The 288,358-nt window shown below is 37.7% G+C and overlaps 16 protein-coding genes across 28 annotated transcripts in view; 3 read left to right on the forward strand and 13 right to left on the reverse strand.

Moving 5' to 3' along the window:
* Nucleotides 1-18,809: 18,809 nt before the first annotated feature.
* Nucleotides 18,810-39,890, reverse strand: vax2 (ventral anterior homeobox 2). The gene is made up of 3 exons (XM_079867680.1): nt 39,084-39,890; nt 35,902-36,089; nt 18,810-20,023 (listed from the first exon to the last, which is right to left on the reverse strand). The coding sequence occupies exons 1-3, from the start codon at nt 39,331-39,333 to the stop codon at nt 19,547-19,549; spliced, it is 915 nt and encodes a 304-aa protein (XP_079723806.1). The 5' UTR covers nt 39,334-39,890; the 3' UTR covers nt 18,810-19,546.
* Nucleotides 39,891-45,292: 5,402 nt separating this feature from the next.
* Nucleotides 45,293-65,669, reverse strand: adisspb (adipose secreted signaling protein b). Of its 2 annotated transcripts, XR_013820697.1 has the most exons (7): nt 65,478-65,660; nt 62,509-62,607; nt 53,504-53,643; nt 51,299-51,437; nt 48,278-48,403; nt 46,411-46,956; nt 45,293-46,261 (listed from the first exon to the last, which is right to left on the reverse strand). XR_013820697.1 is itself a non-coding variant. In XM_079867682.1 (6 exons), exons 2-6 carry the CDS (start codon nt 62,525-62,527, stop codon nt 46,856-46,858), a joined length of 525 nt encoding a protein of 174 aa, XP_079723808.1. In that variant the 5' UTR covers nt 62,528-62,607; nt 65,478-65,669; the 3' UTR covers nt 45,293-46,855. The 2 variants fall into 2 exon arrangements, 1 of the variants encoding a protein (XP_079723808.1); XM_079867682.1 differs by having other exon boundaries at nt 45,293-46,956; nt 65,478-65,669.
* Nucleotides 65,670-67,265: 1,596 nt separating this feature from the next.
* Nucleotides 67,266-83,212, reverse strand: LOC307156375 (uncharacterized protein). 3 transcript variants are annotated; one of them, XR_013820698.1, is made up of 8 exons: nt 83,086-83,212; nt 81,997-82,096; nt 81,005-81,152; nt 80,473-80,586; nt 76,094-79,227; nt 75,528-75,620; nt 75,083-75,298; nt 73,934-74,954 (listed from the first exon to the last, which is right to left on the reverse strand). XR_013820698.1 is itself a non-coding variant. In XM_079867684.1 (6 exons), exons 1-6 carry the CDS (start codon nt 78,735-78,737, stop codon nt 68,998-69,000), a joined length of 495 nt encoding a protein of 164 aa, XP_079723810.1. In that variant the 5' UTR covers nt 78,738-78,824; the 3' UTR covers nt 67,266-68,997. The 3 variants fall into 3 exon arrangements, 2 of the variants coding, with proteins under 2 accessions (XP_079723810.1, XP_079723809.1); XM_079867684.1 differs by lacking the exons at nt 73,934-74,954; nt 80,473-80,586; nt 81,005-81,152; nt 81,997-82,096; nt 83,086-83,212 and adding exons at nt 67,266-69,080; nt 69,197-69,379 and having other exon boundaries at nt 75,275-75,298; nt 76,094-76,172; nt 78,705-78,824; XM_079867683.1 differs by lacking the exons at nt 80,473-80,586; nt 81,005-81,152; nt 81,997-82,096; nt 83,086-83,212 and having other exon boundaries at nt 76,094-76,172; nt 78,705-78,942.
* A 1,784-nt stretch (nt 83,213-84,996) lies between these two features.
* LOC307156363 (3'-5' exoribonuclease HELZ2) lies at nt 84,997-106,901 on the forward strand. 2 transcript variants are annotated; one of them, XM_079867665.1, is made up of 14 exons: nt 84,997-85,119; nt 87,362-88,032; nt 89,265-92,357; nt 92,443-92,534; nt 94,222-94,353; nt 95,340-95,510; nt 95,841-95,985; nt 97,221-97,319; nt 98,136-98,328; nt 103,273-103,407; nt 103,485-103,697; nt 105,433-105,586; nt 105,923-106,093; nt 106,612-106,901. In XM_079867665.1, exons 2-14 carry the CDS (start codon nt 87,374-87,376, stop codon nt 106,752-106,754), a joined length of 5,400 nt encoding a protein of 1,799 aa, XP_079723791.1. In that variant the 5' UTR covers nt 84,997-85,119; nt 87,362-87,373; the 3' UTR covers nt 106,755-106,901. The 2 variants fall into 2 exon arrangements, with proteins under 2 accessions (XP_079723791.1, XP_079723792.1); XM_079867666.1 differs by lacking the exon at nt 87,362-88,032 and having other exon boundaries at nt 85,003-85,119.
* A 1,443-nt stretch (nt 106,902-108,344) lies between these two features.
* Nucleotides 108,345-141,335, reverse strand: ponzr6 (plac8 onzin related protein 6). 2 transcript variants are annotated; one of them, XM_079867685.1, is made up of 5 exons: nt 141,093-141,189; nt 114,663-114,823; nt 110,476-110,604; nt 110,125-110,285; nt 108,345-108,785 (listed from the first exon to the last, which is right to left on the reverse strand). In XM_079867685.1, the coding sequence occupies exons 3-5, from the start codon at nt 110,585-110,587 to the stop codon at nt 108,585-108,587; spliced, it is 474 nt and encodes a 157-aa protein (XP_079723811.1). In that variant the 5' UTR covers nt 110,588-110,604; nt 114,663-114,823; nt 141,093-141,189; the 3' UTR covers nt 108,345-108,584. The 2 variants fall into 2 exon arrangements, with proteins under 2 accessions (XP_079723811.1, XP_079723812.1); XM_079867686.1 differs by lacking the exon at nt 114,663-114,823 and having other exon boundaries at nt 141,093-141,335.
* Nucleotides 141,336-146,746: 5,411 nt separating this feature from the next.
* Nucleotides 146,747-179,521, reverse strand: fxr2 (FMR1 autosomal homolog 2). Of its 2 annotated transcripts, none has more exons than XM_079867669.1 (17): nt 178,917-179,521; nt 174,825-174,877; nt 173,207-173,300; nt 171,629-171,700; nt 169,406-169,554; nt 168,192-168,285; nt 167,988-168,104; nt 167,126-167,296; nt 165,032-165,110; nt 164,789-164,946; nt 164,485-164,571; nt 161,359-161,578; nt 158,053-158,232; nt 156,536-156,739; nt 153,575-153,682; nt 148,949-149,043; nt 146,747-147,927 (listed from the first exon to the last, which is right to left on the reverse strand). In XM_079867669.1, the coding sequence occupies exons 1-17, from the start codon at nt 178,965-178,967 to the stop codon at nt 147,817-147,819; spliced, it is 2,043 nt and encodes a 680-aa protein (XP_079723795.1). In that variant the 5' UTR covers nt 178,968-179,521; the 3' UTR covers nt 146,747-147,816. The 2 variants fall into 2 exon arrangements, with proteins under 2 accessions (XP_079723795.1, XP_079723796.1); XM_079867670.1 differs by having other exon boundaries at nt 164,837-164,946; nt 178,917-179,506.
* A 2,358-nt stretch (nt 179,522-181,879) lies between these two features.
* Nucleotides 181,880-194,157, reverse strand: LOC307156096 (putative G-protein coupled receptor 132). 3 transcript variants are annotated; one of them, XM_079867308.1, is made up of 4 exons: nt 194,077-194,141; nt 193,800-193,931; nt 192,074-192,656; nt 181,880-184,568 (listed from the first exon to the last, which is right to left on the reverse strand). In XM_079867308.1, exons 2-4 carry the CDS (start codon nt 193,807-193,809, stop codon nt 184,172-184,174), a joined length of 990 nt encoding a protein of 329 aa, XP_079723434.1. In that variant the 5' UTR covers nt 193,810-193,931; nt 194,077-194,141; the 3' UTR covers nt 181,880-184,171. The 3 variants fall into 3 exon arrangements, with proteins under 3 accessions (XP_079723434.1, XP_079723435.1, XP_079723433.1); XM_079867309.1 differs by having other exon boundaries at nt 182,112-184,568; nt 193,800-193,912; nt 194,077-194,157; XM_079867307.1 differs by lacking the exon at nt 193,800-193,931 and having other exon boundaries at nt 182,112-184,568; nt 194,077-194,145.
* Nucleotides 194,158-196,746: 2,589 nt separating this feature from the next.
* Nucleotides 196,747-202,888, reverse strand: ugt5g1 (UDP glucuronosyltransferase 5 family, polypeptide G1). Of its 4 annotated transcripts, XM_079867675.1 has the most exons (4): nt 202,774-202,865; nt 202,473-202,533; nt 200,094-200,155; nt 196,747-198,929 (listed from the first exon to the last, which is right to left on the reverse strand). In XM_079867675.1, exon 4 carries the CDS (start codon nt 198,916-198,918, stop codon nt 197,332-197,334), a length of 1,587 nt encoding a protein of 528 aa, XP_079723801.1. In that variant the 5' UTR covers nt 198,919-198,929; nt 200,094-200,155; nt 202,473-202,533; nt 202,774-202,865; the 3' UTR covers nt 196,747-197,331. The 4 variants fall into 4 exon arrangements, with proteins under 4 accessions (XP_079723801.1, XP_079723802.1, XP_079723800.1 ...); XM_079867676.1 differs by lacking the exon at nt 200,094-200,155 and having other exon boundaries at nt 202,774-202,888; XM_079867674.1 differs by lacking the exons at nt 200,094-200,155; nt 202,774-202,865 and adding an exon at nt 202,645-202,770.
* A 3,229-nt stretch (nt 202,889-206,117) lies between these two features.
* Nucleotides 206,118-210,143, reverse strand: ponzr4 (plac8 onzin related protein 4). 2 transcript variants are annotated; one of them, XM_079867687.1, is made up of 4 exons: nt 209,117-210,143; nt 208,788-208,917; nt 208,480-208,634; nt 206,118-206,802 (listed from the first exon to the last, which is right to left on the reverse strand). In XM_079867687.1, the coding sequence occupies exons 2-4, from the start codon at nt 208,888-208,890 to the stop codon at nt 206,680-206,682; spliced, it is 381 nt and encodes a 126-aa protein (XP_079723813.1). In that variant the 5' UTR covers nt 208,891-208,917; nt 209,117-210,143; the 3' UTR covers nt 206,118-206,679. The 2 variants fall into 2 exon arrangements, with proteins under 2 accessions (XP_079723813.1, XP_079723814.1); XM_079867688.1 differs by having other exon boundaries at nt 208,788-208,925.
* A 140-nt stretch (nt 210,144-210,283) lies between these two features.
* On the forward strand, nt 210,284-213,763 carry ponzr3 (plac8 onzin related protein 3). Its single transcript, XM_079867689.1, has 4 exons — nt 210,284-210,306; nt 211,733-211,858; nt 211,954-212,108; nt 213,119-213,763. The coding sequence occupies exons 2-4, from the start codon at nt 211,756-211,758 to the stop codon at nt 213,236-213,238; spliced, it is 378 nt and encodes a 125-aa protein (XP_079723815.1). The 5' UTR covers nt 210,284-210,306; nt 211,733-211,755; the 3' UTR covers nt 213,239-213,763.
* Nucleotides 213,764-219,270: 5,507 nt separating this feature from the next.
* On the reverse strand, nt 219,271-224,620 carry ponzr5 (plac8 onzin related protein 5). The gene is made up of 4 exons (XM_079867690.1): nt 224,418-224,620; nt 222,353-222,464; nt 220,277-220,434; nt 219,271-220,188 (listed from the first exon to the last, which is right to left on the reverse strand). Exons 2-4 carry the CDS (start codon nt 222,444-222,446, stop codon nt 220,066-220,068), a joined length of 375 nt encoding a protein of 124 aa, XP_079723816.1. The 5' UTR covers nt 222,447-222,464; nt 224,418-224,620; the 3' UTR covers nt 219,271-220,065.
* Nucleotides 224,621-230,124: 5,504 nt separating this feature from the next.
* On the reverse strand, nt 230,125-232,254 carry LOC307154979 (uncharacterized protein). Its single transcript, XM_079865229.1, has 4 exons — nt 232,018-232,254; nt 231,358-231,408; nt 231,148-231,252; nt 230,125-231,056 (listed from the first exon to the last, which is right to left on the reverse strand). Exons 1-4 carry the CDS (start codon nt 232,082-232,084, stop codon nt 230,989-230,991), a joined length of 291 nt encoding a protein of 96 aa, XP_079721355.1. The 5' UTR covers nt 232,085-232,254; the 3' UTR covers nt 230,125-230,988.
* Nucleotides 232,255-236,800: 4,546 nt separating this feature from the next.
* On the forward strand, nt 236,801-240,618 carry LOC307156086 (uncharacterized protein). Its single transcript, XM_079867295.1, has 3 exons — nt 236,801-236,928; nt 237,179-237,484; nt 240,049-240,618. Exons 2-3 carry the CDS (start codon nt 237,274-237,276, stop codon nt 240,132-240,134), a joined length of 297 nt encoding a protein of 98 aa, XP_079723421.1. The 5' UTR covers nt 236,801-236,928; nt 237,179-237,273; the 3' UTR covers nt 240,135-240,618.
* Nucleotides 240,619-241,176: 558 nt separating this feature from the next.
* On the reverse strand, nt 241,177-250,100 carry cldn7a (claudin 7a). Its single transcript, XM_079867294.1, has 4 exons — nt 249,620-250,100; nt 245,602-245,766; nt 243,799-243,883; nt 241,177-242,026 (listed from the first exon to the last, which is right to left on the reverse strand). The coding sequence occupies exons 1-4, from the start codon at nt 249,840-249,842 to the stop codon at nt 241,858-241,860; spliced, it is 642 nt and encodes a 213-aa protein (XP_079723420.1). The 5' UTR covers nt 249,843-250,100; the 3' UTR covers nt 241,177-241,857.
* A 3,593-nt stretch (nt 250,101-253,693) lies between these two features.
* chrnb1l (cholinergic receptor, nicotinic, beta 1 (muscle) like) lies at nt 253,694-269,245 on the reverse strand. The gene is made up of 11 exons (XM_079867679.1): nt 269,068-269,245; nt 267,758-267,891; nt 267,266-267,310; nt 266,298-266,407; nt 265,862-265,970; nt 264,131-264,278; nt 263,750-263,935; nt 262,128-262,351; nt 261,856-262,034; nt 254,509-254,650; nt 253,694-254,287 (listed from the first exon to the last, which is right to left on the reverse strand). The coding sequence occupies exons 1-11, from the start codon at nt 269,117-269,119 to the stop codon at nt 254,147-254,149; spliced, it is 1,470 nt and encodes a 489-aa protein (XP_079723805.1). The 5' UTR covers nt 269,120-269,245; the 3' UTR covers nt 253,694-254,146.
* Nucleotides 269,246-271,201: 1,956 nt separating this feature from the next.
* The window catches only part of chrnb1 (cholinergic receptor, nicotinic, beta 1 (muscle)), a 30,604-nt gene continuing 13,447 nt past the window's right edge, over nt 271,202-288,358 (reverse strand). Inside the window, exons 7-11 of the mRNA XM_079867678.1 lie at nt 286,526-286,711; nt 285,134-285,357; nt 281,187-281,362; nt 274,049-274,196; nt 271,202-273,890 (exon numbers count right to left, since the gene is read on the reverse strand). Of these exons, the coding sequence (XP_079723804.1) occupies nt 273,750-273,890; nt 274,049-274,196; nt 281,187-281,362; nt 285,134-285,357; nt 286,526-286,711 (875 nt within the window). The 3' untranslated portion in view covers nt 271,202-273,749. The remainder of the gene's footprint in view (nt 273,891-274,048; nt 274,197-281,186; nt 281,363-285,133; nt 285,358-286,525; nt 286,712-288,358) is intronic.

The following is a 288,358-nucleotide window of genomic DNA, read 5'->3' on the forward strand; positions in this document are numbered from 1 at the left end:
CTCCATTGCATTATTATACATTAACTTTAGAAATAGTAGTTTAATGTAGTTTAACTGTAGTTTAATGTAGACACTAAAACTCTGTAAACTAGATTTTTGTCTCACACAGTAATTTTCATTTTGGGTGAACTATCCACGATACGTATTGTGGCAGTTTTGTATTGAGATATATTGTGACACGATATATTGTTAGACCCCTAATATTAACACATGACATTTGCTTGAAAAAAAGCAGTTGAAAGAGGGAAGAATTTTTTTTTTTTTTTGCTTAGTATATTTCGAATAGCACACACCATAACTAAATGTTCTCTTCTCTCAGCCTTCTACAACTTCTCACGCTGGTTCTGCAGTGCTGAAGCCCACCTTCCCCCTGCGGCCGGGCGGCGGCTCTCAACTGTTAGTGCCTGCCAGGCTTTCTTGCCTCTTTTTGTGGTTTGCACAAAGGGGGCCGCTGCCCTCTCGCAGGCTACGTTACAGTCTGTCACATGAGGCGGACACTCTGGTCCTGCCGCGCTTTATTTGCTGTGGCACTACAGATTACTTCCACAGTCTCTGTCTGCGCTGCACATCCAATTCAATTAGGGCCTATTAGACCTTCCCCCGCCTCACCGTTCACCCCCCCCCCCCCCCCCCTCGCTGCGTCCGTTCATACACCACATCTGAAGATAAAAATGCGTTACTCTAATAAGCATGGAAATAACACTCAGATATTGAGTACCTATTTTATCAATACTTGTTTTCAGTATTTAAAGTTTTTATATGTACATACTTCCACAATATTTTTTTACAGAGGTTATAGCACTGCATTATTTCCACAAAGGTGTGATTTAGCCTTAGAATTTGGCCAGTAACAAAATTATCTTATGAAGTAATACAATGTTGCTGCTTGCCTTTTTTAACAGACTTTACATCGGGGAGAACAACTGTGTTGCCTAAATTAGAGTGCATCTCACTGGGTTGTGAAACAGTGTATCATTATGTTCAGATAATCTGTATTGATATATTGTATAGTATCGTATGTTCAGAAATTGATTGTTGATTCTTGTGCGCATTTTATTTTAGTATCGGTGAATTTTGCACACTTTTCCCTAGTTTCCCTTCTCTGTTCCTCTAACAAAAGCAGTTCAATTTTAGATTTATTTATTTACTTGAAACTGTGAGATTTTATCACATTGCAGAAATAAAAACATATATATATATATATATATATATATATATATATATATATATATATATATATAATGTGAGCTTTTATTAGTCATAATGCATTTTAAAAATAAAATAAAAATATTTTATTTATAGCTGCAAAATAGTTTTTATTAATATTCTAAGTTAGTTTTTATTCTTAATTTCTTTATTTTAATTTTATTCAGTTATAGTAATTTAGTTGTGCGTTTTTGTTTTAGTTTGAGCTATTTCAGTCCATCAAGTAAAACTAAATGAAAATGAGAAATGTTGCCTTGGAAATGAGCTGAAATTAAATATTTTTTATTTTTATTTATTTTTTATTACAAGTAACGTTTTGGGGTTATAGTTTTAGTTAAGAAGATGCAGAGTGTCAGCGTAAGCCTGAAGTGCCGATGTGGAAGCAAAAATGTGATGCAAGCATTTATACATGGGATTCATGAAATGGGATTTTGAGAGTAATTGGTAATAAGTAATGCAATACTTTTTAGAGAGAGTAATTGGTATAGTAAGCTAAATTGCACGGTTGAAGATGTAATTAGTAGTAAGAAATTATTTACTTTTTTACAGTAACTTACCCAACAAGTAAGTACTTTGCACGAATTATGTCAGGCAATTATGTGATGCACCGAAGTAATTTTTTTATTTTTTTATTCACACGCTCAAATACTGATGAAACAATTTTGGCTCTGGCCCATTGTGGGGGGGCACGACATTCCCCAAACTCCGCCTAAGGATGCGCATCACTGCTCTCTGGCATGATTTTCGGACTCCATTGTGTGGCTTTCATTGTCCTCCCTCCCTCAAAGCCCCAAACTCTGGCAATCTTTCCTCTAGTTCACTGCACGCCCCCTCCGCCAGGCCTCTGCACACCTGGTCCTGGCAAATTAGTGCGAAAGAGAGGGGGCTACATCGGGTCTTTAAGCATTCCTACGGAGCAAAAAGTTAATGACGGGCGCTTCAGTGTAGTTGACAGCGAAAAAAAAAAAAAAAAAAGTTTGTGGAACAGAAAATTGCTAGCAAAAGGAACAACATGGCATAAAATGGAGTCTCTCTGAATGTACTATTTACTTAGTTTGACTTTCTTTTCATGCATTGCTATCTGGTATTACATTATGCAGAATTATGTCTAAAACAAGTGGTAGAATTAACGTCAGACAAGCTAAATCAAAAACTCGCTTTGTTTTTAGCCATTCTAAGATGAAATAATTGAAATTTGCACAACACTTTTCTCTACTTGTCCTTCTTTTTTCCCTCTGATAAAAGCCGTTCATATGCCCGCCTTCTCTACAGGGTCTAATCTGGCCTGACAGCTTCCTCTCGTAATTGGTGCTAACACCCAGATGGACGGGGCTCTAATTTGTCGTTCCCAATAAAGAGAGGCGGCTGAGGGGGCGGCGGAGAGGGGGAAGCCTTGATTTGTTGGTTATAGATACAGAAGCCGTAAACACCCCAGGCCTCTGGCCCGACAGTTTGAGCGGGCTTTTGTTCACACGTTTGTTCAAAAGAAGCGCTTCTCTCGGCCTCCCCCTCCTTCTGCCGTTTGCCTTGATGCCTGTCTTTCTCTCTCTCTCTCTCTCTCTCGCTTACACACATATACAGTGTATTCTGTTTCATGCAACCTCTCGCTCTGTAGCTGGTTTAGTGGTGGCGTGTCTGTGCATCGCTGTGTGTGTGTGTGTGTGTGTGTGGTGGGTGGCCGTGACCTGAACATTTTTCAGGGCAACTGCTTGACCTCTCGCTATTAATGAGGCCACAGGGAATGAGCTGTGGGTCAATGGTCAGGTAGAGAGAAGATATGAGGTGTTTCTCTGAACGCAGACACATTATCAAGCTGTCGTCATGAACTATTCATTAAAATATGTTCTGTCGTTCATTCCATTTGTCTGTCGTTCTGTCTATCTGACTGTCATTCTATCTGTCATTCTGTTTCTATCTATATATCTATCTGTCTTTCTATCGTCCTCTGTATGTCGTTCTATCTGTCGTTTTATAGTTCTGTCATTCTGTCTGTCATTCTATAGTTCTATCGTTCTATCTGACATTCTGTCTCTCGTTCTATAGTTCTAGTTCTATTGTTCTATCTGTCATTCTGTTTCTCGTTCTATTGTTCTATCGTTCTATCTGACATTCTGTCTGTTGTTCAATCTATCATTCTGTCTCGGTCTATAGTTCTAGTTCTATTGTTTTATCTGTCATTCTGTTTCTCGTTCTATAGTTCTATCGTTCTATCTGACATTCTGTCTCTCGTTCTATAGTTCTAGTTCTATCGTTTTATCTGTCTTCTATTTCTCGTTCTATAGTTCTATCGTTCCATCTGACATTCTGTCTCTCGTTCTATAGTTCTAGTTCTATCGTTTTATCTGTCTTCTATTTCTCGTTCTATAGTTCTATCATTCTATCTGTCATTCTGTCTCTCGTTCTATAGTTCTAGTTCTATCGTTCTGTCATTCTGTCTCTCGTTCTATAGTTCTATCATTCTATCTGTCATTCTGTCTCTCGTTCTATAGTTCTATCATTCTATCTGTCATTCTATCTGTCATTCTGTCTCTCGTTCTATAGTTCTATCGTTCTATCTGTCATTCTGTCTCTCGTTCTATAGTTCTGTCGTTCTATCTGACATTCTGTTTGTCGATCATAGTTCTAGTTCTATCTGTTATTCTGTCTCGTTCTATAGTTCTATCATTCTATCTGACAGTCTGTCAGTCTATAGTTCTAGTTCTATCATTCTATCTGTCATTCTGTCTCTCGTTCTATAGTTCTATCGTTCTATCTGACATTCTGTCTCTCATTCTATCATTCTAGCTGACATTCTGTCTCTCGTTCTATAGTTCTAGTTCTATCATTCTATCTGTCATTCTGTCTCTCGTTCTATAGTTCTAATTCTATCGTTCTATCTGACATTCTGTCTGTTGTTCTATAGTTCTATCGTTCTATCTGACATGCTGTCTCTTTCTATAGTTCTAGTTCTATCATTCTATCTGTCATTCTGTCTCTCATTCTATAGTTCTAGTTCTATCGTTCTGTCATTCTGTCTCTCGTTCTATAGTTCTATCGCTCTATCTGTCATTCTGTCTCTCATTTTATAGTTCTATTGTTACAGTATATTGTTCTATCTGACATTCTGTCTGTCATTCTATAGTTCTAGTTCTATCGTTCTATCTGTCTTCTATTTCTCGTTCTATAGTTCTATCGTTCTATCTGACATTCTGTCTCTCGTTCTATAGTTCTGTCGTTCTATCTGACATTCTGTTTGTCGATCTATAGTTCTAGTTCTATCTGTCATTCTGTCTCGTTCTATAGTTCTATCATTCTATCTGACATTCTGTCAGTCTATAGTTCTAGTTCTATCATTCTATCTGTCATTCTGTCTCTCGTTCTATAGTTCTGTCGTTCTATCTGACATTCTGTCTCTCATTCTATCATTCTAGCTGACATTCTGTCTCTCGTTCTATAGTTCTAGTTCTATCATTCTATCTGTCATTTTGTCTCTCTTTCTATAGTTCTATCGCTCTATCTGTCATTCTGTCTCTCGTTCTATAGTTCTAATTCTATCGTTCTATCTGACATTCTGTCTGTTCTATAGTTCTATCGTTCTATCTGACATGCTGTCTCTTTCTATAGTTCTAGTTCTATCATTCTATCTGTCATTCTGTCTCTCATTCTATAGTTCTAGTTCTATCGTTCTGTCATTCTGTCTCTCGTTCTATAGTTCTATCGCTCTATCTGTCATTCTGTCTCTCATTTTATAGTTCTATTGTTACAGTATATTGTTCTATCTGACATTCTGTCTGTCATTCTATAGTTCTAGTTCTATCGTTCTATCTGTCTTCTATTTCTCGTTCTATAGTTCTATCGTTCTATCTGACATTCTGTCTCTCGTTCTATAGTTCTAGTTCTATCTGTCATTCTGTCTCTCGTTCTATAGTTCTAGTTCTATCGTTCTATTGGTCATTCTGTCTCTCGTTCTATTGTTCTAGTTCTATTGTTCTATCTGACATGCTGTCTCTCGTTCTATAGTTCTAGTTCTTTCGTTCTATCTGTCATTCTGTCTCTCGTTCTATAGTTCTAGTTCTATCGTTCTATGTCATTCTGTCTCTCGTTCTATAGTTCTAGTTCTATCGTTCTATCGGTCATTCTGTCTCTCGTTCTATAGTTCTAGTTCTTTCGTTCTATCTGTCATTCTGTCTCTCGTTCTATAGTTCTATCGTTCTATCTGACATTCTGTCTGTTGTTCAATCTATCATTCTGTCTCGGTCTATAGTTCTAGTTCTATTGTTTTATCTGTCATTCTGTTTCTCGTTCTATAGTTCTAGTTCTATCGTTCTATCGGTCATTCTGTCTCTCGTTCTATAGTTCTAGTTCTATCGTTCTATGTCATTCTGTCTCTCGTTCTATTGTTCTAGTTCTATTGTTCTATCTGACATGCTGTCTCTCGTTCTATAGTTCTAGTTCTATCGTTCTATCGGTCATTCTGTCTCTCGTTCTATAGTTCTAGTTCTATCGTTCTATCGGTCATTCTGTCTCTCGTTCTATAGTTCTAGTTCTTTCGTTCTATCTGTCATTCTGTCTCTCGTTCTATAGTTCTAGTTCTATCGTTCTATGTCATTCTGTCTCTCGTTCTATAGTTCTAGTTCTATCGTTCTATCGGTCATTCTGTCTCTCGTTCTATAGTTCTAGTTCTTTCGTTCTATCTGTCATTCTGTCTCTCGTTCTATAGTTCTATCGTTCTATCTGACATTCTGTCTGTTGTTCAATCTATCATTCTGTCTCGGTCTATAGTTCTAGTTCTATTGTTTTATCTGTCATTCTGTTTCTCGTTCTATAGTTCTAGTTCTATCGTTCTATCGGTCATTCTGTCTCTCGTTCTATAGTTCTAGTTCTATCGTTCTATGTCATTCTGTCTCTCGTTCTATTGTTCTAGTTCTATTGTTCTATCTGACATGCTGTCTCTCGTTCTATAGTTCTAGTTCTATCGTTCTATCGGTCATTCTGTCTCTCGTTCTATAGTTCTAGTTCTATCGTTCTATCGGTCATTCTGTCTCTCGTTCTATAGTTCTAGTTCTTTCGTTCTATCTGTCATTCTGTCTCTCGTTCTATAGTTCTAGTTCTATCGTTCTATGTCATTCTGTCTCTCGTTCTATAGTTCTAGTTCTATCGTTCTATCGGTCATTCTGTCTCTCGTTCTATAGTTCTAGTTCTTTCGTTCTATCTGTCATTCTGTCTCTCGTTCTATAGTTCTATCGTTCTATCTGACATTCTGTCTGTTGTTCAATCTATCATTCTGTCTCGGTCTATAGTTCTAGTTCTATTGTTTTATCTGTCATTCTGTTTCTCGTTCTATAGTTCTATCGTTCTATCTGACATTCTGTCTCTCGTTCTATAGTTCTAGTTCTATCGTTTTATCTGTCTTCTATTTCTCGTTCTATAGTTCTATCGTTCCATCTGACATTCTGTCTCTCATTCTATAGTTCTATCGTTTTATCTGTCTTCTATTTCTCGTTCTATAGTTCTATCGTTCCATCTGACATTCTGTCTCTCGTTCTATAGTTCTAGTTCTATCGTTTTATCTGTCTTCTATTTCTCGTTCTATAGTTCTATCATTCTATCTGTCATTCTGTCTCTCGTTCTATAGTTCTAGTTCTATCGTTCTGTCATTCTGTCTCTCGTTCTATAGTTCTATCATTCTATCTGTCATTCTGTCTCTCGTTCTATAGTTCTAGTTCTATCGTTCTATCTGTCATTCTGTCTCTCGTTCTATAGTTCTATCATTCTATCTGTCATTCTATCTGTCATTCTGTCTCTCGTTCTATAGTTCTATCGTTCTATCTGTCATTCTGTCTCTCGTTCTATAGTTCTAGTTCTTTCGTTCTATCTGTCATTCTGTCTCTCGTTCTATAGTTCTGTCGTTCTATCTGACATTCTGTTTGTCGATCTATAGTTCTAGTTCTATCTGTCATTCTGTCTCGTTCTATAGTTCTATCATTCTATCTGACAGTCTGTCAGTCTATAGTTCTAGTTCTATCATTCTATCTGTCATTCTGTCTCTCGTTCTATAGTTCTATCGTTCTATCTGACATTCTGTCTCTCATTCTATCATTCTAGCTGACATTCTGTCTCTCGTTCTATAGTTCTAGTTCTATCATTCTATCTGTCATTTTGTCTCTCTTTCTATAGTTCTATCGCTCTATCTGTCATTCTGTCTCTCGTTCTATAGTTCTAATTCTATCATTCTATCTGACCTTCTGTCTGTTGTTCTATAGTTCTATCGTTCTATCTGACATGCTGTCTCTTTATATAGTTCTAGTTCTATCATTCTATCTGTCATTCTGTCTCTCATTCAGTTCTAGTTCTATCGTTCTGTCATTCTGTCTCTCGTTCTATAGTTCTATCGCTCTACCTGTCATTCTGTCTCTCATTTTATAGTTCTATTGTTACAGTATATTGTTCTATCTGACATTCTGTCTGTCATTCTATAGTTCTAGTTCTATCGTTCTATCTGTCTTCTATTTCTCGTTCTATAGTTCTATCGTTCTATCTGACATTCTGTCTCTCGTTCTATAGTTCTAGTTCTATCTGTCATTCTGTCTCTCGTTCTATAGTTCTAGTTCTATCTGTCATTCTGTCTCTCGTTCTATAGTTCTAGTTCTATCGTTCTATTGGTCATTCTGTCTCTCGTTCTATAGTTCTAGTTCTATCGTTCTATCGGTCATTCTGTCTCTCGTTCTATAGTTCTAGTTCTATCGGTCATTCTGTCTCTCGTTCTATAGTTCTAGTTCTATCGTTCTATGTCATTCTGTCTCTCGTTCTATTGTTCTAGTTCTATTGTTCTATCTGACATGCTGTCTCTCGTTCTATAGTTCTAGTTCTATCGTTCTATCGGTCATTCTGTCTCTCGTTCTATAGTTCTAGTTCTATCGTCCTATCGGTCATTCTGTCTCTCGTTCTATAGTTCTAGTTCTATCGTTCTTTGTCATTCTGTCTCTCGTTCTATAGTTCTAGTTGTATCGTTCTATCGGTCATTCTGTCTCTCGTTCTATAGTTCTAGTTCTATCGTTCTATCTGACAGTCTGTCTCTCTTTCTATAGTTCTAGGTCTACCGTTCTATCTGTCATTCTGTCTCTCGTTCTATAGTTCTATCGTTCTATCTGACATGCTGTCTCTCTTTCTATAGTTCTAGTTCTATCGTTCTATCGGTCATTCTGTCTCTCGTTCTATAGTTCTAGTTCTATCGTTCTATCGGTCATTCTGTCTCTCGTTCTATAGTTCTAGTTCTATCGTTCTTTGTCATTCTGTCTCTCGTTCTATAGTTCTAGTTCTTTCGTTCTATCTGTCATTCTGTCTCTTGTTCTATAGTTCTAGTTCTATCGTTCTATCTGACAGTCTGTCTCTCTTTCTATAGTTCTAGGTCTATCGTTCTATCTGTCATTCTGTCTCTCGTTCTATCATTCATCTATCTATCTATCTATCTATCTATCTATCTATCTATCTATCTATCTATCTATCTATCTATCTATCTATCTATCTATCTATCTATCTATCTGTCTGTCTGTCTGTCTATTTTATCGCTCTATCCATTTCAAAACTTTCAAATGTGGAGTTATCAAACCAAAATGTAAAATTTGTCTTGAATTAGTCATTTCTTTCTTATTTTAACTCTTTTTCCTTGCGTTGCAATTCTGAATCATGTTTGCTTACCTCAATGTAAATTCAAGAACAGCCAATCAAAGGCATTCTCAACTCAGTTCTGAACGCAGCCATGTTGCACCAGGTTAAGTGCATGATCAAACAGACATTAACTTTCATGCAAGCATGCTAGAAAGTTTAACTTAAATGGATGTTAGAAAGATAAATGGTTGAGTGTCAGATAGACTTGAATGCGTTCTTTCTGTAGTTAACTCTAACAGAAAACTCTTTGATCCATTAGTGATTAGTTCATAGTACCACTGAAAAGCTTTGGAAGTAATGTTGTGTAAGGGGAAACAGGTTCAGTAGTTTATGACACTGCACTGTACAAAAGAAGTTGGAAAGAGTACAAGGATGCAAGATTTAATTGATTTTGAACAAATGTTAGAGGACACAAAGCAAATTCATGGTCTCTGTGGAGGAGTCTTGATCGCACAGATGGAGAAAAAGCGTCCTTGGCTTTTATAGCAGGACTACAAGTGAAAATTGGGGTCATTGGGTCATAAAAATTGATGGATTTAGGTGAGGAATTGATTTGTTCTCAATGAAAAAGTGACAATCAACATTTTATTCATCCCATTTTTGTTAACATTTGCAGAAAGCCATGCAAGAACTTTTTTATACTAAAAATTAAAGAATTATTGCCGTATTGTGGACTAAATGGGAGAAATAGAATAGGCTTATAGAAAGTGCAGCATAAGAAATATGAAAGGTTCAAGACACTAATAACTGAGAGATCTGGTTTCCAGGCTAAATATGATGTGGATGATGTGCCAGAAATGTAGGATTAATTCCATTTTAATTGGACCTCTCAAGTGCATTTTTACACATTCGTCACCTTTTTGTTTCTTTTTTTTTTTGCAAGTTATGTTTTTGGTCTTTTTGTGCCTTTATTTGATAGGACAGTAGAGATTTTGACAGGAAAGCATGGGGTGGAGAGAGAGGGGAAGGGGATCGGCAAAGGACCTCGAGCTGGGAATCGAACTCGGGTCGCCGGAGTCGCAGTTGCACTATATGTCGGCGCGTTAAACATGGGGCTATTGGCGCCACCTTTTTGTTTCTTTTTCTCCTAGTTTTTTGGAGAAATATCTGAGACAAAGTTCACTGAGCAGTTGCAAATAATAGGATTTCACGTATATATTTCAGTATCGTTTTAGCGGTTGCTTCACACAGCTCAACAAAGCTTTTATTGTACCTAGTTAAAGACTCATTAAAGTGCAGACTGCTTTGTTAAGGGCCACCAAAAACTTTGTCTCCATTCAGCCACCAATATCAGGAAACTGCTTTAGTTTCTATAGTCCTGCTGAACAAACAATGACGCCCCTGGTCTTTTCACCAGGTGCTCTTCGTTTTAATGCCGTCATTCTCTCTTCAGCTCTCAGGAGATTTCGGTTGTTGAAAGAGCAGCTGTCTGTTCTCAAACCCCAACGTTTGTTTCTTGTTCTCGTTCTCTGTGAAAGGGCTTCAAGTTTGGAGAGGTGCTCATCTCACGGTGGACCAAACCTTTAAACTCAATCCGACCAGACATGCATCTGTCTTAATGAGCCATTAAACATGGTTTAAAAGGAAACAAGTACACAATCCTCTGCATGGTCTGTTTGTTGATTGACACCTCAAATATTTGACATCTATGAAATGATTTAGAGGTAGAAATTTGAGTAAAAAGTGTAAAATAATTCAAATAATCACAGAATACTGGGATGAAAAGTTTATATTTCAGACATAAACACTGTTGTGTATGTTGGCGAACAAAATAGAGCAAATCACCTTTTGAAAGAAACATCATTGATTGAATCATTCATTCTAGAGATTCGTTCAAAAACGCTGATTCATCGAGTAATGAAACAAGTGAAGTATTTATTAGCGAGTCGTTGAATCATTCATTCAAAGCAATTAAAAAAAAAGTGTTTTTTCACTGCACTACGCTACTTTTCCAGTGTTTTTCTATGTAAACACGCATTAGGCGGACATGTTTGATCGTTGCGCTCTCGTCTTTTGCAGCATCTTGTGCGGCACTCAAGTTAAAAGAACTTCAACTTTTTAAAACCAAGTCTCAAGAGCTTGTGTTTTTTTTCCACTGAACTCCGTCTCGCATTTTTAACCACAAAAACTATGTAAACCAGCCCATAATCTGCACTTCGTCACACATAAGGATACGTTCACACTGTCAGTCAAAATCCGATTATTTGTGTATCTGATTGGAATCTGATTATTGACTGTAAACATTGGCTACGTTCAGACATTTCAGTCCAAATCAGATTTTGTGCATATCCAATTGAAATCTGATCAGATTTAGCATGTGTGAACGGCAAAATATTACATGAAATGCGATTTTTACAAATCAGTTTCGATCTACATTCACGTGGTTCGATTTCATAAATGCGATTTGAATAGTATTTCAAACCACACAGGAATGTAGCTTGAAACGGATTTGTAAACGCATTTTTTATGTGATTTTTTTTTTTTGCCATTCGATCACACTTGCTAAATCTGATCGAATTTCAATTTCAATATGCACAAAAAATGGATTTGGACTGACAGTATGAACAAGGCTTAAGAAACCCAAACCTCTTCCATGTACAATGACGTTGTGTTTTTTTTCTCCTCAATTATTTCCTCAGCTTTGAAGGGTAATACAAGTTCGGTTTCACCTTTGTTTCCGTGCAGACTGACTGGTTGTTGCTGCGTTTATTTCTGCTGTGTAATACACTGGTAGGGTCATCCATATTGAGTTATCGACATACATTTTATTGCGATCTCGATATGATATAACTTATCACCCAGCCCTTGTTATGGTATGCAGTTTATAAGGTTTCTGAGTGGTTTTTCATAGGCTACATCACTATTACTTCAATGGATATCAAATATTGTGGTCTCTAGAAATGGTTCACATTCCTCTTTGCTCATTTTATTATCCACCATGAGACCTTGCTTAGAAATGCTGCAGCAAATCTTTTCCCATGCGACAAAAACACACGATTAGAGATTTCATTCACGATACTGGAGAAGTCACGTCCTGAAGTTTAACACTTAGGGTTAGGGGTTTATTCGAGGCATCGTCTGATCATTCTCTCCTTCATTTCACGCCTCTCTTTTCTGTGGAATGCAGTATCGCTCTTTCATGGCGGGGTCAGGCGCTTGCGTGAAGTCTGTCAAAACAAGCAGCCTTCATCTTTTCTGAGCTGAAAAAATCGGCTCATGCTAGGGGGCTCTGCTGAGCCGGCCAGGCCAGGGGTCTTCCTGTAATTAACCCTTAGCGCTCCCTCCTCTCTCGCTAATCCTGAACCTTCGCAGCTGACCCCCCCGCTCCACATGACCTTTGACCCCGCGCACCTCTCGATGGGTCACATGACTGGTGCAGGTGTGGAGAGGACCCCGGCCCCGTTGCCCCCCAATTAGCGACCCTAATTAGTGACGAAACCTCCTGCAGGGTCACTGAACAGGGTCTAGGGAGCGCAGACGGGGAGAGAAAGGGGGGCAGAGAGAGAGAGAGAGAGAGAGAGAGAGAAAAGAAAAGGGAGGGTGGCGGTGGTACAGTGATGCGTGGTTAAAGGCGTGAAGGCCAAAACAGCTTTTACACTGAAAAGGAAAATATTGCAGTTGCTGATGGACAGAGTTGCTTTAATGGGACTTTTTTTTTTTCTCGCCAAGGTGCCGTTTGAATTGTTGTCAAGCTGTACTATTGAGTGTGGATGGATAAAAACTTGTATGTTCTCTTTCATTTTTCTTTGAAATGCTAGTCCAGTGGTATTATGGCATTTTCTAAAAGGGGTAGTATAGTTCACCCGAAGAAATTAAGATTTTGTAATTTATTGATTATCCCTTATGTCAGTTCAAACCTGTTTTTTAGTTATCTTGTGAACGAATATGGCATGTTGGTTTGAGAATGAGATTTGAGAGCTGAACAGCAAGTTTTAGAGGAATCATTTCAGTTTGAATAGTTTGTGCTGCTCACACAAAGCAGTAAAAATATATTTCTAATTTTAACTAATGAAATGTATGATGCATGTTTTATCTGGTTAACTGTATGCCAACTTATGTACAGTAAAACAAATTGTAAAATACTGTAAAAATGTTTTTTGGAAGCACAAAGTAAGAATTGCCTTATAATTTACTGTTACAATCTGTATTTTGAAGTTTTTATTCAATAAAACAAAGGTATGCTTATAGGAAAGTACTGTGAAAATTGTTGTATACAAAAATATATTTTGAATATTATTATAATAAATGGAAAATCATTTATGTATTATATAATTTGCATTATTTTAACTTTTACAGCTATTCTATGTGTGACACATCATATGACTGAATGTTATTTATTCATTTATTTTATATTTTATGTTGTTTAGATCATTTAAGTTTGTTGTCATTTGACGTGTTACTTTGTTGCTCTCATGTTTTGTGTTAGAGAAACACTGTACAATGTCTATACACTGAAACTTGTAAAATCATGTTGTTGTTTTTTTACAGTAAATATTTGGCATCCACAATACAATGTTCATTGGGGTTCTTTATAGAATTTTTAAGAACCCGTTAAGATATATATAAGGAGAAATGATTGCATAATACTTTAATGTTTATCAGGTTATTTCATTTTTTCTTTCCTAGTGATAAAATATGTTTACGAGCTGCTTAATTCATAAAATTGAACTACAACTAAAAATGAATTCAAACAAAATGTATTTAATTCAAACTAAATCCATAAAATGATCCCATGATGGGACCCCTAAAATGTTCCCAGCGCCCGACAGAACCCTTTGAGGTTCTATATAGAACCTTTTCTTCTAGGAGTTAATTTAACAGAACTTTGAATGTTTTTAAATATAATTTAATGTCTTTTTTGGAGCAGTAAAGGCACGCTTACTTTGAAATGTTGTCTGGAAAAGAGCAGCTTGAAGAAGCCTGAACAAAATAGTTTGGGGGGTGAGTAAATAATGACCATCTGTATTTCTGGAAGAACAGTTCCTATAATAAGAAAAACAAAATAATATGTATTTTTCTTTAAACTGTTCAAAATGTCAACCCTACATGCCTACAATATATATACAATTCAATTGTGTTAACAAATTGACAAAATGTTCTCTAATTTAGGGACTGCATTGCCCTCACTCCAGATGAAGGGATGTTTCTCAACTGGTGGATTATGACCAAAAATGGACCATAGGTCTGTTTTATTTAGGGGTGTACTTCAAACAGTTTTGGGCTGGTGTTGGGTCGCCACTTGATGTCCAATTTAAAATCTGGGTCCTGGAATGAAACCAGTCTTAAAGAACACTGTTGCTATATATATATATATATATATATATATATATTTTTTATTTTTTATTTTTTACATACACCAAAACCACCAGGCCACCCATCCAGTCCCCATTCCCTCCATCCATCCACTCCCGTGAAGAAAAGCCGCCAATCATTTTAATTGGCACCCTGGAGTTGATTGTCCAGGCGAGACTCTGAAAGGGAGAGGAGATCGAGGGGACTAAACATGTGGTTAAACATATTGTGTCCGCTTGTCCACCATTTCCTGAAAAATAACCGCGCCACCCCCTCATCTCGAGAAAAGAGCTGGTTTGAGAGAGAGAAGGGCTAGAGGAACACGTTTATTCCTGATCAGCCTGAACTCATATGATAAATATCAAGAACAGTAGGAATTTTGGCATAATGCTACGCTGTTATTAAAAAAAAAAAGGAGCAACGTCTCATGTTCTTTGTACGCTGTATACTGTATGTATATACTGTATATATAACTTTTTGGGCATAAATAATTGTGTGTGTGTATAGTATAGTATAGTATAGTATACGCATGAATCTTTAAGATTTATCAACGACTGAGAGAGTCACAAGAAAGACACAAGTGTAGGCAAATTACATAGACATATATTTATATGCATATGAATAAAAACACATGTACATATTGTACAATATCTTGGCTTTTTAGCCAAACCAAACCATGAGAAAGGCTATTTTGCCACAGAACACAAACTTCTTTAAATAAGTGCAAATAGTTAATGAGACAAAGAATTGTAAAGCATTTATATGTTTTTCCATTCCATTTTTTTTTCTGTAAGATCACATACAACATGAAAATACTGTGCAAAGACTCATATATTTACATACTGTTTAAGTGTTTTCTTTATTCGTGAGAAGCTGGTGCCATTATGTAATTTATTATTATTATTATTATTATTATCATCATCATTCTATGCGACACGGTCACACAAATGCTGCACTGCCAAAAAGCTTATGGCTTACTTACACATAATCTTTGTGCCACTGACTCTTTAACAATGGAAGGAAATGTGGAAGTGAGATAAAATCAAAAAAATCTTTCCACTCAATCACAGCAAACTCAAACAACATTTTACAATCATATCTGTGGCATTGCTATTCATATATACGGTCTTTGCTTGTTCACCACACAAGCATATGTTCCATAATTAAAGGGTTGAGTTTTTGTTTTTTAATGTCCTTGTACAGTGATGGTAAAGATCTTCAGGACTCTCTTTAAAGCCGTTTTACAAATAATCTGCTGCTTTTCCAAATGCACAGGTCTGTGAGATGCTTCATTTAGTTGTTTCCCCTCAATAATAGTGTGGGCCAAATGACTAACACGTCTTTAAGGAAACATTTTGAGAAATGTCAGCGGAAACCAGAGTGAGAAAAGAAAATGTGTGATGTGTACGGATGTGTTAAGGTCTTGTAAGCCTGGACTGCATGCGCTAATGTTAGTGAACTAGTGTCTGTCTCAGCGGTACAGGCGGAATGAATTATATATGATGCTTATAGAAAATAACCGTGTTCGACAACACCACCACCACCTCTGCCTTTGAGAATTTTCATGCACAAGTTAAGATTAATTTGCAATCAAGCTGTATAAGAAGCTCAAATCATGTCCATGTCTGACTCGGCCGTCTTCAGAAAGCAAGATAAATCTGTTACAGCTTGATAGCAAAGAAAATTCTGTCATCATTTACTCACCCTCATGTTGTGTCAAAACTGCATGACTTTCTTGCTTTTGGAGCATTTACATTACGCTACCAGTTAAAAGTTTGGAATAATTAAGATTGAATTTTTTTTTTTTTAAAGAGAAGTCTCTTTTGCTCACCAGGGCAGCATTTATTTGACCGAAAGTACTGTAAAAACAGTGATATTGGTACAATTTGAAAGAACTGTTTTCAATTTGAATATATTTTAACATGTAATCTATTGTGATCAAAGCTGAATTTTCAGCATCGTTACTCCAGTCTTCAGTGTCACATGATCCTTCAGAAATCATAATAATATGATGATTTTACTCAATTATTAATAATGTTTTTTTATTATTATCAATGTTTCCACGCAAGTATATTAAATGGGGACTGCACTTTCAAGCTTCAAAAAGCAACTTAAAAGTTTAAACTGCGGTTTTGGAATATAGTGCATCAGTCATTGCTTGTACATTCTTTAATGTTTCTCATTTGTGTTCCATAGAAGACCCAACATTCCATGGAAGTCAATGCGGGTCAAGAATGACACAACGGTGAGTAAAGGACACACTTATTATTTTGGACTTAACTATTCCTTCCACGTCCAACCTATGATATTGTCAGAGGATAGTGATGAAAGTACCGTGTTTTAGCTGATCGCCACTGAGCAATGCCACTAAAGGCATATTCACAATAAAGGGCCATTCACTCTGACAGCGATTTCAAGGGTCAACATGCTGTAAGTGGCAGCAACTGTTGAGCAACAACGTTAAATTGAATTCAGAATTTAACCACAGAGACTCAGCAACTCCCAGCGGTTGAAATCGCTGTCACTGTGAGCGCTCCTTAAGAGCAAAACAAACAAGTGCAGACAAAAGGTCTGTTTACCTTAGTGCAAAGCTAAAAAGCACTTCACAAGCTATAATGCAAAATACAACCCAGCTCGCTTAATCCAAAATAAAACATCTGACAAGACAAATTTCAACTCAACCAGACAGAGACTCAGCAACTTCTCAGCGGTTCCAGCGGGATATGAGTTGAGAGGAAAAATAAGTCAATGTTTTTGCGTTCCCCAGAGAAACTTTGTGTTCACTCGCAAAATGTTTGCATTCCCCCGAGAAACTTTGCATCAAACCTTTTGAGTTCTTTGTGAGGGAACACAAAGGTTTTGTGAAAGAACGCAAAAGCATTAAAATGTTTTTGTTTTTTTCACCCATTTCATATTTTTTCCTTTAGGGGCTTCATAGATTCGAGGTAATATAAGAATGCTGATTAATTGTAGGTTGTAATTCTCCAGTCATATAAAGCATCAAACTGACCCAATAACTCTGAGAAGCATGCATAACTAATGCTGACAGGGTAGGACATAATAATTAACATAATTCCAAAGTCATAATTTGGGATGGAAAAATGTCTAACCTTCACTACTACCATAATCTTTAAAGCAATCAATCAGTACCACATCAAAGTACTTATTGGTGAGTTTCTATTTGTACGTAATAGCTTTGATTCAGTTTCCAAACCTATAGTACTGCAATGGCCAGCAATAGTGCATGTAAACTGCGACTGGTGTCTGAATCATGTGCACATAGTGTGAAACTGATCCTATGCATGCTCAATTCATAATTTAACATTGTTTAAGATCTCCAGGGTAGGGTTGCACCAACCATTCGTGAGTTCTTACTTAAATTGGAACGTAAAATCCACACTAGAGGCTTAGTAACTCGGTAACTATTCGGTTGCACCATTTGTTCTTAAGGCAGAAAGTAACTCGCAGTTCGTAAACTCTCTGTAAAGTAATGCGTAGTCGAATAAGATGACGTTTACCGTCTATGATCCAATAGCAGCCGTCATATACGTCATCAAAAGTTAAAATGCTGTGAGTTTCAGTTTATCCTTCATTCTAACTTCTTCTGCCACACGTAACTAACTGTAAAAATAAGTTTACATTAAATACGATACTAGTTAATCATGAAAAATATAATAGGTAGACTATTTTATATGTACATAACATTGAGAAACTCTATTTGAAATGAATAAGGATCAATAAATAAAAACTGATACAAAAAACATAAGAAATGGCATTTATTTGTTATGGCTGATTTCATTTGACATGCACAACACGGACCGATGCACACAGAGGTTAGCCCAGTTAGCCCCTGTATGTAGATTGTGTTTGTGTTGAAGAGCTGCTAACAAAGTACGTGTATTCACATAATGTAAAACAAGAGCTTATTGAAGCAGTTCAGTCAGTCTGCTATTTTATTATAACTGTTACTCCAGGTTAAAGGCTTCCGTAAATGTAGAGTTACGCTTCAATTAAGTTTAATGGTGCAACTTAAAAAGATTTAGTAGTGCGCAACTTAGTGTCTCTTTACGTCAAAACTAGGCTACGTTGTAACTTAACACGCACAGTTGGTGCAACCGGCCCCAGATGCTGAAAGACTCAAAGTGAGTGGTGGTCTGTTTTGGAAGTCAATAATTAGCCCTTTGCGTCAAATACATTTGGAAACAACAAGAGAAAGCACCTTAACTTGGGGCAATGTAATGTTGAGCCAGTGGATTAGGGCATCGCTAACACTTTCAACTGAGAATTTCACGTGTTACGAAGAGAAGAGGAAATATTTTAAAAGGGTGTGCGTTGCGCATGTGCATTGCATGTGAAGAGTAATTTTAGATGCTATTATTAAGACATGTATAATTTAAATTAAATTTTATGCAATTAGTGTCATTCTGTCCATTGAACTCTCAATATTACCATCACCAAGGTCCAGTTTGAAGTAAATGCCACAAAATTTGTCAGTGCCTTGTTATTGTTATTCACTCAGATAATTCTCTCATTCTTATACTTTCATACAGACACACATTTACATCGACAAGAAGCTCCTCTAGTCTATTAATTTAGAGCAGCATAAAAAACGTACCACTGTTGATCAATGTCTTTTTTTCGTCCATTTTTTTTCTTTTTTTTTAACACCCATTTGGAAACAAACTTGCGAAATAATTTTGCCTTAGTTACAGTTACATTTACAGCGTTTTCCATCATTCACAAATGATAAAGGCCAGTTCACACCAAGAATGATAACTATAACGATAAACATATAGTTTTAAAAATCATTATAAATATAAAAGAATAGCAGAGTCCACACCACAACTATAGCAATGTCGGCAAAGGAAAGCAAATTGTTGGAATCACTTTCAGAATGATTTCAATCCAGCTGATGGATTATAAAAACATTGACAGCCAATCAGATTCCACCCTGCCTTACAGAGCTCGAGCATTTAAAGCGGCAGAGCGCGTTTCTAATAAACAGAACGTTATTATGCGCTCGTGTGGACGCTTAAATAGTTATCGCAATAGTTTTCGTTCTTGTTGTGAATGGGCCTTATAGGTCTGAGGCTTTCTTCACCACACACCACAAAGAAACCTGTGGACGACAAAATTCACCGAACACAGCGATGCTTAATTACAGGCTTCATCCCAAACGCTCCTCCTTACCGATGATGGAGTCCGACTGGCCTAAATTTGGTTGTAGGCACTAGCGCTAGAGAGGCCAGCAAGACGAGTATCCGAACTTGAAGACTATGTCGTTCAATCTCTTTCTGTCAGTTTGCAAACCTCCGCTCCATCCGACCGGCTGTTCACGGCACAGGTGAGACCCCTGAGACAGGTAGAGTGGGGGAAGGTACCAGTAGGTAGGCGAACGCTTTTAGGAAACCGTCTTCTTCCCACCTAACTCACCGTCCTTCCGCTCGATCCTCATGTAGGGCTCGAACGCTGAGGATCCGCACCCGTATCCCGATGGGAGTTCGTGATGGGTGCCGCCCAGGAGAGGCATGGTAAAGCAAAGGGAGGGTGGTGGCACTCCCAGACGAGGCGAAGGTGGAGTCCCACCTAAAGAAGACAGCGACAGTCCGAACGTCCCACCGTTGCCCGACCCGGGAGCCGTGGTGGTGCTACTCACCCCCGAGGAGGTGGACACGGATGGGCTGGCCAGTAGAGAGCCATTTCCGGGGTGCGGGTGAGCCAGCAGAGGGTTTGGGGGAGACAGGAGACGGCCCTGCTCCAGGAGACGTAGGATGTTGCACGTGGCGAGGGATTCGGAGGTGGACGACGAGCGCTTGTCGGTGTCCTTTGTCTGGTCCTTCTTCTGTTTGGTGCGGCGGTTTTGAAACCACACTTTCACCTGTGAAACGAGAGTGAAGTTTTTGAATAAATCCACACTATTTTTCAAAGAGGAAGCAATTTTGCCAGTGCTATACACTAACGGTTTCGAATTCGTTAAGAATCACCAAGACTGCATTTATTTGATCAAAATACAGTAAAAAAAAGAATAAATGGGGACCGTGATACATTTCTTTTGTAACATTATAAATGTCTGCATAACTGTTTCCTCATTGATAACAATAATAAATATTTCTTGAGTTTCAAATCAGCATGTTAGAATGATTTCTTAAATGGTTAGTTAACCCCAAAATGAAAATTCTGTCATTATTTACTCATCCTCATGTCGTTCCAAACCCGTAAGACTTTCATTCATCTTCGGAACACAAATGAAGATATTTTTGATGAAATCGGAGCAATTTCTGTCCCTCCATTGACAGCTAATCAACCGAAACTTTGGCACTTCAAAAAGTTCATAAAGAGATGGTAAAAGTAATTTTCAGTCCAAATTTTCTGAAGAGACTCGATTGTTTTATATGATGAACAGATTGAATTAAGGCTTTTATTCACATATACACAAACCTCAACAAACCTCATTGGTTCTTGCTGAAGCTCAAACGTGATGCGTAACACACGAATAAACCTCATTGGTTCTCGCACGTCAAGCGAACATGCTTGAGCTTACGTTTAACTGATGTGTGAGTTGATGAATGTTTATATGTGAATAAAAGCCTAAATTCAATCTCTTTATTACATAAAGAGATTGTGTCTCCAGAAAATTTGGACTGAACCGCTCAATTCATATGGATTCGTTTTACAATCTTTTAATGGACTTTTTGAAGCATCAAAATGTAGTTGCGTAGCTGTCAATGGAGGGACAGAAATCTCTCAGATTTCATCAAAAATATCTTCATTTGTGTTCTTAAGAGATGAACGAAAGTCTTACAGGTTTGGAACGAGTAATTAATGAAAGAATTTGCATTTCGTGTGGAACTATCCCTTTAAGGATAATTTGTCAAATAATCACTTTGAGAAATAACAACACAACTTCCTACATGGTTTGAGGTGCCATTCATGTCTGTAACATGTATTGTATGAGTTATGTAAAAAAAGTTTAATTTGTGGATCCTGTGTTTGGAAAAACGTGCCTTATAAAGCACCACTAATCAGGGAGTGTCTGTTCAGCAACACTGACCCACGGGATGCCACAGCAAAGCTTCTTCTTATGGCCTTCTTCATAAGCGAAGATCAACGAAGCATGCTGAAAAGTGCACTGAACTCATGTTAAACCGCTGCTGACCTCAGGTTAAAAAGTGCACTGAACTCTGCATGTCCTTGTCCTGCATGTTTAATTGATACACTGCTGCTTTAGTGCAGAGTGTATTCTGGGGTCAACGATGGGTCGAGATCAAGCTCTACTCGTAAGAAAATCAGGCCTATGAAAAATGCATTTCATCCTGACCGGGTTTTTACCTGTCACCTGCTGCTTTGACCCACCCTGGGGACCATAAAGTAGGACTATACATGCGCACAAACGCATCAACACATCGTGAGCTCTCAGAAATACACATTCACACTCATTTTCTCACTCTTAATGTTTAGAGCTCAAGAACATGGGATGATTGAGGTTCAGATCCCACTTCTATGAACCACGTCCATCGAGCAGAGCACTTCACACTTGTCTGCTACGTAAGACACTTTTGACGCTTTTCTCCGTGCTCAAGAAAAAAAAATAGGATTTTAGCTTTGGTACAAGTGCTATAGATTCATGGACATACAGAATAATAGCCAGAGTGATTTTAATGATATGTGTGCAATACTTGCTTGAGATAATATGAAACAATATTTACTTCTGTGATATAATTTGGAGTGAAATAGGATATTCAACGAGGAAAACCTAGGATTGGACTTCATTTTATCCAATGGGATCCATTGATTGAACTTTAAAAAAGGTTTGAAACACCACCAGCAACCCTTGGGTAAAACTTAAGAGGCCTTGATGACATTAGTTGAAAAGGAACATTATTTAATAGGTGAGGAAAATTATGAAAGAATTAGAAAAAAATAAATACATTTTTGTCATTTAGTATAACATGCCCCAATAAATCTACAACCTACTTCATGAATGTTATTTCAAATATATATCCTGAAGTAATTGTATTGTTTTCTCAACAATATTAAGCAGCACTTCTGTTTTCAACATTGATAATAAGAAATGTTTCCTGAGCAGTAAATCAGCATCTTAGAATGATTTCTGCAGGTTCATGTAAATTACATTTTAAAATATTAAATTATTTTATGCATAAATACAGCCTTGGTGAGCAGAAAATACTTCTTTCAAAAACATTTAAAAAATCTTACCGACACCAAACTTTTGAGTGTGTGTGTGTGTGTGTATTTATACTGTATATATATATAATCTAAACGCATCAACACATCGTGAGCTCTCAGAAATACACATTCACACTCATTTTCTCACTCTTAATGTTTAGAGCTCAAGAACATAGGATGATTGAGGTTCAGATCCCACGGCCATCGAGCAAAGCACTTAACTGCTATAAGTGTTAATATAAGCTATATAATTAATATTATATAGTTAATCTGCTATATAAGACACTTTTGACACTTTTCTCCGTGCTCAAGAAAACAGGTTAACATGTCAAGACACATGTTATACTAAATTTCAAGCATTCATGCACGTCACACTGTTTCAGTCCCTCTCGTTTGAGCAAACCGTTTTGCAAGCAGAAATAAAGCTGAGTTTGTAACACTGAGATCATGGACTCGGCGTGGCCATTAGTGTGAGGATAATGAGATTGTGTAGTGATCCCTTAGAGCTTACACCAGCTTGCTGATGCTATGGGCCCTATTTTAATGATCTAAACGCATGGGCTAAAGCGCAGGGCGCAATCTGAATTCACTTTTGCTAGTTTAACGATGGAAAAAATGGTTGGCGTGCTCGGCGCATGGTCTAAAAGGGTTGTCCCTATTCTCTTGCGTAATGGGTGTGTTTTGGGCGTAACGTGCAAAAAAACAATCAGTGTAATTTCCCATTCCCTTTAAAAGCCAGTTGCGCTCGCGCCATGGCGGAATCTGCAAGCGTTCAAAAACTGAACGCGTCTCCAGAGAGGAAACGGATCTGCTCGTGCGCGAGGTTAAAGCGAGCAAGCAAACCATATACGGGACAAGCCGGCTGAAACTAGCAAAAAACACTTGTGTCGCGCTTGGCACCGCATTGTGCCGGGTGTATGATGGGGCCCTTAGTGTTCCAAAGGCTCATTAAAGGATTTTAATTCACACAAAAACGAAAATTATCCCATGATTTACTCGCCCTCAAGACATCCTAGGTGTATATGACTTTCTTCTTTCAGCCAAATACAATCGGAGTTCTATTAAAAAATATCCTTGCTCTTCCAAGCTATGGTAATTGAGATTTTGTTGCCCAAAAAAGTGCATCCAGCCATCATAAAAGTAATCCATACGCCTCCAGGTTAATAAAGGCCTTCTGAAGCAAAGCCATGTGTTTTTGTAGGAAAATATCTACATTTGTGACTTTATAAACTAGAATCATTAGTTTCCGTTAACAGCTGTATGTGAGTCGAGTTTGGGCGGAAGAGTGACCTTTGACCCGACGCATGACTTATTGATGAACGCGGAAGCGCAGAGAATAGAGCATAACAAAACAACACGGAAGTCTAGAAGTCTAAAACAAGGATTTTTAAACAGAAATGTGGGAGGAGCTTGAGTTTGCTTCCCAGCCCTGTAGTGTGGTGCAGGTATGGCATCACTTTGAAGGCCGAAACGCAGGAGCAAGTTGCATTTTAGCACTTCCGGTTCCATCACCCCGAAGTAAATGTTTTTTTTTTTAAATGGGATTTCGGTTAAATGGCTGAAAATAAGGTCTGTGGTGAACACAAGCTCAATAGACACAAGCTGTTTTAAGCTGTTACGTGTCTTGAAAAAGGTGGTTGCAAACAAGAGGCTAAATGTGACTAAACGTCATCACGCCGGACAGGTAAACTCAGTCCGCTTTTACAGCCTCATTCTGATTATAATTGTGCTCTTATAAACTATTCTAGCTCAAACATTCTGGGAAAATATTTTTATATTTATATTTTATATACAGTTTAACATTATATAAAACTGAAAGAGTTGAGGGAAGTTCAGTGATGGTGACGTTGAATTCCTGGGACCGTGGTTTGTTTATAGCCTACCTTTAGCTCTTTACTTCTGCCGACTGCATTTAGGCCTCAAAATTCATAAAAGTTTTATGGTAATTATCTTGTTGGACAAAACGTGCAAGTATCATAAACGTCTGTTGATCACAGAGTTTGTTTTTAGCAATAATTCAAAAGCCGTTGGGAAAATCCTATTGGGTTTTTGTCGAGGGAACCAGCGTGATGTGAACCGGTTGGCCTAGAAAGTGACGTCACACCTGCACCACGGGTTTGATTACAGGTTACAAATTAGAAGTCTAAAACGAGGATTTTTAAAAGAGAAATCTGGAAAGAGCTTAAGTTTGTCGCACAGAACTATGTGTTTGAACCGTGAGAGGCGTCAAAGCTTACGCTACTCCTACATCCTACGTCATGCGTTCGAGGTCACTCTTCCGCCGGAACTAGACTCGCGTAACGCTGTTGCCGGAAGCCAGTGATTATAGTTTATAAAGTTATAAATATAGATATTTTTCTTACAAATACGCATCGCTTCACTTCAGAAGGCCTTTATCAACCCACTGGAGTCATATGGGTTACATTTATGATGGATAGATGTGCTTTTTGGAGCTTCAAAAACTCAATTCGCTCCCATTATTAAGCTTGGAAGAGCCAAGATATTTTTTAAAATACCTCAGATTGTGTTTGGATGAAAGATGAAAGTCTTATATACCTAGGATGGCTTGAGGGTGAGTAAATTATGGGATAATTTTAGGGTAATTAAAATTTTTGGGTGAACTAACACTGTGACACATCAATGTATTTGAGTAAGCAAAATATGTACATATTTAAAGGTTTTATTCTTATTGCTATGTGTTTGTAGTACTATGACAAATGTTGTTTTTTAGCCTATAGTTGGCGAGCTTAACTTGCTTTAGATTACAAAACTCAGCCCTAGAACAGCATTCAGCTTTACTGTGATTTTAAGCAGCGTAAAAGAAAAAAAAATACAGGAGTAGAGGAGAGAAAAGACGAAAGCAAATCTCTTCAATCGTACATCTACACTATTGGAATGAAATCCTCTTTAATGAGATCGAGGGTTCACTGCTGGGGCAGAGATTACCAAACGCAGGATCTGCATGACCTGGATTTGGTGCGTCGTCCCAATCCACTCCGCTCTCGTTCTCCGCTCTCAAACTCAGCACAATGCACTGGTGCACAATGAACTCCAAAGCGTGTTCATCAGATATTTTTGCTATCCTACTGAAACCATATCAGTGCTCCTGTAATTTGAGCTCCTGCGTTCTCCACCATAACCTTCTCTGTGTGTTTGCGTGTGTCGTTCTTCTGTGTATGTAGGCATGAATGATGGTTATTTCATGGACTGTAGTCAGGGTAAATGGTATATTTAATGTGACACAAATGAAAATGAGGTAAGTATGTTGACAAGGGCACTCATTCATGAAGCATACTTAAAATTGTACCTTATTTAATTTTTACATTTATTGATGCACAGCTTGTGTGTCATGAATGAGGTCTCATGAGTTTGCATTTTATATTCCTGACTTTTAATTTAAGCATACAAACTTGAATTCAATGCAATTTAGATTTGAATATTGGAGTCAAATTAAAATGATGGATGGATGGATGGACGGACGGACGGATAGATGGACAGATAGATAGATAGATAGATAGATAGATAGATAGATAGATAGATAGATAGATAGAATTTTGCACAACCCTGACCAACACATTCAAAATTCTATTGTATTATGAACACCTGTTCCTCTGATGATCCTTCAGGCACTTTTTTTTTGTTGACCCCATCCAGAAACTGAACTGCCCGCTCGCTGCCCTCTTGATCCCACACATGTGATAACGCATTCTGCTTATTCCTCTTGACCATTCTCTGACCTCTCTTCTTTGAAAAGCTATTAGGTCATTAATCTCATGCATCTTTACCCAGGGATTTTTCCAATAGCCGAGGCCTGAGTTGATGTCTTTACACTGTGTCCTAACCGGATACGATAAGATTCCAGCGACAAATAATTTGTATGTCCACACTAGACGCGAAGCGACTGCGAGATGCATCAAAATCAATCAAAACCCACAGCCAATCAGAGCGTTCAAGTCCTCCTGGGAAGTTCGTACGTAGGAGGTGGGAAGTCGTGCTTATAACGGCATGTGCGTTCAAGTCACTTTCGTCGGAGCAAAATGGCGAAGTAGCCTACTTTCTCTTAATTAATTACACAAAAATACAGTAAAGTTCTCAAACTCTTGTTCTAGAAAATGAAGAACAAAGAAATGTGCATCAGGTGTAGGCTACTTTGTATTTTTAATTAATTTATGAAGCCACTGCCAACACATCGTTACATGTTATATTGTTATATTATAATACTATCATATTCTGTGTTGGCGATTAGCTAACTGAGCTGTTAATAGAAAAGCCGGACAATATCACAGCTAAATACCTTTACGTATTGTGTATTCCGCCATGTTAATCACTGACACGCCCCCAACTCGTAAAGATCGGAGCTTAGAGAAAATCCCGAGCTGGTATTTACAACATTGTGGTGGCGTTCAAGTGCGTTCAACTCGTAAATACGATACGAGATGACTTGAACGCACCATCATCTTGACGGCACTCGCAAGAAAATGGATAAGTAGCTACATAATCAAATTCACAAATATTACTCCATTTAAACATTATTAAAAATACATAGGCTACTGAGTTACTAAAACAATCTTTACAGTTCACAGTTTGAACATTCTTGTTTCCATTTGTTTAATTTCAAGATCTGAGGAGAATTATCCATTGTTGCTTTTACAGAAAGCTGGAGCACTAAATGATATTCAAAGTCACATTGCATGATTTTAACATTAAATAAAGCACATAAACAGTACCTGAGATTATCATTGCCACACTTTATGTTTGTTGTTCCAGCCGCGAAGTCGCAGAAAAATAGAAATCGTTTCTAAAATAGAATCGTCGCGGCTGGTTAGGACAAACACTCTGATTAACATGGAAAAGATGTCTTATCTATTTTATCGCGCGTCGCGTGTAGGCTATAGTTAGGACACGTGTTAGAAACTCTCTTGCACACACAGTATGGGCTATGGCACAACATATGTTTTGAGGTGAACATAGGCTACTTGTGCTAGAATGTCCATGTTAGATGTTGTAGCCTACACACACTGTAACATGCAGCACGCGTGTGTAATGGTTATGGAAGGGAAAATGAGCATTATTGCATGCATATCTAATTCTTTCTTCCTCACTTGCTGATCATCCCAGTTGCACATGTTTAACCTCTTGCCCTCGTACCCTGATACTTCTTTCTAGTGTTATCGAAGCACATGTTCGCGCAGGTTCAGCCAAGGGTCAACCCGGTCTTACCGATGGCTGGTAGATATGGCTCTATAATCCTCCTAACAGCAAAAGCATTTGGACTATTATTAGTCCCCTTCCCCCAGCACTGGCTGACGGGACCCGCGTGCAAGTGTGATCAGGCAAATTAGGCTTACCCTGTGTGGGCAGATACTGATAGAGAGTGCCCTCTCAGTGGATTAAAAGGCATCCCTGCTGAACCACAGCGCCTCTAGTGGTCCACATTCAACAGTACAGTCTAATCTCCAATGCAGCATTTGCATTCCCAACTTAATTCAATTATTTTAAATTATTTCATGTAGCCTACATTTAAAACACTGTACTTTGTTATATTAATATATTTATATTGTTATATTATTTTAGATTTCAATTATTTTAAATTATTTCATGTACATTGAAAACACTACTTTTTTATATTAATATAATAATATTGTTACATTAATTAAGAAAAAATAAACATTCAAATCTGATGTGATGGGGTTTCATAATCCATCTCTCTATTTTCTTCTCCTACTTTTGGAAAAACATAGAAGTGCAATATATATATAAATATTGCTTTTGGAGCAAATATTTTTCAAAAAAATATATATGTATTTTTTTATACATATATTTTCTAAACCCGATAGTATGCTAGAAGGCTAGAAGGTTGTGCAAAATTGGCTTCCTTTTAATTCATGAGTGTGAATTAAATCCTAAATGAATACCCAACATGAAGTTAATTTGGAATGATAGGTAGTGGCATTCTGAGAAATAAAGTATTCTTCCAAACATTTTGTTTTTAATATAATATAATGAAATATATAAACTAAATGCAAATGATTGATTCGATATATCAAGCGCCACTAATATTCACTAGTCCTGACGGTGTTCAGATCCGAGTCTCTTAAAGCAGAGTTAAATGTGTTGTATTTTTCTGTTCTGTCTGATCCTATCAGATAATTGTATTACAATCTGGCCAGCGAATGACAAACCAAAGACTTACATGCAAACACCGTCAGCCCCTCAATCTCATCAACTTTTCCGCTCCTCTGAGGTGTAATGTAAAGGCCTGGCCAGTGCTGGTGAAACGTTCACATGGAGCGAATGCCAACCACATCCAGCGATGAAACTTACCTAACACTGTCCCCTTTAAACTTTCAGATTGTCTGAACTGGGGTCTTTCTTGTTCTTCTAGACCTCATCTCATCTCTTCATGCCAGACGTTACGTTACTTTACATGCTGTCTGGGTGTAGAAGAGAACAATGCACAACAAAAGCATTCGTACGGTCACCAGCTCAGCAAGGCATGAGTGAGTGAAAAGCAACCAGCTAGCTGTCTTTCTGGTGAGAGTCCTTCTGTCCTCGACTGAGATATTTGATTTAAAAAAAGGAAAATGGCAAGTCTTTGGCTTGATTAAGACAAAACCAGTGAGAAAGACAGAGACTGTGGAGTGTTGAACACCTTCAACCCACTTTATATAACGTATTCCTGAGTGAAACAGGATGATGTTTCTTCTCCCAAAACATTAATGGAAACCCTTCATTTCAAGGTAAAGGGAAACACAACCGGCTCAAAAGAGTGTTCAAAAGAGGATGACAAAAATGGTATTCTTATATATCATTAGCACAAGAATTTATGTGCATGTATGAGAGTGTGTGAGTCCAACACTTTGAGGCAACATGCAAAATCTTTTCATATCAAATTAAATAAGTCCTTCTGTTCTGTCCTTTGATTAACTCTAACTCAAAACCAGTGAGAAAGACACAGACTATGTGTCAACTGTCAACGACACCTTCAAACCACTTTATAATAATAATAATAATAATAATGCATTTTATTTATAATGCACTTTTCTAAAACCCAAAGCGCAACAGTAAAAAAACAAAACAAAAAAAACAAGGACAATACAACAATTAATTAAAAATGTCTTAACTTTTTTGGTGCGTTTATATAGTCAAACATATTTCTGAGAGACAGGATGTTTCTCTACCCAAAAAACCCAAATTTCAAGGTATAAAGAGAAAAACAACAGGTTCAAAAGATTGTTCAACTACAAAAGGAGAAAAAAAATGACAAAAATGGTAATTTTATATGTGACCCTGGACCACAAAACCAGTCACATGGGTACATTTTTTGACATCATCTGAAAGCTGAATAAACAAGCTTTGAATTGGTGTGTGGCTTGTTAGGATAGGACAATATTTGGCTGAGATACAACTATTTGAAAATCTGGAATTTGAGGGAGCAGAAAAATCGAAACACTGAGAAAATTGCCCATATAATGCATTGCTGGCGATTGCCACAAATATACCCGTGCGACATGTGACTGGTTTTGTGATCCAGGGTCACATATATCATTAGCACGAGACTTTTTGTGCGTGAATGATTGCGGAAACACGCTGCTGGCTGTATTGATGAAAAGATTGAGCACAGTCTCAGTCGAGGCTTTCAGAACTGCCAATTTATTTCTGTGAAAGCCACGGTTTAACACCGCGAGGACCTGCGAATTCAGCCGGTCAGACTGAATGTTTGCCAGCCCAAAAAAATGTGCTGCCCATGTTTGTTCTATCAAACATATTTGGCTTTACAACCTGATAAATCATAATCCCAGTATGTGGCCTTTCATGGAAGTGTCCAGGTTGAAGTGGAGCCCTGGTTTCTGCTTATGTTAGTTAAGGCCACACTGATGGAAGAGACTCATTGTGCTCGACTCTGAACGGTCACTCACTCGGCTAATTAAAACATCTAATTTGAATCAATGCGAAGAAACAAAGTTCTGCAGAAACCCTGTTCATTTCCTCGAGCTTTAAATGAGCAGGTCGGGATGTAGTTGTTCTTTATTTCATTTTTCTATGAGCCTCTCATTCAGTGATGCTAACTCACAGACTGGTCACACACACGCTCACGGCAGCATCTCGGATCATGAATATCTAGCAGATCTTCTCCGTGATCAATGCGTCACACACTCATGTGTGGTTCAGGTGTCCTGCTGTGTTACGCTGGAGCGGGGAGCCACCTGCTGGGGACGGGCTCTGCCCAAAAACACACATTTGCATGGGAATTCCTATGATTTTTAATACTTTACGTTTAGCCAAATGCTAAACTGATCCTGTGAGAAGCCACAGATGAAAGCTGCCTTTAAACCTTCATCTTCATCATGACACCGACACACACTCATCGGCTCTATGAATTTGTAATGCAGTTCATCAAAATTAAAAGTTGAATAAACTCTTTAAAAGCTCATAGTGGTTTCCTATATACAATTACAAAAAGAATACTATGATGGTATCATGATGGTGTCATATGGTAATATCTGCCTATCTATCTATCTATCTATCTATCTATCTATCTATCTATCTATCTATCTATCTATCTATCTATCTATCTATCTATTAATCCATCCATTCATCCGTCAATCTGTCTGTCTATCTATCTATATGTCTATCTATCCATTGTCTATCAATCCATTCATCTATCAATCTGTCTGTCCATCCATCGTCTATCAATTAATCCATCCATCCATCATCCATCCATCCATCCATCCATCCATCTATCCATTCATCTATCAATCTGTCTGTCCATCCATCCATTGTCTATCTGTCTATCAATCAATTAATCCATCCATCCGTCTATCTATCTATCTATCTATCTATCCATCCATTGTCTATCTATCTATCTATCTATCTATCTATCTATCTATCTATCTATCTATCTATCTATCCATCCATCTATCTGTCTGTCTGTCTGTCCATACAATGGCATTATCTTGAGGAAAATATTTCTCACTTTGCCTATATTTTTCATTAATGCAAGCCAATATATTTCCTTGAAATTGTAAAGGAAAAAAAGTTCAATCTTAAACCTGATCGTTGAATTCTAATTTGAATTTGAGTTTCTATTATCTTCTAGACTGACCAGTTTCTGTATTCTTATTAAATCATAATGAGAGAGAAAACAATTAAAGACTTGATAATTACATTCCAATTTGATGCAAGAAACCATGACTTTTTACTTTATGAATCGTCACTTTTCTCAAACGAGTCCATTTAGAGCCACATGGATTGAGTTTGAAGCCAACAATAAAAACAGCTTTCGTTTATTGATGGCGTTTACATTCATATTTTAATCAAAGATCGTGTCTGTCATTATGAAGTTTCTTATGCACATTTTCTCTTTCAGGAGAAAGAGACTCAATGAAAAGGTGAACAGTTTATCACGATGTGTTGCAGAGATCTAGTCGTGTTTTAGTGCCATTGCAAATGTCTCCACAACTGAGGCGCAACAAGTCTCGTGCGCGCGCCTGACAGGAGATGGTCCTTCCTTCCTTTCTTCCTTTCTTTCTTTCTTTCTTTCTTTCTTTCTTTCTTTCTTTCTTTCTTTCTTTCTTTCTTGTCTCGTGAAATGCATGTTTCATAACAATCAAATGTGCAGAACTCGGGCGCGCGCGGCTACATATTTCTCCCCATCTTTGTAAATCTTTAGTATATAATTAATGGTGTTGGATGAAATAGATTTAGATTCAGATGTAAACTGAATTATTGAATATTGCGATGTCCTTCAATATCGCTGGAAACATAACACCTAGATGTCACTGTGATGCTGAAGCATATGAAAATGAATGCGCATTAATTATAAAATGATTTAAAGTCTCAGACCCGCAATTAAACGTTAAACGTCTACGTTGCATGTGCATTACTCTTCGGGTAAAGTTTGTTATTTTTCTTTCAGTAAATAGTACTTCTGTAAAGAGAAATATATTAAAAATTTTCAGGGGAATAAACTGAAATGCAGATATATTTTGCACATGCCGAAATGGAAGCTTGAGGCACCAAGGGAATTTGTATGAGTATTAGCACTTACAATCTGTGTTATAGGCCTATGTAAATTTAAAAAGCAATTTCATGCAAATGCTTTTTGTTGTATTGAACACGATTTGTTGAGCGTCTCCAAAGTCTTTGGTTGAGTTTTACTGCAAGCATCCGTTCAAAACGGAAATTATTTCAGAGAAACTATTTAAATGCTGTATTTATCTTTTGAAGTTTAATTAAAACTTAATTAAGCAGAATATGCAGATTATTTTAATATTTTATAGTTAATGAACTCCGTTATGCTGCTATAATTTAAATAGTTCATGCTGCTTTGACAGAATATTTAACACCATTTAATTGTTTGTTTTTTTATATTTCAATTAAGAAAAATCTTAATATTAGTGATTACAAGAGTTCTATAGAAATATGTTATACAATAAATCTATTTGCCAGAGTTATTTCGACTGAGCCAGTAATACACCGTTTAAAGCTGACTATAAGTTATTTTGATTCATCCATCTATTTTCCCATTTGACGCATATATTCATGGACTTTCATGGATCATCAAGAGATTAATGCTAAGAGAAGAACTGGACTGGTCACTTCTTTTGTTTTTCACCATTTTAATTTTGAATGATCCCGTAGTTTGAAAATATATATATTTTTTAAAGAAAAAATATTCCATGTATGAGCTCATTAAAAACTATATGCATAATAATTATAATTTTAGATGGACTATCACAGAAAGTATATCAGTTGCGCGTGTAGCCAGACCAAAACGTAGGCTACAAAACATACTTTTTATTTCTTATAACCATAATGCTGTTGTGTCTATGTTTTCCCCCTCAAACTCCATGTGTTTGTATGAAAATATATCCAAGTGTTTTACAAATTCACGTTAATATTTCCAGCTGTAATAATGATCTCAGTCATGCGCCCCTAGTGTTCAAATTCTGACCACATTTATAGCCTACTAAAAAATATATATATTTTTCCCATTTTTTTCTTCATTTTAGAAAACACAGGCCTATTTAATTGTACAGTATAACTGCGCAGATCCATACGAAATTAGAATAGGTTTTTTATTAATTCATTCATTCACTCTAAAAAATGCTGGGTTGCTTTAACCCAGTTTTGGGTCAAATATGGACTAACCCAACGTTGGGTTAAAAATGCAATTTAAAAATGGACAAACCCAGCCGTTGGGTTACATTTTTAATGCAATTTGTCTATTTTTAAATTACATTTTTGTCCATTTTTGATTTTGTTCAAAATGCAATTTGTCCATTTTTTAAATTGCATTTTTAACCCAACGTTGGGTTAGTCCATATTTGACCCAAAATTGGGTTAAAGCAACCCAGTATTTTTTTATTCGTTTCAATTCATTCATTTCTATTGTATTGTAACAATTTGCCAGTGTTTTGTTTGGCTCAGATTATCATTAAAACATTATAGAATATTTGAAACCATAACTGCAAACATCATAATATTTCTCCATTAATCGTTTAAAAAAATAACCCCTTGCATGTGGCAGCAATGCGGTCAAACTATTGTTTGAATTGAATCATTGCCAGTTTAAATTTACATTGTATTGAATCATCTTTTTCATGGCGATCTAAGACCCGTGGTCTGTGCAGATAATATATTGGAATTGCTTTGAAATTGCTACTTCATTGTGTACTATTCATAAAAAATACCGCATTAAACCGAAATTGCTTGTGTTTGGAAAATTGACTATGTCCACATAAAGCCGTGCGTCTACACACGTGTTTGTGTGATTTATTGAGGTGATTTATAAAGTAAATATACAGGATATTCTCTGTGTAATAGTCTATTTTGACACATGCCTGATTTAGTCATGTCAGGTGGATCCGTGAGTAACACATTAGTCGTTTAATCGTATCAATTTTGTCCGAGGAAAGTGATTATTCGATATTTTTAATCACTTGGATAATACCATATGGCTAAAATCAGACTAAAGTAAATGCAACTTTATGAATTCCGACACGTAAAAAAAAACGAGACAAGTAAATATTCAGTCTGAAGTGACGCAGTTCGTAATGCATGAAAGATGACTGGACAACTGAGGCCCCATTTCTTTTTTTTCACGTCTGGATAAAGAAATGCTCCGCCCACTAACGCCCACTGTGCGAATACTAATTATGAGTATTGTGCACATAACAATGGAAGCTGACATGCAGCATTTGCAGACAGGAGATTGTTAACTCTCGCGCACGATTTGACGTTAGATTTTTGCCAGTTTCCACACCACCTGTAATCAGTAGCCATTGCTTTGACAAAACAATTAACTTACTAAAACGAATTATTTATTTATTCATTTGTTTGTTTGTTTATTCAATCGTTTGGGTGTCCATTTATTCATTCATTTAGCCTACTTATTTTCCGTTTATAGGCTATAATTCTATTATTCAGAATCATTCAACGATCATTTTTTTCATATCCCAACTTATATGTATATATGTGTGTGTGTACATATAGAATATATAATTCCCCTATATATATATTGTATATATATACTTATATATATATATATATATACTTAATTAATCGTCCATTTATTCATTCATTTTTTATTTATATTACTTATTTTCCTCCGTGTATTATTAATTATATTATTTATATTGAACAATAGATATATGGTTGTTTATTCATATCCCAACTTATATAGGCTATTTATTATTTACTTATTTAATCGTTGGTGCGTCCATTTATTCATTCATTTTTTTTTTATATAGGCTAGGCCTATTTACTTATTTTCCGTTTATTATTAATTCTATTATTCAGATTCGACGGTCGTTTCATGGTCGTTTCTTCATAAACAAACTTATTTTATTTACTATTAATTTATTTATTTATTTGGGCTATTTATTTATCTATCCCACACACCGTCCTTTGTGTTAAACTTTTTCAGCTTTTACAATTATTTTCATTTAGCCTTCAATATTGCATTTTCTTTGCGTTCATTGTATTTTGACATTGTCATTGAGGATATTAATGCACTCTCATGTAAAAAAATGTCTGTAGTTTTATAAGACAGTAAATATGTTTTGTGGTACTCGCACTGTAAAAATCAAGAACAATATGCATATTAAGAGTCATTTTTTAAATAATAGACAGTCTCCAAAAGAAATGTTGAAAATGGACACAAAGAGCTGATGTAAATGCTTCTTTTTCAATCTACTGATGCATTTTACATACACCTAAATTAATTTAGGGCTAAATCTAAACCCCTTAACCGCTATACATTGGTACAATAATAAATAATAAATAAAACACTTAAAAATCGATAAAACAACTATGATCTGATGTCATTAAACATATTACATGAAGAAGAATTCTGCTGAATTCACAAAGACAATCAAATTGCAATTTTGAACTGTTGTCATATATATATATATATATATACAGCCTAATAATAATAAATACATCAACCATGCAACAAAATATTTTAGAAAAAAAACATGCATTTATGTATTGCATTAAAAAGCAGTGCGTAATTCAGAAGTGAAGCGCGCTATCATGTCTTTCAAGCACGGTTCCGTGTCGTACCTGTGTTTCCGACAGATTGAGCTGTCTCGCGAGCTCCGTGCGCTCGCGCCCGACCACGTACTGACAGCGCGTGAACTCGAGCTCGAGCCGGTAGAGCTGCTCCGCCGTGAAGGACGTGCGCGTGCGCTTCGGCCGGTCCAGATCCAGGCCTTTCGGCAGCACGATCTCCCGGATAGTGCCCTTGGCGTCTGTTCGGGACACACACATCATTTACTTTGTGTTGAGATAGAGCAATTTCTCGTAGATTATTATGAGTGGGACAATCCCTTATTGAATAGGGCAAATATATTGTGACGCGTTTTATGAAAATAAGTGTTTAGATATATTTTTTTCATGACAGGACATATTAAACAGACTATGAACTTCATTATAAAGGTTTGTATTCCTTACTCGTTTAACTGGTTAGTGCCAGCTTATAGAAGAAGGAATAAAATAGTTTAATCGAGATTCGATTTTGTTTTACCAATATGCAGTTTCTAGCACACAACTCATGAGTTTCCAAAGGAGTTGCCAAAGAGAAGTCCAGTATCTTGATGATTTTGCCCTTCTGCTGAGGTTATAGTTTGAAATGGCATCATGTTACATTTGTGGACATTTTATGCAAGTATTTACCTAAGCAGACCAGAGCAGATTAACGATAATTATATTAGTTGGCAATCACTTTAAGACTGTTTTATCAACATGAAACATAATTATCAACACAGTGATACTACATTTTATTGATATCACGACTGACATGCGACAGCAGAAATCATGGTGTCAGATAATAATGTATTAAAGAAAATGTCTGTGCTAAGTATGCTCAACGCATGATGCAATATATGTTCCATCAAAAGCATTATGCCTTGGATAATATATATTGGGAAGCCATAACCAACGCAACATTTTTATTTATCATCATATGTTTCCATCTATACAATTCATTTCTATGTCACTTTCAAATTTAACATGCAAGTTGTTTTGAGTCTGTGTGCATGAGATGCAACAGCATCATTAAACCCAGGAAGATTATTATTATCCTCAGGTAATGAAATTATACAGAACTTTTCGATGTAACCCCGTTGATTCCATCATTTTTAATGAAACCAAACATATAGTGAATATATTTTTAAATGATCATTGAATTGAAGAAATTGAATGTTCCAACTGAGAGACTTATTTTGAAATCCTTTGACCTGGAAAACATCTATTAGTAGCCTCAAATAAAACAGCACCATGACTTTACCTAAAACTGCAGTATTTTGGGAAAAAAAATAAATAAATAAAAAATCATACATTGCAATGAGTCATATCTGTCAGGGTGGGAGTACAAGATGATACTTGGCTTTTCAGAACTTTAAAAATGGTCATTATTAAACTATATGATATTATTGGAATGGATTCAATCAGCTCTATTTTCGAAAATGAAGTGGTGAAGTATTAATATTCAGCCTGACATTCATAGCTCCGCCTATCTGATGTCTGCCTGGCAACCAAGCTCAGTATATAGGATCACACTTTGATGAACTGTAATGTCACAATAAGATTCATGGTATTTGTTGATATAGAGCAGTGAGATGTTAATGGCGAAAGCGTCTGTGATTGCGTTTTCCTCGCGGTTTAATATGAGCGCGAGCTCATCGAGCATGACGACACAGACGAGCTGACCTTTCAGTGACCCTGATCTCACGAGGACTCGGGCGTATTCAATAGCAGCTTTAAAAACAAATAGTGGCACCGGGGATTGTGTGGGGATTGTGGGCTTCCAGAGCCGCACACACACCACTGCAGGACTGTTGCTCTGACAGTTTCAATTTCACAAAGCATTTAGTGTCCATCTGAATCAAAAGTCTTGGTCTTTAAGAGCATTTAATCATTTCATTTCCCTGATGTATGCTACCTATACATTATTATAAGCCACAGATATGGCTAAACTGAAAACATATAAATGCAATGAATAGTCTAATTTTTAAAGCATAGCTATTTATTAACAATAGCCTACATATTAAAAGTCGTTATAGCTGATGCAAACAATTCAGATGATGGTCAAATATTTAGTGCATTGATATTATTTAAGCATTATTAGTGCCGTTTTTATTTTAAAAATTGGACCATACGCTGCTCATCTTTTCTTGTTTTTAAAACTGAAATGGGAACACGAACAAATGCAAAAGGGTTAATTTTAAAATTATTTCTGATGTTGTGAGTATTATTTAGTGATTTTTTGCATGGACCTATTATTCCCTTTTCTCAATTTAATAATAGAAATATTTTATCTGTGTGAATAATATGTGCTCTTCCAAATAAATATATACTGTGGATTGTGTTAAAAAAAATGGGCCACATATTGAGATATTTTTGGGGAATTTAGAACTGACTAGTGTTTGCATTTTCTATGTTTTTGCTGTCGTTGTTAATGTTGTTTTAGCTTATTTGTTTTATCTCTATACACTCATGTTTGATGATGTTCAATACATAATCTCTTTCATAAACTTCAAGCAATATAAAAGACACACCTCTCGAAAACAATGATTTTAAACAGCCTATTTAATATTTATTTAATATTTATAATAGCCTATTTATAACATATATCTATTATATGTTTCAGATAAACTCACTGCATAAAACTGTATGATGTTTTACATATTTGTTCAATTTCAGATATTGATGTAGGCTATATATTTCATTTAATAGGCATCCTTTTAATATTTTGCTGTGGCCTATTGGCAGTTTATTTTGTGCATCAATTTTTGTATTAATGTGTGACATTAATTGTAAATTGTAAACGAATCTCAGATATTTTTGGCGTACATTTAATACTAATAATCTTAAAAAGAAAGGTTCTTTATTGGCATCTATGGCTCCATGAAGAACCTTTAATAACCATGGAATCTTTCCATTCCACAAAAGATTCTTTATAGTGGAAAACGATTCTTTGGAATTTTAGAATGTTCTTCACACTAAGAAAAAAACGGTTCTTTGATGGAATCTCTTTTTTATGGAACCTTTTATTTTAACAGTGTAAGCTACGAGAATTAAGTAAAATACAAAACCAATAAATAGTTTTGTGTAAATTTAAGCGGATTTTGTTTAAGACATTAGTAAAATATTTATTTATTTATTTTTACTAAATAACGCCTATTCAAAAACAAACAGGAAATGATGTAGTCCCACAGATTTACAGTAAATATTCGCTCCCTCACCTCTGACCAGAATCCTTCGACAGTAGTCCGGATCGACTCCTAAAAGTTTATCGTGTCCATCCTCGCTGGAGGAGGTCGGTGTGGACGCCGAGGTCCCCGGTGTGTCGGTAGAGCTCTGCACAGGTGACCGGTTCCCCACTTCCGTCCGGCTCTTAGAGTCTCTCGCGCGCTCACGGCACAATGCTTTGGATCCACAGTGGTTTCGGTCCTCGGCGATTCCATCGCCCATACTCGTGGCTTGATCAAACATCTAATAATTGAACTATTTTATGTGTCCACTTACTTTTATTGGGCTATTTTCAGCTTAAATGAATAGTCTGCGTAAATTCTTTCCTGACAGAAATGGGGAGATTATCGATTATTCCCAAAACAACATCAAATTAGAATCCAGCGACGGAACCGAATTTCTGCCCGAATGTTTTCGCATGTTCCGGCATCGGGCGTCCATGCAGGAGGAGATGTGTAAAGAAGGGAAGGAAGGTGGAGGTGGAGGGGGCCCTGTGGGCATGTGGAAGGACCCTCCTCAGCTATAGGATCGCGCTCAACCCAAAATACATTGTGCATATATGCGCTGGGCTTCAAGGTCTGTGACCGAGGCACTGGGAGGCGCTTCACTGCTTAACCACGTAGAAGTAATTCCACACACCAAACATGGACCCGAGCAGCGCAAACTTTCCCTTTCCCCCCGTGCATGACTTATATAGTCAATTTACTCCATGACTACACTGAGTGTTTTTTCTTTTTTTTCTCTCCGTATTTGCTCTGGGCTGGGTTACAGAAGCCCTGGAGGAAGAGCCATCGTATTTCAGGATTTCTTCGGGAGGAGGGAGGTGCTCATTTTTACGTGGGACCAAGTCAGGAATATCCTATAATCAGAGACAAAATGCAAGTAAATAAATAATATCGGCCTATTATCGGTCTACTCTCAACACAATCCGTTGGCTTCAGCCGTCACGTTAACATGTAATTCTAGATGTATATGGGATTTTATTTTATTTTGACTGACAGCAGTGACGTCACTTCCGGAGTGTAATCCATCAATTGATTGATAAACAGACGAGTAAGAGCACGAGGTGCTTTCAACGCCCGTTAGCCTTCAGCGCAATGTGAATGAAACTATCCCTGTTGTCTGTAGACTTTATGCTACTCGGTAAGTAGTTTTTTGAATTCGCGTTTAATTCATTTATAGCGCTCGCTAATAACGGACAAGGCAAATGTGTTCGAATGCGTCATGATTATAAGCGCCTAAAAATACGGCACGATTATTTAATTAGGCTAAGTCTCTTTTTTTTTTTTTTTACTAAATCAGCAAGGAGAGGAACACTCCGAGGGACGTAATATTTATCTTGCAGAGATACATTAATAAATCAACTTAAGTAGCCTAAACTTAAACTCTTTCAAACTGAACAAAATATAGCCTAGGAAAAAACTAAAGAGCATAATTATTGACACTATATTGTTTTAGCTACCTTTTTATTTTTTAAATTGACAAATGCACAGCTAAATTCCTCACAACGTTTGTGCAAGGGAGAATGTGCCTCTACAAGAAGGGTCGGTTTGTATGGAAAAGGTTGATTTATCATTTATCAGCGATGCCATAAGAACACTTTTAGTTCCCCAAAGAACCTTTCAGTGAACAGTTCTCAAAAGAACCATTTTCTCTTAGTGTGAAGAACATAAAGAACATTTTGTATAGTGGAAGGGTTCCATTTACTTTAAAGGTAGCCTATACTTCATGGAACCATATGCCAACAAAGAACATTTATTTTAAGAGTGTAAGATGGAATACACATTATGCGCGTTATTGTGCAAGTCTGAACGAGAGGTTTATTTGTGTTTACCTCACGGTGCACGAACCGCAGGTGTTCATCTCATCATTGAACCGTTGCCATAATACACAAAAAACTAAATTAGAATCTTTTATCTGAGTGCGCAATCCCATTACGGAGGCCGCAATGACATAATTGCAGTTTTGCCACTTTCAGCAGTGTTTATCACTCAGTGCCGAAATGGCTCATTATTGAATTCAGCTGTTCAGCACAGATTAAACAGTGAACGTGATGAATGGAGCTGTCACTCACTTCCTCAAACCCACAGTACAGTCAAGAGAGGTTTAATTGCCTCCACTGCTCTCTGGCCCCACAGTCTCACACACTGGCCCTTTCCTCCAACACACTAATGTTGCAAAACAGCCAAATACACAAACAGACTTTGCCATTTTGGGTTTACCTGACTAAACCAAGAACATGCTCAAAAAAACACACTATACACTGTAAATGATTTATTACAGCTTTTTATCTTTTGACATATCAATGTGGTTCAGATAACACAATATTTTAAGTTTCTATTTATGAAACCAATCTCCATTTAATAATAATAATAATAATAATAATAACAATAATAATAATAATAATTAACTTGGCCTACTTTTTTAAGTTAAACCAAAATTTTTTTTTACACTCACACACACGCCACACATAGGCCTACATGCTATAATTGTTTGCAATAGCCTTGCATAAACAAAAGCACAAAACCACATTTTAAGTATTTTCACAGATTTTATCCAAAAGTCGTTCTTAAGAGGATATTGCTGTAGAAATGTTATTTTTAGTCAGATTTATTTATTTATTTATGTAATAGTCAAGGCTTTAAGGTTTGTATACAGATAGCCTACTTTTAAATGTGACCACTAACCCCGGTCTCTCCGTTCTGCAGCTTCTAAAAAGTTATAGGCTATGTTGGATATTTAGGCCTACATGTTTGTTCGGGTTACAATAATATATGATTGAAGTCTTAAATGTGATTTAATCTGACTCAGTCAACCATGACAACATACATGAATAATAACCCAATAATTCCTTAGTTAGACCGCAACTTAGGTCAAAGCAAGACGCATGTTACAGTTCCTTCTTAATTCTGATAGACTGGTAAGGAGAACTGTGGACCAAACCTAGATATTATTAAACTGTCAGCGTGCTGTTCATTTCCTTAATAGTTTATAAGAAAATTATAGAACCTAAAAGAAGACTATAATTCAAGAAAATATGATCTTCCAAGGTGAACAACTAAAAACGTCTAAATTATAACAACAAATGCAATAGAAAACCATTGAAACACGGAAGCTACAGTAAACTCCAAACAATTAAAGGCTTTTTGGGAAACACGAAGAGACTCATGTATTTGATCGAAATAAAACGTAAAAATGGGCCACAGTAATACAGTAATTTACTAAACAATTAGTTGGCCTATTGTAAATAAGATCGATGTGAAATTTTACCCAAAATTATACAAAATAAGGGTTTTGAGTGTGTGAGGGAAACTTCTTATTTTCGCAAACACATTTAAGTTTCACTTGAGTTTATTTTTGGCTTTAATTAACAATAATAGTTTGACGCTTATAGTAATTTGTAAGTCACATTTTTCGCGCGCATGCAGCAAATTACGTGTGCCATTTATTAATGGGAACTCAAAGTTAAAGTGATAGTTCACCCAAAAGATTAAAATTCTGTCATCATTTACTCACCATCAAGTTGTTCCAAACATGAATTTCTTTAGAATTTCTTTTAGAATTTATTAAGACGATAGTTTGAAGAATGTCGGTAACCACGGTATAGCTATTGACTTCCATAGTAGCCTAGCCTTTTTCCCACCCATAATATGCCATGGGGTCCATCAACTGTTTGGTAACAAACATCCTTCAAAATTTCTTCTTTTGTGTTGATCAGAACAAAGAAACTCATGGGTTTGGAACAACTTGAGGGTGAGTAATAATGATAGGGTTTTAATTTTTTTGAGCGAACTATCCCTTTAAGTCAGATTTGCGTTTCAATAATGATAACCAAAACAATAGTGCGAAGGCGCTGGCCTCTCAAACCAGCAGTAGACTGGTGCACTATCATGAGGAAGCTGCCACATCTTCATAAAACTAAGATTATAAGAGTTCATTTGGCTTTAAGCAGATTTTTCTGCTTCAGTCCATCAGTGTTAGATATCACTGAGACGCACAAAGGTATAGTGACACTCAGGCATAGAGACAATACTGTTTCCCTGAGGGGAGAGATCTTGACAACGAATGACTGACAAATCTTGACGTGCTGTTTCGGGCTCGAGATAAAATACGATTTTCTCTTTGTCATTGGACAGGTGAAAATGAGATGTTATGGTGTCAGATTTGGACAATGATTCACTTAATTTTTCTTTTTTGCAAGTTTTTGCACGCAGATTTTTTTTTTTTTTTTTTTTAAGTAGGCCTAGCCTAAATTTCTATGGAGCCCCCAAGGGGACATGGTGTTGGGGGAAAATATGAGAGAGGAGGAAAAATAACAATTCAATGCTTTTGCGTTCTCTCGCAAATGCTTTGTGTTCCCTCGAGAAACGTTGGTTCTTTGCGCGTGAACGCAAGTTTCTCGGGGGAAAGCAAATAGTTTGCAAGCGAACGCAAACTTTCTCGGACGAACGCAAAACATTTGCGAGAGAAAGCAAAAGTAAATAACTTTTCCTCTCCTCTCATATTTCTTTTCTTCACCATATCCCTTTAGGGGCATTTCACATATGGAATTAAGTAGGCTACAAGTTAAGTAAAGTTAAAAAAAGAAAAATAAGTAACTTTAACTTGGCCAGATTACTTTGCAATACTCTGTTTCAAGTAGGCTACATTTTACTCAAACAATATAACTTTAAATTAGACCATGCTTTTAAACTGAATGCTTTACTAGAACATCTAAGTAATTAAAACAGTATTGTGAGTAGACAATCTACCATCCCGAACACAGAGACTTTCAAAAAACGGTAAGATTCGTCGGATCATTTTTAGCGCAATTTTCCACCGGACAAATTGCGATTGTTAACTCATGATTTCTGTTCTGTGCGTCTGTGCGCACCAATCTTGCACTTCTATCTACTCCTCAACCAGACCACCTAGAGACTTCGGGTTTTCGGCATTATGTTAAGGAAGGTCTAATCTCGGGAACGCACAAAAAAAAATCCAGGAAAAGATTTACTATCTCTTAGTGTTGTGATCCCATGAGGTGAGAAAATTGCGCTAAAACACTCACTGAGTTTTTATTACTTGTTTGAGGATGAATGTCATTTTGAGTATAAAATGAACAGATGTCACAAAACAGCAAGTTACTAAACCTAAAACAGTGGTAAAGATAAAACATTGTAAACACAGCTGTGAAACAGTGAAAAATGCAACCTTATTAATTTTTCATGCCTAAGTGCATGATGGGAACACCAGTATCCGAAAGTTGAGTAGGATTTACTTAATTTTACGTTGATATTTACGCATTGATTTCTACAGGTTTAGATTGAGTAGGCTAGAAATTACTTTTTTTTATTTTATTATTTGTATTATTGCATTATCCAGGTAGAAATTTGCTGTAGTATTTACTTCACCTCAGAATCATTGTTATTAGTGCATGATTAAAAATAATACACATACCGCGGCTCTAGAAATGCAATAACCCATAGCCTATTTAAATTAATCTGATTTGCTACTAATTTAGATTTGGCAACGTGAATAATGGATGTTTGCACTCTAAAATAAGCCACCCACATCTTATGAAATTATTACATTTATATTTTTATTTTATTTTAGGTTTCAGATTAAATGAACGCTCACCTGTCAGATTTTCATCACATTGAAAACAAAAGGTCTTTCTCATCTCTGTTCTCACGAGACAATGAGTTTATTTAGTTTTCTGCATGGATGTCTCACTTATTTGGAAAATACATGGACATTGGTGCATTTGTATATTCATTATTTATTTGATTATCAAGCATGATCAAACGCACTAGGATTTCGTGATTTTTTTTGTACATTTATCAATTACCAATACAACACCAGAAGTTCAATCCTAAACTGTGAATAGAACCATTAGTTAGAGTACACTGACCACTAGTGGCTGTTCAACGCAATGATTCACTAACTATTACACCACACTAATTATTATAAAAGCATTTTAAGTCAACAAGTCAATTTTATTTGAGAGTAAAAAAAAGAATAACAGTAAGACACAGGAAAAAAAAGCTCTCAAAAGTGAAGAGTCAACCGTATTATTTGCTCTGGGAGAAATCTTTTCTGTAAAGATTTTTGGGGGGGGTTGACGCCGTTTGAAAAGCAGCATTCACTTTTACAGAGATCCATAAATGCAGTTCAATGGACAATACACAGTAGGCTAGCTACAACGGACATGGTGAAGGGGAAATTAGGATATGGGATAAACAATTATTTGTCAATGCTTTTGCGTTTTCTCACAAATGTTTGCGTTCCTTTGGGAGCTTTGCATTCGCTAGCAAAGAACACTAACGTTTTGCGCGCGAAGACGCGAATGCTTCTCTTTGGAACGCAAAAGTTTTTGAGAGGGAACACAAAACATTTGCTAGAGTGAGAAGCCCCTAAAGGGACATGGTGGAGGGAAAAAAATTGAGATGGAGGAAAAATTATTTGTCATCGCTTTTGCGTCCTCTCTCAAATATTTTGCGTTCGCTCGCAAAGAGCTCAAAAGGTTTTCTGAGCGAGCGAAAAGTTTGTAGCATTTTTTATTTATTTTTTTTTTTGCGAGGAAACGCAAAGTTTTTAGCGAATTTTTTTATTTTATTTTTTTGCGAGGAAACGCAAAAGCATTGACGTTATTTTTCCTTCCATGTTTTCTCCCACCACAATGACCCTTTACGGGCTCCGTACGACTGAACACAAAAGCATTGACTTGATTTAATTCCCATCTCATATTTTCAGGGGCTCCATACAATACTATGCTGCAAACATTCAGCATCAGTCAAATAAACTAAGAATGTTTATGATTTCAGGCACTTCGGCTCTACAAAACAGACCAATGTTACACATAAAAAGATTTATGAACAGCCCTTAAAGTGATGATCTTATTAAAATATATCAGGGCAAACATGGAACTGAAGTGAAATTTGATCCGAGTAAATAATTATCAAATCAATTTCAGTTCATGAATCAAAACATTCACACTTGTAAGCCACAAAGCAATAAAGTTCATGGTGCAACATCTAAGTTTGATGTTGTGGTCAGCAGCGCCCCCTACTGGTACAAACAAGAGGCTGATTCACAGTGAGCACAAGCATCACCCTAGATTATACCTGTCAACATTGGGATTTGAAAATAAGGGGAAAAAAAATTCCCAAATTACTTCAGCGGAAATCCCGCCCTGCAGCCGATTCTAAAGATTTTATTGGTCATGTGAATCACAGTACTGATTGCCTACACCAAACACTGATCCCTAAACCTACTTGTTATTGTAACCTTAACCAATGAAATTAGCTGCTGCAGGGCGGGATTTCCACTTAACTGGTTTACGCCCAGTGGGATTTAAAAAAAAAAAAATTATAGAAAGATTAAAAATACGGGAAAATATTTAAACGTGATGATAGCAAGGTAAAATACGGGAGAATCCCGGGAAAAACGGGAGGGTTGACAGGTATGCCTAGATTGAGTTTAAAATCACAGATTCGAGCAAGAAAGTGCAGTAACACAGACATAAAAACATGTTATATTTGTTTTATCTAAGAAACATTCAGTCATAATACTGGAATTCAGCGCAAAACACACTATTTGATTGTTTTTTTCCTCTCCAAACCTGAAAAACGACAAATCACAGAGAGCAACAGTAAACGACAGATCATTCCTGCATTCCATTGTAACAGTAAAGAAGCCAGTGACCACAGTGTGTTTTCAAACGCTGCGAGCAGAAAGCAGTGTGTGGCACTGAGAGGGAAGTGTGTGTGTGTGTGTGTTCAGGCGTTTAGTCGAAGCCTTGCCAGTCGCTTTGCTCAGAGTCGTACTCGAGTTCTGCTCCTACACACCGCACACCTTCCAGCAGCATCGGGGTCCCGTGGAGACGGTCTGACAGAGGAGAAGAGTCACTTAAGTGAACGTTATCAATTGTGCGCACAAAACAGGCTGTTTTAACTCTTAAAATGCTGCCGTCAGTACAAGTTAAGCTCAATTGCGAGCATTTGTGGCATAATGTTTATTACAACAAAAAATTATTTGGACTTGTTCCTCCATTTCTTTAAAAATTGCAAAAATCTAGAGATTAATCACTTACATTGGAAATTAATGGGGCCTATTTTTGTCAAAAGTAAAATACTCAATATGTGTGCTGTGAGGGAAAATCACTTCCTAACCGTTTCGATCTAAAGTTTCAATTTTACAACCCCATAAACCGTTAAATGATTAAAGAAATGATGAATCCTGAAAAAAATGCATCACAGTTTTCACAAAAATATGAAGCAGCACAACCGTTTTAAACATTGATGATAATCAGAAATGTTTCTCGAGCAATAAATCATCATATCAGAATGATTTCTGAAGGATCATGTGACTCTGAAGACTGGAGTAATCAGCTTTGATCACAGGAATAAATTACAGTTTAAAATATATTCAAATAGAAAACAGTTATTTGAGATTGTGATAATATTTCACACTATTACTGCTTTTACAGTATTTTGGTTCAAATAAATGCTTCGTTGGTGAGAAGAGACTTAAACACTTTAAAAAGCTCACCAACAGTAGTGTAATATGCACATTTTAACTGAAGAATTAAAGAATGATACGCTTCACATTTATGCTTTAAACCCCTCAAAATTAAATTATTAAGCAAATTGCAACAAGTTGAAATTATTTTGTGCTGATGAACATTATGCCACAGATTTTCTTAAAGGGATAGTTCACCGGAAAAACAAAACAAATTCTGTCATTTACTCACCCTCATGTTGTTCCAAACCTGTATGAGTTTCATTGGTCCTGTTGAACACAGAAGAAGATTTTTTGAAGAGTGTCGGTAATTAAACAGTTGATGGCAGACATTGACTTCCATAGTAGGAAGAAAATACTTTGGGTGCCGTCAGCTGACTGGTTACAGACATTCTTCAAAATATCTTCTTTTGTGTTCAACAGAAGAAAGAAACTCATGCAGGTTTGGAACAACTTGAGGCTGAGAGTGATAGAATTTTCTTCTCTTTTTGTTTCCCCCGGTGAACTTTCCCTTTAACTTGTATTGCTCCTGGAATATTCCTTTAATCAATGTTTGCACCAGAACGCCAGTAGAGGGCAGCAAACAACCTCACTTCATTCAGGGTATCATTTAACACAGTGTCGCAAAATATCACAAGAATCATAACTCTGTTATTAGCCAGTCTGGCTGTTAAGATCCGTCACTTACCCATGACACGGGCGTGAACTTTGACCTTCACACACACGTCCTCTTTGCTCTCGCTAAGAATCTGCACCTCCTCACACATCACTCCCTCCTGATGGGCCATATATTCACACGTCACCCTCAGACCTCCTGAACAGACACAGAGGATCATCATTTATACAGGTTATTCTCCAGGCATTGTACATGAATGATGTAAAACGATTATCATCTCACAGGCAGAAAGTTCGTTTAGCTCTGGCGACGACTCGCACTCGTGAGTTCAGCTGGACGAGAGTGTCTCCATTAATGGGCACATCTCCTGTCTGATGTTTATCTATCATTTAATCATGCGCACAAAATCTATCATTGCAATGGAAAATGCCTGAAGCTGATATGAGTTATTCAAGTGGCAAACAGTTAGCCCCGCCCCCAAACTAACACGATTGGCTGAGACAGAAGTTGACATGTTGGGACTCTCACAGTATCAGAACACTTTAATAAGTCTAAGTTAAAGTACTGATGTTTTAGTGGTCGTTCACAAATAACGCTTTTGGTATTATTTTTTTTATCAATTGTTTGTCTATGTAAACATGCGCTAGATTTTTTTTATGTTTATTTATTTTGTGATGCCCAAGAGCACCGCTAGTCTTCCTGGGGTCCACACAACACTTAAATATTATTTATATATATCTTTTTTTTTTAAACACACAAAACATTAAAAATACTGTCAATGACGAATCAGAGTCCAACAACAACAAGCTTAGCATATATTCAAGATTTACAACCATCTGTGAATGTACAAAAAAACAAAAACAAATGTCTAACACTTACAACTCATCCAACTAACTTCTGTGCATAACCTCCTAAAAATATGATAATCCAATGTGTGTCAAAGATGAACATCTTTGGCGTTGTGTTTTTGAAGGCAGAGTCGTGTTAAATGAAATCCAACTATTTCCGCTGTCCTGCGTCTCGAGTTTTTAAACACACATTAAACTGCAATATTAGAACGTATTAACCACTGAATGTGACACACTTAACCTTTAAATTCACCAAATGTTGTGCATATTTGCCTAAAAGCTACTTAGCTGCGCATTGAATAACGCGTAAAAGCTTTGTTATTCTAATACCTGCAAGTACGTTTTTAAAAACATGGTTTTTATTTTGTCAGCAGATCAACAGCACTTAAAGCGTTGTGTGATTATACTTTCCTCATACAGCACTTGCTCATTCATTCACATTAAATAAACTCTTAGAAATGACTGGTTGAAACCGGTTCTGAGAGCCTTTCACTGGAATATCCTGTATGGCTCTCGTGAGATTTTATTCTTGAGGGGACGTAAATCTCGACCATATTTTACTTGTGGGGGCGAGTCTAGACACACTTAAAAATGCTGTCATAAAACACTATTCTTTATGTGTAAATTTAAAAAATTTAAAAAAGTCATCATAACAATAACATACCAATAAGCAACAAAATAATATAAATATACTATTTACTATCCAATCTATTTTCTACCAAAAATAAACAAAATAGAAATATCTATCCATCCATCCATCCATCCATCCAATGCTCTACCATCCATCCATCCATACATACAATCTCCATCCATCCATTGCTTTAACCATCTGTCACTCTAACTATCCATCCAACCTCCATCCATCCATTGCTCTAACCATCCATCCATCCATCCATCCATCGCTCTAACCATCCATCAATCCAACCATCCATCCAACCTCCATCCATCCATTGCTCTAACCATCCATCCATCCATCCATCCATCCATCCATCCATCGCTCTAACCATCCATCTAACCATCCATCCATCGCTCTAACCATCCATCTAACCATCCATCCATCCATCACTCTAACCATCCATCCATCCATCCATCCATCCATCCATCCATCCATCCATCCATCCATCCATCCATCCATCCATCCATCCATCCATCCATCCATCCATCCATCCATCCATCCATCCATCCATCCATCGTTCTAACCATCCATCCATCCATCGTTCTAACCATCCATCCATCCATCGCTCTAACCATCCATCTAACCATCCATCCATCCATCACTCATACCATCCATCCATCCATCCATCGTTCTAACCATCCATCTAACCATCCATCCAACCATCGTTCTAACCATCCATCTAACCATCCATCCATCCATCCATCCATCGTTCTAACCATCCATCTAACCATCCATCCAACCATCTTTCTAACATCCATCTAACCATCCATCCATCCATCCAACCATCGTTCTAGCCATCCATCTAACCATCCATCCATCACTCTAACCATCCATCCATCGCTCTAACCATCCATCCAACCTCCATCCATCCAACCATCCATCCATCGCTCTAACCCATCCATCCATCGCTCTAACCATCCATTCATCCATCCATTGCTCTAACCATCCATTCATCGCTCTAACCCATCCATCCATCGCTCTAACCATCCATTCATCCATCCATTGCTCTACCATCCATCCAATCTCCATCCATCCATTTCTCTAACCATCAATCCATCCATCACTAACCATCCATCCAACCTCCATCCATCCATTGCTCTACCATCCATTCATTCATCCATCCATCCATCCATCAATCGCTCTAACCATCCATCCATCCATCCATCCATCCATCCATCCATCCATCCATCATAACATTCAAAAGGCTCCTAAAGGATTTGGACACACTTAAAAATGCATGTAATTGCATTAAAACCGTGAGGGAACTGCAGGGCTGAAGTGTTGACGAGTTATGAAAAGCTAATAATTAATATAAAAACCAAATGATTAATGAAATCATAAAAATGTCAAATTAAAATATTTAAGAAAAAACAAATCGGAAAAAAAAAGAGTTTACCATCATGTCATGTGACCATTAAATGATTTAAATATTAACTCAAATATTTTAGGTCAAAGGGCTGACAAAAAAGTTTGGGAATCTCTTCACTAAGCCACCAAACACCAGAACTAACTTGACGTTTCTTCATCAGCATGTTCAGCCGTGCTGGGTCAGAGAGCGATGGGACGTACCATCTGGGGACGCGGTGATATTAGTGATCCGCAGGTGTGGATTGGGGACGGGGGCTGGACACACGTCTTTCCCGAGCTCTGGCACCTCAGGCAGTGTGAACACGATCTCATATCGGTGCTGCGCTTTCAGGAAGCCCACCTGAGGAGATCGAGAGAAGCAGAGAGGTTATGAGTGTGTGTCATCAGGTCTAAGATGATACGAGTCAAACTGCGGTGTGCACTTAATCTGCGACTTTTGATGAAGATCATGGTTTACTGTGATAACCAAGTAATAATAAGTTCACCGTTATGAATCATAGTTTACTTATTATTAACGAATTCATGAATCACAGTTGATTGCTTCATTGATGATGACATCATGGTTTGCTGATATTATTAATAAAAGGAATCTGCCTTGACCGATCAATGATGAAAATATAGTCAACATATTTTGATGAATTTAGAGCCAAATGATAATTAATAACATCATAGTTGACTAATTTCTGAATGGAATGAATTGTTGATGGAGTAGACAAACGGAAAAAATATTCTGTCAGATTAAATGTTCATTACTTGTTGAAGATCTTATTAACCAAAGAAGGAAAATGGGATAATAATTTGAGGGTTAAAAGCTAATGAGCACTGGTGGAAAAGAGAGTGACAGAACTCATGCCAGGAAACCTTAAAACTGCATCTGGGTCTCAGCGAAAGATGACAGAATCACATGACTTCTTCATCAAAACATAATAATCGAACAGAGAGACAGTCCAGAGGTGCAGGTGTTCATATACTGCTGTCTCCATGGCAACACAGGGCAGTAATGGGACAGTTAGATGGAGGGAGCGAGAGCATGTGCGATGAAAAGAGTCACAGAATATGACACCCACTGTGGGGTGAACGAACGTTACGCGAGCATGCTTGTCTATCTCGTCTCAGATATTTGCGAGTAGGAGAAATGAAAAGACTCTGTGCGTTCAAATATATTCAAAAACTCACTGTTCTCACAACAACAAGCAACTTGTGTACAGTGAAGAGTCACAACAAAACAGACCCCATTTACTTTAATAAAACACATTCATCTATTTAACATCCAACCAACCAACCAACCATTTATCCAACTAACCATCTAACCATCCAACTAACTATTAGTGGTCGACCCGATATTGTTTTTTTGATGGCACATGCCGATGCCGATATCTTAGAAAGCAGGGTGGCCGATATAAAGCCGATATTTTTATATATAGGCTATACTTTAGATTTATTTTAATCAATATTTAATAAATTAGAAAACAAATCTTTAAAATAAACATGCTTATAGTTTTTAAAATGCCAAATATCGGCCAATATATCGGTCGACCACTACTAACTATCCAACCATATATCTATCCATTTATCCATCCATCCAACCAACAATCCATCTATCCATCCATCCAACTAACTAACTAACCATATATCTATCCATCCAACCAACCGTATATCTATCCATTCATCCATCCATCCATCTAACCATCCATCTTACTGACTAACTAACTAACTATCCAACCAACCAACCATCCATCCATCCATTTATCCAACCAACCATCTAACCATCCATCCAACTAACTGTACTTCCATATATCTAACCATCCATCCAACTAATAACTATCCAACCATATATCTATCCATTCAACCAACCAACCAACCATATATCTATCAATTTATCCATCCAACAATCCATCCATTCATCCAACCATCCATCCATCTAACCATCCATCCATCCATCTATCTAACCATCCATCCATCCAACTAATCATCCAACATCCATCTAACTAAAACGAGAACCACTACAAAAAAATAATAATTCAATTCGCTTGATGGCAATCCATTGCACCAAAAAGTTATGGAACAACTAATCAGAGGTAGAAATAGTCACATCACAGCCGTGGCCGAGCGGTTAGTGCACATGCTGACATACTGACCTGTGGAGCTCATATGCAACCAATCTGGCTTGTGTCATTTCCTGACCCCGTTCGCTCTCTTCAAATTCCAGATGCAGCTCTTGGCATGACTTCTGTCAATGCCTTCGCATAATAAGCCATAATAACAAAGAAGCTGAAGATTTGACGTGAGCTGAGAAATAAACTCAGTGTTCTGGAAGTGTTCTTCCTGTAATATGAACTCATAAACTTGACTAAAGACCATCAAATAAGGCTAATGAATAACCTCAGCTATATAACTCGCTCTCACCTTAACCAGGAAGTTCCCATTGGATTCGGGTATCACCATGACGACGGAGTCGTGCAGTTTCTCATCAAAATGCACATGCGAGTGAGCAGCGGCGGCGGCCGGTTCCTCAGCGAAGCGAACACCCCCCGTCTTAGACGACGCTGCAGAAGAACAAAAGCAAAGCACTTACAGCTGCGCTAAACACACACTGCCCACAGATTTACACACATCCAGATTGTGAGGCGCTGAATGAAAAATGCTCAACAAGAAGCTTTCAAAAGTGCAATTATTCAAATCGACCTTGCCATTTGACACCTGAAAGCTCTTCAGTCTAATATCAGAGATCTTTTCATTTCTTTAATCAAACAAAGTTACAGCAGAGTGGGCTTACATTCAATTTAAAATTTCATTTCCATTTAGAAGTTTTTCTGCCAGAATTCATAAACTTTATTTAAATAGACTAATGTATATTAAATAACTACATTTAATTTCTTAAATTAAAGAAAAGTTACAGCAGAGTGGGCTTACATTCAATTCAAAGTGTTTTAAATCAGTTTAAAACACTTGGATGTTTTTAATTTAAGCTTTGGATCAAACAAGCACCTAAAAAGGATGCAGACAACAGGAAATGACATTGACAAGTATTGGGCCTAACAAAACGGTTTGTTTTCCTCTTTTCCACAGGATTTATTAGGGATTGAAAACTGGTTTTAGGTTCACTCTGTGTTTTTAGGGGATGTGTATGTCTAAGAATGCATTCAGACATGGCTAGATGGAGCACAACAAAATGAAACAAGAAAGCAGGAGTTAATCAAATTAAAAAGATGCATCTTTTCTGAGAGGGTTTTACTGTGCAAGCTGTCTAACACCTTCAGCACATTCAATGTGCCAGTTACAGCACCAGCACTAAAAATATCAAAACTAAAAAAAAAAAAAAAAGAAAATCCCTAGCAATGTTCTTCCTGGCTCTCCTCTTTTACAGTCTGATTTAATAAAGCAGGTAGTCAGGCCTTCAGGGGTGTGTTTCTCACACACAGATCAAACTAGGTCTTGAACTAAAGTGCAAGATCAATGCTAATTCTTCTTTTAAAATCCATTTGTGTTGCAGGATTAGGGCAAAACTGCTTTTGAGAAACCACATGTTCAAGTACAGTATAGTTACATTGTAGTAAAGTTGGTGTGTTTTTAAAAGAAGTCTCTATTCTCACCAAAGCTGCATTTATTTGATAAAAACAGTGTTTTATATTTGAATATATTTAAACATGCAATTTATTTTTGTGATTCAGAGATGAATTTTCAGGGTCACATGATCCTTCAGAAATCATCCTAATATGCTGATTCGCGTCGATTTCTAATTATTAACAATATTGAAAAAGTTGTTTTCAAAAATGTTGTGCTGCATTTTGTGGAAACCTTTTTCTCTAAGATTTTTTTATGAATGGAAAGTTAAAAAGAACAGCCTTTAATTTAAATAGAAATATTTTGTAGCATTATAAATGGGTTTACTGTCATTTTTGGTCAGTTTAATGCGTCTTTTTGAATCTTATACTAACCCTAAACTTTTGAACGGCCTCCAAACGCTCACATCTGGACCAACAGAGCACAAAGCCCACTGTAATGAACATCAGCTTTGGGGATTTGTCCTTCATTTTCACTCTAAAATCCTCCATATCTGTTCAAAGCCTCTGCCAAAAAAAAAAAAAAAACCTGCTTTTATTGTAATTTGGCGATAAGACATTGCAATTAATTTCCTTTTTTGTGTGAAGAAGTTTTTTTATTTTGAGTCTAAATTAAATGATTAAGTTACTAGATTAAAGAGATAACTAGATTTTTACATCTTCTGAAAAACGCGTGCATGCTGATTTCTCATGCTAACCGTCTCAATTCTAGGGTGTCTGTAAGAGCATTTCTATGTGGTTGCTAAAGTAATCTAAACATTTACATGCATTCATGCATTTAGTAGACACTTTTATCAAATTGCATTCAAGTTACAAATTTGATCAGTTCATGCATTCCCTGGGAATCAACCCATGGCTTTAATGCCGTGCTGCACTGTTTGAGCTACGGGCTTCTTACTTGTCAAAGTCAAAAGAGCCCACTTCCAAGATATTCTGGTTTCTAGATAGGATTCAATAAATAATGTAGCAACTCACCTCTCACAAAAAGCCACATGATTTAAAGTGCCCCTATTAGGCTTTCTTGGATATTACCTTCAATGTAATGTGTAATATAGTCGTTTGTCAATGTAAAATGTCTGTTTCAAAGATCAAAGAGCACGATAAATGGAGTTATTGTCTTCCAGTCTCAATTCCTGAATGAACCTATGTAGGTTTGTAACAAATTTCCATAATGCCAGTCTATGGTCTTCATTGGCTGCCGGTGAACAACGTCTACTTTGGCCCTCAAACACTGTAGTTGTAGCTGAGACTGGAAGAGTTTGGTTCGTGTTGTTCATGTTGAGAAGATGCTGTTTTCAGCGCTGAGAATCCACTGTGATGCACTTCAGAAGAACGAGGACTCGCACTGGAATTGATCTGGAAAAACCAACGCCATCATTCGTATTACTGTGTATCAAGTGCTGAGAAAGATCCAGGGCTGAAATTCAGATATGGTAATGGCCGTTTGGTTTCAGACACGCACTGTAAGTGGTAGACCAATCACAACAGACTGGGCCATTTCACCAACAACAATAGTGGCAATATTACAGACATTAGTTATAAAGTATTCAAATAAGTGTCTTATCACACATGGCAATCGCACAATAAATACTTTGCTGTTAAAATAGAGTGGGCTATAATGTAGCGTTGGGCACTGGGGACTCATCTCATGAAACGAGCGGACGTTGACAGACGTACTGCTGATTACATCAGGGACTCTTTGGATCCCTGCCTTACGAATAAAAATAAATGACATTTTAGATTCAGAGGAAGTCTAGTGAGATGAACAAGAGTAATAAAACAACAAGATGGTGTCGCCAAGACACATTCACACTCAAACTAGCTTCAAGTAACATGTAAATTTACATTTTATCCAAAGTAACTTGCGAATGAAGAGCATCACAAACACTTTGTCATAATTGCACAATGCCAAGTTTAGAGTATGAGAACGATTATCACACAAACTGGAGCAGAAGTGAAATGCAGAAAAGAGAAGAGCCATTTTAAGAGAACTATATTTGAGTATATTTTAGTACGACTATATTTTACAAGTATAGAAATGATATGAATCTGGAGGGTCAGTGTTGACCCGGTTTGCCTGCAGCTGTATGTCATGTGGCATAGAGGTAAAATTACACATAATGTAATGTAATCTGCATGGGACAGGATGACATTTGTAGTATGTGTGATCACATAATTGGCCTCATTACAGAGGCTATGGGACTCCAACTGTTCGCCCAAGACTATAAACACTCTCACACATGACTAACAGACCTGCCAACCAGTGTCTCATGGTCTAGATGACCAACACAGAGAATCTGCACAGCATTAAAATATTGTCCTGGAGATCTAGATATATATGCACTGCAGCCTACATTTTATAACCTATGAGCACAGCAGACTAGAATCTTATTACTTCTTATTTATCCCAACAGAGGTTCACTTGGATCCAAAAACCCAAGGGTCAAACCCGAGAACCTCGGACACGGGTAATTTAAAATAATATGCTTTTTCCGAATGGACCTGAGAAGACCCAAATTCTTTTCAACTATGTCGGGCATTTAACAAAATTTTATTATTTAAAACAATTCTATGACAACTTTATCATCTCACTTTTGCTAAGTTCTCTCTGAATCTGGACTCTACGCTTGAATTGCTTCTACATTTAGACTCAGTTGCTCCACATTTTGCCTCCTGTTTCAACGAGCACCGTCAGCATGGATTAAAATAAGCTTTAATCATCTTATGATCACGTAAATAACACTGTGGCAAACGTTATAGGATGTAATGAGGTTACAGTGATGATGAGTGATTGACATCGACAGCACTTCAGCGCATACTTGCACGTTCGTGTCAAGCGCATTTTCGAGAAATGCACGTAGAAAAGGAACAATCATTTGTAATAGGGCTGCACAATTAAAATGAAATTATGCTTAAAACGATTTGGCTTATGGTGATTATGAAATTGCAAAGGCTGTGATTGTTTTTTATGTGCAGCTTGTCAGTGACGTACGGCTCTGTGATCAGTAGTGAACGCTGCTCCATCTGAAAGCACTGCGAGTCGCTTATAAGGTGAATTTGAAAAAGCAACACGCGTCTTTCCAAGCATGAGAAGCATTTATGAACCTCTTGTCCAACAAAAGACAACATTTAATCAATAAATCAAAGCGTTTAAATCTTGTGTGTTTTTGTACTTCTTCTGCAGGGTTAAATTTGGCGTGTGTGTGTGAGACACCCTCTGGAGTTCAGATGGAGCAACATTTACTACCGATCATCCGCTGCACTGACAAACTGCACATGGGTCATTAGCCGCGTTTCCATTACCCTTCAAATTGCGCAAAGTGAAAATACGCCCAATGGAAACAGGTCAATTTCGCAAAAACTCCCATTTATCGCAAAAAAAGTTTTTACGCTCACATGAGGTGGTTTTTCAGGCAATTCGAAAAATATTTTTTTCGAAGCATTTACAGTCACCTGACGTGTGTGTTTGGACAGAATACGAGACAGAGTTCTTTATTAAATTGATAAAAGACACATAAATTACAGGAATAATGGATTCTAAACCTCAAAGAAATGCCACAATCAAGACCTCGAAGCAGAAATGAGGGAGAAACACCCAGAAACACCTCATATGTGCCGCTCACAAGTATAAGGGTATTTCCTTGCCATTAATGATTGGATAACACACATACGTCTCCTTTGATTAATAATAATGGATAGTGCGGTGGATGAGATATACATAAACCTACCAATGTCCGTTGCTATGATTTTTGGAATGACTTTACTTCGTGAGAGGAAAAAATGAAGTTTTAGTCGCATCACATTGGTTAATGGAAACGACATCATTTCGCAATAGTTTTTTGTCGACATCTATAAAAAATAAATTACATTTAAAAAAATTTTTTTTAAAAATCGCAAAAGTTGAGCAAATCTGTAATGGAAATGCGCCTATTGACGAATAAGGTTTTTAAAAGTGTTAAAAAAATGTATGGAGATATAATTAATTTATTAAGATTTAATTGTTAAGCGTTAACAATGAGATTATGTGGTTTTTACAATCAATTAACACTGCTTATATTTTTTTTACAAAATTCGTCACCAAAAAAGTCATTCGGTTTAACCATGAATAAATCTAAAATTATTAATTTGCAGATAATTATTCATGAAAAAACCTGATTTGACATTGATGCTGAGATAGTATATAGTGTCACGGAAGAAATATAAAATAACATTATCACTGATCTCATAAATGTAATCATTATATTGGACTACTCTAAACCCTCCTACATATTCAAGTAAAACATTGCACAGGGAAATGAGAAAAGGGGAAATGTAGGGGAAAAAAGCCTAATCTGCTTTATATTTGTATTATTGTAGTTCCTTTAGTTATTAAAAACAATATTATTCTATTTAAAGCTACACTGTGTAACTTTCTTAGTTGATTCTTAGCAAAAAACACTTAGTTCTTTCAAAAATATATGTGCTCATTAATGTATATTTACTTCTTTCAAGTAATAAAGTATTCTCTCAAGTTTATAATCTGCCATTGAAAGTACATACGGGTGAGGGGTTCGAATGCCGGTCGCCATGTTGCCCCTCCATCTTGAAACTACATTAGCCAAAGAGGGACATGCCTGTAAATTCAAGCTTCGCCTTTCGCGCTTTACACTCAGTGACACCTGACGAATGCGAGGGGGAGATTACTCGCGAGCTCGCGAGTGCCGGCAGATTTGAAAGATAGTGTGTGTGTGTGTGTGTGTGTGTGTGTGTGTGTGTGTGTGTGTGTGTGTGTGTGTGTGTGTGTGTGTGTGTGTGTCTGTGTGTGTGTGTGTGTGCGTGCGTGCGTACTCACATTTGAAAGAGAGAATTAAAACGTCAACGCGACAGACAAATCAGCAAGACCATAGTCAATATTGGAGTAACTTTTCCCAGATGGAAAGAGCTCATGAGGAGAAAAGATTTTAAAACGGACGCCGAGGTTGCCTGCTTTCTTCTCGACAGGTAATTCAGCCTGTTGTAATTCATTTGTGTAAATTCGAAGTTTTATAGTTGCTTGTCTAACCATAGCATGGTTGTGCATAACGCCAGAACGACCTCTAGTATAACTTCATCCTCGCGTCAATGGTGAAAAAGTATTGTTTACCTTGTAACATAAATCTGTGCTGCGACGGATCACAGGTGATGAATAGTTTTAAAGGCGCAATTTTTTAAGCTATATAAAAAAAGGACACTGTAAATTTTAGTTATTTTTAATTGCTTTTACTTTGTACACATTGTAACGTTAGCCTAATCTGATTATGCTGGGATAGCCGATTCCAAGGGTGACGTTTACCTCCTGACATCTGTCCTGTAGTTTTATTCATTTTAGACATATTGTTTATTATTGTCATGGACGAAGTGATAACTGGAAGCCATGTTAATCTTGGAATAATACGGCCACCGTAGGAGTTAAAACACTCGGAATTGAGAGGAACAGAAACTAATATTCACTGGGTAGTCATATACAATTTCACCGCTAGATGGGGGTAAAAATCACACAGTGTAGCTTTAAATATTTACTATATATCAGTTTTACCGAATGACCCAGGCTGGTTATACCGAATGACTATGTCTGCTGCCCTTGATATAAGGAATATTTAAGACAATACACAGACAAAAAGAGTTACAAAAGCACATTTTATTTTGATTATATCACTAATGTAAAAAAATACATCAAACATGAAAACATTTCTGTCAGGACCACTATCATCAAATACGATGAAACCACACGCGATTTGGCAAAGGCTGTGATTATTTTATGCATACAATTTTTATTCATCGTGGAGCCCTAGTTTGTAACCTCGCACACAGAAATGCATCTTATAGCTAAGAGATCCATCAGGAAAAGCCACTCGCTTCATTACGCTGCGTGTTCATGCAGGGCTTTTCTTTTTTGTGTGCAGAACCCCAGACAACACTAGCGAATCTATGATTTATTAGGCTGTCGATTTAAGCTATCACGTTTAATTTTCCAAAATCCCCTGGTCACAATTGAAAGGCGAACTCAGAAATAACGTGTATCCATCGGAAGGCAATAATATAACGTAATAAGTAAATAAATAAATGAAAGTAATGGAGCAGCGGGTAAATCAGTCAGAAGGACAGCGGGATTTTTCCTGACTGACTCTTACGTTAACCGTTTACGTTCGGGTCCAGTCGGGTTAGAAAATAAATACCGTCGGGTCGGACTCTGGTCTAATTGTATCGACTCTGTCTCGGGTCGGGTTTTTCTGTTAAAAAACTTATGTCGAGTTCAGGTAAGAAGTGATTTGAGTCGATTCGGGAACAGATTTCAGAACCTAAGAAGACCTCTAGTAGGGCCAAAGGAATTTATGTATTTATGTCCATGACTTTCAAGGCCCAAATGCCTGATAAATGTCTGAAAAGGTGGATTGGACTAAATCATATTTGTTCTTTATAAATGATCTAAAAGCAATTTCGTTCTTCTGATTGAAAGCAGAAATGCTGCCGTCTGGCAGGGACCAGAGATCGACAGACTCTCTATTAAGCGAATGCTCAGTGGTGCTGTATAGAGGTTTAGATTATGAACCTCATCTAAAACTTCACACCGTAGCCATGGCAACGACCAGAAATCTGGCCCTTGAGGAACAGGACATTTCCAAAAAGCTGTTCTGGGGTCAGTTTTGTGCTTTAACACACAACAACACAGCCTCGGGCAGGCTGGGATTGGAAGATGCTTTGTGAATGTCGCACAGCTGCCTGAGCTGAAGAAACCGTAGATGTTCTGCTGCAACAATACACAGCATGACAACAGACCCTCTGCCTTCATCCAAAATGAAACTTTATCGCATTCATACACAAAAACAAAATGGAGGCCATCTTTGTGCCTCCAGGATGGATTGATTACCACAATAAGTTGTGGAAAGACAGCAGCCAGACAGACATTATCTTTTGGGAGTTTTTCCGATGACTCTGAAAAGGCTTCTCAGACAGACGAGAAAACAGACACGAGCTCTTGCACATTTCCTGATAATAAGAAACAGCCCACATGTTTAGCAACTGCTGAGTCACCACCAACCGAGCAAGAATTCATTATTGTTCTCGCTTTATTAAAATCTCTGAAGCCTCATTCCTGAGAATGAAAAGCCAGCAGGTTGTCAAAACTCACGATAAGCAGATTGACATTTCTGAAAGGCAGTTTAAAGTCAGTGTGGAGGGAATCCGGATTATTATAAAAAAAACGCATTCAACTTCCTAAATTTCCTTCCTAAAAAGCATTTTTAAAAGCTGTCATACACTACAGTTCAAAAGTTCAAGTTTATAATGTCTCTTCTGCTCACCAAGGCTGCATTATTTGATCAAAAATTTAATATTGTGAAAAATGATTACAATTTAAAATACTGTTTTCTATTTGAATATATTGTAAAATGTAATTTATTCCTGTGATGCAGAGCTGAATTTGTGCTCAAGAAAATGATAAAGAATAAATAACATTCTGGGTTCTTTGATGAATAGAAAGTTTGACAGAAGAGATTTTAATTGAAATGGAAATATTTTGTAACATTAAAAAAGTATTTTCTGTCACTTGTGATCAATTTAATGCATCCTTGCTGAATAAAACAAACAAACAAAACCAGAAAATGCATATATCTGAAGCACCACTAATAATTAATGATAACGTTCATTTATATGTTCAGCAGTAGTATGGTATTTATAGCATTTGATAATCACAGAGGAAAAGAGTTTCTTTACCCCCCAAAAAAGAAAAAGTTTATATTTGATTTCTGGCCAATTTGAAAAATTAAACGCAAAGCTGCTGCAAAAATGACAAACTTCAGTTGCGAGTGTGGAAAAGAGAGAGAGATGTACCTTTCTTAGCAGTGGCCATCCTGGTATCAATCTGGAGCAAACACTGAATTAGCTTCTGTTACGACCTCATCGTAGATCTCATCTGACCTCAGAACAACCCTGAGAGAGACAGAAGCAGAACGAGAACGACAAATCAAAAAACGGAAGCTGATAGATGATATAGAAAAAACAAAACTATTGTGTTCAGAGTATATCAGGCTTGCATTTCTTTTGTTAAATCTGCCGCATATTTCCATGACACAAAGTGCCAGCTGTACGGACCATAATGCAACAGGACAGACACACCATAGAGTAGTACACGTTATACGATTTTGGGTCGTCCCAAATTAAATATGACCAATCGTGGCGATTGATCTCTGTGGTCGTGGATCCTAAACGCTGGATCTACGTCGTACAGTGAGAGAGGCTCAAAGACGGCTGTTGTCAGACCAAAGATAGCCTGAGATCATTTCCTGTCAATTTATCACGATCATCTCTCAGTGTGTTTGCTGCTACGACCCTCGTCTACTGACTAGCCAATAAACATGCAACATGAAATGGCGTGGCGTTTTCCCAATCCATGACCACGTCCATATTCTCCTCTTTCGCTTCCTCCTCTTTTTGTCAGCGCATATAAACACAATTACCATAGTGTGATTGATCTTGCTCTGTTTGTTCACCACTAGCTCATGCTGATGACGTTTTATTCTTCTATATTAACTTGTGTCATAGCCTACCATTCATCATCATACAGTCTACATACATGTCGTATCCGAGATTATTAGATCCATGATGTACAGTGTGATCTGTATTGATCTTTGGATTGCCAAAATCACTCAGTCTGTAGCAGGCATTATGCTGGTTCAGACTACAGATGCTGTTTGAACAGTCAGCGTGTTTTAAGTTTCAGTCTTTGTCTTTCAATTACTCCACCCTTATTCATCTCTGGGTGATGAATGTGCCTTTATCGGATCTCATCTTTCTGCAACTCGCAAGAAAACCGCTGTGACTGGAATGAAAGAATATGGAGAGACTTTCTAAGTCACCGGGGAGCTGGAAAACTCGCTAACCTAATCAGAGAGAGAGAGAGAGAGAGAGAGAGAGAGAGAGAGAGAGAGAGAGAGAGCGAGAGAGCACCTGGGGTGAAGAAGAATCAGGGTGTCAAGATGTTAAATGCACATCAGAGAGAAGAAAGCTTGATGACGTAATTAAGTGGCAGAAAGCTCAGATCATCATAACCACAGCAGACGTTCAGCACTGGAACATAATGAGAATAGCAATGATTTTTTTCTTTTTCTTTTATAACAAAACACTCAAGACTAGCCATTTAAGAACGGCTGTTCCTGTTTATCCGAATAATGAGAGATATAGAGAAACTGCAGAAGGTAGACAGTAGAAAACAATCATTTTTAAGGGAAGCCTCACTATTTCTTTTGCTTCTGCTTAGGGTTAGTGATCTGAACAAACCCCTGCTGTAAGAAGTGAATAATGTGTTACTTTTCTAAGCAATCATACTTACATTTTTCCCCAGGCAGACGATACAGCTGACAAAAATATCATGGAGACTTTTCATTTTACTTTATAAATGTTTTAGCAACCACTAAGAATACCTTAGCAACCACATAGCAACACAGTGGCATTGTAGCAGTGACTTTTGCATGGACTAAACCATCACACTTTCTTATGAACATAAAAAAATTATTTCTCTACTGCATTTGGTGCACACCCAGGTGGAGTAATTGCACCAAATGCAATAACTATATTTTTGTGCACCAAATACAATAACCATTTTTATGCACAAGATGCAATCTTATTTCTTTGTGCAGCAAATGCAATAACTATAAAAATAACCATTTATACACCAAATACTATGATTATTTTAGTGCAGTAAATGTTATAACCATTTTTGTGCACCAAATGCAATAAACATTGATATGCACTAAATGCATTAATTTCTTTTGTGCACAAATTGCACTAAATCATGTTGTGCATCAAATGGCACAAAAGATGTGTTAAAAAAAAATGACAAAAAAGTGTTATTAACTAATGCTTCATATGCAATAACTAAATCATACTTTTCAAAGGGTGTGGTTGCTAATTCCACAAATACACAAATTCCACAAATACAAACACCTGCTATCCTTGACTCACTCAGTCTTTTTACTTTAATATTATGTGTTATAATAGACCCAACTAAAGTTAGAGATGCAATGAAAAATATCCTGTTGAAACTACAGTAAAAAACACATGCAGCTTCGGTTGGGTGTGTCCCTTAATAAATGATTCTTTCTTTCTCCCCGGTTCTATATTCACAAAGGACTTAATAAATGTAGAAAAAGAAGTGCAGAAATAATACGCAATTGCACATGTAATCCGATACCAACGCACAGATTTCCTCCATCATCTCTACATCACACACTTCGGCTGAAGTGTCAACACAAGCGCCGCAACAGATATGAACCAGTTACAGAGAGAACTGGGTCAATGTCTCATATGGATTGCTTTAGCGAGGACATTTATATGCTCATGTTCACCCTTTACAAGCAAAACATACTCAGCATGCATCTTAATCCTGAAAGCCATCTGGAAAAACACGAAATCCCAGGAGAATCTGCTGTGGCTTGCTGTCTGTCATGCATTCTTCGCTAATTACACACTGTGACTATCCTGAGGACACGATACTCTGAGAAGAATGAGCCCTAACCTGAATTTATAGGTTGCAAATATCCATTTAAATATGCATCAAGCTCCTGCAGTCAATGGCATTCGGTCTGTTGCATTACAAAGAGCTTTGATGAAGCTTTCAGATCCTGCTGATGTTGAGACAGAAATGCTGCTCTGTGGGGTTTTGGACTTGAAAGACTTCACGGACAATCAAACAATGAAATACTGACTTCTAGCGCGTGGATCTTCTCGAGTCCTCTTCTGATAGTCGATCACAAACTTATGCAACCTCGATCATTTTTAAAAGCACGGCTTGAAATACTCACCTATTCTCATATAGTGGGCTTCTGCTGTGGTTGATCACGGTCTATAACTTCTCGAGATGTTACAGAAATGAAACAGAACCCGCTAAAAACCCAAACCTCCAGTCAGAAGCGACCGACCGCTGTTCTGCGAGCGACAGATCGACTTCACACATACACACACACACACACTTAATAGAGGCACAACTTCCGCGTTAATCACGTGGTTTCTGCTGTTGCAACTGTGTTATCAACGCCTGAGTTGTGACTTTTGTGACTGAGTGGGGATTTTTATTCATTACATGGTAATAACTCGGACTTTATAGCGTTTGTATCTCACAACTCTGAGGAAAAAGGGTCATTCCTGGTATTCGGTGCCTTTTGGCCATCATAAAATGTAGAAAATCAAACTCAGTTTTTAAAATAAGTTTTTGTGTAGTCATGATAGGGTGATGAAAAACATTTGAAAAAAATATTCTGGTCAAGCTCAGGTAAATAAATGTAACTATTTATGAAACAAAATAAATGAAATGGAAGATCAAAAATGTCCACCCTGTTAGGGACAGATGGTTTTACTTTTTAAAGTAGCCTACTACATTATTGATAGGCTACTACAGTAAATGTTCTCGTCACTGAATTATTAATTTTATGTATAATAATAATATGATTATGATTTTTTAATGATATTATTTTTTAAAAACTGCATAACAGGGTGGACAAACTGATAACAGGGTGGACAAGTGGTATAAAGAATGGATGGATGGTTGATACAACCTGTTATAATTTTACCTTCGTTTGAACTGGATTTGGATTGGAAACAATATGTAAAACATTGCCAACAAACTTTAAATGCAGTACTGCTTCAACTTTAGACATAAATTACTTTCACAATCACTATGTAAACTCTCACTGATATAACAGAGTGGACAGTCAGTCCTAAAATTAGCCACTGCATCGTGTCTGAGCAAAAAAACGCTAACATAGAAGGTTTATCGAATAATGAATTGCATTGTCTGTAAAACTGTCATTTTGAAAATTTCTACTATTTCTACTAACCTTTTTTCATATTTTCCTTAAAAGGGTGGACGTACCGTCAGATTTAAAAGATAAAACTGGTAAAAATAAAATTAAAATAAATACCCAGTTTAAATAATCGAGGTTGTTTTCCCTCCAAAGACGTGATGGCTGCTTTATGATATGATGATGTCATTTATTTTTTCCAACATTCATTTAAAGGGAAAGTAATCAAAAATAACAGGGTGGACAATAAATTGAGGGACAAGCTAAAATCCTTGATTATAATTGTTCAAATAAATTGAATCATTGTAAATAAATACATACATTAGAGAGAATCATGATATACCCAACAATGTAAAAAGATCATGGGGGGAATCATGTATAGTAAGTATCATGAAAATAGGCAACACAGGGCTGGGGACATGGGGAAATTGTGATATATGGCAGTTCAAAATGCTGTAAAATGTTTCAGATAATTGTTTTTAATCAACTTTAATATTATTAGAGTTCAAATTGTGATATTTATGACTAAGACAGGTTGAAAATTGATATTGTACAAGATTTTAAGGCATTAAGATAATGATCTTTACTGGGAACACAAAAGGAATCTGAAAAAACGAGTCCCAGGAATGACCCAATTTTTTTTAAACTTTTTTTTTACTTGTTTAATAAACTCGTAATTTTTACTTTTTTAAAAACTCGCAATTTTTACTTTTTCAGAATTGCAACATATAAAGAAAAAAAGTCAGAATTGTGAGATAAGTCACATTTACCTTTTTATTTTTTATTCTGTGACGAAACAAGCTTCCATATTACACCAGTAACATGAAGTGAATCATTATTTTGTCCTTTATTCATTTTGCATGAATGCCATTCTTCTATCCTTGTATCGCAGGACGACCCGCACACTATTGGCCTGCGCTTGTCAGTCCTTGCTAGAATCAACACTAAATGGCACTAAATTCAACACATTTTCAAATAATTCACTTAATTCAACCCATTTATTCATTCACTCGAACAGTGCATTTTCAACAGCACTTTTGTGGTGTAAACTGGTTAAAAAGTTACTCTGATCTCCTGAGATATGGACACCACAAACACACACTGCCATTTGTCTCCACACCCCAGAGTGAAGTTCTGGGAAAGCTTCTTTCTCTCCTGTCCTTCCTTCACATTTGTTCCTTCTCTCCCCACTTCCTTTCCTTCCTTCACATTTGTTCCTTCTCTCCCCACTTCCTTTCCTTTACACATCCTTCTCTTCACTCAGTTCACTTAGAAAGATTATATAAAAATGATTATGATCTATGTCAATACAAGTGAACTAACAGTCATGTTTGGTCTCTTTTAAAATGTGTCAGTGCGACTGGAACAATGGTCTCACCTCCACAGAAGTAAACCAAATGTCAATAAGGGTTAAGAGATACTTTGCTTACTGGGTGTGCACTTTATCCCAGAGTCCTTCGTCCAAATGACCTCCTGTTTCTCGACAAGGTGTGAACTCCCTTTGTCTATAACTCTAGTCAATGCAGATTCCTATTGTAAGTTCGTTCCCCACATTGGGGGATGTTTTATCTTGGTCTGAGGATCTAAAGAAATGTCTCAAGAGCCAGATCAACCCGTAATCCTGAATGTCCTCAAGATACTCAGCATTATGTATCTTTTCAGGTCAGGTATCTTTTACTCTTTATCTCTGAGCATTTGATGTTATTATATTGATTATCTTTCAAATGATAACGTAATTGTCATGATGCATTTACCTGACCATTAATAAATTGTTACATTTGGATCTATTCTGACTTACTTATTACACCTCCATTAGATTACATTAAGTCCATAACATCACAATTCTACGACCAGGTTAGGAAACGGACTGAAATCCAGCTTAGGTGGAGCAGAGGAGCACACCGACTGAAATATCAGAGATCGACTAACACATCGACACAATGTATACTTGTATAATGTATACTTAGAAATGTAGAAGCTAATAATGGGTTTTCCATTTAGAATAGATTTATGCATTTGGCAGATGGGTTATAGGAATCCAGATGGGTGTAATTTTAATAAAGAGCTCAATTAATTAATCAAACATTCACCTAAATTTAAGGATTAACAAACATCTATTGACCTTTTTTTATTTTTGGAGTCAGATGAAACAAAGAGGTAATTAAATTAATTTGCCACACTGAAAAGACAGTAACACGCAGTAATCTTTCACCCGCTTATCGGAAACTGTTGTTGGACCGACTGGGCGGGGCCTTACAATACTGTTTTTCACAATATGTCTCATGGCAAAATCAAATAAAAATGTGTCATTTAAATAAAATTGCTGAGGTAAGGCTGCACACATTTATTTTACAATATAGAAAATATACAATATACAATTGCTGTGACTCTGTTTTAAAGCAACAATGACACTGTTTTAAAGCACATAACACTTAATAATAATAACAAAATAATGAAATGATTGAGCTTAAATAACATTTCATGTAGTGTACTTGTGGATCCGGATGGATATTCCAGGCATGATTTAGACATGAATCAAGTTCACTATGGTTCCTCCTCGTAGTCGACTATAATGGCACACTCTCTCGTTCACATCCAGATGTTCTCCTGAAAATAAATAATGCTAGCAATTACTGATTTGCAGGCTCACTCATCAAACTAAAGGTTTTAAGTTTGGTGCATCAGATCAACCTCAAGAAACAATTGACAAATGCTGTGTTTACCTTCATAAACCAGAGTCATTCTCTCTGGTTTCTTCCCTGCCATGTCACAGATCTCCTTTAGTAAAACTGAGATTTTTTCCTGTGGGAATATGCCCACTTCCGTGATCTTCCCATCACATCTTACATTGAGGTAGATCTTCTCCACTTTGGCAATCTCATTAGGGTCAGTGAGGGAGTTTGGGAAGTGTGATGGGATCTGATGAACTGAAACGACAGAGTAAAACAATGATTTGATATAATGACCTTGAGAACACATACATCAAGATCCCAGAAGGATATTGTGCATCATAAAACAGAGTTCAGTTCAAACAGGTTTGAAGGCCTGAAGTCAAAGAAACATGGCATTGGTAATGTGTAATATGTCTAATCAATCTAATAATCTAATCAATTTCATTAAATCTAAGTCTTTAAACTATAAAATAACACCGTGGAAGAATGAGAATTATGGGTAAAATTATCTTTTTTATTATTAAAATATATGCACAACTCATAAGAATTCTATTAAAAACTAAGCAAAAGCATTTACATCAAAATGGTTTTAAGAAACAAATTCAGTCCAGCGTGTCCAAACCTTTGACTGGTATTATGCACAAACACAACTAACTGAACATAATGAGCTATAAGTGTATGGACTAGATGTGCAGCGTACGTTTGTCTGAACTCTCCGATGGCTTCGTCTGATCAGGTGTTGAACTGCTTCCCCACCAGAAGCTGATCTGCTCCCACTTCAAAGCATAAAACAAATCAAAAGTTATTTTAAAGTAAAGTAATGTTTGAATGAAAAGTCTATAGTCTTCTGATTTTTCAGTAATCAATAGGCTTGCACAGAAATGTGAGAACAGATTTCAGATTTCCACAGAATTGTAGCTTTCTCTAAATTCCCACAACTTGTGCTTCTTTGTTTTAAATACTGTTTACACTGTAAAAAAAAAAAAAAAGTGAAAATGACTTTGTCATATTAAAGTGGCGGGCTATTAAATAACAGTCCCAAACTAGTTGTTGGTAATAGTTGGTCATTTGGTATGAGCAATCACAAAATATAACTGAAAAAGTGAAAATAAAGCGACATTTTGGGGTTATGGGAAAAAAAGTTACCATGGTGAATACACAACATGAACTTTTAATGAAAAATAAGTGCTCTGATGATGAATATAATAAACATACCTGCATACAAATCCTTGGTACTTTTTGGTTATTTCATGATTGACTAATTGACAACATAACTACGACGTTATGCTTTTGCGCTTTGTTTACAATGAAGGGACATACAGCGCGCGCCGCCGCACATGCGCAATTAAAGAGCAACCTAATAACCCACGGACACTTGTTCATTGATTCATGTAGCCTATAATATGAATTGTACTGGGGTTAAAGGAGCGAAACATCCATGACTGGTGGTCCCCAGCTGATGATCCGTTTTATGACCAGATGGTGCTCAGAGGAGCACACCTGCACAAAAGGCAGCGGTGGAGGTGGAGGTGCGTCAGGCAGCAATGCCCGGCAGGTCGACCATGATCAGCCTGTATTTCTATAAGACCTCATCAAACGACTAAATAAACCCAATGTAGCCTACTATATAAATCGATTGCTGGACATCGTAATGTTGTAGGCACATACATCTGATTTAAGATTTAGCATTGTGTTAGCAACGCTTTTTTATTGAACATTTTTATTCATCGTCTTTCAAAACATGACCTGCGCGAAAGAGAAAATAAAATGAAAGCGTCATTGGTCCAGCACTTCTGAAAATGCACTTCCGAATGCGTCTCTGTCCCCAGCACATTTAGGCTATAGGCTTTATAAAAACAATGTTAGTAAATGGACTTAAACTTCCAAAAACCTGTAGAATATTAGTTTGGGTTCAAACATTCCGACACGCAAAGTGAAGCATTCACGTGACTGGAAAGAAAGTGAGGCTTCGTTAATCACGTGTTTCTCTGAAAACAATACGCGCTCCGACACGGATCTTCAGGAGAAATTGCGCTGTAGCCTATACTCGATACGCGCATTAAAGCTTCAGTGTCATATGTAACATCACTATGAGAAACACTGTCCTATACTTTATATTATATTAGGCCTATATTATTTTTTATGACTTTTTTCATATTAGGCCTACACACTTAAAAAAAAAAAAAAAAGTAATTAAAACTAGTATTTCTAAATGTTACCACCATGACTGTATAAAACAAGGTTACCACTTCCTTTTGTAAGTAAAATGTTAATATGTGTAGCTATTCTGATAATGCTCTCAGCTACCACTAAATACTCTCAGCTCTGTTCTACACATTTTACCATAGTTAAATACAATGCAAAGAATCTTGTTTGAGATTAAAATGTAGTTTTACCACTTACCAGACTCATTAAATAGCTGTAGATGCCCATGTCTTCTTCCACACAATCTCACTGCTGCTGAAACTCACCTGTATATCTTTCAACGCAACTTACTTTCACTTTCTTTCAGCCCATGGGATTTTCCTATAGGATTCCCTAGGAAATACCCTAGGATTCTGCATAACTTCTTTGCAATTTGTATTATGAATGCAGATTATATCTTTAAATTAAATGTCTTAAAGGAATAGTTTACCCAATTTGATTTCTCAGAAAACACAAAAAACTGAACCAATAATTGAGGTTGAGTAGATTTTCATTCTTTTTGATGCAGCTGCCATCTTGAAAAGCTTGTAAAATTGCCTAAGTATCATTGTCTTTTGACATAGGCCATTATACTACAGGGGTAGAATTGCATGAACTGTTCAATTTAGGATGTGGGTGATTTTACCAGAGGTGGCGAGCATCATGAGGAGATGACTTATGCAAAAAAATATATATAATAATTTGTCAAAAAATGACGTAGGCAATTATTTTAGGAAGATGACGATATCTTTTCCATAAAATGAGTTTATAGTGACCACCACATCATCCAAACTCTAAAAAGAGTTTGCACATGTTTTTACAGTTTCATAAAGTGAAATCATTATGTAGAGGTGTATTTATTTAAGTATTCCAGTTACTTTTAAACGGAAAGAGTGACCTGATCACATGCAAGCATGATTGTGTTTAAGTTTGTGTTAACGCAGGTAAGGACCATCTTTGTTATGTCCATAAAATGCCCTGAAAAATACAAATAAAAGGCATTCAGTCGGTTAGTGAAATAGGTAGCATTATATATGTATAAACTGAACAATTATAAAAGCAACACTTGTGTTTTTGCCCCCATTTTTCATGAGCTGAACTCAAAAGATCTAAGACACAAAAGGCCTATTTCTCTCAAATATTGTTCACAAACCTGTCTAAATCTGTGTTAGTGAGCACTTCTCCTTTGCCGAGATAATCCATCCACCTCACAGGTGTGGCATATCAAGATGCTGATTAGACAGCATGATTATTGCACAGGTGTGCCTTAGGCTGGCCACAATAAAAGGCCACTCTAAAATGTTCACTCTAAAAAAAATGTTAAAAAAACGGTTGTTGATTGTGGCCTGTGGGATGTTGGTCCACTCCTCTTCAATGGCTGTGCAAAGTTGCTGGATATTGGCAGGACCTGGAACACGCTGTCATATACGCCAATCTGAACATCTCATTTTGAATTTGTTTGTCAAGTTCATTACACTGTGGGATTACAAATTTAAGAATCTGTTTAAGATCTGCTGATCGTATGTCCTTACTTAACATAACATGAAAAACTAAGGTAGAGTACATTGAATTTAGCATTTAAAGTTATGATGATGACATCAGATGAATAATTCTCTTCAGCAAAGTTTCCAGCAAGAGATTCCTGCCAGTCCTGTTCTCTCTATTAAGTTAAAGGAGTCAGATTACTGAGACTCTCACCCTTTGTCTTTAATGGCTCTTGGAGACCCTGTCCCAGTCTTTGAATAGTTATGCTGATTGGATTAGGATTGGTAACACTCTACAGCAGGTCCGTATACCTGGATACTTCATTTGCAGCACACCGACTGAAATATCAGAGATCCGACTAACACATCGACAAGTGTTGTTGCATTTACATACATTTATGCATTTTGCAGACGCTTTTATCCAAAGCATTTCAAGGTACACATTTTTACCTTCTTATCAGTTCTTGCTTTCCCTGGGAATCGAACCCATGACCTTGGCGTTGCAAGCGCCATCGATCTACTGTTTGAGCTACAGGAAAGTTTGACCAATCTAAATTTTTTATGTGGGAAACCACGGCATGATTATACAAAGTTACCATTAGAAGTAGTTAAGTTGGTCAGCTTTGCTTCTATGGTAATGGTTGAGACCTCTGGTTAGATATAATCTTACCTCAATTCAGTGTGTTCAGATCTATGGGGACTAAATAATATATTCTAGAATGAGCAAAGTGGAGTATACGGCCGTCTAGGATATTAGTCAATCGCCTCTGTCTAATGACCGGAGACTGACGAGTTTGTGATTATGAGATCGTATAACCGGCCGGTGCGAGACTCGAAGTGTTATAGGAATCCGGATGGGTGTCATTTCAATAGAGTTCAATTGATTAACAATTGACCTAAATTTAAGGATTAACAAACATCTATTGACCTTTTTTTATTTTTGGAGTCAGATGAAACAAAATTAATTTGCCACACTGAAAAGACAGTAACACGCAGTAATCTTTCACCCGCTTATCGGAAACTGTTGTTGGACCGACTGGGGCCTTACAATACTGTTTTTCACAATATGTCTCATAGCAAAATCAAATAAAAATTTGTCATTTAAATAAAATTGCTGAGGTAAGGCTGCACACATTTATTTTACAATATAGAAAATATACAATATACACAACAAAACAATACTTTTTAAAATAAACCATTACAATGACACTGCTTTAAAGCGCATAACACTTGATAATAATAACAAAATGTACATTTCCTGAAGAAAATGTGAGTGGTGCTTGCAGTGGCAAAACTCGACACTCGGTTGCTAGGGTGTTGCTAGGCGGTTACTATGGTGTTCTGGGCTGTTTCTAGGGTGTTCAGGGCGGTTGCTAAGGTATTTCTGGTGGTTGCTATGGTGTTACTAGGTGGTTGGTAGTTGTCACAGATGGTTACTTTTTATAGAGTTCTTAAAATCTTTAGTAACGAGTGCCTTTAGTATGGCCAAATCATAGCCATGCTGATATACAGCGATATCGCACGGCTACGAGTGTGATATTGCTTATTTAACATTTAGTTAGTCATTTGGGGTGGTTGCTAGGGTGCTGTAACTGGTTTCTAGGGTGTGGCTATAAAGATTTTAGGCCATTACTTATTGGCTGCTTGATAATATAAATCATCTGTGAGGGAGAGACGCAGGGTTGTCAGGCCCTTTGGTGTCTGTGTGTGTGAAAATGTCGCTTTGGGTTTGAATTTCTGAACATTCCGCAATGTTAAGTCAATGGGACTTTTCTGGCCGCTTTTTTGTCCGTTGTGCGAACATCCTGAGTCCGATCACTTAGAAAAGAAAGAGTACACCTCTCCTCAATGAGCCGGTCGATTTGACACCTCACTCAGGGGTCTGTGACAAACGTTGCAGGAGGAGTATCGCGCCTAACTTTTGTCCAGAATAATAATAATAAGTATGAGCAATAACAATAGTGATGCCTTGCCTTTGGCAAGCACCACTAAAAATGATTGAGCTTAAATAACATTTTGTGTAGTGTACTTGTGTATCCGGATGGATATTCCAGGCATGATTTAGACATGAATCAAGTTCACTATGGTTCCTCCTCGTAGACCATAATGGCACACTCTCTCGTTCACATCCAGATGTTCTCCTGAAAATAAATAATGCTAGCAATTACTGATTTGCAGGCTCACTCATCAAACTAAAGGTTTTAAGACATAAAAGTTGTTTGGTGCATCAAATCAACCTCAAGAAACAATTGACAAATGCTGTGTTTACCTTCATAAACCAGAGTCATTCTCTCTGGTTTCTTCACGGACTCTGCCATGTCACAGGCCTCCTTTAGTAAAACGGAGATTTTTTCCTGTGGGAATATGCCCACTTCCATGATCTTCCCAGCACATCTTACTTTGAAATAGATCTTCTCCACTTCGGCAATCTCGTTAGGGTCAGTGAGGGAGTAGTTTGGGTAGTACTGTGATGGGATCTGATGAACTGAAACCACAGAGTAAAACAATGATTTGATATAATGACCTTGAGAACACATACATCAAGATCCCAGAAGGATATTGTGCATCATAAAACAGAGTTCAGTTCAAACAGGTTTGAAGGCCTGAAGACAAAGAAACATGGCATTGGTAATGTGTAATATGGGACATATTTCTAAGTGAAACTCAGTCTGTATTTGATCTATTGGGAACTTCATCCCAGAGTGCAGACAGACCTGAGAGTGAGTTTTCGGTGGATTGTGCGGGACTGTTCCCCTCCTGGACCACCGACACCAATGCTTGAGCAGGTTCTGTGACTGGGATGTCATCTGAAAAGAGAAACATTTTGATTCAGGATTCTGAGCACAACCCTATTTTATTTGGAATAACATAAGACTGATTAATTGTGCACAATAAGACCATTAATTATGAATTCATGTCAACTGTAATACTGCAGTTAAACTGCTGAGATGGCTGCATTCAATTTTATGAATCCGTGGTTACATACACATACTGCTAAAAACACAACTAATCTAATCAATTTAATTAAATCTAAGTCTTTAAACTATAAAATAACACCGTGGAAGAATGTGAATTATGGGTAAAATGATATTTTTTATTATTAAAATATTTGCACAACTCATAAGAATTCTATTAAAAACTAAGCAAATGCATTTAGATCAAAATGGTTTTGAGAAACAAATTCAGTCCAGCGTGTCCAAACCTTTGACTGGTATTATGCACAAACACAACTAACTGAACATAATGAGCTATAAGTGTATGGACTAGATGTGCAGCGTACGTTTGTCTGAACTCTCCGATGGCTTCGTCTGATCAGGTGTTGAATTGCTTCCCCAGAAGACTGTGCTGATCTTCTCCCACTTCAAAGCATAAAACAAATCAAAGGTTATTTTAAAGTAATGTTTGAATGAAAAGTCTATAGTCTTTTGATTTTTCAGTAATCAATAGGCTTGCACAGAAATGTGAGAACAGATTTCAGATTTCCACAGAATTGTAGTATTATTCACTAAATTCTCACAAATTCTACACATGCCCATAACTTCTTTGCTTCTTAGTTTTAATAATACGGTTTATACTGTAAAAAAGTGAAAATGACATTTGTTGTCATATTACATTGGCTATTAAATAACAGTACAATAAAGTTGGTCATTTGGTATTAGCCACCACAATATATAACACAAAGTGAAAATAAAACGACATTTTAGTTATATGGAAACAAAAGTTACCATGGTGAAAACACAACATGAACTGTTAATGAAACAACTGCTCTGCTGATCAATATCATGAACATGCCTGCATACAAATCATTGGTACTTTTTTGATAATTTCATGACTTACTAATTGACAACTACGACGTTACATGCTTTTGCGCTTTGTTGACAATGAAGGGACATACAGCGCGCGCCGCCGCACATGCGCAATTAAAGAGCACAGTACAACCTAATAACCACAACGGCTGACAGGACTTTAATTTCGTAAGTAGTTACGAAAATAACTTAAGAATAATGACACAGACGTTCCTAACCCTGCCCGTAGGTACTGAATCAAGATAGCACGTTTTTCTCAGGCACTCTTTACTAGTGGTGGGCAGATCGAGGCTTCGTGGGACACAGAAACAGTGAAGCAAATGTGCCGTATTGTGTCGAGGCTTCGAAACACTCAGGGTTCAAACAAATTTCAGGGTTTGTTTTGTTTGTTCTATGAATGGCTCAGCTAAACAGGCCAATAAGAGACTATTAACTACCATTATTCATTTTAATTATACTAATGTCTAATTAAAACGTCTACAACTGTATAAAACTGATCAGAGATCAGGTAAAACCATGGGTAAAACCCACAGACACTTGTTCATTGATTCATGGGTTGCCCCCAGCGACGAACTATTGAAATTTCGAAGTGTTTCGAAACAGTTATGACGCAATGAAGCCTTGTTCACTGAAATCACGTGACTCTGGCAGTTTGATACGCGCTCGGAACCAGAAGCTTCGTAAATGTCTCGAAGCTTCATGAAGGCAGTGTTTTGAAATCGCCATCACTACTCTTTACTTAAAGGGTTAGTTCACCCAAAAATTCTGTCATCATTTACTCACCCTCAAGTTGTTTTAATCCTGTATTGTATAAATGTCTTTGTTCTGCTGAACACGAAGATATTTTGAAGAATTGCAAGTAACGTTAACCAAACAGTTGATGAGTGTTAATGACTTTGTTATATTGTCTGTTTTGAAATATGTACATAATATAGTCCTTAAACGATTTATTTTTTGTTTATTTTTGTATGGTATTTGATTTTCTGATTGGTTTTTATTTGTATTTTGGTAACGGAGGTCTTTTATTTTGACGTTCACTCGCGTGAGCGGATATAATAAGCATATGGTCCAAACATTTCAGTGTGGAATGAGACTTCATATTAGACATTCTCTGACGAGACCCAGACATACATGGTCATGGTATCGAAGGTTTACGGTTTGAAAGGAGTTTAAAAGGATTTAGCTCCTGGTTTAAATGGAGAACAAGGTACGGTTGTAGACTTCCTGTTATCTTTATCTTTTGTTTTGATTTATTTTCTTTGTATCAAGATTAATTGTTGGTTGTTGCTTTGTATAATGTTTAGGTATATTCAAGTAATTAATCTTTACTTATTTGGTTTTGATGTATGTTTATTTCAAGGTTTATTCATTTTGGTATTTTGTTTTCTTTTGTACAAGCTTTTACGTTGATTCTCAACGAGTCATGGTGTCCAACGGTGATCGTATCTGTGATGACGGACATTCAAATAAAGTGTGCGGGAATCATCAGTAAAAGAGTCCAACCTTTCTCAAACCAGGCAGCTACAATGAGTCCATAGTATGAAAAAAAAAACTATGGATGTCAATGGTGTCCCACAACTGTTAGGTTACAAACATTCTTCAAAATATCTTCCTCTGTCCAGACTCCAAATTTGGAACAACTTGAGGGTGAGTAAATGATGACAGAATTTTAGTTTTTGGGTGAACTATACCTTTAAACTGGGTCTGACAAAAGCTTTCACGCAACTCCTTCACAATAAAAGTCTCTCATCAGAAAAACAGAATTACGTTTGTTGTCATTTCTTTAACTGAAAAACCGCTACCCACTTGAGAAACACTGTCATATACTTTATATTATATTACTTTTTTTTATGACTTTTGTCATATTACACACTTTTTAAAAGTTTTAATTTAAACGGGTCTTTTTAAATGTTACCACCAAATAAACCAAGGTTACCACTTCATTTTGTAAGTAAAAATGTTAATGTGTAGCTATTCTGATAATGCTCTCAGCTACCACCAAATACTCTCAGCTCTGTTCTACATTTTTTACCATAGTTAAATCCAATGCAAAGAATCTTGTTTGAGATGAAAATGTAGTCTTACCAGTCTCTTGATATAATTGTAGAGCATCTCCATGTCTTAAACAGTCTCCACACCTGTAGCACTGTCACTGCTGGCTGAAACTATATATATAGGCTAGCTTTCACTGCAACTTACTTTCAGCCCACCCCTTAGAAATACCCTAAGATTCTGCAAAACTTCTTTGCATTTGTATTAGAAACATTTACATCTTCAAAACAATCTTGCTTGCCCTGTATGGAATTCACCTAACTTTTATGACATCATCTCAGGTTTTACTTTCACTTTGAATGTGTTTGTCAAGTTCATTACATCACACTAGTGTATTGTCGAGGGAGAACCTGGTTCCTTTTCTTCTGCCTATAAGAGCTTCTGAATTATTTTGCAATTTGTGGTTAAAAATGCTGTCTAGTTGAGGAGCTCAGGAGGAGGTCTTTAAAAGCGTAACGGTTAGCCCGGCTAGCTCAGACGGTAGAGCACGAGACTCTTCCTTGTATTGTTGATCATCCATCATCATAGATCCATTTTAGATATGGAGGAAACATATCTAAAAAAGAAATGAGATAAATGTAAATATCATTAACATGTATTTTGGCATTTTGAGTTAACACAGTCAGGAAGCAAGCCCGGCTAGCTCAGTCGGTAGAGCATGAGACTCTTAATCTCAGGGTCGTGGGTTCGAGCCCCACGTTGGGCGCATAGTTTTAACTTCTTAGTGCATTAAACATTTGTTATGTAAACATTTAGAAAAAACACACCAATCGACCCCTATAGAGGCACATTGGTCTCAATAATAATTCCCGTGAAAGATATGATGTGCAATGCGTTGCGCAGGCAAACTCACATGCTTGAAACTTAATTTCATGTGCACAAAAAAAAAAGCACAAAAAGCAATTCACGTGTGCAAAATAAAATTATATATTCATAAAATATGTTTCACAAATGCAAAACAGTCCACAGATGTACAACTGTCCACAAAACGTTTTGAATCCTTCCCTCGCGAGTCGAAATGACCCGAAGCCCTAAAATTATATATATTTTTTCTGTCCAGAAAGCTTATTATATTTCACTTTGATAATATTTTTTGGGAGTTTTTAATTTTATTTACCTTTAAAATACTATATTTAATCAATGCATAATAAATAAATAGTAATTTAGTAATGTAAGCACATTCCTCACATTCTTTCAACTTAAAAACAAAATATCTTACATTGAGTGTCTTTGCCGACCTCTTGTGGAAAAAAATAATATAACATGATATTTCATGACTCTTGCCACTAGATGACCACTATATCACTATTTTCAGCAAATGAGCTGTTTCCCCCTGGGTCCTAAAGCCAGTTTCTCTTCTAAAGCCAGTAGATATTATAAAATAATTTTTGGGTATAAAGGTTTGGCATTTTTAGTTTGAATTTTGAGCATTTTTCGATTTTTCTATGTGTACTGAGGCATTCCTCGCATTACATTCATTCCTATGGGGGTCAATTTGAACCGTAAGAGAAGGATTTGTTACTTTTTTAAATTTGAACCACAAAATTTTCAAAATGACCCGAGGGAAGGATGAGGGTTAAAATATATTATTTTAAAGTTTATTATTGAACCACAAAACACCTGAATTGTTTTTTGTGCATGTAAATTAGGTTTTAAATTTGGCTACGACAATCGTCTTTTGCGTGAATTATTATTTAGATGAATCTCGCTCCATATACCAGTTGTTTGTTGTTGCTTGAGCGTCTGTACAAAACGAAAGCAAATAAAAAGAGTTAAACAATGACATCACAGTAGAGGTTACCTGCGTCTCTGTGGCGTTGGCGGTACCTGGATCAGGATTGGCTGTTTCCGCCACTATCTCCTCATCCAATCGCTGAGGTCGCTCTCCATTGTGAGATTGGAAGGGAGCCAATCGCTGAGTAATGTGGAAATCAGTCGTGATTTTTAATGATAAAACATAATTCACAGCATAAAATAACAACATTAATTTCAGGCAACAGTGGGATTAGGACCGGGAACCTTGTGATCAACTTTACAACCATATAAATGTATAGGAATGTATAGGAAAAATGTTTTTACGATAATTTATGATAAACGTAGACTTGGACGACAAAGTCATAAAAACAATTCCTTCTCCTTTCCTCTCCTTTTCCCTTTTTTCCTGTTCCCCCCCATCTCCTGTCTCATATCCTCCTCCCTCCTCCTCCTCCTCCCTCCTCCCTCCTCCCTCCTCCCCCATCCCCCACACCCCTCGAACAGACTTTCTCAGGAAAAAAAAAAGGAGGGCATCAATAATTTATTTAACAAAAGCAAAGATTGAATCACAGCTATACCTGGTTCGGTTATGCTATTGATTTCCTCTCAGTCCTTATAAATCAAAAGTCGTTTCGTCCCTGGGTGGGCTCGAACCACCAACCTTTCGGTTAACAGCCGAACGCGCTAACCGATTGCGCCACAGAGACGGTGTTGTCTCTGCACTCTCTGTGTTGGAAAGTGTTTGTACAACAGAAGTGACTGTAGCCCAATTATGATTATTATTAAGACATTAAATGGTAATGTAATAACTTACAATAAGGTTTCATTTGTTAACATTAGTTAATGTATTAACTAACATGAAGTAACTATGATCAATACATTTGTTACAGTATTTTTATTATCTAGTATTAGCATTAGTTAATAAAAAATACAGATGTTCATTGTTTGTTCATGTTAGTTCACAGTGCATTAACTAATGTTAACAAATACAACATTTGATTTTAATAATGTATTAGTAAATGTTAAAATTAACATTAACTAAGATAAAGTGCAGTTCAGTAGAAGTGTTAGTTCATGTTAACTAATGAAACCTTATTGTAAAGTGTTAATCATTTAATTTATTTAACATATTTTCATGTTCTACCATTTATGATGGCTGTATATAATGATGGCCACTAGATGGCAGTGCAGATTATTACATAGACGATGGGCGAGTTCCTAGTTTGGGGTAACACACATGACATTTTGGATTAAGCATTTTGTTAATACTATTCTTTAATCAAAATGAAATAATTAAAAGTTCCTCTATAATTTTAGTTAATACAATGAAGAAGATTGGTTTAAATAACAGAAACTCAAAATATTATTTTATCTAAACCACACTCATTATCTAAGTTGATTTGACAAAAGACAAAATGTTGTGATAACATCATGAAAATATTTTGTACAGTACACTGTAAACCTTTTCCATTGCTTTAACTCTTCAAAATAAGTTTAATGTAATTTAAGCTGAAATTAAACAAGTTGATTGTACTTAGAATTTAAGGCAGCAATTTTTTTTAATGCATACCTCTCCATTTCTCCTGACTTCAGCCGGTCGATTCTCTGAGGATGCAAACCACTGCAGTCGGGACACTCGTTGCCTTTCGTGACTTTGATTGGGACATTTTCTGAAAGCAAACACACATTTTTCCTCTTCTACTTTCAGCATCCAACACCTGTTTTTAGTATGTTTGTTTTATCAGTACATGCAAAATTATGCAAACTTATCTCTATTTGCATTACATTTGATTTTGTTCAAAACACAATGAAATGGACCTGAGGTTTCTTGGAAACGGGTTAAAACACATTAGGCTTAAAATAAATACACTGCAAAAGATTTGTTGCTCTAATTTTGGATCTCAACCTTTTTGACTTCAAGGCCCTCCCACTATCCACTTCACAACAATATTTGTTGTGGACAATTTCTAGTCAATAAAATATTTTAGAGCTTGGCATAACTAGAAGGATCTATATTTGCTATATAAAAAAATGACCAAATACTATGAGATATCTTGATTTTAAGTTGCTTTAGCTTAATATAATGCTTGTTTTGTCTTATTTTAAACAATTTGAAGTTATCTTGAGGACCCATTGAAAGTTTGTTGAGAACCATTATTCTAAGTTTCATACTTTACTCTCCACACTATTTCAGAGAAGGGTGGGTGGGTCAAAACCATCTATAGACTGTAAAGAAATGGAGAAAAGAAAAAAAGAAAAAGCAGTGAAACTCCCGTGTGTCCAGGTTTGAGACTTAAAAAATCATATGCAAGCTGGATAACTTGCTGTAAAACTAAATCTGCGTATAATCACGTTAATTCTTCATTCCATCGACCCATCGCTACTTTAGCCATACAGTAAAGTTAGTAGGCTACTATATGACTAAATTCAAAATGCTTTGCTTTTAACTTAGATAAGAAAAGTAACTTGTTAAATAGTTGTGGAATCGTAAATGGCCTCACATGAACTGAAACAACAAACAACTCGAGATTTAAAGATGACAAGAAATTAGACGAATCCAGATTCTGAAGATTTGCCAAGAAGCAGACGTCGTGCGATTGAGTTACAAATGTAATATTAATACTTTGCAGCACGGATTTGTGTAACTTTGGGAACTCACCCGATCAATTTTCTCTGAATGTTTAATGTTTGAACGCGATAAACTACAGTGACGCAGTTCTGAGCCCTCTTCTTCGGCGTTGACAGAAGCCGTGGATCTGGAGTAAACAATAAAAACAGATCTGCTCGCGCCACGGATAACTAGCCCGGCTAGCTCAGTCGGTAGAGCATGAGACTCTTAATCTCAGGGTCGTGGGTTCGAGCCCCACGTTGGGCGATACATTTTAATTTTGTATATTAAATATTTATTGTAAATTAAATGTATAATAGATGTAACCTATGGCCCTCTAGCGGTTAAAAACGGTATGCATTTTGCGGAAGAACATTGTTTAGGATGCGCTTCGGCTCTGCGTGCGGATGAATAGTTCTTTCTCATAATTATAACTTAAAAAAAGAGCGAGATTATTCTACTGCTCATAAAACATTCACTATAGGTTTAAGAGATATAACCAGTTTAGATGGAAAGGATCTCAAGCTAACACGATACTTTTGAAAATAAATTCCAGAACATCGCTACAACAATCATAGTGAACCTTCACAATAGATAATGCTTTACAGTGAACTCTGTTCAATAAAATACTTTACTCACCTGGGTTTATGTTTGCACGAATCATTTTACACCAGACTGCTTTGTGAACGAGGGTCCGTACAAAGCAGGCGTTTATTAATTAAGAACCCTCTGAATATATTTGTTTACTGTTAGTTGTATCGAGTGTTTCTTGTGTAATTCGCTGTGTAATGATAATTCAAGGGAGAGAGAGAGAGAGAGAGAGAGAGAGAGAGAGAGAGAGAGAGAGAGAGAGAGAGAGAGAGAGAGTTTATGGATAAGACTTTAATGCGCACTTCTTATACTATGATTATTCAGCTCTTATGGTGATTTTCTGGAGTAATAAAACGCTTAATCTTTTGTGTGAAGTAAGTAGGCTACAATAAACATCCTCGTCAGTAGGCTACATTTTTGGCCATCATTCGGACGGGTCCGCTACTACAACACTGTAGGCTATACCAATAGTGGGTAAAAGCAAAGTTATAACCGTAATTAAACAAAACTATACCTGTTCTATCTCCATGCAGCATATTTCTGGTCTGATATTATCATTCCCTGAGATGAGATCATCCTGACACTGAAGCACGAGCTCTTGAAGCTCCGCCCTCTTCTTGAAACGGGACCAGCGTTTCAAGGAAACTGGAACTGAACTGAATATTACACAACACCTGAGGCACCAGATCATTTGCATTTAAAGGGTCACACACAAAAACGGCGTGTTTTGTTCACCCCCAAAAAGTGGCAATTTTAACATGCTGTAAAAAAATGATTTGTTGGGTATTTTGAGCTAAAACTTCACACTACGGGGACATCAGAGACTTATTTTACATCTTGTAAACATCTTCAAAACTGAGCAAAATGGAGCGAGCTTTAGTGAATATTTAATGACTAATTTCTCGCTAGAAATGACATCAAAGGTGGAAAACAAAAATGTACATTTACACAAACTAGCGATCAGCCGCAACTTTCAGTCGCCATCTTTATTTTTGTAGCTCAACTGTCACAGAATGGAAAGCACAGGATTGTGGGATATCAAAGACAGCGAAGGATACATCTATGCGGCCTTCAATAATCAATCAGACGATCAAGTATCTGCAGGAAAAAGGAAGTGAAACTAACACTGCATTCCTTCCGACCTAGGAGTGCAGCATTTTCCAGTTTTCTGACTCAGCCTTTATGTAGCCTTTATGGTTATCTATCTAGTAGGAATCCTTTCATCTCGGATGATGACGCTTCAACTGGCACACGACTGACATGTTTGGCACACCTTTAAACAGTTAAACATGCACCCACATTCAAAACGCTAGTGGCTGTTGATATGACAACGCCATTATGAGAGGAACAACAACCTCCCCTTTGTTGAGCAGGTACAAGTAGAGTAAGGCAGTGCGCAATGCTCGATCACACAAACACAGCATCATTCTCTGGCACTCCCTTAGGATTTATACACTCACAGGAGGCCTCTGGCTTCCTCTCGGTTCCGAAAAGGTAAGTTTATTAAGATTTAGTCATTTAATAGCACAGATTTGTCATTTTACTTAACATTTGAGCACTTATTGCCCAATCAAACACTCATATAAAGCTTTCCTTTTTAGGTCATTCTTATAATTGATACTTGTTCAGAGTGACCCTAACTATTACTGTATTAAGTAATTTTACTGTTTACTTTTTGAGAAAATTAAGCCTATAAAGGAAAATGTTTTATGGGTGTTTGAAAATGGTATATGGTGTAAGTGCTAATGCACTTTGATGTTTGTCTTTACAAATGTCATACCTTTACAACCGGGGGAGTACCCCATCCCCGCTGATAAAAAGTAACTCAGTGACTTTTACTCTTGAGTACATTTTAAATGAGCTACTTTTTACTTTTACTTGAGTAGATTTTTTGACCGGTAATCTTACTTGTACTTAAGTACAATTTCATTGTAGTAGTACTTGTACTTGAGTAGAATGTTTGGTAATGGTTTAGATTACAGCCCGGAAAATACTGCGTAAGTAAAGCGATTTTACAGTAACTTTCAGTAATTATAGCATGTAAGTATAAGGGAACAGTATGTAAAGTTTGGGGGAATAAAGGGGTAACAACTAGGAGAATTAACCAATTATTTATACTGTAAGTATTATAGAACTAAGACTTATTCTACTATTATGATACAACAATCTTACATTTGGGAGCCATTATCAAGAACACTGCATTCCTTATACCAATATATAGACTTTTTAAAAATTACAACATAGCTATGCATTTATACAGCAATCTTTTAGACAAAAGTGCACTGAAAACTAAAACTATTGCAATTAAATACTCTGTTTCATGTAGTTACAGGGTAAGTAGGCTACAATAAAAATACACCATCTAATATCACTGACTCGCAAACCTTTATTTGAAAAACAACTTAATTCAAAACAAACACTTTTTAAACTGCTTTTTTTAATCAACAATTCATTTCAAATGCTTAAGTCTTGACAGAAAGTAGCACGTTTTGTCCCCCTTTTTTTTCCTCTTGCTCGGCTTCTTCCTCGTTCCTCTTCTTTTTTTTAAATTTCTTTCCACTGATGAATCTTAAGAGGAAATCATGTCTGTATTATTAAAAGAAAATGCAGTACACCCAGAAATATGTCCTCACCATTTCCTCATCTTTTTTCTTTATGACTTTAGACTTTAGACTATCTCTTCAGACCAACTGTGCCTGTGTCGTGCACGAGAGGGTTGAGTTCACACTCTTGTCCTGAACGTGAAGCGTGAAGCGAGAACGAGAAACTCACGCAGTTGTAAATATTGCTTACAACAAAATACAAACGAATGGATAACAGATAATAACAATGAGAAACAAACAAGACAGGAGGAGAGAGACACCACTTCTCGCGCGAGTTTCACAGCGTGTTTGCGTCAAGCTTCACATTGTGCTTCAAGACATGCTTACATTCCCGCGCTGGTGACAGTTTGACTTTGTTGGAAGCGAAAAGTTGAGTAAATTATGAGAATATTTCTGGGTGTACTGTGTTTTCTTTTAATACATAATATAGAATAGCAAAAGACATAGAATTACAAAGAAGTATTACTTCTTTAAGATTCATCAATGGGAAGATTGAAAAGTAGAAGAGGAAGAAGCCAAGCAAGGAAAAATAAACAAAGGGCTAAACATGCTTCTCTCTGTATTTGAAATAAAAAGTTCATTTAAAAAAAAAAAAGTTTTTTAAGTCTGTTTTGAAATAAGTTGTTTTTCAAATAAAGGTTTCCGAGTCATGACATTAGATTGTGTGTAGGCTATGTACTTTTAATGTACTTACCCTGTAACCACATGGAACAAGTGGGTAACAAGCACCACTTTAAGTTACAGCCCGCAATGTTACCCTGTAACAGTGTCCCAGTGTCTGGTTTGTGTTCCCTGAGTGACCACTAGACGTCCTCTTCCCCCACGGTGTCTTTCACTCATAACTACATTTCCCATCATCCTGTTCTGTCACTCATTGATCATTGCACTCAGCTGTTTCCCGTCACCTTGTTAATATCTGTGTGTATACCCTGTCTGTTTAGTCATTATCATGGAGTCCTTATTTAACGTCACACCACTTCTGGTAGTCTGTTTTTCCTGTTTCTTGTTTGTTCTTGTTTTTCGGATTGATTTACTGGATTTTGACCCATTGCCTGGATTGGATTGTGAGTACGGATTACCCTAAATAAATACTGCTTTTGGATCTTACCGGTTCCCGTGTGTGTTCATGACAGAAGGACTCCATCATGCATAGATCCAGCGGTATGGGTTTTCGTGGCTCTTCCTCAACTACTGAGAGGGAGAGGATGCAGCAGAGGGGGAGTTCACAAGCTGGAGAGGTTCCGCCTCGTATGAACATCTTTCAGTGTTTTGATTTGTGTGCTCGTATCACTGAGGAGAGTGCTGTGCTTCCGGTGGATTCCGGGGAGAGAGCAGCATCCACTCGCTCTCGAACACGGCGGAGGAGGAGGAAGACTTCCTGCCTTCCTAATGATCCGGAGACCGTCCCGGAGCAGATCGCTGTCGTCCCGGAGGCCGTGCCCGTGCAGCCCACTATCGTCCAACAGGCCATCCCCGAACAGCCCGCTGTTGTCCCGGAGGTCGTCCCCGAGCAGCCCACCATCAGTCCTGCCACGGCCAAGAGGGCTGTCTTCCTTTTTTATGCATTGGCTGTACTGCATGCATGGAGGAAGCACATGAGTTCTGCCGATCCCGAGAGTGTTCACGTCACGTCTGCCGATCCAGAGACTGTTCCTGTGCCGGAGGCTGTACCCGTCAGCCCTGCCACGGCCAAGAGGGCTGTCTTCACCTTTTATATGGTTGCTGTCCTGCGTGCCTGGGCTGCACACACCACCAAGATGGCAGCCTCCAGTCCACATCCTCCAGTCCACATGTCCACAAAAAGGTATGCAGTTTATGTTCTCATTAAATTGGATGTTTCTGAATGGTTAATGGATACATTAATGTAATTGTTGTGATTCAACTCATCGATTAGCATGTCCTGTCATGTTAATCTAAAAATCTTTCAGAAACAACTTTTGTGCAAATCCAGCGTTGAACTGAGCCTCGTTTGTGAAGCAGTCATGGCGGAAAATGATTTGTGCAAAATAATACTTTAAAGGGCCCTATTTTAATGATCTGAAACGCAAGTATCAAACGCGAAACGCAAGTAACTTTGTGGGCGGATCTCGGGCGCTGTTGCTCTTATATCTAAAATGGGTTGGTCTGAAGTCGCTTCATTACTCATAGGTGTGGTTTGGGCGTAATGTGAAATAAACCATAAAACCAATTAGAGCATCATCTCACATTCCCTTTAAAAGAGATACACAGAGAAGCAAAGTGAACATACATACACAGAGAAGCAAAGTGTATGCGCGTTGTGCACACGCTACATTATGGCCAAGCATGCGGCCTTAAAATAGCATCTGAAAGCGCCACTGACTTTAGACTAGGTTTTTCCTGGTCTGTGGTGGAATTGTTTTCTGGAACTGCAAAACAGCACCAGGGAACATTTGCGCCGGAATGCGCCTCTTTTCGCTGAACCGCCCCCGGGAGCGCAAGTTCATTCCCTAATTGACCGACTTGCGTCTGTGGAGGGAAAAGTCCGCTTTGCGTCGGGTGCAAAATAGGAATGAAACATGCGTCGGTGTACAATGTCAATTGCGCTGGGTGCAAGATAGGGTCCAATGACTTTATTCTGCACATTTTCTTCATAAATGCAATTCATCCACTGTGTGGCTCAGATGCCGGGAGTCTGTGGAGACGCTTATGCTTGTTGGTAGATCCATTGACAGAACATTTGTAATGTTTATGTGGCGCAGCAGACATGCTAATCTAGCATCTATGCTAATTTTGCAGATCATCAACAGTCATGGGCGGGGCTTGCTCCTACTCTATAGCTTGTTTGGAGAGACTGTTTATGATTTATGTGGATTATAAAAAAATAGTGTGTGGATTTGTACCATTATAGTCTGGTTGTTTACACACATTGTGGATATTTGTGTTCAAACACCTTATAAAAGTGAATTTTGTATAATAGTCCCCTTTAACATATTTTTTTTTCCTTCCTATTTGCTGTGTACATGTATGTCTCCTTGTCCTTAAGTGCCTAATGACTTGATTTGTGTTTCCAAACAGGACGGACATGGAGACCTCAGAGAGCGACTCTGCTAGCAGCAGCAACACAGAGGTTAATCACGCCGAGAGCGTTTGCAAAACCCTCTTTGAAATTCTGGAGTCTGAGTCTAAATACGATCTGCAACTCTGCAAGGAAGATATTGAAAAACTTTTGACTACCAATCCAAATGTCTTTAAACACTGTAAACTTGAAATAGAAAGGCATGACCAGGCATTTGCCAGGCCTCTTGATGAACCAATGCTCTCTATCAAAATCTATGGAAAAGAAAATGTTGGCAGATCTTTTCCTGGAGATGAAGTCTGCGTAGAGATCTTGAGCAGAGAAATGTGTCTGCGGGAAGGTGAAGAGATACAAGGCAGGGTCGTTGGATTAATACATAGAGATGAAAACTCATTAATCTTTATCTGTAAGATGGTGGAAGACAATCCTGAATATGTTAGACCCGTTAACAAACGCATGACCATAATACGTACAGTTCAGTTCAAGCAGAGGGACATGGGCAAAATTGAAGTAAGACAATACAAATGCGGACGCTGGGTTAGAAAGGAATTTGTAAACAAAGCTGAGAATCAATTGTTAGTTGTCAAGGTTTTAAAATGGGACAATCTGAAAACATTCCCTCTTGGTGTGGTTACAAAAGTAATTGCAGAGAGTGATGCTTCGCATGAAATGCTAGGCATTGAACTTGGCTCTGAAGACACACCACCACCATTCAAACTACAAGAACCTGAAGATGATAAGGAAAGGGAGGATTTGCGTGACATTCTCACTTTCACCATTGACCCAACTACAGCTGAAGACCTGGATGACGCCATTAGCGTGACTGAGCTTCAACAGGGTGAGTCCTACCAGATTGGTGTTCACATCACAGATGTCGCAAGTTACATTACTAAAGATAGCGAGCACGACAAATTCGCTAGACAGCTTGGCAGAACAATTTACACTTCAGAGAACAAAGACCCTCATGCCTTCATGTTCTCAAGAGATCTGAGCAATGACCACTTGAGTTTGATGCCTGAAAAAGAGCGGAAAGCCATATCCTTGCTGATAGACATTGACAAGAAAACAAGCATAATACTAAAAAGCCGATTTGCTCTAACCCACATTAAGTCTGACAGACGGATGTCGTATGAAGAGGCAGACCAAATTATTCAGAAGTACTGCTACTCGGATGACACAAAGCCTCTGCGGGTCTCACGTGTGGATGATTGTGTGGCCGTTGCTTACCGTTTCTCCGAGGTCCACCGAAAATGCAGACTGGAAAGCGAATGGCCGTATGGGAGGCAGGCAGGGCAAAGTTACTCTCACGCCATGGTGGAGGAACTAATGAATCTCTACAATAGTGTCGCCGCTGAAGAACTCATATCTACAGACATCACAAAAGATCTCACACCACTGAGGTGCCACCGCGAGCCGGACCCAGAACAACTGAAACAGTTTAGAGAGAAATACATTAACCTAATTCCCATGTCACTTCACTTTTCCAATATCTGCGAAGTCAATACTGAAAATAGTGAAGAGGATGTTTGGTCCAATGCAGAATATGACAACATGGAGCATGCAGGCAAATCACTGAACATTTTCACCTCAGTATTTCACAAGATCGAAGCGTTTGCACAGAGAAAAGACTCCTATAATCTGATGCAGTTAATTTTTTCAGATGAAATCCATCCGACATTTATCCCCATGGTGCGGGAGTTTCGTGACATTCAGAAAAAAGCCTTCATATTACGCTCGTGCTCCTCGATAGATTCCAGGTTGGGTCACTATGATTTACAGCTTAACGCATACACCTGGGCGTCATCTCCTATGAGGCGTTATCTGGACCTTATCTTGCAGAGACTTCTGCACACTGTGCTCTCTAAGAAAACCCTTGGGCAAGCTGACTACACGCAAGTTGAAATCAACAGGTTTTGCCAGTCTGCATTGGATGTAGAGGAGAAGGATGCCCAGCTTTTGAGACTAAGAAAGGTTCAGTTTGAACCCAACGATGTGGTGAAGCTCGCAGTAGTGGACCAGATCACTCCGCAGGGGCATGAATTCACAATATCGTTCCCTCTGCATCCTATGTTAGAGGCGATTACTATCATGTACAAGCATCTCAAAGTTGTGGATCAGCCAAGATACAATGAGGACGAGAACTCCATGACTCTTCACTGGAAGAGGAGAGTGTATTCGTTCAGCAAATCATTCAAGATTTCAGACCCTTCAAAGCCCATGAAGAATGTGACTCCAGTGTCAAGTATACTGTGGAAAAGACTGGTATCTGCCGTAAAACAGCAGGATTGGGTTAAGACTGAGCAATGCCTCCGAGACATGAAAAGAGGGGAGAATGAGAATGAAGAAAATCAAAGGCTGAATAGTAAGGCTTGTTCAATGGCTGAAGAATGCTTCACTACTATACAACACCACTATAAGGAACCAACTATGGAGCTGGAGTTAGGCAAGGTTGTTCAGGTGCAACTTGGGCCCGAACTTAAAGATGGCCTACCAGTTCTTGTAGTTCAACTGCTCAGCATTAATGAATGCTTTGAGATCTGTTTGGAGCACACGAGAAACCCCACTGTGTGCTTCTCAAAAGCAGAATGCAATGCATCTAAGACTTTCTATAAGAGCTACGAGGAGTACCAGAACATCTGGAGTCGACTATGTCAGATAGACACTGCTTACAATGCTTTGGAAGAAAATAATAATGTCATCTTAGAGGATGTGTCGATAAAATGGAGCGGGGATGAAACAAATCTCCAAGGGTTTTTTTATATAACCAAGACTCAAAAGAAGGATTGGTCTCTGGAGTTTGACCTTAGGAACTGCTTCTTGTGCATCAGACTAAGACATCAGAAACCAGAGAACAATGAGAATGATGCAAAACATTTGCATGGTTCTGCAGTTTCAGATCTGCAGGGTTCACTACCTTTCACATGGGTTGCACACGCAGTAACCAGCAAACCAAAGAAAAAGAAGGAGACAGACAATGAAGACCGGATTCAGTTTCAGATCACACAAAGATCTATGAGTTACATCCCACCTGAGGTTAATGCAGAGGGAACCAAATTCACCATTGAGGTCATTCCCAAAAAAATTCCATATGTGTGAGGGATCATTCATCCAGCTGTTATATTACAGATTTATTCACAAATATATACATAGTTTGTAACTAATGCAATATTTTTGCAGGCTCAGGGAACAAGCGATTGCAAACCTTAAACGGGCTAATAACCTGGTGAAAAATGTCGCCACTAGACAACAACTTGAAGCACTGAATGATGGTGAGTGAAGCAAAATGGCAACTTTATTCAAAGCAGATGGGCAAATGGTTTAATGCAAATTATATCCATTTGTGTAGTACAATGGTCTCAAGTGATTAGCCTTGAATTGAAATTCAAAAATAAATAGTCAGACAATTAACTCACATTAACACATGACTCCTTGCAGCCAAACAAATGCATGCCTGAGGAAAACAGTTTATATAGAATTCTTTTGCAGGATTAATAAAAGGTTCTAGCTAGTAAAAAGTTGCTGGGTCTTAAGTCACTGTTATAGTCGTGTGTTCTAATGCTGAATGAAATTAGGTAAGAGCACATTTTACTGTAGGCCTACACTATGAAGTACCAGTGTCCAAAGTCTGGCGTCTGGTGATGAATTTCAAACATGTCTATTAAAATATATTATACGCATAATTTATAAATCATTCACTTTTTTACGATCAATGCAAGGCCACAGCACTAGATTTTAGGCCTGTGGCTCCAGTGTCCACAAGTTGTGTGCATCCATCCATCCAGCATTTAAATAAATCATGCAACGTGAAAGTGATTTACTGAGGTTTACCGCTCAAAAATGTTTGCTGCGATAGTTGTAATTAGAAGTCATTATCCGAACGTATCATTTGTCAAGACATGTTATTTTGAATTTGCACTGTTCTTGGTAGATTGTGCTGGTCATTATGGAAATGATCTGCGTTCTTTAATTTGCGTAGATCATCCGCAGAATATTCCACTCCCATCAGGGCTTTTATGGGATTGCACTCTCACTCTCAATTTGCCCTGTTTAGTACATTTGGCTCTGTCTTTTTCATTTTGGTTAATTTATGATTATGCTTTTGTTTTTGTTTTAATGTTAGATTGTGCTAGTTCTCAATGATGCTACATCACTAATTTTAATACTACAAATGAATTAGTATATGTAAAAATACATATACTTTAAAAGTATTGTTCATGTGTTGTTGGGCTGAGTTCATGTCCACTGTTGTGTAATGGTAATGTATACACAACCTTCTTTCAGTGTTTTACCGATACATTAAATAAGCAGCACTCCTATGATGCTTCCATAGATTAGACTACCCTAGAATCTCAAGCACTTTTCCAACTAATCCTAAACTAACTCTCTTTACTAAATAGTAAGACATTGCCCTGTTTGTTCTTTCTCTGGCTCATGTCTTGAATGCATTGTTAGTGGTGTCCGAAACCGTAGTGCATGTTATTAAGTACACTCATTCATTCCCATAATGCACCGCAATAACGAGTGTACAACCGATACGCTCAACAGCTAGAGAATACCCTTGACTAATATTTGAACCCAATCTCATATTTTTTTCCTTCACCATGTTCCTTTAGGGAAACGAATTCTTGAGATTTGTTTTGTAGACAAATATAAATGCCATTGCAATATTCTGCCTACATGTCAATTTCTTATACAAAAACTACAATTAAAACAAATAAATACATAAAAAATGGATGAGTTTGACAAGAAGAAAAAGCATACAATACATGCACTTGGTGCTTTTGAGACTTTCTATCTGTCCTGAGCCAGGATGTTGTAAATTCATTCTGATGCCAGATGTTGAAGACTTTCTGTACATTTGTAATGGGGACACCTTGAATAAAATATTTCCATGCCTTGTCTATGAATATCTCATGTATGTGTTAACGTGGTCAAAACCTTCTTGTGTTGAATTAGATGCTGATGTAGAAAATTTCAACTTGAACAATGTGGACGAGAGCCTGAACCTGCCACTTCTGAATGAGAGCCAGCAGAAAGCTGTTGAGGAAGCTATGAAGAAACCTTTTACTGTGATTCAAGGCCCACCAGGTATTAAAATACTGTACAATGTGCGTCCTCCAGTATTTCTGTCGTATGTTTAAAACTAGTGATGCCTATGAATCATTAACAATTTAATCTAAACGATTCATTCTTTTGAGTCGATTATTTTCGCCAAAGGGGTTTGCAGTTCACTGAATCATTTGGAAGTTGTTAGGGTTTCTCAGTCAGTATCAGTAATCAATACAGTGCTGAATAAAGTGGATATGTATCTACAATCACTTGAAGTAAAAATATGCTTTTATTTGAGAAACGTCAACTGCTGTGTCATGTGAATAAGGTGCATTCACACTTAAAGTGTTTTTGTGTGTGCTTCCTAAAAAAAGTGCAGTCTAAATGGATGTTTTTGACAACTGAGCCCCGTTCACTATTTTTACCCTTCAAACAGGAGCGCTGCATTTTATAATGCCGAGTGAAGTTGAAAAGAACTTCAATTGTTAAAAACGTGTATCGAAGCACATTGGAATTGGCCAACATGAATGCTGCATGTACTCAAGAAAATTAAAGATGCTTATCTCAGGTGTAAATTCAACAATTTGGTGCTTATTTATTAAAACAATATTACAGGGCACATTTCTTTAGTTTGTTGGGGGAAAAAAATTCAGCATTAAGGAATCCTGGATTCTATCTTGTCACAAGTTTTCTGAATCGATATTTGATTTCACCATTGCAGACTCATTTTGTTCCTGAGTGATGTGAATTGTGTGCTAACATTATTGCTCATATTTGAGGGTTAGTAATTGTATTTGTCTTAGTGTTTTTATATGGACATGAATGAATGAATGAATGAATGAATGAATGAATGAATGAATGAATGAATGAATGAGTAAATCCAATGTCATGGCAGCATAGTCAAATACAACTCTAAACATTTTATTTCTAATGGAGTTTTTTTCTAATTTGCAGTGTTGACAGAGATGGTGTGTTTTGTTTTGTGTCCTCATGTGCCATACACCATAGCATTTTTTCATCCACAGGTACAGGGAAAACAGTGGTTGGTATTCACATTGTTTACCAGTTTTTCATGAAGAACAAAGACTTTCTGGCCACTTCTGAATCTTCCGAATCAAACCCTGATCATAAACCCCCAAAAAAGCCTGCCATCCTGTACTGTGGACCTTCGAACAAGTCTGTGGACATTGTTGCAGGTGAATTGTGTATAGTGTTTTTTTTATTATTTTTTATAGATAGCAGACCCTAGCAGTCTGATTATTCATACAAATATAGCTAGGGAGCCAGAAACATACAGTGTGCAAACATATGTAAACATGTGGACAATTGTTGAATGTGTGCTGTATTTACTAAAAACGAAAACTGAGCATGAAAAGAGACAGTTTACTTTTATGAATGGGATTCTGACTCTTTTTAGAATGCAATGCCGAATAAAATCAAACTTGTGAGAAGCATTTGCATTTGCTCTTGCTCTGTTTTACTTGTTAAACAGTTTACTCATATTACCCGTTGATCTTGTGTCCCAGAGCAGTTGCTAAAACTCGGGGGAGTCCTAAAGCCTCTGAGAATCTACTGTGATCAGATGGAAATGCGTGAATTTCCATATCTGGACAGTGACCTGAAGCTTTGCCGCAGATCCCGCCGTGATGAAAAACCAAAGGAGGAGCTCAGGTAAGAGCTTCCTGTAAATGAAGCATAAAAGTTGGACAAAAATGGGAGTGAAAAAGCAAGACAATGGGCCCTATCTTGCACCCAGTGCAATTGACTTTGTATACCGACACATGTATCATTCCTATTTTGCACCCGACGCACAGCGGAGTTTTCCCTCCACAGACGCGCGGCGGTAAATTAGGAAATTAACTTGCGCTCCCGGGGGCGGTTCAGCGCAAAGAGGAGGCATGTTCCGGCGCAAACGTTCCCTGATGCTATTTTGCAGGTTTAGAAAACAATTCCGCCACTGACCAGGAAAAACCTAGTCTAAAGTCAGTGGCGAGTTGCGCATGTTATTCATATGCTATTTTAAGGGCGCATGCTTGGCCATAATCAATGTAGCGTGTGCACAACGCTCATGCACTTTGCTTATCTCATCTACACAGACGCAGCAGTTTTCATGTTTAGAAAACCATACATTATTACAAGGAAAAATATTAACACACGAGGGAAATCATTGTTGTGTCCATGAAGATGTGAAAAAATAGGCATAAATCTAGCTTACACATTTACCCAAATTATTATACGCCTCTTTAACCGAAGCTAATTTGGGTGGGTTTCTCTCATCCCCAATGTCACTTCTCTGTGTTTTACGGCCCCGACGAGAACGTCGGTCTCCTCGGCTGTGAACCGCTGGCAAATCCGCCATGGAACAAGCGCGCCTGCTCTTAAAGGGAATGTGAGATGTCGCTCTGATTGGTTTATTTCATGTTACGCCCAAACCACACCTATGAATAATGAAGCTACTTCAGACCAACCCATTTTAGATTTGCGTCGGGCGCAAGAGTCATTTATCCCGCCGGTATAATAGCAACAGTGCCCACAAAGACCCGCCCACAAAGTTACTTGCGTTTCGTGCTTGAAACTTGCGTTTCAGATCGTTAAAATAGGGCCCAATGCCAGCATGTACAGGGTGAAAAGCAACGGTCAAATATCAAATGCTGCACTAAGATCAAGTAACACTAATATGGAGATACAATCACGATCAGATGATGAATGCAAATCATTTGTAACTCTGATGAGAGGAGTCTCAGTTCTATGGAATGGTCTAAATCCTGACTGGAAGTCTGCAGGCAATGATAATAGTAGTATAATATAGTGTTGTCACATGACCTCATTACATCACATGTGTAGGTGGTGCACTTTACAACAGATGGTGTGTGAATAAACCCATTAAACTTCTAATTCTGTTGCAGGGATATTAATCTGATGTGCCTTGTCCGTAAACCTGAAAATCCTTTTTCAGAAAAAATAACAACCATGGAAAGGAACTTAAAAGAGGATGAAATAGATGAGTGAGTAAGACTAAAGTTTACATAAATGCCTGTGTGATGTTGGTAGAGAGTATGCTTTCAGAGGGTGGAAGTGTAGTAGACTGTTCTTGTATTTACTGCCACCATGAGGCCATTTAAAAAAAAAATACTCCAATGAAATAAAAATCTAGTAATATTAATTAATTAAATAATCTGGCAAGTCATGATTACTCAGATGTGAAACAGAGGTAACTAGTAAGATATTTTGTGATGAAAAGCTGTGTCAGGCACAATGTTCAGGGGGAAAAGATACAGTCACAGACATTTCGGTGTTGCTACTGTTTGCAATAAAATATGGTTAGAACACTGTTTTGACAATTTAACATTCAGAACAGAAACTGTTATAATGTGATATGTGGTATTGTGTTTAGTGTTGAGTTATCTTTTCAGAAGCTTCCATTTCTAGAAATGTTTTCTGGCATCTCAACGACGATAAACTTTCATGTTAAGTAAAGGTTTTCTTAACTTTTTGGTGCAGGTTTGTATGGCAAGTGTATGTCAACAATATCTTTATAGTCCAGTGTTTCTCAATCCTTCAGTGCAGAGTTGAGTTGCTGAGTTCAGGCATGAAGCATGCAGATATAATAATAAGCCCAATAAGATAGAATCAGATGTGTCTAATAAGGGAAAATGTGTAGAGAAATTAAGAAACTTTGCTTTGGTAATTTAATGATATTTTTGTGTGTGTGTGTGTGTGTGTGTGTGTGTGTGTGTGTGTGTGTGTGTGTGTGAATTTGGACCAAACAAATCCGTTTGTTGTATACAAATATGTATGACTTACAAAATGCGTCTTTGCAGCTACAAGAAAGTTTTGAAGGAAGCTCATCAGCATGAGATGAGAAAGTGTGATGTAGTTCTGTGCACCTGCGCTTCAGCATTGAAACCCGAGATCCGGGAGGTCATGGATTTCCGGCAGATACTCATTGATGAATGTGCCATGGCAACAGAGCCAGAGGCCTTCATCCCTTTAGTTTCCTACAATCCACAGAAGGTGAGCTCGGGGATGACATCATCATCATCATCATCATCGGTTTCTGTTTTAAACAAAACAAAAGACACAACAGATGCTGGCAGGTGGAGAAGACTTGCGAGCTGCAACATGTTGTCTCCAAGTCTGTCCAAAATTGCCCCGTTCCCTAAAAAAAGTGTTAAAGAATTTTTTTTGCTAAAGATTTCATACCCTAATCCCTATATATTTTTCAAATTATTAAAATTATGCACAATGCATTTTGATTTATAGTTTCCTGTCTGAAATATCATTCACAAATTTTAACATGTCTTTCTTGACTCGGACAAAATTGGATTGTAAATGAAAAATAACTTTTTATTTCTGAGATTCAAAAGTTAAAAATGCATATAATGAGGTTATCTGACAACAATGCAGAATAAATTGTAATATTTATCCGTGCATAATGCTTTTTTACACAATATTTTTAAAATTAGTTGGCAGTAAACATTATATACTAGGGGTGTAACAATATCGTGTCACAAAATATCGCAATACAAAAATGCAACAATATGTTTCGTGGATAGTTCACCCAAAATAAAGATTAATGTGTGAGAAAAAATTCAAGTTTACAGAGTTTTAGTGTCAGTACTACATTGAACTACTGTATATAATTTTGAATATAATGTATAATAATGCAAAATACCTTTTATGAGACAAATTAAATCAAGGACCGTGACGTCGCCCGGTATGGCGCAGCCGGGGCCCCACCCTGGAGCCAGGCCTGGGGTTGGGGCTCGTATGCGAGCGCCTGGTGGCCGGGCCTCGCGCCACGGGGTCCGGCCGGGCTCAGCCCGAAGGAGCGACGTGGGGCCGCCTTCCTGTGGGCTCACCACCTGCAGGAGGGACCGTAAGGGGCCGGTGCTGAGAGGATCGGGCGGCAGTCGAAGGCGGGGGCCTCGACAACCCGATCCCTGGACACAGAAACTAGCTCTAGGGACGTGGAATGTCACCTCGCTGGCGGGGAAGGAGCCTGAGATTGTGCGTGAGGTAGAGAGGTTCCGACTAGAGATAGTCGGGATCACCTCTACGCACGGCTTGGGCTCTGGAACCACACTCCTTGAGAGAGGATGGACTCTTCACCACTCTGGAGTTGCCCACGGTGAGAGGCGGCGGGCTGGTGTGGGTTTGCTTATAGCCCCCAGCTCAGCCGCCATGTGTTGGAGTTTACCCCGGTGAACGAGAGGGTCGTTTCTAGAGTTCTCAACGGGCCTGAAAATTACAACCCGACCCGACCCGGCCCGTGGCTTTTAAAGCCCGGACCCGATGTAACCCGACACATAAACATGAATTATCTGCCCGAACCCGACCCGCGGCCGCGTCAGTTTTTTTTTCTCTCATACACGTATTATCATGACCAGCAGACGGGAATTCAAATCAACCTTTAATGTTCACGCCTTTTAACAATACAAACAATACAAACAACTGAAACAATACACTTTAAATATACAAATAGGCTGTAGTAGCGACGGTGAATTCACCTGCGGCAAGTTTACTTCTCACCAACTCCATCTTCTTCTCCAGGCTAAAGGCGTGCACGCAGCGGCGTCAGGTCTGCCCCCGCCCCTCTCCATGATGCACGTTACACGCAGCAGCCAGACTTTCTTTACGGTGACCAGCAGCGATGATTAATAAATGTTTTTTTTGTTTTTTTTACTGAGCGGAAAAGATTAAGCCCGAGGTCCGACCCGACCCGAGTCATTTGATTATATTTTCGACTCGAACCCGGCCCGAACCCGCGGGTCCCGTCGGGTTTGTCGGGCCGACCCGACCCGACCCGTTGAGAACTCTAGTCGTTTCCCTGCGCCTATGGGTCGGGGATAGGTCTCTCACTGTCGTGTGTGCCTACGGGCCAAACGGCAGTGCAGAGTACCCGGCCTTCTTGGAGTCTCTGGGAGGGGTGCTGGAAAGTGCTCCGACTGGGGACTCCATCGTTCTACTGGGAGACTTCAACGCCCACGTGGGCAACGACAGTGACACCTGGAGGGGCGTGATTGGGAGGAACGGCCCCCCTGATCTGAACCCGAGCGGTGTTCAGTTATTGGACTTCTGTGCTAGTTACAGTTTGTCCATAATGAACACCATGTTCAAGCATAAGGGTGTCCATCAGTGCACGTGGCACCAGGACACCCTAGGCCGTAGGTTGATGATCGACTTTGTGGTCGTTTCATCTGACCTGCGGCCGTATGTCTTGGACACTCGGGTGAAGAGAGGGGCGGAGCTGTCAACTGATCACCACCTGGTGGTGAGTTGGATCCGATGGCGGGGGAGGAGGCTGGACAGACTCGGCAGACCCAAGCGTACTGTGAGGGTCTGCTGGGAACGTTTGGCCAAGTCTCCGGTCAGAGAGATCTTCAACTCCCACCTCCGGCGGAGCTTCGTCCAGATCCCGAGGGAGGCTGGAGATATTGAGTCCGAGTGGACCATGTTCTCCACCTCCATTGTCGAAGCGGCCGCTCGGAGCTGTGGCCGTAAGGTCTCCGGTGCCTGTCGAGGCGGCAATCCCCGAACCCGGTGGTGGACACCGCAAGTAAGGGATGCCGTCAAGCTGAAGAAAGAGTCCTATCGGGCCTGGTTGGCTTGTGGGACTCCTGAGGCAGCTGACGGGTACCAGCAGGCCAAGCGAACTGCAGCCCGGGTGGTTTTGGAGGCAAAAACTCGGGCCTGGGAGGAGTTCGGTGAGGCCATGGAGAAGGACTATCGGCTGGCCTCGAAGAGATTCTGGCAAACCGTCCGGCGCCTCAGAAGGGGGAAGCAGTGCCCTACCAATGCTGTCTACAGTAGAGGTGGGGAGCTGTTGACCTCAACTAGGGATGTCGTTGGACGGTGGAAGGAATACTTCGAGGATCTCCTCAATCCCGCCGTCACGTCTTCCATTGAGGAAGCAGAGGCTGAGGGCTCAGAGGTGGACTCATCCATCACCCAAGCTGAAGTCACCGAGGTAGTCAAGAAACTCCTTGGTGGCAAGGCACCGGGAGTGGATGAGATCCGCCCTGAGTACCTCAAGTCTCTGGATGTTGTGGGGCTGTCATGGCTAACACGCCTCTGCAGCATCGCGTGGCGGTCGGGGACAGTGCCTCTGGGATGGCAGACCGGGGTGGTGGTCCCTCTTTTTAAGAAGGGGGACCGGAGGGTGTGTTCCAACTACAGGGGGATCACACTTCTCAGCCTCCCTGGGAAAGTCTATGCCAGGGTACTGGAGAGGAGAATACGGCCGATAGTAGAACCTCGGATTCAGGAGGAACAGTGTGGTTTTCGTCCAGGCCGTGGAACACTGGACCAGCTCTATACCCTCTACAGGGTGCTGGAGGGTTCATGGGAGTTTGCCCAACCAGTCCACATGTGCTTTGTGGATTTGGAGAAGGCATTCGACTGTGTCCCTCGCGGCAGCCTGTGGAGGGTGCTCCGGGAGTATGGGGTCCGGTGTCCTTTGCTAAGGGCTGTCCGGTCCCTGTACGACCGAAGCAGGAGCTTGGTTAGCATTGCCGGCAGTAAGTCAGACTTGTTCCCGGTGCATGTTGGACTCTGGCAGGGCTGCCCTTTGTCGCCGGTTCTGTTCATAATTTTTATGGACAGAATTTCTAGGCGCAGCCAGGGGCCGGAGGGTGTTGGGTTTGGTGACAACACGATTTCGTCTCTGCTCTTTGCGGATGATGTTGTCGTGTTGGCTTCATCAAGCCAGGACCTTCAGCATGCACGGGGACGGTTTACAGCCGAGTGTGAAGCGGCTGGGATGAGAATCAGCACCTCCAAATCCGAGGCCATGGTCCTCAGTCGGAAAAGGGTGGCTTGCCCACTTCAGGTTGGTGGAGAGTTCCTGCCTCAAGTGGAGGAGTTTAAGTATCTTGGGGTTTTGTTCACGAGTGAGGGAAGGATGGAACGGGAGATTGACAGACGGATCGGTGCAGCTTCTGCAGTAATGCGGTCCCTGTACCGGTCTGTCGTGGTGAAGAAAGAGCTGAGCCGCAAGGCGAAGCTCTCGATTTACCGGTCAATCTACGTTCCTACTCTCACCTATGGTCATGAGCTTTGGGTCATGACCGAAAGGACAAGATCCCGGATACAGGCGGCTGAAAAGAGCTTTCTCCGCAGGGTGGCTGGGCGATCCCTTAGAGATAGGGTGAGAAGCTCGGTCACTCGGGAGGAGCTCAGAGTAGAGCCGCTGCTCCTCCACATCGAGAGGGGTCAGCTGAGGTGGCTCGGGCATCTGTTCCGGATGCCTCCTGGACGCCTTCCCGGGAAGGTGTTCCGGGCGCGTCCCACTGGGAGGAGACCCCGGGGAAGACCGAGGACACGCTGGAGAGACTATGTCTCCCGGCTGGCCTGGGAACGCCTCGGTGTTCCCCCGGAAGAGCTGGAGGAAGTGTCTAGGGAGAGGGGAGTCTGGGCATCTCTGCTTAGACTGCTGCCCCCGCGACCCGGCCCCGGATAAGCGGACGAAGATGACATGACATGTATAATAATGCAATGGGGGAATATTTGTGGGTCCTGATAATGCCAAATGGCTTATGCTATCAGTAAAAAGTGGCCTACATTATTTTAAATGTATCTAGTCAGTGAAAGAGTGCAAGCATATTCGTCTAAAATAATTCTGTAGGCTATTTTCAGCTTCAGAATCATGCATATTTTTATTCTGGCGTCACCATTGTCCTGTGCATTGGGTTAACAGCACCAATCCTATTCATTTACACCCACAATAATATCAAATTTAGCAATTCAATCAACAGTACATTTTTAGTATCGTAATAATATTGTGTTGTGAGTTCAGTATCATGACATGTATGGAATCGTGACATGAGGGTATCGTTACACCTCTATTATATACTATGCACTTTTTAGTTAGGAGTTAGACTTTTTAGTACGTTAGGAGTGGAAGACAATCATATGCATCTTCACATCAAATGAAAATGTCTCTGGTTTCCTTTACAGATTGTTTTGCTGGGTGACCACAAACAGATCCGGCCGATAGTGCAGTGTGCCCTAGTGAAAAAGATGGGCATGCAGCGGTCTCTGTTTGAGCGCTACATGGACCTGGCCATAATGTTGGACACTCAGTACAGAATGGTAAGAAACACTCAACAGAATCTGAACAAAACTTTCTCATTTTGCTTTGATGTTTAACAAATGCACATGCATGTTAGCATGAAGAAATTTGCAGGTTTCCTTCAGAGGAGTTTTATAATGGCAAACTGAAAACAGGAGCTGAACGAGGACCACCCTTCCTTCTTAACAAGAACGGACTGCCAACGCCGATCTTGTTTGGCCACGTCCAAGGAGAAGAAGTCAGTTTAGTGGTATCTACAGAAAAGGGCAACGAGAACTCAATGGCCAACACTGAGGAGGCAGAGCAGGCTGTAAGTCCAATACTTGCCTTCAGTTCACAAGTGCATAAGAAAACCACAGCAATGTCAGAATATTCCAATAGGAATTTCATTAAGCTCCTAGTCGTGTGTTGATTAATGAATCATGAAGAAAGCAAGTTGATATTGATCCTAAGTTAGTCAAAGGCAGGGTAGGCGATTTGTTCCAGAAACATTTTTTGTTATGCTGGTTGAAAGTCATTAAGTGTTTAAGTAAGCAATAGTCGTGCCTAACAACGCCCTTCAGGCGTGAATTATTCATGATACAGCACTAGCCTTGAGTACCTTATTGCTTTTATAAAACGGTTACCGCACAATACAAATATTAAAGCCCCCCAAAAATATGCATCAATGCAACTTTCATGAAGTAAAATCACTAAAAGCCTTCCTTCCGCTTGAACAAATAGTCCCTGAGCGTGAACAGCAACAGAAGTTACATTATTTCGCCTTTAGATGGCGGCAAAAGACTTTATGAGTGAGTCAGTCAGTAAAGAAGACTTTTAAAGGGTAACTAAACCCTAAACCAACTTTTTTTAGTTAATGGTCTGTAAGAATGGGGCTTTATTAATGCTGTTCATTGATTCAAGTAACTTTTTTGACATTTGGGTATGAAGTGTTTTAATTCTACAATATATGGTGTAAAAACGTCTGAGTGCTGCCCTCTTCAGGTTGAACGGGGGCTACTGCAGTTGAATTTTCCTATTAGATGTTTGCGGTGGTACGTAAGCAGGTTCCAGCTCACCACGCCCTCCCTTGGTACGAGCTTCCACGCATAGTATTGCATCAGTTAGGATAGCTTCAAGTTAGCGTAGATTTATCTGTATTTAGTACAGTGGTCAGGATGGTGTGTAGGTTTGCTGGTTGCAACAGCACTGCTGGAGTGGAGCTCAAGTGTGCAACCTGAATTTTACGCGGGATTGCTTCTCCAACGCAATAGAGGTGGAAATAGGCTTCTCCACACAGCTCGCGCTGGAAAGCGACGCAGTGCCAAGCGCTGCTCCTCCTGCATGGACTCCACCACCGCAGCGGCGTCTTGATGTGAGTGATCATATAATCACAATTTATGGTTAGGCTAAAGTTAATCCTCTGGGGTCGACAAACGCACCGGCGCATTCTGCTGGATTTTTTCCACATAGCGGCAAAATATGAATATACCTACAGAGAGCGCGCGCTATTGACATCAACTCGATAAAACTCATCAGATGCATGTACTTTACGTCGTCTTGCGCCGCTGTGAGTCACTCTCCATTTTAGAGTCTGACAGCAGGTCTCAGGTGCACGAAATGAAATGAATCTGCAACAGTCATGTGACTGAAGTAAGAGCTCTGTAAGTTGTTTATGTTCAGCATTACTGTAATGTTATGTGTATTCCCTTTGCCGACTCTGCTCTGGCTGTGTGTGTTCATGTGTTTTGAAGGAGGCGTGGCTTTGGAGACGGGGGTGGGATCTCGTGCTTTTAAAGCTAACTCGCTATTGCTAGCCTCTACAAATATTGCCTACCCTACCTTTAAGTATTGTGAGCATTCCTTGAAAGTGCAAACTCAGTGAGTGAAAATATGAAATAAGAAAAACATTATTATATTATTATTCTGAGCAGAATCACTTCAACACACCTCATACCATAAGCAGGAACTTCTTAGGAGAACTTGAAGGCAGCATCATTTCTGTAACGATAAATCACATCATTCTCATAATATTCTCTTGCATGTGATTTATTTGTTTTTTCCAGGTTAATGTGGCACATCTGTTGATTAAATCAGGCGTACAACCTCAGAATATTGCAATTCTGACCCCTTACAACGCACAGATGTCAGAGATCAAGAAGACAATGCAGGAGAGAGATATTAAAAATGTCACCGTTTGCACAATTATGAAAAGCCAAGGTGTGTTATTCTGATTGCATCAATCTAGAGTTTTAAATTCAATTCTGCATGAATTTATGCTCAGTCTCTTCACTGATTTGAATCTTATCGTAAAACATTTTTCATCGATAGCTTTGATTTTATTATCTTATCATGCATGTTTATTTTGGTTTTAATTGTTTTCCGTTTCTCTGTGTAAGCGCCTTTTGTAAAGCTCGCTTTAAAGGCACTATATAAAATAAAGTTATTATTATTATTATTCAGGGGGATAATGTGGAACATGTGGGTTCAAGACTCGTTGTTTTTCCCCTTTGGCATTAAAAGTGTAACCCTTTAAGTGTAAATCGCTGTGTGCAGGAAGCGAGTGGCCGTATGTGATCATCTCCACTGTTCGTTCCTGCTCCGCGTCTGACATAGAAAGCTACACACCAAGTAATGCCTGGCTTGGAAAAAGACTCGGATTCATCACTGATCCAAATCAGGTCAATGTTGCCATAACTCGTGCACAGGATGGACTGTGCATTCTGGGTAAGCAGTGAAGAATGCTCATGAAGTGATGACAAGTTTTGTTTTAAAAAAATGTTGGTTACTCTTGATTTTAAGGTGTTACATCAGTGTAATTATACACTACCGGTCAAAAGTTTAAGATTTTTAATGTTTTTAAAAAATGTTTTTTTTTCATATTATTATTTTTTGATAATAATAATGAATGTTTTTTGAGCACCAAATCATCATATTATAATGGTTTCTGAAGGATCATGTGACTGAAGACTGGAGAAATGATGCTGGAAATTCAGCTTTGATCACAGGAATAAATTACATTTTAAAATATAATAAAATAGAAAATAGTTAGGCTATTTTAAATTGTCATACTATTTAACATTAGTTTTTTTTTTTTTTTTAATCAAATAAATGCAGTCTTGGTGAGCAGAAGAGACTTGTTTTAAAAATATTAAAAATCTTACAGATCCAAAACTTTTGATTAGTTGTGTATATTGTAAGTACTACTAATAATAGTAATATTCCCATTTTTTGTTATCTCTTAGGTAATAGTGAGCTGTTGAGATGCTGTACACTTTGGGACAGGCTCCTGGATCACTATTACAGGAAAAGCTGTGTGGTGAATCCAGCTAGTGACATTCAGGTCAAAGCGCCGCCGAAAAGAAGACGGAAACAGAAAAAGCTCTGAGTGTCACGGGAGTGGTGAAGGTCCTTAGAGGACAAAAATGGCAAAAAACTGTCATAAAAATTTGGTCTCATTTTAAAGAAGACCCTTGGCCGAAGTAAAAAACAAAAGTGAAAATATATATATATTTTTTTACATCATTTTACATTTAAAAAAAAAAAAAAAAAATATATATATATATATATATATATATATATATATATTAAAATATGTTAACTTAAAACTGCTAGAAAATCAAAGTAATATATCTAAACAAGCTGTGTTCCAAGTTTGAGCTTGATGTCTCAAAATAATTTTCCCCATCATCTCATTTTACACCATCTGGTAAAAAATAGTAAAAATGTAAATTTTTGAAGCCTTGCCAACAGAATGAAAGCCTATTAACACAGATTGCATAATTTTATAGTTAAATGGCGGTATTAAAACGGTATTAAAAATTGGGGCACATTTTTGTCCTTAAGGTCTTGAGTGGAACTATTTTGTGTACCCAGTGCAACATAGATTTATTAAAGGAAAAGGGGTGAAATAAAAATACACGTTTGTCTCAAAATGTATGCAGTTGGCATAAACACAGGCAAAAAAACTATAACCTAAACTGAAAAAGATGAACATTTCCATACAGACGCACAAGGGTTAAAGAATGATTCCTGAGTATTGGGGAATTAAAATATAGAACGAAGAGAAATAAGCCTTGTGTTGACCTCGTACATATTACCCACTGACTTTTACATTCTTACAACTTAAATTCAAATGTAGGAAATTGCATCAGCTGACCATAAATACGTAAAATAATAAAATATTAATTACGGATTTGGAGGGATCTGTGGAATATAATTGCTGTGAAATCCATAAGGTTAAATTTGAATAGAATTAGATCAACCTCAAAATCCTCGTCAGGTTAATAATTTAGCATAACTACAGAAAAACTACAGTGCATTTTATATTATTATTTTTTACATTTTATAAAAAATAAAATAAAAAAAAATGTTAAGTAGAACAGCTATTTTTGATTTCATATTTTAATTTTAAATTATGTGGGCCATCAGTTTCCCCTTGTGGACAATATGAAATAGTTCCTTAAAGGGACAGTTCACCCAAAAATGAAATTTCTTTTATGATTCACTCGCCTTCATGTTGTTCCAAAACTTCTATGTATGACTTAATAAACTTTCATGTAAAATGTAATTTTTTCTTGAATTTTTCCTTTCTTTCTTTGCCAACAGGCTTACCGTACGAGTACACAGTGATAATAGCTAGATAAAAGCCATTGAAAAGGATCATATTTCTGTTTGTAGAGTTTCCCTAGAAATCAGTGGGAGTGTCACTATTCTTTATCACAGGGGTTTGCTGTTTGTCCCTTCCAGATTCCCTGGTGACTAACTTCAGCGTCTCATTAAACACGAGTTCTGTTGTGATGACTCTCTTTGGACAAGCTACAACCGTCCAATCACAGACTGGAAGAAAAAAAACACAGCGATTGTTGTGTGATTGAGTTTGTCAAGTTAACACTGTTAATGGATCTGATACACACGTCTGTTTAGCATGTTATATTAAGAAAGATATTTATGAAAAGAAATTCACATACAAGAATCAAACAGTTTTGGTCAGTTTAATATATATATAAATCTACATTTGGCAATTTGTCTAGAGAGAAAATAAAAAAATAAAAACATCATCATAAAATATTTTGTTCAGAAAAACAGGCATTGTTAAACGAGTAGGCTATAGGTATGAATATAGAAATAACATCTCAACAGATTTCCTGACAACTACGTAACTTCAACAGAACAGCAGGTGTTGCTCTCCGGGGAGCTTGAGGTCAGAGGTTAAAGGTTACTGGTATCCAGGAGGCTGATAGCCCATGTTGCTGGCTTGCGGCTGCTGGTTGAAGGCTTGCGGCTGCTGGTGAACTGTGTGTACGGTGGGGTTGATGACCACTAGATTGTGTCGACGAGCCTTCAGCTCTCTGGCCATCTGACACCACACACACACCGTGCAGCAGGTCACCGCGCAGCAGTCGTCCTGAATCGAACCCTTCATGAGAGAAAACACAATAAATGTAATGTGATGTGAAACTGAGGCCCTGTTTACACCTGGTATTAAGATGCGTTTTGGTCGATCGGATCACAAGTAGACGAGAGAGACACATTCCCGTTTACTGGTGTTTTAATCAGACTCTTCTGTCCACTTTCAACCACTTCTGATTTCTTCGAGGGGAGGGTCTATGGGCGGGAAATGTTTGTGTTTTTTCAGATCTTTCTAATCTAATGGCAATTGCGCAAACCGGAGACGACGGAAAAACACACAGAGAGCATCAGCTTTAGTTTCTGCTCTGACAGTCACAAGATCAGCCGAACGCTGTGAGTGTGTGTTAGAAATCAGGAATGGTGAGAGAACATTGTGCTTGGTATGTTTTTGGTCTTCAAACCAAACTTGGGTCTCCAGTCGACAGAGTTTAAATCCCGTCTGGCCGCTTCCCATAATGTTACGCATGAGGTCAGTAGACGGAGAGAAGACGGTCTTTTGTGGCTATTTGAACACATACTATCACATGAGCGTTTGCACTACGAAAGCAATCCGGTCGAATGTGTTTTCAACTATTCAGTCAAACCTCAAATGTACATTTTAAAGCTACAGTGTTTTTTTTAAAAATCAAGTTTCTAACAAGTTGTTATATAAGCACTACAATGTTTTTCTGATTCGTAAACATAAACTCACTTCATTTTGGTAGTTTTATTCATCATAGAATCCTGAAAAATGTATCACGGTTTCCATTAAGCAGCACAACTGTTTTTGTTGAAGAATTTCCCTTGTCTCATATAAAAGTCTGAATGCTGTAATGCCCAGCAGAAAATAGGTCACAAGGATAAGAGAATGGAAAAGTACCCAAAAGTCTGTAAATACAGGTGTTGGGACGTGCTGGCGGAAAAACATGTTTTTTGAGATGTTCCACCAATAGAAGAAGGTTTAGGGAGAGATGTATCTAATGGTGGCAAGGCCATGAGGAGTGACAAGAAGAGATAGATATGAGGGTGCCCACTGGGAACCTAGCGATAAGAAAAAGTAAAAGACATGAACACTGGCCATTGTAACCTCAGACGGCCAGCTGGCTTCTCACTTTGTTGCTTGCCAATAAAGTTAATTCTTCTGACCTGGAACCTTGACTCTGAGAAACTTCTTTGAGACCTGAACCAAAAAGAACTTTGAATTTGCCACAACATTTTCAACACTGATAATAATCAGACATGTTTCTTGAGCAGCAAATCATCATGTTAGAATGATTTCTGAAGGATCATGTGATCGGCTGGGAGTAATGATGCTGAAAATGTATTTATATTAAACAGTAAAAATTGTATTACAACATAGTAATTACCCTAATGTGGTATCTCTCTCTCATACTGCTCCTCATGGCGAATGTAATAGGATGCAAAATGCCTCCGAAGCAAATCTCCAGCATGGGGAGACAGAGACACTCTCCAAAGTCCTCGCTGGTCTTACACATGAGGCAGTAGCTGCACCATAAACCACAGCAACCTGCCACAGGAACACAGATGTCAACACACATTGAATTAGTTACGCTTTCAGTTCATCCGAAATCTCACATCCTCAAATCCCAGAGAGCAAGGTGACGCAAATTGATGTTTATTTTACACATTCCTCACGTGAGCTTAACTCTACAGTAGCCTGTACTATTCCTCTTTCTCTCTCTCCACCAAACACTTACAGATGCCCATGTCGTCGCAGCAGTCACACACTCCTGTGCTCCACATGTTCTGCTTGAAGTTATCAGGGGCCAGAATCATGGGTGACTGGACAGTTACAGTTGATTGCGCCATGATTATCACTCAGTGATCTGGGAAAACACATGGAAAAATCCACAGACAAGTGAGAATGCTTGTCAATAGATTTATTTATTTATAGAGGCATGTTTTTAAGCATATGTAGATTTATATTTTTCATTTGAATACTACTAGTAAGGGTTAATGCCCGACGAGGTGTCCATTGTCAGGTATTAATGGACGACGGCGAGGCGTGAACCGTCCGACACGCAGCGGAGGTATTGTTAATACCTGACAATGGACACCTTGAAGGGCATTAACCCGCTTATACCATGGTCACTTGCCAAATAACACATTTTTAAAACATTAGTTTATATTTTAATTAGTTTAACAATCGAAATGTTATTGTTTTTACAAACAATCACTTGGTTTCCCTGGTTACGCCAATAGGTGTCCTCTATCACTTTTTAATGGACACCTTGCAGCCAATCAGAATCGAGTATTCACCCAGACCATGGTATAACTAATAATAATGATTAGTAGTAATTTGTAGGTGTAGGAGCAGTAAGAAATAATTAAGGTACGAACAGCGGTGCTGTAACATTAAGTGAATAAAAGGCTGAAGGGCGAGACTTGCTAGTTAAATTGACTTGTAAATACACAATTCAGCACGGTCTCTCGTACCCTTAATGCTTTTATAAAACAGTTACTCAGGGCCGTGCACAGGGGGGTGGCCCGGTGGCTAGAGCCACTGCCCCTCTGCCCTCATCGACTGAGGTGCCCCTTTTCCCCACCCCAACTCCCACCCACCCACCCACCCACCCACCCCCACCGCTCCGCTCAAAGCATTCCGCTGATTCCGCTAATCCGCTCCAGGTTTTCCCGCTCGCTCCGCAGCATCACTCACAGTATACGACAGTTCACGAAAGCTGCCGCATTAACAGGTAGGCTATGCAAGACAGTGGTTGAATGGGTTGAATTTGCGAAATTAGTCATGAAACACGTAGATCAGCGGCCCATTGGTTCCTTTCTTGATTGACACTGGGCTGGGCCAATCACAACTTTAAACGAGTGAGCGAGCGTGCAGCAGTGTCAGTGTGTATCTGTCAAAATAGTCAGCAAGATGGAGAAGAAACGCAAGGAATGTGCAGAGAAATAGCGTGAAACAATAGAAACAGGCCCTTAAAGCAGACACTGTAAAATGTGTCAAAATATACACTACCATTCAAAAGTGTGGGGTCAGTAAGATTTTTTAATGTTTTTAAAAGAAGTATCTTCTGCTCACAAAGGCTGCATTTATTTGATAAAAAACAAACAGTAATAGTGTGAAATATATACAATTTAAAATGTTTTCTATTTTAATATATTTTAAATTGTAATTTATTCCTGTGATCAAAGCTGAATGTTCAGCATCATTACTCCAGTCTTCAGTGTCACATGATCCTTCAGAAATCACTCTAATATGATGATTTGCTGCTCAAGAAACATTTATCATTATTATCAGTGTTGAAAACAGTTGTGTACAATTTTTTTTCAAAATTCTTTGATGAATAGAAAGTTCAAAAGAACAGCATTTATTTAAAATAGAATCTTTTCTAACATTAAACATGTCTTTACTGTAACTAATCAGTTTAACTCATCCTTGATGAATAAAAGTATTGATTTTTTTTTTTTTAAATTTCCCCAAAAAATTAAATTCAAATTCTTACTGACCCCAAACTTTTGAACGGTAGTGTTTAATGTTACAAAAGCTTTAGATTTCAGATAAATGCTGTTCTTTTGAACTTTTTATTCATCAAAGAATCCTGAAATAAAAATGTAAATAACTGTTTTCAACATTGATAATAATCATCATAAATGTTTCTTGAGCATCAAATCATCATATTAGAGTGATTTCTGAAGGATCATGTGACACTGAAGACTGGAGTAATGATGCTGAAAATTCAGCTTTGATCACAGGAATAAATTACACTTTACTGTATATTCACATAGAAAACAGCTGTTTTAAATTGGAATAATATTTCAGAATATTACTGTTTTTGTTTGCATTTTTAATCAAATAAATGCAGCCTTGGTGAGCAGAAGAGACTTCTTTTAAAAACATTAAAAATCTTACTGACCCCAAACTTTTGAACGTATGTTTTCTGCCCTTCGTCAGCTCCAGCGGCAGATGAGGATAGTGAGGAGGATCAGGAGAGAGATGAGAAAGTGTAGAGCCTGTGGTAAGCAGAACTACTTTCAAAACACTTAGGCCATGTCATGAGTGTAGGAACCCATAACCCAGTTACAGATTATTTCCACATCTGCATAGTTGACGATTACCGCAATTCACTAGAAATTTAATGAGACGCGTTTGTAAACCATGTTTTCCGCCAAAATAAAAGCTTGATGCAGTTTGCGTCAAAATAAAAGATCATGTGCTTATCTCTTTCAAGTATAGAAATTGGTACAAAACCAATTATGAAAGTTTTCTTTATTGTTTTAGTGCATTTGTTTCACAAAATATGTCTATTACTGTCATTGGATTAATATTATAACTATTATTATGTAGTAGTGTAATGTAAATAGACACTGTTACTAAAAGAGGTTTGAATATTTCTTTGTTTAATTTGCACACTGAATATGGGTTGGAGCTTTTAATGTTTATCTCTCAAAGTGCACCAGATTGATGAATTTAACATTAAAATGCACAAAATTTTCTTAAGGGGAGGCATGCCCCCAAATCCCCCTAGAAGGGCCGAGGTCCACCCACCACAGTTTTACCAAAAATCCTGTGAGAAACACTGGTATTGCTATGCCAATGCAGCTTATAGCTTGTTTTAGGCTTCATCACTGTATTAATAAATGTCAAATTTTTACTTATTTCATCTGTTAACTCTCACTCGTTCCTATACTCACTTATATAGTGGACCAGTCTGGGCCAAAATGCCAGGGCCGATATTTATTTTTTTTGCCCCAGTCCAGTCCTGTGTACAACATATCCACATTCTTAGAATTAGCTGCTTGTCTAATCAAATTATTGTACTCTCGATCAGATCTAATACAAATAACTAAATTTTCTGTTGTTGGCACACTTTGTAGTGTGCCAACCCCCCCCAAAAAACAAAATAGTGCCCCTTTTTTTGATTTAGGCCACTGCCCCTTAAAATATCTGTGCACGGCCCTGCAGTTACTACATAACACAAATATTCAAACCGAATATATATATATATATATATATATATATATATATATATATATATATAATGCTCTCTTTTTAAAGTAAAATAAGTAAATCCCATCCTTCCGCCATAAAAAATAGTCCCTCCCTAACAGTCACAGTAAAGTGATTAAACGGCAAGAGTGTTCCTTGTATTACCTCAAAGGATTGAGCTCAAATAAAAACACTTAGCTGCTACTAGGAACTGTTCTTGTGCGCTTTGCCATATGTAAGGGATCATGTAAAGCGTGGCGGTTGTTATAGCGAATAACAACCCCGACAGGCTGAACGGGAAGCGTTGGGGTCTTGAATCAGCCTGAAGGGGTTGTTATTCGCTATAACAACCGCCTCGCTATACATTATCCCGCTTATTACATGGCTACCTACAAAATAAATAAATAATTTGACACAAATTATTGATTTAAAAAGGAGTTTATTGATTTAAAAACGATTGTATTGCTTCCGCTAAAGAAAATAGTCCGTTCCGCGTCCACAGCAACGCTCTCTGTTTTTCATGGCAACGGTGTGTTATACTTCGCAGCGGTCTGTTATCAAGAAATAACATTAGAATTCAACCAAGACTATTTTTCTTTAGCGGAAGCAATGCAATCGTTTTTAAATCAATAAACTCCTTTTTTAAATCAATATTTTGTGTAAAATTATTGATTTATTTGGTAGGTAGCCATGTAATGGCCGAGGCGGTTGATATCGCTCTAACTTACATTATCCATTAACAGACCGCATTCTACATTAGAATTCAACCAATGTTATACATAACGTTACATACATACATGCTTATCTCTCTGCATGTTAAAACGTTCGTTTCCGTCTGGTAAATTAGATTAAATCAGACCTGTTTACTGTACAGACTTCGAGAGGTCGTCTAAGAAGCGGCATTAACCAGTATTATTCGATGAACATACAGTACCATACCTGGCTGAAACAGGAAACTTTGAAATTATATTCCCTCTGCACTTCAGAAACGGTGGGCTTCCTTTCACACACTCGCGCGCATATGCATCAACCGCATGAGAAGAGGTTTGACTGAAGTAAAGGAGCGGGAAGTTGAAACCCCCCGTTGTAAATGCAACGCACTTTAAAAAAAAAATAATTCATTTACATTTATTCATTTTGTATTTTAGTAATGTATGCATAATACAATTATATATATATAAAAAAAAATGTGTCCAGAAAGCTTGTTTAATTTCAGTTTGATAATATTTTTTTCCTATTTTTTTAATGCAATTCTTTTTCGAGATTTATTTGTTTATTTTTGTGGGGGTTTTGTAACGTTTAAATGACTAGATTTGATAGTTAGACTAGATAAATAAATAGTAATGTAAGCACATTTCTCACATTCTTTCAACTTAAATTCAAAATAACTCACAATGTCATGCATAACCCTTTTAATTCAGCTCAAAATATCTTACATTGGGTGTCTTTACTGACCGCTTGAGGGGGGGGAAATTGCCTGATATCACTATTTGGAGCAAATGAGCTGTTTCGCCGGGTCCTATTAAAGCAGTTTCTCTTCAGTATGCATTCAGATACACATGTAGACATTATAAACTATTTTTTGCATTAAGTTTTTGCATTTTTAAGTTATTTTATGTGTACTGAAGCATTCCATTAATTCCTGGGGGTCAGATTGACCCTCCTCGAGGGAAGGATTTGTTACTTTTTTTTTAAATTTCAACCACCTAACCCTAAACCATAAAAAAAAAAAAAGTGTGTATTCGTGGTTCAAGTGCGACAAAAGTCCTGCGGTCTTGCACCCCTCTGATGAAAACTTATAGGCTATAGACTACTATGTACAAAAAATCAGATGAGCCCAGAATATGAACGCAACGTGTTTAATTATAGCCTACACGTTAAGTATTTTCCTCCCACAGAAAACCATTATAAGAACGCTTAATGTGGCTTAATTAAGTCCCTCCCCTCCGCTTCCGGTTCATGGGACCTTATTTCGGAAAAAATATGTATGGTATGGTGCCTTCACGTGCTATGGTAATTGATGCACATGAACACCCCCTCATGTGGTATTTTCCACTGGGCAGCTCGTAGAATATTTTGATGCACGACTCACGAGTTGCCGAGATGAGATAACCTTTGACCTTTTCAAAATGGTGGGGGGCAACTTAAGAGCATAGAGCTTAAGAGTCGTGAATACTGTTAGCAGATAGTTTTTGTAGCCTATACAATGTTGTGTCATTAACAATTGTAATATAATGCGTTAACACTCAATTTTCAACTTCGCCGCAATTTCCTTGGTTCATATTTAATCATTTTATGTCGTTTTTTTTTATTTTTTATTATTAATTATGTTTTAATCATCAGAAAGCTCCACATTTACGTATTTTTGTTTTGTTTTGTTTTTTTGTAAAGATAAAAAAGATACTCTACTGACACAGACATTGCGGGTACTAGGCTACATTACGACAACAAAAGCACTTGAACACAACACACTGGTAAATACCAGTTCACAAGTGGAAAATATCATCTTTTCCATAGCACATGAAGGCAGCATGGTAGTCAATGGCGAGAGACAACTTATCTTTTTATTCCGTCTGAACTGTGCCCTGAATTACACATATGATGTTTGTCAATTTAAAAGATAATTATGAAAGTCAAGAAAATCGCAGTTTGTCATAAAACAGAAGAGTAACATTTAGTTTGATGTGAAAATTGCTCAATGAACTACATCTCTCGCCTCGCACTATGTACGTCACCAACATATGTGTGCAGTCTGGTACAAAACCAAAAAAAAATTAAAGCTGCAAGCAGCATTTATCGGGGTTCAAGCTATTAAGGCCTTTAAGGGTTTTTAAGCACAAAAGCATCAAAAGTTATCAGGTTTTATTTAGCAAGCATGTAACCACTGACATAATAGATGGAAAAGACCATTTACAGCCAATACAGGCAATGTACCATAGGAAATATATGGTTTTAAAGCTTTTTAACAGTTATAGCGCCACCTATGGTCCGATCTCCATAAAATTTGGCATGCTTGTTAATGATGTTATGTCACATATGCTCACCAATTTTTGTGAGGTTCTGAGTTTTCATTTAGGATTTATAGGCTTTTTAGTGTATTTTGCTACGCCCATTTTATAAATGACCCTATTACAGCCATCCAAATGCAAAAGTTTAACTTTTTTTTGATAGTTTTTGATCTAGAGAGTCCAGAGAATTGTCCTAGACTGGTCTGGTTCCAATCGTGCGAAAAACCTAGGACTAGTTCGCAAAAGTAGGTTTTTAACATGTTTGCAAATATTTAATGAACGGTTTGATTGACAGCAATGGTCCTTGAGGCAAAGTTGTTCAGGATGAGGAGATCTATCAAATGATATGCATATTGTGTGGATATTTGTAACACCACGTGATTACAGAGCTGTAAAACTCGTTAGCGCCAACTAGTGGCCGATTTCTTTCAAAATTGTTACAGACCTCTATGGCCTTGAGTCGAACATGCCCATCGAGTTTCGTTCCGATCGGCCTCCGTTAACCTTGTCTAATAGGTGCTCAAACTTCATTGGCCGATGGTGGCCATGTTTTTCGAGATACGCCAATGTCCTCATACACATACATGGCACCTTGGACCAAGACACTGCATGCCAATTTTCAAGTCAATCGGACTAATGGTCAGGTGGTTATAGCCTGTTTTATGTTTTTTTCATGTTATAGCGCCACCATGTGGCCAATTGCCGCGGTTTTTTTACTGTGACCTCAGATTGACCTCTTACACATGTGTACCAAGTTTGGTGAAGATACCTCATTTACTTCTGGAGTTATAGCCATTTTAGTAAAATAGGCCCCTCCCACAACGAACGTTTTGGCGGCCTTACCGTCCGTGAGTCGAAATTTCAACTTTTTTTCGATAGTTTTTGATAATCAGACTCTAGAGAACATTTCTGCACTGGTTTGGTTCCGATCGGGCGAAAAACCTAGGACTAGTTCGCAAAAGTATGTTTTTGACAAAATTCAAAATGGCGGAAAATCTATCATGGCGGAAATGAAATCGGAGATATACGTTTTGTTCGTCAGGCGTCCAGCTTTCCAATGATATAAGACACTTGAGTCTACGTCATACGGTCTAGTAGTTATGAGCAGTTTCGCACTTTTGGTTGCTATAGCGCCACCTATGGGCCAATCGGGGTCATACTTTGATAGGTTCTCCCCAAATTGAGGACTACCATTTGGCCAAGTTTCAAGGTTCCAGCTCTTACGGTTTGGTCTGCACGATGCGTTTTAGGGGAAAATAATAATAATAATAATAATAATAATTAAAGCTGCAAGCAGCATTTATCGGGGTTCAAGCAGTTAAGGCCTTTAAGGCATTTAAGCACAAAAGCATCAAAAGTTATTAAGATTTATTTAATAAGCATGTAACCACTGACATAATAGATGGAAAAGACCATTTACAGCCAATACAGGCAATTTACCATGGGATATATATGGTTTTAAAGCTTTTTAACAGTTATAGCGCCAGCTATGGTCCGATCTCCATAAAATTGTTTACTGTGACCTCAAATTGAACCCATACACATGTGTACTGAGTTTGGTGAAGATATCTCATTTACTTCTTGAGTTATAGCCATTTTAGTAAAATAGGCTCCTCCCACAACAATTTAGCACATTCTAGTATTATTTACTATGATTCTAGCATGATTTGCCATATTCTAGCATAATTTACCATGATATACTACATTCTAGTATGATTTACCATTGTTTACTGTGATTCTAGCATGGATTACCATAGTTTATCATGATTTATCATAGTTTACAATGATTTATCATAGTTTACCATGATTTACCCTGTTCTAGCATAGTTTACCATGATTTACCATGTTATAGCATGATTTACCATGATATACCACATTCTAACATGATTTACCATAGTTTATTATGATTTATCATGGCTTACCATGATTTACCCTGTTCTAGCATAGTTTACCATGATTTACCATGTTCTAGCATGATGTACCATGATATACCATGTTCTAGAATGATGTACCAGGATTGTAGTATGATTTACCTTGATACACCACATTCTAGTATTATTTATTATGATTTCCATGTTTTTAGTGTGATTTAACCATGATTTACCACATTGCTAGCAATTATGTGAAGTATCAGTAAAAATGAAGTGATAAACTCTGACAAAATATGATTGTGCTACAATAGTAATTGTTATATAAGTGATTTTTTAGTGTTTTATTGTTATATAAGTGATTTTTAGTGTCTAATGAATGCAAAAGCATATGTGAGTAGACTTCATTAATAAGTAGAATGGCCAGCAGAGGGCAGTAGAAGACCACATATTGGCTCACTTTCACTTTAAACTTCTTGATTTTCACCATTTTTCTGCACTAAAGCAAACCAGTTTTTCCATTTTAACTCCATAATGCATGTTTACACACACACACACACACACACACACACACACACACACACACACACACAAAGACAAATGTTGTTGTTGTTTTTTCAATGCTATTGGGATATGTCATTATGAAAATATATTTGAATGGTCTATAAACATTTCACAAAGTCTTTGCAAGCTATTAATCAGATGATTCAGAATTTATTCAGAAACCTAAGACTACACACACACATTATGTTGTAGATGCAGACATTTGAAATGTATGATGTGATCAAACTGTCAATACTAATACTTTAACAGATGGATTTTGACTAAATGTAATTGTAAATGTTAAAATAGTGATTTTATAAAGTCTAAATATAAATTATAGAACAATATGACAAAATGACTATTTTAAACAGCAGGGGGCAGTAAAATACCACTTATTGGCTTAACATGCCATTATAATCATATCATTTTCACCTTTTTAACTGTTATAGAGGCAAATTTTGTCTGATCTGTCTGAAAATTTTCATGCATGTTCAGAGTGATATTTCACATGTTCTGACTTGTTTTTAAGAAGGTCTGAGTCATTCATTAAAGAGATATAGGCTTTCGGGGACACTTGGTAAAGGCTACATTTTGAAGTGACCCTATTATAGCTATCCAAATGAAGTAGTTCAACTTTTTCTGACAATTTTTGATCTAGTGAGTCCAGAGAATTGTATTGCACTAGTTTTGAACATTATGATATGAAAATTATATGATCAGAGATGGAAAAGACCATTTACAGCCAATACAGGCAACATACCATAGGAAATATATGGTTTTAAAGCTTTTTAACAGTTATAGCGCCACCTATCGTCCGATCTCCATAAAATTTTGCATGCTTGTTAATGATGTTATGACACATAGGCTGACCAATTTTTGTGAAGTTCTGAGTTTTCATTTAGGATTTATAGGCTTTTGAGTGTATTTTGCCACACCCATTTTATAAATGACCCTATTACAGCCATACAAATGCAAAAGTTCAACTTTTTTTTGATAATTATTGATCTAGAGAGTCCAGAGAATTGTCCTAGACTGGTCTGGTTCCGATCGGGCGAAAAACCTAGGACTAGTTCGCAAAAGTAGGTTTTAGACATATTCGTGAATATTTAATGAACGGTTTGATTGACAGCAATGGTTCTTGAGGCAAAGTTGTTCAGCATGAGCAGATCTATCAAATGATATGCATATTGTGTGGATGAGTGTAACACCACGTGATTACAGAGCCATAAAACTCGTTAGCGCCAACTAGTGGCCGATTTCTTTCAAAATTCTTACAGACCTCTAGGGCCATGAGACGAACATGCCCATCGAGTTTCGTTCCGATCGGCCTCCGTTAACCTTGTCTAATCGGTGCTCAAACTTCATTGGCCGATGGCGGCCATGTTTTTTGAGATACGCCAATGTCCTCATAGACATACATGGCACCTTGGACCAAGACACTGCATACCAATTTTCAAGTCAATCGGACTAACGGTCAGGTGGTTATAGCCTGTTTTATGTTTTTTTCATGTTATAGCGCCACCATGTGGCCAATCGCCGCGATTTTTTTACCGTGACCTCAGATTTACCTCTTACACATGTGTACCAAGTTTGGTTAAAATACCTCTTTTACTTCTGGAGTTATAGCCATTTTAGTAAAATAGGCTCCTCCCACAACGTTAATTTTGCACCCCCTAGCGACCGTGAATCGAAATTTCAACTTTTTTTCGATAATTATTGATCTTCAGACTCCAGAGAACAATTCTGCACTGGTTTCGTTCCGATCGGGCGAAAAACCAGGGACTAGTTCGCAAAAGTAGATTTTCGACAAAATTCAAAATGGCGGAAAATCTATCATGGCGGAAATAAAATCGGAGATATACGTTTTGTTCGTCAGGCGTCCAGCTTTCCAATGATATAAGACACTTGAGTCTAGGACTTACGGTCTAGGAGTTATGAGCAGTTTCGCGCTTTTGGTTGCTATAGCGCCACCTATGGGCCAATCGGGGTCATAATTTAATAACCTCTCCTCGATTTTTGTACTACCATATGGCAAAGTTTCAAAGCTCTAGCCCTTACGGTTTGGGCTGCACGATGCGTTTTACGGCGGAATAATAATAATAATAATAATTAAAGCTGCAAGCAGCATTTATCGGGGTTCAAGCAGTTAAGGCCTTTAAGGCATTTAAGCACAAAAGCATCAAAAGTTATTAAGATTTATTTAGCAAGCATGTAACCACTGACATAATAGATGGAAAAGACCATTTACAGCCAATACAGGCAATTTGCCATGGGATATATATGGTTTTAAAGCTTTTTAACAGTTATAGCGCCACCTATGGTCCGATCTCCATAAAATTGTTTACTGTGACCTCAAATTGAACCCATACACATGTGTACTGAGTTTGGTGAAGATATCTCATTTACTTCTTGAGTTATAGCCATTTGAGTAAAATAGGCTCCTCCCACGACGATTTGCCACATTCTAGAATTATTTAATATGATTCTAGCATGATTTACTATCATATACCATGTTCCAGAATGATTTATTAGGATTCTAGCATGATTTACCTTGATACACCTCATTTCAGTATTATTTACTATGATTTACAATGTTTCTAGCATGATTAACCACATTACTAGCAATTATGTGAAGTGTCAGTGCAAATGAGGTGATGAACACTGACAAAATATTATTGTGTTATAATAGTTAGTTATATACGTGATTTTTAGTGTGTGTCCAAGTATGAATGCAAAAGCACATGTAAAATATTTCATTATTAAGTAGAATGGCCAGCAGAGGGCACTAGAAGACCACTTATTGGCTCACTTTCACTTTAAACCAGTTTTCTGCACTAAAGCAAACCAGTTTTTCCATGTTAACTCAATGCATGCTTACACACACACACACACACACACACACACACACACACACACACACACACACACACACACACACACACACACACACACATACACACACAGCATAGTTAACCATGATTTACCATGATATACCACGTTCTAGTATTATTTACCAGGAGATAAACGACAATCTAGTATTATTTACTTTGATTTACCATGTTTCTAGCCTGATTAATCACATTACTAGCAATTATTTGAAGTGTCAGTGCAAATAAAGTGATTAACACTGACAAAATATGATTGTGTTATAATAGTTATTGCTATATAAGTGATTTTTTTAGTGTGTATTCAAGTATGAATGCAAGCACATGTTGAAATATTTCATTAATAAGTAGAATGGCCAGCAGAGGGCAGTAGAAGACCACTTATTGGCTCACTTTCACTTTAAACCAGTTTTCTGCACTAAAGCAAACCAGTTTATCCATGTTAACTCAATGCATGCTTACACACACACACACACACAGACACACACACACACACACACTCACACACACACACACACACACACACACACACACACACACACACACACACACACACACACACACACACAGCATAGTTAACCATGATTTACCATGATTTACCACATTACTAGCAATTATTTGAAGTGTCAGTGCAAATAAAGTGATTAACACTGACAAAATATGATTGTGTTATAATAGTTATTGCTATATAAGTGATTTTTAGTGTGTATTCAAGTATAAATGCAAGCACATGTGGAAAAATTTAATTAATAAGTAGAATGGCCAGCAGAGGGCAGTAGAAGACCACTTATTGGCTCACTTTCACTTTAAACCTCATGATTTTGACCAGTTTTCTGCACTAAAGCAAACCAGTGTTTCCATGTTAACTCAATAATGCATACTTGCTACATATGCTACACACAATAATGCTACACACACACACACACACACACACACACACACACACACACACACACACAAATGTTTCAGTGATATTGGTGTCACATTCACCTTCATCACATTCACCTTCTGTCTTCATCACATTCACCATCTGTCGTCATCACCTGCACCTGCTCCTCATCACCCTCCTCATCATCACCTGCTCCTCATCATCATAACCGTCACCTGTTGTCCTTGTCTTGATCTGTGTATTTAAGTTCCCCTCTCATCCATTATCATTGTCAGTTATTGTTTGTGCACTAGCACTCTGTTATGTTTGTTTTCATGTTGGAAAATAAAACCTTTGTTATATTTGTACCACACACACACACACACACACACACACACACACACACACACACCATCATTTATCATGATTTACCATGGCTGATACCAATACCAATATGAGAAAATGACTATTTTAAACAGCAGGGGGCAGTAAAATACCACTTATTGGCTTAACATGCCATTAATTCATATCATTTTCACCTTTTTAACTGTTATAGAGGCAAATTTTGTCCGATCTGTCTGAAAATTTTCATGCTTGTTCAGGGTGATATTTCACACGTTCTGACTTGTTTTTAAGAAGGTCTGAGCATTGATTAAAGAGATATAGGCTTTCGGGGACACTTGGTAAAGGCCAGATTTTGAAGTGAACCTATTATAGCTATCCAAATGAAGTAGTTCAACTTTTTCTGACAATTATTGATCTAGTGAGTCCAGAGAATTGTATTGCACTAGTTTTGAACATTATGATATGAAAATTATATGATCAGAGATGGAAAAGACCATTTACAGCCAATACAGGCAGTTTACCATAGGAAATATATGATTTTAAAGCTTTTTAACAGTTATAGCGCCACCTATCGTCCGATCTCCATAGAATTTTTCATGCTTGTTAATGATGTTATGTCACATATGCTGACCAATTTTTGTGAAGTTCTGAGTTTTTATTTAGGATTTATAGGCTTTTTAATGTATTTTGACACGCCCATTTTATAAATTACCCTATTACAGCCATCCAAATGCAAAAGTTCAACTTTTTTTTGATAATTATTGATCTAGAGAGTCCAGAGAATTGTCCTAGACTGGTCTGGTTCCGATCGGGCAAAAAACCTAGGACTAGTTCGCAAAAGTAGGTTTTTAACATATTAATGAATAATTAATGAACAGTTTGATTGACAGCAATGGTTCTTGAGGCAAAGTTGTTCAGGATGAGGAGATCTATCAAATGATATGCATATTGTGTGGATATTTGTAACACCACGTGATTACAGAGCCGTAAAACTCGTTAGCGCCAACTAGTGGCCGATTTCTTTCAAAATTCTTACAGACCTTTAGGGCCATGAGCCGAACATGCCCATTGAGTTTCGTTCCGATCGGCCTCCGTTAACCTTGTCTAATAGGTGCTCAAACTTCGTTGGCCGATGGCGGCCATGTTTTTTGAGATACGCCAATGTCCTCATACACATACATGGCACCTTGGACCAAGACACTGCATACCAATTTTCAAGTCAATCGGACTAACGGTCAGGTGGTTATAGCCTGTTTTATGTTTTTTTCATTTTATAGCGCCACCATGAGGCCAATCGTCGCGATTTTTTTACTGTGACCCCAGAGTAAGCTCATACACATGTGTACCAAGTTTGGTGAAGATACCTCATTTACATCGGGAGTTATAGCCATTTTAGTAAAATAGGCCCCTCCCACAACGTACGTTTTGGCGCCCCTTAGCGACCGTGAATCGAAATTTCCACTTTTTTTCGATAATTATTGATATTCAGTCTCCAGAGAACATTTCTGCACTAGTTTGGTTCCAATCGGGCAAAAAACCAGGGACTAGTTCGCAAAAGTAGATTTTTGACAAAATTCAAAATGGCGGAAAATCTATCATGGCGGAAATGAAATCGGAGATATACGTTTTGTTCGTCAGGCGTCCAGCTTTCCAATGATATAACACACTTGAGTCTACGACATACGGTCTAGGAGTTATGAGCAGTTTCGCGCTTTTGGTTGTTATAGCGCCACCTATGGGCCAATCGGGGTCATAATCTCTGAACCTTTCCTCGATTTTTGTACTACCATCTGTCAAAGTTTCAAAGTTCCAGCTCTTACGGTTTGGGCTGCACGATGCGTTTTAGCGGAGAAGAATAATAATAATAATAATAATTAAAGCTGCAAGCAGCATTTATCGGGGTTCAAGCAGTTAAGGCCTTTAAGGCATTTAAGCACAAAAGCATCAAAAGTTATTAAGATTTATTTAGCAAGCATGTAACCACTGACATAATAGATGGAAAAGACCATTTACAGCCAATACAGGCAGTTTACCATGGGATATATATGGTTTTAAAGCTTTTTAACAGTTATAGCGCCACCTATGGTCCGATCTCCATAAAATTGTTTACTGTGACCTCAAATTGAACCCATACACATGTGTACTGAGTTTGGTGAAGATATCTCATTTACTTCTTGAGTTATAGCCATTTGAGTAAAATAGGCTCCTCCCACAACGATTTGCCACATTCTAGAATTATTTAATATGATTCTAGCATGATTTACTATCATATACCATGTTCCAGAATGATTTATTAGGATTCTAGCATGATTTACCTTGATACACCTCATTTCAGTATTATTTACTATGATTTACAATGTTTCTAGCATGATTAACCACATTACTAGCAATTATGTCAAGTGTCAGTGCAAATGAGGTGATGAACACTGACAAAATATTATTGTGTTATAATAGTTAGTTATATACGTGATTTTTAGTGTGTGTCCAAGTATGAATGCAAAAGCACATGTAAAATATTTCATTATTAAGTAGAATGGCCAGCAGAGGGCACTAGAAGACCACTTATTGGCTCACTTTCACTTTAAACCAGTTTTCTGCACTAAAGCAAACCAGTTTTTCCATGTTAACTCAATGCATGCTTACACACACACACACACACACACACACACACACACACACACACACACACACACACATACACACACAGCATAGTTAACCATGGTTTACCATGATATACCACGTTCTAGTATTATTTACCAGGAGATAAACGACAATCTAGTATTATTTACTTTGATTTACCATGTTTCTAGCCTGATTTATCACATTACTAGCAATTATTTGAAGTGTCAGTGCAAATAAAGTGATTAACACTGACAAAATATGATTGTGTTATAATAGTTATTGCTATATAAGTGATTTTTTTAGTGTGTATTCAAGTATGAATGCAAGCACATGTTGAAATATTTCATTAATAAGTAGAATGGCCAGCAGAGGGCAGTAGAAGACCACTTATTGGCTCACTTTCACTTTAAACCAGTTTTCTGCACTAAAGCAAACCAGTTTATCCATGTTAACTCAATGCATGCTTACACACACACACACACACACACACACACACACACACACACACACACACACACACACACACACACACACACACACACACAGCATAGTTAACCATGATTTACCATGATTTACCACATTACTAGCAATTATTTGAAGTGTCAGTGCAAATAAAGTGATTAACACTGACAAAATATGATTGTGTTATAATAGTTATTGCTATATAAGTGATTTTTAGTGTGTATTCAAGTATAAATGCAAGCACATGTGGAAAAATTTAATTAATAAGTAGAATGGCCAGCAGAGGGCAGTAGAAGACCACTTATTGGCTCACTTTCACTTTAAACCTCATGATTTTGACCAGTTTTCTGCACTAAAGCAAACCAGTGTTTCCATGTTAACTCAATAATGCATACTTGCTACATATGCTACACACAATAATGCTACACACACACACACACACACACACACACACACACACACACACACACACACAAATGTTTCAGTGATATTGGTGTCACATTCACCTTCATCACATTCACCTTCTGTCTTCATCACATTCACCATCTGTCGTCATCACCTGCACCTGCTCCTCATCACCCTCCTCATCATCACCTGCTCCTCATCATCATAACCGTCACCTGTTGTCCTTGTCTTGATCTGTGTATTTAAGTTCCCCTCTCATCCATTATCATTGTCGGTTATTGTTTGTGCACTAGCACTCTGTTATGTTTGTTTTCATGTTGGAAAATAAAACCTTTGTTATATTTGTACCACACACACACACACACACACACACACACCATCATTTATCATGATTTACCATGGCTGATACCAATACCAATATGAGAAAATGACTATTTTAAACAGCAGGGGGCAGTAAAATACCACTTATTGGCTTAACATGCCATTAATTCATATCATTTTCACCTTTTTAACTGTTATAGAGGCAAATTTTGTCCGATCTGTCTGAAAATTTTCATGCTTGTTCAGGGTGATATTTCACACGTTCTGACTTGTTTTTAAGAAGGTCTGAGCATTGATTAAAGAGATATAGGCTTTCGGGGACACTTGGTAAAGGCCAGATTTTGAAGTGAACCTATTATAGCTATCCAAATGAAGTAGTTCAACTTTTTCTGACAATTATTGATCTAGTGAGTCCAGAGAATTGTATTGCACTAGTTTTGAACATTATGATATGAAAATTATATGATCAGAGATGGAAAAGACCATTTACAGCCAATACAGGCAGTTTACCATAGGAAATATATGATTTTAAAGCTTTTTAACAGTTATAGCGCCAACTATCGTCCGATCTCCATAGAATTTTGCATGCTTGTTAATGATGTTATGACACATAGGCTGACCAATTTTTGTGAAGTTCTGAGTTTTTATTTAGGATTTATAGGCTTTTTAATGTATTTTGACACGCCCATTTTATAAATTACCCTATTACAGCCATCCAAATGCAAAAGTTCAACTTTTTTTGGATAATTATTGATCTAGAGAGTCCAGAGAATTGTCCTAGACTGGTCTGGTTCCGATCGGGCAAAAAACCTAGGACTAGTTCGCAAAAGTAGGTTTTTAACATATTAATGAATAATTAATGAACAGTTTGATTGACAGCAATGGTTCTTGAGGCAAAGTTGTTCAGGATGAGGAGATCTATCAAATGATATGCATATTGTGTGGATATTTGTAACACCACGTGATTACAGAGCCGTAAAACTCGTTAGCGCCAACTAGTGGCCGATTTCTTTCAAAATTCTTACAGACCTTTAGGGCCATGAGCCGAACATGCCCATTGAGTTTCGTTCCGATCGGCCTCCGTTAACCTTGTCTAATAGGTGCTCAAACTTCGTTGGCCGATGGCGGCCATGTTTTTTGAGATACGCCAATGTCCTCATACACATACATGGCACCTTGGACCAAGACACTGCATACCAATTTTCAAGTCAAACGGACTAACGGTCAGGTGGTTATAGCCTGTTTTATGTTTTTTTCATTTTATAGCGCCACCATGAGGCCAATCGTCGCGATTTTTTTACTGTGACCCCAGAGTAAGCTCATACACATGTGTACCAAGTTTGGTGAAGATACCTCATTTACATCGGGAGTTATAGCCATTTTAGTAAAATAGGCCCCTCCCACAACGTACGTTTTGGCGCCCCTTAGCGACCGTGAATCGAAATTTCCACTTTTTTTCGATAATTATTGATATTCAGTCTCCAGAGAACATTTCTGCACTAGATTGGTTCCAATCGGGCAAAAAACCAGGGACTAGTTCGCAAAAGTAGATTTTTGACAAAATTCAAAATGGCGGAAAATCTATCATGGCGGAAATGAAATCGGAGATATACGTTTTGTTCGTCAGGCGTCCAGCTTTCCAATGATATAAGACACTTGAGTCTACGACATACGGTCTAGGAGTTATGAGCAGTTTCGCGCTTTTGGTTGTTATAGCGCCACCTATGGGCCAATCGGGGTCATAATCTCTGAACCTTTCCTCGATTTTTGTACTACCATATGTCAAAGTTTCAAAGTTCCAGCTCTTACGGTTTGGGCTGCACGATGCGTTTTACGGCGGAATAATAATAATAATAATAATAATTAAAGCTGCAAGCAGCATTTATCGGGGTTCAAGCAGTTAAGGCCTTTAAGGCATTTAAGCACAAAAGCATCAAAAGTTATTAAGATTTATTTAGCAAGCATGTAACCACTGACATAATAGATGGAAAAGACCATTTACAGCCAATACAGGCAATTTGCCATGGGATATATATGGTTTTAAAGCTTTTTAACAGTTATAGCGCCACCTATGGTCCGATCTCCATAAAATTGTTTACTGTGACCTCAAATTGAACCCATACACATGTGTACTGAGTTTGGTGAAGATATCTCATTTACTTCTTGAGTTATAGCCATTTGAGTAAAATAGGCTCCTCCCACAACGATTTGCCACATTCTAGAATTATTTAATATGATTCTAGCATGATTTACTATCATATACCATGTTCCAGAATGATTTATTAGGATTCTAGCATGATTTACCTTGATACACCTCATTTCAGTATTATTTACTATGATTTACAATGTTTCTAGCATGATTAACCACATTACTAGCAATTATGTGAAGTGTCAGTGCAAATGAGGTGATGAACACTGACAAAATATTATTGTGTTATAATAGTTAGTTATATACGTGATTTTTAGTGTGTGTCCAAGTATGAATGCAAAAGCACTTGTAAAATATTTCATTATTAAGTAGAATGGCCAGCAGAGGGCACTAGAAGACCACTTATTGGCTCACTTTCACTTTAAACCAGTTTTCTGCACTAAAGCAAACCAGTTTTTCCATGTTAACTCAATGCATGCTTACACACACACACACACACACACACACACACACACACACACACACACACACACACACACACACACACACACACACACACACACACACACACATACACACACAGCATAGTTAACCATGATTTACCATGATATACCACGTTCTAGTATTATTTACCAGGAGATAAACGACAATCTAGTATTATTTACTTTGATTTACCATGTTTCTAGCCTGATTTATCACATTACTAGCAATTATTTGAAGTGTCAGTGCAAATAAAGTGATTAACACTGACAAAATATGATTGTGTTATAATAGTTATTGCTATATAAGTGATTTTTTTAGTGTGTATTCAAGTATGAATGCAAGCACATGTTGAAATATTTCATTAATAAGTAGAATGGCCAGCAGAGGGCAGTAGAAGACCACTTATTGGCTCACTTTCACTTTAAACCAGTTTTCTGCACTAAAGCAAACCAGTTTATCCATGTTAACTCAATGCATGCTTACACACACACACACACACACACACACACACACACACACACACACACACACACACACACACACAGCATAGTTAACCATGATTTACCATGATTTACCACATTACTAGCAATTATTTGAAGTGTCAGTGCAAATAAAGTGATTAACACTGACAAAATATGATTGTGTTATAATAGTTATTGCTATATAAGTGATTTTTAGTGTGTATTCAAGTATAAATGCAAGCACATGTGGAAAAATTTAATTAATAAGTAGAATGGCCAGCAGAGGGCAGTAGAAGACCACTTATTGGCTCACTTTCACTTTAAACCTCATGATTTTGACCAGTTTTCTGCACTAAAGCAAACCAGTGTTTCCATGTTAACTCAATAATGCATACTTGCTACATATGCTACACACACGAATGCTACACACACACACACACACACACACACACACACACACACACACACACACACACACACACACACAAATGTTTCAGTGATATTAGTGTCACATTCACCTTCATCACATTCACCTTCTGTCTTCATCACATTCACCATCTGTCGTCATCACCTGCACCTGCTCCTCATCACCCTCCTCATCATCACCTGCTCCTCATCATCATAACCGTCACCTGTTGTCCTTGTCTTGATCTGTGTATTTAAGTTCCCCTCTCATCCATTATCATTGTCGGTTATTGTTTGTGCACTAGCACTCTGTTATGTTTGTTTTCATGTTGGAAAATAAAACCTTTGTTATATTTGTACCACACACACACACACACACACACACACACACACACACACACACACACACACACACACACACACACACACACCATCATTTATCATGATTTACCATGGCTGATACCAATACCAATATGAGAAAATGACTATTTTAAACAGCAGGGGGCAGTAAAATACCACTTATTGGCTTAACATGCCATTAATTCATATCATTTTCACCTTTTTAACTGTTATAGAGGCAAATTTTGTCCGATCTGTCTGAAAATTTTCATGCTAGTTCAGGGTAATATTTCACACGTTCTGACTTGTTTTTAAGAAGGTCTGAGCATTGATTAAAGAGATATAGGCTTTCGGGGACACTTGGTAAAGGCCAGATTTTGAAGTGAACCTATTATAGCTATCCAAATGAAGTAGTTCAACTTTTTCTGACAATTATTGATCTAGTGAGTCCAGAGAATTGTATTGCACTAGTTTTGAACATTATGATATGAAAATTATATGATCAGAGATGGAAAAGACCATTTACAGCCAATACAGGCAGTTTACCATAGGAAATATATGATTTTAAAGCTTTTTAACAGTTATAGCGCCACCTATCGTCCGATCTCCATAGAATTTTTCATGCTTGTTAATGATGTTATGTCACATATGCTGACCAATTTTTGTGAAGTTCTGAGTTTTTATTTAGGATTTATAGGGTTTTTAGTGTATTTTGCCACGCCCATTTTATAAATGACCCTATTACAGCCATCCAAATGCAAAAGTTCAACTTTTTTTTGATAATTATTGATCTAGAGAGTCCAGAGAATTGTCCTAGACTGGTCTGGTTCCGATCGGGCAAAAAACCTAGGACTAGTTCGCAAAAGTAGTTTTTTAACATATTAATGAATAATTAATGAACAGTTTGATTGACAGCAATGGTTCTTGAGGCAAAGTTGTTCAGGATGAGGAGATCTATCAAATGATATGCATATTGTGTGGATATTTGTAACACCACGTGATTACAGAGCCGTAAAACTCGTTAGCGCCAACTAGTGGCCAATTTCTTTCAAAATTCTTACAGACCTTTAGGGCCATGAGCCGAACATGCCCATTGAGTTTCGTTCCGATCGGCCTCCGTTAACCTTGTCTAATAGGTGTTAAAATTTCATTGGCCAATGGCGGCCATGTTTTTTGAGATACGCAAATGTCCTCATACACATACATGGCACCTTGGACCAAGACACTGCATACCAATTTTCAAGTCAATCGGACTAACGGTCAGGTGGTTATAGCCTGTTTTATGTTTTTTTCATTTTATAGCGCCACCATGAGGCCAATCGTCGCGATTTTTTTACTGTGACCCCAGAGTAAGCTCATACACATGTGTACCAAGTTTGGTGAAGATACCTCATTTACATCGGGAGTTACAGCCATTTTAGTAAAATAGGCCCCTCCCACAACGTACGTTTTGGCGCCCCTTAGTGACCGTGAATCGAAATTTCCACTTTTTTTCGATAATTATTGATATTCAGTCTCCAGAGAACATTTCTGCATTAGTTTGGTTCCAATCGGGCAAAAAACCAGGGACTAGTTCGCAAAAATAGATTTTTGACAAAATTCAAAATGGCGGAAAATCTATCATGGCGGAAATGAAATCGGAGATATACGTTTTGTTCGTCAGGCGTCCAGCTTTCCAATGATATAAGACACTTGAGTCTACGACATACGGTCTAGGAGTTATGAGCAGTTTCGCGCTTTTGGTTGTTATAGCGCCACCTATGGGCCAATCGGGGTCATAATCTCTGAACCTTTCCTCGATTTTTGTACTACCATCTGTCAAAGTTTCAAAGTTCCAGCTCTTACGGTTTGGGCTGCACGATGCGTTTTAGCGGAGAAGAATAATAATAATAATTAAAGCTGCAAGCAGCATTTATCGGGGTTCAAGCAGTTAAGGCCTTTAAGGCATTTAAGCACAAAAGCATCAAAAGTTATTAAGATTTATTTAGCAAGCATGTAACCACTGACATAATAGATGGAAAAGACCATTTACAGCCAATACAGGCAATTTGCCATGGGATATATATGGTTTTAAAGCTTTTTAACAGTTATAGCGCCACCTATGGTCCGATCTCCATAAAATTGTTTACTGTGACCTCAAATTGAACCCATACACATGTGTACTGAGTTTGGTGAAGATATCTCATTTACTTCTTGAGTTATAGCCATTTGAGTAAAATAGGCTCCTCCCACAACGATTTGCCACATTCTAGAATTATTTAATATGATTCTAGCATGATTTACTATCATATACCATGTTCCAGAATGATTTATTAGGATTCTAGCATGATTTACCTTGATACACCTCATTTCAGTATTATTTACTATGATTTACAATGTTTCTAGCATGATTAACCACATTACTAGCAATTATGTGAAGTGTCAGTGCAAATGAGGTGATGAACACTGACAAAATATTATTGTGTTATAATAGTTAGTTATATACGTGATTTTTAGTGTGTGTCCAAGTATGAATGCAAAAGCACTTGTAAAATATTTCATTATTAAGTAGAATGGCCAGCAGAGGGCACTAGAAGACCACTTATTGGCTCACTTTCACTTTAAACCAGTTTTCTGCACTAAAGCAAACCAGTTTTTCCATGTTAACTCAATGCATGCTTACACACACACACACACACACACACACACACACACACACACACACACACACACACACACACACACACACACACACACACACACACACACACACACATACACACACAGCATAGTTAACCATGATTTACCATGATATACCACGTTCTAGTATTATTTACCAGGAGATAAACGACAATCTAGTATTATTTACTTTGATTTACCATGTTTCTAGCCTGATTTATCACATTACTAGCAATTATTTGAAGTGTCAGTGCAAATAAAGTGATTAACACTGACAAAATATGATTGTGTTATAATAGTTATTGCTATATAAGTGATTTTTTTAGTGTGTATTCAAGTATGAATGCAAGCACATGTTGAAATATTTCATTAATAAGTAGAATGGCCAGCAGAGGGCAGTAGAAGACCACTTATTGGCTCACTTTCACTTTAAACCAGTTTTCTGCACTAAAGCAAACCAGTTTATCCATGTTAACTCAATGCATGCTTACACACACACACACACACACACACACACACACACACACACACACACACACACACACACACACACACACACACAGCATAGTTAACCATGATTTACCATGATTTACCACATTACTAGCAATTATTTGAAGTGTCAGTGCAAATAAAGTGATTAACACTGACAAAATATGATTGTGTTATAATAGTTATTGCTATATAAGTGATTTTTAGTGTGTATTCAAGTATAAATGCAAGCACATGTGGAAAAATTTAATTAATAAGTAGAATGGCCAGCAGAGGGCAGTAGAAGACCACTTATTGGCTCACTTTCACTTTAAACCTCATGATTTTGACCAGTTTTCTGCACTAAAGCAAACCAGTGTTTCCATGTTAACTCAATAATGCATACTTGCTACATATGCTACACACAATAATGCTACACACACACACACACACACACACACACACACACACACACACACACACACACACACAAATGTTTCAGTGATATTGGTGTCACATTCACCTTCATCACATTCACCTTCTGTCTTCATCACATTCACCATCTGTCGTCATCACCTGCACCTGCTCCTCATCACCCTCCTCATCATCACCTGCTCCTCATCATCATAACCGTCACCTGTTGTCCTTGTCTTGATCTGTGTATTTAAGTTCCCCTCTCATCCATTATCATTGTCAGTTATTGTTTGTGCACTAGCACTCTGTTATGTTTGTTTTCATGTTGGAAAATAAAACCTTTGTTATATTTGTACCACACACACACACACACACACACACACACACACACACACACACACACACCATAATTTATCATGATTTACCATGGCTGATACCAATACCAATATGAGAAAATGACTATTTTAAACAGCAGGGGGCAGTAAAATACCACTTATTGGCTTAACATGCCATTAATTCATATCATTTTCACCTTTTTAACTGTTATAGAGGCAAATTTTGTCCGATCTGTCTGAAAATTTTCATGCTAGTTCAGGGTAATATTTCACACGTTCTGACTTGTTTTTAAGAAGGTCTGAGCATTGATTAAAGAGATATAGGCTTTCGGGGACACTTGGTAAAGGCCAGATTTTGAAGTGAACCTATTATAGCTATCCAAATGAAGTAGTTCAACTTTTTCTGACAATTATTGATCTAGTGAGTCCAGAGAATTGTATTGCACTAGTTTTGAACATTATGATATGAAAATTATATGATCAGAGATGGAAAAGACCATTTACAGCCAATACAGGCAGTTTACCATAGGAAATATATGATTTTAAAGCTTTTTAACAGTTATAGCGCCACCTATCGTCCGATCTCCATAGAATTTTTCATGCTTGTTAATGATGTTATGTCACATATGCTGACCAATTTTTGTGAAGTTCTGAGTTTTTATTTAGGATTTATAGGGTTTTTAGTGTATTTTGCCACGCCCATTTTATAAATGACCCTATTACAGCCATCCAAATGCAAAAGTTCAACTTTTTTTTGATAATTATTGATCTAGAGAGTCCAGAGAATTGTCCTAGACTGGTCTGGTTCCGATCGGGCAAAAAACCTAGGACTAGTTCGCAAAAGTAGTTTTTTAACATATTAATGAATAATTAATGAACAGTTTGATTGACAGCAATGGTTCTTGAGGCAAAGTTGTTCAGGATGAGGAGATCTATCAAATGATATGCATATTGTGTGGATATTTGTAACACCACGTGATTACAGAGCCGTAAAACTCGTTAGCGCCAACTAGTGGCCAATTTCTTTCAAAATTCTTACAGACCTTTAGGGCCATGAGCCGAACATGCCCATTGAGTTTCGTTCCGATCGGCCTCCGTTAACCTTGTCTAATAGGTGTTAAAATTTCATTGGCCAATGGCGGCCATGTTTTTTGAGATACGCAAATGTCCTCATACACATACATGGCACCTTGGACCAAGACACTGCATACCAATTTTCAAGTCAATCGGACTAACGGTCAGGTGGTTATAGCCTGTTTTATGTTTTTTTCATTTTATAGCGCCACCATGAGGCCAATCGTCGCGATTTTTTTACTGTGACCCCAGAGTAAGCTCATACACATGTGTACCAAGTTTGGTGAAGATACCTCATTTACATCGGGAGTTACAGCCATTTTAGTAAAATAGGCCCCTCCCACAACGTACGTTTTGGCGCCCCTTAGTGACCGTGAATCGAAATTTCCACTTTTTTTCGATAATTATTGATATTCAGTCTCCAGAGAACATTTCTGCATTAGTTTGGTTCCAATCGGGCAAAAAACCAGGGACTAGTTCGCAAAAATAGATTTTTGACAAAATTCAAAATGGCGGAAAATCTATCATGGCGGAAATGAAATCGGAGATATACGTTTTGTTCGTCAGGCGTCCAGCTTTCCAATGATATAAGACACTTGAGTCTACGACATACGGTCTAGGAGTTATGAGCAGTTTCGCGCTTTTGGTTGTTATAGCGCCACCTATGGGCCAATCGGGGTCATAATCTCTGAACCTTTCCTCGATTTTTGTACTACCATCTGTCAAAGTTTCAAAGTTCCAGCTCTTACGGTTTGGGCTGCACGATGCGTTTTAGCGGAGAAGAATAATAATAATAATAATAAAAATCCTTACAATTACAATAGGGTTTCAGCACTTCGTGCTTGAACCCCTAATAATAAAAATCCTTACAATTACAATAGGGTTTCAGCACTTCGTGCTTGAACCCCTAAAAATCCTTACAATTACAATAGGGTTTCAGCACTTCGTGCTTGAACCCCTAATAATAATAAAAATCAGCACAATTACAATAGGGTTTCAGCACTTCGTGCTTGAACCCCTAATAATAAAAATCAGTACAATTACAATAGGGTTTCAGCACTTCGTGCTTGAACCCCTAATAAAAATCAGCACAATTACAATAGGGTTTCAGCACTTCGTGCTTGAACCCCTAATAATAATAAAAATCAGTACAATTACAATAGGGTTTCAGCACTTCGTGCTTGAACCCCTAAAAAAGTCTGGTACAAAACCCCACTCTCAGGCATGACGGCGTAACGTTACGATTATAACGTAAGACTACAGAAAACATGACAGACGTTAGCTTCAGTAAAGTTAGCTTCATTCATTGAGAGAAAAGGTATGACGTCACATGTGCGCCTTTTGGGTTTGTAGTCTTTGTAATTACGTATTTTCACAGTCTTATACCTCACCAGTTTTACATCAAACTGCGACTTTCTTGACTTAAGAATGTATCTTTTAAATTGACAAACATCATATGTGTAATTCAGGGCATAATTCAAACGAGATCAAAATATTTGTTGTCTCTCGCCATTGACCAATGTCCCCTTATTATGTCGAAATAATTAGATATTATGTCGAAATAACAGATATTATGTTGAAATAACAACTTATTATGTCGAAATAATGATATATTATGTTGAAATAACGAGATATGTTGAAATAACGACTTAATATCTTGGAATAACAAGATACGTTTTCTTTTTTTCTCTTCACCATGCGGTTCAGGGCTTCCATAGAATACAGCCTGAATATAATTGCTTCCAGAAATTATTTTTGCGGGTGCTATCGGGGTGCTTTGGTCTTTCTCGGGGTGCTGAAGCACCTGCTAGCCCCTCCCCAGCACCGCCCATGATTATGATTGCAAGCATTATCAATATATCTCAAACGTCCCAATGCGTAGGCCTATGCTGTTTATACGAGTGTTCTCGTATAAACAAATATCTCGTAGCACCCTAAATCTACAACATCTTCCCGAGCCCCGTTTTGCTGAATTAGGAACAAATACTACTCTATTTTTACTTTCTACGGCAGAAATTGTAAGAGTATGTGCTTCTGAATTCAGCATTTATTTGATGGGGAGAAGGGTGTGGCCTCAAAATGAAAGTTAAATGACTTAAATTAATAAACCGTTACGTTTGCTAAAATGCATAATACATGGAACAGTTTGCAGAGGGCCTAAACTCGTCAATTGTCAATTGCCAGTTGGTCTGTAACATTTTTATGAATGCTAACAATGCAATGGTATAAAATTCTGTCAAAAAATGCCCGTCTCAGAGTAGTAAACAGTCGGTTATGGCTCAAGTGAACTAAACAGTAGAGAAAGACAACATGTGCATCAGTATCAGTGTATTGGATCTGTGCATCAGGTCTTAAAGAGACAGCAGCTATAATTATAATTACTATTATTATTTTGTGTTGTCCTGTTTCATCCGGTAAAATAAACCATGTAGTCTTCCTCTAAATGAAGTCAAGCTATTTAAACAGTAAACATGATTTGAGAGCGCTCCCACATGTGCTTGTCTTGATCAATGCAAGAGCAAGAGCTGTATTATATCTGTGTATTAGCTCTTAAAGAGACAGCAGCCTAATATTTCACCTGCTGTCTGTGATTTTAATACCCTGGTTGACACCAGACTCTTCTCAGTTGTAACTGAGAGTGGGTCTGGGTTGTAATGGAAATTTTACATTTAGATGTGTTTTTTACTTTTAGGTGTGTGCAACTTGTGTTAACGTTGAACATTTATTTTTACTCATAAGCATTTAAAGAAATAATCATATAAGCTAAAGTACATTATTAAAGATATGTAACCAAGTTTTAGAAATGTATAAGTTAAGATAAGTTTGCAGGGACAAGATGTTCTGGGTTAGAAGACTAAGTAACAAAGAGACAATGTGTACTTCAAGTGACCTATTGTATACTTCAAGTGTGAAAAGTATGTGCGCAGCTTTGATGAAAATAGAGATAAGCAAAATGTGTAAAAAAGCTGCAGCTAATAACAGGAAACTTTTGCAGACGTGATATTGTTCTGTCTAGATAGAATTTATGTTAGACAAGAGATCTTGAACAAAAATCCTTTTAAGGTAAACCAAGGCGATCTTTTGAGACAGACCAGGATGTGTTAAGGGTATATAAGCTGGGCAAAAAGGAGAAGTCAGCGCCTTCTCATATCAGACTCTGACTGATGTGTGAACAGCCTTTCTTGCAAGAAATAAAGATCTTTATAACTTTTGAAATTTCCAGCTGTCTTCCAATTATTATTTAAAGTCGTGAAAGTAATTTCCACGACAGGGTAAGGTTCATTCACAGCCCATTTCCAAAGGGCCGTCACCAGCGGACGCCGCTCAAATGCCTCTGGGCGCATTGGATAGACCTAAAACCAATCAGAGAGATGAAGGAGATGACATATGCAGAGCTGCTGGCGACCGCTTCGAATTAATTCTTCGTTGTCAGTGCCAATTTGTAGAGCTGAGAGTCCAAGCTTGGTCGCTTCCTTGACCTGATCCTCCATGAGGGCTACGGCTACCAATGGAGAAATAACCATTACCAGGGGGCTCTCGCTAAGACCCATTCGTTTAGCCACCAACGGGGCAAGCTGGTATATCAGACTTTTGCCGAATCCAGTCGGCAAGACTGCAACAACATCTTTTTTTAGATATGAAGGCTTCGAGTGTTGTTCTTTGCTCGGTTTTTAACAAAAAGGAAACGTTCAAATCGCTTAAAACAGACGCGATAGCTGATTCGAACAAGTGATATTGCAGATGTTCCACGGCGGCAGCCATCTTTGTTATGTACAAAATCTGCTTCAACGTCGCTGCGCTATCGGCATCGTGTAAAGCCCGCCTCAACGTTTGTGATTGGTGCCTCGATTTGGAAAAATTGGAAACGTGCTTGAATGGGCTCCTGGCCAGACGGACTTGCAGAGCAAATCTCAAATTTGCCGGAAGTTCGTCAGGGTTTTCCCAGGCTATGATTTTAATGTTAGTCAAACAAAAAAGGACAAAGAAAAACTGAATAACTTTTGTAGCTTTAACTTTAATAAGGATAAATCCATTTAATTTGTACAGTGAAGACTATCCAGTTATTTTACATTTGGTTATTCAATGTCTATATCTGAAATCTATCCTTTTTATAATTATTATTATTATACTTTAGTGAGATTACATTTAATTATTATTCGCGAGGGTTTTCCAGTTTCAATTTAACCTGAACATGTCACATAAATTACACATGAATTACTCTTTTGTGTTATCATGGCCTAAACCCATACAACAGGTAATGATATTTCCACTATAAATAGACTTGTTGCTAGCAGACATTAGGTTACATGAATAGCAGAGCTAAACTGTGTTGAAAGAGCATAATAACATTAAAACCACACTGGATATTGTTTTAAAGGTTATAGCATCACAAAAAAACTCAAAAGCCGAGAGTAAAAACAGTTATCCGTGCATCTACCGAAACCTGTCCCATTTTTGCATAGCTCACATAATCTAAAATGAAGTACTTTTTGAGCACAATTTTAGGCAGTTGTATAGCAAGTCTAGACAGGTTTGTGAACAGAGAGGATTTAAATTGCATCACATTAAATGGATACGGCCACGATGTATTATATCCACTACAATCAGAGATCACGTTGAAACTCGAGCCGGATCGAAAGAGAAAAATCCCTTCTCCACCCGTAAGGACGGTCACTTCCTCGCCCCGGCACAGGGGAACACAATGCAAATTCCCACACCCTTTGTTCTCCCTGTAAAGAGCATCAGAACATAATACGAGGAAGGAAAAGTGATGGAAAATCATGGAGCAGAAACGCTGCCAATGTCCACAGAACAACATGAAATGAAAGGACGTAAGTGAGGTCCGGGAAACTGGATTTTCATATATTTCCCTCCTTATTTTACATGTAAATACCCTCCAGGTTCTCCAGGATGCAAAACGTTTAGCATGAAGCATTAGACACGGCTGTAAAAACAAGTGCTCTAGAAACCCTCGAGGATGTGATTTTTTTTTTGAAAGTATTAAGAAGTGCTACTGTCATTTACAATTAAAGCCGCAGTGCCTGAACACGCATAAACTAACACTAAATGAGAAACATTACACTTCTAGACAACTTTGTTGATGTGTAAAAGCTCATTTAAAAGCAAAAAAGTCCTAAAACATAAAAAAAAAACTCTTACAAAAAGTCATGAGACACAGGAACAGTTCAGAAATGCGATACCACATAAAACAAGTGATGCAAATATTTGCAGAAGTGTAGAAAACAGTGTACTTGCCCAAAGCCTGGTCTTCAGAGGGTGTGTGTGTGTGTATGTGAGAGAGAGTCGTTTGTGTCGACACTCTGCTGTTCACGGGGGGGAGGAAACCAAAAAGCCATCGTGACCACAGGTGAGCACGTCACACACACCCTTCCTTCATCATCAGTGCAGCACAATAGTAGAAAAACAGGTGCATTTCTGTTGTGATCAAGCAATTAAAGACACTGACAATCATTAGACATTGTTATTCATCCTGAATGCAAACCAGTTAACAATGACATTTAGAAAAGTTGATATTATGATCATGTAATGCTATATATGTATGCATCTTCACAGTGTTTACATGCTTTAGACACTGTTTATCATGGTGCACTGAGGTTCATAATAAATCTTAAAACCCTCACTCATCATTGTGTGTTGTATGCTCGGGTTGGATAGTCTGCTTTGTCCATCCGAAGACAAAAAACACTGGCATGTTTTTATTTATAAATCTATCCTGGGTTTACTTCCATCATATCTTCATACCTACACTGTAAACAGTATGTTTGTAGCTATAGCATACGGTACCAGGAATTATTCTTACTGTCTGTTGGTGGACAGTAACAAAGGACATTTACTTGAGTACTGTACTTAACTACACTTTTTGAGGATCTGTACTTTACTTGAGTATTATTTTTTTTCTGGAAACTTTTTACTTTAACTTCACTACATTTGAAAGACAAATATTGTACTTTTTACTCCACTACAATTCTGTCAAGGTCCTTGGGTAGAATAAAGCAATAAGCCCCACAAAGCCGTGTTTTATAAATAAAATATTAAAATAAAATAAATATTTAAATTAATATTTTTTATTTTATTTTGTGTATTTTTTTATATTTATTATTTTTTGTTTATTTGACACAAAATGTTGATTTAAAAAGGAGTTTATGATCATGTAATTACATGTCTTGGTTGAATTCTAATGTAGAATGCGGTGTGTTATTTCTTGATAGCAGCCGCTGCTAAGTATAACACACCGTTGCCATGAAAAACAGAGCGTTGCTATGGACGCAGGATTCTAACCGTAGAGACGAAACAGACTATTTTCTTTAGCGGAAGCAATGCAATCGTTTTTAAATCAATAAACTCCTTTTTAAATCAATATTTTGTGTCAAATTATTGATTTATTTTGTAGGTAGCCATGTAATAAGCGGGATAATGTAGAGCGAGGCGGTTGTTATAGCGAATACAACCCCTTCAGGCTGATTCAAGACCCCGACGCGAAACAACCATAGACAGTAAAAGAAATGGACACAGCGACCCCATTGGATTCAACGGAGAAAAGTGAAGTCAATTAGAAGCACTCACTTCCTGATGGCTGAGCGACTGCGCAGACTCAAACTGAGCTTGATGACGTAGATGTGACGTGAGCAACCCGTCTGTCTTCTAGTAGCTGTGCCCAGAGAAATCTGAATCATTCCCTTCCGAAACTTGCAGAGACGGAGAGTGTGAGTAAGAGTTGTCCATGAGCGAGGAGCAGGAGCAACTTTTGCTAAGTATTCTGATTAATTACTTTGTCATTTTGCCTCCATGTCCCCCCGATTGCCCGCGAGCTTCTCCTCCTGTCCATACGGTAATCTCTCTACTGTGCGACAGAGAGTCGCGTGGTTATGACGCAATCGTTAGCCTATTTTTATAAAAACGGCTTCTACGGGGCCATAATGTATGATACAAGGTAATGGAGCATTTTATACATTTTCGTGTTTCTTTAGAATTAAATAATGGACAAATGGAGTCTTTAAACGCCTCAGATGTAAAGTTATTCGCTGTCAAATGACGCCAAAAATGAATGGGAGTCAATGGAATGCTAACAGCAGGTGATGGTCCGCTAATCAATGGCGGCGCTCGGGGAAGCTTCAGTTTTTTCCGAAACATTGGCCCCCTGGAAACAACCGCCTCGCTCTACATTACCACTTACATAACACATTTATTCCTCTGCCAAGCAATGTAGTTCCAAAGAGGTTGCTAAGCAACACATGCAGCAACAAAGAGTCACAAAGGGCAGTTGCGCAGTAACACCAGAGAATGTCTAATATGGCGAGAAGTTTCACTCTCAGTACACTTCCGGCTTCTGAACTGGTTGCAGTTCCACTCTGGTTCCATATGAGGGCGCTCACAGGACGAGTGCAGAATGAATGGAGGTCTATGGCGCTATACCAATAAAAATCCACTTTTCTCAGGATATAATTTTTTGTCTAGTAATTTGAATGTAGTATTCGAAAGGAGATGCAAATAAATTACACATTGCTGGGTGTTAGATTTTTTTGAGTCACTTATTTGCTTTAAAAAGTCTTTTAAAGTGTCAATGACGTCATATACATGTACGACCAGAGATACAGCTTTACGCCAATCATTCAGTCACTTTGGTGCGTTTGCGCTCTGCACTTTCTTTTCACTCGAGGCATCGACAACACAGCTGACACAGGTAAACACACTTGCTAGAAGAGTTTTTGTTTTGTTTGTTTCTGGTCCCGCTGCGGATGACACGATGCCATCAAGCGGTATCTCTGGTCGTAATCAGTCCTTCACTGACCAATCAGCGTTCATTAGCAGAATGCTAGCGTGTTATGGGCAACAACAACTCAACCTGTAAGAAATCGAAAGGACATAAGTACTCGTTCATTCAACTTTCGACCTAAAACCCATGTTGAACTTGCAAAATCTACAATCAGATTTGAGATTTATCAACGGCAATCGGGTGAAAGAAATACATTTAGCCGTCTAGCGCCATAGACTCCCATTCATTTTGCACTCATGGCGATCGCCCCCAGTGGAACTCTGCTGGTACTACAACCAAAATTCGGTACAATAGAGCTTAATAGGGAGTGGGCAGGCTCTCCGTAGACGGGCTCTGGTAACACTAATGTAATGCGGTCACAGGTGTGTGTTTGTCGAGTAACGGCTTCGAACACGGCTCAACCAATCAGAATCAAGGACCGGAACTATCCGTTTTATAAAGTAGTAACGTCAGTCAGGGGATGATTTCAGTTGGAAATGAAAGTCAGTTTCACGTCAGAACCCGACTTCAGTTTAACGTAATAAACATTTTCAGCGTTGGGTATATGGTCAAACGCGAATTTTGTCATTGTTTTGGAGCACACTAGCTTATAGATGACAGTAAGGATAACATATTCATACTAAAAGCCCAAAACACTTTAAATAGGGCACTATTTGATGAAACAGCCGGGTTTCCGGGTGTCCGAAACCATTGTGGACGTTATTGAGAGCACTTATTCAATCGCACTACTGGAACTGTGTTCTAGAAATTGATATGAGGGCAGGCATAGATTCAGAGGCATAAGGTAGGCTACTGTAAGTATTACATACAACAATGCAACAATACAACAATGCATTGACATCTACTTTTGATACTGAAGTAGCCTACTTTTTAAAACGAGTACTTATGTACTTTTACTTCAGTAAAAATCACTCCTTATAACTTTTACTTGTAACGGAGTAATATTTGACCAGTATCTGTACTTTCACCCGAGTAAGGAAGTTGTGTACTTTGTCCACCTCTGCGTACTGAATTGTGGGGGGGGGGGGGGGGGGGGGGGGGGGCAGTTTTAAACGATTTGGAGAATGAAACATGGGGCTGTAGATGTTTTAACTAGTATTGATATTGAAATTTGAATGGATTTGCTTGTGTGTGTGTATTGAGGCTATCTGTTAAACTCAAACGAGCTTTGTCTGTCAGTCTTGGCCAGAACGCTCCTGTAAAAGAGTCTTAATCTCAATGTGCTTCTTTTCCTGGTAAAATAAAGGTTATGATAATAACAATAATATGAAAAGTTTTTGTAAAAGGTATTATTTGCATAGTAACCCCCCCACACATCCTGGAACAGAACCGGTTTGCAGGCACTGAGCAGAAGAAAGGGTTGCTAAACAAATGCGTAACGCAAAGTGTACACACTGCGACACGATGATGAATCAGTAAACACACAGACCGAGTCGGCTCCGGTAACAAAACACATTGTCAATCGCCTGTGACGTCTGAAGCCGGCATCAGGTTCTGATCCTCTATTATGAGTTTTAGCATTTATACACGCAAACACAATCCCTATTATAATTCCTCTTAATGAAGTCAAGCTATTTAAAAAGTAGCCTAAACATGATTTGAGAGCTTAGTTTGTGTTTGAATGTACGAGGCGCTCCCACATGGACTTCATGGTTTGTCTTGGTCAATGCATCACCTAACATTTAATTAATCTAGCATAAAAACTAGTTTTAAACATGACCAAAAGGATTATTTATCTATGCCCATCATTTTGGTCATAACCTTGTAAATTAATGATTTCCCTCCTAATAAATGTTGTTTTTTTTTTTTTAAAGGAGAAAACTGCCCCCCCCAAAAAATGACATAATTTGGTGAAAAGACAATTAATCAACTGTCATTCAAAGCTAAACCACTCAACCACATTGATATATAGGCCTGTGTAGGCCTATATATACAGTGTTGGGGGTAATGTATTACAAGTAACTTGAGTTATGTAATCACTTACTTTTTCCATGTAACTAGTAAAGTAATGCATTACTTTTTAAATTACAACTATATGAGAACAGGGGAAAAACGGGAAAACGGTGTTCCTCAAAATGAATAAAAAATTGAAACTCAGAATATTACGTAATACGTATTAAATAATACAAATATATGTATTCAGCAATGTCTTTGCTGATGACATACGATGACCCAATTCAAAATACCAGTAAGCTAAAATGACTTCAGATGACCCAGCACAGCTGAAAGGTTTGAGATGTGTCGTCTACTGTACAGACGTGAAGTTATTTATTTCACTCCTGGTGTGAAAAGGCCTTTATATTCGCCAAAAATAGAACTTTTATGGGATTTTTTGGTTATTAGCCCTCCGGTACTGTTCGCGTGTCGGTCAAAAATGATTGAATTTGTTTTATTTCAATGAAATGACTGTACTATTTTATATTCTGACCGTGTTTTGATTTTATTTAGTATTTTTATGGGTTTTTATGGTTCTTAGTTCATGTAAACTAATGTAGTTAACTAATGAACCTTATATTGTAAAGTGTTAGCAACACATCTATGCATATCAACATTTGGTATCAGTTGTTGCTTCTATAAGCGTTTCACAGGTGTTTTGTACCTACTTTTTTGTAAAGAGCCCATAACACACCAGATTGCAGAGAAAAGACAAGAAAAACTGCACACAGGTGTCATTCCAGAAATAATTTATTTCACTTCCATTTTAATCTTTTTTGTTTTTCAACGATGTGGAAAGTACAACCAAAAAATAAAAGAAAAGAAAAGAAAAGAAAAGAAAAAAAACCTTTGAGAACAGGAACTGAGATGACCAAATAAAGTGAAGCAACGGTCCCTTCCCCATGACTAACGTTTGATCGGCTTCTCTGCCACCCCAGCAGAGACAGAAGAGGCCCAAACTTCATACCACCAAACTGGAGTGCATAACATTACAATGCTCTCGGATACGTGTGTGTGTGTGTGTGTGTGTGTGTGTGTGTGTGTGTGTGTGTGTGTGTGTGTGTGTGTGAACTAAAGCATCAGTCTCGGTGTTACAGGCTTCATATTCTCAGAGAGCCTTCTAGACCATCCACACCAGACCGGAAGCTGTCAAGAGTGTGTGTGTGTGTGTGTGTGTGTGCACGCTCACACACACATCCTGCCTTCCTTCCACCAGAAGCTTTGCTGAGGAAACACATGTTGAAAACCTAGAGATGAATCAACACTGTGAACCTGCCAGCTAGTTCATTCACGTGTCTCTCTCTAGTTCAGTGTTTGGACACTTGTGCCACTTTCCCTCCACTTCAACTGAAGAGACCGAATCCATTCGGGATTCTCATGGGTTGTCTCTTGGATCATGTAACGCTCCTCTCAATTTATATGCTCATAACGTACAATCGGGGACACACTCGTACACACAAACACACATTAAACGGCTTTCAAATAACGCCTTGACCTTGGACAAAAATCCTAATTTCATGTTTGGCATTAATCTTTCTTATTCTGCATAATCCTATCATTTCCTCACACAAAATAAAACACCAAACAAACAGGAACCATCTACCTCATCTCATGGACAACGCAAATATTACGGAAAAACAGAAAATACTCAAGTTTTTTTTCTTTTTTTTTTTTCTAATTCAAGGCACAATGTCTCTCCGTCTTGCCCTTACACTCAGAGTACCACAGACTCAGCTGTCAATCACTCACGAGAGGCTCCGCCTTCAACCCGTCGCCTCTCCGCTAGCTCCGCCCTCGTTTAGCTAACACTGTTTCAGAGATGCGTCTGTTCGGGAGTGTTTTCACAGTCCCACACCAGTGAGTACAAACAAAACAAAAACAAATAATGACAGCAACGACAACAGAAAAAAAAAAAGAAAAAAAAAGAAAAAAATCTAAAATAAAACTCAAATAGTCACGTCCTGTTTTCTGTGTTATGTCAGAAATTTAAGTCATATCCATCAGCTCATTTTTGGCAAGCTTGTCTTAAATATGCACTAAGTACTGATAGATAGGATAAACATACACCGTTATGTGTGGTTTTAAGTAGATGCGTTCGTCATTTTTTTTTTGTATCATTTTCTTCTCATAGACTTGTATGAATTCAAGGATTTTAGTCGATTTTCATTCGTCAGTTTAAAGGTTTACGTGAATGCAAGCAGGAACAGAGTTTGCCGTGGTGTCTTGCTTTAGACGTGGGCGAGATGAGTTTTACGAGACGCCGTTCACCAGGGCCACGGCCCCCCCGGCCGATGCCACGCCGTTACTCGGGGAGCGCTTGGAGGGAGTCAGCTCTTCCTTACTCACGCTAGTCCCGTTTTCCTGATGGAGAGACAATGAGATGCAGTTGAAGACTCTGTTCTGTGCATAATCCTCATGAAATTGTCCTTTTACGGACGTTTACATAACGTTTCATGATGGGGGTACAGCTGCTCTACACACACACACATTCCTGTACATCTATCTTTATAAGGACATTCATTGACACAATGAAATCTGAAGTGGCACTTTAAAATAAAGCTGTTATTATATTTTTTCTTAAATACTCCAACAGTAATATTTTAAATTTTTAAAAACATAGTTTTTTTTGTTATTTAGTTTTATTATAGTTCTATTAATATTTAGAATAAGCTTATTAAATATTTAGAATATAATACCGTATATTTAGAATAAGCTTTTTAAATTTAGGTTAAATTTATTTTTATTTCTTTATTTTTACTTCAGTTTTTATTAGTGCCGTCAAATCAATTAATTGTGATTAATCGCATCTAACAAAAACGTGTGTATATACAAATACATAAACGTGTATATATGTGTACATATATATGTGTGTGTGTGTGTGCGTGCGCATACGTACGTATGTACGTAAATATATATATATATATATATATATATATATATATATATATATATATATATATATATATATATATATATATATATATATATATATATATATATATACACACACACAAACAAACAAACATTTGTTAGATGCAATTAATAATTAATCGATTTGATTTTCAGTAAAAAAAAAAAAGTGCTTCAACTTAAACTTATTTCAGTTTATTGCCATCACAACATTTCTAATTTTCATATAGTTCATGTTTTTCAACTTATGTTTACATTTTACTTTATTTCAGCTTCATTAACAGTAATGTTTTTAATAGTTTTAGTAAATAACCCCGATAATAACCATAATAATTATCATCATTGCTAAATTGTGCAGCCCTACAAGACATACCTGGAACTTTTTTCTTTAAATAATAATAATAATAATAATAATAATATTAATAGCAACAATATGCTGAGGGGTGTGTTTAGTGTTGTAGTTTTGGCAGACCTTGGGATGGGACACGAGCTGCGTCGCCGCCTCCTTCCCTGGGAGATTCTGTCTGCTCTGGGAATCGGCACGAGAGATGAAGTCAGCAACAGAAACTATATCAGCACAGAGAGAAACAGATGGGGGAAAAAACAGCAAGAGATCAAACAAGTGGAGCAAACCCAAAACCTACAGCATGAAAACAGATCTTACATGTTGAACATGACTGTGCAATTAACATCAGCAAAATCCACAATCTACAATCTAAAGATGAACATAGTGATGTGGCGAGAGCCAGGCAGACGGGCAGCGATTATGGCAGAGATCAGTTTTAATAAGGAATAAATTTGATTAAAATGTAAAATTATAGAGACAAACAAATTAATTGAATAAATATTAAAGTTGTAATGGCAAATAAGTTTCAAGATAACATAAAAAATAAATCTAAGTTTAAAATCTAAAGTAGCACATGTAACAAATGAAGTTTGTGAAGATCAGAGTACAGAGAAAGAAAGGCCCAAAAGAAGATGCTTGCAGAGAAAAGCAGCAACGGGGAGGAGGGACTGGGGAAAGTAAATTTCTCTTGAAACCATTTAATGACGCACTCACGACAACATATCCTCTAGCAGGTCTGATTAGTTCAGGCTCATTTGGTGCTCTCGGAACAACTTAATTGTGGTTTCAACACCTTTAAGAGAATAATCACAGATCTTGCAACATCTCAAGGAAACATATTTTGATACCAGGGTACATCACGTAATCAACTCTGATGGAAAACACACCCACAGAAATCAATGACATGTTCAGGAAACATCATGTAAGATAAGAGGCGTAAAAAGGATCTAGAATTCATAAAGAAAAGATTCTAGTGCTGTTGTTAAATCGATTAATCACATCCAACATAAAAGTTTGAAAATATAAAATAAAAAGTTTGTGTGTGTGTATATGAAGAGTTCAGATGCAAAAGCCTCTAAAGTGCCATCTGAAATTTTCTTCTAGAATGATCATTTTTATCAAGCTTGCATGTTTATGTTCAGTTATTTCACTTTAATGACAATGAAAATTACCTATTAATTGTCATTAAAGTGAAATTACTGAACTTAAATATACGAGCTTGATAAAAATTCTCATTTTAGATGGCACTTAGAGGCTTTTGCATCTGAACTCTTCATATATTTATGTATTTGTGTATGTATGTATGCATGTATATCTATCCATCCATCTATCTATCTGTGTGTGTGTGTGTGTGTGTGTGTGTGTGTGTGTGTGTGTGTGTGTGTGTGTGTGTGTAGCGATTAAACTTTTCAATCTAAATAATTGCACGATGTAATTTAACACATATTCATAGGTGAATGAATCAATCTGGTGAACCAATGATTCAATGGCTTATTCATAAATAGAGCCATTTACTTCATTCCTGAATGACTCAATGGCTTATTCATTTAGACATTGACCACCACCTACTCGCAGTTTTCGTTTCTTATTTAGAGTATCGTTTCATAAAAACAAGAAGCTGATGCTCATCAAAAAATTTTAATTGTCATCCACTCGCCCTCATGTCTGTTGAAGACTAAACCTTTATATTAAATTCTATGTTGAATCAAATTAAAAAAAAAAATTTTTTTGCTGTAAAGCTACTTTAATATCTATTTGATGCTTTTCTCATTTAACACAATAAATTACTTTCTTTTGAGGGTAATTCATTTCTCAGCCAAATTTGTTGTGCGATTAATTACATCATGCAATTATTTAGATTGAAAAGTTTATTTAAAGTTTGCACGAGTACAAATGTGATATTGATTTTAACCTCTTATTCATTGAACTGTTGCATAAAATCAATATCACATTTGCACTCGTGCTATTCAGGACAAAATCAGCACTCATGATTCGTTCATTATTCATGTGATATTGCTTCACTATATGACATAAATATGGGACAAAACCTCACAAACAGGCATTTCTGCCCTGCTATCCTGAATTTTAGAGTCATTCTAACTGCTTTATGCTTCATCACACAGCGAGTTGTTGCTCTGCTACATGTTCGACACCAGTCAACTTTATGAAATATAAGATGATCTACGTCGGTCTGGGTTTACGATCTACGATTAATCGCAATTTATATGTAAGCGCACTTAAGTCGAGTTGGCTTTTTATCGCGATTTTGAAAACATGCATCAAACATCTTTCCAAACATGAGGGGCATTTAATATAAGCGTGTTTAAACATTTTAAAAGCATGTGTTATCTACTTCTGGGGCGGGTCATATTTGGGGTGTGTGTGTGTGTGTGTGTGTGTGTGTGTGTGTGTGTGTGTGTGTGAGAGACGCCCTCTGGTGTTCAGATGAAGCATTTACTACCGATCAGCCGCTGCACTGAAAAACTGCACATATAATCATCACAGCCTTTGCCAAATAGCGTGTGGTTTCACTGCGATTAATCGTGCAGCCCTAGGGTGCGTTAAATGTGTTAATAATTTTAACATGTTATTTTTTCCCATTACGAATGAATTAAATTAACACGTTAAATCAACAGCCCATATATATATATGGGATGTGACGAGTTCTCGACTAAAATGTGATGAGATTTCCCGTCGAGTGAAAAGCTGTCTCGCGATATCGCCATGAGGGAGCGTGAGGGTGAAATAAGCATAGAATATGCCACCGCTTCACTCACATTCGCCTCAACTGTTTTGCTGTTTTTATAAAAAAAAATAAAAACCATTATAAACGAATGTAAAAGTCTGCTCTGCTCATCCAGCACGAGTTGCAGTCGCAATCAGTGCAGCAGAAATCACAGTTCACTGATCGTGTGACAATGGCGAATGATTTGTTGCGCAACAGAGCCTAAACATCAGATAAATGTCCTATCTTGTAGAATGCGCAGTCGGCACCGCTGCTCCCTGTACACAGAGTACGTGCGATCGCGCATTTGAAAGTGAAAGTAAAACACAAGCTCCCTGATGCGCGCAAAATAGGCTGCTGCGCACAAACAAACAAACAAATAAACATACATACATACATATATATATATATATATATATATATATATATACGAACAAACATGTTAGATGCAATTAATCGATTTGACAGCACTATAAGATTCATAAAGAGGAAACATTAATAAAACAAATTAATACAACTCCAATAACAAGAACATACACCACATATCATACCAGCAAATACTATAACAGGCCTGTTAAAAAAAGAAGCTTGAATACTATAAAATACTACAAAGCAACCAAAATATGAGTCCTGGTGCAAGATTGAATCTGGTCAGCAACACAATCCCACCCAGTCCTCCTCTCTACCATCCTGTCACTAAACCTGCATAATAGTGGAAAATAACCCTAAAATAGGGGTGTGCCATATCATACCGTCCATGATAATACCGGTATAAATTTTTACATGATAAAAAAGTGTCATATCGCGATATCACTGATATAGCGACGCAATGACGTATGGCGCATTACGTTCCCTAGCACGCACACAACAACAACTGTCTGAGCGCGAGAGCAGCAAGTCAGCCTCCAATGACGATTTAGTACCTAAAAAGGAGCTACTTAAAAAGTATTTGAATAATTCCCGCATGTCTACCACTTATAATGCCGGAATTTCCCCCGCAAACATTGATTTTTTACCAACCGCGTGAGTGTTCAGCGGTGCCGCGTCTTCTCTCTCTCGCTCTCAAAATGGGTTGCACGCGTCAATACCACCCTCTTGTGTTTAGTAGTCAGGACATGACGGAGTTGTCTTTTGTCACTTGCATCTTAACTAAAGTTGATCATTTTCACTTATTTTTAAGTCTTATCAGTTCAAACATTTGCGATTTTAAACTATTCAGTACTCTTGCGCGCTCTCTGAGAGATGTTTACTCTGCGTGCATCAGTAAAGCCGTCTCAAACAGCTCGCGAGTAACAAAAGTTCTTTTTCGCGGATTATATCGCTTTAACGGAAAAAAACATGCAAAATTGTGTAAAAATTCCGGTCATGGTTAGTATATTCGTAAACAGTCGGTTATGTCTGAAATAACCATAAAACGCGCGTGAAAGTGTGACAGACAATATAACAGTAATGGATCCGGGCACTAGCTCTAAAAGTGACAGCAGCCATATGTGTGTATCATTAATGTTGTCGTCAAAACAACAAAAGATAGCTTTCATTGTAAGGAATCAGAATTGATAGTCTATGTATTTAATTTAGTCAGGACTCAGGACTAGTGTTATTTTACATTTGATTACCTTGTTCAGTTTCTGTAGTATTTCTGAATAGTGTTAGACGGACCTACCCAAAAACTTTTATCTTTATTTGTATCTTTTTTGTATATATTTTTTTTGCTACTTTTTTCAATTTAATTCAAAGATTGAAATCAAGCTTCTTTGTGTTGTGTAAACTCTTAAAAACAAAATGACCCAATTGTAAAAACACAATGAGTGAGCAAACATTTAGGTGAGATAAATGTAATAAAAAAAAAAATTCTACACTTATATCGTCATAAATATCATTATCGCAAATATTCTTGAAAAATCGTGATATAATTTTGAGGCTATATCGCTCACCCCTACCCTAAAAGTTTGATGAAATGTGCAGTCTGACGATTCTCTTTCTTTAGTCCTTTCCTCCTGCATCTTGACCCCTTCCCACTCTCTCACCTGTGTCACCCGGCTGTCTGTCCCGGCTGGTGGATCCTCCCTCGGGACGGTTGCCACGGTTACGGCGCCGGCGGCTCCTGTTGCGGCGCTGGGGCCGGCCTTCCTCTTCTGGGAGAAATGAGGAGAGAGAGCATGAGACGCAAGGGGGCCAATCTTCTGAGGCAGTTCTACGAAATTAAATCAAGCAAATTTCCCAAAGGCTTTCCTAATGTGGAGTTTTTTTATATATATATAACAGTTTTTGCGAAAGTGCAGAATTCAGTGAGTTTGCGCTTTAGAGTTTGACAGCCTTAGTGATTATAAAAGGAGGCTCTTCTCTTGCCACTTGTTTATTACTAATTCACAATCTGAACACAAGTTTAGTTTTTCATGCTAAGTACAACACAAAGTTTCTGGACTGACAACAGGGTTTAAATGCGCGACTAAATGAGTAGGGAACTCCTGCAATACCACGACGAGAAAAAAAAAAAAAAAAAAAAAATAAAAAAAATAAAAAAAATAAAAATAATAATAATAATAATATATATATATATATATATATATATATATATATATATATATATATATATATATATATATGACGTTTCGTCGGGCCATCCGTCCCTTTGCAGAAGCATGTCGGGGTTTCTCTTGTCATTAAACCGTGGAGACGTTGCCTAATGCCTCAGAAAATCAGATCTGCCTGTTTACATGACCGTCGCATTGGCACATATCCAATTTATATCTGATTTATTTCCACATATGAATGAGGCCTGAAACCAATCTCGAAATATCCGAATGCATGCGTTTTCCTGTTTACACGTTCATAGAACACATCCAATATGTCACATATGAGCAAAAAAATCGGAATTGGGTCACATTTCACTGAGAGTGTAAACGAGGCCCAACTGCACTTTTCAGCACTTCATGTTAACACAAACAATGATAAAAGTGAGGAGTTAAGACTAAGAGTCTGACATTGCTATGTGCGTGCGTGCGTGTGTGTGTGTGTGTGTGTGTGTGTGTGTGTGTGTGTGTGTGTGTTTTCGCCATTGGGTAAGTTGTGTCAAAAGGGAGGCCCACTGTCTTAGACTTTGAAAACCCCTGCTTCAATTGATAGATAAAAGGGCCAGAGTCAGTTCATTGGGTTTTGGAACAATGGATCCAGAAAGACATTAAGAAAGAGGATGAGGACACTGGAGTGGAGGAGGAGGAGGAAGAGGTGAAGGAAGAGGAAGAGCAGCAGGGAGTGGAGGAAGAGGATGAGGACACTGGAGTGGAGGAGGAGGAGGAAGAGGTGAAGGAAGAGGAAGAGGATGAGGACACTGGAGTGGAGGAGGAGGAAGAGCAGATGGGAGAGGAGGAGGAGGAAGAGTAGATGGGAGAGGAGGAGGAGGAAGAGTAGATGGGAGTGGAGGAAGAGGTGAAGGAAGAGGAAGAGCAGTAGGGAGTGGAGGAAGAGGTGAAGGAAGAGGTTGAGGACACTAGAGTGGAGGAGGAGGAAGAGTACATGGGAGTGGAGGAAGAGGTGAAGGAAGAGGTTGAGGACACTGGAGTGGAGGAGGAGGAAGAGTAGATGGGAGTGGAGGAAGAGGTGAAGGAAGAGGTTGAGGACACTGGAGTGGAGGAGGAGGAAGAGTAGATGGGAGTGGAGGAAGAGGTGAAGGAAGAGGTTGAGGACACTGGAGTGGAGGAGGAGGAAGAGTAGATGGGAGTGGAGGAAGAGGTGAAGGAAGAGGATGAGGAAGGTGAAGGGGAAGGGCAAGGCCAAAGAGACAAGCAGTGCCACTCTAGTTGCCCATGTCTTTGTCCATGCTATGACTATGAGGGAGTCTGGGCACCGAGTACAGCCACACTTGAGTCGCTTCACCGTCGCCTCGATCATCAGAACCTTCATGGAGAAAAACAGGTACAGTAGATGTTCATCACGTGAAAAGGTCTGTGAGCGGGGGAACCACAAGCAACATAACTTACCAGTTTTGGAAATGTTGTTTTGAATTTATTGCACCAGTGTGTACGACTATGTTGCAGTGTGTGTGTGTTTGTGATGTCTGAGGGCAAAGTTTGTTTTTTCAGCAAGAGTGAATGTTATGAGTGTAGAGCTTCATTTTGACCTGAAAATAGGATGTTTGGGGAATTGGGTGAGACGTTATGGATTTGCGTTTACTGTTTTGACGAGGCATTGTTTCGAGAAATGCGTTTAAGCAATCGAGAAAAACTGCAATGTTCGCTTCAACATTTACATTATTATAATCAGAAAAGAGATCTACCAGAGAAGTTGAATCAGTTAGATTTTGATTGCTTGGTTGTAACGCATTTAAAGCCTGATAACTACATCTATAACTGCATAGTAAAAGAGGAAGTAGGTCAGCTGACCACGAGCTACACATCACTTCACCACACACTTCAAAAAAACAACCCTAAAACAAAAACAACACCGATGAGAAGAAAACTAGCGAGGTGATGGTGAATAACCGCAAGAGAATCACAGAAAACACTGTTTTGCTGCTGCATATCACTGACATTAGGAGTGTGACGACGTGCCACGAGATAAAGATATTTAAACGTGCACGATATCAGCATGACTGAGTCGAGTTTGGCAAAACCTTTTACAACGCTGGCATTATATTGTTCTGTCTTTTACTGCATATGATAAATCATACTCAGAAAGTAGAACCGAAGTGGCATTCATTACAAGATGATTAGTGTATCACTGTGACAATTCCTCAAATTAAATTAAAAACCGGAAGTGGCACGTTCAACGGACGAGAATCCATGAAACCACATTATTAGAACCGTATCGTCTCGTGAGCTAAGTGTATCGTCACACCATAACTGACATCATTAGACTAAAAATGGGAAAGGGGAAACCAATAAGAAAGGTTAATACTGCTATGCAAACACAGGGTCAGATTATGTGAGCTCAAATGTTCTTCTTAGCTCAACCTGTGCGCATCTAGATAACCTGGAATTGTGTCATACCCAGTCCGTTCTCACTGGTGGCTGCCTGATTGTCTGATTCGTTAGCGGCTGCATCCATAAGGCTGGGTTCCTGGTCATTACGGCGACGGCGTGAGCGTCTCCTGCGGTCGATGCCACTCATGTTCTCACTGGTGTCTGTATCGCCGCCCAGTTCACCGTCTCCCTCCAGCAGAGAGAACGGGTTGCTGTCTGGATCTCGGAGCACTGGAAACACACAGAAGATCAGCAGGGTACAAAATAACAAATGATAGGCAGGAGTTTGCATGAGGGGCTTTCACACCGGAGGAACGTTTTCATAGTTCCTATAATTATTTGCAGTAGTCGTCGCTTTTTGGCGTGTTTGCACCGCAGGAACTGGGAATGGTTTTAGTTATAGGAACACCTTTTTGAGGGGGAACTAAATTAGCTCCTACTTCAGAGAAGTGTCTAATCCAGCACAAGAGGAACTATCAGTGATGCAAGTGTACGGAGGAAAAACACCGGTTTTCACTGTTATACGGTAGGGGGCGCTATTACGCCTCTTCTGAAATAGCACAGAATCTCCACATCAAAACAGAGGAGGAGGAGAAACGTGATAGAAGCATTGCTTATGCACATGTAAAATAACACAATCCACAACATTAAACAGAACATAAATCAAAACTGCCTAATGTTACTGAATGAAATGTCGTGTCAGGACGAGCTCTAGGACTGTGAAGCTTTAGGGGTGTTGATGGACTCGATCTACTCCATCTGTGTTTTGATCATCGTTCTGAATCCCATCTGGACGTAGACTGACAAAAAAAGCGATTTTCTAAGCTTTTTTTGTTCAAAATTCTAGTTTTATGCATTAATTTTTATCAACACTTGAATGTGGGTAAGTTTCATAAAAAAGCAACATTTTGAACAAAAAAAGCTTAGAAAATCGCTTTGTTCAAAATGTTGCTTTATGAAACTTACCCGCATTCAAGTGTTGATAAAAATGAAAGCATAGAACTAGAATAAAATGCCTTTTTGTAGTTGTTTAAAAGCAGAGGGTCTGTTCTTCCTTTTGATATATTGCATGTTCAGATATTTATACAACAGAAAATTCAGGGCCAAAAAAGTTGTCAAATGCTGGCAGGGAAAGAGTTAAATATTGTGAATACTTATTTTTTTTTATATATTCTCTAGGGCTGCCACTAACGACTATTTTTGTATCGATTAATCTATCGACTAATTTATCGATTAATCTAAACGGTTAAGTTTCTGCCAAAAATCAACAATTTTACTTAAGAACAATATCAATTGTATTGATTTCTCTAGAAACTATAGTTCCCACAACTTTTGCTAATTTAATTTTCATGATACTTTCAGTTGTTTTACTAGATGACAATTTATTATTATTACTAACAGAAAGGGAGATTTCACTCACGAGTCACAACTGGGCAACTTCTACCAGACTAAATATTCTACAGCAGAACTACAAAAAAAGAATATGAGCTATAAAAGGTTCCAAGACTTTATTTAATTCTGTATTAATTACAAGCGTGATGTACCAGAGCTGATGGTGTTCGTGTTTCGGGGCCCCGGTCCTCCTCGGCCCCTGCCAGCGCTGGAGCCACGGCCTCGACCTCCACGCTTGGAGCCCCGATCATCGGATCCGACCCCCTTGGGCCTGAGCTCCCGCTCCCCCATCTCTTCGGTCTCTGACGCATTCGACTGCTCAGAGTTTGTTCCTGCGAGGATGAATAAAGAAATAAAAGTGTTGAGCAGCCGGCTGCCACAGAGAGATTCTGAACAGATTAAAATTAAACGTTACACGCATTTAGCTGATAAACACCCCGTTATTACATTTGCTTCTGACAATTGTGTGAAAAGCAGGTTGTTGTATTTGAAGCCATTCAGGGTCATAGGGTCACGGTTATCGATGGATATATTTTTTTGTAGTGCTTTTCACAAAAATATTGTAGGATAGTGATAATGAGCTGATGAGTTGAATCAGGTGTGTTTGATTAGGGAGACAACGAAAACGTGCAGTGTTGGGGTGCCTCCAGGACAGGTTTGGGAACCACTGGGATAGATGCTAAGTTGGCATTTGATTTTGAGTATTCATAAATGACAATATACATTATATTAATAGTAGGGATGGGAATCTTTAGGCGCCTCACGATCCGATTCCATAACGATTCTTGATCTAAATTTTTTTTTTTTTTAGTTTACTGACCTGAAAATTTTTTAATCTTTTTTTATTATGTAATTATAAGTACTACAAATGAAAAAATTAAATCAAACAATTGTATGTTAAGGAATCGCATGCACAAGCGATCTTCACAAAGCAGACGTCAGCTTTTGAAATGAAATTCTCTGTGTACGACTGCAGAAAATAACGTTTTTTATAGGACATTAACGAAGCAATACATTTTGTTGTGAAAAATTATTATAAGTGGTTTGATTTGTTTAAAAAAAACCATAAATAGTGCAAGTCAAAAGTCCTCATTTAAAGCCCATTGGCATGAAGTAAAAGGCCACCTGAAGTAATATCCAAGAGAACGCTTGTTCAAAATAACCTCTTCAAAACATAAAAAAATTTAATAAAATTAACATTAGATCAACTTGCCGCAGAATCTACACTGTGTTGTTGCTAGCGATCGTGTCAAGAATCAGACAAACATCCAGGTGAAGGGTGAAAGGCAGGCGTGGAGAAAAGAGCGGTGGAGGGTTTTTGTGCCATCTAGTGGTTTAGAGGAAATTAAAAGCAAATATGCCTTTTACACAGGAGTGCCTTAACCCCGTTGTACATCTTATTATACATGATATGATTGACATGTTTCCGCTTGTAGTCGTGTTGTGAGGGATAGTGTTTCCGGGTACAAGCCTCCACATTTTTCAAGTGAGAACGACAGTGGTTTTTGAGCACCATTTAATCATGTTACACATTTAGGGTAAACTTTTATAAACTGCTGATGTATATCCTGCAGTCTCTGGACTCAAGACGTCCCGGACACCAATATTATTAATGATTCATTAAAGATGAATCACTGTCTGGACATCTGGGATTTCAGTATGGAGATTAAGCAGGGCTCTACAGTGCGAGTAATTCACTCGCATTTGCGCCTAAAAATAGTTATGTGCGAACTTGAAAAATTATTTACGAGCACAGTGCGCGAGTGACGGGCTGTTCTCAATACACTGAACAACAGCGCGATGAAGCGAAACATACCACTGATTTCATATGGAAAGCAAGCAAGACGAGGACGGGGCGCGACTGCGCGATGTGAACATGAACTTTATTCAAATGAGAGCGACGATTCGCAACCAATGAGCCAATCACTGAAATAGTGTGGGAATGTGCGGGATCTGCTGGATTTTAAGTGAGAGTCAAGTGACTCCTCCCAACAGTGCTAAAAATAAACGTGTGAGAGCGTGTTATTGGCTATATGTAATGTTATAGCCAGATATGATGACGCTACTGCAACACGCATCACGACAGATGAGCGATCTATTGATCAAGCCAACGCGCAAACTGCCGCAAATGAAAGTGAAAGTAAGTCGTAGACGCTCAGCGCTCAACACACAATCATAGATTCATTAATAGTAAAGAAACGAAATGATATTAGGCTACCAGTGCTGCTGTCGCGCTCTCCTATCGCTGATTTTGAAATGAGCTTATGATCAATAAAATGCAGCTCATATCTGTTGCCTTTGGTGACGTGAACTATGCATAGGCCTACATTAAATCTGCATATTGCGCGGGAATATAAGATCCGATTTATTTATTTATCAGTTTTGCGAAAACACACAATGGAATCGTTTTGCTTTTGATCAGTTAAAACGCATGAAGTGACCAGGTGTAAACAGGCCCCTACACCATAAAAGCAGTAAACACTAAGTGAGCTAGATACGCAACACAGTATGACGCCTATAGTCATTATCTCAAAAGACCAAGTGCAAAAAAAAAAAAGGAACTCCCGCACACTATCAATACTTGCAAATGAGTATCAAAATTGTATTAGCAACGTTTAGGTCTCAAAAAAAGACCAAGTGCAGAAACTTAAGTTACAACCAAAACAGTCGACACTGAGGACAGGAAGACGACAAAAACTCATTTTTGAGGACAACTTAATGTAGCCTACTGCAAGTACTGCAAAGGAAAAAAGGCATTTGTTTTGTTTTTAGCACTTTATACTTTATTGAGGTGTTCATTCTTTTATATATTTTGAAGTAGGCTAAAACTAATAATTGCATAGCTAATTATTAAACAGGTAGTTCACCCAAAAGAGAAAATTCTGTCATTTATTACTCTCCATCATGTCGTTCCAAACCCGTAAGACTTTCACTCATCTTCGGAACACAAATGAAGAACTTTTTGATGAAATTGAGAGATTTATTTCCCTCCATTGACAGCCTACACAACAACCACTTTAATGCTTCGAAAAAAAGTTCATGGTTCATCCATATGTTTCACCTGATCCAAATTTAGAGGTTGTCTATTAATACATTTTTGATTTTATGTATAATTTTAGTCTATTGACATTCAAAGTGCGAATAAAAAGATCATAAAACTAATCCATATGAACTGAGCAGTTTAATCAACTTTTTTCACTGTGCTCCTATATTTATTTGTGTGCTCCTAAATTTTTTCATTTAGGAGCACATGTGCACCTTGGGAAAAAAGTTAGCGTAGAGCCCTGTTAAGGTTAAGATCATGATTCTTCTGTAGTTTTAAAGCGAGTGTGTATTAGTATCGTTAGTTTGCTTATGGAATCTGCGTTTAGACCTGGAAACAGTGACGCTTGACGTCAGACTTAAGGATCGGATAGACTGTTCAAGACAGAGGAGCATCATGGGAGTTGTAGTCTCACCATAGCCAGAGTACGCATTGTTAGGTTTGCGTCCACGTCCTCTTCCTCCGTAGGTGCGTGTGGTTTGCACAGAGTTAGTGCTCTCGTCCGTGAGGTATCCCCGCTCACGCTCACCGGCGACCCCTGACCCCGAGCGGCTGGGGGCTGCGCGATATCCCACCCCAATCTGACGGAGCTGCTCATCGATCTGTAGACGCTCCAGACGCAACTGCTCCACCTCCTGTCAATCACAGAGAAACAGAGGCGTCAGGCACTGTGATTCATCTACATATGCAGAGAACACACACACAAATCTGACTGGGTGTCATTGTTTAATAGCAAAAGGGGAAAAATTATACAAGCTATTAATATACGGACAATATATGATAATATAATAAAATATGCAATACAAGACAATATAATATATTGGCATTTATAATATAACAAAAATAATGGTTAGATTAATTAATCGCCACATCATGTAATTAGATCAATTAATCACTTGACAGCCCTAATTATAATATTTATAATATATATTATACTGGTTTTCATTTTTTTAAAGAAAAATGGGGGAAAATATTAAATATGCTATTTATATTGCTGACATTATAATATATGATAATATAATACAGAGGCTGATGAAATGATTGCCAGTTCTTCATGTGATCCGGCTAGCAGGATTTTCTGCACAGACAGCATTTACCGCGGTGGGTTTTCACTAGATGCAACATGTCAGTAAACGTGTGCGGGTGTCAAATCAGAATGTGACAGCTGGCGGTTTGAAACAGCAGCTGAGCGCTGGTGGAGCTGGGACGGGACGGAGAGGGGAAATGTCTATTTTGAGAGGAGTAGATGGCATGTAATCCACACTTTGCCCCGTCCCCAACCATATCTACCCCCAGCGGGGGTATTTTTAGCGTCAGTTCGTGGTTAAGGGTGACCAACAGCTTTCCATGGAAGCGGAGATCAGCTGACCAGTCAAGATACCAAAGTTTATTTAAAACATCTTTAGTGGTACAATGAATCTGTGCAATTTTATGTTGCAAATAATGAACCGTACATAACAATAACAGAACAAACGCATGGGAGTTCCAGACACCCTTAACCCTCTGGGGACCAAAAACGCGCCCGCGCGTTTTGCTCGTTTTTTTTTTTTAGCAATGAAAATAAACACTAAATGCTCTGTTAATTTTGATCTTTCATTTTCGTGTAATACATCAAACGATCCTGTTCAGTTTCTATTTTTTTTCTGTATACTCACAATAAAAATAAAGTGTTTTGCTTTTTGACAAATAAAGAAAAATTAACATGATGCGATTTCTGCCTTCTCACTGTCAGTAAACTCCCATTTGAAACGCGTTCGAAAATGATCTATAACTCCGCGAAAATTCAGTCAAACAGGCAGACAGACCCACGGGCATAAAGCTTGAGATCGCATCTGTTAAATGAAGTAACTTATATAAAAAACAAATATTCTCATCTTCTGTAATCTGTATAAAAAGAGAGCGACTCCAGTCGAGCTCATTACGAGCTAATTCACAGTAATGTGACACGCCCACGGAGAGCGCGTGCTATTCAAACGCAAATTCTGAGAACTATTGAAGATCTGTGAAACGCCCACATCAGCTGTAAACAAAGCGCGTCGCGATCGAGTGAGGCATAATATAGCCTACCTTATGGAGAAAAGATTCCTCAGAACAGTGCTGATATGAGGAACAATATATCCTGATATGAGGAGCAGATCCCGCTGAGGAGTGAGGTAGGCTGTTTTCTTTTCTCAAGTGTGGAATAACGTTATGGAATAACGTTAGTGTAGGCCTATGCAAACCGCAAAAAGATGAATCGCATTTCTATAATATGACTCGCCTTTCTGTGAGATGAATGAAGGGTACATATTTGTAAAGACTGTTTAGCCTAAATATAAATCGCGCGTCTGTGTGTGAAAGAATAAACTGCTTTGCTATAGCCTACTGAGATGAGTAAAAATCGACTGGAATATGTTGAAATAAAATGTATTTGTATAAGCAACGTATTAAACTGCAAATTAGCATTTATATGCCCTAATATTTCATAAAAACAACGTTACAGTCAGTCACTTGTTGACTAGATTTGGGTACAGTTTTTAGGCTACTGTAAAATATACTGCCACATAAAATAAGCTTTTGTTTAGCAATTTCTGCTCATATCTAACGTTTTATATATATATATATATATATATATATATATATATATATATATATATATATATATATATATATATATATATATATATATATATTTGTCAAAAATAAAGTCATAGACTAAGATGTTAGATGTTCCAATGTTGGCTATATTCAAACTAATGAATACATATGATAAAATGTAGGCCTATAATCTTTTTTCTTTTTCTTTTTTACAAAGAAAGAGTACACTTGAAATATTGTTGAAATTGTAATTATTGTTGTAATTGTAACATTTTTAATAAAATGGCAAAACATATTTACAAGAGAGATGTAAGCAAAATCTTAAATGGTCAATATAAGTCTTCTTCTAAATACATCCTTTGTCCTTGCATTGTGGCTCAGTCAGTGTCACACCTGAAAGGATGGCTCATTAGGCAGAGTCATTATGCAGAGTGGGTGTAAACTGCTCCTCCCCCTCGCATATTGGCTTTCCAAGCAAAACCTGTTTTACACCATTTAAATCAATGTATTTTTTTTTTTGTGAACGATAAAGCAAGACTATTTTCATATAATTTTGAAGCTAGAACTCAAAGGGACCACATCCATTGGTCAAAAGTCTTGTGGACACATATTTAATATGTGTTTTGTGGTCTTAATTCAGCAACTTTCATTTTATTTTTTTCCAATAACCACGCATAAACATTATTCTCTTAAAAATACAAACATCTACATACAAGTTGCTCGCATATTATGGTAGCCCTGTTTGTGCTATATATAGTGAATTTACACCTTTGTCATTAACATGTTTATAAATAACTGAAAAAAGCACAAATGTCAAGGCATGTCAGAACATCTCAAGGGCCCCAAAAACACCTTGGTCCCCAGAGGGTTAAGCAACTGCAATCAGTTCAGAAGCTGAACACCCTGAAGGTGAAATGCATGTGCTAAAAAGGACAAACCTCAGTTTTTATGACTGGTGACTAACCTGAAGGTAGGCCACGTGGTATTCGAGCAAAGCCTGGGCGTTACTGATGTTCTCTTTGGTTCCAACAAAGATAAAGGGAACCATTCCCTGAAAAACAAAAGAAGTGTTTATGGAATCTGATCAGAATCTAGCAGTTGTGGTGTTAGTAAAATCAGAAGCAATTTCAGATGTTTAAGGTTAAAAACATGTCACAATGTGTGTCCCCTTTCATGAAAATAAACAGCTTGTTACTAATAATGTGTTGTTTTCCTCACTGAGGTTTTATTTAGCTGTATTTGTTGTATCAGGTGGGCGGCTCATTCACCTCTTGGCTGCTGACAGTGTTGTCTCTGCCAGCCCCCTGCCTGCCTACCTCCTCCCTGGGCAGCTTTTTATCATTGTCCCCTTCGATCCGGACCCGAACCACACCTGATTTGTCTACTATTTCCTGGATAATTTTGCCGTTTTTGCCAATAACCTTGCCTGTTGTAAAAGAGAATCATTGGGTTAGAACAGTTTCAGAATTTGTGTCGGTCCACAAATGAAATGTGTCTGAAAACCAACTCACCTACGAGGTTCCTGGGAACCGGGAAGGAATCCTCTTTAAACTCCAGAAAAGTTCTGGCCTGCTTTACCGCCTCTGGGGTCTTGAGTCAGAAAGAGAAAACCACTGGTGTTACTCACCTTACATGCATCTTTATAAATCCGCACAAGATGAACTAGGAGTTTAACGGTACACAAAAGTGAAGGTTTTAGATGCAAAATATGCTAGCAAACTACTTTAGAATAAGGTTAGAATTATTGCGCTCCCATTCTAATCCGCTCCGTCTATTTGACGCTCATCCGTAGACGCTGCCACTTGTGCATTGCAAGTCTGCAAAGTTAAACGTAGACTTTTTTGCTGTCAGGATAATCCTTTATGCGAAATGTACAACGTGAGGTGTAAGTTGTGCTCTGAGGACAACACATCGCATTTAACAACATGCATCTGACTCTAGTTCAAGCCATGAAGGCTTAATGTTTCAAGCGCTTAATATAAAACACGTCACGTTTAAGAAAAAAATTAACAGAATCAAAATAAAGATTATTTTTAAAAAGAAGTCAACTTCAGGATTCCGCAATTAAAGAGAAAGACGAGAGGAGTGAGATTTAATTGTGGGGAACAGGTGAGGTGAATCTTACAAAAAATTAAGTTGCATGGTCATTGCCAAACAGCAGATTAGAAAAATTTACAATAGTGCCCTGGCCAGAGACAAATTCAAATCCGGTGACTGTCATCTCGACTTTGTTGCTTTGCTCAATTAAGTCTTATTTTTACTTCCTCTTGAGCTTCATTTGCAAGAAAGGGAAGACTTTTATTCCAAGACAACATCGACTAGTCGCTGATCATGGCCTAAAGAGGGCGCAACAGGATAATAAATCTTTGAAGTCCACTTTTAGGGGCCGTTCACATATCGCGTCTAAAAACGCGTGGAAAGCAAAAACGTTCTCCTCCTTTCCACAAGCGCTTGCTCTCCCGTGGCGTCTGTCGTTGCTATGCAACCATGAACTGCGCTCTCCATAATGACGAGGAAGTATCAGTAAAGGATTAATTGATTTGTAGCCCTTGCATTAGCTTTACTACTACATATTTATGGAGATGAGAAATAAAAACCCACTGTGTACAGCTACAATCAGCTGTTCGGCCGAGCTTTCGATGTTGTTACGGAAAGGCCAAAGCTGATCGGTTGGTTTGTCACATAACCTGCAGTGCGCTTGCGGCAGAGGCGTGCCTGGAAAAAGAGGGTGCTGCACCGCATCGCTTGCATTATGAAATAACGATCTTGAGCGTGTAAAAGACACGATGCGTGAACGGCCCCTTACGCTCCGTTTCCAACAGTCAAAATGAGAAATGCATTCTCCGAGAGCGCTTCACAAGATGTGTTTGATTATACCATCTGGATACTAAAAACTTGATCAGGTGAATGAGTGTTTTAAAAAGTTAATTGCCGTTCTAAACTAATGCACTGCTGCATTGTAACACACACACATTCGGGGAATAGCTTGCACATCACGTACAGATCATGCGCACACAGAAACATTCAGTAGCGTAGAAATGTATTGTCAACTCTGTTCTGTGATTTATCAATAAAATAGCTTAGAAACTGAAAAGTTCTAGCATATATTTCTTAGTAACTAAAACCTACAGGTTCACTATTAGTAGAGAGACGCTGCCAGGTAGAATTAATTCACACGCAATCGCTCTCACTAATGCATTCATATAAATGAAATCTTTACTGTGCTACTGTATCTGATTTAGAACGAGCGGAAATCTGTGAGAAATATAACGACCCAAACACACACAAACTAAAAAAGCTGTTATGTAGGAGCGCTGTGTCAATATGCCATAGCTGTGCACAAGAAAACACGCGTTCGAGTCTCGGCTCGAGGTTCAGGCTTATTTGTTCATTAATGATGTCATCAGACTCGACTTTAAATCACAAATGTCAACTTAAAAAAAACCTGAAGTCGTTCAACTAACGTGCAGGGGTCAAAACAACACTGTATTAGTTTAGTACACATGCATACCGAACCGAAAGACTCGTACTGCACTTTTTTGGTATGAATGCATGCATCGTTACACCCCTTAAAAAAGCTCTTAAAAAAAAAAAAAGATGAAGACCTCTCCGTAGATCCTGAATGTGCAGCTCTCTTCTTCCAGCTCAATGGCTGTGACGCCGGGAACTTTGCGGGCCTGCTGGATGTTGGCGCCGTGAGAACCGATGGCCAAACCCATCAGATCCTCACGCACCCGCACTTCCTCCTGATACGCAGACGCCAGCTGTTTACTCGTCTGCGGCACACACAAGAACACACACACGTTGAGCTGGATGTCTGTTTAATTAAACCACATGGGGATTCTAGCATGACCAGGATCACTTTTACAGGAACATGCATATAATGACCAAAAGAAAAACTGCACTAACAATCAACAGGGGAATAAAGTCTGAACTGCAGAGGAATTCTTTCCACAAATTGTGGCGGTTCAGGGGGGAAAAAATCTGCTCTACCCGAATAAAAAAAGCACAGGCAGCTCTTCAGTGTTTGTTTACTTAATGAATTGGTATTTGTGGTAAAACATTGTTGTACAGGAACTAAATCAAGTTAACTATTGCTCAACTTACATAGGTTTATGCCTATACTGATATCCAAAGACCAAGCTGCCAAAAATAATAGCAATATATACATGATACAATTTAACGACCACAAAAGAGATGTATAAAAATATTTTTCAACAATATTTACTCAATTGAATGAAAACCATTTTACAAATTCCATTATCAAGCCTGCAACTGACACAAGGGGGAGCTACTATTTCTGTTAATCGCTCAAGCTGATATTATTAACAATCAATGCAATAATCTCAACCAGCTATTATATCTTCTTCATGTTTATTGTGTTGTTTAGGACAGGCTAACCTATTTAAATGCAAAACGAGTAACAAATGGTAGGTAAAAAAAAAAAAAAAGCACATATTTGCTAACCTCTAAGTGTTTGGTGGCCTCCTCATTACGGGACATCAGCATGAGTTTGGTGCGAATACTCCGGAAGTGCATGTCACTCAGTAGAGATGCTCGTTTCACCGTGGACTCATTTGTGGACTGTGGAGAAACAGACAAACACCTTCAGACACAACAGAGCATATTTCAGTCTCATGAAACGAGAATAAATAAGCATTAAACACCGACCAGGACAATAAGTTGGTGTGTAGAGGTGTTGTAGAAGATGCAGTTGGCTCCGATTGCTTTCCTGAAGTCTTTGTGGATGTTCTCAGTTAAACAGCTGCAACATTCAAAATAAAGAAATAAACAATTCTTCCAAAATTCAACAAAATCAATAAAGCAATGGTTCTGCTAGTGTGTCTTCATATAGTTAATATAAACTGGGTCGTATTTTATTTCTCTCAAAGATTTAATTTTTTTCATGGCTTTTAAGCATTGTCGCACCATCTGTTCACATTGGCTTAATTTGGTTAGCCTGAGATAAAATGACAGACAAATTTAAACCATAATACTGCTTAGAGGAAGCAAGATAGATGTGGAGAGAACAGAAAATGTGCAGATATACACTACTATTCAAAAGGTTTGAGGTCGTAAGTCTCTTCTGTTCACTAAGGCAGCATTTGATGCTAAATACAGAAAAACTGTTCAATAGTACAATCTAAAATATTCCTGTGATGCAAAGCTGTATTTTCAGCATCATTACTCCAGTCTTCAGTGTCACATGATCCTTCAGAGTCACATGATCCTTCAGAAATCATTCTCATATGCTGATTTGCTGCTCAAGAAACATTTCTGATTATAATCAATGTTGAAATGATTCATATTCTTCATATTAATATTTTTATGAGAATAGCCAGATATTTTTCAGGGTTCTTTGATGAATGGAAAGTTCAAAAGAATATAATTTATTTGAAACAGAAATCTTTTATAAATGTTAATAATAAATGGTCACACACACAATTATGTAAATGATCATTTGAATGCATCCTTGCTGAATAAAAGCATTACTTTCTTTTTTAATACTGACCCCAAACTTTTGGACTGTAGTGTAATATAAATATTTCAAAAGTTATAAAAAAGATCATTTATTTTTCCACCCTAACTATGCATGATTGTATAATTAGTCGCATTTAGCATATTCCCCCTGCTGTAGGAAGAGTTGGGAATCGAATATCACAGAACGTTTTGCAAAAAAACACACAGGATGTTTGACTTTTTTTTTTTGACCATATTGGAATCGAAACTGGGAATCGATAAGCAGAATCCAAATTGCTAAAATATGAACGTTACCCAACCTTAGCTGTGTGCCACCCCATCAGAACAGACCTGCGACCCCACAGAACCACTGCAATAATGAGTTGTAAACATTAAAAAGTGGACCATCAGAACATGTGACTTACATTTCTCTGAGATCCTCGGGTACAGCAATAGGGATTTTGTAGAAGGAGTTTTCAGAGGAGGGGCTGTTGGGATTGACTGGCCGGATTCTTTCCGATGTGACGATTTCGTTGTATGTGGCGTCACAGGCTGCATACTCGATCACATAGAACTGAATCGGGATGAAATAATAAAAACAGATCTCACAATGCCCACCACACACACACATGATAATGTCTGCATGCTAACCTTTGCTTGTTACTCATTTAGGGTAGTTAAATTGTATTATTCTACCAATTGTTGCTCTGTGGACTCATTTTGATTGGTTTAAACACGGCATTCTAGAACCAAATATTTTTGTATAAATACTGTTTAGATGCATATTTGTCCATTTAATAACATAAAATAACTCAAAAACAATTTTAAATGCCCTCTTATTTGGCAATTATCCATGCAATAAGCGAGATAAAGGTAGTCATCTTTGATTCTGGCTCCTGTTGGGTTTATTTTTCAGTAATGACCAGCTGACTGTTTATCACACAAGTCACAATGGCCTCTTTCACAGCAAACAGACTGAAGCTGCTCAAAGACGGGTTTGTTGTGGTAGATCACTAGCTCAAACTGACAGTAATAAGTCACTCTGATGAGACACGTTAGCAAGTCGTCACCTTCATTTATATAGTGCTTTTAACAAAACAGATTTGTTTCAAAGCAGCTTGACAGTGATAATAGGAAATTACAGTAACAGAGTGTTTTGGCTTTACAGCAGCTCTAGAATAAAGTTACTGTCCAGCTAAATTTTATTGCGCAACCTAATATTGTGCATTTGAATATATATGTGCACGGGCGTGTAGTCCTTTACAAACCAACCTCAACAAACTACTTATCTACGTTTAAGTATCTACTGTCTGTAATAAAAGCAGTGAGGAAGAAAACAGATTTAAAGATAATCGGGGAACCCAAAAACAAACCCTATAATAAGCAGCCACATCTCATATCAGCGCAACACGCGACTACACTCGATGACCTAGAATGCAGTCAAAAGTCAAGTCTAAATTCGTCCTATTATTCGACTGCCCCAGTATCAAGAGTAAAGTGTGCAGGAGGGAGAAGACAGGGTCCCAGTGCTTCACTATGAGAAGTCTGCCTGTCACCCATGTGCTGCCTTAACCTAATTAGCCAAAATGTGTGTCCAGAGGCAGGTTTGAACAGGAACATGTGACAATAAACAGTGGCAGAGACAAGCTCTGAGGAGTTTAAGCAGTGTTAGTAGAGTGTATTAGTAAAGAGGACTCATTATGATTTTAACTTTTTTTAGGATGTAATGTTGCTTTTTGAGCATGAAAAAGGTCTGCAAAGTCCCTCCAGCGGGAGTTCATCTCTATATCAGTGTCACTGTTTCTGAACTCCCTGAAACGCCTCCATTGTAGTCTTGAGTTTTCTTTCAGTAACGAACATTTCTCAATAATCCTCATTTAAATAATTCCTGCCCAAGGCGTACGCAGAATAAAGGGATGAGGCCTGGTTGAGTTGGTTAGCAGTGTGTTGAAACTCGCGATTATGGTAAGAGGCGGGACATTTCCCCAAACACGCCCGAAGAGCTTGACCAATCACAACAACACACTGGTACAGCCGACCAATCAGAGCACACTGTGCTTTTCAGAAGGAGGGGCTTCAGAGAGACAGGACCTAAACAGAGCGTCACTGACAGACTGGGAAGAGACGAGACGGAGAATATGTGAAAAATAATGTGCATTCAAGAATGAAAACCTATTGCAGTAGATCACAAAATCAAGACTTAGTAAAAGGGCATAATAGGTAAATAATCTTTAATCGATGAACCCAGAACATTCCTTTAATCTGATGCCTTAAGTGGGATCCATATAGAAGATTCCAGATGTCTTTAAATGGACCTACATTTTGCGGTTGTTTATCTTGCTCATGCAAACTGAACACATATTCTAGAGCTTGAGGCGATCTGCTATTAGATCACCAGGGGCTTCAGTCTGACTCAATAAATGAGATCACTCTAGTGGTTGTGGGTAACTGGGTCAGTGCTGCAGTTGTGCGTGTTAAAGGCCTACTGGAGCAGCAAGTCCCAAAAAGACCCGAAACACCCTTCATCAATATTCATACATTCACTTTGGACTCAACTTCGGAGGCGTGAATAATGAGACAGAACCCTTGAAATGCAGACCCAGTAACCCACATCTGATCAAACACATGCTCACCTAGGCCCGACTTACCTCTCCCTTCATCATCCTCACCCTCGCCATCCACCAGCCGCAGGGCTCCTGCTCGTTGGCTCTGGAGTAAACCTGCAGGAGAAAGACCAGCTCAGTGTGTGTGTGTGTGTGTAAGGAAAGCACTGAAAAAATGGACATTGTGAGTGTGTGTGAATAGACTGATAGAGAGGGGTAGAAAAGCCGATTTCTTAATGGAAGACACCAATACCTAGATTAGGATGCCCAATCTACATTATAATATAATTTAATGATAGCAATTAAGATGTACATACATTTGCAGAAACATTTATTTTACACAATATTTACCAAAAAAAAAAAAAAAAAAAAAAGCATTATTCATTGAGAATGTTGTTGGTAGATGCTGGATCTGTTAATCAGTCAAATTCAAAGTAATAATTTTCATTTTCTTATGACCAATAACAGAAATAGTAGATATTGAAATTCTATATTATTTTATAATAATATAGATTTAATAAAAATTAAAATGCTACAAGGCATCACAAACATTAATTTCAGCTAATATTGGAGATATTGGAACAAATATGAAATGGGCAATATCAAATGGTCGATCATGTTTTGCAATTTAAAGGGGTCATGACATGGATTTTTATTATTAATTTTACTTTTATTATTTTAACATTTTTCTTGAGGTTCACTTATAATGTTAATAAAGGTTTTTGCACACACACACACACACACAAAAACAATATATATAAAACGATTACTTTCAACACTCATTCTGATCCTGTCTGCATGATCCGTTTTTAAGGGGCGGCTCCTTTAAGGCTTGTTAGTGAACGGCCACGGTTATGATTGGCTAACGTCATTCCATAGGAAACAGTATCAAAGTGGTTTGAAAACATTATGTTAATAACATTACAAATGTATTTGCCCGTGTGACGTCACAGATCCCGCAATATCAAAACTAACCGTTTTTGGAGCTTGACTGAATAAATGCTTTGTTTATAATGAGGACGACGTTATAAGCCTAATGAAACTTGCATGACGTTTTAATTTGATTATGTCATGACCCCTTTAAGTTATACAGGTGTTGCAGTGAAAATATTTTGTATATAGTGATGAAAAGGTATAAATCAGAATGAACAACGTTAACACTCTTAAAGACAACATGAAATCAAAACTGATAAAAGTATTATTTAGCACACACCATCCTAAAGAAAAAAATTATTGATTATTATAGTCAAAATATAACAACTTTTGTCACCTCTGAAATTACTTTTTTGCTCACATAAAGGCTGCATGGGCATCCAATCAAATCCCATGGATAAAATCTCATTATAAATAAAGCCCCTTTATACATAATTTCCTGTGTTTCACTCCGAAGTACGTCATATTACTAAAGTTAAATGTGTTGTAAAGGCATTTCATGTTGTCTTTAAAGAATGACCTGTGTTTAGGGCAAAGGAAAGTAATGTAAGATGAGAGTCTGATACATGTTTTGTAAGCATAGCATTTCAAAGGGCTATTTCTCCAGTGATGATTCATATGTGGGGGCTTTTTTTCAGGGTGATGATTTGAGGAGTGCTCCCGGGGTTTCAGGAGTGAACGTATCCCTACCTCCACCTCATCTCCCTCACAAATGTCCTTGTGGTAATCGGTTGGGGGTGGCAACCTCACGTCACTGAACGGCAGCTGTCTCTCCGGTTGCCAACTTGTGGAAAGAAGCCACACACACACACACACACACACACACACACACACACACAGACAGACAGAGGGAGCTGTCAGTCAGCTTTCTAACGACAGGTACAACTCTAGTTTCACTTCTTTGACACCCCACCTCCAAAAACCCTGCGCTCACGAACCCAACGCAGAGAGAAACAGCACAGTTTAATGTAATATGTTTCCTCTGACAGATGTCAGTGTCAATCTACTGAAATGAGCAAAACATGTGCTCTCAGATGCACATGTAAAGTTTACAACTTTGAATAAGTCACTCTTAAATTAAAACAAGTGTCATGAAAACTAGCAGTTTACTCGGTTAGCAAAAAACCTCACTGTCTTAATCTGTTTGACCATAACAGCTAAACTCAGGTTAGTTAGACACCATTATACACAAATCTAATAAAATCCACAGCATGGGTCAGCAGAACCATCCCAAGAATGGCAGGGCTACCGTCCCACACTCCCCTGCCTGCATACCTCACCAGGCTATTTACGGATCTCAGTCCGCCCGAAACGGGGGAGTGAGAGAAGAAGAAAAAAGACAGATAAAGATGGGAGGAGTAGGGTGACATGGGGGGTGAAAGAGGGGGAGAGGAGAACTATAAAGAGCTGTCTGACAGAGAGGTAGCACAGGTGCTGAGAGCACATGGCTGAAGGAAAAGTGGAAGTGATCTATCAGTTAAACGTTTAAGAAAACAAGCTGATAGTGAGATGTGCCAAATCAGATAAGACCCTATCTTACATGCATTTAAATAGATTGATATCCTTGTACGTTCATACTAGAATGAATTTAATCAATAAAATAATGGATACAACCATGTTCATTTTGTTAAGATGTCTACACATTACAAGTTTGGGGTTCTTTTTTTTAATGCTTTTGAAAGAAGCCTCTTATGCTCACCAAGGCTGCATTTATTGGATCACAAATACAGCAAAACAGTATTGTGAAATATGATTACAATTTGAAATGTTTCTATTTAAATTTATTTTAAAATGTAAATCAAAGCTGATTTTCAGCATCATTACTCAAGTCTCACGTGGCCCTTCAGAAATCATATGATGATTTGCTGCTCAATTAACATTTCTTATTATTTCAATGTTGAAAACAGTTGTTCTGCTTAATAAAGTTCAAATGAACAGCACTTATTTAAAATCGAGATCTTTTATAACATTATGTTTTTACTGTCACTTTTTGATCATTTTAACACATCCTTGCTGAATTTTTTTTTTTTTTTTTTTTAAATCGTAACGACCCCAAACTTTTGAACGGTAGTTTATATATTTTATATAAATATTTCAAGATAACTGGTAACAGGCCAGCCTGCAGTACCATTGCTAAGCCACTTTTAAAGATGCCAGAGATACACACACTGCATTTAAACAGGGTCAAGCTCTTCTCGGCTAACTTTATATTTGTGTTGGTTGTGTAGGTGGCAGAGAGTGAACACTCAGCAAGCAAATCCTCGTCAAAGGCTTTGGGAAAGAGCATGGAAAAGCTCGGCCAACTTACTTGTTTTCAAAGACTATTGTGAGGGAGTCTTCGTGTACATCTTTGATGAAACCCTAAAAAAACAAGAGAAAATATGATCAGCACAACTGTTCTCCATGGTACCAAGTTAGTACCTGTTGTTTAGGGAGTTACATTTGCTAACAAAACCTGCGTGTGAGACAAACGTGATGCAAAACCGTGTGCTATTACACATTAATGGATTAGATCACTTCAGAATGAAAATTGTCTCATCATTTACTCACTCTCAAGTTGTTTCAAACCTGTATGAACTTCTTCAGGTTGTTTTGAAGAATGTCGGTAACCAAACCATTGACTTCCATAGTATTTTTTTTCCTACTATGGAAGTCAATGGGGTCCATCAACTGCCTGGTTACCGACATTCTTCAAAATATCTTCTTTTGTGTTCAACAGAAGAAATAAATACAGGTTTGAAACAACTTGAGGGCAAGTAAATGATGACAGAATTTTCATTTTGAAGTGATCTAATTCTTGAAGTTGATAAAGCAACGTGTGCCACAAACACGTCACAGGTGTAGCATGTGAGAGCTTGTGAATGCGAGACGTAATAGGGGAGTTGGAGGGAGGCACCCAGAGTCCCCTCCTCAAAATCTGTTCCTCATCCATCACTCCTCCTACCTCCACAAATCTACCCGAGCTGCCATAAAACGATTTACTCCAGCCGCCGCCACCCCCATCATAGCTTAGCTAACACACAGACAATGCCTAATATGGGACGGGGAGACAGTGTGTAACCTGCTTGGAAGAGACTGGCTAGTTTCAGAAAAACTAGCTCAAGTGCATATGCAGGCCTATTTAGAGTCACGAGACACATGAATTCACACACAAGCGACTAATGGATGAATCTGCACTCTCACGGCTGCCAAATCCACATCATCCAACTGAGAGAGACATACAGTATTTCTTTCTGTATGTCAGTCTATAGGGCAAGACGGCACCGAACCAGTAAAAAACTGTGAATCTTGAAACTGTGAAACTGTGAAGTCATGTACAATAACCAGCTCTATTTATGAGCTATTAAATCCCTGCTTACAAGTCAGCAAAATCTGAAAAGCAACAGGGCAGGCTTTTAATATAGACTGTCCCGTGTTGAAGCCATTCCAACATACTAGATTGTGAAGTTACATATCCCCATGACCGCTTGAGAGGCACTGAGGCTTACGTTAGGGTGGTCGTTCTGGGAATGTGACACTACAGACTGCAAGGACCCAACAGGACGAGTGGCGGATGACTGATCTATGACGGAGACCTCCATTCATTCACACATGGGGGAACTTCGTAGAAACCTTGAAGTTAAACTGCAAGTCTAAAAGAAATGACTTTCATATTTCACACTTATGAACAGGTATTATACAAAGACTATATGTTACTTTGGGGAAAACAAAACCCTGCTTGACAACAAAACTGAAAGTACATATTTCAAGTCGGCATGCAAAAGTTATAATCTGCACATATCAGATGCATTGATCACTACTCTGAATATTAGAGCAGACTTTCCCCAAAAGGCATTTTTTAAGGGCATCTTAAATCCCAGAACAGAAGGGAAAGTGGCGACTCTTGTTTTTTGGGATTATATGTTAAACAGTGCTAACAGCAAAAATGCAGAATATGTTTATAAACAAAACAGAGGCGGGACTAAATTGGCAAGAATTCATCTTTTACATAACAACATGACGGGTCACGGAAGGGAAAAGTAATGCCTGCTAAAGACTGAGTGATTTCGGCAATCCTATAAGATCATTTACAGATCACACTGGACGACATGGATCTAATAATCTCGGATACGACATGTATGTAGACTGTACGATGATGACACTTGTTGAATGGTAGGCTACGACGCAAGTTAATAGAGAAGAATAAAACGTCATCAGCATGAGCTAGTGGTGAACAAACAGAGCAAGATCAATCACACTATGGTAATTGTGTTTATGTGCGCTGAAAAAAAGAGGAGGAAGCGAAAGAGGAGAATATGGACGTGGTCATGGATTGGGAAAACGCCACGCCAATCTTACAAATGGAGCTTGAGGAAAACAGTTTTAGCGAATCGCGTTGATCAATACGCCATTTCATGTTGCATGTTTATTGGCTAGTCAGTAGACGAGGGTCGTAGCAGCAAACACACTGAGAGATGATCGTGATAACTTGTCAGGAAATTATCGCAGGCTATCTTTGGTCGCAAGGATGGGTGGCTCACTTTGTTTTGAGAGACATGAGCCTGGTTTCACAGACAGAAAAAAAACATCCACATGGCCTTAGTCTTAATGGCATAGTTCATCCGTAAATGAAAACTCAGTCTTCAACTCAGTGACAACAGCCGTCTTTGAGCCTCTCTCACTGTATGACGTAGATCCAGCGTTTAGGATTCACGACCACAGATATCAATCGCCACGATTGGTCATATTTAATTTGGGACGACCCAATATCATACAATATGTACCGGGCATGAAGAGAGCAAAGGATAGGAGTGTGTTAGTAATAGTGGTGGGGGGGGTTGTAGAGTGTTGGGTGTCAGCAGAGAGAGAGAGAGAGAGAGAGAGAGAGAGATCACCTGTTCCTCTCACACCTGCTTCGGCCCCTCAGAGTTTTACAGCTTGAAACAGCCGTCACTGTCACCTTACCACTAAACAGTATATCCTTATATATTACCTATGGAATAATACGCCCATCAATACAGGCTCTGTTGAATTCTCGGTTCACACTTCCACAGAGATGGATGAAATCACTGAAACATTTGTGTGACTTCGCAGCTGTAGTTTGATCAAACTGGAGGGTCACAATACCTAAATGAATACCTCGTGATTGGTCAGAGGAGCCGTTCATCATCTGGGACTCAACCTGAATGAATTCATAGGCAAAAGCAGTTCTGGAACGAGTCTTTGGTCCAAACGGCCCATTCGGTTGACGCAACACTTTTTTCCGTCACAAAAGCTGAACTGAGTGGTTTCCCACAGCCTAACCTGAACTCAAGCGGATCAAACAAAGAGGACAGGCTTGTGAAAAACACAACCAATGGCACCAATATGCATATAAAACACACAATATAAGGCCGGCACTTGATCCCCCGGTTTCACAGACAAGGTTTAAGACGAGTCCCAGACTAGCCGTTTTAACTGGAAGCAAATTGCACTGATATCTTAAAAAATGTCAGTGCCATTGATTTGTCTCAAGATTCACACCAGTAATGCTTTTTTCTATGGCATGTTTATAAAAGCTACTTAGATGTCCAAACTGAACTAAGCCCTGTCTGTGAAACCAGGCCTATATGTAATAAAAAACAACAACCACATGTCTTAATGGCACAGCTCATCCGAAAATGAAATCTTCATCTTCATTTTGGAAGAATGATGACATCAGAATTATTCGCTTTAATTGCCTGGAAAAAAAAGATGCAGTGACTCTGAATAATGCTGTCATACTCGAACATCTCTGCGTGTGGCCCATAGAAGAAAGAACGGGTTTTGGTACAACATGAGGATGATAAATGATGACAAATTTCATTTTTGGGCCACCTATCCCTTCGAGCACCGATGGAGTGTCCCATCATCCCCCGGTTTCACAGACTAAAATGCATGTTTGAGCTGTTTCAACTGAAAGCAACATGCACTGACATATCTTAAAATATGCCATTGTTGTTTCTCAATATTCACACCAGTAATGTTTATCAAAGCTACTTAAATGTCCTAATTGAACTTAATCAAAGCCCTGTCTGTGAAACCAGGCCCATGTGTCTCAAAACAAAGTGAGCCACCCATCCTCTTATGAAAGCCCAGAAGTGCTGTCTAGGTAGGGCAGCTCACTAGATGTTGAGACACTACCCTCATCAACAGACTCATTAGCTAACCTGCTAACAGGACTCCATGGATCCCCTGTTTACAAGCTAAGAAATACAACAAACAAATCAATCCAAATCAGGCCGATGACTAGCGAGCGAGCAGGTCCAAACCATCACAGCACATCTCGGGCCTCTTTGAAAGTGATACACACCACTGCATCCCACCTGAGCTGTCCCGACTCGTTCGTGAATGCGTACACTTGACCGTTATGGTTTCATATTGTTGTTTAAAATGAGGTTACCTTGTAGAAGGCCCCGTTGGAGCCGCGCACCTCCACGGCCAACCCGTCCATGTTGGTCGGCGAGTCCCCACGACTGAGCCTTTCTTTAGGCGCTCCTAAAGCGAGCGAGTCCGGTACCACCCCCAGCTTCACGGGCCTCTCGCCGTTCTCCGGCCGCTTGTGTGTGTCCAGTGTTTCGGGTGAAAGAGGGGGGCAAAGGTGACGGGGGAGCACAGGAGCCACAGGAAGGGGTTCAGCTCCAACACCCTTTCCAGCGGGGCAAATCAACTCAATGACTGCTGGCTAAAGCGCGAGAGAAGCTCGCGGTATTACAGTTAGAAACGGATTGGACTGATGTTGTCTGATGACGAGTGTTAGCACAACAGCTAGCGCAGCCGTTGATCAACGGTCACCGACGCCTTCTGGCACTTGAACTCACGGTTGCTTGCATATGATTTTCGTGAGAATCCTTTCTACTACGTCTGAAAACGCTGCTGATTGGGACGTTTGTTGTTTAATAAGACTGTAGTGCTGCTGTGCTGCTTCACCCTTCCCCTCCAACACACGCCGTCAGAGCGGAGCAGCAAGACTGTCTGTGAATGACCCCGAAATCCCCACCCCTCTCCACTCTAGCCACGCCCATTGTAGAGTTTGTGGTCGTGATTGGTCTACTGAGCTGCCACTCACGCACAGTCGTGCGCCGTGATTGGTGGAATTGTCGGGGGCCGGTCGACGCGGACCCAGTGCTCGCGGATCCTCGTTCGCCGGGTTTGTCTTATTAGCGCCAGTAATGTGTAGTTAGTTGCTATATTTGGGTGGCTCAGGTTTTTGACTGATTCACAAAAACTGATATGTAGATACAGGTCATGTAAAGACCCAGTTTTAAGCCTACCTCAGGGAAAATATGATAATGTTTGTTAAACATGATGAGGCACTGCCAGATGCTTGGGGGCCTTTTATAACATCCTATGCAACCACATGCACATGATAAATAACCATGAAATGTAGGCCTACTAATTTTAAAACACACTTTGAAGGCTTTGGTGTGTCAAACATTTAAAATATCCAGTGTATATCTTTTTGAATCAGGACTGAGGACTCATTTAAAATGTTATACTTGAAAATATGATAATTTTTGTTGAACATGATCGATGCCAGATGCTTTGGGGCCTGTTATAACACCCTATGCAACCGCATGATAAATAATGAAATGTACTAAATTTAAAACACACTTTGAAGCCTTTGGTGCATTAGGCACAACCAATTGATTTTGTATGTCAAACATTTAAAATGTCCAGTGTATTTCTTTTTGAATAAGGACTCATTTAAAATGTTATACTTGAAACTGCTGCTTTTTAAACTCAGTGCAATTCCCTGTTTGAAATACTGTACTTTATGGCAACATTAAAATACCATGGAATATAATCAAATGCCATGCATAACCACTGAACTATATTCTTACAATACTTTTCTTAACTGATGTTGGATTGTGAAATCTTACAGCTTCATGACTGTTGTGGACTGATATCTGATACAAAAGGAAACAAAAGTGCCATTAAGGTTAACTAAAAAGTACATCAAATTGTCTGGGATATAGGCTACTTAACACACATGGAAGGTGTGAACTGTTCCAGGATGTTGGCTGACTAATTGACGTGTGAGGAATGACACGTCAAACAGTTTGACCAAATGAGAGGGTGAGGAACTCAGGAGGGGGTTGACGGTGTAACAGCTGAAGACAGCAGATGTTGGAGGACATGTGTCGCGCATCAGAGGATATCTGAACAGATCTAAGACACTGTAAAGGGATATAAAGTGGATTTGAAAGTTACTGACCTTTCTTCAGTGTCACATGATCCTTCAGAAATCATTCTAATATGCTGATTTGCAGATTCTTCTCACTGAGGTGCAGATTTGTCATTTTGCATGACGCCACACTCAGCTTGTTGAACAGGTGCAAGGAAAACTAATCAAGGAAAATAAGCTGTGATGGCTAGCCAGAGAAAACAACACAAAGCCCCCCTTTTTATGAAAGGACTCTAAACACATGCATATGTGACATTAGACAGAGGATAATATAGAGCCACAGTGTCCATATCTGTTCTCATGGAGATTGTTGAGCCTATAGAGAAAATATCTTAATCTAAAGAAATAATTCTATTTTCACAAACATCAGTGTGATTTCTGACTTCATAGTCGTAACATTTTAACATGTTATTATCATACATCAGTCATGCAGCGTAACACACACAATCAGGAACTACTGAAATGAGAATTGATGTTTATACACTGTATTCAAAACTTGTGGTTCCAAAAAATGTTTAGGTTGCGACAAAATTAAATTTGCATTAAAAATGTTATTAAATTATATATATATTTTTTTCAATTATAAAATATGTTTTTAATGTACTCGTTTTTAGTATTTATTTATCTATTTTTAGCTTTTATCTTAAAAATGTTTTAGTGCTTATTAAAGGCAGACATTGGTTTGAAAATTGGCATTGTCTCTTTATGTTCCATATCAGGTTTTTGTTCTGAGCCACTATTTGGGCTTTAAATGGCTTAGGACTAGTGTTGGGGAAGTTATTTCAAAAGTAATGCACAACAATACTAATTGTGTTGCTTAGTTACTTTTGTGGGAAGTAGTCCATTACGTTATTAAATTACGTTACTTTTTACACCTATAGGCTGGGCTTCTTCTTTTTTTTATAACAAAAACAAAACAATAAAAAAAGGTTTACTTTTAACAAATGTGAAGTCCCTTTCACACCAAAAGTAAAATGATCCTCTCAACATACATGGGGACAAGAGAGCTGTCAGTCAATACAAGGGGGGAAAAAAGTGCAATGTAATGCATTACTAATAACTTGAAAAAGTAATCTGATTACATTACTCGCGTTACTTGTAATGCATTCCTCCTAACCCTGCATGGGAATAATCACTCTGGATGCAGGAAAATAAATAACATCATGCCAACACTGATTATCTGATTGTCTCAAGCCTTTTAATAAGTCAATTTCACATTTTTGGCAGCCCTCTAAAACAATTAGGAACTGCTTTTGTGCAGTTATGAAATTAACGTTTATTTACAGTGTGACAATTGAACCAGAAGTAGTATCAACCACTATTTGCTTTACTAATTATTTAACCAGACTTCAAAAAGATAACAAACAAACGAACTGTAGGCTTGGTAAGGCCATGAAAACAACGCAGATTACTGTTTATAAGTGTTTATTGATGCATACTCATACATACTGTTTCACATTCTATTTAAAAACAGTAGGCGGCATAAACTGTACAGTAAAGCTGTACATCATTATTTCTGAATATCCACCTTTTTTTACGCCCCGTGATGCTTTGCGCGGATTGTGGGAGTAACTTTCGTTAAACTGTAAACAATCAGGGAAAGGTTCGCTATATGAATGGATTTATCTTTTTTTAAACTGGATACAGTGAGATGACATTATTCTACTCTCCCTTCAACCATCAAACATTACAAAGAAATTTAAAAGTGTAAAAACAAATTACAACAGACCATGAATAACCCCAAAACAAGCCTGATTATTTTCGCAGCGATAGGCTGTTGCTTTAATCACAAATGTTCATTAGCTGGAACAGTAATGTCATTTCAAAGTGATTTATTATTAATATTTTATCTAGGCTACATGCTTTAGAAACAGTAAACACTGCTAATATGGATTAGAAGTGAAAAGAGACAGTTAAAGCATCCGTGTAAACAAACATGGAAAGAGATGAGGATTTGAGGAGAAAAATAGAGATTCAAAAGTAGACTATTCCAGTGAATGACTTATGGGATATATATCGTAAATTAAATCGGGAGAGCAGACCGTAAATGTGCAGTAGCCTAGGCCTATATGTTGTCCCTTTTCAGCTACTATTAGGCTACAGCGGAACACAAATGGGGGAAAGAGAAAATAATCAGGAATAAATGAATGCAGCGACTGAAAAGACCCCTCGCCAGAGACTGTTATTGGTAGGCTAATACCATCACTTTAAAATACCAAGCGTTGGGTTATTATCCTGACATCTAAAAATAAAACATGAAGGAAATTTGACAGCTCAATCAATCAACATGATGGATAATTAATATTTGTAGTGCAACCTTATTATTTGAGTGGAACCTTTCCAAACCGGAAGTGCCTCCCATAATCTAAAACGCAGTAGGAAAAAGGTGGATATTAGCCAGTTTCTCGCGGAAGTGAACATATTGATAGTTGCAGTATGTTGGGAAATAGTAGCCTATACATTTCAGCTCATAGTGTAAATGCATCCAAAGCAAGCACATGCAGTCTCACTCTATGTTATATTCTCAGTGCACTGCTCAACACAGCACATGTGTGCCTGCCTTTGCATATATCTTCCAGGAGGTGTCAGACATGACTTGGAAATCCTTAAAACCATTTTAAAAGAGCTCGACCTTTGGTCTGGTTTCTGAGTCGCTCTGGTCCAGGACCTTTGGTTTTTATGCACTTTTATGCACTCGAGCCACTTCTATATGCTTATTTCTCACTTTTATCACTGTCAACACGATTGTGTTTCTGTTAAGAAAACTAACAGAGCATAGCACAGATTTTACAGATGTTGGACAAAATACACTACCATTCAAAAGTTTGGGGTCAGGTTTTTTAAAAATGTAATTATTTTCTTCAGCAAGGGCGCACAACATATCACGGCTTCCTCCAAAATATGAAGAAGCACAACTGTTTTCAACATTGATAATAATTAATAAATGTTTCTTGAGCTGCAAAGCAGCATATTAGACTGATTTCTGAAGGATCATATGACACTGAAGACTGGAGTAATGATGCTGAAAATTCAGCTTTGCATCACAGGAATAAATTACATTTGAAAACATATTTTTTGTTACATTTTTGATCAAATATATGCAGTCTTGGTGAGGATAAGAGCCATCCTTAAAAACAATAAAAACCCCAAACCTTTGAACGGTTACACCTGAACTCAGACGTACAGTAATAAAGTATTTTCAGTAATACAGAGACAGTTGTGTATTCGAGTCTCCTCAGGCTGTCTAGGAGTCTAAACACTTGACTGAAAATGCTGAAGGTGTGTAGTTCCCAGATCCAGAGGACGTGCAAATGTCTCATACCAGTCATATCTTAATAACATCACTACAGGTAATTAGTCAAATCTCAGCCTGATAAGACATTTTCACGTCATGTGTGAAAGAAAAACTTGGTTTCAGCACATGCCTTACAAAGACACCAACCCCGATTAGCATCTGCACAAGACGACAGCTAAACATCTGCGCGGCCCTTGGGAAAAGTCTGTACTCGCGATCCCTGGTGCGCCCTTTGACCCCGGCAGGGGCAGAAGAGAGATCTGCGAAGCTCTTGGCGAGCGTCGTTGCAAAGAAAGAAGTAGAAAAGAGGGTCTAGGAGGGTGTTGAGGCTTGTGAGCCCGTAGCAGATTCGATAGTACAGGTAGAGGGAAACTTCCACTGAACATTGGTCTTTTTCACTCTCCGTAAGAAGCAGGGTGACAAATCTGTAGCCGACCACCAGATGATAAGGAGCAAAAATGACAATGAAGATGACAGTGATGACAACCAGGGTGGCGACGATCCTGCGGCGTTCGTGATCCGGCACAGACGGGGAGTTTCGTAGAGTCAACCCGATTCGGGCCGAGGTGTACCTGAATGTCAATAAGAGGAAAGAAAGGCCAAAAGGTTAAGATGATAGAGTTATGATTGTGTTTACATTCCTTTAAAGAGACAGACATATCTGTGTTTGTCATCTTTGCAATGGCATTTTGCCGGTATGCTGATTCATTCCTGGGGCTGTGTGTGCTGAGACAACATGTTTCTAATGAGCGGTGACAAATAAGAGCGTCTGCGATATGGTGAGAACCAGTCAGTGACATTTCACCAACTTTACAGGAGGGCCAAAACAAAATATTTCCATTGTTTGATCTGACTTTGTTTACTGATTTCAATCTTTTATTTTATGAAAAATGTGAACACACATGGATGACAGTATACTTATTGAACACTATTTTAACATTTATTCTGAATTTTTTTTTTATAAAAAAAGTATGATTATATGAAAAAATTATAAAAAAAAATGTATATGACCAATAAGTTATGTGTTTTTACATTGCTTTAACTCATAAAAATTAGTTAAGCAATTTTCAACTTTTTTTATACGTTTTACAAGATTCAACACTTTTTTTAAAGTCAGTTTAATATAATTTAAGTTGAAATTACTTAAACATCTAAGTTGACTGTAAATCTGTTAGATGCGAGCTTCAGCTTCTTTTTCTTTTTTCTTTTTTTTTACAGTGCATTAACCGAATGATACTGAAGTAATGAACTGCATTACAACTAATTATTATGAACAACTAATTAATAACATTTAGCCATTTAACCAACTTAAAGTAGGCTCCAGAACTGTAGGTTACTAAATATTGAGGTCATGAAAACATAACAAAAACAATGTGCGTCATAAAGAACGTTTCATATGTTTTTGTTCATGAGATAGATCACTATCTCTGATGGCTGACTTGTCAAGTCTGGTAGAAGTCCACATAAGACTGCAGGACACTGCGATCCGTGTGCTCAGTGGAAGTACGCAAGTCTTTCTTTTCCACAGCAGTGATCCCAGGAGGACATCTGTATAATGTTTTAGGTTCCAGTCCATGATAACCTCTGGTCTCCTGTTTTCCAACTTCAAGCATTTAACATTTTTGATGAAAAGGATCCAGAAAGTCACTGTGACTAAGTTCAAGCACCATGGTCTTCCTCGCCATCCGTAATACCCATCTGAACTGTACACAGGCCCATTCTCTCTGGCTGTCTCAATAGCTGCATGTCCAGATTTCCATGAGTTTGTGGTCAGTAATGGATTTTTTTTACTGCATGGAGGCACTAGAGAGGACCGATACGATCTTCTTCACCTTCATGGCACATGTAGCAGTTTGCTCCTTTGCTGCTTTATTCACAGACTGTCAGGTTGTAGGTGCTCAACTTCCTTGAGTAATATAGACTCGCTCACGTTACTCCATGGAGTCAGCACTTGTTCGAGATCAAAAGTGACTGCTCTGAACGAGGACTGTTCTTGTGCACGTCTCATCATGTTTTTTTTAATGTTCTCGGGCATGTGTCTTTCCGTTTTGGTGGGTCATGGTTTTGGATGTTTTCATTTTCTCCATCATCATTCCAAGAAATTAGCTTAATAATACATCTTCAGGCTGTCTGGCTTACGTGTGGTGTCAACCATTTTGACTCATGTGGTATCCAGAGGCTTTATCCACAATACATTTCTCAAAGCCAAAAGAGCATAACTGCAGGTACGCCCTTTTAGCACCAATAAAAGCCTTATTATTATTAGTAACTCTTATTAGTATGTTTAGAGTTAAGTCTTTTGGCTTATAATGAATAACTCCAAAAGGATTAAGCACTGAATTGTGTGCTTTGAAAGAGCTCATAAAGAGCTTTCAGTTGATGTAGCCTATCTCCATTTCACCTAAAATGTCACTTACGCCCCTCTGGTTCTCACCCCTCGAAATCTAGTTTAAAACACGTGCCAAGTTCTTAGAAATGTACTCATGTTGTACTTCATGTTGGTTTCATTTTGTATGTAAAACCATTTTTGACAAACATTTTAAATGAATTATGCTTAAAAAGTTATGAAGTGAAACTTCATAGTAAAAATCTAAAATATAGATGGGCTGTCAAACTGATTAATCGCATCTAACATAAAAGTTTGTGTTTATATAATATGTGTGTTTATGTATGTATACACTGTAAAACATTTCTAACCCTCCCAAATCAAAAATTTCAAGTGACCGATAACATCTAAATTTTTCAATTGGCCCAAGTGAAATTCTGTAAATGATAAAATTAAATTGACAGATTTTCACTTGGGCCAATTGAAAAATTTAGATGTTATCGGTCACTTGAAATTTTTGATTTGGGAGGGTTGGAAATTTTTTACAGTGTACTGGTTGCACCATGCATTCCTAAGAAATAATAACAACAAAAATCAAAAAATTTAATTCTTTTAATTGTGATCTTTTTTTCTTTATGATGTATTTTCTTTTATTTTTCTTCATGATGTAAATATTAAATATATTTTACAAAATTAAATTAAAAGCATGCTCATATTAGAAGAGGCAGTATTAGTTAGTTTTATGATACTTTTATTAATATTTTGGAGTTTCTTTAATTTTTTTTATTTCTAGTTTTCATGTTAATTTTAGTTTCATTTTTAGTAATTTTGTTGTGTGCTTTTGTCATTTATTTTTAAAATATTAGTTTTAGCACTTCAACTATAATAATAATAATAAAAAAAAATACATTTCAACTAAAACTTATTTCAGTTTATTGCCAAGACAACATTTCTAATGTTCATTTACTTTATGGTTTTCAACTAATATTTATGTTTTATTTTATTAAACAGAAATGTTTTTAATAGTTTTAGTTAACAATAAAAAATCTGAAAAGAGGTGTACAGTCATGGCCAAAAGTTTTGGCAGTGTCATACATTTTGTGTTTTGCAAAGATTGCTGCTTCACTATTTTTACATGTTTCTATGATATAGCCTACTGGAAAACATTAATAAGCATTTCATAAGTTTTAAAGGCTTTTATTGGCAAAAACTTTATGCAAAGAGTCAGTATTTACAGTGTTGACCCTTCTTCTTCACAACCTCTTGATTCACTCTGGCAGCTTCTAGGCCAAATCCTGTCTGATGGTGATCCATTCGTGCCTTATTGGGAGTAGATCACAATTTGAGGACTTCTGCTTGTCCACAAGTTCTCTTTGGGATTAAATCTAGGGAGTTGCCTGACCACAGATCCAAAATTTCAATGTAATGATCTCAGAGCCACTTAATTTTCATCCTTGCTTTGTGACATCATGCTAGAAAATGCACGGATCTTCACCAAATTGCTCCTGGATCGCTGGGAGTAGTTGCTTTTGTGGAATTTTTGATACCATTCTTTATTCCTGGCAGTGATGTTGGGCAGAACTGTGAGAGAACCCACTCTCTTGGATGAAAAGCAATCCCACACAAGGACGGTCTCTCAGGACTCGTGGCAGCGTTCACCTTTTCTTCTCCGGAGTCAATCGATTTCCCAGATGTTCCAAACAGTCAGAAGGGGGCTTCATCAGGGAAAATAACTTCACAGTCTTCTGCTGTCAAATTCTTGTACTTTTTGGAGAATTCCAGTCTGTCCTTGGTGTTTTTCTTGGAGAGAAGTGACTTATTTGCTGGCCTTGACACCAGGCCGTTATCCAAGCAGTTGAAGGTTTTGATGATCCGGTAAATGGTTATTTGTGAGGCCATTTTGAGTCAAAGCAATGCATGTTTTTCTTTGGAGGTAACCATTGCTAACACAACAACACAATGACAACAGCACTTCTTCTCTCCCTTTATAGCAGTCAGTCTGCTCTTATAATCCAATCAGAATGATTTCACCTGACTAGTACTCGTTCACACTTTCCCATGTGCTGATGATTTTATTAGTGAAATTATGTTGGCTGGTCATTTTGGGCCAGGCCCAAAAACAGTGAAATTTGGGGTTTTGTGATAAAATAAATATTTGTTGGCCAATTGAAGCTTTTTCAAAATTATTTTAAAACGCATCTGATCACTCTATCTAGAACTCACAATAATTTAGAAATCAACACCACAGCAACTGAAGTAGCAAACTTTTCGAAAGACAAAATGTATGTCACTGCCCAAACTTTTGGGCTTGACTGTACTGCATGTGCAAGTTGCATTTTTAGGGCCAGATTAACTAAACAGGGCAAATTAGAGGCATGAGAGCGCAATCCCATAAAAACGCCAAAGGGAATAGAAAGTTCTGTGGATGATCAACTAATGACGCACAAATTAAAGAACAGAGACGCAGCCTGACCAAAGCAATCTACCAAGAACAGCGCAAATTAGCATCTGGTAAATAATGGCACACATGCCAGTAAATTATAGCACACCTTATATAACGGTTAGTTATACAGTTCTTGATTCGGATTGGTCAATTATAGCTGTGTTTTATTCACGGTAAAACACGTCTACGACCGCTTCACCCAACGGTTCTATGTATCACTACACAACACCCCTAGCAACCACTCTTAGCAACGTAAACATGTTCTCATGGATGTTGTTCTTTGAAGGTTTTAGAGTAGTATAGAGCTGGTAAGTCCCGCCCCTTCCGCTAACCCCACAGGACCTCTAGGTTGAAAAATCGTCAATGCAAGTGAATGGGAGAAAATAATTATTTTCTGGTGGACACACGGCCTAAATGCAGGTACACTCGCTTACTCGATCTCTCACAATAGAGCTGGTAAGTCCCGCCCATCCGTAAAACCCCGCTGGACCTCTAGGTTGAAAAATCGTCAATGCAAGAATGGGAGAAAATAATTATTTTCTGATCCCGTTTGAATTTTGCCATGAATGTGAACATATGTTGTCTGTGAATTTTTAATATAATTTTTCGTGTAAAGAATGCTACAATTTAGCTGGTAGAAGTTTGATATGGTTAGACTTTGTGTGAGAGCACTTTGTGGACTACAACTTTTTGCTGCTTTCGACGCGAATCTAAAGAAAGAACAGCCGATTTGGTTTGAATGTTGACATTTGGGTACAAAACACACAGGCATCTCGATCTGTCTCCATAGATTACCGCAGCATTAGCACCGTGATTTGACAAGTGGAGGGAAAATGTGTTATGGGGTGACGTCACATAGGCGACATGTAGTCTTTCTCGTTATGTCTTTTCCACAACTGCTAGCCGAAGAATCATACCATATACTGTCAAACTCGTAACATGAAAAATTATATAAAAAATTCACAGACAACATATGTTCACATTCATGGCACAATTCAAACGGGATCAGAAAATAATTATTTTCTCCCATTCACTTGCATTGACGATTTTTCAACCTAGAGGTCCAGCGGGGTTTTACGGATGGGCGGGACTTACCAGCTCTATTGTGAGAGATCGAGTAAGCGAGTGTACCTGCATTTAGGCCGTGTGTCCACCAAACTGTTTTTAGCCAGCTGAAATAGCCTAGCTATGGGCACTTGAGAGCGTTTTGGCAGCGCAGCATTTTTTTCAGTTGAGACGCTTTGCTTGTTATGATACGCGAAAGTGTTAAAAGTATCTCATTTCACACATATTTTGTTTCTGTGTTGATTCTATATTAAAATGTCGATACAATGTAACATATTTTCTCTGGCTCTTGTTTTAAATTATTTTGTTCCGTTATAGGCCTGTCACGAAAAAATTGAAGACCGTAAGTACGTCTTTTAGTAGGGATACGGCTCTTCCGGTTAGCTTTTTACAATGGCGGAGTCCAATAGATACCGCTGGACCAAATCTCTCCGCAACCTGCCTGAAGTCACATATGACGATGTGGTTCGGATGGTAAATGAAAACTCTCAAGTGGAAAAGCATGAAAGCTGAGGTATGGCTGTCTATCCTGATGCAGAGCAACCCGGTACACTACAACAACAGCTGCGCGTGTTCGCCAGTAAGGTAAACGTTTCTATGGTAACAGCGAGTTGGACCAATCAGCAGACGTTGCTGCTACGCTTAGGATTGTGGGTAGTGTAGTTTTTTTTTCATAAGATCGCGGATAAAACATGTTTTTCTTAAAACAAGGTTGATTTCATACAAACTTATAGCTTCTACAGGAGCAAAAACCTTTCGCGAATCTCTTTGCTAGTTTGTTTTGGTTCCGTGCAGAGTAGAAGGAGTAAGAAGAGGGTATGTAGTGAACTTTTATAATTATTGCCCCAAATTTCTATACAATAAGTTAAATAGGGCAAAACCAGTGAACAATACAATAGATATAGTGCATTATATTCCAAGACATTTAACTTTAACTAAAATACTTTTAGATACTTTACCTTGTATGTATCTGATGTGTGGTTTCCAGCATAATTTACTATCAATAGTTATTCCCAAGAATTTAATTTCTGACACTATTTCTAATGCAACACCATCAATAATATTTCTGCGTTTTCTTTATAATTACCAAACATGTATAATCTGACCAATCACAGCCCTTGTGGTCTGCGTCGCCTCGACGCATAGTCACAATTTTTTGGAGGTGCACGTCGAGCTACGACGGAGGGGTCGGAGAGGGGTTTGCGGCGACACAGAGGGTTCTGCGGGGGTACGCCGTCTATTCGACGCAGAAGCATAAAACAGGCTTAAGGCCTATTTATACTTCTGCGTCGAACTGCCGCCGTAGCTACGTCCACGGCGTACCCTGACGTGCACCTCTCCAAAAATGTAACAACGCGGCAATTCTACGCGGACGCAAGCGCTGTGATTGGTCTGCCAGAACCCCTCCCTCGGGGTTTCACATGCTCCCTAGGTGCACGTCAACGCGGACAACGACGCAGAAGTATAAATTAAAACCAACACGTCGCCTACGGCGTATAGGCTCCGGCGTAGGTCCGACGCAGAAGTATAATGAGGCCTTTACACTTGCAGAGGGAGCATATGAAACCCGAGGGAGCGGTCCTAGCAGACCAATCACAGCGCTTGCGTCCGTGTAGAGTTGAGGCGTTGTTACATTTTTGGAGAGGTGCACTCAGGGTACGCCGAAGGGTACGCGCGCTAAACACTTTGGTGGACACACGGCCTTACAGTCGATATAGCATTTTCCTTCAGCTCAGTCCTATATTCGTAATAAAAAATCTGTTTGAATGTTCGCTGCGATATCTTGTCCTTTTAACAGTTAAGGGGGTTTCCCGTGCCCTGACACGCATCATTGTCTTGCTTCTCCGTCTCCGTGTTTAAGTTTCAGTCCTTTCAATATAAATGTCTTCTTTACTGACTGACTCACTCATAAAGTATTTTGCCGCCATCTAAAGGCAAAATATTGTAAATTCTGTTGCTGGTCAGGAACTGTTTTTTTTTTTTCAGCAGAAGGAAGGCATTTAGTGATTTTACTACATGAAAGTTGCCATGATAGGCCTATATATTTTTTTGGCTTTAATATTTGTATTGTGTGGTAACTGGTAACCGTTTTAAAAAGAAAAAAGAGGGTTTGCGCTGACGCAAGCTGTTAGTAAATCTGGCCCTTAATGTGTTTTTAAATAAATGATTAGATCTGGATCCAATAAGAGCATTATTTCATTGACCCAGCTGCACTGAAACTCCAAAACATGTCTTTCACTTACCCTAGTATAGAGCAGGGCATCAGGAACCCTAACGCAACTGTGGCAATTTTGAAGTAAGCGTATCTGGTGCTTACAGGGTACTGCTCCAGGCACAGCTCTCTCTGGGGCTCGAACACAGATGGGTACAGGCCAGTCAGGCAGAACAGAAATATCAACGTCCACACTATTACACCGGAAAAGGCTGCCACACGCACTTTCCGTACGCCACGGCTGCTAAGAGGATACACGATCGCTAGACAGCGGTCCAGGGCGATGAGGCAAAGGAAAACGACGCTGGCATAGAGGTTAACGTAGAAAACGTAGCCCACTAGCTGGCAAGTCACAGACCCGTAAGGCCAGCGGTGGTCTCCCTGCAGGTAAAGGATCCACAGAGGCAAGGTGAGGAGCTGGAGAAGATCTGAAAGCAGTAAGTTGAGGATATAAACCAGTTGGCATCCGCCTCCACCAGACCGGCCGAGCTGGTACAGGCCCCACAGGGACAGCAGGTTGACTGGGAGTCCGATAGAGAAGGCAAGGCTGTAGATGTAGGTCAGACCCAATCGGTCATTTGCCAGAGGGATTTGGCAGCTCCCATTGGTCAGGTCTGTGGAAAATTAGGGGAAAGAATTGCTCAATTCTGAAGTGTATATAGCTCAAATAGGTTAACAATACACTCTAAAAAAAAATGCAGGGTTGTTTTAACCCAAATTTGGGTTAAATATGGACAAACCAACCGTTGAGTTAAACATGTCATTTAAAAATGTAACCCAACAGCTGGATTTGTCCATATTTGACCCAAATTTGGGTTAAAACAACCCTGTATTTTTTTTTTTGAGTGTATGAATGCACAATATATCGGCACCATATTGGTAATCCAAAGATATTAGACTTTTGACATTCATATGAATCAGTATTATTTGATATTGGATATTTAATTGTGCATGCTATTTTTACATTTAAATGAACTTTGTCATGATCTTACATTCAACATTTGAAGAAAAAAAAACGAACAACTGCTTAGTAAATTACTATACCATTAAAAAGCTTGTTTTTGTTTTTTAAATGAATTAATTAATACTTTTATCCAGCAAGGGCACGTTTAATTGATCAGATTTGAGAGTAAAGACTTTTAATTTGTTACAAAAGGTTTCTATTCCAAATAAATGAACTTTCTAGAGTCCTGAAAAAAATGCATCACCGTTTCCACAAAACTATGAAGCAGAGCAGCGCAACTGTTTTCAACATTGATAATAATGATAATAATAAATGTTTCTTGAGCAGCAAATCATCATATTAGAGTGATTTCTGAAGGATCATGTGACACTGAAGACTGGAGTAATGATGATAAATTCAGCTTTGATCACAGGAATAAATCACATGTTAAAATATAATAAAATAGAAAACAGTTATTTTAAATTGTTAAAATATTTAACAATTTTAATTATGTTACTGTATTTGTATCAGATAAATACAGCAAATAAATGCTATAAATGAGATTTAATAAAAAAAAAAAACATCTTACCAACCCCAAACTTTTGATCGGTATGTTGCGATGCTTAATTCAACTTAAAAACTTTATTTTTAATTTATTCAAACCAAATTTTAATGTCAATCATTCATAACATGAAAAATATATCAGTCTGTATCGGCCAGAATTTTAATAATGTGCATTTCTAGTTGTTTTGTGTGTGTGTGTGTGTGTGTGTGTGTGTGTGTGTTTATGTTATGCAGACGAATGATAACTTACTCAGAATCATGGTTTCTATGGTTGTGACTTATCCATGACATTTGAATCTTCAAACTCTTCATTAAACATGTTGAACCAAATCTCTCCACTCCTCTAAGTTTTTCCAGTCACCTCTGACAATGATTAAGCAACCTTAGCACAGAAACGTCACATGACATGGTGCCACTATATAAATAATGTTTGCCATCAGATAAAACATTTCAAATATACAACAATCAACAAACTACAGTTCCAGAACCAATGCATCTATTTATTAAAAAAGGAGAAATATCCTCACCTCGATTAGGTCTGGAGAGCGTCTCCTGCATGTCCAGCTCCATGTGCATGAACCTGTATGTGTGTGTGTATGAATTCGAGTGGAAAAGTGTCCAACCAGGGGCTTGTCTGGCTTTTTGATCATTTCCCCCCGCAGGAAGCCACTTCTACTGCTTTTGAGCAGCAACATCCTGAAGCCTTTCTCCTTCAGAACAAAAACACCCTCCTGCCTACAGGCCATTATGTGAGGCAGAGATATGAGAGAGTCCAGGCTGTTCTTTCAGACGGAAGGGCCACTGAGAGACAAGCTGTAACACCCTTACATTCGTTTCCATGTCCCCTGTGACACCCCTCTACCCCACGTTTACTGGACACTGTTTTGATTGGTGTATCGACACAATGTAAAAAGCAAACAATAGATGTTTTACCAGCCAATGCACATTTGAGAACAAAGTAATGGGGGTGGCAATTTTGGACATGTTTGATTATTTCAGAAACTGAGGATTAACTGGGATTTTTATGCACAATCATCTCTAGGGTTTTACAGAGAATGGGCCGAAAAAAAGGAGATATCCATTGAGCGACAGTTCTGTGGGTGAAAAAGCCTTGTTGATGCCAGAGGTCAGAGGAGAATAATTGGTTCAAGCTGGTAGAAAGGCAACAGTACCTCAAATAAGCACTCGTTACAACCGAGACCTGAAGAAGAGCATCTCTGAACACAGAAGAGCATCTCTGAACACAGAAGAGCATCTCTGAACACAGAAGAGCATCTCTGAACACAGAAGAGCGTCTCTCTGAACACAGAAGAGCATCTCTGAACACAGAAGAGCATCTCTGAACACAGAAGAGCGTCTCTGAACACAGAAGAGCGTCTCTGAACACAGAAGAGCGTCTCTGAACACAGAAGAGCGTCTCTGAACACAGAAGAGCATCTCTGAACACAGAAGAGCGTCTCTGAACACAGAAGAGCGTCTCTGAACACAGAAGAGCATCTCTGAACACAGAAGAGCGTCTCTGAACACAGAAGAGCATCTCTGAACACAGAAGAGCGTCTCTGATCACAGAAGAGCGTCTCTGATCACAGAAAACTTTATATAGTTTTTACCTCTACACAACCACGTCCAAGTGATCTGAGGGCGCGCACGCGTTCTGGCTTAGTCTGCGCAAGCGCCGGAAAGTGTACAAGAGGTAAAAACGATATAAATACTGTCCGTTTTCTCACACAAACCGCTCGTTTCGTGTCTTAGGCCATCAATGTGTACTTATGATGGGGAATTGTTTAATTTGGACTTCTCTGTGCATGCTCTTTGAGGTGTTGACCATAGACCTGCATTATATGACTGACAGACAAGAACGGTTTGACCTAAAAATATCAAAATTGAAACTACTGCGGAAACAAAGACACCTACATCTTGGATGCCCTTGAGGTAAGCTAAAACATACCAAAATTTAATTTCAAAGTGACCTATCCCTTTAAATTGTATTAATTTAAATATGACCAATTTTTAAACATGGATGTTTGTGTAGTGTGCTATGAATGCTTTTATTCTGCAGATGTGAACATGTGGTAAATGAATGAGAGCAGGAAAGAATTCAATGACCTGAGATAAGAAATACCAGGAAGTGGATTAGAACTGAAACAAGCAAAGATGTTGCCTATTGAACCTTTAATGATGATTAAAAACACATTCACAGTGGGAGAGGGAACAATATCAAGGCTGAACTGGGGATACATCTTGTTGGCTTCTTAATAGGCACTAGATTATGTGTTGAGGATCTGGTGAAGACACAGACTAGCATACACTCTTAGAAAGAAATTGCAACAATTTTACCTTTAGGGGTACAAAAGTCACTGGGGCAGTACTTGGGACATCTTTGTACCTTATTTTTATTTATTTATAGTAGTACTTTAAGGTGCATTTTGCTACTAATATGCACCTTTTAAGGGAGGAAATATTTTACAAAGATGTCCTTTTAAAGGAGAACTCCGGTCAATTTTAACATTGAGCTCATTTTTTTGTACATTTGGAGTGCTGTCAATACAGAGAACAACGACAAAAATCGGTGTTGCCTACACCGTGTTATCCTCTTTTTAAAATTTGCACCCTGTTGACTTCAATGGGGCAAGTTTTAAACCTGCTTTTAGCCTCTTAACATCCTTGATGTGTCATTACAAGTGCACAGGTCATGTGAGTGATTCCTTCGGAGTGAACGCGGGTCAATCTGACTGCAGTAGATGTGAAAGATATGAATAAAAATGATATTTATTTAGCCAGCGCTCATACCTGTATTTACATCCTGTTTTCGGTCAAAGTCCATAGTAATCGATTGTCGAGTTCACGCGCATTGGTTTAGTACCTATGATCATGCGCGTGAACTCGACAATCGACTACTGTGGACTTTGACCGAAAACAGGATGTAAATACAGGTATGAGCGCTGGCTAAATAAATATCATTTTTATTCATATCTTTCACATCTTCTGCAGTCAGATTCACCGTGTTCACTCTGAAGGAATCACTCACATGACCTGTGCACTTGTAATGACACATCAAGGATGTTAAGAGGCTAAAAGCAGGTTTAAAACTTGCCCCATTGAAGTCAACAGGGTGCAAATTTTAAAAATAGAATAACTCGGTGTAGGCAACACCGATTTTTGTCGTTGTTCTCTGTACTGACAGCACTCCAAATGTACAAAAAAATGAGCTCAATGTTAAAATTGACCGGAGTTCTCCTTTAAGGGTACTGCCCCAGTGACAAGCTGTTGTACCCCTAAAGGTACAATTTTTGCACTTTTTTTTCTGAGAGTGTAGTTTAAAGTACAAATATATATGCTTTATTATTCCATTTGCATTAGTTTTTTTTTTTTTTTTTTAGCAGTCACAACCATTAAGTCAGAACTATACTTGTTAATACCTCATCTAATACTGTAAAAACATACACACTAAAATATTGCTAAACATTATTCAGGCATTGCATGTACAACTTACATGTGGCCTACAGTTGTTTGCCACAGTAATGAAACAAGCGTATGTTCACCATGCATGAGACTATCAGAGCATGCATTCTCTGGGAATCAAACCCATGACCTTGGCCAGAATGCATTTATCAGCAGATGTTTCGCCAATTCATAACTTGGGAAATCCTATTTCATGTGAAAACCCTAAATGGACCATTGTTGGATAGGAAAAGATTTTTGCAAACTGCATGACATTAAATTTAGTTTCACCCAGTTTTGCAATAAGTACATCAAGAACAAGAGCATATCAAAAGCTCAGTTCAGTCCACCTTCCTCTTTTTGATTGACTTCCTGCAACACAAAAGCTTGCAGACATATACTGAGGTCAAAAGAGCGATCGCAGTGAACGCCAGTAGAAATGCCAACACATCTAGGTTGTGGTACGAGTACCAAGGCAAATTATTAGCCTCAGAGCGAAGATGAGCTGCTCCTTTGTGTCTCATGACAAACTCAATCCAAAAAGTGGCACTATCAAGAGGAGACAAGGGCCGATCGCGATGCAACTCTGACAGTTTGCGGATGTTGCTTTGGTACATCGGGTTCTCCAGGACGTCTTTGAGGGCTTCGAGGAATTCTTGTGACGTGAGCGTTGCGACTTGAAGCACTCGAGCCGCACTTCGCACCTGCAGCCGCAGAACGTTGTCAAACTGGTCAAAGAGGATCGGCAAAGCTAAGACGGGGACACCATGGTAAATAGCTTCATAGATGCCATTGGTGCCGCCATGAGATACAAACATGCGAGTCTTCGGATGGCCCAGGAGATCATTCTGAGGAAACCACTCTAGGAGTAAAGTGTTGTTTCCCAAGGTTGAGGGTCGTTCCCCATGGTACCTCCACACGACTTTCTGAGGGATCTCAGCAAAGGCTGTAGCAATGGCTTCTGTGATCGTTTTAGGGAGAGCACCGACCACAGCTCCCAAAGACATGATAACTACTCCATGCTCTCCAGAGCTCTGCATAAACTCTTCCAGGTCCTCGGGAAGGGCTTGAGCCGGCTGACATTGAAAGCCACCGATGTAGGCCACGTTAGGCATGGTGGGTCGTGGAAACTCAAAAACAAAGTCCACTCTCATCAACCAAATGTCAGCAGATTGTTGCATTGAGAGAAGATCAGTGCCAGGCGGGAAGTGGCGCTCAAGCACTTTGTTGTAAATTGGCACGATTATGTATCGCTCCTGAAGGAGGCTGAACAGATGCCGTAGGAAGTTTTCCGTCCGTTGCATGAAGCTCATTTGGTCGTGGAGCAATGAATTATACGTTGGGATGTAGGATGGAGGTGATGGAGCGATTTGCATGTGAGCATCTCCAGCATTTAGCCAACGTACATTGTAAACCAAGGGAAGGTGGAGGAAATTGGCTAAAAGGACTCCGGTTGGGAACGCCGGGTCTGTTAGAAGCAAGTCAAACTTGGCCTCTCGCAAGCGTTCGACAAGCGCTGCATCATCCAAAATGGTGGAAATAATTTGAAGCGCTGCGTTGTGAAACACCTTTAGTATGTTGGTGACATATTTCTGTTGTTCAAAGAAACGAACGAAGGGCGACATCCTTTGTAGTGCTAGCGACCTCTCTATCAACATCTTAAAGTAGTCAGAGCCGACGTCTTCGGTCTCCATTGGGCTGACGGTGACGATGTTGTAGAGGGAGGACTTCTCTTGGATGTACCAACTTTTAGACGAACGCACCACTGTGAGGCTATGGCCGCGGGTGTGGAGATTTCTCATAATGACTTGCATGTTCACCCAGTGACTGCCATCCTCAGGCAACACCAGGATATTTCCACCATGACAGCAGGACGACACAAAGAGCAGACAAGTCAGTGCAGAGAGTTGTGTCGACCTCAAATCCATCTTTTAGAAAGCTGTAAATAGACACAGAGAGAGAGAGAGAGAGAGAGAGAGAGAGAGAGAGAGAGAGCAAGATGTTTACAATTTTACAGCCAGAGTATTTTCTCCTAAAATAAATAGTTAGACATTTTGCATATACAATAGATAAGGTTGTGATTGAAAAATGGAAATATAAACACTTGTGGAAGGCACAGAATTGTATAAAAATGTTCAAAATGTGCCCCAAAATGTATATAACCTTAATTTATTTTATGCATAGCTTATATTATATTGTATTACACACTTCCCGGCCCAAAAATTGTTGCAAAAACAACATTGTTATCCTATGGCCACGATCTTCCTAAATGGCTCCTTCCTTCCTTCCTTCCTTCCTTTGAGTCTAGGGTTAGAAGAACTGTTGCCAAACTGCCGGTCAGTGAATAAAACATTATCATATAGTATATATACAGGCTATATACATTTTGGGGCACAATTTGAGCACTTTTATACAATCCAGACCAACTTTAACTTCATATAAGAAATGTTTCATGTCTGAAACCACTTTAAAGTGCAACAAGTTTGACCCTGACCATACAACTTTTCAGAAGTTCATAATATTTACCAACAAGCATCAGGAATGATAAATGAGAGCGCATTAAAAGAAAACAGTCAGAACGAGAGCATTTCTGTGTTTATGTTTGATCTGTCCTGCATCTACATCACTATACTGGAATTACCTGTTCCTGTTTTCAGATAATACTCCATTTGTTAGCTGGAACGAATTGTATCGTAATAATCTCCAGATCTTGAGCAAAAGCAAAAACCAAAACTCTGCAGCTGTTCAGTACAAGATACTTGTCTCATCCTTGATGGCCGAGTCCTTACTGTTAGGAACTTCTCTCTTTCTCTTCCTTTCCTAAATCCCACATCCCCCCCAACTCCTCCCACTGGCTTTCTCTTCCAACCTATCTGCACAGTGGAACTCAAATATGTGCATTCAGCTCATACCAAAAAAAACAACATACCATCAAGAGGCCTTTTAACAGGACATATCGAGCCATGTGCCCACAGATCAAGGATTTTAATATCACCTAACACATTATGAAAATATCGTCTTTTTAGCTCATTAGTACTGATCTTTGTTTGAGGCATTACCCGTATCCGTGCTGAACAAGAACATTCAGGGAGGTTTACTTTACCTTGACTCAGCCACTCCCTTCGACGCTCTGGTTGTCTTGTGCAAACACTGCCAAAACAAGCTCTGGATTTCCAAAATGTATACACACACATTAAAGATATGATCACTTCCAAGCACACTGTATAAGACAGGCCAAAACAGGCAAAAGGCTGTGTGTTTCTGTATTAAACGTCCTTCTCGTGCTCTGTAACATGAGATCTAAAGTGGCCTCTGGTCAGAGTTTTGGATTAACTTCCAGTCAGAGACAGCAAAATGTCCTCACTGATTCCCTGTTAGCCTTTGTGTGAACCAATGTTAAACTTTAGGTTCTGGACTGAATAACAAGGCAAAACTGGGGCGCTGCAAAAGGGCTATTAGCACTCAGCTCACACATAGTTTTGTTTGCCAAAAAACAGCTTGGATCAGTCATTCTTGTAGTGAAGTTCTAAAGATCACTAATCTGTTCTGTGCAAAGCAAAATCCAGCACACTGAGATTTCATAATAATGTAATACATTTACAAAGGTGTTTTTTTTTTTACATTGAATTGCATTGTAATTAGAGCTGGGCAATGATTAATCGATTAAATGTTTGTGTTTACATAATATATGTGTGTGTACTGTGTATAATTATATTGTATATATAAATACACACACATGCATGTATATATTTAAGAAAAATGTGTTATTTATATATAAAATATTTATATTTATATAATATAAATGATATATAAATATATACAGTAAATAAATGCAAATATTTCTTAAATTCATACATGCATGTAAAATAATTATACACAGTACACACACATATATTATGTAAACACAACATTTTATTTTGGATGCGATTATTTGCGATTAATCGTTGCCCAGCACTAATCATAATGTATTTTACATTAAACACTTTTTATTTAAAATGGTCAGTTTGTTTTACACCATTACAATTATAACGTGATTATTGCAACCAACTGCTAATCCTTTTTATCATACTATTTCAAAATAATAAATTGTAATGCAAAATAGCAAAATGAAAATTTTCTTGAATATTTGAGAGCAATACAGTCATAATCAGTCTTGCAGGAACATAGTATCGGCCCAAATCCGGCCCACATCTGGTATATGTGGATTCCACACGAGTCTGACACCATGTTGCTGTCTGGGAAGGTTTTAATAATCAAGATCTGCTTGTACATTACAATATTAGAACAACTAATAATATGTAGTTTCAACTTAAAAAAGTGTTCATGATCCCTTAAAATGTTAAGCTTAATCAACTTGTATCTTTGAGTCATCACAACAACAAAAATGCTAAATTTAAGTTGTGATAAATAATTGTAAAAATAATTTTATTCAGTGTAAAGAAACTTGCAAAGAGAAAATACAGCTTAAATTGAACTTGCTGAGACAGTCAACAGAAGTCTTGCATCATCCAGAATACTAGCCACCAAATTCCTGCTGCTGTTTTGGGAAATTCCAGGAAGTGCCCCGAACTATAAGGTCAACCTGAATTGCTAAAATGCATACAGGCTGCTGCATACTGCAAAAACATCAAATGACAAAAAAAAAAACAAAAAAAAAAACATTTTCTAAAAATAGTGCATTTGTCGTTTTCCAACAAAAATACCTAAACATCCTAAAAACTATAAATTTACCTGATAAACAAATTTGTGCACATTCTGAGAATATATCTTGAATTATTTTCTTTACCCCATTGTCTAATAGTTTTATCTTGTTTTAAAGCAGGGTTGCCACAGAACCAAAGTTTTAGTAGTTGGTACCAGTCAAATTTTGCAGTTCTCGGTACCAAAAAACGTTTGAGTTAAGTACTTTAAAAAATGCAAGCCTTTAAATATGTTTGTCAATTCAGAAACTTTGCAGAAACCAGAAAAACTGGAAGAGATTAAACATACCAGATTAAATATCCTCTCGCTGAAACAAGTCTTATCTTGCACATGGATTTTTAGATATTTTGAAGGGAAAACAAAAGCATTGATTAAGAATTATTTTCTGCAGTTACTATCCATTTTATATTGTAACAGCTTCTTTTTCTGTTTTTTTTTTTTTTTACCTACAGTGTCATTTGACCATAAATGTCATTAAATAGAAACAAAAACACATAATACATCAAGCTAAAAATAATGAAAATACGTTTTCCATAGAATTTTGAGCTGTGCTTTGTAGGCAGGCTTTTCCCATAACGAACACAACAAACAGACATTAGGCTTGTATTCACCAAGCAGCAAGAGGTTTAACATTGTTACTTGTTTGTTAGCTATTATATGCATTTGTTTGGCAGATTCACATAATGGCACAGCAAAAAGCACAATTAACTAACAAAATCTGTGCGAATGTGCATAAGCTTTAAAACACAGAATGGTTCGAATATTTGTGTGAAACTCTTACTTGTTTCTGCCAACAGGCGAGGCTTGCAGAGTTAAGCTGGTTGAGCGGAAAACTGGTCCATCTGTGCAAAGTTCAAATGTTCAGTGTTAATGTGACCCTCAAAGTGGTGAATAGAACTAAGCTTTTATTTAATGTTTAAAAGACCTGGGTGCAACAGTTAATAATGGCTAACCTTAACATCTCATCTTTAAACTTATTTTTAGAACTGAGTGAGACATCAACAACTATTTTCGACACATGAAGAAGTCTTAAACAGTCCAACAAGCTATAAAATCATCAACGCAAACAACTTGTAGATGACTTATCTTGAAAAAGATCTCAAACATTCAGTTTGAAAGAGGAGGCGAGCTGCCAAAAGCAACAAAGGCAGGTGTAATTGCTGACTATGACTCCAGGCTATGACTCACTTCATGGACTTTATCACAAATCCACAGCTTCCTCTTTCCTCTGTTACTTTCTACAGTTTAAATTACATGGTACAAAACATTCTGCCTCTGGGAATACTAATGTTATATTTGGAGCTGACTGAGAATATTGTACCTTAATGATTTCTCATATTTTGCAAGCTCCAAAGAGTGCTGCCTTGTCCTGACCAAATAGAAAATTTGCTTAAACATGAATATAGTGAGTATGTGTGTGCGATTGTGCATAGATCTGACTATGTATTTAAGCAATTGATGGTATATGGGAAACAGTATGAAAAAGGTCACATACAAACAGTCGATGCCAAACCCCCCTGTAGAGAAGTAACCCAGACAGTAACATATGTCGGCCCAAAAACATGATTGTGCTATTTGAACTTATTTCTTCGCTTCAACTCAGTGAACAGTATTGGATTTTGAATTCAAGTTTATAAGGTTTGAAAAATTTAAGTAATTCATTGTCTTGACCAGTGTTGGGGAAAGTTACTTTTAAAAGTAATGCGTTACAATATTGCATTAAAAGTAACTAATTGCATTACTTTTTATTGAAAGTAATGCGTCATGTTATTTTTGCGTTACTTTTTCTTGTTTGTCTTTTAATGACAACAAAAAAAGTTATATTTTTGGCAAATGTAAAGGCCCTTTCACACCAAAGGTGAAATTAATAAGCCTTAGGCTGAAGAAAATGCAAATTCATGCCTGTACAGTAGAGGGCGCAAATAAAACAAACACAAAAGTAATGTTAATTTAAAGTCATTGGGTCTCATTCATGAAACATTCGTAAATATACGAGTAAATATGAGTGATTTGCGCGTAAAGAGACCCTCCCGAAAACTCTTGTCCTGATTCACAAATACTTCGTAAACGTCAGATGTGGTAGTGAAATGTGTGTGTGTGTTAATGAATTCCAATCCGTCGTAAATGGGACGCGCGTGCACGCTCATTCTCAATTACCATAAATCCCGCCTATTAAATCCGACTGACAACTATATATCGGCATCATATTATGACACCAAACGAAGGATTTCAACATGTCTTCTCAAAAGCGAATGAAAAAGAGAAATTTCTCAGATGCAGAAATTGAAGTTTTATTATCAGAAGTTCATTCAAAACGCCACATTTTATTTTCAAGCGTACATAGTGGCGCTATATCAGCCATCGTAAATGTAAATGTTTCTTGTTATGCCTGATTTTGGCCATTTTATAGGAAACAATTTCCGTAACAATTAAGGGCCCTTAAAGGAGAACTCCGGTCAATTTTAACATTTAACATTTTTTTGTAAATTTGGAGTGCTGTCAGTACAGAGAACAACGACAAAAATCGGTGTTGCCTACACCGTGTTATCCTCTTTTTAAAATTTGCACCCTGTTGACTTCAATGGGGCAAGTTTTAAACCTGCTTTTAGCCTCTTAACATCCTTGATGTGTCATTACAAGTGCACAGCCATGTGAGTGATTCCTTCAGAGTGAACACGAGTGAATCTGACTGCAGTAGATGTGAAAGATATGGATAAAAATGATGTTATTTAAGCCAGCGCAAATATCTGTGTTTACATCCTGTTTTCGGTTGAAGTCCAAAGTAGTCGATTGTCGAGTTCACGCGCATAGGTTTAGTTACCTATGATCACGCGCGTGAACTCGACAATCGACTACTTTTTATTAAATTACTTTTTATTTAAATTACTTTTTAGTAATTTAAAAAATTACTATTTTATCTATTAAAAATTTACCACAGTAGCCACTGCAGAGTGAACTGAGAAGATAAGAACAGAATAACATAAGCTAAGAACTGATTAATTATTGATTCAGCTTTCAGATGAACTCTCAGATGAGCTTGACAGCCACAGGCCTAATTCGATTTAATAAAAAAAAAAAACTATGGACATTGCAATGTAAAGATGATCCTAGATGACTAATGCTGTTATTTCATGTTTACATATTATGAAAACATTTAAATTTTATGGCAAAAAAATGGACGATTTAGCATTTAGTGTTTGTCCAGACCTGTAAATGATTGAATTTTGTGTGTTTGCAAAATTTTTTTACTTCTACACACCCTTTAGCAGCTGTTTTCCACTTTTACAAAAAAGTTAATAGTAACTGGGGCTGACAAGCTAAAAAAAAAAAAAAAAACTAATATACAACTAATGGTACTGATGCTAGGCCGAAATGTAGATTAATATTAATATTAATTAAGTCTGTTCCATATGCAGTTGATATCTGATACCCATCATCAGATAGCAGTTATGATGGTTCTTGGAATCCAATCCAATATTTTAGTTTAGGCAATGGTTTTTATAAACAATATTTGTTATACCGGTTAAAACTCTCTTCACATCCTGATAGCAATCAATAATAGTAGTGGTCTAAATATTTGAAAAATGTACATACTGTATATCTTCTGTGGAAGTCTCAGGTCCAAAAAATGTTCATCCAATCATTGCATTCGGTCTGAATGCAATGATAGGATGTTCTACCTGCCAGTCAACCGATAAATTTGCATACCTCCACGCACCTGTTCACGCAGACATCACACGTCGTCAGTGTGTTTTATGCTTGTAGACTATTTATAGTTGTAGACAGACGTCAGTCACTGAGTGCCGCAAACAAACATCAGAAACCTTTTACAGTTCCCTGTGAACCAAAACAATGAGCTTATACCCGTGACTTTCAACCCAGAGCTGTTTTTGGATTTGGATTTATGCGTTTCAATGCCAACACTACGAAATTGATCCTGCAACAGTCAGATGGTACAAGTCAGAGCCCTCTAAGTTGTTCATGTTCATTATTATTGTAATGTTATGTGCTTTGAGACATGAAGTCATTCAACGGCGTCTCTCGTGACGCTTTGCAGACTCTGCTCTGGCTGTGTGTGTTCATGTGTTTTGAAGGAGGCTTGGCTTTGGAGACGCTCTGAAGAGAGCGCGGGATCTTACGCTTTCAAAGCTTTAGCCTACCCTACCTTAAATTGTGTTAATGAAATACCTATAAAACATTCATATGAAAAAAATAAACCATGATTTTTTTTCCTGGGACCTCTGGATATTAATGGACATTTCGGTTTAGCACCAGTTAGTTGAATGGCGCTTTGAGCTTGTCAGCCACAGTTCTTATTGAATTTTATGTAAAAGTGGAAAACGGCAGCCAAAGGGTGTGTAGATGTTCCTAAGGATCATTTCTCAAAATTATTTTTTGTTGATAGAGCATGAAACACAAACCCTTATATTTTCAGCTTTATTGACATTTTTTATATTCTATTAATTTCATCATTTACAGATCTGCACAAACACAGACATGCACTACAACATCTTTTCCTAATATCAAACCTCCAGTGTCACATATCAATGGCTCAATATAACAACTTTCCAACTACAGTGAAAATCTCATTAAACAGATATTTTCATAAAGAAAAGAAAAGAATATGCTATGTGTTTAATAATTACAACAATCTATAATAAAAAATAATGAATGTGTTGTGACACTAAACATGCTGTAACACTAAGAATCCCAAATGGGCATTTTCCTTGAGGGAATCCATTGTTCAGAATTCTCCACTTCCTGGATTAAAGCTGTACACCAACAACATCTTAAACTCATTCCCATACAATGCAAGGGCTGATCTCAGGTCAGTGTGTGTGGGAGGAAGATCAAAAACTCTGATTACACCCACAGAACAGCAAGTCTTTGTGTTTTGGACTGACATGACTGTGATCCGATAAGGACAGAACGCTTTAGAGAATGTATTTTGTAAATGATAATAGAGGTGAGGAAGATGATGGTGCTCTTTAGGTTGGCCTGTTGTTGAACAGAGTGATAGGTGATAGTCTTGCCTTCATCTCCCGTCTGATCTGGCACCATGAGCATGGTCCGCAGAAGTAAGAGTACACACAGTCATTACAGATAGAGTCCTGTGTGAAGAAAACAGGGGTTAAACATAATGAACCACAATATAAGATCCTTGACTGTGGAAGAAACTTAATATGTTCTATATGTGTGCATTTTCTTATATTCATAATAATTAGATTAAGGTAGTAAAATGCAGGAGGATTGCATGTGGAGTCCCATGATTCTCTGCTACATTGATGGAACATTGAAGAACTGTTATTAACCCTTATGAATATATGTATGTGTATGACCTTGTATATGTGACTTGACAAAAAGTAATGTGTGACTGAATTTATGACCGAGACAGAGGGGCTCCACTCAAAGTAGCATGATAAGATGGCTAAGAAGTATCTTCATTTGTCCTAGAGAAATAAACTTGGTAGGGACTATAAGTAGGGACTATAAAGAAGGAAGGATGGCCGTCTCTTATGGTCACACTTTGCAGGCACTTTGTATGACTGTATGCCTGCTGACCCTTCCTTGCAAGGGAATAAATAATCTTTAAAGACAATTGTTACATGTTTGTCTCTTATTCAGTAATAGAAAATTGTTTGCCACCACATTGACCAATAATCAACTCTTCATTCAGTGTTCTGTTTTCTTCTGTTGCATTACAATATAGCTAATGTGATGGTGTTCAATAGACCTTATTCAGAGCAGCGCCATGACAGGTATGAAAGCGAGGCTGTGAGGGAAAGACTTACTGTGTTTTCAATGGCATCTGCTGTAAACTATTTAACGCTCCTAGATCACTTATATTTTCAACCAGAGCTCATGCTGTCTAGAGTTTGTCTACTGAAATTTCTTGGAATTATGTTTTTGCAGTGTTTGTTTCATAAGCAGATCAATCCAAAAAACACATTAAATAACACTAGTACAACCCACTGAAGGGATGCATGTCTATCCCTTACAGCCTCGCTTTCATTCCCATTAAAAATGGCACATAAGCTCTACAGACTCAATAGACCTTATTCAGAGCATCGCCACAGCGAGGCTTGTGAGGGACTTACCATGTTTCCAATTGCATCCATCCACTGTGGAAAGCTGTATAAAGCTTCTAGATCACTTAGCAATAATTTCCACAGCTCATATTGTCTGGGGTGTCTACTGAAATTTCTCGTAAAGATATTCCCTTTCGAAAATTAACCATGTTTTACTACAAAAAACAAAAACAAAACAAAAAACATGGTTATTGTAGTTAAACCATGGTAACCAAAAATGAACCATGGTTTTGCTACACTAGTTTAACCATGGTATTAGTAGTAAAACTGTGGCTATACAACTGGTAATCAATCCCCCCCCCCCAGACCAATCCAAAAACACATTAAAAAAACAGTAGGCTACAACCCACTGAAGAGATGATATCCCTCACAGACTCAATTTCATTCCTGTAAAAATCAAAGATGGCGCTTCTGTGAAGGCCTATTATGCACACACTGTAAAACTCACACCTTTTTAAAACTGTGTTTTTGTCTACTGAAAGTTTCGTCAGCTCAACAACGTATGTTGTTAAACAACAACAAGAACGATCCATTGATCGCACTCGTTCGTTCCCTCACGGCCTCATTTTCATTCCTGTCAAAAATTAAACATGGCGCTACCCTGATTAAGGTCTATTGATTCAGCTTGTAATAACACAAAATGATGCACTTTCTTTCTAATCAATGCTTTGGTAATCATAAAGTTTCTCTCGTCTTTACCGTGATGCCGTATCGTCGTCTTGTGGACACCCTCATGGAGAGAGTAACAGGAGGAATACACCCGCAGCTGTCCAGGAGAGGGAGACAGAGACATTCTCCATGATCTCTGGCTGTGATGCAGGCGAAGCAAGGGAAACACCACACAGAGAAGCAACCTGCAGAAGACCGACCAATTCAAGTCATTATTCTGCCTAAACAATCCGACTGTGCACCTGCTAAACACATCAGAGTGTTTCTACAGCACTCAGAGATTGCACCTTTCTTAAAAGCCTTAATTCACTATTTGTTTTATACACACACAAACTCACATTCATTGACGTTGTCGCATTCGCAGATGCTGGTGGACCACTGGTCTGATGCTGCAGACACCACTAGTGGCCTGGGTTGTTGAATCACCATCTTGCTTGCCATGATGAATGAGTATCAGATTCAACAACTCTGAAATCCTAGAAAGAAAGAAAGAAAGAACTATAAAGAATCTAAAGCAGAATTTTAGCAACTAGGTGACTTCAAACGTCAGACACTAAAATGTGTTACTTTGTTGCTTCCATAAAGGAAATTCTAAATTCCAAATTCCAAATTCTAAAAACAATAACACTTGGCTCAACAGTTGCTCCAGCAGCAGATTTTGTCTTACCTGGGACAGAGGAAAGTTCAGCAGAAGACTGACACCTTGTGAGGGCGATGCTGTCATTTATTTAGGGGGAGGGAGGATGTCGGGAATGTCTACACGTAGATTCTCACTCGTATACGCACATAAAGGATGCTTATCAAAGAACAACTTTCTAGTTGTGCTTTCATCAGATCAGAGCATGGTAATAATGAGAAAAATGAGAAAAATGACAAGCATGCAAGAAAAATGGACAAGAAATACGACATGGTTATCCCTATTGTATTACACTTTGTCCTTTGAAAGTACCTAAACTGGTGCAATGAGGTGAGATAAATGTCACAATCTGTATTTGGATGTAGGGCTTTAATATAGTGAAACTCAGAGTACTCCAATCAATTATTAATTAATCATCAGGAACGTTTTATGAAATCATCTTCGTTCTTACAGTAGCCTACTGATTACGTAAAGATAGGCCAGACATCGACTGCCAGAGTACATCATGTCTCTGTGATTTCCCAGTCTTTCGGTGAGTACTTTAAGGTTACAGTAAATAGTAGTGTGCATTTGGATAAAAAGCATCTGCTAAATTGCAAATCACTAATAACAGGCGATTCATGTGCGCTGCTTTCTGCTCAGATAAAATCAAATCCAGAGCGCCTTGATGAAATTTCCCAATCTACTTTGGACTGCATTTTTTGGGGGCCTGAACACACAAACTTTTAAAACCAGGATTCAAAGTGCAACTTTTTGAAAACGATCCCAACCCCGTTATCGTCTCACCGTAAACTACAAAAAATGTAAATTTGTGAAAACGGTTTTGTCATACGCATATGTGTTCAGTCTATAGATGTATAGTGTTTCTTAACAAAGTGACTTCGCCAACTACTGGCTTGGCATGAGCGCTTTTAGTCGTCTTCCAGATCAATTTGAACGAGGATCATTTTGACAACGTATACGCAAAAACATTTCTGTTTTTAGCACTTCTTTGTCAAGTAAACATACCCTCAACATAGTGTGCGCTAACAAGACCCATATATAAACACAAGCAAGGAATGCAAGAAACCAGCAAAGACAAGGGAAAAGGAGCACAATATAAAGGGATCAGAGCACATGAGGATCAGATGAACTCAATCAAGCAAACAAGGAATAGACAAAGACTAAATAAGGGGGCATGGAAACGAGAAACTGGAGCACATGGCCAACACAAACAAAAGGTGTGTTCGACATCGACTACAGCTGGAAATTTTCTCTTTCTTTCTTTCTTTCTTTCTTTCTTTTGACATGTTTGAAACCACAATGAGGAAATCATTTATTTACAGTCCCCCTGTAGTCAATAATTCTATGTCTTAAAACTCATCTTTGATCACCAAAATGACAAATTAAATGTTTTTCCTTGAAAAAAAAATTATTCATGCCATAAAATAGCTTGATGAAATGTAACTCCACAGCCTTTCCTCATTTAGTATACGCGGATCGATGAATATGCAAATGAGCCCCGCCTCCACTCACTCACTCAGTTCAGAGATCCACTGGTTGATGATCACACGTTGATCTGATTGGTTACAAGGTAGTTTGTGACGTCAGAAACACCAGAGATTTCAAACTGTGTTTTTGAGGCTGTCTTTGGTTCACTGCAGTTTTAAGCAGAAAATACTCAGCAATGGTGTCGACTTATGAATTTACACATGATTTGTCTTAAAGCATATTAAAAACACCACATAGACATAAACAACATTAAAAGCTGGATTTTCACCAAATCGTTTGTTAAAAAAAAAAAAAAAAAAAAAAATGTATTGGAAGAAGAAGATGAAATGTAAGGAAGTGACTTGTAAAGGTGGTTAGCGAGGAAAAACTCCCAAGGATGTTATATAGATGTAGAGAAAGAAACCTGGGAACAATAATAGATAATAAAATGAATGTAAAAAAAATCACTTCAACATCCCATAATGCATCCTTCACGCACCAAGCTATGTATTAAACAGCAGAAGGACCTTAATTAAAAGGCTGGTATGTCAAAAGTTTGACGTCAAGACCCTTTGTTTGCCTCTTACTGCTTTAAACATTTAAATGATGAAATATTGGCCTTCAGTGCTTTTTTTGCATTCTTCCTTTCTCACAGATAGTTCTCAGTATCAGGATCAGAGTTATTTTGTCATCACTAACCCTGGGTTAACATATTTTGTTAAGCCTGGAACAAAATTCCTCCCCGAAAATTTTATCTCAACCATATCCGTACCAATGAGTTATCCATAAAATCAGAGGGAAATGATAGATGAATAACGCTGATGTAGAAGCACCTAACCCTGGTTATAAGCCTAAACTTGACATAAACTGTGAACCTGTCCCTCAAATCAGATTGGTTGATTGGAATGCTGTTCCAGGATCATTTCGGACTGTGGAGAATCAGGTTTTGCTTCAGTCTCATTAAGACGAGCCATTCTCATGTCAGCAGAACGGGTAATCACCTGAAATCTATCAATAAAAAAAGAAAAGCATGTACCGGACTAACCCGCTCTGTGGAGACGTGATGTGAAGTGATGCTAATCTCGTGTCTCTACGCATGTGTTTGCTCACTGCTGGCTCTATAAAGCCTGAAAACTCAGACTCTCATCGACACTCATTGCTGATCTTCGCCATCAGTCATAACCAGAGCTCAAGTCATCATGGCAACTAAGATGGTGATCCAGCAGCCGAAGCCCCTGGTTTTGGCTCCGGGTTCTGACCAGTGGTCCACCAGCCTCTGCGAATGCGACATACTCCCAGACTGTGAGTGCATTTTCATTGAAGTCCCTGCAGATAGTCGGACATTTGATTGTCTTTTTCTTTGTGTGGTGACTGATCTTCCCCATCTCGTTGGGCAGGTTGCTTTGCGTTCTGGTGCGCCCCATGTTTCGCCTGCATCACGGCCCGAGATCACGGAGAGTGTCTCTGCTTGCCTCTGCTGGACAGTTTCGGCCTCATCCCACCCATCACTATGGCAATGAGAGTGTCTGTCCGACGCACGTATGGCATTGAGGTAATGACTTTACTGGAGTTCACGGCAAAAAAATGCATATCTTAATCAGTTCTGAACTAGTTGCATTCATTTAAGACAGTTGAAGGAGGCGAGACACCCCAGTGAAGAGGGTAAAAAAAAAAACAACTAATAAATATCACCATACTTCACCAGTTGACTGATTACTTTAATAATAGCAAAAAAAAAATCTGAAATTGTATGTTTAAATATGCAAATGAGACAGTCTAACTAAATATGCACTAATTTGCATACATTTCTAGAACAAAAATCTGAACATTGGATGAAGTCAGGTTCAAAATACTTATTTAATTTAATTTAATTTTTTTTTTTTTTGGTTTAAAATTATTGTTTCATTTATTTGATATATTAGAGCCAAAGGTTTTTATCACTCCACAAATCAGAAAATACTGTCAACAGCCAAAAATAATTACATTTTCACCATTTTTTTTAGAAATAAAATATTGTATAAAATCAGGAAAATTATATATGAACAAACCCCTTTGTAAAAACCTCCATAATATAGATCAGAATAAAACAGTAAAGTTTGGTGTGTTACTGAAGTGGAGATTTATGGCTCAATGTAGGAGGAAAAACTCATTTTGAGAAAATGGCCTTTAAAGATACTGTAATTGAAATCTACAGATGCAAATGGATAAAGTGCTCTAAAAATACAGTTAAAGGTGTATTTTGGATGTTTTCTGTCCACTAGTCTGAAAAAACACTTTATGAAAAGCCAAAATCTCAAAATTGACAGATGCATGAAATGAACAGTGTTTTTGCCTGTATAGTGTCTCCCCTTAACTTAAAAAGTGAATTAAAATAATTAAGTAATTAAAATAATTAAATTAAATGAGCTCATTGAAGTAATGAATGCATAAATGATTATGACACATGAAGTTTATTTACTTAATAATCTTAAGGCAATGGGTTTCCTTGCTGTTTTAAGTTAAGTCAACTGATCCCTCATTCTTTGATGTTAGACGTGAAATGTCTCTCTCTCTCTCTCTCAGGACTCTATTTGCAACGACTGCGTGTTGTCCTTCTGCTGCGGGCCGTGCTCTTACTGTCAGATAAGACGTGAGCTGAAGTCTCGCAACCACCCCGTCTCCCTCTTAAGCTTCCGAAAATAAAACACTCCATCATCATCAGTCACTGATTTGTAACTTCAACTCTAAAATGAACTCAGTTCTGACCCCGAGGTGTGGATTTCAGCTGTAGTCTGCTGAGGAATGAAGCCTGAAAACTCTTTCACTTAATATTCAACAATATTATTGATCTGACTGTAGTGGCACTGTTGGATGAGAACTGAACTGGTCTGGATGATGACATTGATGATCTTTACAACAGAACTGAATCAACACTGAACTGACTTCAGATGAACAACAGCCGAAATGCATTATTTTCCTGTTATCACTGTAAAGCTGCTTTGAAACGATCTATAAGGACACTTGACTTGACTTGACTTTAGGGTAACAACTATTGATGCTTCGTTAGACCTAACAGAACATGTTTGTATCAATTGAGATTATCATGTGGAATCATAAGGTCCTTGTTAATTTTGTTTTAAACTGTTGCTTTTAGTTTAATTTTATAAATATTTTTAATATATTATGTCATTATTCATGTTGAAATAAAAATAATTGTGATTAAAAACTGCACTCTTGTTGTATGTTCTTTTGTTTTAATACACACAGGTTAGGTTTTAATTCATGTGTCCCCTAATATATATATATATATATATAATTAAAATAACCATTTAAATGTTTGGGATCAGTAAGATAAAAAAAAGCAATTAATACTATACTTTATAGAGCAGGGATTAAATTGATCAAAAGGGACAGAAAAGACATTTATAATGATTTCTATTTCAAATAAATGTTCTTTTGCAGTTATCTGTCAAAGAACCCTAAAAAATGCATCAAGGTTTCCACCAAAATATTAAGCATCACAAGTGTTTTAATAAGAAATAGGCATAGAAATTAGATCATAATAAGAAATCAGCAAATCATCATAGTATAATGATTTCTTAAGGATCATGACACTGAAGACTGAAGTAATGATGCTGAAAATTTCTTACAATATATTCAAATTGTAATAATATTACTGTTTTACAGTTGGCTATTTTAAATGCATCCTTGAGCAGAAGAGCTTTTATTTTATAATATTCAAAAATATTAAATAATAATAATAATAAAAAAATCACCTATTTACTGACAATATAGTTAAATGCATTTTAATTCACAATGATCTAACAATGAAAAATTCTAAAGCAAATAAAAATCTTAAATGTTAATTTCAACATTTACCAATCAAAAGTTGTATCTATATTATTAAAGGATCTGAGCAAACATAAACTAACAATGAACAGTTGTATTTTATATTATGTATATATATATATATATATATATATATATATAAGGTGCACAGTGTCATGCACACAAATAAAAAACACCATCATGCTCACAAAAAGAATGCAATAAAACACTTATTTAACCACATAAACTGTAATATGAAACCCTAATGCACAAAACTGTAAACAAAAAACAAAGAAGATAATTATTTAAATTAAAAGTCATCAAACATGAAGTATCATTCTGGGAATGTCCTTTTATGGCTTTTCATTGTTGATTTGCTCTTCTTTTTTTTCTTCCAAAAACGGTTTAACAGTATTTTACTGTAAATTAAACTAAATATAAAGCTATTTCCCAGTATAGTAAGGGAACATACTATTAACCATTACTATTAACAGGTGTACTGTTAAATTAAAATTATAATATTTTTAGTGTATGTTTGGTTATTGGGCTCCCTCTGGTGGCTAACTGCAAGATGTAATGCACATGCGTGTGTGTGTGTTCGCTTATATTTAATTGCCACTTAACACGTATAAATGGCTTAATTCCACTTTTGTCAAACTAAACCCAGATGACAAATAGTAGGCTTAATGCTGTAATTGGGCCCACCGGAAATGAACGAAACTGGAGTTCTTGACTGGCCATCTTGCTATCATGTTTGACCCATCTCTCGTTTTAAGACTGCCTTTCTTCATCTCTATCAGTGCATGTATGCTCATCTACGTGTCTGCATTGTCCTGTTTATTACCTTAATCTTTAGGACAATGTTAAAAACTCAGCAGTCAGATTCCATCACTGCACGATCTTCATATCACATAGATCTTGATTAGGCTAATCTTCTATATCTCCTTCATGTGGGCTACGGCTACCTCAAAAATAAATGTAGGCCTACGTTTGTATGCCTATGCATTTATAGAAACTTTCTCTGGTCTCATAAATTCAGCGCACTGCCAAGTGGCAGGACACACATTTAGAGTATCGGCGTAAGGTAGCAGGAGGTCATTTGGCATATCTACTTTTATTCAAAGTATCCTAACTAATACAATTATTACATAGGCGACTCCTGCACAGACTGTCGCCATGTGCTTTTGGTAGTCTTCTATGTATGGATTACTTGTAAACTTGTGGTTTGCTGCCATCTACTGGCGGAACTAAATAAGTATACAACTGATTTTTTTTCTTCCTTTTTTTTCTAACCTTTGCAACTGCTTTTGGCTTTTGATCATATTTTCAAATTGTTCAAATGTTCATTTTTGAAGAGTGTTTAAAGCATCAAATGAACTGCCATTTCATCTGAATGGGAACCGAGCTGCAGTATTATATCAAGAGTGATTTTAATGATTGCCAAAAGAATATGTAAGGGGGGAAAAACACACAGGATGGACATAGATCTTTAAGATGAAAATGGTGAAGTTTATTGCAGAATAGCGGTGAAAAAGTGCAGTTAGCACCTTGGAGTGAGACTGAAACTCTAACATAATAAACTCCACTCTTAATGTAAATGAAGTTGCTCCTGTTGTAACAGTTGTGGTTTGTATAATATAATATTGTCTGAGATGGCTCTCAGTGTCCCACACCTGCTCCTATTCCACAGCAGATCACCATATGTCAGGATGCGATCACTGTGTGCATATTTGTTCTTCTGTGCTCTTTGGAGTGAAGTGATTCTAAAACCAATCCGGTAAAGTGAAACTCACATTTTAGGGGCAGGAGTCTTGGAGCGTTTGACGCATTTTATAGAAATTTTCACAAAGCAGCTGTACAAAGTTTAAATGGAAAGTTCACCCAAAAATGAAAATTCTGTCATCAATTACTCACTCTTATGTCTTTTCAAACCCACAAGTCATTCGTTCATCTTTGAAACACAAATGAAGATATTTGGAATGAAATCTGATAGATTTCTGTCCCTCCATTGAAAGTCTGATCGTTCAAAATGTTCATAAAGAGATCGTTAAATAAATCAATCGAGCGGTTTAATCAAAGTCTTCTGAAGAGACACAGTTGAAGCACAAACTGATTGCTAACACGAGAATGAACCTCATTGGTTCTTGCTGAAGCTCAAAATGATGCGTAACACGAGAATGAACCTCATTGGTTCTTGCTGAAGCTCAAACGTGATGCGTAACACAAGAATGAACCTCACTTCTTGCTGAAGCTCAAAATGATGCGTAACACGAGAATGAACCTCATTGGTTCTTGCTGAAGCTCAAAATGATGCGTAACACGAGAATGAACCTCATTAGTATGGAACGCCGTTGGGGACAATACCTATTATATGCAACGCGTGAAATTTGGACGCATTAACACGCACAGTTTGTACGCGTAAATACGAAGTATATGTTCGGGTGTCGCGTCAGACCGCACAACAGCCAATAGCGTTGCTCTATTTAGGATTTCATTTGCATTTGTGATGCGATGGCACGTTGCTGTATACATATATAAACATCAGACGACATTTCTTTCCGTGAGGGATGATGTGCTGTTAGGTAAGCAAATACCTATGCAAACGTCACACGTAACATTTGTTCGTGAATGAGATCGTAATTTTACGTTGGCATGTACATAGGCAAGCGTAAAACTTTAGAGTCAATGATGCATTTATACGTTGGTTGTGATGTCAGTGCTGTGTCATGCTGTGGCATCTCATCTGAATGCAGGTTTTTTGTCTCCGGTAACGTGGAAAAGTGGATTGCTCTCTACGATGGCTCTTAGAATTTTTTTATTAAACTGTCAAAGAACTTTTACAGACTGCGTTCATTTGGCATCCTCTTATAACAGGCTATATACACATGTATAACATATGTTAACATGTATACAACATACAACACTGGATACGGCCATAGCCAGGGTGTCAATAATTATACATAATAGTGCCAATAAATGCCATAAATCATTCAACTTTAATAAATACAATGAATAATAAAGTTAGCAAAGGCTAAATAAATACTAAATACTGTGGCTATTGTTTTTTTCAAAATGACTAATGACTAAATGAGTAATCTCCGAGTGGGCCAGCATCAATCTGGTATGAGAGACTCTGGGATGCTCCTTGAAGTCGGGATGTCAGTTTGACTGGAAATAATTAATACACATATACTGTATGTGTACTGTATATGTCAGATAAAAATAATCTAATAACAACAATATATTGTAACAATCACAAATTTAACAATTATATTATAACAATAAGGCAAATACAAAAGCAGAAAACAAAGCACCAGTAGCCTATGACAATTTACAAATCTTTTTTCAACATTTAAACACAGACACAATCATACAACACATAAACATTACAGAATCACTACAACAGGCGGACCACGTAAACTGTGGGGCAGCCAGTCCAGGTCCAAGTGTAAATAGCAACAGTTGTGGATTCAGTAGACATTTAGATGCTATTTACTTATAAATAGTGACAGATAAAGTTACTATTTGCTCATCAGTATTGTTGTGCATTAAACATCCTGCAATATAACTGACATTAGATCATTAGATTTATAAAACAATATTTAAATCATGGCAACTTATTGAGATATTAAAGACCTAGAGCTACCCCTAACCTTACCCTAAATGTAACTTTTATGAATTAAAATGAATTTTAAGTCAAATAATTTTTATTGAAATGCGTTTAATAACTGTAAAGTTATTTAAAAAAAGCGCTGTCAGTGGGAATAGAACCCCGGTCTCCCTTTACACGTTACGCCACAGAAACCGCTGACTAAAGAGGTGACTTTTTCCACATATAGGGTAGACTGGCCTAGTGTAATTAGTTCTGCCAACAAGTAGGCTATTTGCAGTGGTCCAAATAGACACCTCGAATGTATTAACCAGAGGGGAAATATGGTCGTTGGATCACAGAGACCACTCACTTTACCTACATGACAAATTCCTATGTTACAAAATAATATAATGTTAATTCATGCAGTTATTGAATGTATTTAATCATTGACTCTAAATTATCACCAGTTTAACTAAAACAGAAAAATTTGTATGTCGCACATCAAATAAGACTCAGAAATATTACACGTTCAAAAATGTCATGTTTACACGACGAAAACGTTCGTCTAGAAACACGTAACAAAAAATAAACGGCCAAAAATGTTGCGTTAAGGCGATACAAACGATCGTGTCTTTAAATAACATGACAATTCGCGTTTAGACGTACAAAACGTTCGCGTTTACACGGACCAAAAAGACGCGTACAAACTGTGCGTGTTAATGCGTCCAAATTTCACGCGTTGCATATAATAGGTATTGTCCCCAACGGCGTTCCATACATTGGTTCTTGCTGAAGCTCAAACGTGATGCGTAACGCGAGAATGAACCTCATTAGTTCTTGCTGGAGGTCAAACGTGATGCGTAACACGAGAATGAACCTCATTGGTTCTTGCTGGAGCTCAAACGTGCTAATTAACACGTACCGGTAATTACGAACTTTATGAAGACGTGAACACACCTTTACATTTACCATATTTACTCTATGTACATGCGATGATCAAAATCTATATGCCTAAATAAAAAAATGCCTAAATTATATCGGTTCACTATATAAAGCGATTGGGTCTCTTCAGAAGACTTTGATTAAACTGCTCAATTCATTTTACAATCTCTTTATGAACATTTTGAACCGAGTTTTAGATGAATACACATGAAGGGACAAAATATCTTCATTTGTGTTCTGAAGATGAATGAAAGACTTATGGGTTTGGAATGACATGAGGGTGATAAATTAATGACAGAATATTCATTTTTGGGAGAACTAACCCTTTAAGTAAAGATTTTTTAACGGATACTAAAATATAGACATACCAGATGACCATCAGACCGTTTTTATTAAGGCAATAGATTAAGACAATAAACGAATAGACATCACCATACTTCCACCATGATTAATCACAGTACAATAAAACAATAGTTTTGTATTACAAGTTTTCAGATTTTTTTCTTTAAATATGCAAATGAGGCATTATATAAATAAATAAGCATTTGCATACAATTCCAGAACAGAAATCTGAACGTTGGATAAAGCCAGGTTCAAAATTCTTGTTTCATTTTTTTCTTAACACATTAGAGTTAAAGGTTTTTGCAGAGAAGATTTTGGATTTCTCTTTTCATAACTCCATAAATCAGAAAATGTCAACAAGCTAAAAAAATACAATAAACAAAATCCACCATCCATTTTTAAAATGTTATATTACTCAGTTGAATATTATATGAATAAACCTTTCAGTAAAAACCTTTAGAATATAAAAAGGAGCAAAACTGTAAAGTTTGGTCTAAGAAAGTAAAAAAAATAATAATTAAATATTAATTTTGATAAAACAGCCTTTAAAGATACGAATTGCAATTGAATTTTACAGATGCAAATCGATAAAATGAAATAAAATAAAAACTTAAATGTGTATTTTGCATGTTTTATTTTCACTAGTCTGAAAGAAGACTTGTTATGGAAACAATATCTCAAAATTGTGAATGAAAAAACTGGATTTGCCTGTAAATGGAGCAAATACAACGGTGCAGATCTAATGTCACAGAGAAGAATGAGAGTCATTTCATTTGTAACAGTGCAGAATACTGAGAAAAAAGTTGTAGGTTGCAAGTTAGGGCCTTCATTTTGCTCGACCGTTGATGAATGTGACATTTTGCTCACGAACATTCATTTCTCGGGATATCTGACACCAGGAGCAGACACCACAGAAGGTGGAGTAAAGACAGTCATTACAGATCGAATCCTAGAGAGAGAGAGAGAAACACGATAAGTTCTCCAGATTAATAAACAGTATTAGATGTAAGATAGCTAGAACTGGCTATGAAACAAACCTTTATCCCATAGCGATTGCGCACGGAGACCCGCATGGCCAGTGTTATTGGAGGAACGCATGATCCGAATCCGTCGAGCAGAGGCAGACACAGACACTCGCCGTGCTTGCGAGCCGTCGAACAGGCAAAACAGGGGAAGCACCAAAATGAAAAACAACCTGCAAAAGAACACGACCGTTAGTGATGAGAGGAATCAAGATATGAAAGGGTTGAAAGCAGCATTGACATCCCACATTTGTTAAACCCTCTGGTGCTCTTCGCTTCTTCTTTTTTTTTTTTTTGTCAATGAAATGAATGTAGGCCTACTATAGGCTATTTTAGTTTGATTACGTTTCTTATTTAATATTTTGTATTTTTAGGGGATTTATTTTATACTAAATTGTATTTACGCTGTATTTATAATCCATTTATTCACTTTTTGAGCATAGACCTGAACATTTATTTGCCAACTTAAACTGTCGTGAATCCCAACACGATCTCATGAAAGTGCGTAGGCCTATCTATAGCACGAATGATATTTATCGTATCATTTATACGCCAAAACGAGTTCTTTCGTTCAAATGATACGCACTGTAAACCCCTTGGGTAGGATTAGGGGTGAGGAGGGCGTGCATATTAGGCTACACACCATAAAGTGCGTATCATATGCACGCGAAAACTGCGTATCAGTACGCAAAAACTCGTTTTGGCGTATAAATGATACGAGAAATATCATTCGTGCTATAGATACGCACTTTCATGAGATCGAGCACAGACTTAAGTTTGATCTCTTTTCAAAGACGAGGATACTCGCAGAGACGGGCATGTGTGTGTCCATTCAAGCATAAATAGACGTGAAAAAGAACTGAATACGGTTTCGAATTGAATTCTCTTTCACATTGCACTCAGATGGTTTAAAATCACTTAAATGTTTAAAGGTGAACTAAGTAACTTTTTTTACCTTAACTGAACAGCTTCGGAGTCATTGGAATGGTTATATTACTCATTTCGGGTTGAATGGTGGTCGTTTCGCACCCCCCTGGTGACCGTGAGCGGAAAATACGCACTTGGAAAATATGCACTTGCAACTTTGAGCCAGCGGGCCGCCGGCCGCCGCGTCAGGAAGTCTCGCGTGATATCAGGTCTCGCGATGTAAACAATTGCTTTACGGCCAAAAGAAATCTGCTAAAATGCAGTCATTATTGCGCTCCCTCACGCTGTCCGAACCCGAATGAAGAAGATGTTTTAAAGAATGTCCCATCTGCTTTGATGTCGTTGATCTATAGCCTCTGGTGTCTGAGAATCACCAACGAGTTTTTACAACAGTGTTGTCAAATATCTATTCCGAAGCTGTGGGGGGAGCTCTAGAGAGAAACCTGTGAGCAAAAAGCGAGAATACAGCGAAGAAATCCCGAAGCTACTGAGTGCTGCTTTAAACTGACAGGACCTAAAACACATACAAATGATAAACCTTCGCTCTATGATGGTTAAACTTTTCAATTAATCAGAGAATCGTGTGCTTTTCGAAGCTTGTTGCCTGGTCTGTATGGATCAACAACCATCCTTGCACATCACAATATCAATGCTAAAACCATGTAGTGCAGCCCTCACCAGGAAATCAAAATTTACAATCCTTATTTTTTTTTATGGAATAATTGGAATATTTATTATAAATGATTCATCCGTGCGTGAGTGCGGGACAATCTGTCACAGAATAGCAAACGATAATGATCCAACAATCCAATCAGGTCCTGCCCATACATCGTTTTTCTAGTTTGAGAAGCAGTTTCACTCGGATATGCATCTTAAAGGGAAGAAGACTTTTCAGTTTCCTGCTCAGTTTATAAAGTACGACATGCAACAGCAATTATAGTAAAAACTGATTACACATTATCCCTTATTCTGGCACACCTCCGGAGAACCTTTTATACACATATTTCAGTGATGATGTGCAATGATGATGTGTCAGCTAGATTTAGCAATACTATTGTATAGTTACAAAGTGACATTCTAGACACACCAAAATCAACGAGAGAGAGAGAGAGAGAGAGAGAGAGAGAGAGAGAGAGAGAGAGAGAGAGAGAGAGAGACACTCACACTCTGGTACATCCTGACAGCAGTCACAGATCCCAGAGCTCCACTGGTTGGAAGTGTGTGACATGACAAAGGCCTTTGGCTGTTGAGAAGTCATCCTGCTTATTACCAAATCCTTCAACAGACACAAGAACACAAAGACATATGAGTGCATACTCTGATAATAATAATAATAATAATAATAATAATTTTCCTACTTTTTCTGGTTTTCCATATCAAAACATTCTTACATACAGATATAAGTCTTGTTTTCTTAAAAACAGATCAACATTAAGAGACTTTTTGCTTAAAACTAGAAAAATATCTGCCAGTATAGGGTAAGACATACTTTATACTTTAATTTTAAACTATTCATTTTTTTCACTTTACGTTTTAAAGTAGAGTAAAGCCACTTAATTGCAATACGTTTTTCACAAAATAAGACTTGTTATCTTATGTCATTTGCTTCTCAAGTAACTGCGTCTTGATTTAAGAATGTGCTCTGAATTTAAATCTAATTAATTAGTCATGGCTGATTCATTTTTTTTTTTGGTGTAAACAAACTTGAAACCTTTATTTTTAAACAATGCCATAAAAAACATTTTTTTTTGGTTCCCCAAAAGAACCTTTCAGTGAACAGTTCTTAAAATAACCCTTTTTTTCTCTCAGTATGAAGAACATTTGAAATAATCTTTTCCACTTTAAAAAACACTTTGTGGAATGAAAAGATTTCATGGATGTTTAAGTTTCTTCATGGAACCAGAACCTTTTTTTATTTTTTTATTAAGAACCATCTATTTTTCATTAGCATCGGCACAAAAGTGCTCATTGAAAAACATGTCATATGATGATTTATCATTTTTAAACAACTGTAGAGTCCCAGTGTTGTTTTAAAGACAAGTTATTCTTGAAAAACTAAGCTATTTAAATAAGTGCATAGTGACACACAGTGTGTAATGGATTACGAAATCAGATTCCAAAAAATGACATACTTGTTATTATATTACGTTTTAAAATACTCATAATCAGATTGTAGTTACATTTTTAGTGATTACACAACTACGTAATGTTCACAAAATGGCAGTAAATTATTCATAATTGACTGACTCTCAGTATTGTCTTCCAGTTTTGTGGAATTACACAAGTCAGAGGCCACACTGGATAACAAATAAAATATTGAATCTTTTTTGTGTTTTTATTTTGACTGTTATTATTTGAAAATTGTACATTTTGATGGTTTAAATAAGTATAATTTTTTCATAAACAAAAATTTGTTTAATTTTTAAACAAAAAATGTTTGTCCCCCCCCCCCCCCCCCCTGTTTTTGCTTGTTTTTTCTTTTTGTATTTTTAGTACAAGATTATCCTATTCAAATCTACACTGAAAAAAGCAATAAGTTAAATTTACCTAATTTTTCTTCGGCAAGTTTTTGCACGAGTATTTTTAAAGTAAACTTAACATATGGAATTAAGTAAGCTCTACTTAACTAAGTTAATGAAAGTAACAAAGGAAACAAGTCATTTTAACTTGGCTAGTAAAAGGTTGAGTAATATCTATTTAGTTGAAGTTTCCTTGCAATACATTTGATTTCACTCAAAATATATAACAATAAATTAAACCACACTTTTAAAGTATATGCTTTACTTAGAAACATCTAAGTAATTAATACAATAGATATTCTACGTAATGGGAGTCACACGTCACATGAACGCAGAGACCTCAATACTTGACAATACACAATGACGGTAACAGTTGATGGATCGTTTTTGTGTTTGAATGTGTCATTTTGAGTGGAAAATGAACTAATATAGAAGTTACTTCATTTTTTTTATTCTTCCTTGAAATATCTTTTTCATGTAAATTACATTGTTTTTTTCTGTAGTATTTACAACACCACAAAATCATTTTTATCAGTGTATGTGATAAACTAGTGAAGGCTAAAAGTAACGTTAAAAGAAATCAAAAAGTAGTCTAGTGGATTATATTACCAAAAATGTGCCATGTAATGGATTATATTACTACTAAAATTTTCAACATGCAATTTGTACCAAGTAATCTAAAATTGAACAATCTCCAAACCGGTTCTTACCTGAGTGCGAGACTAGAGAAGAAGGACAGACTTGTGTTCATTCACACTCCAGGAGGCAAAATGATGGAGATCCACTTTTTTACGAGCAGGAGTGCATCTCAATTTAAGTGCTTCCTCGAAGTCACTGGTCAGGTTAGTTATGCGTCACACCCGTGACCTTCCAACTGATAATCCATCATCATGTGGCTTTACCGTGGGCATAGTTTCACCTGAGAATGAAGACTATTGTTCATCTGTTCGCATGTGCTAACATGTGTTCGCATGTGCTGGTTGCATCAATGTGAAGAAAAGGCATAAATTAGCTGTATAATAACAGCCAAAACTATTTTTTTTCTATTCTATTCATTATAGAACAACTAGATGGACCAGTTATCAACACCTAAACATCACGTTTCCATTGATTGAGGAAATATAGCTTTATCTGAGAAACAAGTTAATGATATTTAACTGTGTTACAGTGTGTTTAAGTCTTTAAGATAAAGGATATGAATCCTTGTTACTGTTTTTTGTTTGTTCTGAGATAATACCTTGACTGTTTTTGGGTATGAATGAACATCAAAACATGTCAGGCATGATACAGTGCTTTGTAATTGTAATTTCACTCAAGAAATTGAACTTTTAGGCTTGGTTTCACAGACAGGGCTTAGATTAAGTCAGGATTAGGCCTTAGCTTTTATAAACGTGCCTTAGAACAAAACATTACTGATGTTCATCTCGGGACAAAACAATGGCACTGATCACTAATCAGTGCAAATTGCTTTCAGTTGAAATAGCTCAAACATGCATTTCTATAGGCTTAAGTTTCCGTGAAACAGCCCGTGCAAGTCTGACAAGGCATCCGGAGTGGTCTTATCTACATTTTAGGGGGCAGTGCCATCTTAGAGGTCAGGTCCCAAACTTAAAGTATGCAAATTATGGTTGATAATAAATCATTTGACTTGATAGAACATGAATTGCCAGAAACCTCTTGACTATCAAATAAAATGTCTTTCTTTCTTCAGTCGAAAAAGAAATGAAGGTTTCAGAGGAAAACATTCCAGGATTTTTCTCCATATTCAATGGGGTCCAACGGTTTGAAGGTCCAAATGTGAGTTTCAGTGCAGCTTCAAAGGCTCGACACCATCCCAGCTGAGGAATAAGGGTCTTATCTCAAACCATCGCTCATTTTCAAAAAAAAAAAAAAAAAAAAAAATTCTTTTTAACCAAAAATACTCGTCTTGCACAGCTATGTGATGCGCCACGCATTACGTAATCACATTAAAAGGTCACGCATGCGGCGTGGCATAGACGTGAATATCTTGGATGACGTCGGGGTGAGTAAATTATCAGGAAATTTTCCTTCTGAAATGAACTACTCCTTTAACTGTCATGTTTCTGTCACTCTGGTATTGTCTTGTCTTTGTTTGTTCATCTTAGTTTACACCGAGATGATAACAGCGTCTTCAAAAACTTGCACTTTGAAACCCGTTTTAAAACGTGTCTTTTTAGGCCCCCGAAAAGCTGTTTTAAGTTGAAAGCAGTGTCGTGCAAACGGCCCCTCAAATCTTATAAGAACACTCTATTCACAGACACATCAAGAAAAATAAATAAAATAAAATAAAATAAATAATAACACAAAAAAATACCACCAACATCAAGGTGAACTCTAACGGAATTCACAGAATATAGAAGAAATAGTAACAACAGTATATCATACTGTACAAAAATATTAAAATGGTTTATTACTATTATTACTCTTTGTTTAGATTATTATTGTTTTATGTAAAATTCATAATAATTGTTTTGATCTTAATATATTAATTAAGCAATCATGAGACTATAAAATCTGTGGAAAGTACCTTTAGCTTCATACATTTTTTAGATCAGTTTAGCTTGATTATTCATTTAATCTTTCCTGGTGATACAATCATAAAAGTATTGACAATGTGAAACATTTAAAAAAGGGCAATTATGAGCATGTGTTTAACGTAATTTCTTTTAATTGAACAGAGCAGGTCAGACTTGTTATAGTATTACAAGCTAAGCTCTTCTTTCAACAACTAGTGCTCTCTCAGTTTTCCACCCAATCCCACATCAACCTCGTCACCTTCAATTGTCAATTGTGCTTGTTCCTGTTGCATGTGCTCAATCTGGCAACCCTTGGTGAGTCTGAGGAGGAGGAGGCGGGAGAAACAACTCTCTCCTATGTTTTGAATTTGGACTGCAGTGCCCATTTCAGCCACTAGCTGTCAATATTACATACTGCACCTCTGAATTTTCTTCTAAAGCAAAAAAGATGCGAGTCTTCAATATCAAGGTGAAAAAATGAAGGGCTTTGTCATTGTACTTAGACTCTCACTTTTGTCTGATCATCTGAGACGAGCTTCTCATTCCATCCAGATTATTTCAATAATAAACCCAATTTAAGTTTAAGAAATCATTCAATACTTGCAGTTTGTCATAAAAATAATAATAATAAAAATCAGATCATGACTTTATGACTCCAGTCTGATATGATCGGGCTCTTTCTTTCTGCAAAATTTCTCATGTAGTCTAATGTACAGTTCGCAGAGTCACGGCGCACTGGTTCGTGTCGTGGGAGTTAGTTTCCAGAAGAACTTTCAGTTAGTTTGGTGTTGAGAAAAGATGCTTATCGCACTTGGTTTTGGAAGAGGGTCATATGGGTGGAATGTGTGTGTGTGTGTGTGGGCATCAGGTCATGTGCGTGGATGTTTGTGTGTGTGTGCATGTGTGGGTGCCTGTTTGTGTAAGTGTTTTGATGCTTGCATAACCATTGTAAATCCCACGTTGAATTCGAATAATGCTGAGAGAGTAATAGAGACCTCCAAACAGAAATTTGGTGCAATATAATCGTGCCACTACCATACTAATAAAGGGGAGAGTGGGGCACAACCTAACACTTTTTGAATTCACTTGGGGTTCAGAGAATACATTTTTTTTTACCACATTAATTTCACACATGCCTAGTACAATTATGTGGTTTTGTTTCATTGATACAGTGTATACTTTTTATCTTGATTTTCCCCTGGAAGTGAATGTGACAACATGCCCCAAAGGTGGGACACATTGTAACAAGACAAAACAAACTATAATATTTTGTAAATAAAATACAACTATTAACTTTTTCATATAAAATAATGGCATTTTTTTTTAGTTTGAACACACCGGAAAACAGTTCAAAACATAATAATAATAATTAATCATTTCTGAACATTGACTCTCAGTCAAAGAATCTCAAATGTTAAATGACAGATATAAGATAAAGTAATATAAGATGTGTGTGTCTCATTTTAAATAAACACAAAAAATAGAGATGAAAAGTTAACTTGAGTACCATTGCCAATGGTCAAATAAACGTTAAGTGATATCTTCCAAAAATTTCTGAATTTTGGCGCATTTTTTTCTCTATTTGTTGATATGGCAACTAGTAAATTCACAAAGTTTCGTCATGCTGGCATGAGTGTAAAGTTGTAAACTGTGTGTGTTACAACCAGCCCCGCGCTAGTTTGTGCCCCGCTCACCCCTATAGCCTACGAGAACATATCTGAATGCTGTTTTTGTTTCATGTCACAGTATATGAACTCCTGGAGAAGTAGTTTAATATCAATTAACGTCATTGCACGAGTGATTTCATTTCACCTCAATGCCGTGATGTTCTCGTTCTGCTGTTCCACATTCGACACACACAGTTCAATAGGCTAAGGGTAGACACGGGGATCCTCCGGTTGCGCTTAAAAACAAATAAAGGCAAGCACCATAAAGCACCTGCAAACACATAACGACAACTCAACTTTAAGCAGGTTGGCCATTAGTACAGTGAATACACACTCACTATCATCCATATATTCACTGTAAACCCGAAGAAGTTAGCAGAACTCAAAAAATTTAAGGCAATCGATTGCCTCCATTTTTTTTAAGTTTTGAAATTCAAAGTTTAAGTAAGCAGAACTGGCAGATTTTAAGTTTGTACTTAAACATTTCAAGTTAAGAACAATTAAAATCAGAGAACACTATTTCATACATTTAACTTAAAACCTGTAATCTCAATGTGAACACTTTCATTAGTATTAACTTATAGTTTTAACAAGCTAGTTTGCTAACATACTATTATATTATCATGCTTACAATAGTATGTTATACAGCACTTGCTGCATGAGTGCAACAATATGAAGATTTTATTTGCTCTCAAATCAAGCCGCATGCACCACTTGTCACCATGATGGTAACTCCTAAAACCAACATTATCAGAAATTCTGCTAAATTAGCACAACAAAACATTAATCAATACTCAATCTCCCACTTAACATTAATCTTGCACAAAAAAAACATTATATTACACTTAATTTTAGCATTTACTCTCCCATTCAAGTGCCATCGGCAAAGCATGCTGGGAAATAGACATCCCAGCCGTTTCAGTTAAACTTAAGTTTGTTTAAATTAAAATAAATCATTTCATAAAACTCAAAACAATGAAACAGTTGAGTTTACTTCAAATATATCAGTTCTGTGAACTTGAAAGAAAAAGAAAGTGCTAAATACTCATAAAAGTTAATTTGACTGAACTAATTAGTTTAATTTAAGTTTGTCTACTCAAACCAATTAATTATTTCGAGCGTTAGGGTTTACAGTGTTCCCCCTGCATTCACAAAATCCAGAGCTCCACTTGCCATCCCGTCTTCCTGGGTCAGGTTAGGACTGTACCACTCTCAGGAGATGGGGGATTCTGATCTCTACATAGTGAAAGCAATACCTGCAGCTATTTCAATGTTGATACGCAATACCGTTACAAAAATGTATTGTATTAGATTGTTTAAACTGAAACTTAACAATATCCTTTTTACTAATCTGAAATCTTAAATTCCAGAGAAATATAGGTATTTCAAGACGCTGAATGATATTAAACGCCTTATTAATCCAGCAGCTGGGACACTGAAAAGAGTATATTCAACATGAATTCTTACCAGCAGCCTGGATGAAAAATGATCACCTGTTGATATTTTACACAGTCCATTGAATTCGTCAGATAAATCAATTATTAAAGGTACACTATAAAAACCAAAACTGCATGTATTTTGCGGAAGAACATTGTTTTGGTTGTGCTTCGGCTCTGCATGACTGCGGATGAATATGATTATACTGCTTATTAAACATTCACTATTTAAGGCTTCAGAGATATAACCAGTTTAGATGGAAAGGATCTCAAGCTGACTAGCTGAAGATATTACTGTATCTTTACCCATTAATACACACGGTACTTCCTTGAAAATAAATTCCAGCACAGCGATACAACAATCATAATGAAATGAGCCTTCACAATAGATAATGCTTTATAATGAACTCTGTTGGAGAGATACGGTAATTTATCTATTCAGTTATTAGTTAACTCCCCTGATGAGTAATAAAAACACCATTATCTCCGCCTATTAGCCTATAAACACTTATAATAGGCTTACTATAATGTATCAGGGTAAGATAAAAACACATCTCAGAAGAAGGATTGATGACGTATTGACTAATTATTTAAATCTCATGGTTTGCTTTCTTTTTCTTCTACTTTGTGCAGTAAACTATTAACTTCAGCTGTTGACTGAGAAAAGCTACTCCCTTTGTATGCCTAAATATGCTCTGGTCCTTATGAATCTGACTAAAAGTTTAAACAAAACTGTACATGCTCATAAACATAATTTACTGAATGCTATAATGTTTTCATTCATCAGTTTTAATATATCAATATATTTTAGGTGCTCAAAATACAAAAGCACAGACAATAATATGAGTATTAAATGCAATTTGTTAATCAAATGATTATTGTTCTAACCCAGCAGCAGGTTAAAAAATGATAATGATAATGTATAAATAATAACAGTATTTCCTTGCAAAATACACTTTTGAAAACAGTAATGTAATAGGCCTATTAATATAAATGATAAATAAAAAGACTGTTGGACCGAAGTATTAAATAAACTATAAAAATGCACACTCATACAGAGGAGAATTGTGTAACATGCGGCCATTTTTGGTTCCACGGAATCAAGTATAGGCTATTTCCAAGAAATCTTCGTAGTCATGAAAACAGATATCAGATTATCAGATTCTGTGATGCTGAGGGGTGAAAATGCAGCAAATTTAAGCCTCACAAGTGTGATCTTTAGAAAGATCTTAGACCTCAAGAGATTTGCTTTACAGATACAGAAGTAAAAATGTACTTTTTGGTCCAAGTTGAACCTGAGAGGGGCGAGTGCCTTGTTAAAACATGCATGATTCTTCAAATAACGTCTAAATCTGGCCAAAGGAACCTGTATTGGTATAAAGGCTGCTGTAAACAAAGATGACCAGTGGAGATACAGAACGCAATATCATTGTGATCATAACAAACACACAGTGATAACAGAAAAACATGTTTCAACAGTTTACATACTTTTATTGTGCTGTTTTAAGATTCACTCAAAATGATCACACTTTTAGCATTGTTCGTGATTATACTGCAGTAATTTCATCATAGAGACTTTAAATGTAAATGTTGGGTATAGATATGAAGCAAATCATCCCGAGAAACTTTACAAAGCTGAGATCACAAAGGAGTTTGAGAATTTGAGTTGCACATGTTCAGAAACCATATCTTTGAGGCATCATTTAAATCTGTGTAAAAGAGAAAACAGATTTTTGTATGAAGATTAATGGTAATATTTTCCATAATTGCAATTGTTATACTATATTATGTTTAACTTACATTTCTGGCGGTTCTTGCAAATACACCCGACCATTTCGTGGTACTCCTCAATGGTTTTAGGACTGTGTTTCTTTGTACACTGCAGACTATTATTATGATGACGAACTAAGAAGAGAGATTTGAATATTACATTTAAAAAATGAAATACTTTCGTGGTCCATATTAATACTTTTAGCACACAATGCTTTGGCAAAAAGACTTATTTCTTACTTCTGCAGCCACAAACAGCAGATTGTTTCCAGGATCCCCTCTGTGAACAGACTGTGTGGAGACATGAGGTGACATTAGTCTCACATCGAATGGATAAACAACCATGATTTCAAAAACCACAACATCATATGCTTTACACTGTAAAAAAATATTGTGATTTTAACGGCAAAGGACTGTAAAAAATGCTACAGTGAAAAACTGTTAATAGGCTGACAGAAAGTTTCTGTTCTACAGGTGAATAACTGTGATAGATCTAACCGTACATTTAATGTAATTTTACTGTAGAATACTGTTAAATTTACAGTTTTTGGAAGTGAAAAAGAACAAGTCATTGTATAATTTACACCACTGTGATTGGCGGTTGTCATTGTATTACAATGGTACAGAACAGATATTAGTACTTTAATAGTTTGGTAAATCAACATTATATCAGATAATAAAATGCAATTTTTTACTGTAAATTTATGTGGCTACCGCATTTTTTACGGTAAATTTTCTGGCAAACTCAGCTGCCAGTTTTTTTACCGTAAATGTAACTTTTTTTTCTTCTTCTTTTTTTACAGTGTACATTACAGAATATGGTAAAAAAAAAATTCCCTTGCCATTAATATTCATGTGAAAGCTAGTGGTGTAAGCAATGTATACTGTTTCAGAAATTACCTGAGTTGTTGCACAAAATTGTGGTCAGAATCAGCAAGGCAAACACCAGACAGATTGGTTTGGACATCTTCACGCTTGCGCTGCTCCAGCTTGGTGAAGGACTCCTCTCGTGTAATGATTATCTCCCCTTCCCACTTCACCCCCTTTATACTCTCAACTATTCATGGGGTTTTAGTTTAACAGCATAAATAAGTCTCGACATGTCCATCATGCATACCACAATTTTACCTGAATGAGAAAGGAGATACTGTTTGTTTGCTTGTAATCTGACATTACTCAAGAGAAAACATGTTAAATCTGATAAAGTTGATCCTGTCGTGTGGGATTGAATATCTAATATATCAACACTAGAGTTGCTTCAGAGGTCAGAGCATCTCTAGTGTGAATCAGAAGTATAATGCAGATGTACAGTTTATTTGGTCTATATGGCATAGACTATGACATTAACACCATCTAAGGATTCAAAATATTTTTTTTGGCCACACATAAGGGACGAATTGCAAACATTTTCGATGCATACATACTTCTTATCAGCCATGAAACATTGCACTAACCAATATGTTGTTCATATTTAACAGTTTCTCCCTTGTATGCAGCAAACAGAGCAGACAGTGTCTTGATGTAACTCCACAAACCCACTCAAAATCATTGAGATTTTGTTACTCAAATGTATGCGTAGCCAAGTAAAACTTGGATGAAGATGTACTGTTGTTCTTACATGTATAGCACCTATTTTATTTTTGTAAAGTAGCCAAACTTGCCCTCAACTGTGTTTCTTACTAAACAAACCACAAGATATATTAGTTATTTCGTAAAACAGTGATGAGTAAATATTTACTTTAACCTGCTGAACTCGTCTACACCAGGGACTGTACTTCTTACGCAGATTACGTCTTTATGGGGTTAACAACAAGCTCATGCTGTTGTTTTACAAAGCTGTTTTGGAAAGTATTGTTAGGTATAGTATTACAGTATGGTTTGTGAACATAACTGTACAGCTGAAATCTAAATTGGTGCACCTAGTGTTGACAGCATTGAAAACTGTAGGGCAAGTGGACCTTGCTTAACCTTGCATTGCAATGCATTCTTAATCAGGTACAGAAGATTTTGGGTGATCAATCTCACTTTTTATATCCACAGTATGAACTGTACCCTCGGGTAGAAGATACAGATTTCCAACTACTATATTACTACAGGGTTCCCACTCTAAACCAAATGTCAAATTCCCTGACTTTTCCCTGACTTTCACTGACTAAAAAGATGAATTTCCATGACCTATAATGAACGGCAAAATGTGAACGGCTGCGAAGTGCACCCTCACCCATATTTGATAGCGCAATAGTTTTACAAACTTTACATTTAGCTTTTCTGTCGTCTACTTTTAACACCCAGTCTTTAAATTGTTCATTTTGTAGTCAAAGCTCTTGAAATTTACATTTTCCTGGCATGTTTGCCTTAGTCGAATGCAGTCACCTGTACCTGTTAACTAAGTGATTTCCAATTGGGCGGGAAGGGAATAAATATGGCGCTCAAAATAGCCTAAGCACTACAATACAGAAAGATGTGTGAAACAGTGCGATTAAAAAAATCGGTATAGAAAAATTACATTTTGATAAATGGAAACTAAAATTTAAAGCAACAAACTAAATTCCCTGATATTCCATGACTTGGACAAAAAATATATAAAATTCCCTGACTTTCAATGTCTGGAATAGACCTTTTAAAATTCCATGACATTCCAGAAATTCCATGACCCGTGGGAACCCTGTTACTACTATTGGCTACTAAAACAATACAATGTTGCAAAAAAAAAGCAAAAAAGCACACACAAAAAAACAAGCGAACAAAGCTACAGTGGAACCATTGCACAACGCGTCTATGAACAACACACTGGTTTTGGTTTCCGAATGATCCAGTGTTTTTTTCAGTTGAGTAAACGATTCAGTGACTCATAACGGATCCTGAATATTCTTTCTTTTAACGAATTGATTGCATCAGCACCTATTGATTGTAAGATTGAAAGTAGCCCCTTTCACACATACAGTTTTTACTGGTAAATTACCGGTAACAGATCATGGTTGAACAAGACTTTTTCAAAAAATACGGGTAAACTGGTTCTGGCAATTTACCAGTGAGGGAAGTTGTAACATTACTAGTAAATTACGCGGAATGAAGATTACCGGTGTGATCACGTACAACATCAGAGCATGCTGACGTAATAAAGTTCTTATGGAGGTGACTTGATTACGCCGCCCTGTTTACAGTTAGCTTTTTAATTGTTTTTCTATTTAAACATGTGCAAGATAATCATCTTTGCAGGGTTCGTACAAGGTAAAGTACATGCATTTATGGAAAACCCTTGAAAATAGCCATATTTATGAAAAGGTATTGAAAAGTGCTTGAATTATTGAAAGACAATATATGGGAAACTGTTTAATTTTATTGATAAAACAATCTTTTCACACAAAACCAACTTGTCTGATATAGATATAGAGCCATTTTACATGGCTATGAGCTTGATATTGCTCTTATAAATATCCAAGTACATGATACATCTTTCATTCTTCAAAAAATCTGTTCGAATAAGAAAAGCGATATCTGTGTCATAGTATCCTTTCAATGGTTAAAGTTACCACAGTCATTGCTTGTGCTACACTTTACTTGTACCATTTTGTTTCATTAGTTTATCTGTTTACCTTTTTTAGAATTTGAAAAATAATAAAGATATTGTCTGATAAGTGAAATCTCTGATTGTAGTCCCTGAAAACCAAAAAAGTAGTGCTTGAAAAGTCCTGGAATTTCATTTTACAGCTCTGCAGTTGGTTATTATGTGTGTCTCGTGTTTTTAAGAGCAAAAACACGTTTTGTTTGATCATCCCCTTATGCCTTTCACTCAGGCGTCAAATTTTTTTTTACTAAATAGAACAGAGCGATTCTCCCCAATGCGGGTGAATGAAGACAATGGATTGCTGTGTGAAAGGGGCTAATGATTCAACTCGCTCCTACTTATACTATGCTTTATGTATTCCTTTTGTGATGAAAAAGTATATACTTTTGATTGTGTAGCAGAATAGGCAAGCTTTGGGACATTGACTTTTATAGCCTCTATATTGACTGCTCTGTTGCTAGTTATGTGCATTATGTCATTGTTTAAACTGCATGTTAATGATCTGTCACAGTTAACATCGTCCACATTTAGTTTCATTGTTGCAGATTAAACATAGTTTTTTAACACTTTTTATTTGTGTATGTAGTCCAACATGCAATGGGTTATGGGCAATATTAGCCATTAGTGTGCATGGATCTGCACTTCGAATTTTCACTGAAAATAGTAAACCAACCATTGGATACTCATTTAAACATGCTACGATTTGGGACACACTAATTCGAATTTGAATACCTTTTAGGACGGATAGTAGCCTATGCTAATTGGGAAGCAGCGTCAGTTTCGTTCATGTTTCATTGTTAAATTAATCAATCTTGTGAAAGAATCTGTTAAAATAACTATTTAACAACACAGTCATAAAGAACGATCCCTTGTTGTCAACTACTGGCTTAAGATGCAACCAGCTGAAAGACTCACTGAACAATAATTATTACTTATGCATAGAGTGACACTGACAGTTAGTCTCAGTTGCATAGAAAAGAGTGATAAAAACAGTGAAAAGTTCTACTGATGTTAGACTGTTATATCAACACTCTTGGAATCAAATTCAAGGATTATTGTATAAATAATAGCGGTGTAACAATATATTGCAAATGCAATACAAAAATGCAACTATATGTTGTGGGTGACAACTGTGTATAGTTCACACAAAATAAAAATTACAGTGTGGGAAAAAAAATTCACGTTTTCAGAGATTTAGTGTCAGTACTACATTAAACTACTATATATAATGTTGAATTTAATGTATAATAATGCAATGGGGGAATATTTGTAGGTCCGGATAAAGCCAAATGTCTTATGTTACCATTCGGCCTACATTATTTTAAAATCAGTGAAAGAGTGCAAGCATTTACGTCTAAAATAATTCTCTATTTTCAGCTTCAGAATCATTTATATTTTTATTCTGGTGTGTCTATTGTCCTGTGCATTGGGTTACCAGCACCAAGTCCAAGCCTATACATTTATACCTACAATAACAAATTCGCCATTTTAATCAACAGTACATTTTTTGTTAACCTTTTACCATATGTCTTGGAGTATCGCAATAATATCGTATCGTGAGTTCAGTATCGTGATATGTAACGAATCGTGATGTGGGTATCGTATCGTTACACCCCCTAATTAAATAACAATGAGACAACAAGACATCCCAACCAGCAGTCATATGAAGATACACAAAGCAACTTTTTTTCTGTTTGGACTTTTTAAAATAAACAGGTGTTATCAAAATTACTGCATGTTTTTAATAGGCTATTTCTCAAAGATAGCTATAGCCACATTTTTACCATCTTACCCAGCGCTTAGGAAATGGTTAAAATTGACGAATTTCTCATGATCTGTCTTTTTGTTTCTTTTTCTCCCCTACAAGTAGCCTACAAGTGCGTCATGCAAATAAAGTAATCTGAATCATTTTAAGACAAACCGTGAAACATTCTCTAACGTCCAGTGTGGGTTCTCGCGTATGTAGGTTAGAGTTGGCGAGCCCACACACGGTGGGCGAACCGTCATTAAGCACCTACACACGTCTCACACAGTGTGTGTGTGTGTGTGTGTGTGTGTGTGTGTGTGTGTTGAAGCTTTCAGGCCCTCCCTCGCAGTGACGCATACAGAAACGATCAAGGAAATCCCCAAGTGAGAGTTACGACAGACTATCGGCAACTACCGACTCGCGTTGAACACGGCGTACAAATCGACACAGAAACCAAATACGTGCCAACTGCATCCACACTCCGGACACATCCAAGGTAAGGATACGTTTCGTTGTTTTAAATGTGTATATATTACATGTTTCGGCTACAACATAATGTAATGTAAGCGAAAGCTTTGTTGTTGACAAGCGTGAACATACTCAAGCTCATCCGGTGCACGAGAACACTTTCTTCGTCACTTGTGTGTTTACAAGGTGTATTTTGTAATCCGATTGCTTGATACTAATGTTATAGATTTCATTATTTAGGGCAATCGCTTTATTTTCTCGTTTTCCCCCCTCCCCAGGTGTTGTCAACACTGGATCAGTTTAGGTGGATTGAGAAACATTTGTCGCCTTCGCGGAAGTGCACAGCCAAACCAGCGACTTGTGGTCGTTTTTTATGAATACACCCACCGAAGTACAACAGCAGGAGGTCATGTACGGCATGGCAGAGATGCCCGATCTCATACCACCGACAGGTGCTTTACAACCCAGTCCGGTGATCCCGTACGAGCTCGGACAGGCAGGGCGAACCCGACCAGACCTCCTGTCCGCCCCGCGAAGAGGGCAGCGAGCCCCCAAACTCGGGCAGATCGGCCGCTCTACGAGAGGTGTGTGTGATATTAGCCTGTGTTTTTATGTTGGCCTGACATGTAGGTAATTATTGGGTGAGATTTTTTTTTTTTTTTGTCTTTCAAAATCCTTGACCCGAGACCAAAATATCGAAATTAAGTTTTGTTTTTAAAGGGATAGTTCACCCAAAAATGAAAATTCTGCTGTCATTGATACTCACCCCAATGTCTTTCCAAACCTGTAAGAACACAAATTAAGATCTTTTTTTATGAAATCTGAGAGATTTCTGTCCCTCTGTGCTTCAAAAAGTGAGATTGTAAAACTAATCCATATGAATTGAGTGGTTTAGTCCAAATTTTCCGAAGAGACTCGAACGCTTCATGATGAAAAGATTGAATTTAGGCTTTTATTCACATATCAACTCAATTCATCAACTCAAACATCATTTGTGGTAAATGGAAGCTCAAACATTCCATGAGGTGCGTGAACCAATGAGGTTCATTCTAGAGACGTTTGAGCTTCTGCAAGAACCAATGAGGTTTGTTCTTGCGCATCAAGCAGGTTCGGTTGAGCTTCTGTTTATGTTCACTAATAATCAATGTTTAGATGTGAATTAAAGCCTAAATTCAATCTGTTCATCATATAAAGCGATCGAGTCTCTTCAGAAAGTTTTGACTAAACCGCTCAATTCATATGGATTAGTTTTACAATCTCTTTATGAACTTATTGAAGCTTCAAAGTGTCAGTTGCGTAGCTGTCAATGGAGGGACAGAAATCTCTCAGATTTCATCAAAAATATCTTCATTTGTGTTCTGAAGATGAACGAAACTCTTACGGGTTTGGATTGGAACTAATTGATGACAGAATTGACATTTTTGGGCGAACTAGCCCTTTATAATGACCCACAGAGCCTCCTCAGCACTGCACATCTTGGATGTTTCCCATATGTAATTCAGCTGAATGAACTCCTCAACTGGGTCTTTCAAAATAAGGGAACAATCCTAAATCTGCAGTTCTGGGGGGAAAAAACCTGTAAACAGCAAGTCTTGTCTGGTTCCCAAAACTGTAACAGCCAAGAAGATGAGTGAGAAGGCCAGGGAAGAAGAGCTCACAATGTTAGTGTAATGTAATGTAAAAAGAGTAGAAACAGGTGATAATAATGATTAAAAAAAATGATTGAATATTGAAGTTTATTGAATAATCTTAGTTGCACATGTTTCAATGCTCATCTGACCACTACAAATCCAACAGATGTAATTATACCAGAGTAAAAGCAATGGAAAATGTGACGTTAGACATTCTGTCATCTCTTAGTCATGAAACCACAATCATATGACATGATGAATAATAATAATAGTCACAAAAAAGGAAACACAAGTAAATGTTGTGTATACATTTTACTTTCAAGTAACAGGTTGTTATTGAGAATCATTCGCAAGCAACATGTTCCCTTTTCTAGTTCTTAAAAATAACTTTGTGGGGAACTTTGTTGAACGCACATGATAGTCACCAGAAAGTGGAGAACAAAACGGAGATGTTTCTGAGATGAAGGTGTCAGTGAGAAAACATGTTGGACGCAATGGTCTGTAAATTTATTAAAGTTTGCCGTTTTTTTAAAGAAGTCTCTTCTGCTCACCAAGGCTGATTACAAATACAAAAACAACAGTAATATTGTTAAATAATATGACAGTTTAAAAGAACTGTTTTCTATTTTAATATATAGTAAAATGTAATTTATTCCTGTGATCAAAGCTGTATTTTCAGCATCATTCCTCCAGTCTTCAGTGTCACATGATCCTTCAGAAATCATTCTCATATGATGATTTGCTGCTCAAGAAACATTTCTGATTATTATCAATGTTGAAAACAGATTTTTTAATGAATAGAAAGTGCAAAAGAACAGCATTTATTTGAAATATAATATTTTGTAACATTAGACATGTCTTTACTGTAACTTTTGATCAATTTAAAGTATTGATTTCTTTTATTTCTTTTCCCCAAAAAATCAAATAAAACTTCTTACTGACCCCAAACTTTTCAACGGTAGTGTTTAGTGCTACAAAAGCTTTCTATTACAGCTGTTCTTTTGAACTTTCTATTCATCAAAGAATCCTGAAATAAAAATGTAAATAATGAATGTTTTCAACATTGATAATAATCATGTTTCCTGAGCAGCAAATCATCATATGATTATGATTTCTGAAGGATCATGTGACACTGAAGACTGGGGTAATGATGCTGAAAATACAGCTTTGATCACAGGAATACATTACACTTCACTGTATATTCACATAGAAAACAGCTGTTTTAAAATGTGATAATATTTCACAATATTAGTTTTTATAAATGCAGCCTTGGTGAGCAGAAGAGACTTGTTTTAAAAACATAAAAAATCTCACTTTTGACTGGTAGTGTCTAACGACTCAGTTGACAGCATCTTCATAAACTGAATAAAAAGCAAAACACACCCGATGTGCATTCTTTATTCCTCACTTTTGTGTGTTTTATGCAAATACAAACTTCCCAGGAGGCCTTGAACTTGTCACGTTCACTCGTTTCCACTCTGTTGTCAAATGAAACCTTTCTTCCTTTGCCTTTACAGTGGTTATTGATGACGAGGACTTGGATGATATCATAAACAACAACAGAAGCTTCCCGGCGTCTCAGAGAGTATCACCCGTGGCCTGATGCCTGACTGACTGTGCCAAAGCCAACTCAAATCTCTCTCTCACACACGTTCTCACTCGTCGTCACCTTCACTGTACAAGCTTTTACAGCTTTCGAGGTCAAACGAGAGAACCGTGGACTTTACTTCCTGTTCACTTTACGCTTGCTCGTCACTTAACTGATGTCTGGTGTCTTCATTCATGGGTGAAGATCTTGATGATCTCTAATGCAACAGGGCTATATTTATTACATTTGCACTTTACAGCAGAATATGAAAGCTAACCTCATCAGGTTGGATTACTCATCTCCCAAAGAGGACGTTTTCCAGTGAAACTCTGTTAACGTGTAACGCGTCATTTGGCGAGACCTGTGGTTACCTTGGTAAACGGGGTCTATTTCGATTTAGATTTCTCTAAATGACATCAGTTAATAGTAAGGAGTTTTTGTTTAGTCACTGTTTCTATGTGCCTGTTCATCTTTTTTGTTTGAATTGAATCGAGTACAATCTTAAATGCATACTGACTGCGACAAACAATCTCATATGTTAGTCATAACGTCTTAGACTTTTAGATGTTTGCATGGGAATTAATGGATTTTTGTAAATTGTTTTGGGGGAATGCGGTGGAATAGGAGTTATAAATAAAGTATGCATGAGTAACTTTATTGCCATTGTTAATGTTTTTTTGATTAGAGTTTGATTTGACTTAAAGTCCCCCTGTAGTCAATCATTTTATCCCTTAAAACTCATCAATTACAAGGTAGTTTGTGACATCAGAAACACCAGCGATTTCAAAGCGTGTTTTTGAGACTAGTTTTAAGCAGAAAATACTCAGCAATGGTGTCGACTTATGAAATTACACATGATTTGTCTTAAATCATATTAAAAACACCACATAGACATATAAACAACATTAAAAGCTGGATTTTCAGCACAGGAGGACTTTAAATGTCAGAACTTTGCTGGCTCATATGATCTTTTCTTTGATTAAAATTTGCAAAAAGAGTGAAATCTTTTATTTCCAGGTTTACGTTATATTCAAAAAAATATGTGTAATGCAGATTCACACTGGGAATTTGATAAAGCAAACTTTATTGAAAATAAGCATGTAAAACAAATACATACAATCTAACTAACACTGACATTATCATGAAGCATTTATAAGTAACAGATATTCAGAAGGACTCATGGGTGGTTAAAATCAACACGATGTGGCATTAACACAAGTGATGAGTTAATGTGTTAAGCAAATAACATCAAAGCGATGTTCATGATCGTGCGCGACCATATGAAACACTGCGATTACATAAGAGTGCCTCATATGAGGATTAATAATGTTAGCATTTCAGCTGCTATAGGATAAATACTCCAAAAAACAAGCAGATCTTGAGAATGTCCCGACTCACTCCTGCTCAGTGTGTAGGCTATAGCGCTCCCTAGTGGACACTTGGGAAACGCCAACATTTATGACCCACCATCCAAGACATTTCCTCTTCTTTCACACAGAGAAAACAACCTAGTTGTTCACTTGATTGAAAGACTGAGGAGTCAACGCAGGCTGTGAGTATTTTTACTGGCGCTAGATTTCTTCAATCCTCCATTTCAAAAACTCCCAGAGAGCTTGCAAATATATTATCTTTTTTTTTTATTTGAACTTTTGGACAACTGATTGCCTTTTTTATTACGGGACATTATTGTAAACGGCTTTGTTTCTCAGTTTGAGCTGTAGAAGTGTCTCAGTGTTGCTCACACGTACTCTTTGTTGCTGCTGCTGCTGGCAGTGCGTGCACAGTTACTTTTGGGATATTTGGACACTTGTTTGCTCCGAGTGCAGGAGGCCGCTAACATGGCTCCACCGAGAACATCGAGAAACGACCCGCCCCAAGCAATGAAAATGGCTGCTCCAAACTCAAACCTAACGTTAAAAGAGAAAGAGAAAAGGCAAGCATTATGACAATGATAAATGATTTGAAATGTGGTGAACTGATCTAGATGATAGTTCGTGAATGTGAAGGAGAGCTGCACGTTTCTGGATGAACTGAGAATCACGATTCTTTTGTTTTAAAGGGCTGGTTGATTATGAATTCACTTTTCTAACTTTAGTTAGTGTGTAATGTTGCTGTTTGAGCATAAACAACATCTGCAAAGTCACGACGCTCAAAGTTCAAAGCAAAGGGAGATGTTTGCTTTTAAAGAAATTGCTTTTTAAGGACTACAACAAACGGCTGGTAGAGACTACACAAGCTTCCTCCCGGGTTAGTGACATCACTAACCCTAAAATTTACATAAACCCCGCCCCTGGGAACGCGATTTATTGATTATAATGATAGAATATGCTAATCAATGATTAGAAGATAGTTAACTCCACATCAGCTACATAAATTTAAACATAAACAAAAACGTTTTTGAAATTTTCAGGACACAAGCTGTTGAAGCTCCGCCCCCTGTGCCGGGAGCAGCGACTCATTTGCATTTAAAGGGACAGACACAAAAACGGTGCATTTTTGCTCACCCTCAAAAAGTGACAACTTTAACATGCTATATAAAAATATCTGTGGGGTATTTTGAACTAAAACTTCACACACACACTCTGGGGACATCAGAGACTTATTTTACATCTTGTGAAAAGAGCATTATACCACCCCTTTAAATAGAGATCATAATTCTGAATAAACAACTAATCAAAATAACATAATATACTAGAGGTTGTGTATATTACAGCAATGTTAATTGCTGCAGTCTAATTATAAAAGTATTTAATTCATTTGAAGTATTTTTTTTAATCGGTTTGAATGAATGAATCGCCCGTAAAGACTTCACTTTCTTTAGCAATCAGTGTCTATCTATATATCTATCTATTCTTCTTCCGAATTATCTATCTATCTATCTATCTATCTATCTATCTATCTATCTATCTATCTATCTATCTATCTATCTATCTATCTATCTATCTATCTATCTATCGAATTGTGTAAATTTTTATTTTTAGAAAGCACCTTTAGTCCAATTTTCGCATTTGTCAGAACAAAAACGGCATATGGTAAGAATGAAAACGTAAATTCACTATCTGACAGTAAGTGGCGCTTATGGAACAGCAGAAATATAGTGGGTTACCTGTGTAAACAAACTAGCGTTGCGCTTAAAAACTTAAAAGCTTAAAACACTACTTTTATGGGCATTATACTGCGATAATAAGTAATTGAAAAAGCAAACACAGTCAATTCCCTTTAGTGATACATGGGGTCTTTCACCGTTCTTTTTATAAGAGAACAAGAAGACGACGACAGAAGAAGACTACAAAAGACGACAGAACAATACGACATAAACAGAGAACATTCATATCAACATGTACTAATTTATCTGCACAAGTAGGCAATGACACACATTAATAGTATAAAGAAGTCAACTAATTTTTGGCACAAATGAAACCTCATATATATTTACTATATAACTGCATTCCCATCCCTGTTCCTGGATTCTCCCCAACAGACACTGCACATTTGGGATGTTTCCGTAATCCAATACACCAAATTCATCTCATAAACACTAGCAGAAGAGTTTCGAGACCTGAAATGGGTGTGTCGGATAAGGGAGACTTTCAGAATGTGTGTTTTTGGGTGTCCTCCAGGAACAGAGTTGGGACACTCTGCTCCACAAATTGTGCAAAGTAAAATTCCTTGCGCTCACTTGGTGTTGACTGGAGTGAAGGGGTTGTAGAAAGCTCGGATCACATTGTGGGCGAACCACGAGCAGGCGACCACTGCGCAGAGGGCTGGAGGAACAAAACACACAAAGTGTTTCAAAGAAGAGACAGAAGATCTTTCATATATCATCAAAGCAGTCGCTGCCCTGTTGTCTTTGATGTTCACTGACCCACAGACTGAGCCGAGACTGATGTTATATAAGAGATGTTTTACTGTAAACTTGCTTCAGTTAGTGTGAACAGTCTGTCTCAGTATTTTCACTCTCTCTCTCACACACACACACACACACACACACACACACACACACACACACACACACACACACACACACACACACACACACACACACACTAACCCTAAACCTAAACCTACCCATCACACACACACTCACTCACACACTAACCCGACCCCTAAACCTTCCCATCACACACACACACACACACACACACACACACACGCACTCACAAACACTAACCCGACCCCTAAACCTTCCCATCACACACACACACACACACACACACACACACACACACACACACACACACACACACACACACACACACACACAACTTAATGGTTTGTATACTGTACAAACTGTATATTCTATCTCCTTACACTAACCCTACCCCTAAACCTACCTATCACAGAAAACTTTCTGCATTTTTACATTTCCAAAAAAAAACCTCATTCTGTATGATTTATAAGCTTGTTTACCCATGGGGACCTCAATTTAGGTCCCCACTGTGACACGAGTCCCCATGAGTGTGTGCATTCAGGTTGAGGTCCCCACCAGGATAGAAAAACATGTACACACACACACACTAACCCGACCCCTAAACCTTCCCATCTCACACACACTAACCCGACCCCTAAACCTTCCCATCTCACACACACTAACCCGACCCCTAAACCTTCCCATCTCACACACACTAATCCGACCCCTAAACCTACCCATCACACACACAGACACACACACACACACACACACACACACACACACACACACACACACACACACTAAACCGACCCCTAAACCTTCCCATCACACACACACACACACACACACACACACACACACACACACACACACACAAACTTAATGGTTTGTATACTGTACAAACTGTATATTCTATCTCCTTACACTAACCCTACCCCTAAACCTACCTATCACAGAAAACTTTCTGCATTTTTACATTTCCAAAAAAAAACCTCATTCTGTATGATTTATAAGCTTGTTTACCCATGGGGACCTCAATTTAGGTCCCCACTGTGACACGAGTCCCCATGAGTGTGTGCATTCAGGTTGAGGTCCCCACCAGGATAGAAAAACATGTACACACACACACACTAACCCGACCCCTAAACCTTCCCATCTCACACACACTAACCCGACCCCTAAACCTTCCCATCTCACACACACTAACCCGACCCCTAAACCTTCCCATCTCACACACACTAATCCGACCCCTAAACCTACCCATCACACACACAGACACACACACACACACACACACACACACACACACACACACACACACACACTAAACCGACCCCTAAACCTTCCCATCACACACACACACACACACTCACAAACACTAACCAGACCCCTAAACCTTCCCATCACACACACACACAGACACACACACACACACACACACACACACACACACACACACACACACACACACACACACACACACACACACAAACACTAACCCTACCCATCACACACACACACACACACACACACACACACACACACACACACACACACACACTCACTCACCTCCCACTAGCAGTATGATGCCTCCCGTCACGGCCGTTCGAGACTTGCGAACTTTATCATCCGCTCCACAGGTGGTGCACTTCATGCCCATGCAGGCGACGCCGAGACCGCTGATGGACACGATGATGCCCACTATCATCAGCGCGCGGGTCGCTTGCAGATCGCCTGCAGGACACACACACACACACACGGTGACACACTGCACTCCAGACTTAACAACTGTCAGACATGCAAATGGACAAACCACCAGGAAATACCTGACAAATACATCCGTTTAATATTACATTCTTTTATTATTTATAATATTAAATATAACAAAAGTTGACCAAACCACTAGGAAAGAGCTGTTAAATAAATCAGTTTATTATAAATAATAATAGTAGCTTAAATACATTTTACTTTACTAAATGATTACTTAGTAAATATTATAAATAATAAATGACCATAATAACATTTATTTAATACATAAATTATAAAAAAAATTATTATTATACTAATAATATAATATTACATTATTGTTATTTATAATTAAAATTGCCCAATACGACCAAAAAATAGCTGTTAAATAATTCAGTTTAATAATAATATTAATAATAATGACAATAATAGCTTAATAAATGTTAGCTTAGTATATTATTACTTGGTAAATATTATAAAAAATAATGACAATAATAACATAACAATAACAATAAATGATCAAATTACTTAATATTAAATTATTATTATTTATAGTATTAAATATACCAAAAATTGGCCAAACCATAATAATAATAATAATACTAATAATGACAATAATAACTTAAATACATTTTACTTTAGTAAATTATTACTTTGTAAATGTTATAAATAATAATAATAATGACAATAATAACTTAATATTATACAATAAATTCCATAATTAAATCCTTAATATTAAATTATTATTTATAATATTAAATATAACAAACCAACAGGAAATGTAAGTTGTATATATTTTAATATTATATATTTTATATTATAGTATTAAATTAAAACAAATTTAATTAAAATTCTTGCTAGGCAGTTGCTAAAGTGATAGGGTCTGTGGAAAATAAAAATATAGTAAAATAATAAAATAATGATAATTAGATTAAAATAAATGAGTGAAGCAATATAAAAATGTGATTAAAATACAAATCTATTAAATTAAATTTAAATAAATAAATTAAAAATGTATTCATATAAATTAATTTAAATTAGCTTAAAATTAAATAAACCAAAAGTAAATAATACATATAATACATTAGTGAGTAGAACAAAATATATAATAATGTAACTGAAACTAATTTTAGATGTATAATATTATTTTTTAATGTGTATAAATTGGTGGTTTCTAAAAGACAGATGCCTCATCAGTTTTCGGAGAGGTGTCCTGTCCTTCACACGGAGATGATCATATTTGGGGTTCGTGCAGTGACATCTAAAAGACTGAAAACCCCTGACTTGGGCAATTCAGCTGAAAGAGTGAACAAGAACCAGTCTGTGCCAGTGCATTCCTGTACATGTGCACACACACAACCAACCGAGAGAGAGAGAGAGAGAGAGAGGAGGTGTGTGAGAGGCAGGGGTGCAAGCTGTAGTGAAGCGGAAGAATTATTCCTCTCCTTTATTCATTAAAACACAATAATGCGTCTCCTGCCAGGCACAGAACACAGTGAGCTGTGGAATTCAGAGGGTCACTCTTCATCCCCCTGTTTTCTCTCTTGCTCCTCCCTCCATCCTAACTCAACCTGCTGTCAGGTGCAGTTTCGGCTGGTTTCGACTGGAAGTGTCCCGCAGTTTTCTCAGAAATGACCCCTGAGGTTCTGCACAGAGCCCTAAATACATCAGCTCAAGGGGCGAATCGCAAGAGCTAAATCACATTTTTGAACAGTCGACGTTAATCCGGAGAGTGTTTCTGCACACTGGAACGTGAGGTTGTGGTTTTCCCATCCCAGTCCTCGGGGAATACATGCAGGGAATGGAGAATGTTTCTGGAACAGCCCATAAACTGAAACACTCAAGTGAATTAATAAACTCATAATTCATTACTGCTAGTTCGGTGTGGAAATGAAAAAATACTTTGGCTGCAATAGGAACAATGAGTTACAGACTCACTCTAAAAACATCTTGGGTTATTTTTTTCCTGGGTTGAGCCTTTTGGGTTATTTTTTCAGTATTTGGGTAGTTTTTATGTTACCCAGCTCCTGGGCCAGACATAACAACCCAGTGTGTAGGTAGTTTTCTCGTGTTACCCAGATCTCGGGTCAGACATAACAACCCATGATTGAGTTATTTATCGCGGGCTTTTAGCGACCTCTTCAGGAGAGAGCAGTGCACCTCCGTCAAAATACAGGTGTGTGTGTACATTTTATTACATAAATTCGTTATTGTGCTGTATATCGTTTAATTTTATGCAAAGCAACATACAGGGTGTTACAGCGCGATGTGAATCACTTAAACGAGTGTCGCGTCGCTTTTTTTCTCTTGATGGAAACGCCTGCCTTGCATAAACTTTTATGATTTTATTCAGAAAGATACAGAATATAAATACATATGATGTTAAAATATGTTCTCAGATCTGTACATTGTTTGTTTATGGACCGGCTATGGAGTAAGTCGCTGCATATTTCGGCAACTTGTGAAACGGCGGTCGACGGGCGGAAGTTAAAAGTTCCCGATTACACTTGAATTAGCCTACTTCATTTTAAAATAATTAAAAATGTCTAATATTTGTTAAACAAGCTTAAATGTTGGCAATATGTATTAAAATTGATATTTAAGTTAATCTGACATTAATTCATGTATGAAGTTTAAAAAAAAGCAACAACAAAAAAGCTAGTAGGCTATTATAGTAAAAAATAATTAACAATGCTGGGTTAAACAACCCAATTTTCTGGGTAAAATTAACCCAACATGTGTTCTGTCCTATATTTACCCAGCCCTTAGGTTAAAAACAACCCAAATTGGGTTGTTTTTTTAACCCAGTGTTTTTTAGAGTGCTGCTTTCACCATGGCTACTCGCCCACTGACGAGGCCAGCATCCATTAATCAAGCGCTGGCTGGGAATGACACCAGTGTTTATTTGAGTGTGTGTGTGAAGAGTTGGAGACTGGCTTGATATGCCAGAGAATTCCAATAAACACCTACTGTATAGATTTACAGTAAATAAAAGGACAGGCCTCTTGATCAGTATATAATAATAATAATAATAATAATATTTATTTATATAGCGCCTTTCCATTAATCAAGGACCCTTATATACAGGCTATAATGAATCCCATGTGTGATATATTTTGATCACTGGAAATATCTACACTTATATTGATATTCACTTTCAATCACCTGGCTGATTGATTTACATGTGGATCTACAGCACATTATAAGTAACATACAAAACAGATATACTATAAATAGGTAACATTAATCAACATCCTCATTTGCTCACCCTCAAGTTGTTCCAAACCTGTATGAGTTTCTTTCTTCTGCCGAACACAAAAGAAGATATTTTGAAGAAAATGGGTAACCAAACAGTTGATGGACCCCATTGACTTCCATAATACGGGGGAAAATACTATGGAAGTCAATGGGGTCCATCAAATGTCTAGTTACAGACATTCTTCAAAATATCTTCTTAAGAAATTTTAAAAAGGAAATTCTAAAGAAATTTATAAACATTTTTTTTTGATGAACCATCCTTTTTAGGGGGAATCAATGTGTATAAAAATATATGATAAACCTTTTTGCAACTTATGATTTACATTAACTTACTTGAACTCATCAAAATAATTTAAGCAAGTTCAACTCGATTTTTTAAGTGTAAATGACTTGTACTGTCAAATTGAGCATAATAAAAAATGTATGGCAGCCACTTAACGTACAATTTTAAGTTGAAACAGATGGAATATTTCTCTTTTTTGTTTTTACAGTGCGTGTGAGAGTCACGCGACATACGGGCGGACGGACAGAAAGATAGATAGATGCAAAGAAAAAAAAACTAGAATAACATGGTTTAACTCACTGTCTAACTGTAGAACGGAGTCGTATATTTTGCACTGAAGCTGTCCGGTGCTCTGAAACGCGCAGGACATCCACAGCCCCTGGTAAGTGGCGACCGCCGTGATGATGCTGTCCCCCACATACGCGGACATCTTCCACTGCGGCAGGACGGTGCCCACGATCAGCCCAATGATGCCCACCAGAGACAGACCAAACCCCAGCAACTGAACGCCCGAGTTTGCCATAGTTTTCACTTCAATGGCAAGCTGAGCAACAGTTAGTAACACACTCGACTGACTCGGATAATCCTGTCTCCTGTCCCGCACCTGTAACTCTCTGAGGAACCTCTCCGAGTAAACTCAAACTGATGAGGGAAAACAAGGCTACTCAACTCTCCAAGACGAAAACTAGCAGTCACTAACTCACTCAGCCAGGGGTGTTTGTTTATACCTCGACAGAGAGATGTCAACTAAGTGTTGCGTAAAATACTGATGACGAAGTGTAATCTCGAGGGGGAATGAGGGGGTGACGGGCGCGCGCGCGATGCCCGTGCCTGTCGTGACGTCACGTCACACAGAATCACTCGCATCACTGAAGGTTTAAAGCTTTGTTACTCTTCTCTACACATTTCGGGTTTGTTTTCTCTATAACATATTCTCCAATCAAGAGAAGTGTCTCTAATAAGCCCGTTTCCGTCATATAGGAAAGTCATAATTATGACATAAAAAAGTCACATATGACATAAAAAGCAAAAGTTGTGAGAAAATACATCAAAATCGTGAAATAAAAATTCGAAGTTATGGTATCCCAGACAGCAACATACTGTCGGATCCGGGCACATTTGGTACATTCAATGTGTACCAGATGTGGGCCGGATCTGGGCTGACATTTATGCTGTCTGGGATAAAAAGTCAATTATAGCCTAATTTACCGAAACAAGTTTTTTTTTTTTTTTTTACATGGCGGAAATATACCTTTCTCAACAGCAACATATTTGACTTTTACCAGGAAGTGCAGGAATGAAAGCGAGGCTGTGAAAGCTGATTTCATCAAAAATATCTTAATCTGTGTTCCGAAGATGAACGGTTTTATGGGTTTGGAACAACATGAGGGTGAGTAATTAATGACAGAATTTATTTTTTTTGGGTGAACTATCCCTTTAAAACAACAATAACAATTATTATTTTATTATTATTATTATAGCAATAGATATTTATTATAGCAATAGATATTTTAGCTAAATATAGGCTACATGTATTAATATTATTACTGTTTTAAATTACATTGATAAATTCCAGAAACCTTTCTTTTTTTCACCTATTGGTGCCTATAAAAAAGCTTCACATCTAGGCCTAATATTTAAAGTCCCCCTGTAGTCAATAATTGTATCCCTTAAAACTCATCTTTGATCAGTAAAATGACGTACTGTATTTAAAGTTTTTTCCTTGAAAAAAATTTCTTCATGCATTAAAATATCTTGAATGTAACTCTACACAATTACCTCTTTTAGTATAGGTGGCCGCGATTCTATGAATATGCAAATGAGCCCCGCCTCCACTCACTCACTCAGCTCAGAGATCCACTCGTTGACGATCACACGTTGATCTGATTGGTTACAAGGTACTTTGTGACGTCAGAAACACCAGCGATTTCAAAGCGTGTTTTTGAGGCTGTCTTTGGTTCACTGCAGTTTTAAGGAGAAAATACTCAGCAATGGTGTCGACTTATGAATTTGCACATGGTTTGTCTTAAAGCGTATTAAAAACACCACATAGACATATAAACAACATTAAAAGCTTGGTTTTCACCACAGGGGGGCTTTAATACACTTGCTATTGCCTAATCAGTCTCTGAACCCCCAACTTAGATCTGTAAAGTCCCTTTCATGAGGCACGTTTGTCACGTCTAAACACTTCATCAGGTGACCTCTGCACTTCCAGTGAAAGGCCTGGAACACTGTCAACTATTGTGTGCAGGACAAAGTTGGCGTCAATGTTACAATATTCTCACCAAAGTAAAGAGGAAATACCTTTAACCAGAGAGAAAATAGGGCTGAAGCAATAATGCTGTTGGAAGAGGAAATGGTTTTCACTTAAGAAAATGTCGGTGTAACACCCTGACATATATGAAGTTTTGCGTTTGATGGTTGTGTGAAGGTTTCTAAAGGTAACTATAAGACTTAAGTAGGGCTATGCAACGATTAATCACATCAAAAACAAAAGTTTGTGTTTCCATAATATATGTGTGTGTAGTGTATAATTATTCATACACACTGTATATATATATAAGAAAAAATTGTGATTTATATATGAAATATTTATATATAACATGCATATATACATGCAAAAATGTCTTAAATATAAATATATATATACAAAATAATTATACACAGTACACACATGTGTAAACAAACTTTTATTTTGGATGCTATTAATCATTGCACAGCCCTACATTAAAGGGATAGTCAGAAATTTCTTATCATAATTCTGTTGTGTAGGAGAAGGGGAATAAGAGTTGGAAGATAGGACAAGGATCGGATTTGCTTCAGTAACATCTTGAAATTAGCACACACTCCCCCGGTCACCCCTGGAAACGTGATTTATCTGTCACCCTATTGGCCAAGTCGTGAGCACTGGGCCAAACAGCCTTGACACACAAAAGAAACTTTAACGCTTTTCCGAAGTTCTAGTTCCAGTAAGCAGAAAACATTCAGTAAAGGGGGAGCAGACAGTGCTAAATCAGCCCGAAGAAGAACAGAAACCCCTTCATGGCTCCTCTTCTGACTGGCTCCAGGGCTTTTTTTGTGTGAAGATTACAGACAGTGAAAACAGCCGAGATTAAACTGGTGTAAGCCGCCTTAGACGCCCACTGAACCGTTAGCAATAAAACACACAGGCCTCGGGTTTCTCCTCAGAAGCAGTGACTCCACTAATGAGCTTTCCTCATTTCATTATTTCTTACCTCTTTCTTTTACTTCTTATGCAACTAGCTGCCTTTACATGAATGTAGGTAGAGTCCAAACTGATGTAATCTAGGAATTCACTGGTGTTTAAATAAATGCAACTGAAAATAACAAACTACTTACACAAAGGCTGATTAACCCTTGATGCATGAATTAATAGTAAATCATGTTTCTTTTCTGCTTCAAAACAAGTATAATGCCCATTTTGAATGTTTTTGAAAGAAGTATGTTATGCTCACCAAGGCTGCATTTATTTGATCAAAAACACAGTAAAAACAGTGAAATATTAATAACATTTAAAACAGCAGTTTTCTATATGTGAATATATTTTGAAATGTCATTTATTCCTGTGGTCATAGCGGAATTTTCATGATCTTCAGAAATCATTTTAAAATGCTGATGCTCAAGAAACATTTCTGATTATTATCATTTGAAAACAGATGTGCTGCTTAATGTGATGCATTTTTTAGGATTCTTGAACAAACAAATAAATGACAAAAAACAATGAAATAAAAAATACAATTTACATGCTCTCTCTGTTTTATGAACACTGGATCAAGAAAAAAAAGGAAGAAAAGAAAATAGGTTGTTCAGACTACGCCATGAATAATAATAATAATAAAAAACAATTATTCTTAAAGGTATATTAAATATAATGACCTAAATACATGTATGTAATAAGAGCACAAAATTAACGATTATAAGCGTCGTGGATGAATTGAAAGAATTGACAAAATATATTGTCATGGAAATAAATATATATATACATATATATATATATATATATATATATATATATATATATATATATATATATATATATATATATATATATTACTAACAAATGGAAACATTAATTTAGAAAGAAAGAAAGAAAGAAAGAAAGAAAGAAAGAAAAAAAGAAAAAGGAAAGTGGAAAGGAGGAAAAGGAAGGATGGAAGGACAGAAAGGAAGGAAGGAAGAAAAAAAGAAAAGGACAGATGGATGGAAAGAACTGGAAGGAAAGGAAGGATGGATGGAAAGAAACTGAAGGAAAGGAAGAAAGAAAGGACGGAAAGAAAAAACGGATGGACGGAAAGAAACGAAAGAAAGAAAGAAAGAGAAAGAAAGAAAGAAAGAAAGGAGAAAGAAAGAAAGAAAGGAGAAAGAAAGAAAGAAAGAAAGAAAAAGAAAGAAAGAAAGAAGGAAGGAAGGATAGATGGAAGGAAAAGCTGGATGGACGGAAAGAAACGGAAGGAAAGAAGAAAGGAAAGACAGAAAGGAAAGGGAGGAAAGAAGGAAGGACAGGCGGAACACGGAACAAAGGAAAAGCTGGATGGACGGAAAGAAACGGAAGGTAAAGATGGACAGAAGGAAGGAAAGAAAGGGAGGAAGGGAGGAAGGAAGGAAGGGAGGAAGAAAGAAAGAAAGACAAAAAGGGAGGAAGAAAGAAAGAAAGGAAGAAATAAAGACGGACAGACAGAGAGAGAGAGAGAGAGAGAGAGAGAGAGAGAGAGAGAGAGAGAGAGAGAGAGAGAGGTTCTCTGGCGCCCCCTGGAGTCCCTGTGTTGAGTGTTCCGTGTGTCTGCTGTGTAATCAGGGATGTGCTCATGGAAAAGGCTGGTCAGGAGTGTAGTTGAAACTGGCATCCAGAAACATGGCCAGTGTTCCCAGTGAAGTGATGATGACAAAGAGCCAGAAGAAGAGCCGATCCAAAACCACAGCGATGTACTGCCAGTCATCTGTCATCTACACACACAACGGGACACGTTTATCTCTCTGACACACCAGGATGTGCTGGCAGTTTATGAATAATCATGAGGATCAGGGACAGACCAAGAGGACGAGCCTCAGATAAAGGTTTCTTTGTGTTTCTGTGAGTATGTGTGGAAGAGAGAGATGGAAGGTGTGTGTGTGTGTGTGTGTGTGTGTGTGTGTGTGTGTGTGTGTGTGAGTGTTTATAGACTTACAGTATCATCCACATCCTGTTTCTTCAATTGTTCAGACATGTAATTGATGGCGGCGATTGCAGATTTGAGATTCGGGGGCAGAATCAGACAATAGTTGTCACTGTTTGAGAACCTCTGCAACTTCACAGTGCTCTCATTATGACTAAAACACACACACACACACACAAATAAAGAATAATTAACCCTATACAAAAGTTCATACGTGCATAAACACAACACAAATTACTGTAAGTGGATTATTAAAATATATGACAATTATCATAAAAGTCCCCCTGTAGTCAATATTTCTCATCTTTGGTCACCAAAACGACAAATTTAAACTTCATGCCTTAAATTATCTTGAATGTGACTCTACACCCTTGCCTCATTTCGTATACGCGGTTCTATGAATATGCAAATGAGCCCCGCCTCCACTCACTCACTCAGCTCAGAGATCCACTGGTTGACGATCACACGTTGATCTGATTGGTTACAAGGTAGTTTGTGACGTCAGAAACACCAGCGATTTCAAAGCGTGTTTTTGAGACTGTCTTTGTTTCACTGCAGTTTTAAGGAGAAAATACTCAGCAATGCTGTCGACTTATGAATTTGCACATGATTTGTCTTAAATCATATTTAAAAAAAAAACACAGACATATAAACAACATTAAAAGCTTGACTTTAAAAGGTGCTTATAAATTGCATTTTACTGCACAAAATTGCCTTATTATGCCCTTTTACAGTCTTGATTTTGTTTTGGGTTTTTATGGTTGAATGTTTAACAAATTGTTGCAGCTCCTCTCTTCCCAGTCTGTCAGTAACACTCTGTTTAGTTCCTCTCCCTATGAACCCCCTCCTTCTGAAAAGCGCCGTGTGCTCTGATTGGTCGGCTGGAGCAGTGTGTTGTGATTGGTCAAGTGATTCGAGTGTGTTTGTGAAATGCCACGCCCCTTACTTTAACCACGAGTTTCAACACACTACTAACTCAACCAGGCCTCATCCCTTTATTCTGCGTATACCCTGGGTGGGAATTATTTAAATGAGGAATATTGTGATTGTTATATTGCTCATAATTCTTAAGCTTGCACTAAGATTTCAGTTGGCTGTTAATTTAAGGTATCATCTGCAGGACAAGTCATGCACTAAATGTAATATTTGATGGTAATAAATGACTAAGTCTGAGAAATAGTGCTTAGTGTGCATCACTAATATAGCGTTCTGCATGGCGTGTTGTACAGTAGCGCGAGAGCATTGCAGAGCTCAGGATTGTGTTGCTCTGTGCTATAGTGGGAATGAGTCTGTCATACAGTGCAGAATGAATGAGAGCTGTGCTGTGTCTGGGACTGACCTCTCCTCTCTCACATTCCCATTCTTTCAAGGGTGAGTTTTTTCCAACAGGGATTATAGAGAGCACCACACGTCCGGCACATGACATGCATGGTCAATGAGATGCACACTGGTATAGACAGGAACTCATACAAGTGTTTGTTTCCACACACTGTATATATGGTGTTACTCTGCTCAGCTACTCTGTTGCTGGACAACTAGTTTGCTGAAGAATGAACCGCTTTGACCCGACCCTTGTTACAGGTCTCTTTTCTGCAGTATATTTGCATCATGGACACAAGTACCACCTTGATTACTAGAAACTATTAAAGTCCCCCTGTGGTGAAAATCAAGCTTTTAATGTTGTTTATATGTCTATGTGGTGTTTTTAATACGCTTTAAGTCAAACCATGTGCAAATTCATAAGTCGACACCATTGCTGAGTATTTTCTCCTTAAAACTGCAGTGAACCAAAGACAGTCTCAAAAACACGCTTTGAAATCGCTGGTGTTTCTGACGTCACAAACTACCTTGTAACCAATCAGATCAACGTGTGTGCGGGCTTTAGCATATCATTAACTATGATCACTCTGAAGTAGGGGAGTCTCAAGAGAAGACAGGTTATCCTGGTATATTTTTCGGGTGATATTAAAAATCGGGTAGATTTAGCAATACAGCGGGTGAAATTATCAATATGATGTATATTACGATGTTATGATGAACTATAAGCCTTTCAAGGATGTGGATTGTTAGAAGGCAGGCTGTATAGATAGACTTGAAGAGCGTAGACTTGAAGAGCGGAAGGAGAACTGAAAATATAAATATATGCCAATTCAAAATATGAATAAGTAGGCCTACAATAATAGTGAATAAATAATACTAAAATACCACTGTTAAGGACTCAGGAGGAGAAAACTCCCCAAAAAACTTTTTTTTACTCATGCTTTTTAGTATGGTTGAATTGGATCATTGAAAGTCAACAGCAAAGACATTGTTAATAAAGTGAGCTAAATACATAAAGTATATTTGTTTTTAACAAGAAGCAATGAAAAATACATTTGCAAAATATCACAATACAAATCAACATTTTCAAAAGCAGTTAACCTCCTAAAATTAGCCTGTATTGCTTTCATAGCAGTTGCGACTCAGGTCTCCAAACACCTGTTTTCAGGCAGGCCTGAGTTCATTACACATTCTTCACACCAAGCAAACTCAGACATCAGACACACTTAAAGGGCTGGTTGGTTATGATTTCACTTTTCTAACTTTAGTTAGTGTGTAATGTTGCTGTTTGAGCATAAACAACATCTGCAATGTTACGACGCTCAAAGTTCAAAGCAAAGGGAGATGTTTGCTTTTAAAGACATTGCTTTTTAAGGACTACAACAAACGGCTGGTAGAGACTACACAAGCTTCCTCCCGGGTTAGTGACATCACTAACCCTAAAATTTACATAAACCCCGCCCCCGGATTTATAGATTATCGTGACAGAATATGCTAATCAATGACTAGAAGATAACTACACATAAGCTACATAAATTCATCAAGTAATAGGGCTGGAACAATATATCGATGCATCGGGATTCTTGGATCGATTCCATTTTTTTCCGAATGCATCGCAAATTGATTCTGAGCTTAGTTTTTAACAGGAGATGGCGCTCTAGGCTAATTTTTAACCGGACGCTCAAATGCTCACGAAGAAGAACGCTTGTGCGTTCAGCTGAGTCTGAGAATCTACTTGCACCTCAGAATGCTTTTATGATGCAAGATTAATGTAAACAGCCCACTGCAAACACCCTTGTAATTCGCTTCAACCTTTTCGAATTATTATTTTCGATTATTTTATAGAAGGTTCACAAGCACGCTGTTTCAAAAGCATGCAGTGCCATCTGCTGTTAAAAACGAAACTCAGAATCGATTCGAGAGAGAATCGCGATGCATTCGGAAAAATTGGAATCGATCCAGAATCATTTCTCGATTCACGATGCATCGATATATTGTCCCAGCCCTATCAACTAACCATTCAGAAACGTCCTGTTCCTTCTACATGTTGTCACTTCTTTTTGAGTCTCTCCATCATTGTCTGACTCCGGTTTGAACATAAAAGGCTAAAAGTTTTGAAATTCCCAGTGCGTGTCTGTGTGTGTTAAAAGAACAAAAGCTGTTGAAGCTCCGCCCCCTGTGCCGGGAGCAGCAGCTCATTTGCATTTAAAGGGACAGACACCCTCAAAAAGTGACTTTAACATGCTATATAAAAATATCTGTGGGGTATTTTAAGCTAAAACTTCACATACACACTCTGGGGACATCAGAGACTTATTTTACATCTTGTGGAAAAAGATACCACCCATTTAAATCGCTAGTGACAAAACGACATAAGCAAGAAATTTGGGTTATTTAGGCCTTTGGGTTGCTCCGAATTTTGGATAGAAAGTACCACCTGCTAATAACAATGGATTGTCACTTATGAACAAATAAACCCAAACCCAAATAAAAATTAACTTTCCTTGAAATCACTTTTCTAATCCGGTAGCCCTCAAGACCGGCGGCATTTCTTGAAGGACTTGTGAGCTTAGCACGATAATAAAGCTGTAGCAGAGACCACCTGTTAGACTGGCTAAAGAGAGGGCACCACATTATAACAGCGAGACGAGCCTTTCTCAAACAGATGAGGACGGGAACAGACAGTTTGTTATGTCTATTACAGACAGATGGAGACCCTTTCTCTTCTGCATGCTCTACACGTTTACAGAGAAAACCCATCCATCTGTCTATCCTCCCATTCATCCATTTATGTGCATCCTCGACCCTCGGCCTCCCCTGCTGTTCTTGTGTGCATTTCACTCTAATGCCTCAGCTCAACAAGAGCTTAGGTTCTGGCGACTCTAGAGGGGTGACTGGGCTTAACTGGGCTGAGATCAAATGCCCTTGGATTGAGAGGACGAACAGCCAGCACAGAGACTTTCATCATCCGTCCGCCCTGATCCGCGTTTATGAGTTGCTTAAAAACCAGCAGATTATGGTACAAGCACATTATACTCTTGTTATTGATTTGGCATCTAAGTGTGTTTTTGTGTAAGTGAGTGTCCATGCACTGTGAACAACAAGAGTGTGCAATGGGTATATATAGTCTATGATACTATCGTAATTGTTGCTTTAACGATGTGCAATCAGATATTATCGAGTATGACCCTCACTTAGCAAACACCAAACACAAACACCCAAGACAGTGCATACACTGCATGATGTAGACTTTTACTCGATAAAAATGTGTATTGAGTAGTCTTTTAGGCTATATTTATGATATAGTTAAGCAATCACACAAAGAGTGCCATTCCCCCTCCCCCCAAAATATTGTACAAGCAGACTACAAATGCGATATTGATTTTATACTACAGTTTAATAAACAAAAAGTTAGAATTAAGTGACTAACATTTTAGGCACAATAGTTTTGCCCTATTTCACCGAGAAAAATATCTCCAAATAAAGCCACAGCAGAACTGTTTTGCGTCTCTGAGCAAAGCACAGCTGTTTTTTGTTACTGAATGAATCATTCCATTTGAACAAATCAGTTGAGTGAATGATTCAATGACTGACTCAATAAGAAAGTCAAATGCTTCGTTCCTGGAATGATCAGCCGTTTCAACAAATCGGTTTAATTAATGACTCGATTCGCTCATTAACAGTGACTTTCCACCATATAATAAATTATACGGAGGCTACATTTAATTAGGTAAGAAAAATGGCCCTTATAAAGGTGAAAATGCAGATAAAAGGTAAAAAAACTATTTAAACTTATGTGAAATGTTCATTTCTGTCACTGTTGCGAACTAACCACCGCACAGAATATTAAGAAGTAAGCTGTTAATGGTAGACCTAAACCTGCCAAAGTACAAACACAATAAACATACTCAGCAAAATATCGAGATATCATTTTTTGTCAATATCACCCCCCCCCCCCAAGAGTTGTTTTGAGCATTTGCAGTCAGAAATATTTGACAAGACATTTAAAAAAAAAATGTAAATAGGCAAACTACTGAGTCTTTTATATAATAAACCAGAAAATACCATTTACAGAACTGAGAATTCCATTTTAGTAAAAAAAAAAAATAAATAAATAAATAATTGAATAAAAACGATCCGAATGACGTTTGCTTCCATTAACGGTCCTTGCACGTTCTTTCTTCTGCTTGTGCGGAATATTCTACTAAAAATAGTCAAACAAGGTTTTCAGCAAAACTTTTTCAACTTCATCACAGCTACTGAATCTACAGTGTGAAACATACAGCGCAACCAGTGTAGTCCAATTTCAGGACAAATGACTGTTAAAGATGCTTCTTTTTAGAGAAACAAAAACATACAGCTGGACCGATGTAGTCGGATTCCTGGACAAATGACTCTTATGAACCGGATCTTTTTAGCAAATCAAAAGCATAGAGAGCGGCCAGTGTAGTCTGATTCACGAACAAATGACTCTGATGAGTTGGTTCTATTTAGTGAATCAAAATTATACTGCACACAACAAGTGTAGTTTGATTACAGAATGAATGAGTCAGCTCTTTTTAGTGAATCAAACACAGCTTTCAAGTAACTGTGACACTTAGTTTAGAGAAGTTACTGACCGGTAGTTCATATGGCAACGTGTGTAGCTAAAGCACACATTATGCGGTTTGTCAGTAGTATTTTATAAATACTAATGCACAATTTCCACATTTTAGTTCAGTTAAAAAGGGCCAATTATAGGATAACTTTCATGCTCTAAAATGTCTATGAAGTTATACAAGTCAAAAGTAAAAAAGTTAAATTCTCTCATCATTTGGCAATGAAATTGCTTTGCAAGCGCAAAGACACACATTGCTAATGCTACAGCAAGACGTGGATTATTTCCACAATGTTGGTTTATGTTCCTGCTGTGCTTCTGTTCTTGTTTTGGCTGTGAAGTTGTTTGCCTTCCAAATTGATCCAGTGCAATACGTGAGAGGCAATCAGATATCAGAGGCACTTGTTTCATTGATTGTCTCTCGTCCAGTCTTAAACAGTCTTAACAACAGCTAATATTTCTGACATTTTCGAGATGGGAAGTGGGAGACCGGCTTCACTCACAAGCTGCTGGCAGAGATTTAAACATTCAAGCTATAAGATCTTTTCCCACTGCTTTATGCCTCATGAATAACATTCCTCCAATGACCTGAATTCCACATTTAACTCTTTTCCTCTTAAAATGTTCCGGATTTCTGTGTTTTCACTTTTAAACGGTAGGGGACACTATTAGGCATCTTCTGAAAGAGCACTGAATCTCCAGATCAAAACACAGGCAAAAAGGAGCAGAAACAAGAGATAAAAGCATTGCTAATGCACATTGTAATGTTTGAAAAGCAAAACGCGATTTTATCAACTTTTGTTCAAAATGTTGCTGTTTGTTTTTAATGAAACTTACCCACATTTTTTTAAGTGTTGATAAAAAAATAATGCATGAAGCTAGAATAAAACTTTTTTCATTGTTGTTTAAAAGCAGAGGCTCTGTTTTTCCTTTGATATTTTGCATGTTCAGATATTCATACAACAAAATATTCTGGGGACAACCGGTCACTCACATGAGATTAATATGCTTTAAGACAAATCATGTGCAATTTCATAAGTCGACATCATTGCTGAGTATTTCCTCATTAAAACTGCAGTGAACCAAAGACAGCCTCAAAAACAATCGCTGGTGTTTCTGACGTCACAAACTACCTTGTAACCAATCAGATCAACGTGTGATCGTCAACGAGTGGATCTCTGAGCTGAGTGAGTGGAGGCGGGGCTCATTTGCATATTCAATGAGGCAAGCGTGTAGAGTTACATTCAAGCTATTTTAAGGCATGAAGACTTTTTTTTCAATGAAAAAATTATTTTATGATCAAAGATGAGTTTTAAGCGATAAAATTATTGACTACTGGGGGACTTCAAAAGTTTTAGAGGACACAGATTGTTACATACAGATGCAGCTTATTTTGTGTCTGAAATACCAGCCTGGTTTTAACTAAAATGTTGAACACTTACCTTCCTCTCCACGGCATTACCAGCTCTGGGTTGATCTTTCGGATGAAATATTCACCTCCAGGTCTGAGGCCTTGGTCCAAACAACCCAGTGGGACGTTTTCTTTTGTCTCGTCCTCCACCGGTTCCTCAGTTTGGGGCCTGAGCACACCCAAGTAACGAGGCAGCAAGTTGATGAACACCTGCAGAATGTTAGATGACAGGTTAGGCTTTCAGTTTTAAGTAATTGGATGGAATAATGTAAAGAAGCTGCTTTTTGAATCAAGATGCGTCACCTTTCGCACCCATACGGGCATGTGGTGTGTGCTGGGAGTCCTGTGGTGGAGGTTCAGGACCACCACGCTTAGTATGACTGAGAACGTCACCAGGATCATGGTGAACATCACGTATTTCACGATGATAGGAATGCCAAGTGATGTTTCTGGGACTTTGTCAGCCAACAACAGCATGAAAACAGTGAGAGCAATGAGGACTGAGATGGATAGAGTCATCTTCTCACCTGAGGGAGAGGTCAGAAATCACGTCTTATACTGTATATACGGGCATATCTTAGGCCATTGAGCCTCTGTATATGGAAACGCACAAACTGTTATTTAATGCATGGAGGCAAATTAAAAAATTAGGCAGACAAAAGACAAAAAGGTCTTTTTTCTGTTAACGTAAATTATAAAAAACATTTCTGTTAGTTGAAATAAAGGTGAAATAAAGTAAATATTAGATGAAAAACTAAACGAAAATGAGAAATGTTGCCTTAAAATGATCAACTGGAAATAAATAAAAGCTAAAAAAAAATCTAAAACTGAAATAAAAATAAATGAAATTACAAAAAAAATAAACCAAAATCAACATGGAAATATAAAAGTAAAAGTTATTTCAAAATATTAATAAAATGATAATAAAACTAAAATAACACTGCAAAAGAAGATTTGTTTTTGTCATCCACATTTTGTATACACTTAAATACTTTTTGAGTCTTGTAAAAAAAACTACCATTCAAAGGCTTGGGGAAAGTAAGTTTTTTTTTAAAGACATCAATACTTTTATAATTAGTAAAGACATTTATAATGCTCCAAAATAATTGTACTTCAAATAACAGAAAATTTTTCAGAAAAATATGAAGTAGCACAACTATTTTTAAAGGTATTGCGGAGGATTTTCCCGAATTTTAGAAAAGAACCGCCCTCTCCACTTTTTGAAAAAATGCACATGCGCAACACTCTACCTGCTCCCGAGAGGGAACGCCTATTAAACGTGTGCACGAGCTAATCATAGCTTACATTAACTTTTACTAGCAGTGATTTTAAATGGATTTCTCCAAATAGCATGCCAGACTTTACCTGTCAAGTAGAAACTTCGCGACTGAGGCACCAGTGGGAAGCCCAACCTGTGTTTTGAGCGCACGCCATCGTGTGAATCGTGTGAACGAGCACGTACGACGGCTTACGTAAACATATCACCAGAGTGATTGACACTTAGGAGGTCCAATAGTCTTGATGATCCACCCGGAAAAAGAAAATCCTCCGCTATACCTTTAACATTGATAATAATCAGAAATGTTTCTTGAGCATCAAACCATCATATTAGAATGATTTCTGAAGGATCATGTGACACTGAAGACTGGAGTAATGATGCTGAAAATTCAGCTTTGATCACAGGAATAAATTACATTTTAAGATCTATTACAATAGAAAAACAGCTATTTCGAATTGCTAAAATATTACACAATACTACTGTTTTTACAGAATTTTTGATCAAATAAATGCAGCTTTGGTGAGCATAAGAGAAAACACTAAATAAAACGTTCCAACTTTTGAATGGTAGAGTTTTTTAAATAGTCAGCGTGTTTCATAAAACATAAAACAGTGATGGTATTGATTTTCTAATTAAAGATGGGCACCTGCGCCAGGTGGCAGGTAGAAGACAAATATGGCCAGCACACTGGTGAGGATGCAGGGCACGATGATGTTGATGATGTAGAACAGAGGCTTCCTCTCGATGATCAGGTAGAAGGTGATGTCCTCGTACAGGTCCTCCTGGACGATCTTCCTGCTGGGCTTGTGACAAATCTGCCACTCGCCGTTCTCTTAGGGAAGAGAGAGGACTAGTGAGAGAAAAAGAGATAGAAGGAAGGAGAGAGTGTGCCATCTGAAGAGTTGCTACATTGCTTGGCAACCATAAACTACTATTATAAATGTACATATTTACTGAACACTGACATTCTTGCGTCATTTATGCTGTTGGACAGGAAGTTGTCACATTTAAGAGGAAGTACACTAACCAGTGAAGGCATTCTCATCAATAACTATCTCATGGAGCTCGTTGCCATCTTCATCTAGACCGTACTGAAGGTCCACTTCTGAGGAGTCATACGTGTAGGAACGAAACACCATTGTGCAGTTCTGCCAGTCGAATGGAAAGTATGCAACCTATAGAGCACAACTTTGAACTACTGTGAAATGAACGAGCGTGTACAAAAAAATAATAACAGTTAAAGCTACAGTAGGCAATGTTTTGTTAGGTCGAAACTCTTTTCACATCCTGAAAGCATTCAATCAGAAGAAGTGGTCTAAATATTAAAAACTGTACATATATCTTCTGTGGAAGTCCAAAAAAGTTCGTCCAATCATTGCATTCGGAGTGAGGATAGATAGGATGTCAACATATTTATTTCCATACCTCTGCGCACCTGCTCTCACAGACATCAGAGTGTTTTATGAGGCTTTTCAGAGCTGTAGACAGACGTCAGTCACTGAGCGCCACAAACAAACAGCAGTCGCCTTTTACAGTTCCTCCTGAGCCAAAACAACGAGCTTATACTGCGTTCACACCATAACTACCGTAGATGAAAGAGATGGCAACCCGTGACGTTCTACCCGGATTTATACCTTTCAATGGCAACACTATCAACGCCGAAATGAATCTATGTTACAACTAGAGCTCTGTAAGTTGTTTATATTCAATATTATTGTAATGTTTTGAGACATGAGTTAATTTAAGCGTCAAAATACGTATGTCCGGTTTCCAGAGGGCGACAGGTTCTGCCACACTGCTTTTTTCCACACAACTGCGAGTTTACATCTCGCTATTCAGAATTGCGTGATATAAAGTCACAATTGCGAGTTATAAAGCCAGAATTGCGAGATATAAAGTCCAATTCTAAGGAAAAAATGCATGTTTATATCTCACAATTCTGACTTTATAACATGCAATTGGTAGATGCAAAGTCAGAATTGCATGATATAAAGTTGCAATTGCGTGTTATAAAGTCTTTTCTTTTTTCCTTATAATTATAATTTGACTTTATAACTCGCAATTGCAAGTTTATATCTCACAATTCTCAGAAAAAATGTCAGAATTGCAAGTTATAAAGTCGCAATTGCAAGTTATAAAGTCAGAACGGTTATATTTAAACTCGCAATTGCAAGAAATAAACTTGCGAGATGTAAACATCTTTTTTTAAATTCTCTGGCGGAAACAAGCTTCCTTAGCACATTACTACATTACTGTTTTTGTAAATAAACTAACAAGCTTCATTATTACATACAGACGCATGCAGGTAATTCACACTTACGATCTCTCCCTCGTGATCATCAAATGAAAATTGTCTGCGGTGTAAAAAGACTCGCAGTGTAAACTTAGCCTTAATGTCGTGACTCTTTGCAGACTCTGCTCTGGTTGTGATATCGGATACCAGTCGCGTCTAAAGTGAATGTAAACAGGCGTTTTGAAGGAGGCGTGGCTTTTTGGGACGCTCTAAAGAGAGGCTGGGATCTTCTGCTTTCAAAGCTAGCTTGCTATTACTAGCCTCTGAAACTGCACACCCTAGCTTTAGCCATTTCAATCATTAATATGCCAACAGCCAATGTTCAAGGTTCAGTACAAGTTAAACTAACAATAGTTTCTTTGATTCTGTCAAAAATGTATGACATTCGTTCATTCAACGGAAGGCTACTTCAACTGATCCCAGAACATTCCTCTAATGTGTGAACACTAAGACGTTTACATGTACCTCTATGGAGCAGGAGCTGCGGTAGATGGCAGGCGGATACCAGGAGACGGTCCCATCACTCCTCACCAGCACGTTCACATACAGAGCCACGTCAAACTGACCATCATTACTGTTAAACACAGCGAGAACATTGCACAGTCCATGTGCCCTGAGCAGTTTAGATGCTTCAGTGTCATTTAAACCAAATACCCATTTGATTTTGGCTTCTTAGGATTTAGCAAGTTCCTAAACAATTATTAAATTGCACTGCAAAAATGTTCTCTTGTCAAGTATAAATATCTAAACAGTGTATCTTGAATATAGATGTATTTTGTTGGTAGATTTGTTTTCAGTTTATATAAAAAAAGAAAGAAATTGTGGCAGGTGTCCTGTTATAAATCAGGCTTTTTAAAGGAAAAAATGTTGTCAGTGTGGCGTTATATGAGGATGTTCTCACTTGTTGATTAGGTAGATGTCTGGACGCCACACTTTTATGGGAGGAATTCGCACAACGTCAATACTGTCGTAGTCCTCAGGATTCCAGGATAACCTGTAGTCGATCCATTCCTGGAAAACAGAGAGAGATACATACATGCAAACTGCTTATATATGCACACTACCATTCAAAAGTCTCTTATTCTCATTAAGGCTGCATTTATTTGACCAAAAATACAGGAATAACTGTAATATTGTGAAATATTATTACAAGTTAAAATGGCTATTTTCCTATGTGATAAATAATATATAATAAAATGTAATTTATTCCTATTATTTTCAGCATCATTACTCCAGTCTTCAGTGTCACATGATCCTTCAGAAATCATTCTCATATGATGATTTGCTGCTCAAGAAAGATTTATGATCAATTATCAATGTTGAAAACAGTTGTTGTGAAAACCGTGATACAACCATAAACACTGAAAGTTCAAACAAACAGTTTTTTTTTTAATATACATTTTTAAAACAATGTAAAAGTTACTGTAACTTTTGACTTAATGCATCCTTGCTGAATATTAATTTCGTTTAGTTTTTCTCAAATCTTACTGACTCCAAACTTTTGAACGGTAGTGTATATTAAGTTTAATGGTATGTCCAATGAGGATATCTCATTTATATATGAGGATATTCCCTTGTCCCTTACATTTTGACAGATAATTTTGGGAACAAATTTATCCCCAAACCATATCCTCTTAGCTAAGTAAACATTCTCTCTCTCTCACACACACACACACACACACACACACACACACACACAGCATCATTATACAGAGCACCACGAGCACACTTATTTGCTCTACATCAGAAGAAAGCACATCAGACAGTTTAAAAAAAAAGTTTTTTAAATCCAGGAATTACTTGCAGATATAAAAAGTGACAAGTCAATTTAGCCGTAAAATATCCAGCGATAAACGCTCTGCCTCTCACCATATTCATGAACACGTTTGTTGTCATCTCTTCATTCTTCTCGTTCTGCGAGAGAGGAGAGATAGAGACATTAGTGTGTGTCGAGTGTGTCATGCTGTCAGTCCTCCATATGAAAGCTAATGCTGCATGCATGACTGGAAAGCTGGAGCGCTAATGTTCCTCGAATGTCAGGGAAATGTTTCTGAACCAGTGGGTCAGAGGCAGACAGGCTGACGATCTCCAAAATCACTGAACACAAACTGTGTGAGCTATGACAGAGAGAGAGAGAGAGAGAGAGAGAGAGAGAGAGAAGAGAGAGAGAGAGAGAGAGAGAGAGAGAGAGAGAGAGAGAGAGAGAGAGAGAGAGAGAGAGAGAGAGAGAGAGAGAGAGAGAGAGAGAGAGAGAGAGAGAGAGAGAGAGAGAGAGAGAGAGAGAGAAATGCTTTTGGAAAAAAAAAGAATGAATAAAGAGAGGATCAGATGTGTGTGTGTGTGTGTGTGTGTGTGTCATACCAAGCTGATGAGCTGTACTAAAGTCATTCCCACTCGGACCATCACTCGCTCATCCCAGGTCCGTGCCGGTCGCACCTTCAGGTTGTAATCCTGAAACAAATCCTCCAGTAGCCTCCGTTCAGCCTCGGACGCCCCTGGACACACACACACACACGCTTGTTTTATTTTAGCATGTGATTAACTCTCTCTTTCCTCTCTGTGTTTCTTAATCAAAATAAGCCCAGCACTGAACTCTCTTCAGTCATTAAAGTGTTTTCTGACCCACTTCAGCATGCAGAGAGTCACTGGCCTCAGCGCCGCTTGCTTTGTCTTCTTATTACAAGGTCAAATGTGCAGAAGCAGTCACAGTTCATCAAAGCACATAACTGACACACAATGGTGACATATACACCTGTTACTATCCTCAATGACGTCTATTCTGATAAACTAGACCACCTACTGCAATGCAAAAACAATTGATTTTTTTTTCATATTTTATAATACATTTTAATACATGGATGAGAAAGAAAACGCACGTGTAACAGTATAATGGATCTGTGCGCCACGTCTTAAAGTGGTCCAAATTACGAGATCATTATTAATAATATTAAATTGATCGATCGATCGTTAACAAATATAACAACAAATATATTAAATAAATAAAAAAATTCAGTTGTACACACATATGTAGTGAATATACTAAATGTATTATCATACATATTTTTTAATAACAAATATTAAGAAGAATGCACACTGTTATAAACACACACACATACACAGTACATATACACACATTCTGTAATTTTATACTATGTTTAAAAAGTCAGTAAATGTTTTTAAAAGGAATTTATCTGATAGAAAGAGTTCCATTGATCAAAAGAAAAAGCAAATACTTTTACATTTCAAATAAATGCTGTTGTTTTGACCTTTTTATCCATCAAAGAATCCTACAAATGTATTATCAACACTGATAATTGATCATAAATGTTTCTCGAGCAGCAAATCATCATATCAGAATGATTTCTGAAGGATCATGTGACACTGAAGACTGGAGTAATGATGCTAAAAATACAGCTTTGACCACAGGAATAAATTCAATTTTAAAATATATTCAAATAGAAAACAGTTATTTTAAACTGTAATATTATTTCAAAATATTACTGTTTTTACTGTATTTAATAAATGCAGCCCTGGTGAGGAAAAGAGACTTCTTTCAAAAACATAAAAAAAAAACCTCATGGACCCCAAACCTTTAAAGGGTCGTGTAATTGTTTCAACACAAATGCTCTTTTCACACAACAAAAGGACACACACCTCCCGATCTGTGTTACCTGTGAGGGTCAGAAGCCAGCAGCTCCACAGGACCCAAAGCAGAGTCTTCATGTTAAGCTCAAGCTGTATATCCAGAGTTTGGTCCCTTCACCACTGCCACCGCGTACAAACACACCTCAACAAACTCGCTCAAACTCACATATCCCGCTCCACAGTCTCTGCGCTCTCACTAACCGACAGCCCGATGTGATTCTGGTCATTTCGATGCCGGCTGCAGGGCCGAACAAGTTTCCGACAAACCCCTGTCATGGTCACCTGATAATTTTTCTCCTCCCTGCAACCTGACTTGTGAAATGCAGTATCCGTGATTGGTCGGGAGGCCAAAGAATTATGGGAGGGAGAAAAGAATGTGTTTGGAATCTGTGGCAGCCCTGATCAGGCACCTGTTGATGGTGTGTGTGTGTGTGTGTGTGTGTGTGTGGCAGAGGGGATATTTTTGTGGGAGAACAAAGGGAAGAGGTGGGCATGACTGTTCCTTTCCGTAGGGTGAGATAGGACATAATTGAACATACTCTCATACACACACATGCACTGTTACACTGCTCGCATTCTTAGTGGGGACTTCCCTTTCACACTTGTTCTCAATATAGCCCAATATGTAATTATACACTAACTCTAGTCAGTACCTTTTGCCATTTTTACAAGTTAATTAAGGTTTACAAGATGCCATTTTATGCCCTTTTACAGTCTTGATTTTGTTTTTGGGCTCTAATAGAAGAGGTTTTAATGCTTAAATGTTTAAAAACATCGTATGTTTTCCCATATTCTCCATTGTTGCAGCTCCTCTCTTCCCAGTCTGTCAGTGACGCTCTGTTTAGTTCCCGTCTCTGAAGCCCCTCCTTCTGAAAAGCACAGTGTGCTCTGATTGGTCGGCTGGAGCAGTGTGTTGTGTTGTGATTGGTCAAGCGATTCGAATGTGTTTGGGAAATGTCCCGCCTCTTTCCATAACCGCCATTTTCAACACACTACTAACTAAATGCCGATTCGCGCGGGACTAATATTATCACAGGACCTCGGTGTTCGGCGAAATATGGTAGGTCATTTGCGGGGGAATTTTTACTTTACAAATCACAGACATGGCCGGTTCGCACGGTATTAAGATCACAGACAATTACAAATGACTAGAGGTCACCAGGTAATACTTATCCAGTGCGAATAGGGCTTAACTCAACCAGGCCTCATCCCTTTATTCTGCGTATGCCTTGGGCAGGAATTATTTAAATGAGGAATATTGTGACGTGTTCCTGGAAGAAAACTCAAGACTACAATGGAGGCGTTTCAGGGAGTTCAGAAACAGTGACACTGATATAGAGAAGAACTTTGTGCATCGTAACTTTGCAGGCCTTTTTCATTCTCAAACTCCAACATTACACACTAAAGAAAGTTGAACATAAAAAAGTATAACCCTTTTGAGGGTAATTTTGTCATGACCATATTGGAAGGTAATCAGAGTGTGCGAAAAACGTGCATTGTGAACAGAAATCCCTCAAAAAAAATCTGGGTTACACACACAAACATTTCACCCTAAAAAATGCTGGGTTGTTTCAACCCATGTTTGGGTCAAATATGGACAAACCCAGCCATTGGTATACATTTTTTTATTAATGTTTTAACCCAACGGTTGAGTTGGTCCATATTTGACCCAAACAACCCAGCATTTTGAGGGTTTATAAGCCTTTTTTAAGATTAATATATTTCAATTAATAGTAAAAATGTAATCAAATTGAATTGATTAATCCTTACATATTATTCATATTTTGAATTAAGAATTGTAAATGAGTTAAAAAAAAACTTACTTAATGAACATTTTTGTATAAATCTTTATGGAAGAAGGGAATGGACAATTTAGTTTGTGATTCATATTCATACATTTAAAAAAAGAAAGTTCTAAAAGTTTAAGATTTATACAAAATGTTTTATTAAGACCCATTCTTAATTCATAATTTGAATAATATTTAAGGATTATTCAGTTCAATTTGATGGAATTTTACTATTAATTAAAATGCTATTATATTATATTATAATTTTAACCCCTATAATGTATTGTTGGCTGTTGCCACAAATATACCCGTACAACTTATGACTGGTTTTGTGATCCAGGGTCACATTTTAGTGATAACAATCATTGCAGCGACGGCTGTTTATTGATTTAGACCACAGTCAACATGCTTTAGACAACTGTTGTAAGCCAAACAGGCTGTAAATTAAACTCAGACAAGTGTAACAAGCCACACAAACAATCTCCTCAGAAAAAATAAAACATAGTTTAAAACATTACATTTGTTGAAAAAAAAAAAATATATAAAAACAATTTACCAACATATTGCTAATCTAGACAAGTACAGTAATAAAAAGTTTGTCTATATTCTTAATGAATATTAGCTGGTTATTTAAAATGAATAGAAATTAATTCAATATTCAGGGGTTGACTTGATAGGTAGTGTAGAACCTACTGTATTGTTCATGCCTATAGTACACAAACTATACATACATATACACACACACACACACACACACACACATATATATACACATATGTTTTTTCACCGTAATTCTTAAAGTTAATATAATCTGACTGAGGAATCTTAGACAAGTAAATATTTTAACTGTGGTCAAATGTAAATTAACTTGTGCTTATTTAACTTTATTCAAAAAATTATTATTTAATTCTGCAATTTGCCTTCATTAGCGATTATCATCCATTTGATTACACAGATAAATAAACTAAACTGAACTAGACAATGACATCTCTGAATTCAATAATGAAATGCCTTTAACTGAAAATTGAATGTTTAATCTTATTATTATACATTACTGACACTCTATCCTCCAATTTGATACTGTTAAGTGCTTTGACACAATCTGTATTGTTAAAAGCACTATATAAATAAAGGTGACTTGACTTCATGTCGATCCAGTGAGCATTGTTTTCGCGTGTGATGCACGCACGTTTGCGTTTAAATCTGTTCATCAAATAACGTTAATGTATTAACCAGCATTTATGCTTTTGAACAAGTGCACTACCTCAGGGCATTTTTGTTCATGTAAAATATAGCTCATTGTCATGTTCTAGACTTGTTATATTTAGCTTTAAATAAAAAAAATACCCCCTTAATATTGTAGCAGTTTTTTTCTCTGCGGTATAGAAAATGGTATCGAATATCGATATTTTTAAAGGTATCGTATCGAAGTTAGAAATTCTAGTATCGTGACAACACACACACACACACACACACACATATACATATATGTATATGTGTGTGTGTGTGTGTGTGTGTGCGTGTGTGATTCCTCTATGCATTTGATTTACCCCGCCTCTCTGACTCTCATTCAAAAACATGTTATTGATATATTATTTGCAATCAAAATGTTGAGATAGATAGACAGATATTAGTGAGGACATTGCATAGACTTCAACTGATTTTATATCAGGGTAATGATATTATCTATTGCCTAACCAAAGCCTTACCCCTAAACCTTCCCTTCAATATAACTGTACAGAAGTACAGCCAAATTTTCCAAAACTAAGGAAAGTTTAATGGGGACTTTCCATAGACAATGATTTTTAAACTGTACAAACTATATATTCTATCCTCTAAACCCTACCCATTAGAAAAAACTTTCTTTCTTTCTTTTTTACATTTTTATAAAAACATCTCTTAGTGTGATTTAGAAGCTGTTTTTATCATGGGGACCAAAAAAATGTCCCCACAAGGACAAGGATTTCAGATATGGCCATCTTTGTGGAGACATTTTGTCTCCATAACGTAGGGTTAACCTGAGCTACACACACACACACACACAGACAGACACAGACACACACAGACACAGACGGTGAAAGAAACAGTTTTTGTATTCTCTGAAAAAAACAAAAAAGAGCAGATTTCCTGATCACCTTTGCTCTTTATTCATCACATAAAAACGTTCTTTAAAAACATCATGACTAGAACAGCCTTCACACACTTAAGAGCACACATCACACTGGGTATCAAAAATGTCTTGCACACCATGCATAGATGCATGTAGACTACATTCTCAGAAAAAAAGGTCTAAAAGCCGTCACTGGGGCGGCACCCTTTCTAAAGGTAACCCTTTCTACCATATTTACCCCTAAAGGGTGCATATTATTGTCTTAAAAACACATAATAGTTCCTATAAAGTATACATATTAGTATCTAAATTGTGCATATTAGTACCATTTGATAGGGTGCCGCCTCAGTGACCACTTTTATTTTGTAAAAAGTAGTATAATTTATTTGATTAAAAATACAGTAAATTTTGAGAAACAGTAATATTGAGAAATATTATTACACTTAATGTTTTCTATTTGAATATATTTAAAAACATTATTTATTCCTGTGATCAAAGAATACATTTTCAGCATCACTACTCCAGCCTTCAGTGTCACATGATCCTTCAGAAATCATTCTAATATGCTGATTTGCTGCTCAAGAAACATTTCTGATTATCAATGCTAAGACGTAATTGTATAAAACCCTACTGAACTCAGCAATAATAAAGCTGTTTAGATGCATCCATCCATTGTCTTAATGGAAATATTCTGTGAATGAATTGCTGTGCTCTTTTTGTAACAGTAAAAGACCATAAATATGCACTGAACGGTGTCTAACACATCACATGCCAATGTTTATGAGGTTCAAGGCGTGAGAGCACGGCAGATTTAGGGGAAGGGGTCAGTGGGAGTGGCATTGAAGCTGGCATAAGTGAAAATGGCCAGCGTCCCAACGGTGGTAAAAACCACAAAGATCCAGAGAAAGAGTCGATCAACCACCATGGCAACATACTGCCAGTCCTCCTTTAACTGAGAGACAGACAGAAAGAGGAAAAGAAGAGAGAAAGTAGAGAAGGGGAGGAAAATGAGATGGAAAACAGTGAGAACGAAGGGAAGGTAAAGATTTCGAGAGCTCTGAAGCAGGAAAAGTAAACCTATGGTTCTGGTTGTGATTGTAAATGACTTACAGCCTCGTAGTCTTTCTCGGCCTGCAGTTGCTCTGCGATGTAAGTGATGGCCTCCACGGCTGCCTTGAGCTCTGGAGGAAGACTGAGGAAATGACTCGGCCCGTCAATGAACTTCCTCAGGTCAGTGCATTGACCATCCGTCTGGAACCTGCAACACAGGAGCAATGTCACTGCACACCGCAACCAGTGTTGGGGATTAGCATTACAAGTAGCACACGTTTATGAAAAGATTTCTTTTTTTCAAGGAACTAGTAAAGTAATACCCTGGAAATCCAGAGTTCTTGCGAGAGCACAAGTTGAATTTCGTTAGCCTCATAGCATAATTGCCTAATTAATTTTTTCTTAAATATAACTTAGCTCAGCGAGTTTACTCTGTGATTGGTCGTAGTGTTATCCAATTGCATGCAGTGAGATTTTCAAATGCATGCTTGGTGCCGCCCCTCGAGATGGCCGATTTTCATTAGTCGATGCCAGACCCTTAATCTTTCAGATTTAGGTCTGGATTTCCAGGCTAGTAAAGTAATGCATTACTTTTAAATTTACATCAAAGTTACTTTTTCAAAAAAGTAACCCAAATGTATTGACTGACAGCTTTCCTGTCTCCATGTTGGGAGAAATCGTGAGTACACTGTAAGTGGAGGCGTTGTGTGTGAACATGAGATGGTTATTGTAGTTCTTGACTGAATGTGAGCATTTACTCATCTCACTTGCACTATACAGATTCAGTATTCCTTAAAATGTATAAAAACAGTGAAATGCACTCTGATTACACAAACCTGCAATAATTAAATAATATATTTAAATAAAACAAATGCACTTTATGCATTTAATCTCACTTTATTAACCAATGTCTTTGCTGCTGACCTTCGATGATCCAATTCAGCCATACTAATAAGCTAAAATGACTTTAGATAAACATCCAATTTGTGTTTATTTGTTTTATTGCTGAAGTAAGAGTGTTGAACTTTCTTCTTTTCTCTTCTGTAAAGATGTTAATTTATTCATTTATTCACTTTTGGTGTGAAAATGCCAAAAAGCGAACTTTTTTTTGTTATTACAAAACAAGCAAGAAAGTAATGCAACACATAAAAAGTTCCTAAGTAATGTAATTAGTTACTTTTTTAGGAAGTGACGCAATATTGTAACATTACTTTTAAAAGTAACTTTCCACAACACTGATTTATTCAATTCGGGGTAGGCTTGGCATTATTTTATGTGTAAACTGCCCAGAAACAGTCTATATTACCATACGGTGAACCTGATTTCACCAAGTACCACATGTTCCTGGATCAACAACTTTGTTGATCCTGGAACAACTTTCCAATCAACCAATCAGATTTGAGGGACAAGTTTACAGTTTATGTCAAGTTTAGGCTTAGACCCATGATGAGGTGCATGCTTCAACATCAGTGTTATTCACCTATCATTTCCCTCTGATTTTAGGGAAAAGTTATGGGTAGGGTTAGGTTTAGGGGTAGGAATAGGGTAAGGACTAAAATTTGGGACAGGAGTGTTATTCCAGGATCAACAAAATATGTTGATCCAGGAACATGTCTTACTTGGCAAAATCATGGTGACCATAAACATACACACACTGATGAGAATGCAAGCACAAGGTCCTGTTGAACATACTTACTGTAAATACATACTTCTGCTTCAGGGTAGTGATAGTTACCTTCAAATGTTTGTACAAACATACCAGAAATGTTCGGTTACATATGAACCATATTCATATGCCACTAGTAACACCAAGGTCATGGGTTTCAGTCCCAGTAAATGCATGAACTGTTAAAATACATACTTTGAATGCAATGCAAGTAGCTTTTGGATAAAAGCATCTGCCAAATGCATGTGCTATAAAATATAACTTTATTGTTTGTGGTAAAACATGCTTAAACTGAAAGGGATAGACCAATAGACTATATTTTGTTATCCATATAATGGAAGTCAATAGGAACTGAAACTGTTTGGTTACTGACATTTAAGTAACTCAGGTTTGGAATGACCAAATGATTTTCATTTTTCTGCGTGGACCATTCCTTTAAATATCTTCTTATTTTCTGAAGTTGAAGGGTTGACCTAAGTAAATTTGTATCAGAAATGTATGAACACAGAGTGAAACCTCAGGCAGCAAGTCTAAACGGTGGATCTGATAACTTTGTCCTTGAGAAAAGGGTGTAAGCATTTAAAGCCTTAGAATGCATTGGGCTGTGCACCATTCCTGCCGTCTGTGTGTGTGTGTGTGTGTGTGTGTGTGTGTGTGTGTGTGTGTGTGTGTGTGTGTGTGTGTGTGTGTGTGTGTGTGTGTGTGTGTGTGTGTGTGTGTCCACATAATCCCACAGCAGAAAAAGAGGCAGTTTCTCAAAACTCCCGTGTCAAGGTGACCCGTACCAATGAGGACTGACTGACTAACGTATAAAAACTTCATATAAAGTGATCGTGTCTCTTCAGAAAATTTGGACTAAACGGCTCAATTCATATGGATTAGTTTTACCATCTCTTTATGAACTTTTTGAAGAGTCAAAGTGTCAGTTGCGTAGCTGTTACTAAAGGGATCGGAGAGATTTCAGATTTCATCTTCATTTGTGTTCCGACGATGAACGAAAGTCTTACGGGTTTGGAACGACAAGTAATTAATGACAGAATTTTCATTTTTTTGGTGAACTATCCCTTTAACTCATTCATTTAATCACTCATTCACTTACTGTCATACTTATTCTTTCATTTAAAACCCTCACTCAATCATTCAGTCAGTCACTCTGAGTCATAATCTTTCTCTTTTTTCCCCCCAAATCTGTTTTATGCTGATGGTGTAACCCACCCACCCATGAAATCCTTCCAATGTGCTGATGAAATGCTTATCACCGCTGATGTGTTGCATTCCTCTTTTGAGAATCTGTTCACTAACATCTGTTTCATTATGAATCCCCTCTCTTTCTTTCTCTCCCACTGCTCCTCATCAATTTTCCAGATATTCACCTCCCCATCCCACCACAAGGGGTCAGTGTGACTCTTCATTCCTCACCGCTCTCGTCTGTGTTTGTGTATTCAGGTGCTGAAACAGGAGCTCATTGCAGGTAGTCTGTGGTTCCCCAGTGAGCTTCAGTGACCCGAGAGGAACCCCATTAGACTGAGACATACGTCAATGCCGGGCGGAGAGACCAGCCGATCGGGAGAAGAGCGCAGAGGAAAGCTTTAACCCAGCAGAGGAGTGTGTTTAACATCTAGCATGTACCTTCACTATGGGGCTGTTTACACCTGGCCACTTCATGCGTTTTCACAGATCGGATAGCTATCTGATTTATCAAAACGATTCCATTTACACCTGGTCACATAAATGTGTTTTTGCGAAACGGATTTAAATCCGATCTTCAATTCCCGCGCTATATGCAGATTTACTGGAGTGCACGTCACCGAAAGCAACAGATATGAGCTGCATTTTATAGATCATCAGCTAAAATTTCAAAATCAAAGTCCGCAATAAGAGAGAGCGGCAACAGCCCTGGTAAGATCATTTCCTTTCTTTACTTTTAATGATGATGATTGTGTGTTAAGCGTCTGCGTCTTACTTTCACTTTGATTTGCGATAGTTTGCACATTGGCTTGATGAAGAGATGCTCAGCTTCTCATCTGTGGTGATGCGTGTTCCAGTAGCGTCGTCATATCTGGCTATAACATATAGCATATAACACTCTCACACGTTTATTTTTTTAGCATTTTTGGGAGGAGTACAATTTGCATATGTGGTTTCAACAACCAGATGCATTTACACTTGTCCAGTTTCATCTGGAATGTGGCCCAGACCACCTCCTGAAGTGTTTGAGCGATCGGATTCAAATCCGTCTCGAATGCGTTTCGGAGGGCATTTACACCTGGTCTTTTCACGATCGGATAGCTATCCGATCTGAGAAAACGCATGAAGTGGCCAGGTGTAAACAACCCCTTAGAGCCTGGAACAGCATTAACATGATCACATTTACGCGTTTTATCCAATGCGACTTAAGCCCTATTCGCACTGGACAAGTACCTGGTGACCTCTAGCCATTCGTCATAATTGCCAAGGTTGTCTGTGATCTTAATCCCGTGCGAATGGGCCATGTCTGTGATTTGTAAAGTAAAAATTCCCCCGCAAATGACCTACCATATTTCCCCGAACACCGAGGTCCTGTGATAATATTAGTCCCGTGCGGATCGGCATCTCTGTGATTTGGCGGGGTCGTATAAAATTTGTTCAAGGTTTTTGTTTCCTGTGTGCCTTTTATCCATCTTTCGTGAAGAATGAAGTGTTTTGATCATGTCATATCGCTGGGTCATATCGCTATACACCACACAACTATACAATTTGCAGAAAGATAAAGCTGAAAACCATGTTTAGATGGAGATGAATGACATGTATAGCAGCATGCGGGTAAGGAACATTCTTCTGATTATGATATATCATACAGCTAGACCAATAATGACAAGACATTTCCAAGCAACAGTCTATTGACATCATATCCGGGAGATAAGTCAGTAAATTTGAGTAAAATCACAGGCTAATCCCGTGCGAATGCGCCACACGAAATTCAGATGTGGGGGTGGGGGTAATTTCTAAATCACACGAGATCCCCAGGTAGTACCCCAGTGTGAATAGGGCTTTACATTGCATTCCAAGGTAGGCCAACACATTTTTTACATTCGTATCAGTTCTTGCTTTCCCTGGGAATCGAACCCATGACCTTGGCGTTGCAAGTGCCAACCCTCTACTGTTTGAGCTACAGGAAAGCTCACAGCAAGTGATAAAACATAAATAAAAAAATAGCATAATGTTAAGATTGTAAAAAAAAAAAAAAAAAAAAAAATTCTCTAAATCAAAAGCATTAGCTACAATCAGATGCATATCCAGAATGGCAAGCCTCAATCTGATTTACTGGCTTATGCACAACTTTCTGGAGTCAGTGAGCACAATATTTCATCAGTTATTCGGGGAAGAACATCACCAGAAGGCTAAAATGAGCGAGGAAGAACTAAATCACTGGATTTTTCAAAGTTTGCAAGGTTCATGGCACTGAATCTTTCAGTGAAATAATTAGTATATTTCATTTAGGAAAAAACAGAAGTTCTGAACGAAGTCTAAAATGAATTTTCCACAAATGTCTTTGATGTCATCAGTATAACTGATGTACAGCAGCATTATTTGACTGCAATATCGTGCCAGTCTAATATTGTGGAATGATTGAGTTCAGATTTACACTACCCTTTAAAAGTTTGGAGTCAGTACGATTTTTATTTTTGAAAGAAATTTAATCTTTTATTCAACAAGGATGCATTCAATTGATCAAAAGTGATAATAAAGATAATATGTCAAAGATTTCGATTTCAATGAATTCTGTTCTATTAAATATTAAAGCAGCACAACTGTTTCCAACATTCATAATGATGCTTCTTGAGCAGCAAATCATCATATCAGAATGATTTCTGAAGGATCATGTGACACTGAAGACTGGAGTAATGATGCTGAAAATACAGCTTTGATCACTGGAATAAATCACATTTTAAAATATTTTAAAATAGAAAACAGTTATTTTAAGTTGTAATAATATTTCACAATATTACTGATTTTATTGTATTTTTATCAAATAAATTAAGCCTTGGTGAACAAAAAAACATAAAAAAAAATCTCACATTAAAAAGCAAACTGTGGTCCCATGGTTGCAGCAAACGTTTTACATATCTTGACCTGATTAAGTCAGATGGCAATAATCAAAGTCTGGCTAGTGGCTGCACAAGACTAGCAGAGTATTAAATTAATGAAAGAAAAGGTCAAAGGCATCCTCAGCCAGTCTTGGAGATTTGTTCTTCTTTCATCCTCCCTCCTCTCTTTGTACATCGACAGACACAGATGACTAATCAGGAAAGACTAATTTGACTAAACCATGGTGGCAATGCTGCCAAAACACGCTATAAAACCAATTAAAAAGCAAGATACCACTGCCTCATCGAATTTCTCTTCCTCATCTTTACTCTCTCTCACACTCTGTCCTGTCTCGATTTCTCCTCCCTCCTCTCTTGAGCCTGATGCAGGCCAGGTCTAATGTGTCAGAGCCCATTTGTGCTGATCGTTATTATTTTAGTGATGATTTCTTCCCTTTTTTTCACACGCCCCACATACACATACACCCCAGATACACACAGAGAAATTCCCTGGTTGAGATGATTTAAAGTGTGTGAGAGAGAGTAAAGGATTAATCAAACCCTAAGGCGTTCAGCCATGTGCTCGCTCTCTCTCTCTCTCTCTCTCACACACACACACACACACACTCTGAGACCACTAGTGAAAATGCCTCTATTTAGCATTTTTATAATTAAACAGGCTACATTTTTTGCATGAACTCCAAGGAAACAAGAACATCTGACTGTCTGTATAAAAGAGTCACATGATCAATGTTACACATTTAGCTATGTGATTCCCCAGCTAACAAAGACATGTTCTAAGAATGTTTTGCCAACGTTCACATTAAGTTATAAAAACATTATTTTTCAATGTTCTCTGAACATCCAGTTTTTTCTTGGTCATGCGAATGTTAAGGGAACATTCCAGTTACTCATTTAGCAAACAGAAAATGGAACATTTAAGAATGTTTAGAGAACATTATAAAGTACTGTAACAAGTATTACATAAAAAAATAAAAAAAAGTTAGAAGAACATTCAACTAAAGAGCGATGCATAAATAATATTTTTGTGCAAAAGTTTTGAGAACGATTTTAAAAACCAGATAACTTTCGTTAAAAAAGTTACTAGAATCATGTTGGCTCATAACTTTGAGAGAATCTTGCCAGAATGTTCTGTTCTGTTAACTGGGTAGTGACTTAGATATAGTGCAAAAATTTAAATAGTTAATTTTTACATGCAACTTCTTTGTTTGGTTTAGATTTTTGAGTCCCAGATTTTCAATGTGTCCTGGGTCTTTACAGGTGCCTCCAAAATAATCATAATGAATCCTTCTATAGATTCATTACTGCATACATAATATACTCTCCACCTGTGCTCAAGTGGTGACACTTATCTCAAGAAAGCAGCCTATTCATTCATTCTCACTGACCCATTTGACCCATGACCCTAATGATCTGAGACCTTCTGATAACCCCAGAGGCTCACCTGTGGGGTTTGGGGAAGAGGAAGTTGGTGTTATTGGGCTTGCGGATGAAGTACTCATCTGCCACTCTGCTGATAGCTTGGATGTTCTCCTTTTTGGAAGGTTTCTCGAGAAACAGAGGGGTTTCTACTTTAGGTCGCAGCATCCCCAGGTATGGAGGCAACATGTGGATGAAGATCTAGAAGAAATGCACAGTTAGAATCTTATTAGATACACAGCTGCAGTAAAAACATGCCCATTAAAGGATTAGTTCACTTTCAAAAAAAAAAATTGCTGATAATTTACTCACACCGATGTCATCCAAGATATCCATGTCTTTCTTTCTTCAGTCGAAAAGAAATTAAGGTTTTTGAGGAAAACATTCCAGGATTTTTCTACACAGAATGGACTTCAATGGCAACCAACTATACCAATGTTCAAAGAAGCTTCAAATGTCCGTCTCAATGCAGCTTCAAAGTCTCTACACGATCCCAGTCGAGAAATAAGGGTCTTATCTAGCAAACGATCTGTCATTTTCTAAAAAAAAAAAACTATATATATATATATATATATATATATATATATATACTTTTTAACCACAAATGCCCGTCTTGTACCATCTCTGAGATGCGGCACGCATCACGTTGGAGAGGTCACAAAAAAAAAAAAAAGATAATAATCTTAAATTAAAACAAAGATGTCGGACGATTTTGAAGTTGGAGGAGAAAATGAGATGGAATTTTTCGCCCTTCTCACCTTTTTGAACCGGAGTACACAGACAAATAACTTACAGTAGATAGATGACGTGACGCATGACCTTTCCAACGTGATGACGCAGTACGTGTCGCATCTCAGAGATGGTACACAACGAGCATTTGTGGTTAAAAAGTATATATATATTTATTTATTTTTAGAAAATGACTGATCGTTTCGCTAGATAAGACTCCTATTTCTCGACTGGGATCGTGTAGAGACTTTGAAGCTGCATTGAGACGGACATTTGAACCTTCAAATTGTTGGTTGCCATTGAAGTCCATTATATGAAGAAAAATCCTGGAATGTTTTCCTCAAAAACCTTCATTTCATTTTGACTGAAGAAAGAAAGACATGGATATCTTAGATGACATCGGGGTGAGTAAATTATCCGCAAAAATATGAAAGTGAACTAATCCTTTGAACCTCAAGTTCTTCTAATTCGGAAATATAAAGACTTTCAAATATAGCAGAAACACATTTATGTGTTCTGAAGAAAATGTGAGTGGAGGGAGATTGCTAGTGCAAACTTAAAGGCCCCTACTTCAGTGCAAGTCCACTGGATTTTTATTATATATAATAAAAAAAAATATATATATATATATTTATTATATATGTCAGGCAGCAATGAAAATTTAGGGTTTGAAAATTAAAGTCTGCATGAAATGGAAGTGGAAAAGACTTGCGTACGGTCGTCTGCCAGAAGCTAATTATTTTAGTCGATAAAGTTTTAAATAAAATATTTTTACTTCAGAAGGCCTTTATGAACCCCTCAGAGCCGTTTCGAGCACTTTTATGACGGATTGATGTGCTTTGATGGACTTCCAAAAAATATATACCCATTGACACCCATTACCACGCTTGGAAGAGCCAGGACATTTTTTTAAATAACTCCGATTATATTCGTCTGAAAGAAGAATGTCATATACACCTAGGATGGCTTCAGGGTGAGTAAATCGTGGGCTAATTTACATTTTTGGGTGAACTATCCCTTTAATTAAAAGCACTACAGTGCTTCTTAAAACTGAGTGTTGAGTTGTGTAGAGATGGCTGAGTCCTCACTTCCTCTGCATCACTTCACAAAGGATCTAAAAGAAAGAGGCAGACTGCATTCGCCCAGCACATCATCTTTCAGCCTTGCATCACGTGTCTATTTTCACATGGCCTTGCTGTTACGAGTGAATGTCCTGCAAAACTGAACTGAATCTGAATAAAGAAATGCTGCAATATATAATCTTTAGAAATACATGTAGGGTTGTGCTTGAGACGGGTGTGAATAGAAGGTTTAAAAGGGTCGTTGTGGTGTGATGGAGAAGCCGTGACTCTAATAATTTTAAATAATGTCGAGCTTACAGCCATCGATAAAGGTTAATAGTCTAACATAATAGGCTGATTTTTGAACAGATGCTTTTATTTTGCTGCACAGTCCGTTTGCTAAACTGAATTTCCTATTTTTAGCCTTTATCTATTCAACATTTTTATCCTTTTTTCATAAGTTTGTAATTGGCCGACAGGGTTGTTTTGGAGTGTCCGGGAATAAAAGAAAATGCTAAATGGAAATGTTTTCTGCATCTGTCATTTTAACAATGTAGCCCTCAATTTGTTGAAAGCCGCTGACTCCACAAAAGTTTAACAAAAGGGTGTGCATCTCATTACAAAAGCAGGCTGATTTTGTGTTTTGCTAATGGTTACTTAACTCTCAACCAAAAATTGAAAAACATTTCTGGTCCAAGAAAGACTTTAAAGATACACTATGGAACTTTTTTTTGTTCAAAATTAACAAAATGTAAATAATGAGTCAATACATTATCAATCCTTCTCCCAAAATGTGTTTTTGTCTTACCCTGATTCACAATGGTAAGCCTATTATAAGTGTTTATGTCTAGACTGGGGATGGTTTTTGCAGGAAATCGTGAACATCCGTCTCATGTGTGTCTCGTCACATCCATAAATGTAGAGAAGTTGCTCCGGCTACTTTGACGCGTGTCTGGTGTGAGACTGACAGAGTTTAGTTTTACGAGTGAGAAAGGTTGACATTGAGCAGTTAAATCTCCATCCTCCAAGAATCACCCGTTTAAACAAACGCCGAACAGAGGAGAGTCTGCTGGAGAAAAGAGAACGAGACAGAGCTCGTAATAAAACAAGAATCAACATTGGCTTGGCTTTTCGGAGATGGCAAGAACTGAAGGAATAAAAATGTTGTAAAAGTGACGCAGAGATGATGGTGTTTTTAATACTCATCAGGTGAGTAAAGTATTTTATTGAACATATAAATAGCCATATGTATCTCTCCAACAGAGTTCATTATAAAGCATTATCTATTGTGAAGGCTCATTTCATTATGGTTGTTGTATCGCTGTGCTGGAATTTATTTTCAAGGAAGTGTTGTGTGTATTAACGGGTAAAGATACAGTAATATCTTCAGCTAGTCAGCTTGAGATCCTTTCCATCTAATCTGGTTATATCTCTTAAAACTATAGTGAATGTTTTATGAGCAGTATAATCATATTCATCCGCACAGTAACACAGAGCCGAAGCACAACCAAAACAATGTTCCTCTGCAAAATGCATGCAGTTTTGGTTTTTAACTGCTAGAGGGCCAAAAGTTACATAGTGTACCTTTAACTATAACTTCATTGATCAAAATTCTAGTTTGTTAAAAGCTGAGTTCATATACGCTTTTCAGATCTTTCGGTCTAATAGACAAAATAAGCGTGTGTAATTTACATATGAACACGACCAGAGACGACTGAAAAACACACTGAGAGCATCAGCTTTAGTTTCTGCTCTGACAGTCACAAGGTCAGCCGTGTGTGTGTGTGTGTGTGTGTGTGTGTGTGTGTTAGAAATCAGGAATGGTGAGAGAACATTGTGCTTGGTATGTTTTTCATCTTCAAACCAAACTTGGGTCTTCAGCCGACAAAGTTTAAATCCGTCTGTCTAAAGCTCTTCCCATAATGTTACGCATTAGTTATACATTCGTCCACATGAGCGTTTACACTACGAAAGCAATCCGGTCGAATGCGTTTTCATCTACCTCTGGAACTGGCCGAAAGTGGACAAGCTAAAAACGTTTTAGACCCTGTTTACACCTGTATTTATCATCGTCCACTTGTGATCCGATCAACCAAAACGCATCTTAATACCAGGAGTAAACAGAGCCTGAGACCTTCTCTGACACTTTGACTGGAGTCAGAGTACTGTCTCCTGTACTGACCTTGCGCACCCAGAGAGGCATTTGGTGTGTGTTGGGGGAACGATGGTGAAGGTTGAGCACCACAACACTGAGGATGACGGAGCAGGTGACCAGGATCATGGTGAACATCAGGTAGTTGACGATAATGGGAACACCCAGAGATGTTTCTGGAACCTTGTTGGCCAGCAGAAGCAGGAAGACAGTTAAAGTCAGCAGTACGTTGATTGAAAGACCCATCTTCTCCCCTGAAAAGAAAAGAGAGCTCCTCTTGATCTACTCGTGCATACACAAGACATACTTATAAAGTCTTAATGTGCTTTTATGTGATTAGGTTAATTGTACTATATAATGGAATTAATAGACCAGACTGTATAAGCAGCGCAATAGGCTTGTACTAATGATCCCTTCATCATTTGTTACACTCTTAATTGGTAGAACTGAAAGATTGATCTTGTTGTAGCAGGAGCTTATCCATGCAGGTAAAAGATCTATTTATAATGGGCAATAATTGGACATTCATTAGTTCAAGGTCAATAAAACCTCAATCTAATAAAAAGTTATTTATATTGGCGGTTGTGTTGAACGACCATTGGAGTTTTTCCACCCGCATTTTAACAACAGCCTGATCGTGCAGGTTTGCTCTTTACAACAGCAGAGTATGTGATTCTTGTCCAAGCTCTTGTCATCTCAAGACTGGACTAGTGGACGTCTAGTCTTCAACCAGCCTAAAGCCACGGTCACACTAGACTTTGAGCATGAGACACTGCAACGGTCATGACATGACGTCACGCTCTGAAGCGTCGTTTTTATAAACATGAATTCAACATATAACAAATAGTAATACACTCAAAATGTAAAAAAAATACAATCTACTCGACTTTACAGCAAAAATATTATTCTAATAATTCAGCCAAGGGGTCACGCCGAGACATATTGTCCTCCTACAGGTCACTCGTCTCCACGTGATGCGAATTCACAGCTCAGAGTTCACTAAACTTGAACATGCTTTGCTTTCGCATGCGTTTGCGGTCAGAAACTTGGCGCTTAAAATAACGCATTTATCGATTAAATTGTTTCACATTGACAAGTGACTGTTAAAAAATGTATTTGTTATTGAACCATTTATTCAAGAGAATGTAGTATGATGCTTCTGAAATAAAAGTCAGAAAGATGTGATGAATTGTTTTTGTAAATATGACTCATCTTATACATCATGTACAGTCTGTTTAAGTGTACGAATTACTTTTGCTCCTCTCTTTGGATAAAAGCTTCTGCTAAATGCATAGCCTAAATGTAAATGTATTGATGTGCATTAATTTGTGCAAATTAATTCTCTTCTAAGTCTTTTTTAACCAATCCTGGCACCAGTTTTGAAATATTTAAACAAAAAAAAACAGAGCAAAGACTCTTTACCTGCATCAGGTGGCAAGTAGAAGTTAAAGATGGCAATGATGGTGATGAGGATACAGGGCACGACAATGTTAACCACGTAATACATGGGCTTCCTCTCGATGATCAGGTAGAAGGTGATGTCCTCATACAGGTCCTCTCGCATATTCTTCTGAGAAACTTTATGACGAATGTGCCATTCTCCACTCTCTGGGATGACAGAAGATGTGATGATGAGAAAAACAAACTGGTGTTTGTCTCTGTGTGTAGGTGTAGTGTTCAAACAATACAATAACATTATACAACATTGCCATTTTGAGTGCAATCAACCAGTCATTAGGTGATTTTTTTTTTAAATATAACATTTTTCAAGTATTAAGTGTATTAAAACATCCCATTAAAGAGGACCTATTATACTACTTAACATGCTCAACTTTCTTTAGTGTGTAATGTTGCTGTTTAAGCAGGAAAATGGTTTGCAAAGTTGCAAAGCAAAGGCAGCTCTTCTCCATATCAGTGTCACTGTTTCTGAACTCCCTGAAACGCCTCCATTGTAGTCTTGAGTTTTCTTCCAGGAATGAACATGTCACAATATTCCTCATTTAAATAATTCCTGCCCAAGGCATACGCAGAATAAAGGGATGAGGCCTGGTTGAGTTAGTTAGAAGTGTGTTGAAACCAAGCGGAAACCTGTCTCTCTCTTGAATCCCGGAAGGGACTTAAACTGCAATTCATCGACTGGCCACTAGAGACCGGCTGCAAAAGAGTCAATCCCATAGACCCCCCATGTTAATATGCCCAACTTTACAGCAGAAAAAAATATGTTTATTGGGGGGGGGGGGGGGGGGGGTAAAGGGATATTTCGGGATAGTTCACCCAAAAATGAAAATTAGCCCATGATTTACTCACCCTGAAGCCATCTTAGGTGTATATGACATTCTTCTTTCAGACAAATACAATCGGAGTTGTATTAAAAATCACCAAGAGAGACCTTTATTAACCCCTGGAGACACGTGAAGCTCTTTAATCGTGAATAGATGTCCTTTGATGGACTTCTAAAAATAGACAGCCATTCACTCCCATTATCAAGCTTGGAAGAGTCAGGACAATTTTTAATATAACTCCGATTGTATTTGTCTGAAAGAAGAATGTCATATACACCTAGGATGGCTTCAGGGTGAGAAAATCATGGGCTAATTTTAATTTTTGGGTGAACTATCCCTTTAATCCCTAAAGTTCTGCATAATTAAGGGTGTGGTCACTTGAGTGACAGATGGATTGCCGCTGCTGTGACTACTAGCCGTTTGTCTGCTGTCTGTTTGCCGTCATGTCACCTCAGCTAATCCGCCTCTTTGCCCATTGTTGTTTATCCAAGATGGCGACGGCTGGCTCCGCCCAACTCTTCAGAAACCTACGTATGACATCACGAACAATACGTCCATATTTTTTTGGGCTGAAACTCATGGTTATGATAGGAGGCGGGACATTTCCAAACACGCTCTAAGCGGTTGACCAATCACAACACACTGGTATAGCTGACCAATCAGAGCACACTGCGCTTTTCAGAAGGAGGGGCTTCATAGAGGCAGGAACTAAACAGAGCGTTACTGACAGACTGGGAAGAGAGGAGCTGCAACAATGGAGAGTATGGGAAAAATAATGTGTTTTCTGAACATTCAAGCATCGCCCAAAAACAAAATCAAGAGTTTGTAACAGGGCATAATAGGTCCTCTTTAAAAGTATAAAAAAAATAAAAAAAAAGTTAAAATGACATTTCACTTCAATGGCTGAAATAAGGTATAAAACTAGATGGGAATCTTTCACCTTGGCTTGAAAAAGCTTTGTCTGAATGTTTAA

This window comes from Squalius cephalus, assembly GCF_949319135.1.
Source record: "Squalius cephalus genome assembly, chromosome: 3".
In the NCBI taxonomy this organism is placed as follows: Eukaryota; Metazoa; Chordata; class Actinopteri; order Cypriniformes; family Leuciscidae; genus Squalius; species Squalius cephalus.

What these genes read in the sequence shown, in the direction of transcription:
- vax2 (XM_079867680.1), bottom strand. Translation starts at nt 39,333, where the DNA reads ATGTTTGATCAAGCCACGAGTATGGGCGATGGAATCGCCGAGGACCGA. An exon ending in TCGAAGGATTCTGGTCAGAG is followed by an intron (nt 36,090 to 39,083) that starts GTGAGGGAGCGA and finishes TGTCCCGAACAG; the next exon opens with ACGCCAAGGGCACTATCCGG. An exon ending in TCAATCTGTCGGAAACACAG is followed by an intron (nt 20,024 to 35,901) that starts GTACGACACGGA and finishes CTCGTTTCACAG; the next exon opens with GTGAAAGTGTGGTTTCAAAA.
- cldn7a (XM_079867294.1), bottom strand. Translation starts at nt 249,842, where the DNA reads ATGGCAAACTCGGGCGTTCAGTTGCTGGGGTTTGGTCTGTCTCTGGTG. An exon ending in CTCCGTTCTACAGTTAGACA is followed by an intron (nt 245,767 to 249,619) that starts GTGAGTTAAACC and finishes TGTGTCCTGCAG; the next exon opens with GCGATCTGCAAGCGACCCGC. An exon ending in TTCACTCCAGTCAACACCAA is followed by an intron (nt 242,027 to 243,798) that starts GTGAGCGCAAGG and finishes TTTTAACGTTAG; the next exon opens with GTTTGAGTTTGGAGCAGCCA.
- LOC307156375 (XM_079867683.1), bottom strand. Translation starts at nt 78,737, where the DNA reads ATGGAGATGCTCTACAATTATATCAAGAGACTG. An exon ending in ATCGGAGAGTTCAGACAAAC is followed by an intron (nt 75,621 to 76,093) that starts GTACGCTGCACA and finishes TTCTCTTTTCAG; the next exon opens with ATGACATCCCAGTCACAGAA. An exon ending in CACCGAAAACTCACTCTCAG is followed by an intron (nt 75,299 to 75,527) that starts GTCTGTCTGCAC and finishes CTGTGGTTTCAG; the next exon opens with TTCATCAGATCCCATCACAG.
- ponzr4 (XM_079867687.1), bottom strand. Translation starts at nt 208,890, where the DNA reads ATGGCAAGCAAGATGGTGATTCAACAACCCAGGCCACTAGTGGTGTCT. An exon ending in ATGCGACAACGTCAATGAAT is followed by an intron (nt 208,635 to 208,787) that starts GTGAGTTTGTGT and finishes GGTCTTCTGCAG; the next exon opens with GTTGCTTCTCTGTGTGGTGT. An exon ending in GACGACGATACGGCATCACG is followed by an intron (nt 206,803 to 208,479) that starts GTAAAGACGAGA and finishes TTCTTCACACAG; the next exon opens with GACTCTATCTGTAATGACTG.
- fxr2 (XM_079867669.1), bottom strand. Translation starts at nt 178,967, where the DNA reads ATGGACGGGTTGGCCGTGGAGGTGCGCGGCTCCAACGGGGCCTTCTAC. An exon ending in CCCGAGGATCTCAGAGAAAT is followed by an intron (nt 168,286 to 169,405) that starts GTAAGTCACATG and finishes TGAATGTTGCAG; the next exon opens with CTGTTTAACTGAGAACATCC. An exon ending in CACGAACACCATCAGCTCTG is followed by an intron (nt 156,740 to 158,052) that starts GTACATCACGCT and finishes GTGTGTTTCCAG; the next exon opens with TGCTCCGAGATCCAGACAGC.
- ponzr5 (XM_079867690.1), bottom strand. Translation starts at nt 222,446, where the DNA reads ATGACTTCTCAACAGCCAAAGGCCTTTGTCATGTCACACACTTCCAAC. An exon ending in CTGTCAGGATGTACCAGAGT is followed by an intron (nt 220,435 to 222,352) that starts GTGAGTGTCTCT and finishes GTTCTTTTGCAG; the next exon opens with GTTGTTTTTCATTTTGGTGC. An exon ending in GCAATCGCTATGGGATAAAG is followed by an intron (nt 220,189 to 220,276) that starts GTTTGTTTCATA and finishes CTCTCTCTCTAG; the next exon opens with GATTCGATCTGTAATGACTG.
- ponzr6 (XM_079867686.1), bottom strand. Translation starts at nt 110,587, where the DNA reads ATGGCGCAATCAACTGTAACTGTCCAGTCACCCATGATTCTGGCCCCT. An exon ending in CTGCGACGACATGGGCATCT is followed by an intron (nt 110,286 to 110,475) that starts GTAAGTGTTTGG and finishes TTCCTGTGGCAG; the next exon opens with GTTGCTGTGGTTTATGGTGC. An exon ending in GAGAGAGATACCACATTAGG is followed by an intron (nt 108,786 to 110,124) that starts GTAATTACTATG and finishes TCTCTCATGAAG; the next exon opens with GGTTCGATTCAGGACGACTG.
- ponzr3 (XM_079867689.1), top strand. Translation starts at nt 211,756, where the DNA reads ATGGCAACTAAGATGGTGATCCAGCAGCCGAAGCCCCTGGTTTTGGCT. An exon ending in ATGCGACATACTCCCAGACT is followed by an intron (nt 211,859 to 211,953) that starts GTGAGTGCATTT and finishes CTCGTTGGGCAG; the next exon opens with GTTGCTTTGCGTTCTGGTGC. An exon ending in GACGCACGTATGGCATTGAG is followed by an intron (nt 212,109 to 213,118) that starts GTAATGACTTTA and finishes TCTCTCTCTCAG; the next exon opens with GACTCTATTTGCAACGACTG.
- LOC307154979 (XM_079865229.1), bottom strand. Translation starts at nt 232,084, where the DNA reads ATGTCCAAACCAATCTGTCTGGTGTTTGCCTTGCTGATTCTGACCACA. An exon ending in AATTTTGTGCAACAACTCAG is followed by an intron (nt 231,409 to 232,017) that starts GTAATTTCTGAA and finishes GTCTCCACACAG; the next exon opens with TCTGTTCACAGAGGGGATCC. An exon ending in TTGCAAGAACCGCCAGAAAT is followed by an intron (nt 231,057 to 231,147) that starts GTAAGTTAAACA and finishes TCTTTTACACAG; the next exon opens with ATTTAAATGATGCCTCAAAG.
- adisspb (XM_079867682.1), bottom strand. An exon ending in ATGGGAACTTCCTGGTTAAG is followed by an intron (nt 51,438 to 53,503) that starts GTGAGAGCGAGT and finishes CGATCTCCTCAG; the next exon opens with GTGGGCTTCCTGAAAGCGCA. An exon ending in TATCACCGCGTCCCCAGATG is followed by an intron (nt 48,404 to 51,298) that starts GTACGTCCCATC and finishes GTGTCTGTTCAG; the next exon opens with GAGGTCTGAGGGTGACGTGT.
- LOC307156363 (XM_079867665.1), top strand. Translation starts at nt 87,374, where the DNA reads ATGCATAGATCCAGCGGTATGGGTTTTCGTGGCTCTTCCTCAACTACT. An exon ending in CCCAAAAAAATTCCATATGT is followed by an intron (nt 92,358 to 92,442) that starts GTGAGGGATCAT and finishes ATATTTTTGCAG; the next exon opens with GCTCAGGGAACAAGCGATTG. An exon ending in AAACCAAAGGAGGAGCTCAG is followed by an intron (nt 95,986 to 97,220) that starts GTAAGAGCTTCC and finishes ATTCTGTTGCAG; the next exon opens with GGATATTAATCTGATGTGCC.
- LOC307156086 (XM_079867295.1), top strand. Translation starts at nt 237,274, where the DNA reads ATGAATACACCCACCGAAGTACAACAGCAGGAGGTCATGTACGGCATG. An exon ending in GATCGGCCGCTCTACGAGAG is followed by an intron (nt 237,485 to 240,048) that starts GTGTGTGTGATA and finishes TTGCCTTTACAG; the next exon opens with TGGTTATTGATGACGAGGAC.
- LOC307156096 (XM_079867307.1), bottom strand. Translation starts at nt 194,125, where the DNA reads ATGCACATGGAGCTGGACATGCAGGAGACGCTCTCCAGACCTAATCGA. An exon ending in GCTCTCCAGACCTAATCGAG is followed by an intron (nt 192,657 to 194,076) that starts GTGAGGATATTT and finishes AATTTTCCACAG; the next exon opens with ACCTGACCAATGGGAGCTGC. An exon ending in ATGCCCTGCTCTATACTAGG is followed by an intron (nt 184,569 to 192,073) that starts GTAAGTGAAAGA and finishes ATTGACATTCAG; the next exon opens with GTACACCTCGGCCCGAATCG.
- chrnb1l (XM_079867679.1), bottom strand. Translation starts at nt 269,119, where the DNA reads ATGAAGACTCTGCTTTGGGTCCTGTGGAGCTGCTGGCTTCTGACCCTC. An exon ending in CTACCTGCCACCTGGCGCAG is followed by an intron (nt 262,352 to 263,749) that starts GTGCCCATCTTT and finishes CCTCTCCCTCAG; the next exon opens with GTGAGAAGATGACTCTATCC. An exon ending in TGCCCGTATGGGTGCGAAAG is followed by an intron (nt 262,035 to 262,127) that starts GTGACGCATCTT and finishes AACATTCTGCAG; the next exon opens with GTGTTCATCAACTTGCTGCC.
- ugt5g1 (XM_079867676.1), bottom strand. Translation starts at nt 198,918, where the DNA reads ATGGATTTGAGGTCGACACAACTCTCTGCACTGACTTGTCTGCTCTTT.